General features: G+C 39.6%; 11 protein-coding genes and 1 long non-coding RNA gene across 19 annotated transcripts; 4 read left to right on the forward strand and 8 right to left on the reverse strand.

Annotated features, from left to right (window-relative positions):
• Positions 1 to 8,557: 8,557 nt before the first annotated feature.
• On the reverse strand, positions 8,558 to 14,146 carry ruvbl2 (RuvB-like AAA ATPase 2). Its single transcript, XM_032577366.1, has 14 exons — positions 13,984 to 14,146; positions 12,478 to 12,532; positions 12,333 to 12,388; positions 11,523 to 11,664; positions 11,261 to 11,390; positions 11,113 to 11,179; positions 10,810 to 10,916; positions 10,607 to 10,700; positions 10,009 to 10,227; positions 9,816 to 9,934; positions 9,594 to 9,713; positions 9,379 to 9,508; positions 9,166 to 9,280; positions 8,558 to 8,884 (listed from the first exon to the last, which is right to left on the reverse strand). Exons 2-14 carry the CDS (start codon positions 12,530 to 12,532, stop codon positions 8,859 to 8,861), a joined length of 1,380 nt encoding a protein of 459 aa, XP_032433257.1. The 5' UTR covers positions 13,984 to 14,146; the 3' UTR covers positions 8,558 to 8,858.
• Positions 14,147 to 16,023: 1,877 nt separating this feature from the next.
• On the reverse strand, positions 16,024 to 20,083 carry ftr83 (finTRIM family, member 83). The gene is made up of 7 exons (XM_032577180.1): positions 19,291 to 20,083; positions 18,834 to 18,929; positions 18,418 to 18,651; positions 18,174 to 18,333; positions 18,029 to 18,085; positions 17,642 to 17,710; positions 16,024 to 16,850 (listed from the first exon to the last, which is right to left on the reverse strand). The coding sequence occupies exons 1-7, from the start codon at positions 19,864 to 19,866 to the stop codon at positions 16,324 to 16,326; spliced, it is 1,719 nt and encodes a 572-aa protein (XP_032433071.1). The 5' UTR covers positions 19,867 to 20,083; the 3' UTR covers positions 16,024 to 16,323.
• A 6,589-nt stretch (positions 20,084 to 26,672) lies between these two features.
• ftr82 (finTRIM family, member 82) lies at positions 26,673 to 31,632 on the forward strand. Its single transcript, XM_032576838.1, has 7 exons — positions 26,673 to 27,263; positions 28,456 to 28,551; positions 28,639 to 28,872; positions 28,968 to 29,127; positions 29,208 to 29,264; positions 30,787 to 30,858; positions 30,950 to 31,632. The coding sequence occupies exons 1-7, from the start codon at positions 26,673 to 26,675 to the stop codon at positions 31,471 to 31,473; spliced, it is 1,734 nt and encodes a 577-aa protein (XP_032432729.1). The 3' UTR covers positions 31,474 to 31,632.
• Positions 31,633 to 33,168: 1,536 nt separating this feature from the next.
• Positions 33,169 to 34,829, reverse strand: atp5l (ATP synthase, H+ transporting, mitochondrial F0 complex, subunit g). Its single transcript, XM_032576839.1, has 3 exons — positions 34,674 to 34,829; positions 34,155 to 34,306; positions 33,169 to 33,369 (listed from the first exon to the last, which is right to left on the reverse strand). Exons 1-3 carry the CDS (start codon positions 34,723 to 34,725, stop codon positions 33,271 to 33,273), a joined length of 303 nt encoding a protein of 100 aa, XP_032432730.1. The 5' UTR covers positions 34,726 to 34,829; the 3' UTR covers positions 33,169 to 33,270.
• Positions 34,830 to 35,168: 339 nt separating this feature from the next.
• nherf4b (NHERF family PDZ scaffold protein 4b) lies at positions 35,169 to 42,977 on the reverse strand. Its single transcript, XM_032575591.1, has 11 exons — positions 42,883 to 42,977; positions 40,019 to 40,034; positions 39,641 to 39,705; positions 39,335 to 39,546; positions 39,057 to 39,261; positions 38,825 to 38,961; positions 38,534 to 38,738; positions 38,254 to 38,450; positions 36,711 to 36,905; positions 36,422 to 36,637; positions 35,169 to 36,341 (listed from the first exon to the last, which is right to left on the reverse strand). Exons 1-11 carry the CDS (start codon positions 42,896 to 42,898, stop codon positions 36,309 to 36,311), a joined length of 1,497 nt encoding a protein of 498 aa, XP_032431482.1. The 5' UTR covers positions 42,899 to 42,977; the 3' UTR covers positions 35,169 to 36,308.
• Positions 42,978 to 50,377: 7,400 nt separating this feature from the next.
• cltca (clathrin, heavy chain a (Hc)) lies at positions 50,378 to 80,253 on the forward strand. Of its 4 annotated transcripts, XM_032575687.1 has the most exons (32): positions 50,378 to 50,698; positions 60,070 to 60,277; positions 60,652 to 60,654; positions 63,844 to 64,112; positions 65,080 to 65,241; positions 65,345 to 65,458; positions 65,586 to 65,759; positions 67,661 to 67,858; positions 67,975 to 68,175; positions 68,491 to 68,643; positions 68,746 to 68,868; positions 69,806 to 69,943; positions 70,025 to 70,189; positions 70,288 to 70,468; positions 70,758 to 70,921; positions 71,501 to 71,626; positions 71,705 to 71,847; positions 72,230 to 72,464; positions 72,555 to 72,677; positions 72,758 to 72,903; positions 73,405 to 73,588; positions 73,679 to 73,871; positions 74,046 to 74,203; positions 74,291 to 74,563; positions 74,978 to 75,295; positions 75,384 to 75,515; positions 75,611 to 75,721; positions 75,807 to 75,977; positions 76,521 to 76,742; positions 77,149 to 77,169; positions 78,408 to 78,483; positions 78,941 to 80,253. In XM_032575687.1, the coding sequence occupies exons 1-32, from the start codon at positions 50,657 to 50,659 to the stop codon at positions 79,072 to 79,074; spliced, it is 5,061 nt and encodes a 1,686-aa protein (XP_032431578.1). In that variant the 5' UTR covers positions 50,378 to 50,656; the 3' UTR covers positions 79,075 to 80,253. The 4 variants fall into 4 exon arrangements, with proteins under 4 accessions (XP_032431578.1, XP_032431581.1, XP_032431579.1 ...); XM_032575690.1 differs by lacking the exon at positions 77,149 to 77,169; XM_032575688.1 differs by lacking the exon at positions 60,652 to 60,654.
• A 1,461-nt stretch (positions 80,254 to 81,714) lies between these two features.
• ptrh2 (peptidyl-tRNA hydrolase 2) lies at positions 81,715 to 83,576 on the reverse strand. Its single transcript, XM_032575692.1, has 2 exons — positions 83,449 to 83,576; positions 81,715 to 82,573 (listed from the first exon to the last, which is right to left on the reverse strand). Exon 2 carries the CDS (start codon positions 82,564 to 82,566, stop codon positions 82,054 to 82,056), a length of 513 nt encoding a protein of 170 aa, XP_032431583.1. The 5' UTR covers positions 82,567 to 82,573; positions 83,449 to 83,576; the 3' UTR covers positions 81,715 to 82,053.
• A 4,967-nt stretch (positions 83,577 to 88,543) lies between these two features.
• Positions 88,544 to 92,797, reverse strand: LOC116728067 (kinesin heavy chain-like). Of its 2 annotated transcripts, XM_032575838.1 has the most exons (11): positions 91,998 to 92,793; positions 91,757 to 91,915; positions 91,519 to 91,621; positions 91,384 to 91,434; positions 90,210 to 90,263; positions 90,064 to 90,117; positions 89,904 to 89,963; positions 89,749 to 89,813; positions 89,577 to 89,628; positions 88,911 to 88,960; positions 88,544 to 88,832 (listed from the first exon to the last, which is right to left on the reverse strand). In XM_032575838.1, the coding sequence occupies exons 1-11, from the start codon at positions 92,042 to 92,044 to the stop codon at positions 88,616 to 88,618; spliced, it is 912 nt and encodes a 303-aa protein (XP_032431729.1). In that variant the 5' UTR covers positions 92,045 to 92,793; the 3' UTR covers positions 88,544 to 88,615. The 2 variants fall into 2 exon arrangements, with proteins under 2 accessions (XP_032431729.1, XP_032431728.1); XM_032575837.1 differs by having other exon boundaries at positions 88,544 to 88,960; positions 91,998 to 92,797.
• A 3,206-nt stretch (positions 92,798 to 96,003) lies between these two features.
• On the forward strand, positions 96,004 to 171,582 carry LOC116728189 (vacuole membrane protein 1). Of its 4 annotated transcripts, none has more exons than XM_032576079.1 (12): positions 96,010 to 96,135; positions 101,445 to 101,549; positions 102,272 to 102,410; positions 107,206 to 107,296; positions 108,456 to 108,566; positions 124,017 to 124,250; positions 130,313 to 130,444; positions 140,123 to 140,203; positions 140,397 to 140,513; positions 145,041 to 145,102; positions 167,761 to 167,863; positions 169,048 to 171,582. In XM_032576079.1, the coding sequence occupies exons 2-12, from the start codon at positions 101,468 to 101,470 to the stop codon at positions 169,189 to 169,191; spliced, it is 1,296 nt and encodes a 431-aa protein (XP_032431970.1). In that variant the 5' UTR covers positions 96,010 to 96,135; positions 101,445 to 101,467; the 3' UTR covers positions 169,192 to 171,582. The 4 variants fall into 4 exon arrangements, with proteins under 4 accessions (XP_032431972.1, XP_032431970.1, XP_032431971.1 ...); XM_032576080.1 differs by having other exon boundaries at positions 96,015 to 96,135; positions 101,442 to 101,549; XM_032576081.1 differs by lacking the exons at positions 167,761 to 167,863; positions 169,048 to 171,582 and adding an exon at positions 151,735 to 161,325 and having other exon boundaries at positions 96,004 to 96,135.
• Positions 98,159 to 104,004, reverse strand: LOC116728190 (uncharacterized). The gene is made up of 3 exons (XR_004340957.1): positions 103,803 to 104,004; positions 99,274 to 99,362; positions 98,159 to 99,181 (listed from the first exon to the last, which is right to left on the reverse strand). It is a non-coding gene; the product is annotated as an uncharacterized LOC116728190 (long non-coding RNA).
• Positions 171,583 to 185,408: 13,826 nt separating the features above from the next.
• On the forward strand, positions 185,409 to 200,570 carry rps6kb1a (ribosomal protein S6 kinase b, polypeptide 1a). Its single transcript, XM_032576512.1, has 15 exons — positions 185,409 to 185,778; positions 186,643 to 186,686; positions 189,000 to 189,120; positions 191,931 to 191,999; positions 192,162 to 192,309; positions 192,437 to 192,494; positions 192,766 to 192,866; positions 193,994 to 194,084; positions 194,172 to 194,262; positions 194,380 to 194,487; positions 195,154 to 195,216; positions 195,299 to 195,376; positions 195,552 to 195,659; positions 197,620 to 197,732; positions 198,654 to 200,570. The coding sequence occupies exons 1-15, from the start codon at positions 185,707 to 185,709 to the stop codon at positions 198,916 to 198,918; spliced, it is 1,530 nt and encodes a 509-aa protein (XP_032432403.1). The 5' UTR covers positions 185,409 to 185,706; the 3' UTR covers positions 198,919 to 200,570.
• A 265-nt stretch (positions 200,571 to 200,835) lies between these two features.
• rnft1 (ring finger protein, transmembrane 1) lies at positions 200,836 to 205,064 on the reverse strand. The gene is made up of 9 exons (XM_032576513.1): positions 204,880 to 205,064; positions 204,090 to 204,562; positions 203,934 to 204,010; positions 203,737 to 203,837; positions 202,984 to 203,137; positions 202,732 to 202,890; positions 202,547 to 202,612; positions 202,331 to 202,432; positions 200,836 to 201,607 (listed from the first exon to the last, which is right to left on the reverse strand). Exons 1-9 carry the CDS (start codon positions 204,903 to 204,905, stop codon positions 201,473 to 201,475), a joined length of 1,293 nt encoding a protein of 430 aa, XP_032432404.1. The 5' UTR covers positions 204,906 to 205,064; the 3' UTR covers positions 200,836 to 201,472.
• Between the last annotated feature and the right edge of the window lie 23,941 nt (positions 205,065 to 229,005).

A 229,005-nucleotide genomic window follows, 5' to 3' on the forward strand; every position in this document is an offset into this window, starting at 1 on the left:
ATTTCAGCTCTGGATTTGACCAGCGGCCGTTAACATCCATGCCTAATAGTGGGGGAGAATAAAGGTTGGGACTTTTTGTACTGGTATCACGATTACATCCATCTATATTTGTTGGTCCTGTGCTTGGTTGGGTTGGTTTTGACTCTGGGGATGCAGAGCAGAACCAGAACCAGAAGAGCTGAGTGGCCTGGCAGGTTGACACACAAACCATTACATGTTTTATTACCTGAAACATGTAAATATGTTGCAGAGTAAATCTAAAGGGGTCAAACACCGACCTAATGTAGTAATTCATTTGATTCAAACTCCTTTACAATGTCGCATTTCGTTTTCTTCACTCTGAGTTTCATGTGTTGGGTCTGCTTCACCGAAAGCGAGTCAGTTCAAAGCCGTTCCAACTATTTTATTTCAAATAAACGCCACTTTTTGAGAACTGAATCCCATCTACTTCTTCCTGGGCTCATCTTTCTTTTTTCTTTTTTTTTTTTTTGCAGCGAGAGAAAGTCAGAGTTTATCCCCGAATAAGCTACAGTATTACTGAGGTTTAGTCAGGCAAGCCTATGTTGAGCTCAGTTTATGAAGCCACCTGAGTGGCTTACAGGCCACAACACAGACACAGGGCTCCATCCATGCTGAAGACGCAGTCAAAAGAGCTAATATTTACCTTCACAGGAAGTTCGGAAGTCCTCCTACAAAAGGGCCTCTTTGTTCCGACGCTCATTAGAGAGAGCATTGACGTGTATTTACGGCTAATAACCACTAATGGATGCGTCTATGACTAGGCTGCACGAACACAAATAGTAAGTACACACTGCATTTGTGCCAAAAGGTTCAATGTGTTTCAGCGAGGCCTTTCATTTACCTGAACTCTGTGTTCACCTTTAAGGGGAAGAAGAAGAGTACACGAGTCAGAGGAAGAAGAAGTACTCGGCGGGAAAACGACCCAGAGAGACCAACACCCTTTTCCCCACAAACAGGCCAAAATGTCCGCAGTTGTCAGATGCTCCAATCGTCAAATCAGCAACACCTACTTATGGGGCAGGCAGGAAACACAGGGGCGTAGGCAGGAAAAGGGGAGCCATTCTAGCAGGAATTGGAGTTTCCATTTTCCACTTTTAAATCACAGAGGACAAACTCTGTAGAACATGCAGGCTAAATTATGGAGACGAAGAAAAAAAAAAAACTTGCTGGAGGACGTGAAGCTTGGAAATGTCAGTCGGTTTTAAAGTTTCAATGGTGTATTGTTTAGGCATCTTTAATGTCGGTGCCCATGTTCAGGCACGCCTGCCCTGCTGCGGTCCCACCTATTGAGCCGATAGAGGGGAAAAAAAGCTCTTTGACTTCATTTAACACCCTTGATTTATTCACTGCAGCGTAGCTTAAACTGTTACACTTAAAGGGGCAGTACTATGTGTTTTCCAGGTACATAGTACCATTTTGTAGCACAATCAAGTAACTATATTATCTCCAGTTGTAATAAAAAAAAATGCTGTACATATTAAATGTGACTTAACACTTCAAAGAAATTAGATTTTGTAATTTAATGCCTTGAAATTGGGCCTCTGTCTTTTTAAAAACTCCTGCTCTTTTTGAAACTCCACTTTCAGGAAGTCACCACAACATGGCTCCTCTATTAACCCTTTAATGACTTTGTACCAGCGCTGCACTGACGAGGAGCTCAGCAGATGTGCGGTTTCACCAGGTGTTTGCTAATTACTGCTGGCTAGTCTGAAGGAACTGAGTGGGGGAGGGCTGCTCCGTGAGGCAGAACCTTTTTTATGTCTGAACTTTGACTATAACTTTGACCTGTGTATTCTCTATCCAATCTTACTGAACTGTTTGCAATAAAGCACAGGCAGAATTTTCAGCATTTGTTCATAGCTGGTGGAGACAAACCCTAAAAGACTTGAGGTTTTAGACATGGGTAGTTTCACAAACACATTTGGAAGTAAAATGTACCAATTTGAGATTGTAAAGTGTAAAAATGTGAAAAATTTTTAAACACCTTGCACACTTTGAACATTTATGCCCCTTAAATGTTCAAAGGTTCACTGTATATATATTATACAAGCGACCACATATAGCAGTGAGTGGTGACTGATTAAAACATGAGAAGGCTTGTGAACGCTTAAATTAAAATGGTTCCTGCCTAACAAACACTGACAGTGCTGTCAACATGAGCTCATTAGGATTTTTACGACACCGTAAATTTATGTTGTGGCAACACGCACAAAATTAACTTTTCTGACTTTTGTAGCAAAGTCTCGTAATAGCAGTCAGTCAACAGGCATAAATCAATGCTGCTCAGAGATCTTCATTCAAGATGTTCAGAGAGAGAAAGCAGTGCAACCCGACCTGTCTGACTAGAAATGGAGGGTAAGAGAGAGACGAAAGAAGAACGCATGAAATCACACCTTCACTGTTCATGTCTCACCTTCCAGCCCACCTCACACTGCAGAACCACAGCAGTTATAGGAGCCGCTGTTAAGACACCACCTAAAAAAATAAATAACATCTAAAGTGTATTGAAAATCTTTCTGGAGGGAATTAATTAACATTAGCATTATGTGAGGTTTTTTCATAAGGTGCAAACAGATATAGCATTCGGTCTATAAACTAAATTAGCATTAGCTTACTTTGTGGTTGATGGGCTGAAAAGTAAAAAAAAAAAAAAGCTTTCATAGCTTTTTCTCATCTTATTAATAGATCTTATTATTAATAAGATTTCTCATCTTATTAGTAATAAGATGAGAAATCTTATTTTCTCATCTTATTAGTAATAATAAGATGAGAAAAGAACACGTTATGTTCTTTTCTCATCTTATTATTACTAATAATTACGTTATGTTCTTTTCCTTTATTCTACTTTTCAATGGAAATAATATTTCCTCTGATTTGCTGGAAGTGCTGTTTTTTGTCTTCATGCAGTGAATGGCCTTTCCATAGTCTTTATAATACAATCACTGGAGACACACTCACTGCATTCACGTCTTACAGAAATTAGTTTTTTGCCAATTTTCATTTGAACAAAATGCCACATTTTGTTGGTCTCTATTGATTTTGGGGGGGAGGAAACCCAATGGGGTAAATACTTTGTATTTAAGAGCTGGCATCCCTAAATGAAACATGCAGAGATAGCATGAGATCTATGCAAAAGATCTATGCTTATTTTCTCGAAGCATCATCACTTTCATTTCATTTTTTCTAAATATTGCTTAGAAATTAGTAAGTTCCCTTTTTCTGAATGCTGGACGTCATAATAATGAGCTGAGAATCCACAATGCCGTGAGGTATTAATTTGATTTCGCATCCTGACTAATTCAAAGGATCTAATCTGAATTGACTGCAGCATCCAGCAGTGGTTCTTGCTGTGTGCCACGGTGGATCCAGGCCCCTGAAGGAAGCACGTTAGCGCTGCGAATAGCATCGTTTTCTGAATTAACCATGAGCGAACGCCCGAGTTAGCAAAGACTGAATGATGCTGGTTGGTCTTAGCTGCTATTTTTAGCTCAGACGTTTCCATTTTTAGCACCGTTGTTTCCACTGCAGCGTAAAGTGACTCGGAGAACGCTCCAAAAGGCTAGCCGAGCGTGTCTTCGCGTGCGTGACGGTTAACATCCGTGGGCCCCACACGTGCAGCAGAGGCACAGAAAGAACAAAAGCGTCTTCGTGAATGAGTGCGCCGTAAAGATGAAGCTTTTGTGAATGGCGAGTAGATGTATTCATACAGTATGTTCACGACATGCATAATAAATGTTTGTCTTTTTTCAAAGTTAACCAGAATCCGCGCCCAGGAAAACACACACACACAGCAACTCCAACCACTTTCTACAACAGTCTGAACTCGTTTCTGCTTCTGAAGAGATATTTTATTCCTGAAAGTATTCAGCAATACCATCAGTAATAAAAAGTTTTTCTTCCAATTCTATTACCATCATTTTGACACTTTGCAGCTAAGAATGAAACAAAATAAATTCACTGAATCATCCCTACGAAGGTCTAGAACACTTTAAAGAGTAAAACACTGAATAAAACTTTAGCATTCTTTGAATTTTAAACCCTAAGCCTAAAATTTAAGTCTGCTGCTGTACTTTCAGTTTAGGGAGGTTTGTATCATGATGTCGAGGCTTTGTGAAGTTCTGATCACTCACATTGTTATTTTGGTTAATTTAATACACATCTATGGATGTATTCTAAGGCAACACCTCAAACACAATGCTTTGTTTTGCAATACCGTGAAAAATAATCGTGAAAAAAAAAAACCCACTCAAAATATTAGATGTACTGTGAACTTCCATAAGTCTGGATAATTCCTGTGTACAACATGCCTGAAGATGAGATGAAGATCTTGGTTTCTGAAGACATGAGAAGTGGTCTCATGAAGCTAAAACTGAATAATTAGACTCAAACCTCAAATTTAATGACTTTAGGTTTGACTTGAGAAAATCACAAAAATCTTAGGACTTAACTTGGACTCTCACCCTTTGACTTGATACCAGTATCTCCCCCCACACACTGAATGATTTCCTTTGATTATTAAGTGTAAATCTACAATTACCGTTCTATTAGCCTGACCCATAACCATACCTAATAAAATAAACTTGATCACAAAATTAATTTTTATACCTTTATAGTTATTTTAACGATTTGATGATACTCAGGTTTGGTTAACGTGGACATCTTATTTTGGCGCATAATTCTGATTTTTTTTTTTAAAAGTATATATCAAGTTTTTTTGTTTTATTATTTTCTAAATTTATTGGATGTTTAGTCCTTTTTAATAGTTCCTGCGTCATTTGCACGTATTTTTGGGCAGTTGTGAAGTTTGCTTCCGCTTGGTGGCTGGTTGCTCCTTTTAAAATCTTCTAAAAGTGTCAAATATGTTATGACTGATTAAATTACATAATTGGTCAAATTACTTCTTTATGACTTGAATTTTTGATTGATTTTTTTTTGTAACTAAAGCTTTAACTAAACGCACAGGATGTGGGTAACTTAGGCCTTTCTTTCTTGTTGTGCTCTCTGTTCTCACTTACCTAAACCCAACAGAGGAACAATAGATATATACATCTTACCACAAGAAAGCGGATATCACAATCACACATCATGGGCTACTAATTCAGAAAATTCTGCAGTGTCGCAGCCTGCTATGAACAAGGAGCTGTTATTAGGAATAACAGGGAGGCCTGATGTACTTTCATTCACCCGATTTGACCACATGCACCACCTTTGCACATATGGCAGAAAGAAAAAAAGAAAACCTTAACAAAGGTTTATTTTTTCTCCCAGATAGAGGAGATACACACCACATTCCATACGGAGTTTAAACCCTAAAGCCCTTTTTAAAGATAATGACATCACAGCAGAAAATGTGGCAAGGCAGACGCATAAATAAACATGGGCTGAGTAGAACGAACATATGTGAAAGTGAGAGATGAATCCTGGCTCTGTTACGGGTCCTCCTTGTTCTGTTCTTTGTTAGCTCTGAAACCGAGTTTAGTTCTCTGTTCCCTCTCCAAACAGAAAGGTCATATCAATGTGATCGGGGTCAAATGGAAATCAGAGTGACACTGGGTTTAAAAGGGATTATTACAAACTAACACAAGATCTGACTGACATGTGCTTCGATGCTACTATTGATTGAGCATTAGACGTAATTCCAGCAAAAACCAGTATATGAACTGCTTTAACAGCAAGTTTATCACTCAAAGTAGTGTACCTTAAAAAGACAAAGACAAAGTATATACCACATTGAGAAATGGAAGGAAAACAATACATGGATTTAAAATGTGACAAAAATTTGATTGGCTGGAGCCATCTGTTGTATATACACTGTATATATGTCATTTAAAATATACAAAAATGTCAGTATATTTAGTGGTTTACTTTTCAAGTAAGCGTTAAGTGTATTCAAAAAAATTCAATTCCGAGCATATATTTTAAAATATACACAAAATGTCTTTAAAAGCATATTGTTTCATTGGCACACTTGAGCAAATACATATTTTGTTGACTTAAAGTATGCTTTTATTTAATATATTTCTTAAAAGTGTATTTTGGTACAATTATATTTAAGTGTGATTATAGTTATAATGTCAAAATTGGCACAAGCATGCTTTTAGTATACTTCGTATATATTTATAGGTAGTACACTTAATACTTAGTATACTTAAAATGTACTTTCACAAATATAAGTATATTTGAAATACACTAAAGTATTCCTTTTCACTAGGGATGTCTATCCTTTGTCAAATTAATGTTTCTTTATAGGCCACTAGTAACCAACAGATCTATAAAAAAAAAACAGTTTTCAAAACTATCTGTTACTTTCTGTTTATCTGTCACATAAAATCCCAGTACATCACTGTAGTCTGCAGTTGTAACATGTGAACCGGGCCTTGGTTCTGGAGGTCGCTGTACTTTTAACATACATCTCACTGCGCCCAAATCCAGGTTGAAGGCTGAATCAATCTGCTTATCCTAGCTTTTCCTGACAAGAACTCTGATCAATAACATTGATCCCCAAGTCGATTCACTTCCTGAGTGGCGGTATTAGATGTGAATGGGCACATTTAGCTGATGGCATTCATAGAGAGAGGCTCTCAATGCGCTGGGTGGAGAACCCGGCTGCTTGTTTGGGATTAAAAATGACCGTCAGGGCAGCTGTGTCCCTTTTCCGGTTTCTCTTACCTGCAGAACATTTGTTGTTGACAACCCAATTTCTGTTGGCTGAAGTGCGGCAGCGTGTCTTTTCAGCCGGAGTTGGACAGCAGGCAAAATGGCACAGAGCGTCTGTATGCTGTGCAGCCTTACAGCCTGTGGACAGACAAACTGTGGGAGCTCATCCAAGAAGACCCGAGGGGCAGAGCGGAGTGTGATCTGTAAATAATGATCGGGATTCACACTGACAATTTAAAAAAAAAAAAAAGATGGAGATAGAACAGAATAGCTCATGTCTGTTAAGACCGCAGAGGGAAATGATGCAACCCTTATTAAATTCTGATTAAGATGTCTGATCTTTAACAGAACATTTAACAATTTATAAACTGAGAGTTCCAGCGAGAGAAACTGGTAGCAGCTAAAACCCACAGTGAATCCATCCTCATCCCATTAAACCAACTGAGTCTGCAGGAAGTACGAGCACTGAATCCATCAGATGGGACAGAAACCAGCAGCCCAGTGAAGTCCTGAGGGGGTAGGTGGGAAAAAAGATGGAGGTTTATGGGATACAGGGAGCGGGATTATTCACTAAATATTAAATATTCATCATCATGTTGTGAAATAATCATGACAGAGCTCCTAAATCTTATGAAGTCAAAGCTAACTGCTGGGAGGGAAATCAGCCTCTTTTATTGAACTGTAGTTTCATGATAAAGCAGGTTATTAAAAATATCATTTTCCATTAGAGAAATTGGATTTTTTTTTTTCCATTTATGTGTTTTTATATAAAATTTTGCGATTTTTTTTTTTTTTCTGAAAGAATGTGACGTGCCTTTTTCTTGGCTTTCTCCCATTGGGTCTTTAAAATTTAGATAGGGTGGGGGCTATTACAACACACGCTGACGCGATACAAAATTTGAAACTAGGGGACAATAAAACTAGAATTTCTGACTTTGTTGTGCAACTTGTTGTTGAAATATAACATTTGTAGGATACATGATGTGCTTAGCCCACTACTGGCTGGCAACAGAAGCGAGCCAGTAGCGAAAACAATCGTCGTCCAGCCGACTAGCGCCAAATTTGCACTTACCCCATAACGGACGTTAGCTCCGTAGCTAGCAACACAGAACGCAATGAAGATGTCTGCGCGCGACTCAAACTTTTGCCCGACAATAAAATCTCGCGAGAAAAAGAAATAGTGCTGCTATGACGAGATTTAAGACAAATGATTAATGTATTTAAAGCCAGCTTGCATTATTTAAATGAATTTCATTCATTTTAATTTTAGTACATGAATTTAAGATTTTTTTTTTAAGGATGTGTAGACACGATGTGATTAGATGATGAAAATAATTCAGCGTGCTTTGTAATTCATTTTAACTGGTTCATTAAAATATAATGGAACCAATCAGTTTGCTGTCGCACCCGTTTAGTGGAATGGTTACAAGTGAGCCTAGAGCTCCCTCTTGTGGTAGCTTTTTCTTCTACGGCCACAAAATTTTAAATGCTTTTATTCTGAGAAAGCGATCAAGTGTATAGAAAATATGCACTCGAAAAAGACATATAATTTCTTAAGTATTAGTTAATACTTTCAGTTAGATGGAGTTACAGCAATGTTGTAGTTTGGTAAGGTGTATTTGTTTCATACTATATAAATCTGTCCCCATTTTTTGTTTCAGACACAAAAAACAATTAAACAGGGGGGTAATGGCAGTATTATCACACAATGTGCAACTTTTAAGTACATTTTTAACTTCTAAAATTCAAAGCATTGATATAGTTTTTCTTGAAGAGGATTTCAATATCACACAATTGTTTATTTTCAAATCCAACATATATATTTGATATAATAATGCAATCTCTGCTTTCTAGCATTTAAGACAGAAATGAGAAACACTAATTATAAAAGCTTGTTTTATTTTTTTGTCAAAAAAAATCCAAAGACAGGATTCACAAAATAAACATAAAATTAATGAATATCTGAGGAACAAGGCATTAATTACGTAGGTCATTCAAAAAAAAGGCCAAATTTTTTAGCCAAATTTCCACATGAATTCCATCTCCGACAGCTGCAACATTTAAGCAAAATTGAGAAAATTCACAGATTAATTTCCCGTTTTTGTAGTAGAAACAATACAATTCAACCAGACTAACTGTGGATAACGGGAAAAACAAGAAACACTTTGGGGAAGTCTCCATTATGACGTATCCATGGAAGCCGTTTCTGAAGTGAGAGAACAGAAAGAACATCACAAATTCACCTGTCAGAAGTTACGTTTGAATTTGCAACAAGACATTATTAGCAGAGCAAAAGGGCTGAACTCTGCTGGAATAATTTCATCAGAGTTCTTTTGACTCATAATACAGAAGAGTCAAATTTCTTCAAGAAGGTAACGGCTAATCCACTGGTATCTTATAGTGTGAAAAACAAAAACCATGCCTTGTATCAATGCTTTAATCTGAAGATGTGGTGTACCGATGGAGCTTCCACACAAACAAACTCACGCGTTTCATTGAAGAGGAAGGAATCCTGGTACTCCTTCATGTACTGGGAGGACCTGGCCTCATCCAGGAAGAGTGAGTAAACCCTCTTGATGTCCTCCACCTGGACCTCCGTCCCCTGAGGAAAACAAGAGGCGGTCATGACCAAAGAGCTCCTATTTAATTTAGCCACACAAACAGATGAGGATTATTTCCTCTTGCTTCCGCTGAGCCTACCTTGCGTTTACGACACACCAGCCCAGCCGTGCTGATCAGCTGGATGGCGTAGCGCAGCGACGTCTCCATGCCGATCCGAGTGAGGACCGTGTGGGCCTCCTCGCTCAGCTCCACGTCCTCTTCTTCGCACCTGAAAACGTAAAACACTCGGGTTATACGTCGGATCCTTATTGAAACGATTTCTGCGAGTGGATGGCCGGGTGAAGAACCCTCACCGGATCTTTAGGATCTGCCTTGTTTCTTTTTCTGTGTAAGGTGAGGTGGCGATGATGAGCAGACGGTCCAGGAGGTCGATGGGGATGCCGTGAGGGCTCTGGTAGTTTGTTCCACGGATTCTGCGTGAAAGTTAAAAGTGAGTGTAGGTTCACTTTTTCATAAACTTTAGAGTGACGCATTTTGTTTATTTTCTTTATTCCTTGGGTTTGTGTTAATAGTACCGAGTGATGCCTCTGTTGGTCGCCATGATGAGAACTGGGGACAGATCACTCTCTAGTGCACGATTCAGGAAGGAGAAGCACTCCATGTCCAGCATGTGAACCTCGTCGATAAACAACACCTGAATAGACGGGGACATTTAGCTTAACTGCATTAATCGTAAGCAGAGGAAGAACATTCAAGGAACACACTTACCCCAGGAATAATCTCCGCCTTTCCCTCTTCCCTCCACTCACACACTTTGGCGTTAATCTGCTCACGGACCTCGGACTTGATCTCTCCCGTGTCTCCGGAGAAGAGAGCCAGGAAGCCTTGCGTGCGGCTGTTGATGACGTCGATCTCGTGGAGCGACACTGTGTGCACCACCTCCTTCCTCTTCTGCAGCTCTCCCTCAGGACACTGGACAAACTTTGTCTGCAAAAACAAAGAAAACTTACTTTTATATCCCAACATTTGTAGAACTAACAATTTAGGAGATACCTTTATCAGGGTATCTGCACACAAGGCCAAATTTAAGACTTTTAAGACTATTTTTAATGCCAGCTTGAATGAAATTTAAGAGCGAGAAAACTATAAATGTAGGGGAAAGTTGGAGAGTCCTGTTAACATTAGTGGCTTTTCAACAGAAGTGAGCCAGCGGCAAAAACGAACGTTGCCCCAACAACTAAAAAAAGCTAGCTAGCTAGCAAGGCTATCTGAACAGCTAAGTGCCAACCTCCCCCAGTCACACAACGCAATGAAAATGTTTGCATGCATCAAACTCTTGCCTTACAGAGACTTTAGTGGAGCATACCTGAGCTCCCATAGCATCATAGTCTCTGGCTCTAGTGAAAGAGCGTCCCAACTTGGTGATCTTGCCAGTGGCTTTGTCAATGGTGATGACATCTCTGTAGGAAGAGAGGGGAACAGAAACACAGAACATTTGTGTGTTTTAGCTGAGTATGTGTTATATTAAAATCCTGGACAAAAAAAGAAAAATACAAAATAGAAACTTACCCAGCTTGTACTTTCTCTTTGCTTAGACTGTCAATCATCTTGTTGCCCAAATCATATATAGTCTCCATTTCAGTAGTCTTTAGCGTCAGCTTGCCCACTTTTGCACCCTGATCAAAACATGTCAATCTTCAGTCATTTTTGGTTTTTAAAAAATCCTTAAGCACATCATGCACACCTTCTAACATCACAAATACAAAGGGCCCTATGTAATTGTGATATATATATATATATATATATATATATATATATATATATATATACAGTATATGCGTGGATTTAGAAAGTAATTAAAAATCAGCTCACCGTTCCAGTGGCGGGTCTATCAATCTGGATCTCCACCACCTCTCCTTCAATGATCTCCGTCTCCTCCCTGTCGATAAACAACTTTGCTTATTCATTTCATTCAGAAACAATACTGCTCACAGATCTGTTATTGTAGCGATTCCCTCACTTGATTCTCACTCCGATTGCCTTTCTAAAAGCTTGGCTCAGTGCTTCCGTCTTGCTCATTTCCAGGGAGAAGATCTCACTCCCGGCCAGAGCTGTGAAGGGCGTGTCAGGCCCCAGCGACTGTGCTATTCCTACAGGAGGACAAATACAGTCGACATAGAACGAAAATGCAGCTTGAGCAAATTACATCAATGCAAGTGGAAAATACCACTTTCTCTAAAGGAAGATGCTGTGTGCTGGAAAGCCGCCAGTGGACCTCTTACCCATAGCGATGGCAGTTTTTCCTGTGCCAGGTTGGCCGGCGATCAGTACTGCCCTGCCAGCAATGTGGCCGTCTTTAATCATCTCCAGGATGACCCCTGCTGCACGACGGGCGGCCAGCTGGCCGACCAGTCCCTGAGACACCTGCAGGTGAACAGGAGCCGGTCACCTTCAGCACAAACTCAGCATATTTCAATACACTCCTGTACCACTGGCAAAGTCAGGGTTCCTACAGCCTAAGAAAAGTTAAATTCAAGACTTTAGACTTTTTTAATGTTGCTTAAATTTGAAGACATTAAACACACACACACAAACTCAAGTTAGCAACAATTTCAGGATTTTTTTGGTTCCAGTGTTAATGTTTAAAATTTTGAAACAAATTTTACAAGACAGATTTAAGACATTTTAATACCAAATAACACTTTTATATATTTTTAGATCCATGAACTCAATGCCTATAAAGACATTTTAAGGATCCACAGGAACCCTTAAAGTAATTAGTGATTATATGTTGTATGAACAAATACAATACCCCAGGGACCACAGTCAAAAAGTTTCACCTAACTTTACTACAAAAAACAAAATGATCAACTACAATTAAACAGCTTAAAGCAGAGAATTTGATTAGGAGCATCTGCCTGAACAGCAAAAAACAATCTTAACCAATCAGAGCCTATGAAAAGGAACACATAGGCTCCATATGAAAATAGTTTTGCTAACAATCATCTCGTAAAGAAAGAAAAAAAACAGCTCCTCTCTTTACAGTTTAAAGAGAAAGTCCAACCAATCCAAAACTCAAGGCTCTGTCCTACCTGTCTTGGCTCCAAAGCATCATCCAGTCCAAGGCCGCGGATGTGAGAATGAGCCCCTACAACACATGGTGACGAGAGAGAAGACGTCAGCTACACTTGGAAGGGTAGATTAGATTAAGAGTGCAAAGTAAATCTGGATTCCTACCGATTCTCTCAATCCGTGTGATGTCACGAACCTCTGGAACTTTTGTAGCCGCCATCTGCAACAGTGGAAAAATCGGGAAAAAGATTAAATATAGCAAAGTTTAAAATAATCACATTTAGACCTGGAGAGTGATAATCACATTGTCCTAAATTTTAAAAATATGAAACCATTTAGAGGGGATGGTTGGTATTTTATATACCGTTTACCATACTGTAATCTTTACCAGCCAGAGATCCTATTATAATCACAGCTTACAGTAATTAGTTAGAAAGGATTTAAGAAATTACAGTTACTTTACAAAAGATTGTAACCAATATCTGGACAGGAATAAGCACATTTAATTCTAATAGCAGCTAATACTGTGTTAGCAAAACAGACTTTTTTCATCAATTGTTTCTTCACAAAATAGCTCGAGTTAAGCCAATTTGGATGGAAAGTCGGTGAACGTCAATTTTCAAGTTTTGTCACAGATTATCCATTGGATTTAGATCCAGATTTTACTTGGGTTATTCCAATACATAAGCATTGATAAATCCTTCACTGGCAATTCTACAATAACCATAGCGACAAGATGGATTAGCAGTGCTTGCCAACAGCTGACTGTGTCATCCAGGACATGCTACTGTGGGATATGGTCTTTGCTGTCTGGTCATTGAGCTGTTAGTATGCTGTGACCGCCTCTAGACTGTCCCACAGCAAGAGTCTTCAGTCAGAGACTTCTTCACTGCAAGACTGACTGCTACTGGAGATCCTTTCTTCACCACCCACAAATCTTTAAAGATACTTGGATCATACCAGTTGCAACACTGAATTGCTCTTTGAGATGAATAAAGTATTTTTGAATTTGAAATGAATTCTACTTCTGGCTTTATGGTGATGGTCGTTGTTTTTCTAGACAAAGTACAATGGAATAGAAGAAATAAAGATTGCTATTCAACTTGCAAGCTCTCTTACTCACCAGGAAGCCACAATGATAATTAAAATCACAACATGTCACAATAGAAATACTAAATTACCAAAAACTAAAGAGAGTAAGCTGTTAAATATTCAAGAATACGTTAGAAAGGTTTGTGGTGTTCAGTTGGTTGTCATAGTGACAGTCGTAACTCATGCAGCAAGAGTCTCAACCCGTAAGAAAAACATGAAACATTTTATTTAATCTTTTTGTTTTTGAGAGATAAATAATTGAAAGTTGGCGGAGCAATAAAACTGGTTAAATTCTAAAGACGTACTAAAGAGCTACGTTCACTCTTCAGATGGGTATTTGGGACTGCAATAAATACACGCCATGCTAATGGCAGCTAATGTTATGCTAGCGAATTAGCTTACTCCATTCATAGCTTTCTATAAAAGTGAAGCGCCACAACGTACTAAAATAAGGACCACTCGTAGGCCCTCGTAACAAATCTTTCACTTTCTGTACACAAGCAACTATATTAATGTATAAAACAGTAAAATGATATTACAAAATATTCTACCGGTTTACAGTAAAACGTGTGCACTCACCTCCACAACCACACTGAACGTGAGAATGCAGCGGCGCTTTTTCTGAAGACAGACCGCCTTAATGCGTCCGGAAGGAAACAAATTTTGATTTTCAGTTCCTATACGTTTTTCAGCTTTGCCCTCTCCACAGACGGACGCGGTGAGAAATACTAGAAGGGAAACTGAGAACAACGCACTTATTCTACCAAAAACTTATTTTTAAGGTAGGTGCTCTACATATTTTTATTCATATGCATAAATATGAATTGGACTCGGACCATTGTAACAGGAATTGCATATTTGAAATATTTCTCTTCCCCTCGAGACTTATTTTAAAAAAACAAACTCTTCCGCTCATAATGTATTAAGATTTTAAGCATCAGTTTCCTACTGCTCAATGCTGGTTGCGTTCATTTATTTTTGATTTGTTTAACAATTCTTTGTATAACGTCATAGATATAGAAGTGTCAAACCCATATCAAACAGTTAATGTTGCTTTTCCTTTAAAATATAGCCAGATTTTAATTTTGTTTCGCCATACAATGTAGCTACACTATAATTCCACATTTTCTATGTTATTATCCGGAGTGGTTAAAGTTATTTGTTTTTAATCTGATTATGTAATGGAGATTACACGTTCCCCTCTACCACCCAGCCATGGATATTAGAAAACAAATATTTCTGTGTGGAGACAAGGCGGGTGGGGTGATTACATGGTGCAGGAAGGAAGTCTGTCGCAGCTAATCCCACTGAAGGTCTGCATGTCTCTAAAAGGTACTAAAGGCACTTTTGCAGTGCTTTACTTTTGTCCAGAGAATCTTGAGTGGATCCCAACAGCCTGATGGGAAAATAAAACTCTGCATGCAGTGCTGTACATATGTCTCCACCAGAGGCTGCAAGACTCAAAGGATAAATGCAGATGAATAGATCCTGCCTCTCAAAGGTAGTAAGTACATCATGCACAAACTTAAAGTTTTTGGGGGAATACTTTTATGTAATAGGCCAACACAACTTTGAAGTGAAAAGAAAATTATATATTGTTTTACAATTTTTTTGCCACAAAAAATCTGAAAAGTGTGGCATTATGTCCTACCGATTGCTTTCAGAAGTCTCTTAACTGCTAAACAGAATCCACTTGTATGCCTCCAAGCACAGCACACTGGTCAGGGATACAACTGTGGGAGAGTTTGAAGTGGGAGTAGGTTATTAAACAATATCTAAAGCTTTAAGTATGTCATAGATCGCTGTTCAGTCCTTCACATAAAAAATGAAACAGCTATGGTACAACTACAAATCTTACAAAATATGTCAGCTGGGGTTCAGAAGTCCTGACTGTTTTTTACGTGTACATATCTCTGTTGTGTAACATTTAAGCCAACATTTCATCCCTCACAAAAATGTGGAAAACCTTAATTTAAGGAAGCAGATAAATTGAGAATGCAACATTAAAGCAAACTTCATATCCTGACTAAAATCTAGAGCAGGTTTTTATATCCTTCCTATAACGTCTTCAAAGTCACTCCCTTAAGGCTCAGGTTGCAGAATTCCACAATTACTTGTTTTCAGTATGATGCCAAGAGGATGCAGAACTTTACATGAAAAATGGATGTGAAATACTAATTTAACAAGAGACTGCTAAATCTCTTGTTAAACAATCCTGCTATCTTAAAAAGCAGGATAGAAATACATGCAAGTCATGCGTTTCTTTTAGAGCCTTTTGGTTACTCATCACTTGTTTCTGTACAGTTCTCAACAAACCTCTTAAAGGGAAACAATACCAACACTGCCATCCAGACAGAAACTTGTTATACACATTCAGTGAGTCTACAAAAGTGTTTGCTTTATTGTTAATTTCCTTAACAATAAAGTAGATGATAATGTTTTTGTTTGGAATTATGGTTGCAAGTAAATATTTAATATTAAGACATGCTGTGTATGGTTTGCTATCTTAATGAACAAGAAAGCAGCCTTCAGAAGCAGAGGTACTACAGTTTTGGCAGTTATCACTTTGTTATCCTAACAAAGTGATAAATTATAAAATTGAGACAATGACATCACAACTTTTTGTGTTAAAACAAATGTTTATTGATAGAAATAAGTTTAATATGAAATTATCATAACATACATCAGTCAAGTACTGTATATATTTGGAGTTACTCTATAAGTGCTTTCCCCCTAACATTTGTTCATTATAAGTAAAAAAAATAAAATAAAATCACATCCATCATAACAGCTTCCCTTTGATCAACACACATTGTTCAAAGTAAAAAGAAAGGAAATATATATTTGTAAAATACACACATATGTATAAAAAGTAATAACAGATGATTATTCAGTGATTGTTGGACGGATTTTATTAAATCACAGCTGTACGAGAGTGATTGCAGAATCGTACCAAACCCAAAACCCTGGATAGACAGGCTCGCTGAAGGAGGTCTTGAAACGGTGGAGGAGGGACATGGTGTCCCCTACGGTGTAGAACGAGAGAGTGCCCCCATCGTAGTCCAGGAAGACCCCGATGCGGGAGGAGTAAGGCGCTTTTATCTCTGTCTGGTCCTTGCTGTGGCGGGCCGAGTAGCTGGAATCGGAGCAGAACAGGCTCCATGACTTGCGGTTGTAGCCAATGCGGCAGCTGTCTCCATAGCCCGTCCTCTTGATGCCTTTGTAGGTGACTCCGAGGGCTGTGCCCTCACCGCTCCAGTCTACCTCCCAGTAGTAGGCACCTCCAGCAAGGTTCTCCTTACAGAGGACCTGGGGCAAGGAGTCAAACCTGGAGGGGTTGTCTTCGTAATCTTGGGGGTCTCTCTTGAGGGCGGCCTTTTTATTCCCTCGAGACAAGTAGAGCTGTCTGTAGGCTGTGTTTGGGTCCAGAGTGAGCTGGCAAGCATCTAAATAATTAAAAACAAACATTCACTCAGTAAGAGAAATCATTTAACTTAAATTGCTTGGGGTTAAATATAAATGAGCAGACCAAAGTAAGGTGAGGAACCCTTCACCAGTGCACCGCTAACTATAATGTCCCAGAGGTTAGCAGAATCTAATTAGCATTTTCACCTCTATTAGATGTTTAACTAACTTCTGCAAGAGCATGCTTTGCAGGGGGAAAAAGCAGGAGACCCTCTGGCTGGTCACACACAAAAACAGAAAAATCCCAGTGGTAAGATGTCACCTGCCTGCTGTGTACCTCCACCTCTGCAGGTCAGAGTTGGTGGGACACCCGGTGGCCTCGCCTAGTTCGGCCCGGCCTTTGATCTGGAATGCCAGAAGTAATGATACTGTTTGTGAGATTGATCACAAACAGAGGTCCACTAAACAAAGACCATCTAAGAGATCAGAGACCAAGGAACTGTGAGTCTCCAAGTCAGTCTTAAAACAGCTGGTTTACCCAAGCTTCTAACTTCGATCAAAAGAATCAAAGTGGGCCAGGGAGGGGCTCTCAAACTGAGAGGTGAAAATCACAAACCTCCTACAGTACCAGCATGCAAAAAATATTTGCAAGGAATCTGCCCCAGTCTCTGTCACCACTGTTGGACTTGCAGTAGTTTCTGATAATCAGATTTTGTGGTCAGCCACAGGGTCTGACAGAGAGACATTATTAGCATCTGATTTGCCTCATGCACTGGGCTGAGCAGAATGAGAGGAAGCAGCAAAGCGTGTCACAGCAGAAACAGAGACTCACATCTCAAGAAGTCGTCCCTGTACTGAGGTTCCTGGACGGGTACGGCCTTGTACATCACGGCCTCTTCACCTGTTGAAGCACATGTAGAAAAGGATCAGAAAACATCTCACTTAGTCGAGGTCATTTCTGTCTCTGGTTCAGCACCGATGGCTTGACAGTCCTCAGCAGGGTTAAACATTTAACCTGCAACTGAATGGCCTCAGGCTGCAACTGAATGGCCCAAGAATGACCTCTGATTAAAAAGATGTGCAAACAAACAGGACAGAAAAGAGCCAGGAAGGTTTGACTTTCAAATCGGGTCAGTTCGTAGTATATCATATGGTTAATGGGTCATCCGTAACATTTTTATCAACGCACTACATCGGGTAGAACATTTTGTTGACTCACTTTTAATTGAGCGTTTCATTTTGGGCTCATCCAGCTGACAGAAGGTCATTTTGTTCACTGCAAATGAAAAGAATAAGAAGTTAGGCTTAGGGTTGAGTTAGGCAGGACTGTTGAGTGAAACTGAGAGGATTTGACTCTATCTGACCCGTTTTGGCGACCTTCACCAGCTCTTCGTTGCTGAATTCATTCAGGTGCTGCTTCATCTCGGAGACAGCTTTGGTCACAGAGCCGAAGGTGAAGTAGGGATTTACGGAGACTGAAGGCAACTCCTCAGCCTCCGTCTGGGCTAGCAGCATGTGGTAACTCTACAAACCAAAATCAGCATCACTTTTGACATCAACTAGGGTTAGAGGTGGTTTAAGTATTTCTTTGGTGTTCTTGTTTTCTACCTGGATGAAGTGGATGTGGTCCTCAGTGCGGGACAGTTGGGTGATATGAGTGTCTCTCTTCTTCAAGTCGGCAATCTCATGAGTCAAACGCTCCATGTGGCCCTCTGCATTGTTGAGTGCAGCTCTCTTGTTTGATGATATCAGCTTGGTCATCTCCTGTTGCATCCTTTCTATGGAGCGCATCATGTCACTAAACATCTTCTCGCATTCCTGGAGCGCTCTCTGGGCCGAGTTCTACAGTGAGAGACATGACTGTCATATAAATCAAGCGGTTGCCTCATCATTTTTTTCCCCCACAGTAAGCTTAAAGACGCTGTCATCACTCTTTTCAGATGGAATGCTGTCAGGGGTGGCTGACTCAATGTTTCGTGGTTAGTCTGGTCTTATCTGTCTGATAGATGATGGGGGTTACGAACCTTGATTGAGTCCACAGCTTGTTTCAGCTCCTCCATCTGCTTGAGACGGTCATGAATCTTTTCCTGGATTTCAGCCTGGGTGGAGCCCAGACGTTGCTAAAATTGAAACAAGAGAAATTGGAAATAATTATGAGCGCAGTGCCACAAATGAGCTGCTAAGTCACAAATGCTAGACTTGATGTTGCAGGGTACGGCTCTGAGCTGATTCTGGAAACTGTCTTTGTGACCAATAGATATTTTCAATACATGAGTCTTGCTGTTTTTTCTGACAGTTTAATCTGATTCATATCCTGCTCAACCTTGCATTACACAGTGAACTATTGTCCAAATTTACACAAGTCTACATTATTAAACGTGTTGTCTTTAAGCAGAGTATATTGTTGGATTATCAAGATATCAAAAAGTCAGTCTCCAACCAGTCTGGCATGTTTATTAGTTGTACTTATAGTTTACATACCTGCTCTTCAGCTCTTTCCTGCTCTGCTGACACCATGTCATGACCCTTATGCTCTTTCACCGTACACAGCACACAGATACACATCTGATCGGTGCGGCAGAACAGCTCCAAGCCTTTCTGATGCTGTGGGCAGATCTGCCTGTCTAGGTGGCCAATTTCGTCAACCAGTTTGTGCCTTTTGAAAGTGGCTGACTCAAAGTGGGGCTTAAGGTGCTTCTCGCAGTAGGAGGCCAGGCACATCAGGCAGGTCTTGATGGCTTTGTGCTTTTTGCCGACGCAGATGTCGCAGCCAACATCTTGGGGTCCGGCGTAGTTGTAGTCCGGGGACGGAGGGGCTGGTGGAAAGGCCTCAGAGTTGCGTTGGATGGTGGACTGGCGGGAGCCTCCCATGCGCCTTGGAGTGGGCCTTTTGTTGTAAGTCACCCTGCACTCAGGGCAGACGTATGAGCCAGTGTGGTCTGCATGGTCCCAGTAGGTCTGTAGGCAGATGGAGCAGAAGATGTGGCCACACGGGATGGACACGGGATCCCTCAGATATTCCTTACAGAGGTAGCAGCTGTCCTGATCAGAAGACATGGTGAAGAAAACTTTCTTATTCCGAGAAGATGCTACGAAAAGAGAAGCTGAATTGTCTCAGCACAGTGGCAAAGTGATCCTACAGGTAGTGCAAGCACAAGTTTTATAGAGTAAACAGAGGGAGGTTAAACTGGTTAAGCCGAAACCAGTAAAACATGGGCGGGGTAAAAAACAGGAACAAGTGAATGTGTCCGACTCTTACAGAGTACTGAGAGAATGAATGAAATGTGTGATCAAAAGATACAACTGTTGTTCTTGAGCTATGGAACAAAAAAAAATAGTCTTTCAGTGATATATTATTACAAATATTGGAACATCTTCGGTTAAGGGATTTTTAACAAAGTAAGAAATGCAATCAGAGTAAGAAATTTGGAATTTGATTAAATTTAATCAAATTTCCTTGTTACAAAAAGATCAGCAAAAAGAAGAAAACAAACATTATACGTAACTGAGATAAAGTGCTAAGAAAACCACAGGTGTGCCTACACTGAAGTGGACTTCAGCTGGTTAGTACCTGGAATGAACGCTGTCATGTCATGCACTTATATTTACAGGAATCAGAGTGCAAACAAGATGACCTCTTTATGAGAGCAGATTTTCTGCTCTTTGATGGATGATTTTACAGCTCCATGTCAACAGTAGAAACAAACTACAATGTCTGATCACTGAAATAGTTGCTCCTTTTAATGACATGGCTAATTTAAATAAATAACCTTTATATCAATGACTGTAGCTCATTGTTTCTCAACCAATTTAGTGCCACTTTAAATTTGATAGTACAATAATATTTAGATTTGTAAGTTTATTTGAAAAATTACCTCTTCCCCTGATGTCAGACTGAGAGATTTCTCTCCAACCTTGGCCTTGAAATCCAATTGAATATGACTAAAAGTTAGTGACAAACAGTTCATTTGCATTTCTGGCAATCTGTATCCCAGTAAAGCATTAACATAATTTAGTGAAGGTGTTGCTCCACTGTTTGAAGGTATTGTTAATTGCAATTTGTGTGGCTACTGAGGACATCAACAGAAAATCCCACTTCGTTTTAGGACTGGAGCATGGTTACGTTGGGTTTCACGTAACTGTTAGCAATACTAGCCATTAGCACAATCACAACTAGCCTGTATGGACCTTACCAAGCTCCTCCCACAGCTGACCCACTTGACCGCAAGTCTCACAAACAAAGCCTTGCGCCGCGTTGTTTCTATGTAAACATGACTCGATTAGTGCATCATTTCTACCGGATTTTCACAATATATCAGCTACTACAATAGACAGAGGAACTAACAAGTTCATGTCATCTTTTTTGGATGAGATCAAGGTGTTTGAGCCACGGGATGCCTCCAACATTGTGCACGTCACAGCAAAATGCGTTTGCTCGATGAGGAAAACGGCAGATCCACACACCCTCTACATCAGGGGTACCCAAACTTTTTGAGACCAAGATCTACTTTTTCTTTCACCAGCCGGCTGAGATCTAAATCATGACACGAAGACATAAAAATTGTAAATTAAACTCTATTGACTTATTTTATGTGCAATATACATCAGTTATAGCAGAAATATTAAAGTGATAGAAAACCTTATGCAGTTTCTTCCTCAGTGAGACTCTGTCACTGGGAGGAGGTTACTGGTTTCTCAGTCACAAGCTGGTTGCAAACCTGAGGCCAGCAGGTGTCAGTCAGTTATGGTAGATCTGAAATTTGGTTTGATGACTGAAATATGAGAAGCTACAGACTGATAGGAGGAACCAAAGAGCTCTGTAAAGGTAAAGGCAAATCTTCTGAAGTTGGGATATAATTAATTTAATTTCACATAATTATCGCGGTAGAAGCTATTTGTTTGTTAAAATTTTATGAAATATATTTGTTCTATTTGATGTTTGTTGTGAATGACGTAAACTCACAAACGAACGAGGTAATTAGTCCAACGTTTAGAAACTACAGCGGCTGTAATGCGCCACAGCAAAGGTAAACAAAGGTAAAATAACCCGAACAGGTGATCAACTCAAAACCACTCCTACCTTTTTACTCTCTCTCTCTCTCTTTGTAGTTTAAGCACACCTGTTACCGTGGCAACCGGTAACAGGTGCTAGCTAGGCTGCGCCCCGCAAGCCTAGGTAAGATTACGTTAAAAACATAACATTCAGTCCGTTACAATATCAAGTTTCCAGGCTTGATATTTATTTCTCGATTATTAATCAGCGCTTCCCTGAACACAGCGATGATTGACTGACTAGCTGTACTTGGTGCTAACGTGGCTAACACGAGTAACAGTTTAGTCCAAAGCCTTTTCTGCTAAAATAAAATCTTTAGTGTATGTCAGATACAGATACATTGGATATTGATCTGTTTAGCTAACGTAAGACTGTGTAGCAGACAGGCTTCAAGGTGTAGAAGTTGTATCAGTTCTGCCTTTATGCTGTACTTAGCTAACGGGAAGCTAAGTGTGTTTGTGAGACGGCCACGCACGTTGTAGCCGCGCTGCTACGCAAATGGACATCAGCCCCTGTGGTAAGGTCCATATTACTAAAGCTTGAACTTCTACACATTTTGTCATGTTTTATCATTGAACTTCTATGTATTTTGGGGGGATTTTGAGTGATATATTGCCACAAAGGAGTTCATATCTGCGAAGTGAATGGAAGATAACACAGGATTCCTGGCATGCACTTAATACATTTGCAAGCCAAGCTAGTCCGATTTTGATTTACAAAAACATTTAAAACCTGCGGAACATTTTACTTCCACTCCCTACATGTGCTACTTTATGATCATCTGTCACATAAAACCCAGATAAAATGTATTCAGGCTTTTAGTATCAGCTGACACGAATACCTTTAGAAGGTACTGTTGTCTTCTTCAGTCAGTGTGATGCTGACCTTCACCCCCTCTGAAGCCAGTTAATCATCAACTCTTTCAGTACTGATTTCCCTGGACAGGAAGCCTCCTGGTTTCTACTGTTCACCTTTTAAGCTTGATTTTTCTTTTAGCTTGAAAGCAATTCAAATCCAACATAAGTGGAAAAAAAATCCTGCCTTGTAAATAAGGAAATTTTTTAAAAACCCTGCTTTTCTGTATGTTAAAAACTCCTGTGTATATAATTCATCTCACAGAGCGAGCACACCTCCCAGCCAAGATGGAGTTTCAGCGCCGTTGAGATGGAGCAAGGAATGCAACTACACTTGATAGCCCAGATAACAGGAGGGCCAGGAAAGCTTGCTTAAAAGATTCCATTGTGTTTGGGCCAGCAGGGCCTGAGCAGAGTGCCAAGCATTATATAGGGTCTGTTGTGTGTCAAACAACAGGAACCGCAGCTGACATCTAAAACCAAACGAAGCCTATTATTTCACTTATTTCATCTCTATAATTGGGATTAATGGTGAACATTAATTTGTTTTCATGAAATTCAATTCTGTTATTTGTGAATGTTAATTTGTTGACCTGATTATGTTTTACATAACTAACCCCTGATAGTATTAGCTTTATAAGGCGGCTTGATAACACAATTTAGACTAAATGGCTTCATAGCAGCAGTTAGTAGTCCGTTGTAACTGCATACATTTCATGTGTAAATTAGTTTAGCTAAATTTGCTGATTGCAAATTAACTTTCAATGCATGACATTAACATAAGTTAGCCCTGACATCTGACGGATCAGCTGCACACAGTCAGGGAGTGCCAGTAGGAGTGGAGGCTGTTATTGTTCTGCAGCATTATTTGGTTTGGATCACCATGAGTTTCTGAGCAAAATGTTCTCTTATTCCCCACTAAGACACTCCCTGATACAAATATTCACACCTAATCTTTTCAGTTTGTCCTTCGCTCAACAATTTTCCACCAAAAGTGGACTTTGTTCTCATTAAACAAAATAAGCATTTTTTTATAGAGTAGGGAGGGAAAAAAGCTTCGCTGTGCTTCTTTCATGAGAGATGTCTTGGCCATGTGAAGTATTTTATCTCATCTTTTTGGACATTTTGTCTCAGTCAGAATCTGTTTCGTATCAAACAGAAATAGTTTAAGACAAGAAAAATGTTTCTGAGATAAAAAGAAGCAAATGACTTTCTTACATAAGGTCTTCTCTGTGCTGACATGGGTGTGTCCCAGAACACACTTCCCGGCAGTTGTTTTCGGACAAAAGCTCAGCGGTGGCCTTCCTTTGAAGTTTTCACTCTGACCGCTGAATATCTGACCAAATCAGAATCCATATATCATGTCATAATACATTTTACATGCAGAAAGACCACTCCATATCTTTACTTCTATGTCAATCCTGAATTTGGGAATATGGAAGTGCTGTTTTGGGTTTGGTCCAGTTTCCCCACTCGTATTAGGACCTCGCCTGAATTCTTTTCAGTTTTTAAATATGTATAAAAAAACCAAAAGGGTGCCATCTGTTTTCAGTTTTCTTGCTCGTCCTCTGTAAATTGTATCTTTTTCTTTCCCTTTGATCAAACACCGTTTGTCCTCCCCTGCACTCGCTCCCCTGCAGAAGACGTACGCCCAAACCACTGACCTTGGACTGAACTCAAGTTAACTGGAAACTTTCTGCTTCCTTCAACAAAAAAGTATTCTACTTTTGTCAAAGAGCGGCTACATCCTTTATATTGTATATATTTATTACGAGAATTGTATTATTTAGTAAATAGCAAAAATAATGAGACAATGTTTTATTGCTTTCTTCAAGTTCAGAAGTTTAAACAGTTTGGAACTGCTTAGAACGGGATTTTATGGCTTATTTTGGCTAATTTAAGTGAGTTAGAAATTTTTTTAGGCAACACCTGAAAACACTACACATACTTGAGAGATAAATTTACAAAGATATTAAGATAAGAATTGTGGACCTCCACAAGTTTGGTACAAATTCCTTGAAAGTGCTGCGTTCATCTGATCATAAAAATATGTGCAAGTATACTCAGCATGAAAATGTCCCAGAAATGTCCTTACAGTCCCTTGGAAAATTTGTGGGAAGAGCTGAAAAGCTGCATCCGTGAGCGAGGTGGACTATAAACCTCACCCAGTTCCACCGGTTCTGTCAGAAGGAATGGGCCAAAAAAAATTCCTGCAAGCTATTGTGAGAATCTTGTGAAAGGAAACCAAAAATGTTTGACAGAAGTAATGCAATATAAAGGCATTTCTGGCATGTAATAAGGAGAAAGAAAATGCAAACTTCGGAATTTAAATCAATGTTTTAGATCTTAAAAAATTATCTTATCATTCTGGCATTTAATCAGTAGAAATAATTCTTTGTGACCTAAAACATGACACATCTAGGTTCATCAAAAAAGGTTTTGTGCATTTTTCATAATCATTTTGTTTCAGCTGCATGTTCTTAAAGAGACCACATTTCTTTTAAACATGCTTTCTTTTTCTGTGGATCTCAAGCGGTTCCCTCCACAGATAGGTTGTTCAATCTGTGAGCACGGACCCTTTGGTTTCCTCGTGAGGAAGGAAGGAAAACTGGCTTATCAGAAACTTGGCCAAATATGGAGAGGTGAAACTACCAAGTGGATGACATAAAGCAACATTTGAATGGTGAGGTGATTTTTACTTGGTCAACGCCACAATAGAGTTTTGGATTGCTCCGAGTCAGTGAGAAAATTTTATGTACCTTTAAAAAGAAACAAAAAAAACCTAATTGAATTTGTTTCTATTGTGCTTCACTGGTGTGAGAGTCAACACTGAATGACATGTCAGCATGAGGGGAAGGCTAATAGATTAGACTTTTTGTGAAATATAATGAAATGTCACCAGACACCTCTCACTCAAAATCAGCTTCTCCAGGTGGATTTTTACCACCATCTTGTGTTAAATAATAAAATGTGAGTCAGGGTGACAGGAAATTTTTTTTTTAACTGCAGAACATGTGACATAACCTGAATGAAACGTGCAGCGTAATACAGAAACTATTGCAACACACCTGGATGTGACAGGAATGTTGTTTCTGTGTGTGTGTGTGTGTGTATTCATACCTGTGTGTTTCTATTGTCCACGTCGAGCATAACTGTTTCTCTTTCTGCTGCCCAGCATATACCACACATACACACACCCCTACACACACACACCACACGGAACGACCAGACAGGTCAGACCAGTTGCTGTGTAAATACTGCAACTCTGAATTTCACAGCAAGTTACATGACTTGTTTTTTTCAAAAAAGAAGAAAAAAACAAGACTAGCAATTATTTTTCTGAAAGATTCTTGTTGGTTCATTTGAGCTTTGAGTGTCTGTGTTTGTTTAATGGGTGGTTCCCCCCGGCCACCTTCCTCCCTGAAATTTCTACAGTACCTCAGGCTGCTTTAATGTTTGTCGAACTATAACCGGTGTAAGACAATGTCGATTCTGTGTGACAACAATAGGTGGAAATGCAGCTGCCGGGACGTGTGTGCGCAACCCAGCCACAGATGAGCCTCATGAGGAATTCAGGAAGAAAGGAAGCTGCTGGGAGAAAGGAAACGTTTTCCTTCCCCTCCCCGACTAAATGTGGCAGATTTAGTTTTTCGCATTTCATTCATTCTCCTTCCATTGCTCTCATCTCCACTTTTTTTCTCGCTCGCTTCTTGCTCAACTTTCTTATCTGAGCTGGGCAGGGCTCCATGTACTCACGGCAAAGGGGGGGAGGGGCCTCGCCTGCTTTCAATCAATAACCTCTGGAATTTAGAAATACAAGTAGATCCTGTCCCTGGCAGGCTGTACCACACCGTTGAGGGCGGGCTCTCTCGCACACTCAGCAAACTCTCTATCCACTTCTGGCACTCTCTCCGTCTGTTTTCTACAGGTCTGACCGGCTTTGGAGCACCGTCACAATGGCCGACCACACGTCTCCTGATTATTTCAGCTGCTCCCTGTGTCAGAGTCTCCTCAGGGACCCCGTGGCCATCCCCTGTGGCCACAGCTTTTGCATGGACTGCATCGACGGCTACTGGAACGAAGCGGACTACACCGGGATCTACATCTGTCCCCAGTGCAAGATCACGTTCACCCAGAGGCCCGTGCTGCGACCCAATGCCACCCTCACCATGGTGGCCGAGAAGATCAAGAAGAGCGGCCTGAACGTCAACTTGAGCGTGTCGCAGGCGAATGTCTACGCGGGGACCAACGACGTGCCCTGCGACTTCTGCACAGGGAAGAAACTCAAGGCAGTTAAGTCGTGCCTGAATTGCCTGGCGTCGTACTGCGAGAAGCACCTGAGGCCGCACTATGAGTCGGCCACATTCAAGAGGCACAAGCTGGTGGACGAGCTGGGGAACCTAGACAGGAAGATCTGCCCGCAACACCAGAAATCCCTGGAGCTCTTCTGCCGGACGGACCAGATGTGCATCTGTGCCATCTGCACCGTCAGCGAACACAGAGGCCATGACATCGTGTCCGCCGAGGCAGAGAGGGGCGAGAAGCAGGTAGGATGTTCTGCTTTCGTAGAAAGCTTGATGTGGTCCTGTTCAGCTCCATGGTGATTGATGAAGTCAAACTTTGTGTGTTTACTTGAGTGAAAGCAAGCAGGGCATTGTGTTTTTTTTGTCACCCCAGCTTCCTGGGATTGCTGCTTGGACTTTGACCCATTTCACCAATGCTATCAGCTTCCCTGGCCGGCATTCAGGGTCGCCAAAACAAACCCAGCTCTCTGATTAGCCCGGGGGTGTGTCTTAAACTTCTCACCACAACTCCACGTACACACGTTTAAAAGCTGCTATCCAGGGATAAACACACAGAAACTGCAGCCTTGCCTTTCGCGGTCGGTTCCCACCTGTGGGAGTGGGGCCTGGGACGGGACTGGAATGTCAGGGAGTGAAGGCAGACAACACCTCGCTTCAATCTCTCTTTGGCATTGAGTAGCGCAATGACTCACAGGATGACACGGCCTGTAAAACAATGTGGGGCAGATAAGAGTTGTCAGCAGATACTGCAGTGGGAAGATGTTCCACTGTGACTGATACACACTAGGAGAGGTTTAACAGCAGGCGGGGAATATATATTTAGCCAGTGGTGAAGTAATTGCAACATCTACAACCACGGGCTGCCTGGCTTCCCTCATGCAAAGATTTACAACCTGATTCTCACCCTCCCACCCCCATCTTCTTATGTTATCCCCCTCCCTTCCTAGATTCCCCACATTCCTCAAGCTTATCTTGGAGAGAATGGGGCCGGCAGGTTTGAGTAAAAGCTGAATTAGAAACCTCCTATTCTACCACCGTGCACCTTGAAACATCTCCTTACCCGTAGTTTCTCATTCCTGACATGACTGGAATTCTTCCACAGACTTTTTTTTCCCCTTCCTCTCCTCCCTCTGAGATAAAAGCGGGCCGCATTAAGAAGCTTCTTTGAGCGAGGTTTTGTCCGGCCTGCCAAAGGGCCTCCCCAGACATATTCTCTGATGAGAAAGAATGCCAGTCCTGATCCAGCCTTTATCCCCCGCACTGCAAGAACTCCTGATATTTCTCCTAATCTGAGTTAATATCGCTTGTTTTGAGTTCTTTATTGCAACATTGCATGATGCAATAAAGGAGGATAATACTATACAGTTATCAGGGAGTGAGTGAGTGCCTAAGAAAAACATAGAGGATAAATTTGTAATCCTCCTTTATTTTCCAGAAACTGTTGGGTGTTTCCCAAGCTGAGATTAGGCAAAAATGCCAGGAAAGGGTAAAGGAGCTGGAGGAACTCAAGACTGCTGTGGATTCACTTAAGGTAGAGTGTACTTCTTCTTCTTTTATTTTTGAACAATAATTTTACAATTTGGACCAAATCTCACCAGCAAACTATTTTTCCTCGCAGAACTCAGCCCAGAGAGCAATGGTGGAGAGCCAGAAGATGTTTGAGGACATGATTCGCTCCATCGAGAGGATGAGGTCGGAGGTGACCAAGCTGATCGGCATCAACGAGAAGGCGGCTTTCAACCAGGCCGAAGCTTTGATCGAGCGACTGGAGCAGGAGATCGACGAGCTCAAGAAGAAGGAGACCGGCCTCAAGCAGCTCTACAGCACCGAAGACCACATCCATTTTCTGCAGGTGCGACGCACTTTTTTGGGGGTTTTTTTTTCAGATTTTGACTGAGATCTCTGACCGAATTGGTTGAGACGTTCTCGCTTGCCTCCTCCCATCAGAACTTTAACTACCTGTGCACGCCGACCGATGATGGCTTCATTCCCAAGGTGACCGTCAACCCCGACTTCTCCTTTGCCGCCGTCAGGAAGGCTGTGGGGGAGATAAAAGAGCGCCTCGAGGAATTCGGCAGGGAGGAGCTGCTCAAAATTTCCAAAACAGGTTGGATATCAGTGACTGAAACATTTACACAAAGAGTCGAAAACAGCTGTGTTTTTAAACCCAGTGTGCTGTTTTCACAGTGAATGAGGTCCCAGTCTACACGACGGAGAGCCGGACATTGGACAGAAGGAGCAGAGGTGAGCGTTATCATAGGTTAATTATTATTTAGTTTGATGTTATCATATCTGAGCTATAACAAGTGAAATGTACGACTGGTGCTCCATATATGAACATACAGGCTTTGAAAAAATATTCACTCCCTTTGAGCTATTTCACACATCACAAATCCACTGGGATTTTATGTGTTTCAATTTGCAATGCAGAGATCCACAGCTCATGTTGGAGCATTTGTCACCATGGCAGCCATTAGTCATGCACAAATCAGGTCTTCCGTGAAAGAGTGGCGAAAAGAAAGCTTTTGTTAAAGGAAAGCCATAAGAAGTTGTCTTTGCAATTTGCCACAAGCCATGCCAAGGAGGCAGCAAGTATGCAAAGGAAGGTGCTCTGGTCAGATGGGGCTAAGATAGCCTCAACACCATGTTCTATGAAACATGGTGGTGGCAGCGTCATGCTGGGAACTACTTAATTCTCCAGGAAAACTGTAATATGAGACAGATAATCTGTAAAAAAACAAAATGATCTCCTCCACCTCCTCCCAGTGCTACGATTGCTGTCTGATGAAATGAACTGCTCCTGGTGAAAAACAACCGATCAGAGTCAGGAGGAGCGTCTTGGTGCTGTCAGTCAACCTCGTGCATGCGCTGCTAATTGTGCTAATGGTGGAGCAACAACTTACCATTTCAGGAAAACAGTTTATCTGCCATCGTCGGTGGCCATGCTGACTAGCCTAAGAATTCACCAGGCTCTGCTATTGGAAGGAAGCTGTAGCATGGCAGAGAACAAAAGGGAGGATGTGAGCAGCATGTGCACAAGCATAGTTTACAGCACTAAGGCTCTGATTGGTTGTTTCTAACCAAGCTGTGTATTTCTGTAGAGAGCACTGGAAGAAGGCAGAGGAGCTAAGTTTTTTTCACAGATTATCTGTCTCATACTATAGTGTCACGACATAGTAACAGTTTTAACAAATATATAAAAAAACAGATATGTTTATAAAAGTTACATACTAGAGATTTAAAAGTTGCAAAAGACTAGAGACTGAGCTACACAGAGAAAATGGGGACAGTGGCTGATTTTCAGATCTTTCGTGACAGATTACATGTTTGTCATGTGAATATCAGCCAACTGCTGAGCTTCCAAAATTAAGGAAATCTGGGTCAATTCATCATTGCACCCCTGGATCAACTATGTTTGAGAAAACCCAGTCAAAATTGAGGTTTAAGATTAATTTATAATCTGTTACCAAACCTAAAAATGCTTACAGATGCTATCCATCCAATCTGACTGAGATTCAGCTATTTTTCACTTTATATGCAAGGCTGGTAGAGACATTCCCCCAAAAGACCTCCAGTTGTACTGAGAGCAAACAATGGTTCCACAAGTATTGACTAAGGGGAGGATACATGCACTTCACTCTATGGCATAAAATGGAGGTACCTTGTAGTATTAATATCAGTATCAAAGCACATTAGCAAAGCATCAGAGGCATCTGAGTGGGAGTGTGCAGCTCAGAGTGACTCACCAGTGTTTTTTGGTCCTCAGGTAAAGAAATGAAAATGACGGTGGACAATACTCCTCCTCCAGAGCCAAAGACCAAAGCCGATTTTATCAAATGTAAGAACCTCCTACATTTTTTTTCCTGAATCATGCTGCCAGTCTCATCCCAATGAGGAATCTGTTGAAAATGTCGGTTCTCCTCATTCAGACTTCTGCCAGCTGAAGCTGGACCCCATCACCGCCTACAAAGAGCTCTACATCTCCGAGGGCAGCAGAAAGGTCATCCGCACCAGAGACCTGCAGCCCTACAGCGACAGCCCTGAGAGGTTCGACAGCTTCGCCCAGGTGCTGTGCCGCGAGGCCCTGTCTGGCGGTCGCTTCTACTGGGAAATCGAGTGGAGCGGGGAGTTCTCCATCGGCGTGGCCTACAGGAGCATCAGCCGGAAGGGCAAGGGCTCGCTGTGCCTGCTGGGATACAACGACAAGTCCTGGAGCCTCCTCTGCTCCGACACGGGATATTCCGCCTGGCACAACCGGGTGGACAAAGCCGTCAACGGGCCGCACTCACCCAGGATAGGCGTGTACCTGGACCACACGGCGGGGGTGCTGGCGTTTTACAGCATAGGCAGCAGCTCCATGACGCTCCTGCACAGGTTTCAGACCACGTTTGTCGAGCCCGTCTATCCGGGCTTCGGAGTCGGAACGTCTGTGAAGATCTGCAACGTCAAGTGAACTCTGATGTCTGAGCCTCTGAACAAATCCACGTTTTGTTTTGTATAGCATACAGCATCAAAGTGTGTATTTTTACAGGAATGTATAATTATAGCAAAACCACATTAATGGAGTTCTACTAGTTATGTTTAAAGGAGGATGTGTGTATTTTTTTTAAAACAGATTTTTTTAACGTATTTTTTTAAATACGTTAAAAAAAAAAACACTTTTTTTTTAAATCCACATTTAAAAATGTGTATTTTTTTTCCAACTTAAACTTTAACACCATCCCTTAGTGTATTAGATTTGACACTGTGCTGTTAAATCACGTTTTAAACATGGCTTACTGAATCAATATTGAAATGCAAAATCAACATGTGGAGCAGCTTATATCTATGTAATTTTACAATGTGCTAGTGTGAAGTAAATATAACTATAAAGGTGACATTTATTACACACAATGCACAAATAGTTTCTCCCTCACATCTATTACACATAATTAACACTGTAATCAGCTCCAGCTGTTTAATTGAAACCTATGTTAGATTTGTCACATTTTATAATTGTGTGATTTATTTTTATATGTTGATGTTTACTCTTTTCAAACGTATGAATTCTACAGTACAAGTTGTTTTGGTTTTATGCTTTTAGTACATTCAGAAGAGTGCTGCATCGTCATTTCATTTTTTGTTCCCTGTTATTTGATAATGTTCGCATCAATTTAGAGCCCTGAAAGTTTATTTTCACTTGAACTAACTCCTATTTAATTTTATGTAAGTTTTCCAGCATAATTATATAATTGATATGAAGAAAACTTTTTGTAAACAAAAAAGAATAAAAAGGCATTGATGGTTCTACATGAGGAACTAAAAACATAATGTGTTATTGGTGATTCCAGATCAAATACTATATACAATGCTAGAAATTAAATGGCTTCAAACACAATGAGTATCTTCTAGAATTTTGCAAGATGTCTAAATTTGTATTTTTACTTAAATGTGCTTAGAAGTTTGATTTATTTATTTATTTGTCCAATTTTTCTAATCTGACCAAATTCATTTTATTACTTTAGCAGTCGGTGAAGACCTAAACACTGAATCGGTTTTAAAGACTGACCCTTGAAGACTGGCAATACTTTGAACGCCCCCTGCTGCCTGGAAGAAGAAAGCGCACTAAAATATTAATTATGTATTAAGTAAAGCTTAGTCAGTAATGGATTTATCATCTGGCATCGTATCAGATTTCAAATTTTCTCCATACTACTTAGTCATGTGCAAAAAGAATAAACTATATGTTCTAGTCACTGGAAAAGTAGAATAAACTGTTAACTGTTGGATTTTATGAGGATCTAATAAAAATAATCTGCTCTTTACCAGATTTTACAAATACTTAAATTTAATATCAAGAATTAAAAACATATAATAGTTTAGATTTGATGTTTCTGTGATCACTGTCCAGTTTCACGGCCCACTTTGAATCTAAGCTACATCTTTATTCCATATAACTATATTTTCAGAAGTAATTTGTAAGATAAATACATCCATAACAATATTTACATCTGACACAGAATTTTATGAATTATCCCAATTGTAAATAAATTACACAGTTCTTATTCTTATATTCTTTAATTCTGAAACAACATTTTATAATAGAACTACAGGTAAATTGGTGTGCAGGTTACATTGAAGCATGTCCATAAACACAAGAGGCAACAAGTTTGAAACAAACAATAGATAACAGTTTATTAGTTCCTAGAACAGTAGGTTGAGCATAGAACGCTCAAAAGGAAAAAATAAAATAAACATCAGTCCAAAAATATCAGACTTTGTAGCCAATCAGACCACGTTTGCCAATGCACTCTCCGATGTAGTACCACAGCATAATTTCAGTGGCCACCACTCCATTCCTCACAACATCCTGAAACACAAAAGTTGTATTAATAAGCAAGGCAACCATGCAGTTAAGGTTCAGCTTTACATGATTATGGCTCATAGGTGTCTTGTTGTGTAATTTAGGATGAAATGACTGGCAGGGCGGGGGGTGAAAATACAGAGATACTCCACTTGAATATTTTCACTTTTTCCAAAAGTAACCACAATTTAACTTTTATATTTTTGGAAAATGTAGAAGTTAGAAATGACAGTAAAAATTGTTTTTAAAACATTGTAAAGAACCAGCTAAATGTTGTTTTCTATCTTTAATGCACAATAACTTGTGGAATCAGTGCACTCTCCATTATCTCTCAGTGTTATTGACAGTCAGCTAGCTCTCCTTCTCAATACAATCCATGAAGTTCTAAAATCCAGCCACTGCAGACCCATGTGCCAATTCAGGACATTAAAATTTTCATTAATTAATATATTCTGGGACATCAGCTGTAATTTTATACATGTCAATAAGGACTGAGCTCTAAAAACAAAAGGGAGGGGGGGGGGGAGGATGAACTGATTTCAGCTGTGGGTATTTTTCTGTTTTGAACTGGCTGAGCTTAAAAATAGAAATGTAATGTATGTACAGAAAGCTAAAGAGCAACAGCGGGGAAAAAATGAAAAAGCAGACGAAGAAGTTGTCATTTGATTTATCAGATTCTAAAATAAAGTTGTTGTATCGTTCCTTCAAAAAAGTTGCTTCGACCCTTGCCGATTTTGCTACGGCCTCGATAAAGACACCTAAATAGGTTTGTTGCCATGGTTCTCACGCACCCTGACTGTGGTCTGGCCGAGGCGGGTAATGTTGAGCAGGTTTAGAGCTCCCAAAATGGCTCTGGGGAGCTCGGCAGGGGTCGGGGGGACCAGTTCAATCCGAGCATAATACCAGAAGGTTGCTAGATGAGGTTTGGAAAAGGTGACAGCGGCTGTAGGGAGAGACATATGTCCCAGTCAGCTCAGGCCTCTAACGGTGGTTTAGCTAGAATCGCGGCGTTGCTAGGCAACATTAACGGTTCAGCTAGGTGTCTTCTGTTCAATTAAAGGAAACAACTGGACTTATTATGCAGATAAACCACAATTTAACGGGTTAAAACAACAAGGGCAATGATAAATTAGTATCCAATAACTGTATTATAAAATAGAAACACTTAATCTGACATCCACTTCATTCATCGGAAGGCTAGGTCAACATAGCATCACCCTCGTTGATCCGTTAACGGGTTGTTAAGGAAGATTAAACAACTTATATCCGTCCTATAATAAATTTAAATTGCAGAAAGAAAAATAACTCACCATTAACGAGAATAGGTACTTTAGCAACCAGTTTCTGCACAATCTGTGACATGTTCGGGCGTTTGTAGACCCTAAGTATCCCCCGTTTCAGCAAACAAACTGAATGTCACCTCCAGTTGAAGGACCACTGACTCCAGCTGACCACGCTGCTGCCTGTAGAGAAACCATTTACCTTTCATTGCTGCCATCTTCTGGACGTAAACTGTTCCTACAGTGTTTGGCTTCTTTCCATTTCCAGTATTGGTGGCTTGTTTTTTTTTGTTGTTGTTGTTTTTTTAAACTGTAGTAACACGTCTCATTGCTCAGTTTATTTTTTTTAAGACTTGTTGAAACGTTTATTTACATTTGATGACGTCTCCACTATTATTCACAACGTGACAAAAACAAATTTAAAAAAAAAAATCGTCCAGGTGATTCTTGAACATTTTGCACAAGTCGGAAGTATGTACATTCTGAATCTATTGAAATGGAGTACCTAATTCAACAATACACAAATAAACAAAATCTTGGTTTAATTTGCACATAAAAGTTTTAAACAATAAAAGGATGAAAATGATACACAAAAATAACAGCGCACCAATAGCTTTTAAAGTAAATTGTGTACATGTGTGAGCATCTCTAACCAGGGGCCCACATTGGTCCTGTAAAACTGGTACTGACCCCTGTTACAATCCCTGTGCTGAAAAGTTAACACTAAATCAGTTTCTAATGGTGGAAAAGATCTCTGACCGTCCTGATTCTATGTTGACAATAAATTAAAAATTAAGGACTAGCACTTTTAGCTTCAGCTAAGATAAGACGAGATGAGATTACAGATTTCAACCGCTGAAGTCACAAGTGGCACTTTGGCAGTCATCATTCTCTTTAACAGAAATCCAAACAACGTTTATAGATCATATGAGCATATCAAGGTCTTAAAAAAAAACTCTTGACGCCTTTGGGACGTCATCTGCCGGACAAGAGATTATTTGACCAGATCTAAAGTCAAGTGATGACTTTGAAAAGGTGGAAGTACCTAAACGTGGGAAAAAAATTTGTGGATAATATATATAATATCAGAATAATATAACAGTTTTTGAAATAGTTGAACCTTTGGTGAAGGAATGTAATTATTTATTGTAATTTCACACAACAGTATCTGTAATATCAGTTACATAACACAAGATAAACCGAAGATATATGCATTTAATAACAGAGTAAAAAAACTATAGTGCTCACTACCACCTTATTTGCTACAATCTCAGAAAATACTGGTATATAACTTTCCCAGAGTTCTTTAAAATATTTATTTACTACTTTTGTAATAGCTTTTAATAAATTGTCCAACGTGTGAAGTGTTTGTTTCCTCAGATGGTTGCTGCGAGGCAGTTCTTGTGCTATATTAAATTGAGGTAATTTATCAGACCAAAACTCTCCTTAACCTATAATACTGAACACAATGGCATTCTCATGCCATCACAAATACCATATTGTTAAAACTGATTCATTTTTAGCATGTCTTGTCAGTTTTGTTTGGATTTGCTTTGAATCCCTGGGGTGTGACAATAGCAAACGTTTCTTGCCATCTTCAGCTCTCTTTATAAAGTCTTCAAACTGGTGTATAGTGCTGGGGAAAGTCTTCAAAATTGTTCACGCTCACAAAAATGAAATCTCAAAATCGTCTTCCTCCTGCCGAAATAAAACGATTGTGCATAGTAAGGGTAGTGCTCAATAATAATTGACCATTATTGGATTTGTGATTCCCTCACCTCGCTGTCGGTGACATTAGACGCTGGTCTCTCTTCCTCTTTCTGTTTGTCATAGCTTGTCTGGTCCATAACTAATAAAGAAATACAGCTCCCTCCATTTTTCACCAGAGTAATCACATCAGCCAGATATTTCTCTTCTACATTTTTGCCATTAACTTCCAACACAACATCTCCCACAGCCAGTCCTGCTCTCTGTCCAGAACCTCCAGAACCCACCTACAGCAGAAGAGAATTGTCAATCTTACAAAACTTGCCTGTGCCTGTGAAGTACAAAAGTGCTGGTTCACACCTCACTGATGAAAGTCTCATGTCTCTGTGGGAGAGAGTCCAGACGAAAGCCGAATCCAAGTGGATCTTTTTCGACTGTGCAGAGTCTAGAACCGCTCAAGCCATTGTTTCCCTTTGGAGATAGCTCAACATTCATTTCCTCCATTTTTTTCTCAGCTGTTTCACTGTCACAGAACAGAAGAGGAGACAAGCCCAGCTGTAGGAAGAAAACAAAAGAAAATGAAGAATGGAAAGTAAATGTGGTGTGAACATAAGTTACGGTGCTGGGAAATCTGTTGTTGAACTCCGTGCTGATCCCTTCATTTGCCAATAGTCTCATTTTAATTTAAGGGAAACACACTCTTCTGCAAAGTTATAAAGTGATCAATAATAGTTATTCAGTGTCTGAGTAACTATTATCAGTTTCACAATGATTTTGTTTGGGGTTTGGCAACTTTTTACAACTTTTCTGTACAACCTATTTAAAAAATGGATTAATTGCTTCGATGGTTGGTTAGCTGGTTGGTTAAAATGCCTGACTGTTGGTTGGTTGCTCTGTTATTCTGGTGGTTGGTCAGTCTTTTTTATTTGGTTGGTTAATCTTGAAATTGTCTTCCTGCCGAAAATAAACAAGAATGTGCAATAAAGAAGTATAGTGCTACGTTGGTTAGTTTGTAGTCCATTTTCTTGATTTGTTAGTTGCTTGTTTGTTGGTGGGTTGGTCAGTTGGCTGTTTGTGTGAGGATTTAGGCTTCTGTGTTGATTTTTGGTTCATTTAGTCCCCATATACAGTACAGACCAAAAGTTTGGACACAACTGTGTGTCCAAACTTTTGGTCTGTACTGTAGGTGTGTTTTGCCCTTGATTGTTCCCAGCTGTGTCTCAAATTCCCTGATTACTCCCTGTGTATTTAACCTCACCTGTGTCCCCTGCTCCCTGTCGGATCCTTGTCTTGGTTTGTTATATGTCTTGTCTCTGTCCTCGTTGTCTAGTTCTGCTCCAGTTGCTACCAGTACTTGAGTTCCTTGCCTTATTGCCCACCTGTGCTGCCTGGACTTTTTGCACCCTTTGAGATCACCATTAAAACAATCATTTTGCACTACTACCTGGGTCCTGCCGCATATATCCTCGCCACCATCAACCCATTTCATGACAGTTTGGAGCTTTAATTGTTTGGTAATTGAATGAATCATTCAACCATAAAATTGGTAGGACTTAACCCAACATGTATTTGAATTGGTGATCGTTTCAAGGTAGATGCTACCTACTGGAGAGGCAGCAGTCTCACAACTCTGAATAGGGTCATGTGGGTCCAGAATATAAATGGACTTTCAGGCACTTTGTTGTTGGCAGTTTGTTACAAATGGTGAATGGCCTTCTTATAATCTTTGCTTAAACAGAAGATAACATTTTAAATATCCAGTCAAAATCCATAAAGCCTTTCCTCAAGCCCGTTGCACTATTCCTTTAGATCAGTTTGAGAAATTACAAGAAATCTGGATCTGCAATTTAGGGATTGCCCAAGACTTCCAGACCCTGTCGAGGATGAGATAAGAGATTCTCACCTGGTTGTAAAATCCCAACCCAGACTGGCTAATTGTGGTGATGAAGACTTGCTTTCCACTTAGTCTCACTCTTTCCACAATCTCATCGTGTCTGAGCGAATCCACTGACTCTCCATTGACCTCCAGCAGGATCTCTCCATCCTGCATACCTGCCCTCTCTGCTGGACTGCCACTGTCCACCTCACGCAGAACATGATCTGTTGAATAAAGCAAACCTAAGCCTCAAAAAGGCAAGCAAGGTTTCCTTAAATTTCAGCTTTCACTATTTTCTTCCTCTCACAAGTGTTTCCTGATGATGTCTTCTCCAGCCGGAGAAGAAATCCATATCCTTCTGGCCCAGAGATTAGGCGGAGCTTTCTGGCACTGAAGGGCAGTTTGTTGGGTGCAGCCATGGCGGGCAAAATGGGCATCTTCCTTTGCATGTAGATCTTCTCACTCTCACTGTCTATCACCAGGATTGTGATGCTATTTCCACATTTGTTCATCTATGACAAAACGGAAACAATAATTTTTAAATTTATAGTATTATACTACTATACAGTATTTAAATATAATCTCACGTAGTACAAACCATTCGACTGAGGGCAGAGTGTGTAAGGTGGGACACCATTACTCCGTTCATCCACACCAGGTGATCTCCCTTGCGGACTCCTGCCTTTTCAGCCGCACCACCTTTCACCAGATTCACTGAGAAGTGACCTTTCTCTCCTTCGATGCAGACACAGGAGAATCAGCCAACCTCAACAAAACAGCTATCTAATCTTGAACATTGGACCGGTTGTGATTGCCAGGAGATGAGTTACCTTCTAAGGCAGTAAAGCTGATACCTAGACCTGAGCCAGGCTCCTTGGTGATGTGGTAGAGTCTGGGTGGCTTGCAGGGTTCTTCGTCGAGGATCCTTGACAACAATCTGAGGTCCTGACCTCTTGTCACAGCCTGCTCATACTCCTCGCCGTCCAGTACCAACATGCATAACTGCTGTCCACTAAGCTTAATCTTCCTAGCAACCTAATAGATCAAGATAGAAAGTATGATTTGGCTCAAATCAAGAGTGAGTGACCTCAGGAGAACGTGAGCTTACCTCAGCGTGGGGAACATCATCAACGTAGCAGTTGTTGACCTCTAGAAGTCTGTCTCCATCTCGAAGGCCACCACGTGCTGCGATGCCCCCTAGAACCACGTTTCTAATCACGTGTCCATGGCGATCTCTTTCCACCCGCAAGTTGAAGTCATAGGTCTCCCCTTCTTCTCTTTTAAGAACACACATGCGTGGCCTGGGAATCCACACAGAGTCTGATTTAAAAGAAGAAAAAATGCTCAGTTTCAAAGAGTAAGTCTTCTTTATGGTATGTTGTGCAGCAGTTTGAAGAAAAAAAAAGCTGCATACCTATGCAGTCTGTGATGACCATGGCAGGGTTATCAATTCCCTCTTTTGGATCAAATGTAAATTTTCTTTAGGACAAGAATGAATGAAATGTAAATGAAATGTCATAGTATTCGAGTTTACGGCAACCCTGAAATGTTCATGCTAAACCAAGTAATACACTGCTTACAGATATCGTAATATGATGCAAAAAGTCTTATTTCTGTTCAGTTCTTTTTCTGGTTGTTATATTCTGTAAAAAGAACTAGTCAAATTGTCTAACTAAGCCATTTCCCTTTCAATTAATGATAACCCAAGTCTGAGGTTTAAATAAGAGCCGGGCAGTAAATTAGTGTTCAGACTATATTATAACAAATGGAACAAACAAGAAAGGTGACTTACTCTGTCAGCATGACGACTTCCAGCACACCATGAAAAACAAAGAACACAAGAGATGAATGACTTTGGCTGCATGAAACTCACATTATAAAACTCTTTATCTGCACATCTCCTGATGAAAAGATAAGGGGATTTATATAATACAGTTTACCTTTTAAATTTTTAACCAGCACTTTCAAAATATTATAGCTTGCAACACTACATACACACACACACACACGCACGCCACACACACACACACACACACACACACACACACACTCATTACGTATCAACTATGATATGACAATGCTGATGTAACTGGACCTTAAGGCTCTGGTTATGTCTACCTAATAGCACAGCCTCATTCTTACACTACTGGTTATATCTAAGCTTTCACCAACATACATGTTGACTTTGACTAACAAGTGTAACTCCATAAAACTGGGATTGACTTTATTTCGTGATCTTTGGTCTTTGTCCCTTCTAAACACCTGGAGAGATTGCAAAATATGAACTCTGTTGGAGTAGCAATGTCCCAAAATAAATCAGGAAATATCTGGATTCGGATTGGAGCTACGCTCTTTGTATAGTGGGGTTAAACACTACCAGAACAAATTCAGTCAGATTATACAGAGACCATCTGTGAGCATCGATTTCAAAGTCTTCCTGCAGATTATCAATTAGATTACAGCTGCAGTTTGTAACTTATAAAACATGTTTTTTATATATATATTTGTTAAAATTATCATCATTTCATCAGAGTAAGTCAGATGATCTGTGAAAAATCAAGCTCCTCTGCCTTCTCTCAGTGCTCCCATTACTAATTGCAGAATACGCCACTCAGTCAGAAACAACCAATCAGAGCCAGGGGGAAGGTCTTAGCGCTGACAATCACTGCAGTGCTCACTGCTTCCCCTTGCTCTCTGCTGTGCTGCAGCTGGTTCAACACAACATAGCTTGCCATGAATGCTAAGGCTAGGTAGCATGGCCATCGGTGATGACCGTTTTCCTGGAACAGTAAGTTGCTTCTCCGCCATTAACACATTGAGCAACATTGATTGACAGCACTAAAACCCTCCTTCTGGATCTGATTGGATGTTTTTCACCGGGAGTGGTGCATTTCTTCAGCCTAATATTAGTTTTCTCTTTTAAATAAATTTGCAAAAAACTTTAAAAAACTTTGCTCCACATTGTCGCAATAGAATACTTGTGTGTAGAATCTTAATGAAAAGATTAATTTAATATAGTTTGGAATAAGACTGTATCAATCAAGTAGTCAAGTTTATTTGGTTAGCACACTTCAGCAACGAGGTAGTTCAAAGTACTTTACGTCATAAAAACACAAGAATAGAAAGTCATAAAAACAACATGCAACCAAAGAAACTTTACATTTTGACAAGTACCATAATCAGAATAATACACATCAAATACTGTATGTTACTCATTGTTCAATTTATTATGTTTCCAAAGGTGGGAGCCTTGATTTAAAGGAACTAGGTATTTTGGCTGTTTCGCAGTTTTCTGGAAGTTTGTTCCAGGTTTATGGTGCATAGAAGCTGAATGCTGCTTCTCCTCATTTGGTTCTGGTTCAGGGGATGCAGAGCAGACCAGACCCAGAAGACCTGAATGGTCTGGAGAGTCGATACAACAACAGAACATCTTTGCTGTATAGTGGTGCTAAAACATTCAGTTATGTATAAACTAACAACAGTATTTTAAAATATATTCTCTGAGCTATAGGGAGACAGGATTTTAAAAGGAGAGATGTTCTTTATCTTCCTAATTTTAGTGAGAACTCGAGCAGCAGGGTTCTGGATTTCTTTTGTGATGAGGATGATATGTTCAGGGAATGTGCAGTGTTATTTCCCACTACACACAAAGTTTTGTATGTTGGCCAAAATGTTTAAAAATCGTGACTGAACAGAACATGTATGCTGTGTCATCCAGACTTGGGTTGCTCTTTTGACGTCTTACACTTACTCCTTGATCCTTTTGAGGCTTTCATAGAATATCTGGAATTTACACTGAGATGAAACTACTCACATTCACTAATTAATTGACTTTTTAAGACAGTTGATTGCATGAGATTCAATTTAGGAGTGTCCAGATTAGAAGAATATCAATCTTAGGTAAGCCACCATGTTTTTCGGTTGTTTTGTTTGTCATGTAAAAATTCCAGGGAAGAAGATTAGTTTGTTACTGCATTGTGACAAAATGGGTAATAGTTGGTTCGAATACTGTTGCGAGGTGCTGTGGACATTTGTATTTGTCTTCCACATGAAAGGAGATGATAGGAAAATGCCAGCAGTGTCACACTGAGCTGTCACTGTGGCCTTATCTAACAGTCCAACATGGTGTTGAAACAAAATTTCTGCCTTTCTGACAGAGCTAAGAGTTACAAATGCTAAACAATGTTCGGCTCTTTCAACAGATCAGTGTCACTCCACTCAGGCACCTCTGGACTGCTAATGGGTCACTGTTTGCTTTTCCTCTCATAAACCTCCTTTTCAATCCTTATGTAAGGGGGAAGCCCAAATACAATGGTAGCTAATATTGTGTACAGCTGGGGAGTTTGTACTTTAAATAGGTATCATTTTTTTAAAAAAAAGAAAGAAAAAAAAACAAAAGTCCAATTAGCAACATGTAAAAATATTTTTCAGCAACTGTGAATGCAATCAGAGGCAATCAAGTGAAACTATGTTTTATCAAGGCATTATTCCTGTGCAGCACTATCAGAATAATGGGAAAACAAACAAAAAGAGCACTGTCTGGAGAAGATGAGGGGTATAAAAAAATGAACAAACCGGATAGACATGAATGGAATTATTGATACAGTAAAGCCATAAGACAAGCATGTAAAACAACCAAATAAACTCATGCCTTACCTTCACCTGAGCTCATGCTGTGCTTCTGTCACGTCAGGTCAGCAAACCCTCACAGAGGGATGGACCTTTGTGGTTGTATGTGCAGAGACTCCTCCCTCTGAGGGTTACTGTTTAATCAGACTGGGATGTTTTGAGCACACATGTCAGTGCCACATTGTTCTGTAGACAAAACACACAGGACACCTCAAGGAAAGTTACAGATCATTGTTCTGCCGCAGTTACAGAATTACAACCCAGAGTGGCTGTCAGGGTCAGGGCCTGTCTGCTGCTATGTTGATTTTTCACTAATGTTCTCTAGCAAACATCTGAGGCCTTGAATATTCCTGGAACTGTTCGATTTATTCTAGGATTAAATTACAAAAAGGTGGATTGTAGTATTTGCTTTCAGTTTTGCGTCAAGGTATGTGCAGGAAATGATCTAAACTGTCTTGAATCTAAATTTTGCGTCGAGATAGGAGGAGGATAAAACTCAACGTAAGCCTAGAACTGTTGAAGCGTGAAAACAGACGTTGACACAGAAAGAAAACAATAAACAATATGTTGGTTTATTATCAGCTTAAGTGGGACAAAACTTGGCCCAGAAACATCAAACTTTCCCTGGAACATTTTGAGGTCAAAGAAAACGCATTCTTTGTGAGAGAGGGATACAGCCAATACAAGCAGGCTCCTCATTCCACTGAACACGAGTTTTTTCCTAGGGGATTCATTCCATTGCTGGTCAGACAGTCAAACATGTAACCAACAGAAGCCACAGTGAAAGAAAACGTTAATGGCTACAAAAAGAAAGATGTTTTGTCTGCAGCTTGCAAAGGGATACTAACCCAAATGTTAATGGATGAGCTGTAAAAATTTTATTCTGATTATTACCCCATGAAAATTTCATCTTTAAAACCCTAAATTCATATTTTTTTGTTCGAGAGTTTATGAAAACGTATAAAAATTATCTTAAACAAAATTTATTTCAATTGAATTTTTTTCATTTTTTTTAATATGAAAAGCTTCATTTGCGACTATGTCACTTTTGTAAACTTGACCAAATTATTTCACATGGCAGAGCATTTTATATAAAAATCATTGTCTTTAAAAATAGTAATAAACGTTGTTACAAGATCACAGAGGTGAGTCATCAGCACAATACAGACAATGATATGGTCTAATTTATATTGGGAAGTGTACTTTATACTGTAGAATTAAAAGTTAGTATTTTGTTGAAAATTATTCATTGAAGGTCGATTAATTCATCCCGCCACTAGATGGCACCAAACTCCAAACTAAGTCTGGTGATTGGCCACACGATTGCGCTTCTCTCTGTTTAAATTACTTGAATATATTTGAAGTTGATTTAACTGTGTTTTCTATTTCTTGGCTAAAGTGTATGTTTATCAACAGGAAGCTGCTAAACACATAAGGTATTAATTTAGCCTCAATAAGCAGCTGTAGCCACATGCTAATGATTTTCTAGCCTGTTCCTGTTCGTTGGTAGCTTCAGACTGACTGGTTTCAAATCTTACATCAAAATTTCATGTTTCTATTGGACCTTCTCAACTCTGACATTAATTCCCTTTGCCAAAATGTACTTCTGTATGCTTCAGAGTTGAACAGGGCTACACACACAGTCAATTAGTAACTTTCCTTCAACCAGGGTTCAAAGGTTAAGCTATATTGGGCCGCATATGACTGAAGAGGAATAGTACAAATATAGAAGAAATACTGGAAGTTCAAAAAGATTGATTGTGTGTTTCTAGCTTCAATGTACAATGTTTTGGCAGTGACAAAAGTGTTGTATTTTGTAGACTTGATCTATATGTTTCTATACAGAAGAGTAATGAAAATGTTACGTAAGATTTAAAGACTTTTATTTGTAACCCCATCCATTCTTGTCTTATTGGTGTGAGTTATTTCTTGGCTTCTGTCTTCATCTGCTTTTAGAGAAATTACCCTGTGTTTTTTCTTGTGACACAGAGCTCCATCATGCTTCAAAATACACATTATAGCCATGTGAATTGAAAAATTGATGTTTGAGGACATTTTGGTCCCAGTACTTCTTCATGATATTGTTTCTGGGCACGCCAGACGTGTATTGCAGGAAGGCGCTTCAGTGTTGGTAGAATACAAGAATCAAAGTGTAATCTACAGTAAAAGGGAGGATTTATCAGAAACCAGTCTTCTGCTGCTCATCCTTGAACTCTGCAGAGTTTCAGTCTGTCCTTGAGGTTTTATTGGACAAAAGTGAGTCTTTTACTATCCATCTTGTCACGAGACAGTAGTCTAAAAGTCTCTGACTCACTGTGCATACAGATACTGTCACTGTTAAGTATCAACATAATGGTAGAGCAAGTTTTGTTTATTTGTCCAGCCATGGCAAATCATATTGCCCACATGTGGTAGGGCAGCTTTGCACTAAGATATCCATAGAATGTTTCCTAATGCTTTGTTGACTTTATTCTTAATCACGGCTGTATCTGGAATCAAAGTAGTCAGCAGCAACCCCAGGTAGACAGACACCAGACCACCACCCTATAGAGTAGCCATATGACACAGAGGCAGGTGGGCAGCAAAGCCTGAGAGGCACAGAGAGAAACACTGGGTACTAAATCCCCCATAACCATCTCTGGCAATCCACAACAGCCAGTACTCAGAGAGATCAAGGAAGGAAAGTCACCGTGCCATCCTACCTGATCGGTCAGTCGCAGGGAGGTTTACAGAGCAATAACCCCACTGTGCCAGCTCACAGACAACTCTGAGCATGCCTAATAGCCACAGGTTGCAAGCCAGGAACCACCTATGCTGCAACATGGCACAAGCTCCCAGGAACAAAAGAGGGCCATGCTCCCCTGCACACTCCCCCCTCACGACACTGGAGCATGCTTTTTCATTTAGTCTCAGCTAGGTCCTTGTATCTGGCAATGATAGCATGTATGCTACTGTTAATCACTGTCTTTTTTATTGAGTTTTTTTTCCTTTAGTACATACAGTTTGTGAGTACAAAGAAGTGTATCTAACACATACATAAAATAATACACACAGAGAAAATAATCCCTCCAAAGTAATCCCATTTAGCCCACCCAGGTCACTGCCTAGTGGGTCCACCCACTACATTCCTATCTCTGACAGAAACGGAACACATTTTAATAAAATTAATTAACTTAATTAATCTGGAGCCTTATTGTATGTTTTGAAATGAGTCAAGAAAGGGTCCCCATGTTTTTTCAAATTTACCAGTTGCGTGTTGAAGAGAATATCTAATCCTTTCCAGTTTTAAACACGACATAAGGTCACATAGCCACTGTTTATGAGTTGGAGGGGCAGCACCCTTCCACCTGGTCAGAACTGTGCGCCTCGCTATCAGTGAGCAAAATGCCAGGGCCCGCCGCCTAGAGGCCGACAAAGGCAACCCCCCACCACTGAACCCAAAGAGAGCCAAGAGGGGGCCAGGTGTTACCACCACCCCGGCCAACCCTGACATCGTACGAAAAACATCTGTCCAGAACTGACCAAGAGCGGGGCAGGACCAGTACATATGAACTAGTGTGGCTACAGCAGTTTTGCATTTGTCGCAGTATGGGGTGACTTCTGGATAGAAACGAGACAGTTTGCTTTTGGAGAGATGGGCTCTATGTACTATTTTGAACTGAATGAGACAATGGCGCGCACACAGAGACGTTGTATTCACCAGTTTAAGTATAGAGTCCCATGTCTCATCTGGTATAGATATATTCAAATCTTCTTCCCATGAAGTTTTAAGTTCAGGTGAGGAGGTCTCTTTCATACTCAACATTTTATCATAAAGCCAAGAAACCAGCCCTTTACGAGTCGGGTTCAATAATAGGATGGTTTCCAATAGTGTAAACTCTGGCAGAGAAACTGAGCCTGATAGGTGAGACTGAATAAAGTTTCTGGTTTGCAAATATCTAAAAAAATGGGATTTAGGTAAACCATATTTAGTGCTAAGTTCCTCAAAGGATGCCAAATTCTTCTCTAAAAAAAGGTCCTTAAAATAAGTAAGCCCCCTCCGGTGCCACTCTAGGAACACCCCATCCTGAACAGATGGTTTGAAAAAATGGTTAAGTGCAATTGGACTTAAGAGGGAAAAGTCATGAAGTTTAAAGTATTTCCTAAATTGGCCCCATATTTTCAGTGAGTGTTTCACTACAGGGTTTGAAATAGCGCTAACTGAAGAGAGTGAAAGTGGGGAACAGAGCAAGGCAGGAATGGATATATTGTTACCACTGCGCAGCTCCATAGCCACCCAGTCAGGACAGTCACCCAGGTTGTAGTAGAAATACCAAAACACTGAGCATCTAAGGTTGGCGGCCCAATAATAAAACCGGAAATTGGGGGAGGCAAACCCCCCCTGCTGTTTAGGTTTTTGGAGTTGTAATTTATTAAGCCTTGGGCGTTTACCCTGCCAAATAAAAGACGAGAGAGTCGAGTCTAGCTCATTAAAAAAAGTATTAGGAATAAAAATAGGTAATGCCTGAAAGAGGTATAAAAATTTGGGCAGTATATTCATTTTAATTGAGTTGATACGTCCCACAAGGGACATGGAAAAGGGCGTCCACTTTGTGAGGGATCCCTTCACTTGGTTCAACAGTTGAATCAGGTTCTCTTTGAACAGGTTTTTATGTTTTGCATGTATGCTACTGTGTACATGCTATCTGATACTTTTTCACTTTTGTCATTTTTGTAAAAAAAAAAGGCAAAAGTGAAAAAGTATCAGGACAAAATGTGTAGATTTATAGACAATTTTATATGACTAAATAATCAACATTCCACTAAATATGGTCAGTGGAAAAGCAGACAGCTTTCCAAATCCAATCTGAAAGCCAAGAAAACTAATCACAACAAATTTAAAATACTACAAGTAAGTCCAGCTCAATGAAAAATACAATATGAAGAAGTGTTGAGTGACTTGTGGCGACTGTATGTTTTTAACATTAGCACAATGGAAGGGATGATAGATCTTCCCCAATTAACTTAAATCTGTAAGATGACAGACAAAAAAGAACTCAAAAAATGTGGCCTTTTTGCTTAATCTGAACCTTCTTAACAGGGAACAAATGGATGTGCAAAAGAGAGAGTAAGGGGAGAAAACAGAGAACAGAGGACCCATTAGGTCTTTTTTCATTCTTGGCTCAGGATCCAAGTGTCAGTCCCACTCAGTCATCCTTGGTGGTATCCTCTCAGCCAAAGGAAGATGCAGAGCTCCCATCTGTGCTTTAATCCTGGCTAAAGCACAATGGAGTACTGTGGCAGCCAAAACTCTGTATAGTTACTACTGAATATAATTCACAGGATTTGCTGCCCATCTATCAGATCTGAGCCTGGCTGCACATTGACCTGAAGGACAGAGACTTTAAAACTTCAACTGTACCTCTTGTTTTTATTAAACTTGAAGTTAAAACCTGTCAAAGGAAGCAAGTGCAGCTTTCTCGTAGAGAGACCGAAGGTGACACACATTGGTTCTCTATGAGTGTCTGTGTCTGCCAGTTTCCTTGGCCTGTGAATCCATGGCAACAGCAGCATGAATGGGCCATTTGGGGCAGCCTTCACTGGACGCTGCATCTGAATCACACTCATTTAACGGATTGAATAAAAAGCTTATGCACAGGTGATGATAAGGTGAATTACTTTATAAGGCTTGGGGTGAAGTGGGGAAAGAGGAGTCATGACTAATGTTTTTATTTCAGGATTTCAGTTCCTTGGCTAGAAGATGCAAAAAGATCAGATGACATATATTTAGATGATGTAGATGTTTTTACATTTCAGCTTTAACATCCACTATAAAGTGATTTTTAATTTCAGGTATTATTGCCAGTGTTGTCATGGCTGATAAGTCTCTTTGACTTCAAATGAAGAATTGGAACGCCACCTATCAAAGTTGCAGTCCCCGTTTTAAGTCGGGGGGTTGGAGAGTATTGTTCCAACTTGGCATAGAAAGTAGAGCAGCTCTTTACCCTGATGAGTTTTGTTGTTTCTTTCCTTGTACTTTCTAGATCTGGAGAAGGCTTGCTACTATGCAGATTGAAATATTTTGTGATGGACTCTGCAGGAGCATGGGTTGCATTTAAAGGATATCCAGTCCTTACATCCCCAAAGGAAGAGCAGTGTACACAAAGTAGAATTTTTGTTAGGAGCGACTTAAAGTCCACGAAGGCTATTTCTTGTCAACCGCACTGTTTACTGTGCTCATGGTCTTGACATGAAGCTTGTCTGGTTTGGTAAATTTGGGGTTCCAAATACGTCAGAAAGAACAAGATTCTGGATGCAAACTACTTAAATAATCTTCTTCCACAGAGTGGCTCGATTCAGCTTTAGAAATAAGATTTTTAAAGAAGTCTGTTATCTGGGAGGAACTCACAGTAGAGTCACTGCTGTTTCACATCGAAAGGATTCAGTTGAGGTGGTCTGGACGTCATATGAAAGGGCCTTCTGCTCTTTCCTGTAGAGAGCATGTCCCACAAGGAAGAGTAAGCATTTTTGTCTAATTGCAGAACTGATTAATACTCTCTGTTATTGTTTACATAACCTTTCCAGTGGCGTGTTCCTTTGTGCCTTGGTATTTCTCTGGTTTTCAGCAGAAATAAGATACTTTACTACATTCTTATCATAAAATCTGAGGAGTTTGTTTTTTGTTGATTTTTGTACTGAAATGCTTGCTGACCTTTCTGACCTTTGTTGATGTCAATGCTGAAGCACCACAAATGTAGCTGTCAACCACACACAGATGACAAATGCCATGTACTCACTTTCCTGCAAACTCTACTTTTTCAGAAGTCATGACTGCTGGGTCATCAAAATAAGGTCTTTACGTACGGGTCTCAGCAGTCAGTTATACATTGTGTAATAATGTCACATCCTCTGCCAAGAGAAATTGTGGATGTAAAAAAGGGAAACGAATACTACCAAGTCTCGCTCCACCTTACAGATATAGTATGTTTGTGTTCAAACATTTAAAGTAGTAGCAAAACATTTTTAGTGAAGGTGAGATCCATCTATGTAACCAAAGGTAATTTTCTGCACTTGCACATGCATCTATATTTAATAATTGGACGGTGTGAGCTAATATTTCGCACATTAAGCATTTCTTCAAAGTGAACCACTTTATTGTTTTTAAGCCCATAATGCATCTGCGTAAAAAAGAAAATGCCTAACACCTGGTTCAAAAAAAGTTGCACGTCTTGTTTGGGTTTGAGTGATTTGATTGGCTACAATCCCTACACACCGCGAGGTAATGACGTTAATTTACAAAGACGAATGATGTGGCAAAAATCAAAGGGCGAATAGAAAGAAGTAGTTCCACTTTTACATCTGTAATCGCATACTAAAGCAATAAAGTCCAACCTTTCTGCTTTTAGATTTTAACACAACGATGTTTACTGTGGATTAGTAAAAATCCAACTTAAAATATTATTTAGTTAGAACATAATGCACTTTTTAAAGAAGTGTGACATGGTATTCATCCGCCTCGTCGACTGCACTTTCATTTCCGGGATGTTTTCTCTGCTGACCAACCTCCATCGCCATTGCAGGTCCAGGGAGTCGGTGTAGTGGCAGTCGGTAATTAGCCGGGGAAGCACCTCAACCGAAAGCTGACGGGACGAATGAAAAGTACCCTCACACCGGCAACACACTCTGTGGAAGGTTTCGAATCATTTGAGAAGTGGGTTTTAGAGTAGAGCCTCCCTGGCTGTCCGGCTAGGACCTGTGAGAAGCAGCAGCCTTAGTTTGTTAGCATTAGAAGAAATCGGAGGAGGGTGACAGGGGAACCGCCATGGCTCAAATCCTTCCTATTCGCTTTCAGGAGCATCTACAGGTACGTGGAGAAACTAATGAATGACATGCTTGTCTAGCGAAGTTTGTCTTTCTTTACCACCTGTAATGTGATGAGCTGTAGTTTCAGAGACTTTCTGAACTGAAGTTTGAGATTGCTAGCAGGCTAGGTTAGCTTTTGGGAGCTATGCTAACTAGCTTGACAGGGTGGATGACGTTTATCTGAACTAGCATCTAGCAAGTTTGCTAACACACCGAGTAGACGCATTTGCTCTCAATTCAACCAGCAGTCCCTGATATAACGGCATAACTCCTAAAAATTTAATTGACAGTTACCAACTTTATTCCAAAGTTTTTTTTTCCGACAACTTATCCGTCCTTGACGGCATTATTGAATGGCAGCAATTGTTAGAGTACATACAGATGTAATTTTTAGCTGTCAACCATAAATCTTTTCCAGAGTTATAGACGTAGCTGTTGCATAATTGTTTTATGATCTTAATTAACACAATTAGCTGCACGTTTGCTTGTAACGCGTTAAGCACGGTGAAGGGGGAGAAGGTAAAATCTAATCTTACTCGAGTATTTTTATTCGAAAGAGTTTCGTGGCTCAGAAGCATATCATCATGGCCAGTGGTAGAATGGGTCATGTGGTATCGGACTATTCAAGTCAGGTGTATTGTCCATGTTGGCTGAGGCCGGTTTACCCACCGAGCTTTTTGAGTCAAACGGCTTAAAAAAAATCAGTGAAACAAACTGCCATGTAGGTTTTACTCAAAGTAAAAAGTAGCAACATGACTTCTTTTTTTTTGTGGTTCTGCAGTGTTTCTTGTGAGGTTACTCGTACCTCCTGTTTTATAAGGCCACACCTTTACTATCTCCTGATTAAAGCAAGTTGTCGACAAAGGTATCAAAATAAGGCAGCAATATGCTGTTTTTCTAGATTTAAAACATTAGGAATTAAAGTTTTTCTATCAAAATTAAGAGGTATTGCATCTACTTCAACTTGCTTTAATACATATTTCAGCTTCATAGCTATACAACAATCAGAATGGGGAGCTTTCCGCTGAAGTATGAACTTGAACTACACAAATGTTATATAGGTACTGCAACCCCCTTCACTGTTGTATGTACATCAGACATTGACCCCTGAGAAGAGGTCAAGGTTGGGCACAGCTCACCTTTAAAGAAAAAAAAAAAAACAGTTCTGTTATATCCCTTTCCACAAAAATTGATGCAAATCACAATTCCCATGGGAATTTTAGGATAAATTACTGTTACTTTTCAATGCAGGTGAATGTTGCGTGTGTTTGAGCTCGCTTTAAAAAGTAACTAAATGTCTTCCTAAAAACAAGTGAATTGTCAAGTATTCATCTTGCCTATTATCACAGCATTTGAGTTAATATGTGGGCCTGTCACAGCAGGCTATATGGAGGCTGGGCTTCACAAAACTGTGCAGAGAGCTTTTGTATTCAGTTACAATAGAAAAAAAATATTCTAGAATAATTTTTCACTTGTTTAAAGCACTTTGATTGCAGGAGGGGATTTGAACAGAAATTAACACAAAACTACTTTATAGATTAATCTGGAGCACTGCTCTGATGCTGCTTTCCTCTTAAATTGTTCTGTTTGCAAACTATCAATTTTGATTTCCTTTCAGATTAAGATAATACTTTCTCATGAAACTGAAAGTTGCTTAGTTATTTTTTTCCTCCTGATTTGAACCATAAATAGTTCATTCATTCCCTTTTGTTACTTCCCAGTTGGTTCTGATTTGCTTAGACTTTCCCCGATTATCATGTTTCGTGGGTCTCTATTTTCTCGTGACAAATCAGCTCCCAGGAGATCATTGGTAGTCATCACTAATTCATGATATGCATATGCTATTTCATACATGTTTCAAAACTTTCATTTTAACTGGTTTTGATGTGAAAGGAAATGTGCCCTCAAATGTCCCACTACCTTTTTTTGTCTGAATTTTTGAATGTTGGTTTGTTGGGAGATATAGTTGGTTAACCCTTAATTTCACCAGGCAAAACATTAACAGCAATTTTGTGTTTACAATGTTTGCCTGAAAGTGTTAAAACACTGAAAAAGGGAGAGGAAAAAAATACTTTAATTGTTTTGCAGAATACATTCATTCTGCAAAACTATTAGATATATTTTTTGTCAACAATGGCTTGTTTAATGGTCTTTAAAAATAAGGATATGTATTAATACTGAGTAGGCCCTCTTGAAAGTAGCTGTTTGATCCTCTTAAAACTATATGCTAAATGCATAGTATGTAGACATGAATATTTCTGGTAATTTTTCTATAATTTTGGATTTATAATGCAGTGATATTTGTTGTAATCTGCATAAATCTATTAACAGAGAATATTACTGTTCTTACATTTGAGCATCTGTTTTCAAGGTATTGAATATGAACTACATTGTGGACTTTTAAAGTTTCTTTCTAAAATGAAAAAATAATTGAGAAGAGAGTTTGTACAGTTAAATATCACTTGAAGCTTGAAGAAATTTCTGCATCCTTATTGGTGAAGTCCTGGAGAAAGAAATCATCTTTATCTGAAGAGATTTAATGAGATATAATTTGCATCTCATGTTAACATTTCGGGGTGTATGGAGCTCACTGGTATATTGAGATAAATGCTGATTTCTTAGTTTTAACACAGAAAGTCTCAGTCAGCAAAAAATGTTGTTCTTTGGCTACTCTATATCTCCCGTTTCCTGCTGTCTGTTACTCTCCAAACTCAGCAAGCATGCCTATTGTCATCCGGTCAACATGCATAGCTTGCACTTTTATAAATCATCCATTTTTATATATTATATGTCAGATTGAAGTTAAAGATGTTTAATTGGCGCAGTGTCGTTTTAATTGGTTGTATCTTAGTTTTATGCTGCTCACAAGACTTTTCCCCCCATTATTATCCTGGTGGTAAGAAAAGTTATCTTTAGTGTTGCTCATATTGTTGGATTTTTCATTGAGTAATGTATTAAAAAAATTACACAGTTGTTTATTTGTAGGTAAAAGGTTGGGATAGAAAACTGCTTAACATTAGGAAAATTAAGGGAAATGTTCAATGAGTGTTTGAACACTCATTGAAGTTAGGACTGGTCTTTAAGTGTCGTTCCCTCCGTTTTGTTCTCTTAAATCTCTACAAGCTGGTTGATTCTGTTTCGTCATGGGAACAAAATGGCCATTGCAAAGAAATTCCCATATCCCAAGTATTTGAAAAGTCAAGTTTACTTTTCAAGGGAAAACAACAATATGTTTTGTGTCAGGAAGAGACAAATCTGTCCAGTTCCCACATTAAAAAAGCCTATAATTACAAGTTGCATTAACATTACTTTTCTGTGCTTAAATCAGAGTTTATAAGTATACACAGTAATTTGTTGTTTACAAAAGTTGTTTTTTATTTCCACACAACATAAGGAGACAACACAAGTTCACAAGCATAAGTGTTTCTGAAAATCTAACCTGCTGCTTGAGTTTCTTTGTATTTAAACCACTGGGAGATCTGCTAGTTGTACCAAGCGTTTATAATGTCCCATTACAAATGTCAGTGTTGCACTTTGAACAATGTTTGTAAATGACCAGCTGATAACTCGTGACAGGCTGGTGAGGATGTTGATTTGCTGAACACTTGACATTCTTCAGGACTTGCCTAAATGTTGTTTGAGATAAAGGAAACGGATCTTTTCAAGCCACCTCTCTAAAACTGACCTGAAGTAGAGTTTAAAACGCGCGTTTTCCTTCCTACTTGTCACCTGACTTCATCTGACACTAATGGCAGCTCTTCTCTCTCGTGTCTGGCTCAGTCCCCTCAGTAGCTCACTGTAGAGGAGTCATTATTGTGCAGCTTTTTTTTTTTCTTTTTTAAACTAGCTTCTGTACACAATGGGTCCCTAGCTTCCTGTTGTAGTACATTGCACCGAACTGCTGCAAGCCTCAGCACATAGCATAGCGTATCCTTTCCTGCCCTTCCTTGAACTTTACATGTTTGAAACATTAACAAAGCTTTTTTTTTTAATGCTGAGCAGTCCTGTACAGTCATTAGTATCAGAATTAAAGGTCATATTAATAGAATCTCAACTCCAGTTTCAAAGAGATCTTCAGTAGTGGCTGATATTTCATCTGTCTTGTTACAGTTGACATTTTAAACTCTCTAGTGTCTTATTTTAGGTTTGTGTATTCTTTGTAGATTAAGTAGACAATTACCTTCATTGGGCTATTTCCTTCTGGCTCATTAATCATATTCTGTAAGGCATTACAAGCATTACATTCAGCAGAAGGGCGATTTCTCTTCCTAAAACAACAAAAGTATAAAATATCAAAGAAACAAAATGGCCTACATCATATCATCCAAGATCTGAATGAATGGCTGACATGCCTCTGTAGAACATGCAAGCTTCTCGCATCTTTTTACACTTTGTCTTCACTGACCCAACTTGAAATTCACTGATGCTGTAAATGGCTGGGGTGCACCGGACTGAATTTTATAAAAAAAAAATTGACAATTGGCTGATGTGGAACCGCTCTTATCCATCTATCTTAATTACCGTCACAAAGGTCTGAAAATCAGCCACTGTCCTCTTTTGCTCTGTCATGAAAGGTTTGACTGACTGATCCGGCCACCAGGTCACGTCTCCATTTGCCCAGTTAGCAGTAGGGCTGTGCCGATTGCAGTTTTCTGGCCAATTACTGATCTTTTAAAATGCTTAACCTGCTGATTCCAATTTTGGCAGATACACATTTTTTTTTGTCTGAAATGTTGCTCAATATCATAAGAAAGTTGTTGAATTTGCATCAGTGGGTCACTATTGACCCACTGACCCACACTTTTGTGTGCCTTTGTCACGGCACACAAAAGAGGACAGTGGTTGATTCTTAGACCTTTGCCAAACTAGATAAGATTGGATAAGATCGGCTTCATATGTAACAATCGGTGCACCCCAGTTAACGGTAATCACTGGGGGTGCACCAATGCAGTTATCTGGCTGATTCTGGCTTGCAAAAGCCAGATCTGCCGATTCCGATTTTGGCTGATTTTCTTTTTTTAAATGTATTTTTTGGGGGGGGTCTGAAATGTTGCTAAATCTAGCAAGAATGCCTCTGAGTTGGCAACAGTGGGGTGACTTTGTTGCTATGAATTTAGCAACTTTTCAGACTCGTGATAGTGTTGGCTATACATTAAAAAAAAAAAAAAAAAGTCTGTCAACCAAAATAGAAATCAGCAGGTCAGGCTTTTTTAATGGTGCAATTTTAGTTTTTATGTTAGGACTTTCACTCAGAAATCAGTTTTTTGCCTTCCCATAATCCAGGATGTTTCAGTCTGATTTTCCAGATACTCTTATTGCCTGATGAAAGTGTGAGACTTTCTATAAACTTGAACTAGTCTGGGGATGCATGACTATAGGAGAAAATTAGTTCTATTGCTATTATTTCACCATTTTGTCATTTCAGCTCCCATCTTCTTGTTGTATGCAATGTTTTTTTTTCTTTTACAATGTATCTAACATGGAGGGTAGGAATGTTTGAATAGTTAGCTGCTGTAAATTTTCCCTGATAACAGGAGGAAGTGCACAGACTGTTTTCATTTCCTTATCCAGAAGTTTTCTTAAACTTGAACTGATTTTTATTGCTGGATTATAGATATTTAAAAAATCTAAAGCTATTTACAGCTTCTTTTTTTTTAAATGCCGACTTGTTTCTGTTTAAAGTGATCAGCTGGAACCTTTGAAAGTCCCAACTGAAAACTGAAAGTTGGAACTTGAACTCAGTCTCTGACCCCGTTGACAGGACTCTACATGGTTTATTGGCTTCTGGAAAAAAATACTAATTTTAAGTGCAACACGTACGTTTTTTTTAAAAAAAAGAAATGCGTCAAGATAATTCTTCAGTTGGGAACAACCTTTTAAAATTTAGTCTACCTGGTTGACTGCAAACAAATAATATTTGAACTTATCCACAGTAAATGGAAAGGAAGTGAGCTAACGCTATCACCTTTGCAAACTCTTCCACATGAAAACACACCAGTGGAAGTGAATGAGTTCATTCAAAACTTTTAGTGGAATAAAATTCATCTGTAAAACAGCTTAAGCCTAAACTTTTAATAAAGAACTGTTCCTTTATGAAACCTGAGTGTGATGGATGGAAGGTTTCACAAGTTTAAAGTTATTAAACTGAAACGTCTTTTCATTCTATTGACACAAGAAGAAGGTAATTAGCTTTTGTCTATAATATAGGATATCATGGTCACTTTACTGAAACATCAAATTTGATTGTGAAATTGTGTTTTTTTTAATACTAACATTTATTATTTGAAAGGAAATTATTTTCATTATCAGAGGCAGTAAAGAGTCAAATCTATGACCATGTACACATGAGACTGTCAATGCAGAAGTGAAGTCTCAGTCATCAGGATGCTCTGTTCATCTACAACGATAAAAAAAAAAAATGCTTTGAGCCATTCTGCTGTGAAACTGAGTAGTGCAAGAAATAATCTAGGTTTACCAGAAAGCCCAGAAATGGCCTTTAAATATTTTGCCCCTGCAAGCAGAGAGGCATCAGGCCCTCTATGAAGTTTGCCATTCACCTTTATCCACATCCTTGATCCTACACTAGTGTATTACTCATTAACCTCAGGTTCTCCTTTTTCTGTCTCATCTTCCCCAGTGATTTGCACACTTGGCTACTTGTGAACATGCCCCAAGATGCTGCACAGATTTTATTCTTTTTTTTTTTTCTTCCAGTTTTGGTAGATGTTATTGAACCACCTTGTTTTCTAAAGTATCTCATTTCAGTTTCTATAATCACAAATGTAAGTAAATTGGATGCATACATAGAATTTCTGAACATTGATGAAGCATAAAGCAAATGGAAGTTAAAAGGCAGGAATACTTTAATTTAAATGGGCAGAGGGGGAATTTAAATGTGTATTGCTCAGCACACGTAGCAAAAAACAGATGCTAACGGTACCCAATTAAGGGTGGTGGTACTTGGTGAAGTTATTTTTGTCTCGTTGTTTAAGAACTTATTGTACAACTATGGCATCCCAAGTTTAGTTAATTTTCAGACATTTCTAGGGTAATTACCAGCTTCTTGTGAAGACTAGTCTCCCAGTCTTTCAATTATCGTCTTGATAAGTCGCCGCACCTCAGCTAAAAACAACTGCGAAAAGGCAAATACAGGCCAGACTGGCTGACTAAATGATTTTCCACATTAGCTGAAGCACCACAGGTTTGACCTGCTTTCACCCAAATTCCTGTTGATTGATGTCACGGCTGTTTTCAACCACAGTGGTTCACCAAATGTTTTTGTAGGAAGCCAGTCCAGTAGACTAAACAGTGGTCTTCTTGTCAGTTTCCCATCTTTGCATTATTTTTCCAATCATTGTGATGGTACCGTCCTGGCCTTTCCTGTTTTACAAGTGCTTTTCTTTGTGAATGAAAGGACTTCATGCAGAAAACTAGAATTTTTTTTTTTTTTTTTGTGGCAGTCTGGACTTGGATCACGTTGGTGTTGCATGCATGCAACTAGATGCTCCATTTGGTTTAGAAAGAGGGGAAGGGAAAATTGTGCTTCAGAATATTTCTGTTCATATCTGCCTGTACCGCTGTGAGTTGCCGAACTGCAGCGTCACTGAGAGAGAACCAGGTTACACTCTGAAAGAATGTGGGTGGGGCAGAGCTGTGGGAAGGGTGTATCCCGTCATTGATAAACGTCGTCACCATTTCGTTGAGCAGTTCCTGGAAAAGTGTCTGCCTGCTGATTAGCTTTCAATGATAGCAGTTTGCCAACTTTAATACAAATGCCCATTTCAATTTGGCAAATTGGAGTTAAATGCAATCAGCCCCAGAAATGCAATCCCCCCACCCCCCAAAAAGGATTCCTGTGGCCTTTATAAATACTATAACCAGAGATTATACTTTTTTCCCAAATGCTGCAAAGAATGAGCAATTCCTGTAATTCTTTTCCAAACACACATCAGTTAGGTACTTGGAGAAGTTGTACGAATGCGGTGTGTTACACATTGGTTGCTCAACGAGAGGAAGTTGCAACAAAACAACCTGCTATATGGGAAGTGTTTTCTGGTGGTTTCATTTCCTCTCGATTTGAAATCATAATATCAATGTCATCAACAGGCGGTTCATTGGAAAAGGAAGAAAGCATGTGTAGTGGTTGAACTTGTGCATGGTTTTGTGGTGCATCGTAGGGCTGCAGAGTAGACTTGTTGCAACATTCTCATGTTAGTCCTTAACATTGCAACATCCTTAATGGGAAAGAGCTGTTTGCAATGCAGTTTTTAAGGTGTTAGTTGAATTAAAAGTTTCCTGCCCAATATCTTTGTGTGTTCAATGAAGACTCAGTTCAGATGTTCATATCCGATGGTGATGGAAGCGACAGAGGTGGAAAAATGGAAAGCATTGCAATGAGAGGGGAAAATGTGTTGGTTGCAAAAGTGAGTGCCATTGCAATATTTCACAGTAAAATCTCAAACCACATGTTAAACTATTAGCCTTTGGGCATACTTGTTGGATCATTTAGGGCACATATTTCTGTTCTGGTCTGCTTCCCAGATACTGCTGTGTTGGTGTTTTTGTGAGACAGAGAGAAATCCTTATCAAACTCATTCATATTTTTATTTTTTTTATTATTATATATTTTTTTTAAAAGCCAAGATCAAAAAAGTGGCATCAAGGATTTGGACTTGCTTTGCAATATAATAAACACACTAGGGCTGAAACAATTAATTGAAATAATTGTCAGCTAATTTATTAATTGACTAATTGTTAACTGGCGTGTACAGACTCCAAAAAGGAACTTTGCAGAAAAAATTGGCCTTTTTTAAGAGCAGTAATTAAGCCAAAACTGTACAATATACATATATTTTTACATTTCAGATAAGAACACCATTGTCTTTAAATATGTTTTACCCAAAACTCCTCAGATGGCATAATTTTAGCTTGTTCAAATTCACTAAAGGAGTGCCATGTTTTTTTAGGCAATAAATATTTTTATTTAAAAGTTTTATTTGCATCTATTGATCTTCTATAAAAACATGGCTTAAGTTTTTTAATGAAAAATCTACTAAAGCACCTACTAAAATGGTTGCAGCCGTTTTTTTAAAACGTGGCAATAGATTGGTTATCTACTCTCTAAATTATGTCACTGAATCAGGAAGTCAAAAATAAAGTCCTGATGTGTTTTACTCAAGCCTTCAGTTATACTTTCTCTTGATTTTCCAAGAAAACGTGTCTTCCATTATAGTGACTTAAACGCCACAGATCATAACATCTGTAATATTTTGCAGAATCACATTGAGTGTGGAGCTGAGTTGTCTAGAGAAATTTCCTAACCCACTGTGGCAGATTTTTGTTCAGTCTGACATGTCTCCCTTTCTGCCCCAGCTCCAAAATTTGGGAATCAATCCAGCCAACATCGGCTTCAGCACCCTGACCATGGAGTCTGACAAATTCATCTGCATCCGGGAGAAAGTGGGGGAGCAGGCCCAGGTTGTGATCATTGACATGGCCGACCCCAATACTCCGATCCGGAGACCCATCTCAGCCGACAGCGCCATCATGAACCCCGCCAGCAAGGTCATCGCACTTAAAGGTACGACGCTAGTAAATATGCAGATTTCTGCTGCTTTAGAGAGACGTGTTCTGCCAGAATTTAAGTATAGATTTCTAATGTTGCTGTTTTTTTAAAACTGCATTAAAACTTATGTTCAATGTGAAGTTATTGGTTTTACGTTTTCAGAGCATGTTCAGTTTATTCATTAAGGTCTGTACACATGCAGCTACTTTAGTTTTCTGTCATTAAATATGTTTTATTGGCCATTGTTTTTTTAAACACTAAACATTTCTCATGAAGACTAAAATAGCATATTTTTATTGTTTTTGTCCAGCTGCTATGATTACTTTGACTTTTTTTGTTTTGTCTTTTTGTATGTTCATTTTTTTCTTACTGCTTTCTTATGTTTGCAGACGGTGAGTTGAAATTTCAATACTTACTGTGGAAGGGAAATCCTGTTTAAAGACAAGTAATTCTGAGCAAACCAAACTTATCTAAAAATATTTCACTCTGATTTTTTTTTTTTTTTTATATTAAAGCACAAATACCATTGAGGACATTTCTGCCAATTTTTAAACCTTTAACCCAGGTTTGCTCATTGTGTCTTTATCACCTTCAGTAAAACTTATTTGTAAACAGGATTTAGCTTTCACAGCCTTACAGCTTGCTGGCATTCCATCATTTTTATATTCAAAATGATTTAGAACATGTTCTTGTGGTATTATGGGTAAGAATAATTTCATTTTAATCCACGTTTCCATTTGAAATCTGCGTGCTTATCCATCTGAAATTGAAATGACACATACTTGTTTTCACTCGTCTTCCATCTGTGCTTAATGTATGGTTGTTGTTTTTTTAACTGAGTTCAGATGTTTTTGTATATTTGTTTTATAATTCTAATATTGTTGACTCAAATTTGTTTTTAAGTTGAAGAACAGAGATGTTTGATACTTCTCTTGGACTACCATATCTTGCTAAGTTTTTGTTAGCAATTATAATCAGTGAAGCTGTCCTATAACATTTGATTCAATTTATTTAAAAAAAAAAAAAATTAATTCTGTTTAGATCTAGACCTTTTCTTTATCAAGTGATTTAAATTGCAATATGCAAGCCAAAAATACTGATCTGTAGTTTTATTTGTGGTGGTAAGCGTTGTGTAGACACTAAATCACAGCAGGCCCAAGGATTGAGAACTTAAAAAAAAAAAAAAATTATTATTATTTAGTAGTGGAAAAATAAATCTAAATCTGACTTAAGAGATCGGACCACAAAAAAACCTAGAAATTAGTATCAGCCTGGATAAGCCCAAATACTGCATTTCTTATTGTAATTAGGGTTTAATATGGAATTTGTTATGGTTGTGGTAAAATATAAGATTTTCAAGATAAAAATGAAGAGGATTTGAAATTTTTTAAAGAATAGAATTAAAGTCCTTAATTCCAGGTTTTCCTCCTGTGCATCATAAGCCTGGTGGGCCACCAGGCTTTACTTGTGCCCCCACCAACCTAAACATTGCCTTTTTTTTTTTTAAGTCTTTTTAAAATGTTTGCATTTTTTAAGGCTTTACAGTTGGTGTACAGGTTTTATTCATCCAATCTTTCAATAACACATAATTATTAAGTGATATTTTCAAATTTCCTGTCTACTTTAACGTTTTTGTGGGGGTTTTTTTTAACTCGAACACAAACAGGGCGCTGGATGAATGACTGCTTAGCATCCAAACACTGTTCTTGACAAGTTTTCTGGGGGAAACCTTGAATTCTAGTTTCAATTTCTGGCCTTATATGCTTATATACACTTAGAATTTCAATACTAGGTCCTAAATTTTAGGACTTTTATTTAATCTTTTTTTTTAATTGATGAATGCTTTTGTAGTTAATTTATTCCATGACTTGTAGTTCTAATTCGAGTTATTTTATAAAAAATTAACTGTCAAAACTACAGAGTACAACACAGGAAAGCAATGGGGCCTTGTTACCATTTAGCTCAGACATCCAGCCTTCTCGGCAAACAGTGAGAGCTCTGCTTCATAAACTGGCAAATTATGTTAAGACGATTAAAATCTGAATGTTTCTGCGATAGTATTCATTACCAGTTCCCATAGTAGTTTGTCTTTATAACAGGGATTTCAGTAGTTTGCTTAAAGAAGTCATCAATAAAGGAAATAAATCCAAATACTTTCTACGGAAAGGTTGGGTAGTCTAGGTGTGTAGGGAAAAGTCATATTTAACATCCTTACTTGGCTTATTTGTCTCTTAACAAACTGAAATGTGTTAAGTAATTTATTTGTATAATTTCATGCACATACCCTACCCTGACATTTTCAAATTTACAATAGATAAAACAAATTACCTTTGTCGTGTAGTAAAAAAAAGTCAAACCATTGTGTACCATTTAGAGGGAGGACTCTGACACATTGTCAAGTTTACTGAAATATAAGGGGAGAATGAAATTAATACTAAACAATACATGCAGTACATGTAGAGGCTTAGATCAGTTTCTAAGCCCCTTGCTGTTTATACATTCTAGTGTCAGTCTAGTAAAGGCCCTTCTTTCTTTCCGTCTGCCTTCTCTTCAGTGTATCATTTTGCGATGTGAGCCCTAACCTGTTCATTTAACTACACTTGACGGATTAACACAATGCCTGTGCACAGGTGCAACTACTCCTTAAGACCCCGTTAATGCTTGCTCTCTAAAATGTGGCTGCCTAATCAAGCGGTCCATTCAACAGAATGCTTATTGTACTCTGATTTTATGGCTTTGTGATGACGAAGTAATCTCGATGGCTGTGAAAATGCATTTGAGTATTTAATAAGCAAACAAATATCACACTGCTTTTTTAAAAATGAAGCTTAAGCTCACTAAATTAATCCCAACTAATATAACACACAGAATGCAGGTGAGTGAACCTTTTGTATATAATATTTTAATGTCTAGTTCACACAGTTTCATAAAAATAACTCGTTAGGTGCTTTTGTCTTGACTAAAGGTACAAAACGTGTACACCTTTTTAAAAAAGCCTCTTTCTCTTGTTGTTCTGCTGTTGCGTATTTTTCTTGATGGCTTTTTTGACATAATCACAATTACTTTAGTTACTGAGAATGAGTCACACTTCTGGCCAGTTTATTGAATATTTGTTTTTCTTATTTCTTAATATCAGACCTTTGTCAATCAACAGTGCATCTTTAATCTTTTGAAAACAAGTATAAAATTTGGTAAATTTTGGTTACAAATATATATTTTTTCTCAGACATCTTGTAGACATTTCTTAGAATTGGAGCATGCATTTTCTTTAAGTATAAATTTGGTTTGCATATTTACTATTGGTATAGCTTCTTTGGAAGTCAAATGTTTTTTTTTCTCCTCCCCAATTTCCTCTATTTTTCAGTGCTCCTCTTGCTTGATTAGGTAGCTTCCTACTGCAGCATGTTTGGTATCCCCCTGTCTATCACTCCTGCCATCCTTACTCAATAATACTTTAATTTAAATTTGGTGTTTCTTTTGCAATAAATCCAACGTATGTGTGTGGAATGATGGTGGAAATGCATCAGAAACTCTAATGTTCTCTTTGGGCCTGGCTCCTGCTTTTATCCTCTTCTTCATAGCGGCCAAAACCCTTCAGATCTTTAACATTGAGATGAAGAGCAAGATGAAAGCACACACCATGACAGACGACGTGACTTTCTGGAAGTGGATCTCTCTGAACACGGTTGCTCTTGTGACTGACACCGCTGTTTACCACTGGAGCATGGAGGGCGACTCTCAGCCTGTCAAAGTTTTTGATCGCCACTCCAGCCTGGCAGGCTGCCAGATCATCAACTACCGCACCGACGCCAAGCAGAAATGGCTCCTTCTCATTGGTATCTCAGCTCAGGTAATGTAACAGGGTTTTTTTTTTTTCTTCTTCTTCTTTTTGGGTGAAGGGGGTATTGGTTAATCCTGGCAATAACAAAACTTGGCAGCATTTTAGAATAGTCAAACAATTTTTTAAATCTTCCTCCCATATATGCAATCTGGTAGATTTACAGAAATACTAATAAACTTACAAAAGAGCTTTACTCAAAATTATGGATGCACTGATCCACTTTTTTTCACTTCCAATGTCAACATGAGGTTTATCAGCCGATACCAATCCAATACAGAAAACAGTCCTGAATTGACTTAAAGCCCTTTTTTGAACAGACATAAATGTACTGATTTACAAATTTATGTAAAAACTCTGCCAGCACAGAACACTTAAATACACTAATAGCTTCACAAGCTTGGTCAGACAGATGACAACAACACAGTTCAGTCAGTTTGATGTGTTCAGTCTGTTCAATTTTATAGTATAACGGCAAATGTAAAATAAACTGACAGTGTAGTCAGCAACACTTTCTGAATCAAGTGATTCAGAAAATGCAATTAGAATTTCTAAATATAATGTAAAATAACATGGTATGACGTCACTTGGAGCACAAAGCATAGAATGAGACTGAACCTTGTGGCTCAGGCACATTGTCACAATCCAATCTAGAATTTATTTATTTTTCCCCCCAATATTGGGACTGATACAGATATTAACATCTGATTAGTGCATCTCCAGTCAAAATGCATTTGAATGGATGTTAAAGGCACAAAAATTGCTCAATTGAATTCAAGTTGTGATCTGAAGAGAAAATCCCTGCAAACACTCTGCCTTGCCCAGTTTGACATTTGCACAATATGTGCAAAAAATAATATTTAGAAATATCTGAAATATCCACGAATTTTCTTTTTTACTGTTGATCATATTAGTAGATGTTTACAAATGTGCGTTTGTGATTACACTCATGCTTATGTTTATATATTTTGTTTTGCAGCAAAACAGAGTGGTGGGAGCCATGCAGCTCTACTCCGTTGAAAGAAAGGTTTCTCAGCCCATTGAAGGCCATGCTGCCAGCTTCGCCCAGTTCAAGATTGAAGGAAACGCAGAAGAGTCAACTTTGTTCTGCTTTGCTGTGAGGGGCCAGGCTGGAGGAAAGGTGATCATTTGCTCATTGTAGTTGTATGTGGGAGGAAAGGAATCAATGAACCAATAAATTTAATCAAGTTCTTTTTTTTTTTTTCTCTCCCCGCTTGTCCTAGCTGCACATTATTGAGGTGGGAACCCCACCAACTGGTAATCAGCCATTTCCAAAGAAAGCAGTGGATGTCTTCTTTCCTCCTGAAGCACAGAATGACTTTCCTGTGGCCATGCAGGTTTGTTTCATTAAGAACAGCAAAACAAGCATTACTTGACATGCCAGTTTCTGGTATAAATTCTTTTATTGTTGCGGTTTTTTGTTTCATTGGAAGGGAAATGGTTTAATTTTGCTTTCTTTTGCAGATAAGTGCAAAGCACAATGTGGTTTTCCTCATTACCAAATATGGCTACATCCACCTGTACGACCTGGAGACTGGAACCTGCATCTACATGAACCGCATCAGTGGGGAGACCATCTTCGTCACGGCGCCACATGATGCCACCTCAGGCATTATTGGGGTCAACCGAAAGGGACAGGTAAACTTACCCACCAGTGACTATTGCATTGATGTTGACCCAGAACGTGGATGCTCAGTCATATTATTGTGACTGTATATTTCTGCTGATGACTACCTACTGTTCATTATAATCTATCAAACAATATATCGTACACCTTTCATTTAATTTGCGGCGACGTAAACGAATGTTTCAAACGTCGTGTTGTGACATGGGCCTCTGAAAGAAGCTCCTGCTTTGTTTGTCATCACGAGGCAAGCTCAGACTCTGCCAGGAGGCGCTCTAAATAATCCATGAGCTAGTGTTTCACACACAGGGAGTGGAGAGGGTTGGATGTTGCCGTGTGTATAAAGCAGAACCAGCGAGGAGAACTGGATCCAGCCAGCTGATTAATAATGTTCCATTCAGGCCACACACCACATGAATAATTGAGTGGAGAGAGGAAAGTTGATCTGAGTCGTGGCAGACATGCCTGCATGTAGGGGCAGTCATGTATCTGTGTGTGTGTGCGCGCGCTCAAGTCACGTGGACATGTACGGAGGCAGTGATCTGATAAGAAATAGGCCACTGCTTTGGCCTCTAGTGCTAACAGATGCATTGGTTAGCTTAGCAACAAAATCTGGTAATCTGATATCTTTAATGCAGGGGTGTCAAACTCCAGTCCTCAAGGGCCACTGTCCTGCAACTTCTAGATGTGCCTCTGCTGCACCACACATGAATAGAATAATTGGGTCATTAGCAAGGCTGGGAGAACTTATCTACACAAGGAGGTGATTAAGCCATTTCATTCCAATGTTTTGTACCTGTGGCGCATCTAAAAAACTGCAGGACAGTGGACCTTGAGGACTGACGTTTGACACCTGTGCTTTAATGCAACACTGCAGTGCTACATTCAATCTATAAAACACTTCTTTACATTCAAGTGTCTTATTCATTCCTCATGCTCTTGTATTTTATGCATTAAGTCAAAGATTTGTTGGCACTGCTGGGAAAAGAATGAATAATAGATTAAGAAATTGTTTTGCCAATTGAAGTTGGAAATCTTTATTACTGTTTTTCTTCCTGTATTTGACAGAGTTCTAAATTTTTTAGCCAGCTTAGGAGTAACTAGTGTTTTTGAGATCTGCCCCTAAGAGAAAATCAGTAATTTAAGAAGCAGAAACCCAGATGGATCCCAGATAGTTATAAAATCATGTGGGGAAAACAATTGTGATGAAATGCAATAAAAATGCAGTCAGTAGTGTGCCATTTTGGAAGTGAAAGAACATTTGAAATCCTATGAAATCATGAATAAGTTTCATATTAATGTTCAGCATTGAGTGCCCTCAGCCTTCTTATTGATTTTCCACACCAGAATCTGTCGTTTTTCTTCCCCCTCTTTGCTTTCAACATATTTCTGCTTTACTATCTGTGTCAGTGAACATCTTGTGCACTTGATACTACTGCTCATGTTACATTTGATACTTGCTGCTCTGCTGTGTATGTTCACTCTAGTATCTGTATTTTTTTCCCTCTATACATCTGATCAGTAAAATACTTAAACAGTGGGGTACTTCATGTCTGACTGTTCCCATGCATACATTAGCTCCTCTACCATCCCTTCAACCCCTTTGTTCCTGCTCCTTTAATTTGATCTTTTCTTTCAGTTGCCTGGTCTCTCCCAAAAAAACTAATTTAGATCAGCTAATTTTTCCTGGTGATGATTTACAGCACAGCTTACAGAGGGAAGGAAACTGCGGTTTTAAGCTAAGCAAAAAGTTATTCACATTTCACTTTTTTCTTCTTTTTTGGTCTGAAGTTTCATTTTTGGTTTTCTTTATGGTAGAGATGTGATCTATACTAATCACTCCTGAAAACTCCAAATCAGTTTTCTTTTTTTAGTTCTGTATTTCAATGGACTTAAAAAAAGTCTTCTGACCCAGGTGCTGTCTGTCTGTGTGGAAGAAGAAAACATCATTCCATACATCAACAACGTGCTGCAGAATCCAGATCTCGCCCTCCGCCTGGCTGTCCGCAACAACCTGGCTGGAGCTGAAGAGCTCTTTGCACGCAAGTTCAACAATCTGTTTGCTGCTGGCAACTACTCTGAAGCTGCCAAAGTTGCTGCTAATGCACCAAAGGTATTTTTTATTTATGTTTTTTTAAAATTTGGCTGTAATTATTCCAGTGTTTCTTGTGCTAGCCCATTGTTTTCATCTTCAGTTCCCTTCTGATTCCATTATTTTTCCTCTTTCAGGGAATACTTCGCACACCGGACACCATCCGCCGCTTCCAGAGCGTTCCCACTCAGCCGGGCCAGACCTCTCCGTTGCTGCAGTACTTTGGTATCCTGTTGGATCAGGGCCAGCTCAACAAGTTTGAGTCCCTGGAGCTTTGCAGACCCGTGCTCCAGCAGGGACGAAAGCAGCTTCTGGAGAAGTGGCTGAAGGAAGACAAGGTACTTGAAGTGTTTTGCTCAGCCTGCTCTCACACACAGGCGTTTCCTGCCACTTCCTGACTTGCTTTGTTTACACAAACGGCTAGCTTGTTTATGAATGCATGAGATCATCTGATATTCAAGGAATTCATGCACTTTAAAACTGAGGCTCCATCTTGGATTCCTCAACACTAAATAACTGACTGCTTTGGGAGTGAAATGGTTTATCTTTAAATGTAATATCTTAATGGTTTTATATTTCTCTAGGTTTCCTCCCTTGCATTACAATGTTTTATAGAAATCCAATCTAACTTTGTATGTCACTGCTCATTTCAGTTGGAGTGTTCAGAGGAACTGGGCGATCTGGTGAAGGCGGTGGATCCGACCTTAGCCCTCAGCGTGTATCTGCGGGCGAATGTCCCCAACAAGGTCATTCAGTGCTTTGCAGAGACTGGTCAGTTCCCCAAAATCGTCCTGTATGCCAAGAAGGTACGAAATCTACTTTAGATTCTAACTAAACCTGACAGATCAAAATAAGGTTTTATTCTCATTGCATTTAAGGTTTGATTTGATGAGTATTTCTTTTTGAAGGTGGGCTACACCCCAGACTGGATCTTCCTGCTCAGGAACGTGATGCGCATAAACCCAGAGCAAGGCCTGCAGTTTGCACAGATGCTGGTCCAGGATGAAGAGCCATTAGCAGACATCACACAGGTCAGAAGGAACTAGTTTTGCCATTTGCACATGAACATAATTAATCCTTAATCCTAACTTGACTTTGAAGTAGTGTGTACCACGTAATCGAGTAATGGTGCAGGATACAGCAGTGGAATTCAGCTATCTTGTAGTATAAAGGAAATGCACTACTTCCTTTACTTCCAACGTCTGCAGAATCTCTGCAACATAAACACAAACTGCTGACAGAGCATCCTGTGTTCCCTAAAGCGCTGTACAGGCAGATGAAGAGTTTAGAAATAACTTAGTCATGGACACTTTACAGTCTTTTACATCCAGTTATAGTATATGTTTGTCTACATATTCTATGGACTCGCATGCAAAAATATTTTTCTGATGAACACAATAATTTTTTTCTAAATCTGCTGTTAAATCTTAGTTAAACAATTTTAGTCTTTATTTATTTTTTTTCTTTAAAGTCCTTTATGCTGAGCAGGATTTTTTTTTCAGTTCTTTCTGAATCTCATTGCTTGGTAAGATATGAAATGGGCTCCGATACTGTCGTGGAAAAAAATGAACAGAGTTCATTCAACAAATATTTTCATAAAATGTGAAGGGAATGTGCTTGTTTTTTTTTTTAAGATTTCTTGTTGGAAATGCAATAGAAATGTTCCCTGAAGTTGGTCCTCTTGCAGCGAAGAGTTTAGTGGCTGATGTTGGCATGCATTTAAAACTTGGTGAAAGTTTTTTTTAATTTCTTGTATTTTGTCTCATTTCAAAGGACTTCCAGCGATTTGTCCTACTAAACCCAGAGGCGTACTGTACTTTACAATCTCTTTTGAAAAGTTTTCTATATTTACACTGAAATGGATAAAAATGCATTATTACCTTGTATAATTAGTGGTGGTTTCAGATTTTTATCCATTCGCATTTTTTTTTTTTAAAGATCTCACCTTGTGTGTCTGTATCTGCTCAGATTGTGGACGTTTTCATGGAGTACAACCTGATCCAGCAGTGCACCTCTTTCCTCCTCGACGCTTTAAAGAACAACAGACCGTCAGAAGGGCCACTGCAGACTCGCCTGTTGGAGATGAACCTCATGCACGCCCCACAGGTGGACCGGTGTTCATTGTCAAAAAAAATGGTAGACACCATACAAAAAATGTTTGTTCTAATGTTTCTGTTGTGCCTGTAGGTTGCTGATGCTATCCTGGGTAACCAGATGTTCACACACTATGACCGCGCTCACATCGCCCAGCTGTGTGAGAAGGCTGGTCTTCTTCAAAGGGCTTTGGAGCACTACACAGATCTGTATGATATCAAGCGTGCTGTCGTGCACACACACCTCCTCAACCCTGAGGTAGAATCCTTTCTTTGTCAGAACAACTGTTTATTTTTTGGGGGGGGGGCCTTTATCTTTTTGTATGAACAAACCGAACAAATGTTCTTCTACTCCAGTGGCTGGTGAACTTCTTCGGTTCGCTGTCGGTGGAAGATTCAATGGAGTGCCTCAGGGCCATGCTCTCAGCTAACATCCGCCAGAACCTGCAGATCTGTGTTCAGGTGGCTTCCAAGTACCATGAACAGCTCTCCACTCAGTCTCTCACTGAGCTCTTCGAGTCCTTCAAGAGCTTCGAAGGTGAGAACCCAGGCTTATGGCATCCTGTACCGTTGCCATGATTCACTTAGTAAAACGTTCAATTTCTTTCACTTTCAGATCTTATTTTAGTTGGCATTAGTTTTATTCAAATCTTTAAAAGCTGCCCGAATCAACTGTAATTGCCTGGCATGAGTGCATTAGTAGGACAATGGACTCAGTCACACCAGATGAGATCATGGTTGCTCATTTTTATGCTGGTGTCTGATATATTTAGTGTTTGAAGTCATGGATGTTGCTTATGGACTTGAATTTCCTTTGTGTCCCTCAGGCTTGTTCTACTTCCTGGGCTCTATTGTGAACTTCAGTCAGGATGCCGAAGTCCACTTCAAGTACATCCAAGCTGCCTGCAAGACGGGCCAAATTAAAGAGGTGGAGAGGATCTGCAGAGAGAGCAACTGCTACGATCCGGAGCGTGTCAAGAACTTCCTCAAGGTGACGTTTTTAAAAATTTTTTTTATTTGCATCCGGGTTTTTTTAAATTGTGTATCAACAGTCCTGCACACACACGTTAAAGGTCCACAGGTTAATGATCAGAGTGAACGAACTGGCTCTAAGCAGTTTGCTTGTATCTCTTCTAAATCCTGACCGTGGTGAATTTTCTTTCTTTGCTTTTCTGCTTTGAAATGGCAGGACATGTATCAGGTAAACCTTCCCTTCACCCTTCTCCACCTCAGGATCCTGATTTGTTTTCCTTTCTCCTTGTCCCTCTTCTCTTGAAACATGGAAATGAAACCTGCCTTTGTATGGAGGCGTATATTTGTATACACCACAGTCCATACACTATGAATGCAGTATAGGTCATGTAGTGCTAGTCAGTTGGTTGTGCTGCAATTGCAGTCGCTCGTAGCTAGCTAGCAACCTGTGCTTTTGAGTTTTTGAAATCTAACGTGTTAAGCAAAATACCAGTAAAGGATAAACCCTGTGCTATCAGGTTGGAGTAGATAGAGTTATAGAAGTTGTTATACATGTTACAAATTACTAATATCTCCCCTTTCAATTTGTGACACACAGGAAGCCAAACTCACTGACCAGCTGCCGCTCATCATCGTCTGTGACCGGTTTGATTTTGTCCACGATCTTGTCCTCTACCTGTACAGAAACAACTTGCAGAAATACATCGAGATTTATGTCCAGAAGGTGAGAACCACGGCAGTGACATTTTACCAGCAGCCACAATCCTTGTTTGAGATGCTTACTGTGGGATTTGTGTGGCAGGTGAATCCCAGCCGTCTCCCAGTTGTCGTCGGGGGCCTCCTGGATGTGGACTGCTCTGAGGACGTCATCAAGAGTCTGATCCTGGTCGTCAGAGGACAGTTCTCCACGGATGAACTGGTTGCAGAGGTGGAGAAGAGGAACAGGTGCTCTAACAATGCACACACATTAGCTTTCTTTACTTAACTCTGAAGATAATTAAAGGAATTCCATGAAGTTATTAGAAGTGGTTAATTTTTCCTTATTTTTAACTAGGTAAAGCAAAAACTACCGCACTTGAGTTTTGGGTAGAACATATGTACCAACAAAGGTGTTTATCTTTAATGTAAAATGTATATATTTTTTGTTCTACTTTGGCTTAATTTTATCTTACTGGGTTTTATTTCCTAATGGAAGTGCTTTTTCAGTCTGTAAACTCCAGTTAATAATTAATCAATTACTAAATTAGTTGCCAATTCAATTGATTCATCATGGTTAATCAGAGTAATCGTTTCAGCTCCGCTCTTGATGCTGTTCTATTTGTCCCAGACTGAAGCTGCTGCTGCCCTGGCTGGAGTCCCGCATCCATGAAGGCTGTGAAGAACCTGCTACCCATAATGCTCTGGCAAAGATCTACATCGACAGCAACAACAACCCGGAACGCTTCCTGCGGGAAAACCCGTTCTACGACAGCCGTGTGGTGGGAAAGTACTGCGAGAAGAGAGACCCTCACCTGGCCTGTGTGGCCTATGAGCGGGGACAGTGCGACCAGGAGCTCATCAATGTGAGGATACATTTCATTCATTCTTATCCTGTATCCACACGTTTTTTTTCTACATCAGACATAAATGTGAATTTTCTTTTTTCCCGTCAGGTTTGCAATGAGAACTCTCTGTTCAAGAGCTTGTCTCGCTACCTAGTGAGACGTAGAGACGCTGAGCTGTGGGCCAGTGTTTTGCTGGAGAGCAACCCCTACAGACGGCCACTCATTGACCAGGTAGAGTCTGAAGACCTGACGGTAAAGCTTCCTTCCTACCTTCTCCTGGTGCTTCTCTCAGACACTGTTTCTGTCCTCAGGTGGTCCAGACGGCTCTGTCGGAAACCCAGGACCCTGAGGAGGTTTCGGTCACCGTCAAAGCCTTCATGACTGCTGACCTGCCCAATGAGCTCATTGAGCTGCTGGAGAAAATAGTGTTAGACAACTCCGTCTTCAGTGAACACAGGTAGGGATGTTCTTCACCTCAACTGTTATCCAAAAGTCATAAATTCATTAAGGCCTTAAAATGTCTTAAATTAAAAAAAAAAAAAAGCAATTTGGCCTTAAATACATTAATCACAGGCCCTAAATTTTGTCATGGTGAAACTATTCAATCTCGTATATCCTATGTAGTTTTTTTTTTTTCTCGCGGGACTCAGGCAAGTTTGAGTTGACGTCTTTATTGGGTTATTTATAACTCAAGGCATTTGATGCTACAAGTAACTAGCTGCTAATACACCCTTGATAGGTAGCTAGATTTTTATGTCTATTGTGGATAAGTGCAAGTTTAGCACCAATTTATTATACTTTGTGCAGTTCTCACAATAAAAGTCTTAAATTTCTTCATAGTGGTCTTAAAGTCTTAAATTTGAGTTAGTGAGGTCATTTATGCAGGTTTCACCACTTTCAGATTTACTTGACCCAAAGAAGTGCTAATCGTTTTTTGTTTTTTTTTCTCTCTCTCCAGGAATCTGCAGAACCTTCTGATCCTGACCGCAATCAAAGCCGACCACACGCGTGTGATGGAATACATTAGCAGGCTGGACAACTACGACGCTCCTGATATCGCAAACATCGCTATCAGCAATGAACTTTTCGAGGAGGCGTTCGCCATTTTCAAGAAGTTTGACGTCAACACCTCAGCCGTGCAGGTCTGTACTCTTGAAATTGCATAAATGTTTGCCTTATTAACTAAAGGAGGCTTACAATTTTTCTTTTTCTTTGTTTCCCCTCCTCCTTAGGTGCTCATCGAGCATATCGGCAACCTGGACCGGGCCTATGAGTTTGCAGAACGCTGCAATGAGCCTGCTGTGTGGAGCCAGCTGGCCAAGGCTCAGCTCCAGAAGGAGCTGGTTAAAGAAGCCATTGATTCTTACATCAAAGCTGACGACCCGTCTGCATACATGGAGGTGGTCCAGGCAGCTGATAAGAGCGGTAAGTAGGATAATCTAGAATAAGTACAATCTCAAAGAAGCAGCCATGTTAAACCTCATGTCTAAACAATCAACTGGTTCCCTTTCCAGCAGGACAATAAGCACACAGCCAGAACTAAAATAAAATATATATTTTTTTGGGTTAACTTGGTCCATCATGTAAATATGTTTCCAGGTAACTGGGAGGATCTCGTCAAGTTCCTCCAGATGGCTCGCAAGAAGGCTCGTGAGTCATACGTGGAGACAGAGTTGATCTTTGCCTTGGCCAAAACCAACCGCCTGGCCGAACTCGAGGAATTCATCAACGGACCCAACAACGCTCACATTCAGCAGGTCAACCTTGCTCCGACGCACAACACAGTCTCCCTCCTTTGCCCGATCCACATTTAAACCCTGGACCTTTACTCCGTCGTTTTCCAGGTCGGCGACCGCTGCTACGACGAGAAAATGTACGAAGCCGCCAAACTGCTTTACAACAACGTCTCCAACTTCGGCCGCCTGGCTTCCACTCTGGTGCACTTGGGAGAGTACCAAGCCGCTGTGGACGGAGCCCGCAAGGCCAACAGCACCCGCACCTGGAAGGAGGTGTGCTTCGCCTGCGTGGACGGCCAGGAGTTCAGACTGGCCCAGATGTGCGGCCTCCACATAGTGGTGCATGCTGACGAGCTGGAGGAGCTCATCAACTATTACCAGGTAGGTGATATCAGACTTATTTAACCTTTACGCTTCATTATGAAAGCGTCCTTATTAGAGATGCACTGATACGATATTAATATCTGCATCAGCCACGTTTGACCAAAGTAGTCAACCTATCTTTTTTTTTTTTTTTCAGTTTATTTTACACTGACTAATTGAGCTGACTTGCATGTTTGACTAAGTTTGTGAAGTTATTGGTGTATTTAAGTGTTGCTATAATGGTCCACAGTTATCAAAGTTGTGATCAGTACATTTATGTCCATTTAAAAAAAAAAAAATGCTGTAAGTAAATTCAGCACTGTTTTCCTGTATCTGCTTGATATCTGCCGATACTAAACCTGCGCTGTTTGTATCGGAAGTGAAAAAAGTGGATCAGTGCGTCCCTAACCTTCATCCTCACGTCTCCCTCAGGATCGCGGCTACTTTGAGGAGTTGATCACCATGCTGGAGGCGGCGCTGGGCCTGGAGCGTGCTCACATGGGCATGTTCACAGAGCTGGCCATCCTGTACTCAAAGTTCAAACCCCAGAAGATGAGGGAGCATCTGGAGCTGTTCTGGTCCCGAGTTAACATCCCGAAGGTCCTGAGAGCGGCAGAGCAGGCGCACCTGTGGGCCGAGCTGGTCTTCCTTTACGACAAGTACGAGGAGTTTGACAACGCCATCATCACCATGATGAATCACCCAACAGATGCCTGGAAGGAGGGCCAGTTCAAAGACATAATCACCAAAGTACGGCTTGGTCAGATTGAGAAATATCTAAATTTTAGTCGTCTTGGAGTGGATTTTCTAAAAACCTTTCAATCTGCATCATGTGTAGGTGGCCAACGTAGAGCTGTACTACAAAGCCGTCCAGTTCTACCTGGAGTTCAAGCCTTTGTTACTGAATGATTTGCTGATGGTGCTCTCCCCTAGACTGGATCACTCTCGTGCTGTAAACTTCTTCGCTAAGGTACTTTGAAGCTGATAAACACACACCAAGGTCCAGTTGTTTTTCTAAGTTATATGTGCCATCAATGTTGAACATGTGTGTGCGTGTGTTTTCAGGTGAAACAGCTGCCTCTGGTCAAGCCATACCTTCGCTCAGTACAGAACCACAACAACAAATCTGTCAATGAAGCACTTAACAACCTCTTCATCACAGAAGAGGACTATCAGGTGAGTTTGACTGACATCACAGTGTGATTTCTGTTTATTTAAAAAAAAAATTCAACTGTTAAGCCCAATTTGCCGCTCGTTTCAGGCTCTAAGGACGTCAATAGATGCCTACGACAACTTTGACAACATCTCGCTTGCCCAGCGCCTGGAGAAACACGAGCTGATTGAGTTCAGAAGAATCGCTGCCTACCTCTTCAAAGGCAACAACCGCTGGAAACAGAGCGTGGAGCTGTGCAAGAAGGACAAGCTCTATAAGGTGCTGCTTCTACTCGCTTTTTTCCTGGAATTAGTTTTAGGTGACCTTTGTGCTGACCTTTGAGAAATTAGTTTTTTTGGAAAATGGAGATATGGCCTGCTTAAAAAATAAAAAATAAAAAAGTCAAGGCAGCTGATCAGAACGCTGCTGCTCGTGTTCTGACTAAAACTAGGAAGATAAAGCACATTATCCCACTTTTAAGGTCCTCACACTGCCTCCTTGTAGCTCAGAGAATAGACTTTAAAATACTGTTGCTAGCTTATAAATCACTGAATGACTTCATGAAATAATGCTTTCAAGATCTGCTGTTGTCATACCTTCCAGACCAGTCAGGTCTTCTGGTCTGCTCTGCATCTCCAGAACCAAACATAAAGAGCCGTTCAGTTTTTATGCTCTTTTAATCTGGAACAAACTTGCAGAAAACTGCAAAACAGCTGAAAGAGGCTAAAAACCCACCCGTTTAGAGTTGCCTTTGACTCATAACTGGAACATTAATAAATACAAATAAACTTAATGAGTTTTTCCACGTCGTCTCTCTGATAGGACGCCATGCTGTACGCATCAGAATCCAAAGACGTGGAGCTGGCAGAGGAGCTGCTGTCCTGGTTCCTGCAGGAAAACAAGAGGGAGTGTTTCGCCGCCTGCCTTTTCTCCTGCTATGACCTGCTGCGGCCCGACGTGGTGCTGGAGACCTCTTGGAGGCACAACATCATGGACTTTTCTATGCCATACTTCATTCAGGTCATGAGGGAGTACCTCTCCAAGGTATGAGGGAAGACTTGTGCATTTATCAAAGCACCAGAACAGCAGTTTAAAAAAAAAAAAAAAAACGAGATGCACCAATCGGATCAGGTGCTCAGTGGGGCCATTTAACTTTGATGTGCTCTGATCAAATATTGGTAGGTCAAGAACAATTTTTTTTTTCCAATTCTAAAATACATTAAGACACAAAAACTCCCGTGTTTTTTTTGCTCAATTTTATTTGATTGAAATCTGCTAAATTTGTCAGAAGGTCAGAATTACCAGATCAGGCCATAAACAAAATCAGAAAATCCTGATTGGTGCATGTCTTAAAAAAAAACAACACCTTTTTAACATGTCAGAACTGCTGTCTTTAAATGAAGGGCAATATTTAATCTTGATCTCCTGTGCCGCACCTTTCCCCTCACAGGTTGAAGCGTTTAAGGAAAAGGTGAAAGCTGAACACGGTTTTTGCTCGGGAGATTGCAGCCCTTAGTGTGCATGGTTTTAGCTTTAACGTGTTAACATTATCACTCCACTGCAGTGTTTTAAGAAATGCTTCAGTCTCAGGAGAAAACCTCAGAGATGTAGTGGAGTGCATAAGAAAAAGAGCAGGACATAATTCTGTTCAGCTGAGTGAAGTTTTGTTGAAAATTCACTTTAACAGTTTAACTATTTGGTGTAAGTTTTAACTCTAGAAAGCCTAAAAAGAGCATTTTCTCCCAGAGAGTTGAGTAAAAGCTTTTGGGAGAGTTTAACATGGGTCTACTGCTAACTAGGACGCATGTCTTGTTGAAACATAGCAGTAGACAGTTGGAAGCACCTGGACAGCTGGCCTCATCACACTGCAGCTTTAATATGACCAGCAGTGTGTCCCGCATGGGACTGCCTCAAGTGACAGTCAGCATATGTTATAGGCATGGACAAACTGAATGTGGATGTGAAGATGTTTAGTGTATCGTATTGCTTGTGCTGCTGCTCGTCGTCTCAGGACACGTTTTGCTTTTTGCTGCCCTCTGACTTGCTGCTTGAAGATTTTTTTTTGTTTTGTTTTTGTTCTGACAAATTTTTTTCCAGTGTGTCAGGCAGTTTGGAAAGTATTTTGACTGTTGTGGTGGTTGGACATCTGTACTTGGTGTTTTATCCACCAGAAATGGAGACTGGCACAGACTATTAGAAGCTTTGCTGTTAAAGTTGAACAAAAATGCATTAGATTAGGCTCTACTTCAGCAATTCCTGCCCTCATTTCACCAAGAGTTTGAACTATTGTATATCAATTTCTTTTCATTACATTAAGGAATAATGGGAAAAACTGTTCACACTCTGTGCCATATTTCTGCACAGGGTCTAGATTATGAAGACAGAAATTTGTAGGCCTGTGGATATTTTAAGCAAAGTCAATTGAGTCGTAACATAATATTAAAGGTTACACTTTGTCTACATGAATGTTAAAATCCAACACTATGAGCTTATTGGTATTTAACACCAAATCAGAAGAATCTGAGAACTGATCTAAAAATAGTGAGATGGAGCCTGGAGGACAATACAAAACATGATGAAGAAATATCTAAAATATTTGCTATGTATATACTCATTTTCCCATTTCTAGCATGTCAGCATTTTTTTTTTATTTATAAATATGCAACGCATTTAGACTTGGCACTAAATATTTATTTCTCTGCAATGCAGGTCGACAAGCTTGAAACCTCAGAATCCCTAAGAAAAGAGGAGGAGCAGGCAACAGAGACGCAACCCATCGTCTACGGTAAAGGCTGTGATCCCCGTCGACGAGAGCGCCTTACTCATCTCCTGCTGGTCTTTCTTATCCAGGATTTTCAATTGAAATTCAGGCTTTCCCCCAGGAAACCTGGAAAGACTGGTGGTCTACGTGCTGAGCAGTCTACCAGCAGCCCACTGTGGTTTTGTTTAGAAATATTAAGACACAAATTCAGAAGTGCACGAACAGGCATCATAATTTAAACCTATAAACCTAGCTTAATATGTCTTTGTTACTGGTGTATAAAAAACCTTTTTCAAATCAACAAACTACACTTAGCCTGGTGGGGCAAGTAAAGCCTGGTAGCCCACCAAGCTACACTGGGCGAAACCCTTAAATTTAACCTTATAAAACAAGTTGGAGTAAAAAAAAAAGATGGCTAGTATGTCAAACTGGTGTATAATAAAACAGTTTAGATGAAAGTTTTTTTTTTGTTTTTTTTCAGGAACACCTCAGCTGATGCTGACAGCAGGCCCCAGCGTCCCCGTGGCCCCACAGCAAGCTTACGGCTACGGCTACCAGGCCCCTGCAGGCTACGCCCAGCCAGCAGCTCAGCCAGGCTTCGGCTACGGCATGTGAAGACCCCGCCTCCTGTCTGTCCACATCCAGGCGCCATCCATCTCCCAACAGTCCTTCACCACACCTTTATTATCGCCTCTCTGCCCTCTACTAGGAGCGGGGAGATGATACTGACAAACTATTACTTTTTTTTTTCTTTTTTACTTTTCCTTTGTTTGAAACTGTCATGAAGGACTCAGTTTGTTTTTTTCCCCCCAGTTTGTCAAAAAGATTAAATCAGATTAATTTTCTCACATTCCGTATTGACTAGATTAATTTTCTTGTATTTTATTTGAATGGGGACATGGTTAATGTACAATGGGTGGGCTTGTGAGGAGAGCCAGTTCTCTTCTCAGATTTACGGTCTGTTGTGAAGCACCTGATTTTGCACTCTATAGTGAGAAGATAATGTAGAACCTTTTCCTGTCCTCGTGTGAGCAGCTTCGTTTTTGTCCGACTGTACAATGCGTTGAATTGTAGTATATTCAGACACCAAAACTTGCTTCTGTGTTGTTTTTTTTTTTGTTTTTTCTCGCAACATCAGACTGCTGCTTTCATGACTATAATCCTGAAAACACTACGTTTTACTGGTCCCCATGCTCTCGCTCTTCAGGGCTGTTTGGTTGGAGAAAATCTAAGACTTATTTACATACGATGTACAGGAAAGTTTGATTCTTTCCAGCAAAAGCCTATGCAGAAGTCTCTAAACTCGGTTCTTCTCAGAAAACATTTCCGTGTGCTTTACACACTGCTTTAACACGGGACCATTCTTCCTCAGGAGGGACTGCAGACCTGTGTGTGACTAACGTGCCCCTGTCCTACTCCGGTTTGCATCAGTTTGGTCACTGTTGCCAATTGTGCAGGAGACTTTTTTCTTTTTCTTTTTTTTTTCTTTGCTCCACACTTTCTTCTTGTGTCCCGTTGTGGGATTGCATTTAATGTTTTCAGTTGACCTACTCATCCAAATCTGAAACGATGTCAAAACGTGGGCGGGGGGGGGCTTTGACATTTTTACTAAAGGCTTGCTTGTATACAGAAAAATCAATCATTAACTCCTTATATTCTTATCTAAATTACCTTAGATTTAAATTGTGCACTTACGATACTTGATTGTGCATAATCAGGATCATAATGAATGAAACAGCGGTTTTGTTTCCACTTAAAAAAATAAAAATAAAATAAAGGCTTTGTTTGTCAAGAGTGGCGTCATGGTTTCTTGTTTTAGTTTTTCTAACCAGTGTGTTTTTTTTTTTTTATAGCTAATATTTGGTGGTGTGATTCCAACAATGTGCTCTTAAACCGAAACTAGGATTAGTTATGTATCCGATTATTACGTTAATACTCTGAAGTTTACTATGAATTTCAAATGCAGATGGTTCTGGTTTGCAGCTTATGAAAACCTAAAAATCACTTGTGCATTGTGGAGCTACTGGAAGCTTTGTTCAGTATTTTATTCAGGGCTTACATGAATTAATCGATGTGGCATGGAGAAAATCAGCCTGATGTGTTCAGGAAGTCCAGGTTGCTTTGATAGCTGTGGTGTTGGGTTTGGTGTTGCATTTTTTTGTTTTGTTTCAAGTACATTATAGGTTCTCTTTAAGGTTCTGGTCAAACCAATATGGTGGCCAATAGAGGACATTGGTCACTCAAGCTGTATTGGGTGCTTTGATGGTGTGGACAGGGGCCAAGTCTTGCTGGAAAATAATCAGCATCGCAATAAAGCTAATCAGCAGAAGGAAGCAGGAAGTGCTCTAAAATGTCTGGAGAAATGGTTTTGTCTTAAAACTCTTGTGAATTTTGCCTCAAACTCTAGAATTGGCGTTGCTTCAGTTTTCTCAAAAGATGTTATTGTTGCTTGTGCTTTGTTTTCTATGACACTTTTTTCCTTCCACTCAACTCTCCAATAATCGTGTGTGGATTCAGAGTATTGTGAATAACCAGCTTCTTCAGAATTGACATTTTTGTGGTTCATCCTTCCAGTGGGAGCTAGCAATTTTCCTGATATTTTTAGATCATACTTTTGTATTACTCTTGTATCATTTTCTGATAAATATTTCTGTTTTCATGTCCTTTAAGACATATTCTTAAAAATTAACAGAAACACTTGATGTGTACAGCTTTTGAAATTACTTTAGTAAATGACGCTAATCCCAGGATGGCGCACAAAACCTTTTCTCCCATCTACCTCCAGAAAAATATAAATATAGGGATCTCATGCCCTCTGCTGGTACATGGGGGAATGTGCTGGAAGTAAAAAATGGTTGTCACCTTAATCTCAAAGCTTTGATTTCATGTCAGTGTAGGCAAAGAAATAAAAGAATAAAAAAATATGACTTACTGATGTTTGGGTAAAGCCACCATTTATGTCTTCTGTGCATTTTTGCATAGCATTAATCAGATTCTTTTCCCAGTGGCCCAAATAGCCTTCCATAGTTTACAGAGGTTTCTTTGGTTATTTTATTTTCAGTACCAAGACTCGACCAATGTTGTGCAACCATTATTATTCAAAGAGCCATTCTTTCCCTAATTCTGCCCTGTTAAAATGTGAATTGTCTTTACTTCATGACTGAAATAAAGACAATTTGTAATCTTTGAAAAATATAAATGTCATTAAAAAAATATTTATATAGTTTCCAACCAAATAAGAAAAATAGGTCTGAATAGATTTCTGGTACATTTATTAGTGAATTTTTTTGTAATTAGTTCATGGAAACCTGAAAAACTTGAGACCAGCGTTTGTTTCTATATTAAAAACAGTTTGTGCTAAAAAACAAAACAAAAAAACAAACACTAAGCCAATTCAGCACTCAGAAGATACCAAAGCACCTCATGTCTGCATTGGTATCAGAACTGGATCGGTGCAACTTTGGCAAGACAAATGACTGTATGTTGAGCCCATTAGTTTGTTTATTTAGCAAACATCTGCAATCACGTCCTGTTGTAGAAACGACATGTAATTCCAGTACTGACTTCACAGTCTACGTTCAGAATGACAACATTTTAGTAGAGCTTCAAGTCTCCGGTGACGCTGTCCACCAGCTCGGCCGGACCGGGACCGATCCCCAGCACGGTGCGAGAGCCGGGTGCGATTTGAGTCCTTCCTGCATCCTGGATGAGGCTGACTGTGAGTCCCACCTCCCTGGCTCGGCCCAGCAAGTTTATCAGGGTGTCCTCGTCCGGCGCCTTCACCACCACCTTCGGCTGGCCGCAGTACTCCCACTGCCTGAGCAGCTCGGGGCTCCTGCGTTGAACCTGCTTGTAAGCGCTTACTGCGGCGTGGGAGCACTGGGCCGCCACCTTCCCTTTGCCCATCTTCAGGTCATTCCGGACCACCAGCACCATCTTGAACTCCCCGCCTTCTCCCATCACGCTGGCCTCCCCGGAGCCGTTCCCCGCCGATTTCATGAGGAGGCTCTTGGACGCGGGGCCGAGGCGGGTCCGCAGGTGCCAGCCGAGGAAGAGTCCACAGCCCAGACCGGCGGCAACGCCCAGGGGACCGTAGAGCGCATCCATGTTCAGCCTGCAGACAGTTAGAGAAAACTTACAACACACTCAAGTTTACATTACAGGCAAATTTTGATCAAGCTGCAACTTCAGGGAGGCAACAGGAACATCAGGACTGGACGTAAATGCTGTCCAAAACAACCAAAAAGTGTCCCCAAACAGCTCCGCTCCAGGGGTCACGCTGTGTGACCTGGACAAGTCTACTGTTTCATGTTGGGTAGTAAATAAATCAATCCTTTATTTATCTGCTAAAAGTTTTAAACGCTTCAATTCTACTTCCCGTTACTCCAGATACCCAATGTTCCTACATTCCTTAATAAACATGTATAAAGAAAAACGTATACTACATTTAAATATGTTAAAAAGGGGGTGCCACCAACGAAGAAGAAGAAGTTGGAAGCTACATAAGGGGTGATTCCTCAACATCAGAACTGGTCCAGGTCATAAACTATAATACTTTGTTTCTTCAAACCTGAACTAATTTGTTCTATACCAACAGAAAACTAAACGGCTGATTTATTATTGCTAGCCTGTCATGAAGGTGAATTGTGACTGAAGGTGAATTGTATTAAGTGATTTTTTAATTATTTCCACTTGCAGATTCTGTTAATGAATGGGGTTCATCACAGTGAGTTGAAGATAACTACAGCCCTCTTCGATTCAGTTCATTTCAGATTTGATAACACAGAGCAGCACACTTTTTAAGGATTGGACTAGTCCATGAATTGACCAGCAGTTCCTGATCTGAAACAGAAACTAGCCGTGCTAGTTAGCTAACTAGTTAGCTTCCAGACTACACACACCGGAGCGTCTCTGACCTATGATCGTATTTCCAAAGATTTAAAGCGTTAACTGTAAGCTGAACTTATTTACACGGAAAATGTTTCATACCTGCGACTCTATGAGCGGCACTGAAAGCACGGAAGGAGTTTCATCGCGCGGATTCTTCTTCTTCTGGAGTTTAGCGGCAGCTGACTTCCCCTGACGTTGCGATGTTGCCCCCTACTGCTTAACCTGTGCAGTCCGGTCTTAAAGCTCCAGTTCGTCGACTGAAGGTGGAAGTGTAGCTTCTTCTTGTTCTCTTTCATGTTCACAAACATATACCACAAAGCCTGAACCTCTTAATCTAATCGTATCATGTTTAAAAACGAAACTAACTTTTGCATTGTTTAACCAAGCATGTAGATGGAACTCAGAATAAGTTCCCAGCTCTTGTTCCTGGTTCATTTTTGTCCTCTTTAGTTTTTACTGGCAGTTCTCTGAATTTCTCCTTAGAGAAGCTTCTGCAACTCATCTTTTTTGGCTTGTAGGGCTTATGAGCCTAACACCACAGCTCTTTGGATCACTGTACAGATAATACCAACATTTATTCAGGACAACTAAAAGCAGCACAAAACAACTAGTGGTGCTTTTGTAGCATTTATAAATAAATGGTAACACTTTATTTGGCAGGGTGTGCATAAGACTGGCATGACGCTGCCCTAAACATGACATAACATCTGTCATGACCACGAAGGAGTCTTTATGAATGTCTACACCTGTTGTGATGACGTGTCATTTGGTAAATTACACTTTTAAAGCAAAGTTGATCTAAAAGTTGTATTAAAAGTCCATTGAAAGTGCCAGCTTTGCATGATTCTGTAAATAATGGCACTTTAATACAAAATTGGCGCTATTAATTTACTTTCAGTGCAACTTTCAGAGCAACTTTGTATGAAAAGTGTCATTATTTACTGAATGACACTTCATGACAACAATCACAGACACTGATAGACTCCTTCATCTTTATGACAGTGTCATGTCAGCCTTATGCACACACAGTCAAATAAAGTGTTACTAGTCTGATTTTTATAAAAAAAACAAAGATCCCATTTCTCTCCCAGAGCTTCTGAGTTAGTGATCCTCTGCTGTCTAAAACTGCATCAAAGGTTGCTTTGAGGTTTTACCTCATTCTGGTCAGTAAAAATCGTGAACGCAATTTGTTTTATGTCTTCAAGGAGAATTTAGAATTAAGCATACAAGATAATATAATGTTGTCTTTTAAAGATATTAATAACTTTTACCACACTGGTTATTTGTGACCCCAATCTTGAGTAGCTATTTATTATCACTGTTGTTATTATTTCATTGCTACTGTTCGTTAGTAGCCCTGAGGTGGAATGGCAACCCGGCCTTTTGCCCGATGACCGCTGGAGACAGGCACCAGCTCCCCTCACGATCCTGCAGGAATGAACATGTTTAGATAATGAATAGATGTAGGTTTACTATTTTGTTATTATAACAGTATTTCAGCAACAACAAAATGACAGGGTTTTCCCCAGTGTATTATAAGCCTGGCGGCCCGCCAAGCTTTATTTCCCCCCCCCTCCCCTCCAGGCTAAGCGTTACTCTTTCATGTTTTTAGAAAAAGCTGGAAGCCTGGACCAATCACACCACTGGCAATTGGTAAACAATAGACATCAAATCTGTAAATTTGATGTCTATTGTTTTCTATTTTTAATAAATTAGAAAAAAAAAGAAAGAAAGGAAAACCACATTGTCATAATGGGATATTTGTGTGTACAATTTTGAGAATGAATGTTAATACAATTTGAATTAAGGCTGTAACATAAGTCAAGTTTTTTTAAGAGCATCAAATAAGTAACATCTGTGTGGTATCCACAGCACAAGCTGAACATCAGACAAAGCCCACAAAGCAGGAGGCACTTAAGGAGGGACAAACCAGTGTCAGGTTTCAAGAAAAAGCAGAAGAAGGGAGGAGGGGCCAAACACAGTAAGTGCAAGAGAGACCAGACTTTTGAGCAAACTGTGGGAAAAGTGAGGGTGTTTAAGAATCTCACTAGAAAAAGTTTATATAGTATGACACTATTCACACAATTATTATTCAAGCTTTATTTTTGAGGATTGTTTTTATTAATCACCAACTACAGTGCTTTTAGTTAATCAGCCTAAAAATGTAATAAACCTCAAAAATATGAATGTTGAGGAAAGTAAAAGTGATTGTTTGCCTTTCTCTAAAAGCACATGTGCAATCATCGGGCATCTCTTATCGTGCAGATTTTTTTTTTATCCAACTAAATGAAAACAACTCTAAATTTCGTTAGTTTATTTAGAAGTATTTCATTGTCTTAAATCAACACAGTCATAGAACATAATCCCTGAGTGATGTTCTGGTCTGCACTCCATACCAGCTGGGGGCGGTAATGCTCTAATTTTGTTGTTTGCCAACTGCCAATAAGGATAAAAGAAGAAGGAGAAAAAGAAGAGCAGGCTCTTTTCACCTCAGCTTCCGCGTTCGGGGAAAAGCGGCTCAATCGTTTCCGATCTATTGAAAAAGGCTCTTTACACTGGGTATTTGCAGGGCTTGTCCAAGGTAACAATTAATGATGTACATCGATCCGAAGCCCCGACAAGTAAGCTGGAGAAAGGTTTTAAGATGTTCGCCTCGTTATACACAGATACGAAGGTGAGTTTTACTTTCTTTAAACTTTGTGGCTAACATTAGCTTTAGCTTATGCTAGACATTTTTCTTGTAAAAATGTGCTATTTAAGTATCTAAACATTTTTCATCCATTCTAACGGACAATGTTTTTACCTTATGTTTAAGTATATTACGTGCGTTTATTGTTGTTAGTGTCAGAGACCAAGTAACGGGGGATTTTACGGTTCAGGCTTTTTGCTTCTGAAGCCTGAGGAACAACAAGCCCATATCTTAACAGTAGAGCAGCTCTGGTGTCAGAGTTCTAGTTCAGCTGACTGTTCAGGTTCAAAGTTGTTGCTTTTAGAAAAATATGGCCGTGTTCCTTAAGGTCTCCGTGTTATTTCGCTTTATTAGTTTTGCATGCTTCTTGTGAAGCAGGACGGTGTTTACAGCAGTGTGTACAGGCGGATCAGTTGCTAGGCTGTCTGGCTCTGGTCTGCTCTCTCGTTCCCATAAACTCTTTCAGGCTGAATACAGAAGTGATTCCATGGAAATAACACAGGAGGCTCCTTTACCTTCTGCTTTAGGCTGAAGAAGTTGATCCGGAGTGAAGTGAAGGCTGTAAACTTTGCTGTGCGGCGTTAGCTTTAACTGGTAGCGACGAATATTTACAAGCCACCCTCTTCTTAATTCAGGATCGCTTGGAAATCCATGAAAACTTAAAAGCCCATTATATTAGGAAGACAACAATGTTCATAGTATTGTTTTATTTGCGTCTGAAATAAGACTTGGTCTTTTCTAGCTGTCATGGTAACTCAAAGCGGAAAAAAGAGCCGCATTTGCGCATGCGGTTGTGGCGTCAGCGCGGCAGGTGCAAAGAGCCCATTCCCCCATCAGGAGTGATGCCCGTTTATAAGAAGGATCATTTGGTGCCTTGATTGCAACTCAGTAATTAAACAGGTCAAGGGAAGATGACAGAAACAGTGTGGAGAAGAAAAAAAAGGGCAGGTGACTTTATAGCATGCCAAAGGAAAGTTGGCATCACAAAAAAAAAGGCAAATTAAAGATGGAAACTACATCCAGAATATATTTTTGTCATGCAGGTGTAATTAATACTTTATATATAAATGAGGAAAACATCCTACAGAAAAATGTGACTTGTCTTCAAGAGGAGACAGTGGAACATGTTTTATTGTTCTGCACCAATTATTCATCTGAGAGAACTAAACAGGTTTGTCATTTACATGAACTGTTGGACAAAGTCTTTATTTCTAAGTCTTTTTCATTTCTTGAGGTACCTTAAGAAGATAAAATTAATGGTGAATTTGTTTTGTTTTGTATTTATAAATCTGTCTAGTATAAATTTACCATCCTGATCCATGCTCCATTCCAGTAGGTGGCAGTAATACACCTACTGGTATTACTGCCAGTAGGGAATACTCCATACTCCACCTACTGGTATGGAGTACCAGTAGGTGTTTCTTGCCAACTCCCATTAAAAAAAAAAAAAAATCATTTGCCGCTAAACGATTTAAAGGTGCCGGTAGTTTCAAGAATCACCTGCTTGTTTCCCGGTGTCAAGTATTCTCTTTAACCTTTCTCCGGCTGTGTCTTCAAGTTGGATCTTCCCAATTCGGCTGAAATATATATTTTTTCCTGGCATGTGAGCTCGGACACCGTCGCTTACCTTCCTCCCAAACACTCCAGACACATCACCATGAGAACTTGGCCTCCTTTCCCAAAGGGACAACCCTGCCAACAATTGGTAAGAAATCCTCTCTGCTCTGTTGAGAAATCCACCAGTGAATTTGCCAAAGTCTAATTTGGTCTCCTTTACAGTCTTTGCTGAATCTTGGCCCTCTGAAAACTCTGGTTTTGCACATTTACCATCTTGTATATTGGAAATGTCCTTATTTTCAGTCATTGTGTTTAGTGGTTGTTTTAACATGTGGGTTGAAAAGCTTCCTGAAATCATGAGTTTGACTTTTGGGTAAATATTAAGCATTGCAACAGAGTAGTTTGTCTCCTGTGTGGATGTTCATGTGTGTTTTAAAACAGATTTCAGGCTAAATATTTTTTCACAAGCGTAACCACAGAACGGTTTCATTACATTAATTACACATGTAATTCATGTGTTTTAAAACGGAGTTTTTGCTAAATGTTTTACCACAGTATAAAAACCAAAATGGCTTTTCCTAGTTAGTTCTTGTATGTTTAAATTTGACTTTTGTGTATATCTTGTACACCAAACACCACAACCTAATGAGTTTTGCTATTCTGGTTGTGCATGTCTATCCATTTTTTATTTATTTTTTTTGTAACAACTTTTACCACACTCAAACCTAAACATTTTATGACGTATTTGTGCATTCCTCTGTGGGTTTACATTTTTCTTTAATATTTAACTGAACCCTGTTCTTGTTAAATTATTTTCCCGCACCCAGAGCTACTCAGTGGTCTTTCTAACAGCATTTAATGGTATGAATCCTGGAATGTGTATCTCACATTCTTTGTGTGCATCAATCTTCTACCACCAAATAAAGCACTAAGACAACTGAAACTGTAATTTTTATTACGGTTTTATTTTAACCCATTTCTTTTTTTGTCCATTCCCATGGCTTATACCATGTATGTGGATCAAAAAACAGGGGTAACAATATAGTTCAGTTCTCCGTAGGGCTCCAGAAACTCAAATGCTACCATCCACAAGTTGCAGTTCGAATCAGAAACTCTGCAGCTAGACGCCAGGAATAACAAAATGACTACAAAAAAGATGAAAAAGAGAATGATGTATCCTGCTGCCTTGACTCCTCTCTGCAGGATCCTAGCACCATACTCCGGCCAGCTGAACGGACTAAAAATATATATATTAAAATGAGTCATTTTAATTAGATTTGGTTTTTTTTTTGTCTGTATTGAGGGATATAAGTACCATTCTCTTGAGGTTACAGAAATCAAGTCATCCTTGTAGTAATCTTCTTCCTGCAAAGACAACAGCAGATTGGAGCATTGGCTTCACATGTTAGCGGTGTCAGTGCTTTGACATGTGGACATCCATCAGGTCTACTTTAAAACACTGAAAGTGAGTTACAGGCCAAATAGCAGTGACACTGTCATCTTCAGGGTTTTGTGTGTGATTGTCATACTTTGAATTCTCAAAGACAGCCATGAAGAGGATGATGACAATCTCCAGAGGTTCAATAATTGCTAAAATGTTAGTCAAATTGTGATGTGGGAAACCAAAGAGAAATTATGAAGTGGAACTCTTTTTAAAAAATCAAATTATCCCCAAAATTCCAGATTAAGACTAAGAGCTTTGTCAATTTTAAATTTTTTAAAATTGACTTACACTGATGCAAAGCTGTAACGTCTCTACAAATCTAATTACAAATGTTCTAATTCTCAGGTAAATAAATATTTACAGGCAGTGATCACTTGCAGTACTAAAGTACAAGAAGGAATTATAGCAACCCACTAAAAAGAAGTTTTTATAGTTATAGTGTGAAACATGGTTATGATTTTAAATGGCCATTCGAGACAAATAATCTCAGTAAGGAGGGATTTTCTTGGTAGATGTAGATTTGTAGTCGTGTATTACCTTTACCACTGAATGTAGGACCTCTGTGCCTGGTTCGTATTTCACCACCGTTCTGTAAAAACCAAAGAAAAACAGGATGGAAGACGAGACGAACTCGGCTGATTGTCGAATGCAAAGCTTTAGAAACTCATTCTCCGGTTCTACCACTACGAGTTGACGAGTCGGTACTCACAGGATCTGTTCCTCCTGAATGTCTTTCAGATTTTTCTCCAGGAGGTGAATTTCATCTCTGAGTTCCTGCAGAAAGATTAAACGTCAAAACATCACAGGGATGATCGGATCTAGCATTTAAAGATTCTGTCGCAAAATTGTAATTATCATAGATACCTCAATGACGCCGGCATATCTTTCTATCTTCTTTTTCTTGTCACCCTCCATCTCAGACAGCTGATGGAGAGACATTCAGATGAATGTTTTTATTAAGTCATGTTAAAAGCGAAGCCAATTAACTTTTCATAACTAGAATCATTCATTGCCGTATTCTTACTCTCTCTATTTGGGTGTCTTTGTTATGCAGGGCTGCCAGGATCTTCTGGTTTTCCTTTATTATTCAGTGAAACGAAGGACAAAAGTGACCCATCCAAGAGGCAAAATAATATATGAAACATGAATTGAAATGAAGTAAAAGTTTACCTTGATTATATTCTCAGCTGTTTCCTCCTGATGGTTCTTTGAAAGCTCTTCAAGCTGAAGCAGATCAGAGTGAGAGCGTTTCAGAAGAGGATGGAAATAACTTCACATCGGCAGAGCCAGACAAAGGTGCTTGTATGTGTGTGTGTATATATATATACACACACACACACACACGCACACGCGCACACACACACACACACACACACACACACACACACACACACACACACACACACATATATATATATATATTTCTGAGGCCACTGTTTAGGGGCCAAATTTGGCGCTGCCATGATTATTTATGTTGCCTAGAACTTCAAGATAAGAGCTGTTTACGTATTTTACCCAATCAACTCTGATTTGCATAATGCCAAATGAAATCAATGTGAAAATATGTTGAGCGTTATTTCATTTTAACAAGTGCTTATTGACTACAGAGAAAGCAATAATATTTGAACAGTTTTATAGGTCGTTTTATTAATGCGTTTGGTCGGCCGTGGCGCAAAATGAAAATGAGTTGAAACAGCAAAAAGTTAAATTTGACACAGATAATAGATCTAACATTTTTATATTTGTTGTTTGAGAATGAGAATACTGTTAAATTTAATTTGACAGTTTCCGCATAGATGAATCGTTTTAAATGGCTTAAAATGTAAGTTTTAAATTAATTGAGTTGGTAAAAGTGCACAAAATAATCTTTCCTGCATGACTATTGTTAAAGTGGCAGTATTATTATTATCTGGGCACTCAGTGCCATTTTGTAGCACAATCACGTATCTGTTACCTTCAGCTATAAAATACTATATTTAAAAGCAGTTAAACAAATTTAGCGCCTTAAAATCGGGCCTCTGCCTCTTTAAAATCTCCTGCTTTATCTGAAACTCCGCCTTCAGGGAGTCATGACATCACTCCTCTATTAACCCTTTAATAATTCTTTTTCCAGTGTTGCACGGAGTATAATGAGATCAACACAGTTCCACCAGGTGTTCGCTAATTGCTGCTGGCTAGTCTAGAGGAGCCGAGTAGGGGAGCCGTGGACTGACCTTGGGTCAGCCCTGGTTACATGTTTATATGAACATTGTTGGGGGTTTCCCTGCAGTCTTTAATGCTGCGTTAGCATTTACCAAGATGTCAGTTTCTCTAAACACTTTGTTTGTGAGAAATCTTCCCGTACCTCAACAGCCAGCTGTTGGTTTTCCTCCTTCATCTTCTCCAGATAATCTTCCTGCGTAGAACAAAGTCAAACAACCGGCATTAAATCTGGTGTCTGCCAGGACTGTAATTTACACATTTAAGGTTAATCACTTACCATTTCTCTAATCTGAACTTTTTTCTCTTCTAAATCTTTCTGGCGCATCAGTTCTTTATTCTTCTCTATTGATATCTTCTCATTTTCTGTCTGTTCTTTTAACCTGAAAACAATAAACGGTTCTTTAAGAGAAACATCATGCTCATTATAGAAACTAGATTTCTTGTGTCATTTTAATGTCATGGTTTCTGTGAAAACCAACCAAACAAAAAGTTTTATTGAGTTTACTCTTGCTTACTCTTTGATTTTGTTGGTCAGGTTTTGATTTTCTTGCTCCAGTTCTCCCATCAGCTCCTCTGTTATTTGGCCTTGATCCACTAGTTTTTCATAGAGCTCCTTTGTCAGTCTGTGTTGTTTTAAAGCCAGATCATATCGTTTACCAAGGTCTTTGATTTCTCTGCATAGAACACCAGAATGCATGCAAGTTGATCATCATTCAGTTGAAAAAAAACAAGCATACGGTTTCACTGGGCACTTACACAGTGGCGGGAGCCTCTTCATCAACGACAATGTAAGCTTCCTCCATTTTGTTTCTCTGGTTTGCGTTTGTCTACAGTGTACCGAACTGTCCTACTCTTGACTGATGTTCGCCTCTCTGTATTACAGTCTGCTCTGTCTTGGAGCTGTGACTTCACCGAGCCCGGTTCCATTCCCCGTGACCTCACAGCTGCATTCGGATGTTTAAACATGGCTGAAAAATCCGAATGAATCTCCCTGGGTTACAATCCAAACATCAACTCTTTTTCTATTTTTAATACGATGGAAAATAAGCGCTCACATGGGTGTTTTTCACAAACTGCTCAGTCACAGCAACAGGGTAGCTTTAACAGCTGCACAGTTGATGAACACTATATTAAAACGTTCTCACTTATGAAAACTAACAAGCATTAAAAGCCTTTGAGTTGAGCTACGTTGAAGGAGTCAAGTGTTAGCTAACGCTGCCGTCTGTTGAGGGAAGTGAGGATTATCTGTAATTAGACTACACGTGTAGTGGGAGTGAAACAAAGACACAGTGATTTGATGTCAAATAAAATATGTTTCAGTTTATGGTGAAACTGTAAAGCACAGACACACCAGTAGGTGGCAGCAGTAGAGGATATTTGGCTGTCCATATATCTTATAGGGGAGTTTATTCTACTACCCTATGAAATGAAAGCAGTGCAATTTTAAAATACTTTGTTTATCTCAAAAGGAAATTTCTCAAATGAAATACGTATGTTGACTAAGTTATTTTTATACTTGTATTGAGAGTTTGATCATTTATGTAGTTTTATTTAAAATGTTTGTGGATTTTGCAACAAATTTTTGTGTTTTTGTTTTTGTTTGTTTGTTTTCCCAACATTAAAGCTGCATTGCTCTCTCAAACACACAACAACATTACATTTAGACTGGTTTAAATAAACAAAATGGCAGTATTTATGATTCAGAATGTAATTCTAATATGAAAATTATATTTAGAAATCTCAATTCTTCTAAGTTCCATGGTAAACTTGCACACAAATCTTGCACAATTTTAAGGGACACAAATATTTTAAAAAACAAAACAAAAAAAAGTGATCACATCATAGTGAAAATCTCTTATTTCATTTTTTTCTTTTACATTAAATTAAATAAATTGTATTTTTGTAGCCTTCTCTGTCATTCTCTGAATATTTTGCTATCAGTGGTTGTTTTTCAAATCTAGCTTTACATTTTATTCAGCACAAAATGTCGAGAGATCATTCGGAGCCAAAAGCTTGATGTTTTTAGTGAACCGAGCAGTAAATATTTTTATACCAGTTTGTTTTCATTGTTTTATAATTGTTATGTATTAATGTTCATTTTCAAACCTGACCTCTAAAGTAGGGGAACAATCCAAAACACATGCAACAAATTGTAACCACCAGATAGTTTGACCTATTTAAAGCCAATTCTAAAGAAAATATGGGCGGATTGAAGCTTTTGCAAAAACGATCTCTGCTCTGAGTCGCCCGGTTTTAAATCCAACGCTAATTTCAGATGCCCTCAACCACCTTACAGTAATCTCTCCTCAGAACACATAACAGGGAATTTCTAAGAAAATGGAAACTGATCTGATATGGGTGGCGCTGATTCAAGGCAGCCAGCAGAGGCTACACTTGCTACACATATCAGCCTCTTCTTGTTTTCAAACAGTTAACGATATTCATTTCTGCTGACCCCAATATGCACGCTCTGCACACATGGGGTAAAACTTATAAAGGAGTCATTGCCTTCGTCAGTGTTTCATCTTTCCATAAGTTTGAAAATCAGAATTGAGATCTTGTTTAATGAAACCCAGGTGTGGCCTGCTGCACTGCAGAAACTGGATAAATCCAGTGCTGTAAAGCTGTTGTCACTCTTATTCTACCACATATGTTGAGCTGTCTGAAAATCTGCCTCTCTTGAGTCTAAACATGCAGTATTTTTTCCCCCCTGTGTTTGGTACGTTGTGCCACTTTTTTGTTTCAGGCATGTGTTCTACTTTGCCAGTATAGTAGGTTGGTTATGCAGTAACATCATGGTGTCATTTTAATTTCCCCCCCCCCATACTTGAAGAGCAAAAGATCAACGGGTAAGAAAGTCCAGTGCTCTGTTAATCAGTTCAAACATATCGTTGAAATTGATCAGAGAATTGGTTGCAAAGCACTTCAAGCATTCAGCATGCCGAGGTGAATGAATGTTCTTTAGTGTCGATATTATAGTTATGTTTTAATGGTTATTTGCCTTTTCAGATTTCCTTGTTTTTTTGCTCAAGGTTACAAACTGATGGCTAGACATTCTCCCTCAGGATTTTGCTTTGGAAACAGAGTTCATGATGTCGGTTTCGTGTCAAGTTAAATGGGACACACTCCTTGTCCTCCTTTGTCCCATCAATCAACTCAATACTCTGCAAAATGTCTTGTGGACATCAAGCTGTTTTTGACTAACGTGAGAAAGCTCTTCATGTTCTTTATGGCCATCAGTGGTTTTGTCCTCACAACTCTCCCATGGATGCCATCTTTGCCCAGTCTCTTCCTTATTGTTGGTTCATGAACCCTGACCTTGACTATCGCAGCAAGGACTGCAGTACTTTAGCTGTGGTTCTGGATGAGTTGTTAATGTGCTCATTTTTATAGCCCAGCCAGTCCTGGGAAGATTCACTACTTTCATGCCCTCTCCATTAGTGGGTAATGGCTCTCACTGTGCTTTGATGGCGTCCATGAGTCTAAGAAATGTCTTTGTAACCATTTCTGGACTGAAAGTCTCATTTGGACTTGTTTTTTTTTTCAAGGCACAATGCAACCTTTGAGATGATTTAACCTACTTCATAATTTGGGTTATTTAACTGGTCATAAGAGAAATAAAATGGTGGTTAATTTTTCAAAGTCATACCTTCACAAAGTTATTCGTCCATTTATGAAAATTTTGCTTTGGAGCTAAATATTTAGCTTGCTAGCAAATTTGGCGCTATAAATTTAGCTTGAACATGGTTAGCTAACACGGCTAGCTTTCTAACTAAATATTTTGGAGATAATTATTTAGGTTGCTTACTAAATATTAAATTTGTAGCTTATGGAAGCCCATTTCTGCCACTCTGCTAAAAAAAAGAAAATCTCATAATTATTACTTGGCTATCTCATTATTATGAGATTGTATCCCATAATAATGAGATATAATCTCATTAGAATGACTTAGGAGTTAGCTCTCTGGTAATAGTGACTTATGAGAGAGTATCTCATATAGCTACAGTAAGTCATAATTATGATTTGTTTCCTTTTTTTGTTTTTTTTATCAGAGTGGCGGAAACGGGCTTCCGTAGGTGCTAAATGTTTAGCTCGTAAGCTAAATATTTAGCTTGCAGCATACGCATTAAGGTTGATTTATTATTCAGTATTGCTTTTCTACAAGGGCCAGGTTAATTAACATAACTTTCCTTTCACGTAAAAGAACTAGCTCTATTTTCCCGGAGCCTTATATGTGCTGTAGGTATGATGGATCAAAGTCGCGACGCTCATGCCGCCAAAAAAATCCATGACAGGCCGACTTCGCCGGAGATCAAATTGCATGTCCTACAGTATCGGTTACCCGGAAAGGCGATGCCGGAGCATGAGGTACAAGCTGGACGTCTTTGCATGTCAGGAAATGAATATATGACAGAAAGACGGCAGTGTGACAGGCGTACTGAAATACATCTGAGGACTACAGCTTTGACCTGAAAACTGTGAAGTCCTGTGGTCAGTCTGGGAGTTAGCTGCTCTCTCTTTGCCCATTTGCCGTTCGCTCCCTCGCTGCAAGAAGCCCAGCAGAGAACTGGTGCATGTTTGAAGTGTGCTCCAGGAAAGTCACCCACTTATTTATAGACCTTTAATTAGACTGGCTCTCTTGGGGTTGGACTGGGCAAATGATGAGATCTCCCCCTCTTTTTGTGTCTCTTTTCTATCAGCCCCCCCTTTCTCCCTCAGCCACCCTGTATCAGTACTCCATCCTTCGCTGGCCCCCTTCATCACCACACCCTGTACTCCAGTTATGATGCATTTCATGGGTAACATACTGTTGCCCTATATTACCCAGTACACCTCCAACTCAGTGGCTTTATTTGAGCTCAGAGGTCTTTGAGAAAGCAACACCAGCTGAACGGTGAGTTTCCTCTCTGCACGATGCAACGCTTTAACACACAACACTGTTATATACAAGGCCTGTCTTTGCTTTACACTCTGGTGAATTTATAAACTCCCTTCAGTGTTTGCTGCTGTTTGAAACGTGATTACAGCTTATTGAATTCCTCATCCTGGACTTTGTATGCGTCCTGCGTTGAGGTTGATGTTGTCTCCCATGCCGGAGTTACTCAACAGGTCCGGGTTGTTTTGGAAGGAGAGGGATTGCGCAATCTCTGGAGCAGGGCTGTGCTACTGTGCCTCTCACAGCCAGGAGTGGTGTTATGAAACAATTTATTAGGCATCGCTTTTGGTGAAGTAGCTGTTCTATATCGCAGATAACATGCCACGTAAACAGGGTCATGTTTTTGCGTGGACTATTCTCATGACTGAAGTTGGAACCAGGATATTTTACACTAAAGAACACCTGCTTTGCTTCACAGCCTTAAAAAACTAATTACAGGGTTTCTTGAGAACAACTATTAAGGTGTGGTGTGTACCGAAGATTTAAAAGCTGATGAAAAGCCTTTGTTTATAGTTCCTTTCGAAAGCCCATAGTCCTGAAATACGTCATATGTTTTTAAAATTATTTTCACCTGTGTTATAATGGTATTCATATGACTGCAAGGTGAAATACTCTAAAATCAAACCTCAAGAAAAAAAATCTCAGAATGGATCTACAATTTCAAATGAGCATCAATCTCTGCTCGCTGCAACACACATAACACACACATATATCTATCTATACATCTTTCTTTTTTTATTTAATTTGAATTCCATAACTTAGAACTTCCTCCTTTCACCTTAACAATATTGCCAAAATGAGAGATATTGTGGTTCATAAGCTGGTTCATAAAGTTGTTGCTTCAAAGTTGGACTGCTGAAATTCTTCACTATCTGGAAGTCCAAAAATTAATTAAAAACCCTTCAGCTTACCCAGAACTTGGGATGATTTCATGGAAAAGATCATGTTGAACCAATATTAGCTCTTCTTCACCAGCTCCCTGTTAAATGCAAAATAGATTAAAAAAATTTCCATCTTACACATGAAGCCCTTTATTTTCCAGCTCCATCAAACCTCGGAGCTCTGATTGGTCCAGATGTTTCCAACAGAGCACTTCACGCTCAGACTTTACTGGTGGTTCTTACAGTTTCTAAAAGTAAAATGGGAGGCAAATCTTTTGGTTGCCATGCTGCTATAGAAGCAGCTCCTAGTTTTTGTCTGTAAGGCTACAAATTTAGGCTTAAAACTTTCCTTTTTTGGTCAAGCTTGTTGTTACAGCAACTTAGGCTTATGCTCCTTATGACCATTTTCTCACTCTGCTGATTTTTCCTACTACTCTCCCGACATGCGTTAACCTGCGTTAATTAAATTGCTGTAATTAACTTTATGGCCCCTCTCTCTTTTTTTCCTCTTCACACAAGCAACATCTTGCCTGTAGTTTTAAGTTGTGACACCTTGACTTTGTCTTTCTATATTAAATCCGTTATCCATTGACGGAGCTTTGATTCCATTAATTATACGTAAGCATCATTTTCATCCCAATGATTCAGAATTCATCTGTTTAGTTAAAGAAGCAGCTGCTGCCATCAACTCTTTACTTTTTCTTTGACATAGAAAGTACACCCAGATCAGCGTCTCTGCTGTTTTTTTTTTTGTGTGTGTGTGTCTGCTCTGTCTTATGAAACCCAGAGTGAGTCAAAGCAGATGGCCCACTCACACTGAGACACATTCTGCTGGAGGTTTCTTCCTGTTGAAAGGGAGTCGTTCTTTCCACTGTCGCCACATGCTTTCTAAGCATGGAGGACGGCCGCAAAATCAGAGACTTTATGCAGTTGGCTGGGTTTCTTTAAAAACATAATGAGGAATGAAATGTGATTGGATTGAGTTGATTAACATTCTATATATAAATATATTTTGTTTTTATAAAGTGCATTTAAACATGTATCAGGTATTAGCAGTTTACCAAGAAATTCAATTGAATAGAAGAAAAGATACTTGCTCAATTAATTTATTATATCATGTTCTAATATTTAAAAAAATCTTTTCATACAACTGGATGGTACTTGATGTTTTTTCTTGTCTTCGGCACATACAGTCTAGTATGTTGTCATTGTTTATGTACTAGTCTAATTATTCAGTTAATGTTATTCTATTTACTAAAGACATCAGTTCAATGAACTTTACGAGACAGATTGAACACAAATAGATAAATCTGATCCAAGATTTGAAGTGGATCAGAAATATAGAACAGGAGCTTCAGGCACAATATGAAAGATCAAAGAAAAACTTTGTAAGAGAATGACATTAAATATTAGTAAGAAAGTCTGTATCTTTGGGAGAGGATAATAAAGTAATTCAGTATATCCTAAAAGGAACAGACTTTTACTTTTAGAATTTTTTTATAGGTATTTTGTCTATAAATTAGCTCTTTTTTTAAGCCGTTAACTCTTACTAAAATTGATCAGTTTCTATAAATACTGACAGAAACGTTTCAGACTCCACTAAGTCAAGCTTAAGTTCGAGTTTACCTATTTGTATTGCACATTTCTGCAACAAGGCAGTTCAAATTGTGTCATAAAAACATCATACAGTCACCAGATGTAAGCAATAAACTCTACATCTTGTCAAGGGCCATCATAAAAAACATTATCCATACACATCAAATATGTTGATTAGTGTTGAAACATGGAGAAGCTGAATGCTGCTTCTCCATGTTTTGTGCTGGTTCTGGGGATCCAGAGAAGACTTGAACCAGAAGTCAACTTCATTTAGGAAAATTATTAGATTTTTATTTTGCTTTTTTCTTTAAGATAATAATGACAAGTTTTGCTAACATACTGCAAATCTTCCAGGGGCTTCATTCAGGCTTTAGTAGATTTCCCTCCATCTTGTGAGATCTGTTAAAGGAAAACAAACATCTGAAGCTTCGGCCCCAGGAGCCTGGGGAGTCTAATGACGCGTCCTGGACTCTTGAAGCACTTTGTGTGAAAGAGTATCGAAACAGGATCCCGCCAGAGGCCCGATCCTAGAACACAGGACGCAGAACTTTAGTCCCGCGTATGTGTCTGAGTGTTTGCTTGAGGAACTGACAATTCCACCATATGGTGAGCTGCATACCTCGGAGTCAGAATTCCCTGACTCACTGCGCGCTGACAGATTCCTGAGGTAAAAGAGATTCCAGAGTGTACGGAAGAGGATTAGAGCGACTGAAAAAAAATAAAATAAAACCGTTCTGACTTTAATCTCAGAATTCCGACTTTAATCTCAGAATTCTGACTTTAATCTCAGAATTCTGACTTTAATCTCAGAATTCTGACTGTTTTCTCTTTAACATTTTGTGTTAAAGAGAGGCACATACAGTATGTGGGTGTATTGTACTTCAAACACACTCCTTCCTTATATGACATCATCAGGAAATCAGCCAAAATATCAGGAGAGTTATGGATCTCCACAAGTCTGCTTCAACCCTGGGTAAGATTTCCAGATACCTGAGAGTGTCCCTGTTCAAACAATGATATGCAAGTAACAACAGCACAGGAATGTCAAACTATCATACTTTGCAGGAAGGAAATGGGTTCTCGTCCCAGAAATTAGTGTTTTTGGTGTCTAAGCTACTGCAGCATAATGACCATCCATGCATTTCAAAGATAAAGGGGGGAGGACACCGTCTCGGCTGGGGAGTACGGGGGTGGACACATCATGTTGAGTGTGCGCTTTGTTGAAGAAGGGTCTGGTGCACTTCACCACATAGATGAAATCATGAGGAAGGAATATTACTTGGAAATTTTGAGGCCTAATTTCAAGGTTGGGTGCAAGTGGGTCTTCCAAGTGGAAAGTGAGTCTAAACATAGCGATTTAAGGACAACAAAGCAACTGTTTTGGTGCTGCCATTACAAAGCGTTGATCTCAGATCCAAAGAATATTGGTGTACTTAGCTGAAAAGGTGCGTGGGATCGAGGCAGCATAGAAACCTGACTCCAGTTCCACCAGTTCTGTCAGGAGAAATCGGTCAAAATACTAGCACACAGGCATGCACCGATTGCGGTTTTCTGGCCGGTCACTGATATTTAAAAAGCCTGACCTGTTGATTCTCATTTTGGCTGATACAGATTTTTTGTTGTTGTTGCCTGATATGTTGCTAAGTATACAATTAAAGTGACTGATTTGGCAAAAGTGGGGTGACTATTGTTAACTGCAAATGTGCAGACATGACCTGGTGGGTGGATCTCTGTCAAACCTCTCTCGCGGCAGAGCAAAGGGGGACAGCGGTGGATTTTTAAGCCTTTGTCGAGGTAGGTATGATCAGTAGGAAAGATCAGCTTCACGCCAGTATTGGTTGATCACTGATCTCACAAAATTAAGGAAATGGGGGCCAATTTATTGGTGCATCCACCAAACCAGCAAATTATTGTGAGAAGCTTCACTGCCAAAACACAAAGTCTCACCCTACTTTCTAATACAAATATCATAGTAAACTTGAAATAAGCCAAAACTAACTTGCTGAAAAGTAACTCTTTAGCAAGGAGCTTGTTTTAATCAATTTCCTAATACTCATGAAAATGTACTAGTTCCTCTGGTAGATTATTACATTTTTAACAGAGACATTTTTCCCCGTCTCATAAGTGAAATGTTCTGCCAGTGGAACTAGTCTTTTTTTTTCTATCAGTCTTAAGACATTAGTGACCTAAAGCAAGTTATCTTGCTAAAACGTTACTTAACTAAAAAGTTGGTTTTGTCTTAATTCAAGTATACTAAAATATTTGCACTAGAAACTAGAACAAAAACATACTAGCAGGATACCCTGAAAGTCTGACTCCAAGTCATAGAGTTTAAAGACAGTTCTACTCAATGCAAAAGACAAGTATATGAACTTCTGACTGTGAAGATATGGTTTTAACTCTTAACAGGATGGCCTCTGAGTGTTCTTTCAGTTTATTGAGAGAATATTAAAATTCCTTTCCCTTCGGAGAGACCGTGTAAAAAAAATAAAACATAGATGGTGAAGACACGGAAAACACAAGGATTCTTTCTTTCATGTGCTCTCAGTGTCAGTGCCATATGCCACTGAAAGCAGTCATTAAATCACACACATTCCAGATAGAGTTACGAGTAAAACGTAGGACGTAACAGCAGGAAAACAGTGGCTGCTTGGCCGGAGAGCAGCAGAGGTTCTTTTAGAAGATTTTGGGCTGATGCGTAGTTGCGTGTGAGTCTGTGTTTGTTTAGGACCTGTGTCAGATTGGCGAGCAGCCTGCGTGATGCTGAGCCCCGTACTCTTGCCTCAGCAGGACTCCCCGTCAGTGGAAAGAGAATGATGGCAGAGTGTGGGGTCGAAAGTCAGCAAACTCAGAGGCGTCTTGGTGAAAAGAAGCATAAAAACGGAGAACTCACAGGTAACGCTAATTTACAACTGAGCAACAGCTAACACGAAGGTTAAACCCATGAAGACTGAACACAAATGTTTAAAATCTGAGTGCAGGGAACTTTACAGAATACAGTGCTCTGCAAAAGTATTCACATCCCATCAAATTACATAGTTTTTCATGTCACGGCGAGAGTTTTATTGGGATTTGATGTGACAGGAAAGTGTGACATGCCTCCCTAACCCTGAAACCCAAAAATAAAATCCAGTGCAGCCAGTTGCCTTCAAAAATGCATGTTGATTAAAGTTCTCTGGTCAGATGATGCCAAAATGAAAGTTTGTTTAATAAAAGAAAGTCTCAAAACTCACACTGCCAGAAAAATAAAATTATGCATCAAAATCATCATAGTATTAACTTGGTTGACACTGGAGCCTGGAAAGACTCGCACCTAACATTGTCTAAACTAACTTAAAACTCAAAACAACCCGAGATCCTAACAGAAAAGAGAATACTGTTTCAGGGCACTGTAGTTTATGAATAAAAATTTATACCATCAAATTTTTTGAAACTTGTTTCAAAATCCATCTGATCTACAGAATGAGCAAAACAAATGTCTAAGGTCTTAATGGGTTTACGATACCTTCGTTTGTCCATTGGTGCTAAAACATATAGGTATGAGTTGTACATCATTAAACTTTTTATTTTAATGTGCAAGACTCTCCTCTTATTTGTGTGTGTTTTTTGTGGTCTAGACTCAGATCTTCCAGAAGAGGAGAAGAAGAAGAGAGACAGGGAAGACCATGAAAGCCTGGTGTTATGGAAGAGGCCTTTGCTCACACTTTACTACTTCTCCCTGGAGCTGTTCATCACTCTTAAAGCGTGGATGTGGAGGTGAGGAACAAAGGGAGAGATGCAACCTCCTCTTAAAACATGTCCCTGTTTCAGAAAACCTGAAATCTCCTCCAGACAGCTAATGCTGTCCTTTTCCGTTTCACAGGCTAACACAATAAGTGAATGCTTTTATTCGCCTTATAAGGCACAATGAACTATATAACAAAAAGTATAAACTTTTTTTGTTTTCATACATACAGCTTTAGTGACACCCCATTTTTCATCTGTAGGGCCTGTTATGATATTGTTCTACCATTTGCCGCTATGATAGCTGTTACTCCTCTAAGAAGGCTTTCCACAACGTTACGGAGAGTCATCAAAGTTTTTGACCATTTCCAAAGAAGCACGTTTTCAAGGTCAGACACTGGTCAACTCCAATTCCTCCGATAGGTGTTCCAGGTCAGGACTTTGTGCAGATGATCCAAGTTCTTGTTGGGAGCATGAAATGTCTTAGTAATTTTTTTCCCATAGAGAGGCATCCGCCTGCCGAGCTTGATACCAGGCTCGGGTTGAACTATTTTGACAGAGCACTGTGCAAATCGGTCTGTAGAAAAGTGTGGTGTTCGCTGTGACCGTTTCTTTAAAGCAAAACAGAGAATGCAGGTGGTCTGCATCTGTTACGTGAAACGTGTGAGAATATGAACGTGCCGACACCGGCTTCGAATGAAGTACGTTAGGGCCTTGGTGCTGCCTTGTCAACAGGATTGCCAAAAACTTAGTTATGGTTTGTCTCAACAGGTTAATACTGTCGCTGTCCACGCCTCGTGACCAGGGCTATTTATCTGACCACAAAGTAGTACATAATTACAAAGTGGAAGCAAAATACTCTTTCTCTTTTTGCAAATAAAAATTTTAATTTTGTCAACATTTTTGTTTCCACTTGAGCTTTAGATCTCTGCAATTCCTCCAGAGTTACCATTGCATTCTTGGCTCATTATCTGATTAATGGTGTACTTGGCAGGTCTCTCAATTTAGGTGAACAGCCATGACTTAACAGGTTTACAGTTGTATCACAGTTAAAAAGCTTAGGACAATTTTCATAACCCAAACCTACTTTAATCCAAACATCATTAATAATTAATAAACGATGTAATAATTAAATAAATGACGTGTAAATTCAGTCTTTAAAAGCGACTGTAAAATACAATGCCAAATGACCAAGAAAGCAGCACCTAGAAAACAAGCCTTTGTCTTAGTTGTTATGATGCCGTCGCGCTGATAACATCTAGAGGCTGCAGCCGATACAGCAGGTTTTTTTTCACAAAGAGACACTAAAGTTGCTACAGTTGTTCTCGTGAAAGTAGAGGAAATAGCAACTGTGAAAGAACGGCCATCTGACATTACTCAGAGGCTTTTTCACACAACACATCAAGACACCAGACTATTACTGACCTTGACCGTCTCAGAGCTATTAGCTCAGGTCTCATAGTTTAGACTCTGCCAAACGCCTTCAACGCTTCAACGGAGACATCGCATGCTTTTCTTATCATTATCTGTCTCTATTACTCCTCATAATTACCCTACTTAAAGGCTGGAAAGGATAACTCCACCTTGCAAACTACTGTTTTCATACTTGCTGAGCAACAACATCACACCAAACTACGTCAGCCGTTGCCTTCATGCACATTACACGTAGAGTACAGAATGTCTTCAGCTTGCTAAATAATCTTTGTTGACACCGAGGTCCCAGAAGAAGGTCAGAGTGTACTCTCGTGGGGGCCCTTGCGGTTAACTGCGTCAGGACAACGTGTTTATGTTAAAACTACAAGAGGATGTGGTGAGCCACAAGCACCACACGCAGTGTTCTGCCTTAGAGAAGCTGCTATTTACCCAACGCTCCAGACACGTGGTGTTCTAACTGCCTACGCTGGCACGTAAATGAGAGAGTTATGGGTTAGAAGGGTGCAGAGAAGTTTATTGTGAGTGTTTTTAGGAGTGGTGTATAATATAAAACATAAAAGCAGATTATCCATGGGGCATCAAGCTGTCTGCTGCTGTGCCTTTACATTTCTTTAGGTATAAAAAGGGTTTCTCAAACAGTGAATGGATTGTGTGGGGGAGGGATTGGTAAGGAATCCTTATGGTGAACTTAACACAAACCCTTCTTTTTAAACTAGCTAATTTATGTATTAAGAAAAAGGTTTAGGTTAACTTGTTTTATTTTTTTTCCTTGACAATTTTACTCTTTGATCATTTCTGCCCTCAGAAGGTTTTATCTGCCTTTTTGCCTCATTCTGAATAAGACTTGTCCCCCTCTGAAGAGGACTCGACTGTCCGGCACACCCTCCTCTCCAGAATCCCTGAACTGGACCTGCATGAGCTTAGTGATGTGCAATTCAGCCTTGAGCAACCTTTCAGTTTAAAAGTACAAAAGGCAGAGAAACACACTATTATTAGCATGTATTACTATTAACCTGGTTAATAAAATTAACCAGGTTAATAACAATTAACCTGTTAACTTTCTAAGTTTACCTGAAGAAAAGTTATACAAAGATCTGAAATAATATTCAATTTAATAATAAAGAGGCAGGCTCACAAATGGGCTGATAAAAAAAGGTCAGCTTTTAGTTTATGCATTCATCTTCAGTGAGTCTAATAGATGGATTCTCACCCATACATGTCAAGCTTTGGGTTTGAAAATACGAGAAATGTCGTCTGGACTGCGGGTAGATTAGAGGCGAACAAACGAACGTAAGATGGGGATGGAGGGGAGACGAAGGAACAAACCTAATGTAGAGGATGTGGGGGGGGGAAGACACGGCCGGCAGACCAGGGATCGAAAGTAAGAACGGGGGATACGGGATATTTACGGCACCTTCATTCGTCACAATCAGAAACTCATCTACCAGCCATGTACCGCCACGATGCTCTCCGCCACCCGTTTGTTCAGACCGGAATATATGAAATTTATTGTGCGGTTTGTCGGTAAAGTTACACTTACACTGTAACCATCAACTACTCAGCGGCCCGCCGTGTTCAGTCTATCCGCTCACCTGCAGCGCTCTTCCCGCCGTTCGCTTTCAACCAGCAGGAAAAGGCTGCTATACTCCAGGCATCGCGACAGTCATTTTAAGGATGTCTATTGGTCCCCCCAAAACCATGAAAACCCGGGCATTATCACCAATCAATAAAATCCCCACGGGCAGAACTTGAAAATGGACCTTACCAAGCTCCGCCCACAATCGACCCACGTGACCGCAAGTCTCACAAACAAAGCCTTGCAGCGCGTTGATGCTATGTAGACATGACTCGATTAGTGCATAATTTCTACCGGATTTTCACAATATATCATCCACTACAATGGACAGAGGAACTAACAAGTTCATGTCATCATCTGGGAGGAGGTTACTGGTTTCTCAGTCACAAGCTGGTTGCAAACCTGAGGCCAGCAGGTGTCAGTCAGTTATGGTAGATCTGAAATTTGGTTTGATGACGTCAATATGAGAAGCTACAGACTGATAGGAGGAACCAAAGAGCTCTGTAAAGGTAAAGGCAAATCTTCTGAAGTTGGGATATAATTCATTTAATTTCACATAATTATCGCGGTAGAAGCCATTTGTTTGTTAAAATTTTATGAAATATATTTGTTCTGTTTGATGTTTGTTGTGAATGACGTAAACTCACAAACGAACGAGGTAATTAGTCCAACATTTAGAAACTACAGCGACTGTAATGCACCACAGCAAAGGTAAACAAAGGTAAAATAACATGAACAGGTGATCAACTCAAAACCACTCCTACCTTTTTACTCTCTCTCTCTGTAGTTTAAGCACACCTGTTACCGTGGCAACCGCCTGCGCCCCGCAAGACGAGCAAAGATTACGTTAAAAACATAACATTCAGTCCGTTACGATATCAAGTTTCCCGACTTGATATTTATTTCTTGATTATTAATCAGCGCTTCCCTGAACACAGCGATGATTGACTGACTAGCTGTACTTGGTGCTAGCGTGGCTAACACGAGTAACAGTTTAGTCCAAAGCCTTTTCTGCTAAAATAAAATCTTTAGTGTATGTCAGATACAGATACATTGCATATTGATCTGTTTAGTTAACGTAAGACTGTGTAGCAGACAGGCTTCAAGGTGTAGAAGTTGTATCAGTTCTGCCTTTATGCTGTACTTAGCTAACGGGAAGCTAACGGTGTGTTTGTGAGACGGTCACGCACGTGACCACGTAGAATGGGCATCAGCCAATGAAAAGCGGCCCCTCTGGTAAGGTCCGTTCGACGTTATGCCGCTAACGCTTAGCTTTCGTCAACAACTGCGAGGCGGAAGTGAGAGCTCCGCGTAACGCAAATAATGTCCCGGCCGGAACACGGTGCGCTAAATAATAAAACATAAATTAACGAAGCTTCGAGGCAGGTACATTTTCATCGAGGAATTTTAATAGTCGAGGTACTCAGATCATTCGAGGAATCGTTTCAGCCCTAGTTCAATATGACCGAGACAGGGTTCAAGGCCAGCATTCCTTTCTCTGCTCTACTAGTGAAGTTAGCATTTAAGCATAATTCAGGGTAGAGTTGGATTGCATTAAATTTAAGGGCGTTCCTCATAAAGTACTCAGTGCATGATGATGAAAATCCATGTAAGAACAGAACTGATTAAAACCTGTTGAGGCTTGACTACTTTCAAACAGCCATGTCTCTTTTCCACAGATGAAATCCTTCTCCGTTATTCACTCATACTTCAAGATTCATCATGAGTCTTTGGTTTGTTTTCTGCATATAAACACAACTCTTCTTGTTTGACATTTTCTGTGTTCATTTTCCTTTCTTTTTCCCCTCCTTTACTCAGGCTTTGGCGTCAAAGACAGACAGTGTTTGGACTTGTGATGCTGCTTATCCTTCTCTCTATTGCTTACCATATTGAGGGACCACATCAGAAGGTGACTGACCTCCTCATGTGTTGTGAATTTAAAAATACCATAGCGACTGTCTGTGATGTAACCAGCTTGCTTCAACTGCAGAGGAGATGCCTGATAAATTATTGTAATAGAGTTTTAAAAGGTACATACTTTATGAGATTCTTTAAAAGTATTTATTAGTCATTTTGTGGTATTGGGTCAATCAGAATACTAGTAAGATTGGTAAACACATTTTCTCTGCACTTATAAATAGACATATATGAGTGAATGCACTAACATCATGTTTGCTTTCTTTCTTTGTAACTCCCCTAAAAACTCAGCAGGTTGTTCTGTTGATCTGCACACAACCTTTCCACTTAATTTTTTTTTTTTCCACCAACTCTGCCTTAGTTGCTATATTTTTCACATCCCATTGGCATTTCTTTTTTTCCAACATTGTACGCAAAGACCTCAGAGTTGTGTAATCACTTCTCAGTAACTGCACGTAACAATTCCTCATGGCTGGCCCCTCACTTCCCAGCACTCTGCCAGCAAACAGAGAGACAGTATGTGCTGTTTTTTGTTTTGCTGAGTTTCCTGGGAAATTGAGTCTTTGGTAAGCCTCCCCCCCCCCCCTGCTTCCCCCTTCAAACCCTTTAAAGTCCCCTCCTCTTTTCCCGTAATCTGGGGTCTTGATGCTTCCTCCTGGAAACAACCTGCCCTGACTCAAGGGAGGAGGTGTAAATGGAGCGATGGAGTGATAGTAGTACAGCAGCAAAGAGAAAGAGACAGAGTGGGAGACAGACAGATGGATCTTGGCTTGTCTTACTGTGCTTGTTGTGTAACAGCTAGTTGCCACTAAAAAAAAAAAGAAAAGAATAATGGTGCTGTTCTTCTCTGAGTGCTGAACACTCCTACCCTACGGCTCTGCGCTTGAAACTCAGCAACCTCTACCTCCAAAGGTTTCTTTCTCTCTTCCTCTCCTGCTCACTTGCCCTCTCCCACCCTTCAAAGTACCCTCCGTTTTTTTTATTCACAGTTTTACTCACGTACTTTCTCTCTCTGTCCCTCCCTTTCTCGCTCTCCCCCCCCCTCCCTCTTCACGTCCCCCCCCCCCCCCCCACACCCACACGCTCTTTCCTCGCACTCATGCATGTGCCTCTGCCATGTGGTGGACTGTCCCTCTCCCTGGCCTCTGCAGTACGTGCGCTACATGGAGAAGAAGACGCTGTGGTGCGCCTATTGGGTCGGCCTGGGTATCCTCTCCTCTGTGGGTCTTGGCACTGGCTTGCACACCTTCCTGCTCTACCTGGTAAGACAGAATTTCTTCAGGGAGAGTTGCCTGGCTCCTCCACGCTGCAGCTCTTCCACTTCCCCATGCTGGTTTGTGCCTCGGCTCAAACCCAAACAGAGCGGATGATGATGATGAGAATGATGGTGGTGGTGCAACCAGTGACGCAGGTTTATAAAGGCACGGTTGACGATGTTGTTACGCTGCTGCAGAGTATTGACGAGGGTGAAAAAAGCTTTCTGGAGTCGTTTTATGCATTTGCTCTTTATATGCATTTGTGTGCATGTGGTGGGTGTGAATAGGCATTGTGATAGCCACACTGGTTTTGACAGGCAGGCTAAAAACAATTGCACTCACTGACCCCTTTGAGTGCACATGAGGATAAAAACACTCTCCCTCCCCCTGTCTGAGTACTTTCTTTCTCCCTTCTTTCCTGCTCCCCACTGTTTCGCTCACTCTCACTTTCTTTTGTCACTCCCTCTCTTTTTATGCCTCCTCTCTGTTTACGTTCTCGGTTTTACTCACCCCTTCCCTTTTCCTTTTTTTTTTTTTCCATATGTTTTCCCCCAAGAATCCTAATCTCTGAGTGCCTCAGTTCAGGGCAGTGAGGATGTTGGGGAGAGGGAGGGCGGTGGGTGTTGTTTCTGCACTTCTGATACCAGAACATCTGCTGGTTCTTACTGCTTCTAGTCCATCTGTCATCAGGGGACTTCGCTGTCACACTCGGGTGCTCGTGCCCAGTGGAGCCGAACTGGAAACTTTGAAGTGTGTGTCCTCTGTTCTGTTGTTTTTAAAAGTCAAAAACTGACGCTCCAAAATGTAACATGAGAGTTGTTGTTTTTTTTCCCCCTCTAATCTCCCTTGACTCCCAGCTCTTTTCAGTGGAAGGTTTCAAAGTGTTGTATCGCCATCTAGTTGGAGTGGCTGTTACTGCAGGTTGTGGTGTCACTGAGTTCATGACAGAACCTGATGCTCCTTCCTGCGGCTGCTGCTGTACATTCTGTCTCCAGCCTGGAAGATACAGCATGTTAAACACTGTTATTAGCTCTGCTAATGTAGAGTGCCATCTAAAAATATGCCTTTTTAATCCCATAGCACAGGGGGAATAAATTATTTGTTTTCCAGAAAAATATAGATTTTCAGGAGAATACAGGCACTTTTTCTAGATCAATATTTGCTTTGTTTTAAATTTGCTTTGATTTCTAATTTATTTAAAGGCTCCATCAGAAAAAAGTAAAGTGTAGGCAGACTTGTTAGTCAGTAAAGGTAAGAAATTTTCAACATTGATTTTAGCTGAAAATTTAAATGGTAGTTAACTAATTTTTTCAAAGACAGACCGACATGCCCGGAAAATTCAACTTAGATTATTTCAGGTCATTCTATGGAAGAATGTAAATTAATTTTATCAAGAGAACATTTTAGTGTAAGACTAAATGTTCTTATTTTTGGTTTCACTCTTGAATGACTTGCTTGCTAACAAAAGGAGTTTGAACTTCTTCAAAACTCAGTTTTTTTTAAATCTAATTAAAGGAAACATACTGTGCATGCAGAGACAGACCAGGATGTTGGGAGGAAGCTTTAGAACAGGGAAGTGAATACAAACAAGAGAGAACATTTGTGCAGAAGACAGGTTTGAAACAGAAAACGGGAAAGACAGTTGTTGAATTAAAAAAATGTCTAATATGTGGTGATACTTTTACATGTTATTGTGGTGTTTATGTTTAGTTGTCTTCAAACTGATCTAGATTATCTGGCCATGCACCATGGATCCTAGCAGCAGGCTTTGATTGGGAGATAACTGCAGAGGATGCAGGAGCTGAAGTTAATAAAACAATTACATTGCAGCTGTAATGGTACCCAACAACCAGTTCTACTCAGTACTGGCTGAAGAGGTTCAATATAAATGCTCTCCACATTTCACATCAGATATGAATTCATACCTAAATAATTGGATTTTCTTGTTTTCTGATCAATGAATGCACTGTATATAGCAGCTTGTGCTGACAACACTCTTCAGTGTGGAGGCTGTTGCCGAGCAAAGACCTGAATTTTGCTTTTTTCAGAATCATTTAAGTGTTTAGAAATGAAGCCACTAGAAGTACAACAATAGATTTTGTAGAAATTATATTTTCTACAACATGTTGAGACATGTCTGCAGTTAAGTCAGACTGTGTGAGAGCAAGACTCTCAGTAGATCACAGGAAGGCTCAACAGAGTAAAGTTACTATCTGGAACATGCTGGATTTGAACATGCTTGCAGCCTTTAGGCAAATTTCAGTTAAAATAAGTAGCTATAATCACTACACAATAAACAGGCTACTGTGTATTGTGTACAGTATGCTACACAATAAACATCGTAAGCATTTTAGTAATGCTTACGATGCAAACTGCTTAAATGTCAGTTTAAAGTGTCAACCATTGAAATATTTCTGTTGGTGAACGCTGTCTCACACAATGCGACATTGGCTCTTTGCCTAATTTAAATAATTACTGTGCACTCACCGCAAAAAGCCCAGTAAAAATTATTTATCATGCTCTTTCTATGCCATCTGATACCACCTACCTTTTCCATGATTGACTGTGGGCACAACTTCTGAAGCCAAAAGTTGCAGTAATGTGGTCTGTTTTGATGGCTAATCATGTGTAGGAGCTGTTAGAAATAATCAGCTTACAGTTTAACAAATTTTTTTTTTACACATGCGTCCCTAAAAAGCTCTTGTTCTTGTTGTGCTTTTCTGTATTGAACATGCACTCAAAGTCAAATGGGATTTATCTGTTTCTACTAATTCTCAGCAGATAGAGAATGGAGACCGATGTGGCTCAAGATTCTAGATCTGAAATGAATCAGAAACAGGGAGTCAAAACTTTACAAAAACAGATTGAAAATTAGCCAACAAAATTCTGATTGGTGCAGCTCTAGCAATGTACCGTACACAGTAACATTGAGTGTTGTATCCAGACCTTGGTTTTTGTTCTTTAAATGACTGAGTTAAACGCTAATTCAATTCTTCAGTAAACCTAGTTGGAGCAGATTCCAAAAAAATAAAAAATAAAAAAAGAACCTGTGGCCAAACTGTTGATCTTACATCTTTCACATGTCACAAAACCTCAGTGAAGATTATTTATTTCTCAGAATTTAAATGATTTTAGTAGTTTGCATTTGACTTTGCCTGTTTCATGGGAACTGATGCATCCAAGCAAGTCCTTAATGAGGTTGTACATTTCTAAAGACATCAATGATTAAGATGAAAATTTTGGGAATTGAAAATGGCAATCTGCAGAATGCCTGTGGACGTTTCGCACTGTTTTTAGTAAGTAGGATAGGGTCAGTGATTGTAATTAGGTCGACCATGTTCAGAACTTGCACCAAGATGTCTCTATACCTTCTGAAAAAAAATGAACTAATATCAAGGACATGAGATGGCCTCAAAGCAGCATATAATGCTGCTTTAATATAATTCAGGGACAAGCCAGCTGACAGAAGACTGTTTACGTATAGAAAACCATTTTCTAGTACATTTGCATAAGTAGTTTCAATCTGACATTAAGATTCTCGACTAACCCAATTTAGTCAGTCAGCAGAGGGTGCCAGTGGTCTAAAGATGCAGTTGTTAAACTGTTACAAAGATGTCGCATGAAAATATTGTTTGGGGATGAAATCTATCCCTGAGTATTCATTTGACAGATTTTTTTTTTAAATGAAAAAAGAGTAAAGAATATCTGACATTTTCTTGTTGAAGACATACCGACATGAATAATGAAAACACATTTTTCATTACTTTTCTAAGACTAAGAAATGCATTAAATCAACCACTCCTACTTTTGACTTATTTTTGAATCTCTTCATAGACTTATTGACCTTGAGTTAATTTGACTTTCTAGCCTTCATTCTGGATTATGTTCATAATTATTATTAATAGAGATTAAAGCAACTCTCATTTATGATCTTAAGATAATTTCAAAAAGTCCTTCTGTTTTTTTACTAAACTTTGTAAAACTGACCAGTCAGCTCTAAAATTAATTTTATTAGCAATAAATGAGCACATCACATTTCTAAATAGTAAACACTCTTAGAAATTGGCGGGAAGCAGTGAACATTGCACTCTGGCAAAACTGCAACGTGACCAGCAGGGGAGCTAAAGGGCCGAATGACGCGGTGTAACCCATCCCACTCAATGAAAGCAGAGCACAAGTGGCAGCTCTCCTGTTCCCTGACATTGGCAATTGCTGCTCTGTGTCTCCTCTCTGTGTTTTCATCCCGCTGAGACGGCGGGAGATCATTGTACACGGTTCAGGGCCAGTTAATGGAGAAAGACAAAACGCTGCCGCTCAGGCGTATGAAGCAGGAGGAAAAAAGGGCAAAGTTGGCACATCATCAAGTATATTTTATCCAGCTGCTTTGGGAGTAGGAGGTAGTGGGTGGCTGCTCTCATTACGGAACATGAAAACAATAAAATGGCACAGGAAAGCTGGAGAGATCTCATTTCAGTAGGAACTGTGGGGAGAAAGATCGTTGTCCAGACGTGTGCATTTGTGAACGTGTTCTCATGTTGGACGCCCCTCACCTGTGTGGGTCTGTGCCACGGTGACTGTTGGGTTCACAGACGGCGACCAGCTTTCATCTCATCTCTTTTCTGTCAGTTCCTCTTTTAATTGAAAAGACATTTGCAGTGTGTGCGATTCCTAAAAGCTTGGGAATCTTGTAAATATTTTAGAAAAGAGCTCATCTGAGTCATACAACATTAAATTACTTTCAGTAATGGTTGTTGCTATTAAGTCATTATGGCAGCATGACAGTTGGTCAATAAAATTAAAAATGGTGTATTTTACTGTTTACAAAATAGCAACAAGACATTTTTTTTCTCTTGTTTTTTTTTTCTTCTTTTTTTATATAAGTAAATGGTAGTGCCCAAAGTGTGTTTCTATGAACAGTGGTTTGCAGAAGTATGACGTTCTTCCCATTTACTGGAGAGACAAACGTCAAAGTACTTTACTGGGATTTTATTAGACACAGGCATACAGATTAGTGCATTGTTGTGAAATGGAAGGAAAATAATTACAAGATGGTAATATTTCAAACGGTCAACTTTTGCTGCAATCAAATCTGCAGACTTCTGTTAGGTTTTCCAAACAGAAATCACTTTTGCCCCAATATCGAGTCTTCAGTGGTCTCTGTCGGATTTTATATTCGGATTCCTCTTCATTCAGCTCCATCCATCCCTGTCTGAGCTGAAGAAAAGCATTCCCACAGCATGATGCAGCCACCGACACGTTTCACTGTTGAGGATAATGTTCTTTTTCACCATGTAGGTCAGAAAGTTAAATGGCGCATGGCCAGCAACGTTTAATAGACTTTGAATGACTTTCTGTGAACAATGTTTTTGTTTTTATTTTCACTTTCCAAATCTTGTCATGAAGAATTTGTGGAATGGCATATCATTTTTTGATAATTTGGATATTGTTCTCTAGCCTAACCGGTTTTACATCTCTCCTCAACTTTCTTCCTGACATGTCTGCTGAGTTCCTCAGACTTCATGATGCTGTTTGTTTTCTGATCTTGTCTAACAAACCTTTGAGACTTTGACAGGACAGCTGGATTTACGTAGATTAAATGATACACTTGTGGTCTAATTCTGTGACTTTACAAGCTGATTACATTGGATTTTATTTAGGGGAGTCAAATTAAAGGAAACTTTGTGCAAATATATGCCCGACAAATCTTTTAAAAGCAATTTCTCTTGCTCTTACTGCTTCACAATTGTGCAATTTGTCACCTATAATTGTAATGTGACAGATCATTTATTTTGCAAGGGACTGTAGGTGTTGGCAGTTGATGATGGCAGTAAAAGGGGAATTGAAAAAATTTGACTGTGTGTATGTGACTTGTGATTTACAGCCACTTTTCCTCTAAAAAAACCCAACAGCGGCTTATCTAAATAAAGGAACATTCTGTATTTTTTGTATTGGGTTTCATTTAGGATTTCTAGATTATAGGTTGCAAAGGGAGGCTCGTGCAGAATATACAGATATTCCACTGCAGCCCCCCTGAAATTAAGCGGGGACTGTTGGCAATTACCAGAAGCTGAGCTTTAATTACAGCCAGCTATCACTCCAAGCGATGAGTAGGTCGTGGAATACGGCTTTTGGATGCTATTCCTGCATTGTTGTTACACTTACACCTCTGCCTCAGTGATCCAGTTACTTTGAAGCAAGGCGACAGTTTCAGCGTAAAGCACGGTTTGCCCACACATCTACTGTCTGACAGGAACATGTGGGTGAAGGAAAACTCATTTACGTCACGGCAGGGAGCTGGACAAAGGACTGGTATGCGAGTGATGCCCTCTGCCTCACTCTTTTGCAGCGACAAGCCTCAGTTTTATTCCAGGGCAAATAGACATTCACACAGACAGAAACTCGGCCGCTTTGTTTGAGTTGTGACTCACAACCTTCGCTGCGCTATGTGACCTGGGGGCTGCACTGCTGAGCAGGATTAGTGGCTTGTGAGGCAACTTTGGGTTCAACCCAGGTATTCAGTGTCACGATGGTTTACTGCTGACTGCATCCATCCTGGAAAACTCACCTGCTCCGGATGCAGGTTGAGTTCACAGTGGGGCTGTAAGAGGGTGCCATCAAAACGTCTTCACTCACAATGAAAAATATCAACGCAGGGAAGAGGATTTTCTTTCTAGTTTTCTGAGACTGTAAATTTAGATTGTGATTGTAGGATCACCATTTTCTTGCTAATTACTTTTGTCAGTTTTGAGCATATTGTTTCATAACACACATTTATTTACAGAATAAATGAAAAAAATAAACTGGCTCATAAATAAACATTTAACATTTTTATATAGGTGTGTGTGTGCATATATACACATAATTTTATGAACTTATTGTTCTTTAAAATACAGCTGTTATACCTCATGTACTTGTATGTATTTTGCAGGAAAATTCATAATTGGAATAATTTACATTTTTCACATACAATTTGTGCTGCTTGATGCTTTCAGACTTATTTATTATATTTCTTACAATAAGTTAAACCATTTTTCATGAGACTTAATGTTTTTTATTTTTAAAATTAGTTGAATTATTTCTTAAATGCACCCATTTCACAGATTTATTTATTTATTTATTTTTTACCTATCTTTTTCTTTTAAACAATTTCTTACTATGTGGATGAGTATTTATGTTTAATAATTCTGTTTTTACTCTTTGAGACAAGTCTTGAAATGGTTGCTGTCACTGTCCTGGCTCTTTCTTGTCTTTTTGAACCTCACCTGAGAATGACTCAGCGTGGCACAATCATCTCCTTTTTTTTTTTTTTTACACCAAAATGACAATCGATACCCTGCATGCATGTTACCCAGAAAAGGAGTGACACATCGGGATCAAGTTCAGTTGGTCTTTGAAAAACTGAAAAGCGCCTCTTGACTCACCGGTACCTGGCAGTAATGGATCTCTCACTTTAACTTCGACACCTCCTTAAGTTCCATTTGGCGGCATTAATTTTTAACTAAATCTAGATAGTGTGTCGGAACTTTGTCGCTTGGATTTGATCCTGTCACTCCTAACAAGGCAGTATTAATTACATTCTATAAAGATGCATCGTTTGTGGATATTTCTCCTTTTAGAGCTCCAGTTATGAGGAGGGGACGGTGATTAAATAGGAGTTCAGATTTTATTATCACTAAGTACTTTACTTTTTCACCTAGAGACTGGAGACACAGATATGCCTGAACATCTTGTGAGTCACTCTTCATTAAAAGTCTTTCAAAACCAAATACCAGCAAGATATTTCAATGAAATCCTTATGTGTGTGTGTGTGTGTGTGTGCGTGTGTGTGTGTGTGTGTTATATTTAATGGATTCTCAATCTCAACTGTCTCACCTCAGGGTTTTGAGGCATTTGGCGCTCAGTTCGTTAGAAACCCCAGGAGTCCTGTCAATACCAAGTACAATTTCTATTCAGCTTGAATGCTACACACACTCTCTCTTTCTCTCTCACACACACGCACACGCACCCCAACGGGCCAAAGGAAGCAGGTCTTGGGCCAAAGTGGGTTTAGTGTTTAAAATTGGACCAACACGTGCCCTAGAACAAGCCAAACATGACCAGACCAAAGCCGAGCGCTGCTGGCTGCCTGTATTCGTGAAAGATTTTAAGCATAGCTATCTTATGACATTCTACGGCAAAAAATTACTCAATGCTTTCTAGAAGCAACCAGGTGGCTCTGTATTGTAGCTCTATTGTCCTTCCTGGTAGCGGCAATTAATTAATTTGAAATCCAAAAAGCTTGGCTTTACTTTTTTGTGACTGAGTATTAGGAAGATAGTTGAGAAAATAACATTTATGTAATAAAACTTGAGGTAGGAGTTTTTGAAGAATGGCCATATTACTTTTATTTTCTGTAAAACTGAGGTAAAAGAAAATCATATTCAGGCTTTAATATAATAAAGGCTGATCACTTTGTTTTTTTTGTCAGAAGAAAGAATAAAACAAAACAAAATAATTTTAACGTTCACCGCTATGGGAGTAATTTTTAAGAAATGTATTCATTTCTCAGGCAAAAAGTGGCTAAAATAGTGCTTTAGTTATTGAAAAGCGATATTAATTCACATTATATATGTACATACATACATATACAGTATATGTTCTATTTTTTGCCAGTGTTTTTTGTTATTTAAATCAAGTGGCATAATTATTTCTAATTTTTTTCTGATACTAAATATATAAATGCCATTTAAAAAAAACTGCTGGGATCATTTAGGCATTGAATATTGTTGAATAAGTTTTTACAGCCAAATAAAATAAATCTAAGCCATATCCATATACATTATTTTGTCTGAACAGAGTTGATCAAGTTGAGTAATTCAAAGCAAGATGATTTTCAAATTCAAGTCATTTTTTATTTTATTTTTACAAATTATAGTTTATAATGAATTAGACATTTATTTCAAGTAGTGTAAAAATATCAGCTTTATTTTAATACTTCATCTTCCACATCTAACATAAAATCACTTCACAATCCTTTAACCTGAACTGAAATGAAAGTCTTTTTCTTTTTCTTTTTTTGTTCCTTGTCCAAAGTTTCCTCTACTGAACGTTTGAGGACAGAATGAATCTGTGTGTCTGCTGGGGAGTGGTTTCAGAACTCCAAGTCATATGGTGAAACCGCACGGATAAATCACCAGGACCAGCCCCTGTAACCTCTTCATGGTGTGTACTTAACCACCCACTTCTAAACACCCCTGCCCCTCCTTTCTGTGTCTCGGCTCCATCCATGGCCCGAGTCCAGAGCTCCCTTACCTCCCTCTCGGCTCCAGACCGGGGCTTCTTCATAACGAACTAACCTCTAATGTTTGTCATGCTTCGCCTCCAGCAGCATCCCTCTGTATGAAGTGGTTAGCAGGTTATGCTAGCTGGACCGTGTCTAATGTGCCTAAATGACCCTTGACAACCACAGCGACCTGTTAATGATGGGACCATCTTGTGGCTGCGGCCGCTGAGGACTGGTCAGTTTCTGGACGGCCAGTAATGCCCGCGCTGGCCTCCGGAAGCAGCTGGAAACTGAGACGATGCGTTCACAACCTGTGTCTGCTTCTGATTAGCTACTAATGCATACTAGGCAATATTAAATGTGAAAAATGGTACGGTCAAGCAAAGACCTTTATGTTTTTGATAAATAATGAAACCAGACTTTAATAATCACTTAACAGGCTTCTGTCTGTAATATTTCTATATTCATGACTCTTAACTTGTGGTACTGTTGGTACTTGCACTGTTTTTGGACATTTTCAGAAGAATTTTGGATGTAAATTGCCTCAGTGTTTGTAAAGATTATACCAAATTTTACTTCTCGAGTTAGATTCAAACTCAGCAGTATACCAGTTCCTAGTACTAAAACCAATGTGATTTACAAATTAATCTGCCACCAGGTTAACTACTGTTAACAATACAATTTAATACCATTCATAACTTTTTAACCCTACCTACATGTAAAGGAGGTTGTACAGTAGCACAAGATTTGATTGAATAAATAGTGTAACCAGAAACAAAGTAAATATTTTTTTTTTCCATTTATTGCTGCTTTTAATAACTTTTATACTTTTTTGATTTAACCTTTTATTTGACAATATGGTCCTGGCCAAGACAGCATACATCCAAGACCGCTTTATTGGACTTTAAGGTTAGGGTTTGTCACAAACCTCCAACTTAGACTTCAACCCTGACATTTCTGACTTCAGTGAGCATGTTTGGATCATTGTTCCAACTTAAAAAATGGAAATCCTAACGTCTGAATACGAAGCGGTCATATAGTTGAGCCACATGCTTCAAACAGTCATGCAGTGTTAACAGATAAAAACTGTTTCATTTGCTTTTTCCATGATCTGTTTTACTACAGCTTTAAAATACCTACCAGTCTGTGATCACAGAGGCACTAGAATATGCTTTTATAAATTTGTGTGAGCAGGAAAAAAAAAGGTTGAAATACAATATAAGAAGATGATAAAGTATTTGTCAGGACATTTCTTGTTCTAAAAATCGTTTCTTTCTACTATCACCATGTGCTTTCTCAGGATGCTGGAAGTGAAAACTAAATAAATGTGATCTGCTGGTTTAACTTAGTTGGACAATTTTTTAAAAACAATTTATGATTAGTTGAATCAAATATTATTGCATCATAATCAGGTGTAAGTTAATCTCTTATAAATACTTTTAGGTTTAATTCAGATTGCACTGTACTGGAATAAAGCTTGAACTACATTGAGTTTTATACAGTTGGATCTAAGTAGGACCTTGAAATAAAATGTTTTTGGGGGAAAATGAACAAATCACATATACTGTAAATTGAACTGAATTGAATTTTGCTAACTTGACATGTACTGAGTTGAACTGAACTGTTCGAAAACTGAGCTGAGTTATAAATTTAACTCATCAATTTAAATGAGCCAAACTGAATTGAAATTACTAGAGCTAACGTAAACTTGAATTGAACTGACTTGCACTGTAATGAATTAAACTTGGCTGAACTTCACTGAGCAAAACTCTGTTGAACTGACATTAATTCAATACATTCTCTTCTGTTCATCTGAATTTAATTTAACCGAAACATGGCAGACAAAACAAGTTAATTTACGTCACACTATTCTCACACAAGACAATACAAATTGCTTGACAGGAATTTAAAGGGTAGACAATGAAATGACAAAAACCTTCATGACTTGCTTAAAATGAAATCTGAAAGCAATGCATGAAAAGAAACATTCCATAAATTTGATTATGAAATCCTATAATTCATGTAATGAGATTCTGTGATCATGAAATTGAGGTTTTCCAGATAGTGCAGGCAGCTGCTTAAGTTTTGTCTTCTAAAATGATATAAATGATTACAGAATTATGTACTAGTGTAACTTTCCCCCCCGCCCCATTTTTTGCCAGCAGTGAACAGCAACAGTTTAATTTTGACTTGCAGTTATGAATGATCTGTCAGCTGAATTTAAAATATGCTTCAAAACAAACAAAAAAACAAACTCAGACTTAAATCTACACCCTCAATCAGCAGAAAAGCTTCACACTGAGCAAAACGTTCTACTGTCCCTGCAAATGCGGCACTGAAATTACAGAAGGGTTAGCTAGCAAAGGAAATGGAAAAAAAGTTTCCCAGTTGCGTGTTAAGTTGGATGGGGGGGAAAAAATGCACACCCTCCAGTTATATTTCAGAAAAGCTTTAAGGGTTAATCCTACAATCTTATTAGTCTTGTTTTGTTCTGAAAGCTGCTCTGGTTCGGCCATGTGTTCTAACAGACACACACATCTCACGGTGATATCACTACACACACTGACAGCATTGCTCACAATTTCCTTGTTACTGGATCCGTGTGGATGTAAGTACTATTTTGTGGCATGAAAGCCTGTCGTCATAAGACAGATATGAAAACAGAAACAGCATGAGGTGGGGGGGTAGTTCAGTACACATCAAATCTCACCTGGATTCTGTTTACAGTAAACTCTGTGTATGTGTGTGTGTGTGTGTGTGTTTTATTGTTAATCATTTACTGCTTTACTCTAGAACTAAGGGAACTGCTTTTTAAGTTCCTGCTTGCACACGTCCGTCATCAAGTGAGCAGAATACCGAGACAGAGGGAGACGGCTACCTGGATGTTGAGCCGAAAACATGAGAGAGCTGGATTTTTCCGGAAGGAGAGAAGCAGTGACACAGCATTAAACATAGAGAGGGAGGGAAAAAAAAAAGAGAGCGAGTGTGAGCAGGTACTCTTAGTCACGCAACACACTCTATTGTTTAGCTCTAAGTAAGTGTGTGTGTTGGGTAAACACACTGGGAGTTGTGAGGAGGATAGTTTTTTCTTGTTCATACAACCGTCTGCTTGATGAGTTTGTGTTATTGAAGGATCTGTGTGCGTCGATGTGAAAGTGGCCCCCTCTTCATATTCAGATGGGAGGACATGTGCTTGAGGAGTTACAACTCTGACTGGGTCAATGCTGGGAGTTTCTTTATTTTTCCATCTGGGTCACTAAGATATCCCGGTTTGTGTTTGGTAACAACAGTGTTAGCAACCGGATTTTTGTTCTAAAATCTGGAGCGGCTTAGTGTTTATGTAGGGACTTGTGCATACAGAGGTTTTACATCCATCAACGGCATAAATGTCCTATTTACTTGGGGCGTCGCAATGCAAACTGATTATAGTTATATTTATTTTTGTGATACAAAGCTGTTATTTTCTAATTAGTGATTATGACTGATGGCAGCTAATAGTTGTCATCAATCTATATAAGTTTTACTACTAAGCAATTTTATCTCTAAATGATTCACAAATTATGTACATTTTTTTGCCATGATCTGGAAGAAAATCCCAACCTTCAATGGCAGAAAAACTGGATAGGATCAACCCGCAAGGAAACAGTTGGAACACCATCTTCACTGTCCACAGCAAAGTTGGTTCTCCCCACATTTACCAGCTAAAATGGCCACTGAAAAAGTTTTTTTTTAATATGAGACAAAGTTATTTAGTCATAATAAGATGCATATTTGGAGGAGTGAAGATGTGCCTTTTAAAATGAGAAATATCTCACCAGCTGTTACAGATGGAAACTGTAAGGTGCTCCAATAAAATAGCAATCCCGACCTCACATCTAAATTGGCTTGAAAAAGATAGCTAACGCAGCCAGACATTAAGCTTCTATTGGAAACTTGTGGATTTTGATTAAAAACCATAAGTGTCCCAGGAAAAAAAAACTAATTTCAGAAATTCTGCCTAAAACCCTAACCCCTAATCACAGTTTCTCCTGGGACATTTAACCAATTATCAGTGGGAGAATATGTTATTTAGGCCTGCATTAATCTGATGCAAGATGGATTAGAGAATATCCTCACTGAATGCAAACGTTCTAAAACACAAACCCAATGATTGTTTTCAAAATCCTTAAAATGATATTAAATGATCACAGATGAATCATTAAATGCCCTAAATTGACCTAATATTCACACCCGTTCTGAGTGCATGTAAGCTTTGAACCGGAAGCTTGATTGGATGCTATGCGTACCGTACATATTTAAAAGCAGAAGCACATTTCCTTTAGAGATGACTTGGCAGTTTCTGTTGCCTAACTGTGCTCCCACATCCCGTCCTGTCCCGTCCTGCCTCGTCTCGTGCGGGTGCGGAAGTTCCAGTCCAGCCCCAAGTTTTGCCAGAAGGCAAATGGTGCTGCATTGTGTAATGCCAAACTGCCTCTGTGCGTCATAGGGAGCACCCTTCCTACACGCACGTCCATGAGTGTAAACACATGGAAGAAACAGTACAAAGTGTCTTCTTACATCAGCCCACGCCACAGTCGTGCCTTTATTTACAGGGATCATACCAAAGAATTGTCTGATTGTTATATATCCGTTTACAGGTTTGCGCTGAATGGCTTGTGTTTTTTCGGAGAAATCTGGTCACATGATGATGACTTCTGCTTGTTATAAAACCTAATCAAACTTTGTACTCTGAGACAAGATGTTATCATACTTACTGTCAAAGTGAGTCAGACTTGAATGACCACGAAACATCATGCTTAAAGGGCTGTTATTTCTTTTCAAGAAGCCTACGATGATAACTAAATTACAGGAGTGGAAGCAGCATTGTAAGGAATTATTTGTTTTTATTCACTACTTAGCAGTCAGTTACTGCAATCATAGAGTTCTTTGACTTCATCTAACCGGGGAACTAAATTATTGTTTGAAAGTGTTTCTGTTTTTCCAGATCTCCAGCCACTTGAGAACTAGGCCATAATTTAATACACTTCTCTGCAGTTTCTGTACGGCTACCATCCATTACCCCAAAGAAATACCATCATGCTCACGGCCAAAATCAAGTACATTAGAAACTAAAAGGAGCAAATGATGAAAATCTCATAAAAATATGTATGGGTCAAGCTGAACAGAAAAAGAAAACAATTAAATGGTGGTTTATTGATTTAACGTCTTGATTTGTGATAATCAAATTTATTTAATTTGTCTCAGAAAACTGCAGCAAGAGGAATATCTGTGTATAAGTGAGTCAACTCCTCCTAATTATTTAAATTTCCACATTCCTGGAAGTGCAGGGTGAGGTGGCGGAGTAGCAACCATGTTTCAATCAGTCAATGAAATGATGCTAGGCAAATTAATAGCTACAGTTCTTTTGAGTATCTAACCCTTAGTTTTTCTCATCTAAATTACAAAGCACTAAAACCACTTCTGGGTTTTGTTTTGTGTCATCCACCAGAGCCTCTACATTTTTAGATCAGTTCTTCCTTAACTGATTTAGTGTTCAATACTGTTAAGGTCATTAGAGTCGGGGAATTTACAACTGACAGTACTAAACAACCTTATATGGCAAACATGTTGTTACAGTAGGATATTGTTGGCTTCGTAATGTAATCACCTTGGACTGCCAACACTACTGAGTCACATGAGCTGAAAATTAAGTTGGTTTTTTTTTTATGTGGAACCGGAGCAACAATTGGTTGACATCATAGATAAATGAAACAAAGCATATACAGTGTAGTTGCCACTTGTTTCTGGTACATTGTTCAGTTTATACTTCACGTTCCTGAGATTTTCTCTGCTGCACGTCTCCAGTAAAACAATTCCTCTCTTTGGCTGTTGGTGCTTTGATAGCTCTGCACCACCGCTATTTATCCTCCAAATGTTTGATGTTTGTCTGTGCAACTCGTAGCACAGTTTTGAGGACAATGTCTTTAGATTCTGGCCCACATAAAACTGTTATCAGTTAATATTTGACTCACTGCTGCAATTTTTCACCTATGCTAATATTAGAGGGGTCTTCCACTGACTCAAAATACCAGCAGGTAGCTATGCTCCCACTCTGTTTGAGTTAAGAGTTTTCACTTGCGCTTGCTTTGAACGAATTAGCATTTTCTCCTTCTTTCTCACTTGTCTGTGTTTTGTGTCTGCTTTCTGGTATTCAGGGACCTCACATTGCAGCAGTGACTCTGGCAGCCTATGAATGTGGTTCGGTGGAATTCCCTGAGCCTCCCTATCCGGACCAAATTGTCTGTCCCCAACAGGAAGCACCAACATCCGGCCCTGGTGCTGAGCAGGTGGATGTGGGGGCAGACAGGATGGTGGCCCCAGCGGGCCTCCAGGGAAGCATCTCCCTCTGGACCATCATCTCAAAAGTTCGTCTGGAAGCTTGTATGTGGGTGAGTCTTATTAGGATTGCACCGGCTGTGGGTACTTGCCTTGGCTGAGTCACTTTGCAGTGATCGGAACCAGATTTCACTGGTGCATTTTACTGTAACAGTGAAACTACAGTGCCTTACCAAAGTATTCATGCCCCTTTAACTTTCATATTGTTTTGCTGCAACGACAAACTTCAATTTATTTATTTGGAAGTTATGAGATACACCAACACAAAGTAGGGTATAAGGACAAGAATTGATTGTTTTTGACATTCTCCTACCTAAAGGTTGTGACTGTCTTTTGCCAATGCCTTGTAGAGTGGCCTTTCACATCAAATCCAGTTGCAATGCATCATCATGTGACCAGATTTCTATTTAATGATCAATTTAATTCCTCACTTGAATCATCAAACATTTGCTTATACTTATAGATATATTTTTTATTGTCCAACACTGGAGAAATGTAGGTGTAATAGCAGCATCATGGTATATAGGTTCACACAAAAAATACAAAAAACATGAATGGATATATATATATATATATATATATATATATATATATATATATATATATATATATATATATATATATATATATATATATATATATATAATTAGTAATTATATTAATAATTATAATAATTAATTATTTTATAATAATAAAATACTGTACAACATTATGACAAAAATACTGCTCAGTTATCAGAAATAAAAATGGTGTACTCTGATCCTAGAGATGTGCAACTCAGTCGGATGTCTTAAAAATTTTAATTAAAGGCACATAATATATACTGTACATTGTGTTTATTTGCATTATTAACTCCGTTCCTGTCCCTGCTCAATAAAAACCTCCCCACAGCATGATGCCGCCACCACCTACCAATAAGTTCAGTTTTAGTGTCATCTGAAAATATGAAAAAACTGTGTATCACTTTTGCACCACTTTATAAATTACATAAAAGTTTTACTTTTATAAACTTATACAAAATTAAACATTGATTTAATGTTTAAAAGTTCAGGGCTTATGAATTATTTTGCAAGGGACTGTAAGTTTCACATAGGAAAGAGAATAAAGTAACCAGAACTGATTTCTTTTAGAAACATTAGGGGGAGATTGTGCTTTTACATAAAACCCAGACATGTGAGTATTTATTACTATCCAAACATTATTATAAATAATTAACTTGTTTTGACCTTAGTGTCCATTTAAAATATCTTTTAGCAGCTGCTTTAACTCTTCTGCTTTTCATTTTAGACATGCTTCTTCCTTTTTATGTTTCTTGTAAGAGGTTAGAAATGCCACAAATTTACATGGGGTGAAAAGGTGCATATTAATAACTCATATTCTTGGAAAACCCCTTTTGACTACAGTGAATTTCCACCAAGCAACGTCAATGCTTTCACACATCTGCCCAATTCGGTTTGGTGACTACCAAGAAAGACAAAAATGTTTTCAGTCTGTCGGGCCATTTCTTCTCAGGGCTTGTACAGAAACATTTCCTCTACTTCACAGGCAAAAATACATTCAAATATTTAATGTATAAACTTTTTGGTTTCTGTTTTTAAAAGAGAAAGACAAGCTTTTTTTCTGACTCTGCTGGTTTATCAGTAACTCACACATGCATAAAAAAAGAAAACAAGACATGAGCCAGACCGGTTAAAAAGTCACGCTCCGTTGCAGATTTCTGTTTAGCTTTTTCAAGTTCGCTTTTATCAACAGTCCACTTTTTTTTCTTTGTTTTTTTTGTTTCTTTCTGGCCCAGAAATGGAGAACTGAAGGGGAATTAAAAAGCTGAACTCGGTATTTTATTCATTGTTTTACAATCATCTGCTTCCCTCTTCCTAGTAATGTGGAAGATGTAAGTGCTGAGGGGGAAATAAACCTCTTCAGTTACTTCTTCACTGCTGGCGCCTTTACGGGAACCGGCCCTTCTGCTCTCTGCTGTAATTGGCCCCCAGGCTTCAGTAGAGCTGTAAAATATTAACTACACACACACACAAACTCTTCCTTCTTTCAAAGGATTACCAAACTCTCTTGTTTGTTGTTGTGTTTCTGTCACCAAATCCCCCTCTGGATTCAATTCCCCCCACCCACGAGGCTTGTCAGCTCTACAGTTTAGAAGCACCTGTTGCACGCAAGTTTTCAAAGCCTCAGCGACGAAGCCCCGCCCCTTTTACCACCCCATCTCCTGCCAGCCTGCCGCTTATGCTGGTGATGAGACATGAAACGTCGCCCAACCTTCCTCACAACTGCTCCTCTTCCTCCTCCTCCTCCTCCTGCTACCAACTTTTTCTTTCCTCCTCTTTCTTTGTCCTTCTCCCTCTTTGCTCTTGAAGTCCATGACAGTGGATGCGTTAAGTGCTCCACTTCAAACAGCGGCGCGGCGCAGGTGGGCAAATTTCATTGCCCTGCTTCACAAATACCCCGAGCTGCGCGCTCGCGAACAGAAGCGGAGCTGTTGAATGGAGCAGCTGCCAGGGAGATTAAAGCACGTCTATATAAAAAAAAAAAAAAAAAACAAAGTAGAAGATTTCATTAAAGACGGCCGTGTTAACTCGAGAACAGGGTGTCCAGATTACAGATGCAGCGTGCCAGATTTTGGGGGATAGCACCGCCTCCTGACAGTGATTGTTTGGGCTTGTTGTTGCTGCCATGGTTGCTAACTACCCACTAATCATCTTCTGGCTCAGCCCGTCAGCAACATATAAGTAACGCTGCTGTGATTAGTTAGTTATATTCCTCTTTGATGATGGTGGGATTTGTGTGTACAGCCAGAACAGCACATTCGGCAAAGACCTTTTTTTTTTTTTTTTCACTCCTCTCTGCTTTGTTTAATGCTTAACATTAATAAGACCTTGTAATCATACAAATGTGTTTTCTAATTGGAACTTAATTTATCTGCACAGCTAGAAGTATTCATACCTCTTGAACTATTTCACATTTTGTCAGATTAAAACCATAACATTCAGGGAATTTTGTTTGGATTTTGTGTTGCAGACCAACACAAAGCTAGCCTGGTCATTGCTCAGTTCTAATCTGCCCTCACTGTTCTGTCTGGACTTTCTGTCATTCACTTGGATTTCTCCAGTAGAATATCAACCGAGCCAATCAGCAAACCGGGGACGTTTTGAACGGTGACGTCGATTTTCTGCGCTCTTTTAGAATTGTAGTCTGCCTGTAGTTGTAGCAATGGCAGCGGAGGAAGTGAGCAACGCCATTCAGTCCAGATTGGCCACGCATCCAAGTATTGAATTATCATTAACAGGCGCCTCGTTCAGCTCGGCACTTCTCTCTTTGCTGTGGAGAACGGTTGTTTTCGGTAAGCTTGATAGCATCAAACTGGTGCATTACATACGTCACAGCCGAACATTAGCGATTAGGTAACATTTAAGATTTCAGCAGAGTCCACGCCTCCAGGAAGCAATTGTTTCTTAATAGTTGAGTTTCCGGGCCCTTTGCATGAAGCAAAGCGTAGAACAAGGGGCTATTTTTTACCAAACTAACACAAAGCAGTTGTAAAGTTGGATTGAAACAAATTTTTAGTCACAAAACACTGAAAATGTGGCCTTCATTCATATTTAGTCTCTTTTTACTTTGGGTCATCTCACAAAATCATCACCAAAGTTGGACTTGTATGGGGTTAGGGTCAGAAAAAATCCCACATATCCTGGACACAAACTGTTTAGGGTTTTACCTGCAGAGTGCTATTTGCAAAAACCAGCTCCCAGATCTCCCAGCTCTTCAACAGGAATGATGTGATGAGGTTGGTAGAAGCCTGGCTGCCTCTGTTACGCCCCAGACTTTCCAAGCCATTTAGTGCCAGATATCCATCAACTGGGAAAGGAAGAGATGTAGTAATGACATATTGTTTTGTACGACCAGCGAGCCGCAGCATTTAAAAGCACAGGCAAGACTCAGAAATCATTTCTGTAAAGAAGCACAATAAGGTGAGACATATAATTTACTTCTGAAGAAGTAAATTTCCTTGGCCAACAACATTTCTACCATTGTTATTCATCGGCCGTTATTGTATTGAAAATAATAGTATAGGGATTTTTACGACACATATTTTATGTATTGTGCTGTCGTCAGTTCTGCACACACCTGCTGTGACGATATGTTTCCAAAAGCTCACGGCTTTGCTTCTACTTGTGAGCTATGCCTGCTCAAGGTTTGTCTTTGCGGGTCGAAGACATGATTGATTTGTAAAAGATGCTGTAGATCAGGGGTCCCCAAACTCGGTTCTGGAGGGCCGGCATCCTCCATGTTTTAGATCTCTCCCTGGTTTAACGCACCTGGATCCAATGATGGCTCATTAGAAGGCCTAAGAAGAACATTAACATGCTGAAAATGTTGTTGGTACCACCAGGGAGAGAACTAAAACCTGCAGGATGCCGGCCCTCGAGGACCGACTTCGGGGACCCCTGCTGTAGTTGCTCCCAAATAAAGCACAGGAAGTTGTGGAGAAGATTAAAACCATTTTAACATTTCATTTTTTTGGAGTTTGCCATTTTATTTTGTTTATCAAATCTGTTTTCCACTCCCTCCCTCTTCCCTAAATTGTCGTGTTTTGTTTCACGAACCTGGTGAACCCACCAAAATACTTAGGATTTATTTCCCACAAATCACTTCAGTTTTCTTCTTGTTAAGCCATTCACACACGCTCTAGCACTTTACAGCTACAAGCTCCTTTTGGCAGCTGTATTATGTAGAGTTAGCGTATGGCTTTGCCCCTGTGTTGGCCCTGTTTGTAATGGATCCACAGTTGTTTGAAAATCTGTGGGATTTTTACTCTTGTAAATCCTTTTTGTTTTAGTCCTGTTAATTGCTTCTGTTACACAATCCCAGTCATCAAGCACTGAAAACTTGTTCAGATTGTGGCTGTTCAAATATTTTTTGTGTTCTGTTTTTGCTTGCTAGTCTATAGGGTGACACAATCGGCATAGTGACTGCAATTACATTAGGTTTCAGTGAAATGTCTCAGACTTCCTTTAGTCAAAATGAAAAAGGACTAAAGTACTATAGGACCCATTATTTGGTGCTCTCTTCAGTGCAGCTAACTTTTTCTAGACGAGGAGTAAGTCACATCTTCAAAGGGATGTGTGTGAGTTAGTTGTTTGGTTCTGAGCGACCATGCTAGCAAAACTGTTCACAAATTACACTCAATAACTTTGGAGAACTTCTTTATGTCGAATATGAGAACATATACAGAACAAGGATGAGGAGTTTTTTTATTTAAAAGCTGATGAATATGTATGTGAAAAGTCATATGAGGTATTTATAAATACTTTATGGAACACATGAGAGCATGTCAGGAATTTCCACACAAAGTTACTGTTTGATGCCAAAATAAAGAACCAAAATTATCTTAGCCTTTTAAAAGAACGCTATTTAAAAAAAATAAAAAAAATCATTCTGTCTTAGTTTCTATCTGGTGTTTATTGAGTGGAAATGCTTTTATTTTATACTCAAGGTTTCACACAGGAAGAATATTGGTACCGCTCCGCCTCCGATGTCAAATAAACATCAACCTCTTGATAAATGACCAAATACAAAAGTGACAATAGACTAAAGGTTCATAAAATAGTGTTTTCGTAAAATGCTTGAATGTTTTAGAGATTTTAATTGTTCTGTTGCTGAGCAGCATCCCCACAGCACCAGTTGAGTGGACTTCTGTTGAATTAGATCAGTCACTTTAAAGAGGGTGAATATTTATTCAGTCATTTTATTTAATTGTCATTGTTTTGTAGAAATCAGGTTACATTTGACATTTAAGATTTTATTGATCTTTGGTCATTGTTTTTGTCTAAAAAGCCAAACGTCATTGCTCATTATCAATCATCAATCATTGATTTGCAAAATCAATAAAAAGGGTAAAACATCCAAGGGGTAGAATACTTTTTATTCTACCCCTTGCCTTTTACCCCCTTAAAGACGAAAGTGGGATTTTATAACAAAATTATAAAAGAGGAAAATACGTTTCTTTACAGCATCATATCTCCCTCAATATTCTTTTAAACTGACGTATTAATTTTAAGTCTTCGTCTCTGTGTGTTGTTGTTGTTTGTGTTTTGCTGAGCAGGGCGCTGGTACCGCTATAGGGGAGCTCCCTCCTTACTTCATGGCGCGGGCTGCCCGCCTGTCTGGTTCTGATCCAGATGATGACGATTACCAGAAATTTGAGGAAATGCTGGACCAGACCGAGTCCGCCCAGGTGACACACTGCTCCTTGCACCTTCTTCTCCCCCATCGTCATAGTTACCGCCACTGTAGTTACTTTCTACTCTGTCTGGCCCTATTACTCATTTCATGAAGGTAATTCTCACTTGGTCTTCTTCCTAACTCCAGAGTTGGGGATTTACCACACACTTTAGCTGTTGAAATAACCACACCTTCATTTCTCAATGAGGCGGTCACAATCACACTCTTGCACAACATTATGACTCCGAGAACATCAAGTGATGCACTTGAGTGAAATGCTGCTTCCGTTTCAGGCTTTCATTAAGAGATCCTCCTTAAAAATATGCTCAGCATGCCACCCCTCCACATATTTCAACAATGCCTCACGGCTGTTTGTAAATATTTTTTTTTCTCTCTCTATTATTATGAATAATGCAAAAAGAATTAAATCAAATGCACGCGTGCAGAAAAACCATTTTATAAGATTTGCTTGTCGTGTGTCCAGTCTCAGGAAAGTTTTTTATTTTTTCTCTTGTGGCTCAAACATCCAGACAAAGCAGGAGAAACCAAACATCTGCCTGAGAACTTGTGAACAACTGAGTCACTGACTCTTATTTTTCCCGACTGAACCAAACAGTTGGTAATTTATCCGATGGGTCGTGACGATAACATATTTGACATGTGAGTAAGTCTTGCTTTTGACTGTACGTGTTTTACTTTTCAGCACATACTGTATATGAGGTTAGTAACATTTCAAATCAGAAGTCTTTTTCATTCACAAATATGACAAAAAAATATTCTCTGTAAAAAATACAGTTAAGCTAAAAAAATTTATATTCATAACCCACTTCATAAGTTTGAAGTTATCTTTTCAAAAGTGTTTCTTCTAAATGGATGTAGCATTTTAGAGTTGCTCAACCAGTGATAAATAATCTTATGAAGAATCTGTGGCGGTCGCTAATGATTAGGGTGATGGCAAGGAGGCGTTCCAACCTCAAAGACTCATCACCAACAGTAAATCATCAAGATACCAAAAGAAACAAAGAACAGAGTAACTATACGAAAGGTTTAACTGCTGAGATGCCAACTGGGAATTTTTTTTCAGTGATTACTAGAAAGAGATATTATATTTGTTATCATAGTTTCTGTAATCGGGCATCATAGTATTACCATATTATTAGGTTTTTTTTTTTCTTAGAGTTCAAACCTGTAATGAACTGATGAACAGCCTATTTCATTTCAATAATATTTGCAATAAACTTTTTTTTTTTTTACATGTTTATTTTTCAAATAAATATAAGAGCAAAGTGAAAACAGTGAGGTTCCTTGTGTGCACAAATTTGGTGAATAAAGTCAATTGTGATTCTTAGTGCAATACCAGTACCACTGTCAGAGACACACCCCCATAGCATGATACTGCCACTGCCATGCTTGATAGTTTCCACAGGTTTTGCAGATTTGAAAACCTCATCTTTACTTCTCCAAATGTACTTCTTTTTAAAATCATTTTTGTCAGTTTATTATTTCATTTATCTGACCATAAAAGTTTCCCCAGACGGTATGCAGGTAGCTGCAAATAATAGTTAAACTTAATGGTGCTCATTTAGCAGCAGATACTTTGTTCCTGGTTGCCAGGCGACTTCACTGTGAACGATGCTGCTGGTGTTTCAGGAGTAGGAACTTTGGTCGGTTCTTATTCTTCTAACAATCCTAACTATTCTGATCAACTTTGTTTCATTTGACCGTGGCAAATTAGTGACACATCTGAACAAATTGAACCTTCTGTACAATCTTTAAATCTGCAGTTTTGAAATGTCTCCAAGAATGTTTACCACAGTTCTTTTCTTACATCGCCAAGTTTCCTGGAACTTAGTTCGTTTCTTATCTTTCTTCAGAAATACTCAATTCTGTCATAGCTGTCAAAGAGATACTTTAGACTAGTCGTCTGCTGCAAACACTTATGGAAACTAGTAAGGCTGGATGATAAATTGGTTTTATTGATTAATCACATTTCCTGTCTATGAAGATTTAATTTCTGGAAAATCAAGAATTTTATTATTTTTTTTAATTATTAGTCAGGCTTCTGTATCTCGCTGTGTCCGTCGTTTCCGCAGAGAGAAGGAACTTACCGCTCCATCCATCAAGGGCGAGTGCTTCAGCAACCTGATGCTGGACAACGGTGTAATAAATTGTGTGTGTTAATACACCTAGCAACAGAGCATTTTAGCTTTTGTAGCTTTAGCATCTTTGAACTTGGATTATAAAATCTTTGTGATCAATAAAAACGGCGTATTCGCGAAAACCAGACAGAAGTCCGTGACCTTGTGTAGCAGTTCTGCAGCAAATTCAATATGTATTTAAGGGGTAAAAAAAAATGCATTTTACATAAGACAAAGAATCAATTAAAATCTGATTTGGTATGAAAAAATCTGAGATTTTGTTTTTAAGCCACATCGCTCAGCTCTAGTAACTACTGAGAAGTCAAATTAAAACATATTTGAGTCTGTATGCGTAATTATGACCATGTGTGGATGAGAGAACATCAGCGATAAACACTCAGCTCTTTTTTTAAAATTCCAAGTTGTATAGAAAAAGAATACCTCAGACAAATCCTTAAAACTTGAAAACTGATGACATTCATATCAAGGACATGTGTATGTAAACTTCTGACTAGAACTTGAGTTAATGTGTGCCCCCCATATTTCCCACACATTTTCCTAAACAAACCAAAAAGAAAAAAGAAAGAAAGAAATAAGAAATCCCATCCTGCAGCGGAACGAAGCGCGGGGATGCTGCACCTGCTGAAATCGCAGCAGACAGCAGGCAATCAACATCAGTACTGGAGTTTGGACCACATGTGCGAGAGGGGTTTGCTCTGACATCACTCGCTGATATAGGGGAGCTTCCCTGCCGACAGTCGGCCAGTGAGGCGGAGGAGAGCGTAGAGGAGCGAGGCAAAACGGGCGATGTTTTTATCGTACACATTGTCTCAATCGTCATCCGAGCGCCGAAGACCTCGTCCGCAAGCAAACCGGCGACGGTGGGACGCAGGAGGAGCGCCACTGTTTGCTCTCGCATCCATAGAGAGACTGATTGGAAGTGACGAAGCTACCGCAACCTCAGCCTCGCTCTCTTTCTGACTTAGCCTGACTGTCCCTCAGTTGCTATTCTCTCAACTCCTCTGTCCTCCACTGTCTGTTGCTCTCTCTAAACTCTGTCTCTTATCCTCCTTCTCTCTCTCTGCCTCTCTCTCTCTTTCTTTACGCAGCTGTGTGTGAAAGTATGTGACGAGGGCTTGTGTGTTTGAACAGCATCCGGACGCAAGTTTTTTTGTTTTTTTTGCACCATCAAGGACTTAAGACCTGGAACCGTGAAGCTTTTACAGCTGCTCTGATGTTCGGATGTTCCGGCAGACCCAGTCTTTAATTCCCCTTTCATCTTCTTAGTGGACTGAGGTCTTCATCACCTGCACCGTTTAATGCTGGACCTTTGGTTAGTAGTAGAGCAAAGTGAATCCACTGGGGGACTGAAACGGGGAGAAAAACAAGGACATGTCCGGATCACTGTGCATCAGACAGGAAGCGGTTAATTCTTTTTGTCAAGGATGTGACCCCGCTTCAACCCACCATGGCTCCACGTCCATGATGGCCCCGACTCCCCCCTTCCTCTTTCACTCCCACTCACCCCCTCTCAGCCCACACACTCTTCACCCCAGCTTTGTCTGACTTTGTCGCCGCTCTGGTCGCCACGGTCCGCCAGTGCCAAGCGGGTTGACTTAAGCCTGGTTTTTTTGTTTTTTCCTCCAAGCCCGCTCGAGCCAACTTCCTGCCACAAGTTCACGTGACGCACAGCAGCAAACCTCTCAAAGTATTTTCTCTCTCCAACTCTCTCTCTCTCTCATTCAACAGACCTATTCAAAAATAATGAAGTCATGCTTTTTCTAACGGTTCCAGACGCTGATGTCATGAATGTCAGGCTCCTTTTTTTTTTTTTTTTTTTTTTGCTCACACAGTACAAGAGGGCATGAAATCCTCCGAACTGACACATGCTGTCTCAGATTCTGTTCTCCCAGCCCCCATCTGAACTACAGTTATTTATTTGACTTAGCAACTTTTTTTTTTCCTCTTTCATCTGGAACGGAAGGGGTTAACAGGCTGTGAATTCTTGATTGCCAACTCCCAGGATCGTATCTCCTGTAACTCAAATCAGGGCCATCTGCGCTGGGCGTATGCCTCCTTTCCCCCCTGGCCTACTGCACTCAAAGCCGCTCTGTGCTGTGGTTTGCCCAGCCCCGTCACATGACTTCTCTGAAAGTGCCCCCTCCCTCCTCCTCCCTCTTTATTTCCAGTAAACTGTTTGAAAGGAGGGGGGTGACTCACACTAAAACCAGCTTCCCTTTAACCACAGCTTGTTAAAGAATTTGTCAACGTGGACTCAGGGGTGCATTTCTCTCTCTCTCCCTCTGTGTGTGTGTGTGGGTGTGTGTGAGGTGTGGACAGATTTGATTGTGCTCTTCTTCCCTTTTCTCAATTCTTGAAAGGGGGACCGTAACGTCGGTTGCGTCACGAGTTCTTAATCAGTCCACTTCCTGTAGAGGACGGAGCAGGCGCAGGCTTGTCAGGAGTTAATGAGATGAACTTTAAACGTTGTGTGTGTCCTCTGTGTGAAAGATTTTCATTGAGAAAAAAAACACACAGCGAGCGGAGGGAGGCGGGGGGGAAAGTGCGTGGGTGTTGACTCGTGTATAGGCTGTGCATAGATTTTTCCCTGTCTCATGCTTACTTTTCCAAATAGAGTGCAGTGTTGTCACTGCCCTGCTTTTTGTCGGTGACTGGACTTTAATAAGTTAGTATCACATCATGTTTTTAAAGTGTTAAAAAATAAAAACATAAAAGACAAAGACCAACAGAGATTCACCGATCAGTCGCTTTCTGGCTAGCGATTTCCGATTTTCAATCATTGATGTGTTAAAAGGATATTATCCCCATTTATTCGTCATAGCGTGATATTGAACAGTTTTTTTTATTTATTATAACTTTACAAGGTCTATTAAAGTACACGCTATTGTTTGATACTTTTGTTATCTGAAAATAGCTCAAAGTTCTCCATTGTCTTCAGATATTTGGAGACAATGGAGAACTTTGAGCTATTAATTATGAGTTTGTAAATTACAACATTGATTCCTCAGAATTTAATGACTGTATATAGAAATTTGCTGAATGATACATGTATCATTCAGAAAAATGCATCAGAAAATAAATTTTTCGGATGCATTTAATGAACAGAAAAATATTTGACTTGCCAATCGCTGGTTAGCCTGAAAAATTGCCAGGACACTCTTAAAAAATAGATTTCTAAACTAAGTTTTTTTATTTATCCTTGAAATATCTGCCCATTCCGAGCTCTGGTTGATTTGTGCATCTCCAGACAAAAGGTCAGTTTGAGAAAATTCATTTGGAGATTTCTGGATCTGAGCCTATTAGCATATAGAGCATATCTGCTAATATAAAATATATTTACATTATGTTATATTTACATGTTATAATTACATTTACGTGAGGACATTCCCATTCCTTCAGAATTTCTGAATAAACTGGAAAAAAAGCTCTGTTGTGCCTGTTTTGTTTTGTTGTGTTTGTTTGTTTTTCCTCTGGTTGTTCATAATTTGAAATGTCCATCCTGAATCAATTCTGGTAAAAATCCTGCCTATTTACTGGACCCTCTCTGTGCACCAAAGAGAATAAAAGCGTGAGGTGCAGCATTACTTGTATATTAATGATATCCTAATGTCTTTTCTTTTTGGTTCTTCTCTAATTCTCACTGGGCCCCCATTTGTCCCCCCTTTTTAAAACTTTCTGGAGCCGCCCCTGGTTCCAGCTTTTCCATGACTCCTAATCTATTCAATATATGTGCTTGAATCAAAAGAAAACCGATGCGGGACATTACTTACCAATTACAATCTCAATTTTGCCTACTAAGGGTTAATTTATCAGGATACAGAAATAGCTCCTGGTCTGCGCTAAACAGCTAAAGGTGGGATCAAATCTTTACCGTTACACAGGATCATAGGTTCACAATGATTTTACGAAATGTAATTCCTCCTGATCATCAGGCTGCTGCTAACGGGGGTGGAGAACTGGGCTAGCGTTTGGGAGGACACGTTCCTGGCCAGGCGCCAGGGAAAAAACCGTGATTTTCCTTCAACCGCCAGCGGCAGAGCCGGGATGTCTGAATCCTAGCCATCCTAGATAGATGCCTCCATGGCCCAGAAATGCACAAAGGAGAGGGGATCCAAGTGTGCAGTTCAGCTGTAGTAAATCACAGTGTCACAAGTTGACACATACACTCACTAACGCTCTGTGGCCCCCTCCTCTTATCTCCTCTGGGACCCTTTGTTCAGACTGCAATGACATGCTCTCTGACTATTTTTATGGTCTCTCGCTGCACAAGCCAAAAGTTCAACTGCAGCACCTAAATAACCAAAGTGTCACGATGTCTGAAAACAAAAGAAATGCGCTGTGATTGGTTCTGCAGGAGTCATCGTTGTCAGGTGTCCCCGACTCTGTCCTCAGCGGTTCGGCTGTAAAGCAGCCACGCACATTCCTTCCCTCCCTGCATCCCACCAGCTGAGCTGCTCACACACACACACACACACACACACCCCCACACACACACACACACACACACACACACACCCACATGCACATGGGGACTGGGTGAAATTAAAACTACTGGGTTGTCTGAGGAGAAACTTTCACGATTGGACAACAGTGGAGGCAGAAATTCAAATCGAGAACCAATCAGATTCTGTGTCTCCTTGCTCCCCCCACCACCTTATTAGGCCGCCTCTTGCGTCTCTCAGATTTCCTGTCTGCTGGGTTGCACCCCGCAAAGAATGTCATCAGCACCGAATTGGTTTTATTGACCATATAAGGCATGATAATGTTGCAAGCCTCCCTTCTGGACATCATGAAGCTAAGAGAAAAAATAAAAAAATCCTCAAGAAAATCGGAGAGGCCTTGCTTTGTCTTTTATTAAAATTACATAAAACAGTATTTTTTTTTTTTTTAATTTAAATTGGGCCTTTTTCAATCAAGAATAAATCTTTATTCTTTGGGAAACTAAACATGAAGTACAGCAAATAATCAGGTTTATTATATTCTATCAAAACAAATTTAAAACAAGCATTCATATATACTTGTATCAATGTTAAATGCAAAGCAAGGCCTTCTTATTGGTATAATTAATAAATGCATTTGCAGTGTCCATTTATGCACAAAAATCTTTTAGTTTGTACAGATGAAAATATCCTTCACAGAGATTTGAAACGATTAAATCAGATGCACAGTTCTTTAAATGTACGTTATTGTAGAAAATCTGAATTTAATCATTCAAATTTCTTAATTTTTCAGTTTATTTTTCTATTCCCTAAGAACAAAATCGACCTAAAGCTTTAAAACTTTTATGTTCCGTTTTTTACATTCCAGAACTTGTCTGGGTAAAATCAAGAAAATTAAGCAGAAAAAGAAAGGCATTTTCATCTTTTATAAAGTAAATTAAAATATGTCTCTAAATAAAATATTGTTTATTTTAAAAAATTTGATATAATTAGCAAAATAATTAGTTTGATATCTCTTAAGAAAAACCCAAAAATCTTAATAAACAGTTGAATCTGATGCACATTTTTCTTTACTGTTAAGTCTCTGATTTTCGCTTGTTCAAAAAACATTTTCACATCACATTCAGGTCTGAACAATCGGAAGATTTGTTTTAAACATTTTTGAAAACAACATTTTTCAAACTGCATCTAGCAAAAGTATTTTATTAATCAGCAAAATTTGCATTTCAGTGGAAAAAAAATCTTCAGTTTAGCAATAAGAAATCCATTCTGCCCTGAAGTAATTGTTTTGTCTTTACCTTCATTTTGAAAGAAACATCCAAAAATCAGAGATTTCGTACATGCAGCGCTGCCTGGCACTCACAGTCTTCCCAGAACAAAAACAAAACAACAACAACAATTTAAATCCAAACAGGTTATATCTTCTCTTCCTGGAATATTCTGAATAAATCTGTGTCATTGGAGTGAAAAGAGGCCTTTGTTAGTCTGTCAGGAGCGATGGAGCAACAGCAGCGGAAAAGTCCTGGATTTCTGAGTCACAGGAATGACACAAGACTGCTGTCATTCTCTCACGTTGCCACTTAAAACAATTAATAAGGCACTAACATTGAGTTACAGACATGCAAAAACCAGCTAAATGTTTCTGCAGGCTATGAAAAATGTTGAGACATATTTTTTCTGTGATTTATTTAGAGAAGGAGACAGGTAAATCAGAGCATTTTAATGCCAACTTTAACATTTTTAAATCTGCATGATGGCTCTAACTTTAGTACAGAAACCAGTTTTGTCTTAAAATTCCCTTTTTGATAAATGTTTACGGTAAATATAATTATTTAATATCAAAAGAGTTGGATTCGCAGCATCAATACTTTCTCCGCAACATACACTCTTCTGTACCACTTGTTTTTTTGCTTGTATTTGTATAAAAGTGCATTAGCTAGACAGATTTAGATTTATATATATTTTATAAATCTATATTTGAATGCTAATTATTAAGAAGATTTTCTCTTCTGTAAAATAAAATCCTAAAACTTTAGGAAAACCCCTGAGGCTCAGATTTGGTGTTGCAGAATCTCTTAAAAGCATATTTAAAGTCCTAAATAATATGTTCTACTGAATATCAAATTTTTAATTTGATTTTTTTTCCTTGTTTTTGGTGCTCAAATTAAGTCATTTGTTGCAAACTTGTTCACAGGAGGAGCAGGAATCTCCTGATGTTGCTGCTTTTCCTTTGCACGTAGTTTTACTGAAAGCTTTTACAGCCCAAATATTTCTTTCACATTCCAATTGATTTTGACAGTAAAGGGATTTTTAGATTCCAAAACAAAATTCCAGTGTGCAAATAAAAATAAAAAACAACTGAAACGCTCGCACTGAGAGATGATGGAAAAACCCTAAAAGTTTATTTTTTATATCCCCCTAATTTCTAAACGTGCTTTTTTTTTTTTAAAAGGCAGAAATCATTAGTTCCGATCATTCTGCAAAACAGGAATTAAAAAGCAACCCTGCAGATTTGTTCACACCCTCCTTTCACATAAGTCTGTTTATTTCTCTGCTACATAGTTTATAATTTACACACTTTATACCTGGATTGCCCAGTAAGTTGGACAAATTTCTGTTTTTAGTTTGGTTCTATTTGATATGTTTGGAAGAGCTTGAGTAATAAAACTCGGAGACGATATTTTATTTGACAAGAATAAAACACCTTGCCGCATCACTTCAGGGGAAGAGGAAGAAATATTTCATTCCAACTTTCTGGGCGACAGAGGGTCACAAAAGAATTATGAAACTACATAACTGTCAGATTTGGTTAATGAGGCTTAGAGCAGCTGGATGAACAACATTGGTTCAAACTTATTTTCTGATGAACAGAGTTTTTTTTGGGGGATATTACATCAAGCATACAAACAATTTGAAAAATTATGTTTTTTTTCTTTAATCTCAGGCTGATGTGGATCAAATTGTGAAACAAAAACCAAGATTTTGTTAACCCTGAAAGGAAACTCTTTCCGTTTTATAAATTGAACAAATAATGTGATCTAAAATCCTGACACACCTTTCTTAGATTTTTAATTTTAATTTTTTATTTTTCAGGATTTTGGATCCCGAACGAAAGTAGCCATCCAGAAGCTCATCCAGAAGGTCGGCTTCTTTGGGATTTTAGCCTGCGCCTCTGTGAGTTAAAAAATAAATAAAAATTCACCTTTCTCTGACAGTCCAGCCGGCACAATTACACACGCTCTGTTTTAATCAGTGGAGCGCAGAAACGAAGCAAATCTAGCAAACAGAAATACTTCACTCTCAGTTGTTTTATTTCTTGTGCAGAACTGAAACAATTAGTCTAAAGTCACACCTTCTCATCTCTCAGATCCCGAACCCGCTGTTCGACCTGGCCGGATTAACGTGCGGACATTTTCTGGTCCCCTTCTGGACGTTTTTTGGTGCAACGCTGATTGGAAAGGCTGTGATCAAAATGCACATTCAGGTGAGCTTCTCCGTCTCTCCTGTAACTCCTCTAAAAGAAGGTTCTGGCATATCTTCTTTTGGATTATTTCCTGTCTTTTATTTGTATTTAAATATATGTCCTTCATACGGCCCTTTAACAGACAGCTGTGTTATGCAATGACTCACTGTCAGGCTCAGCATCTTTGCACTAGCAGCTGCTCACAGGGAGGCCATTTTGTGAAGCAGAGGCAGGGCTGTCAACCATTTTGTAGCTGCAGCAGCAGACCCTGCGCACTGTACAGCAGAGAACTCACAGGAAAGTCTCCCAAAGCTGACTAAGAAACTACAGTTGGGAATTTTGGCATTACTAATGTTTCATCTAATCCTGGAAAATCCTCAATTTGCGTCCAGGAATTTGCAGTATGTCCGTGATTAGCGTCAGGAGCTTAGCGTTTTGTTTTCTAAGCAGACTCGGGGAATGTGCTCGTGGTGACGCACAGGAGGGGTTAAGCACAGGCACGCAGCGTCGTCCCTCACCAAATTTAGTTTAACAAAAAAAAAAAAAAAAAAAGAGGTGCAAATTTGCAGCAAGCACACGTTACGGGCAGATAAATGTGGCCTGCTGGTGGGAGGTGATGGAGAAAGAGAAGGAGAGAGGGACAGATGGGGTGAGGGGATCAGGGGGAAAAGGGGAGAGATACATGTGGGGCAAGCACAATCACACATACAGGACCAGATTTCACCCAGGGGTCCCTGGGGCCCCCCCACTGGTAGAGGTGTGTCCTTCTCTGTCTCTTGGAAAGAAATACTTGTCCCGGCTCTCCGGCATGCCTGGGGGCCCGGTCTGTCCTGTAGCTGCTCGGTCTAATTTACTTCAAACTCAACTTTTGCTTCCAATGAGAAACGTTCAGTCATTTACAGTGTGGGCAGAAAAGAAAAAAAAAACAAACCTACAGCACAGCAGGTGACGCGCTCACTTCTAGGCCAAGAGGAAACAAAAGGGGATTTTGAGACTTTTTGTGTGTGTGCGTGCGTGTGTGTTTCTGTATACTCCAAAGCGTACGTTTGATCTTCGTACCTGTGCTTCAGGTGTGTCCTCACCCGTCTCCAAAGACTAAGGGGTTTTTCTTTTTGCTTTTTTTTTATTTGCCACTGCTTCCGTCTTTTGTTGCTCTAAATGCGTGCTGCTGAATGGCTAACGTCACCAGCTTCGTGACGCGGCGGGTCACTTGAGGATCAGTGGTGATGTCACTGAAGTGCAGACTTTGGACCCCTGGGACAGGTGATTGTTCCTTGAGAGCACAAACTGCGAGGTGTGGCAGAGACAGAAGGAAAAGATGCTACACTTGCACTATTCTTACTTGTTGTGTATATATGTGTGGTCAGAGCTGCTGGAACATGTCGAAAACAGCCAGGAGTTGATATCACCTGGTTAGATGGTGTGTGTGTGTGTGTATGTGTGTGTGAGGGCGCCGTGTGTGTCTTTTGTTGACATTATCAGTTAGCAGAATGTAGCGAGTCAAGACAATGTCATCACTTTCCCGGCAGACCAATTCTGGGGATCTTAGTCAGCTTTCCTGCCATCTTGTTGCCTCTTCCTCCTTCCTTTTGCCTTAGATGATGGATCATGTGTCAGCGCTCGTTGGAGCTGCTGGTACATTACAAGAAAAGCCAAAATCAGTTCCTTTAATCAAGTGAATTACTGTATTTCTACACTGTGAAAACAACCAGTCAGAAGAGTTAGTCAGTCGACTTTGTTTTTAAAAAAAAATTGTGTGTTTAATTTAGATGAATTTGATCAGGAGTTTTAAGTAGAAATAGTGAGTTTAGCAGCTGAAAAACACTTATTCAACAGAATTAGTCAGGTTTTAAATTTTGTTGTTCTTGTGACAATGACAATAAAGATTTATCTTATCTTATCTTTTAGAATCGTGCATCACATGATTTAAGTGCTCTAGGAAACGAGTTAATTGAGATTAATGAATTAGTAATCAATTAATTGCTAACTGGAGAATACAAACTCAAAAGAGGACATTTGGTGAAAGAACAAAAATGACTAATTTAGTCAAGTCGAGCATTTTGCAATTAAAAGAAACCTTCTTTGTCTGTAAATATCTTCAACCCAGAAGTTCTCTAGCAGCAGTTCAGCTTCTACTGGTACTGATTCTGTAAAAAAATAAAAAAATAAAAAGTCTCCTATTAAGCACCTTTCGTTATCTAATCACTAATCCGTCAATCCAAAAATTAATCCTCATATCAACCCTGCACTGTATTTATTAATAATTAATTAATTAATGTAAGTCAAGCAGAAAGGGCCAAACTTTCCACATGTTGTTAAAAATATTTTTTGAGCTGCAGATGTAGCATTTGCTGCAAATTATCAAGAAAAACTAAAATAATGCTGTTATTGCATTTTAGGCAATAAAATGTTTATTTTCTTACTTAAAAATGAATTTAAATGTGTGTTATTTGCATGTCTTAATGAATTTCAAATGTCCTATAAAATAGACTTAAATGGTTAAATAAAAAACTCAACAGAATGTGCATTGATTAATTGTCAGATTAATTGATTAGCAGAATAATCGTTTGTTGCAGCCCTAACAAAATTATGAACACCTTCTTTATTTCTACCCTGAAATCATCTGTCTTGTCCTCCATGTTTAAGAAAAAACAACAGATAGGAAATGGTCATAAACAGGTAAACATTTCCCTTTTCACAGCAAAGATGTCATTAACAGTTGACCGAACATCATCAGTTAAATCCTAGTCAAATTTAGTTTGATTTAAACAAAAATAATTTTACCTGCCGATATTTAACGCCCCTGAAATTACTTTTTAAAGTGCGAGGAAGCCCAATAAATGACAATAAGTAACAGTGACCGTATTGTTTTGTGTAGAAAATGTGTTCTCCTCGGTTCTGTTTGACCCACGGCCACGCACAGAAGCTTAACAGCCACACAAAGAGCGGGACAAGCATACGACAATACATGGATGACCTGGATTACATGTTACATAAGCACTATAACAAAGAACTGATCAAAGCGTCCTGTCACATGAAATTAAAATTGCCACCCCAGCAAGCTGGCGCTGAGTGATGCGTAGCGTGATCACTGGTACCGAGCTCGCTGCCGTGGTTACCATACTTCTATTTATTCACCTGCATCGCACTGTGTTGACTTTATCTGAGCTCAGCAATTCTGAATTCGGCATATTTATTATTCTCCTTCATTGAGAGTTATTAAAACAAACTATCTGGCCAGTTTTTAGAGTTAATAAACATAATTATATCACTCAAAATGTATTTGCCTGTAATTACCATTGATCTTCCGTTGTGTTGAGACGCACACGCGAAATACGCGTTTGTGAGAAATACAAGAGCTCTGGTTCACATATAAGCAGTTTTTATAGCCTCTGGCTAGTCAACATGTAAGATAACTTACAGTGATGGCAGCTGAATTATTTATCTGATATGTCCTGTTTGGGCAACATTGTATTTTCCTTGAACTTGACAAGAGTGAGTAGAATTTGACGTTTTTTTGTTTTTTTACATAAATTACTTAAAAGAGTTGTTCCAAAAACATCAACCAAACAATTTTTTCAATGTAGTTTATGTAAAGATGCAAATAAAGGCAGAAATTCAGCAAAAACACCTTTAATGTCCTTTAAAAATGCATATTTTCTAATTTTCCTAAAAATAAAGGAGAATAATAGTGATATTGTTGCCGCTGAAGGATTTCACAGAAAGTGCAATCTTTTTTTTCATGTGTTGGGGGGGGGCAATCACTATGAAAGTTTTCACTTTCTCTAAACTTTTACATTCACTAAAAATAAGCACACCAAAGTTGAACATTTCTTAGCTTGGGCATTAATATACAAATGTTATTTTGCTTGCTGGCACTATGTTCTAAAAAAGGTCTATAAATGAGCAAAAACTAAAATAATTCTTGGTTTTCTCACACAAGTTTCCAAAATGAGGCCAGTTATTGTGTGCATGTTCTAGACCCTCTGATCCCCCGACATGCCACCAAGCGAGTACGAGCCAAGATGGCCGCTACAATCTCCAGTTGGCTCTTCTCCCCTGCTGTCTCGGTGACTAAGCAGCAATCAAGCCGGACAGGAACCCAATCCAGACCCCCCACTGAAGCTGTGACACATCACCTTTGATTCCTCTACTCCTCTGTCCTTGTGTTCCTTACACACACACACACACACACGCACCCACGCACACACACACACACACACACCCTCTCTTGAAGTTCTGCTGACAGCCTCTTTGAAACGCTGACCCAGTGCGTTGTGTTGGCGATGTGTCACGCAGTCAAGGCCTTTCATTTCCAAATTTCTTGCCGGCTTTCACCAAAACCACTTTAGCCTAACAAGGCCTGGGTTTGGGCATGATGATGCGTCTCATGGTGGTGGTTGGGGAGTGATTGGGGGTGGATGAGCGGGGCTGTTATTACCGGTCAAACTATGATGCACACACAGCGCCTTGTTCAACACCCCAGCAGCGACCCTTATGGCTCAGTAACTGACTCGTTCCTTCTCTGTGTGCTTCTTTGTCATACAGAAACTGTTTGTGATCATCACCTTCAGCAAGCACATTGTGGAGCAGATGGTCTCTCTCATTGGGTGAGTAAGCCTTATTGCGTGTGTGTGCGTGTTGGCGGTCTTGTGTGTGTTTGCAATCCAGAAGCATCCCATACGATGGGCGGAAATGTCAAATCAAAGTGTTGGAGCAGAGCTAGAAAGTTCAGGTGACCCCTGGTTGGTCGCTCAGGTCATCAGTTGGTTGTTTCATGAACTCTTCTTGGTCTTTCAGAGATTTGTCACATTTTCTTCCCCTTTTGAGCCCTTGCTCCTCTCAGTTGGATGATTAATGACTTGGATTTTTCCGCTGGATGACTATGAGCATGAACATGTCCTAGCTCCTTCGCAGGACAAGATGGCCTCTTGTCTATCACCAAAAACACGTTGTCTTCTTTACCACGCACACTGCACCCCTCTTGTGCAACGTACTGCAGTCACATGTCGTAGGTCAGACAGATCCAATCAAGAGGTGTGAAGAGCATCTGGCATCCAGGTGAGAGGTGTGGAGTGTTTCTGCAGCAGCGTTTTGTGAAGCTTGTGAGTTTTTGAAAAAATAAATACATCTGCAGTGGAATGCCTGTGGAGGGAGATATGGACTTAATATTATCACAATATTTTGTGGTACTATTGTGATTTTTGTTCTATTGTGACTATTATTACTTCTTCTTTTAGGTAACTATATGGCTGTCACTGCATGGCATAACAATCAAAGCCCCACAAATACCAATAGTGCTCTTGAAAAATACTCCTACTTGTAATACGCTTCTTTAGGACACCAGTCACCTAAAGAAGGGGGGTTTACATCGCCAGTCTTCACACAATAACTACATTTAATCATATTTTCAAGTTTCTTGGTACATATATTTTCTCTCATTTAAAAAGCTCATTTAATAATCCCAACAATATAGACAGTTTTGGAGGGGTATAAGCATCATTAATTGGAATTTATCACAGCAATAAAAAAAGTAAATCTTATTATGACAAGAAATGTATCATGATAAATGACAAACGATACAATACACCAGTAGAATATGCTATATTAGTGAGTATTGTCTATCTTTTCCTCCAGAAGATACCATTAGTTCTTTAGTTCAAGTCTATTTTCTGCTATTTCTGATTACTTTTAATTTTGCCAATAATTATTGTTAACATAATTTCACCTTAATGACCTGATAGTTAATCTTTCACTTTCATCTACTTTCTCAGCATATTATTCCCAAAACAATATATATATATATATATATATATATATATATATATATATATATATATATATATATATATATATATCCTGCTCAAAAAAATAAAGGGAACACTTAAACAGGTGTTTAACACTTAAAGTGTTCCCTTTATTTTTTTGAGCAGTATATATATACAGTATATTGCACTTTATTAAAACTTGAAAGTGAACATAGGAAAAAATTTAAACATTTAAAACATAAAATGTCACAAAAAACGTCTGCCGGGAAATTCAGTCTGCCTATCTCTGTGAAATAAGTCTCACTGTTATTTATTTATGGTTGAAAAAATGGGGAAAAGAATAAATATTGATCCGTCTCTGTATTTTTGTTAATTATGGCCTTGTGAGAACTCATAACCCCAGAGGGTTTTGTTTGTCACTGTTTCCTCAGCTGAACAATGTCTGTTTTCAGTAAAGTGATCTGTTTAAATTCGTTTGACCAGTTGGTCCTATTGGATCTTCTCCAAACTACTCTTGAGACGTGGAAAAGCACATGAAGATACCCTCTTTGATAACTAGCAACAAACAGACAAGTCATAGATGGTTTGGCAGGATGATACAGCTGGAAACAGAATCCACAGCACCACTTCCCAAAAGAGTTGGTGTGTAAAAGAAACTGAAGCGGATTTGTTGCTGGGTGTGCTGGGAGATGGACACCATTTTTGTCCATGTAGAGATGTCTGGGGAAACTACCCTGGACACACCTGCTGCTGGTGGGAGTGCTGCTTATTACACACAGATAATCATAGAAATTCACATACTTTTACACTCGTACAATCTCTCTGTCTTACACATACTTAGTCCTATTCACAACCCTGCAGTGTTGAAATCGGAGGAGAAGATTGCATCAGTTTTTTTTTTGTTTCATTGGGGTTTCTTTTTCACATTTGAAGACAGTAAAATTAAATATTTTGAAAAGAATATATATGGCTATATATAGCCCTATTAAATAATGTCTGATTTTATTTAAGCATATTATTTAATCTCAATTTACTAAGTGAAATATTAATTTCTCACAGAATTCAATCTTCATTTCTTGTTTCTGTTAATTCTGGTTATTTTTTTCCTCCCTACAGTTAATAAAGTCATAACTTTTAAGGTTACATTAGATAAATAAAATGAACTGCATACATCAAATGCTAATAAGAAAAATTCAGAAGTATGGACTCAATGAAAAGTATGTCTACATTAAAAAGTAAAGCTACATTCAATCTGACAAATGAGCCACGTAGAAATACGTGTTCTGCTTTACTGAATATGTTTGCAGGGATTTAAGTACATCTATTTTTTTATTTTTATGTTGAAAGAAATTGTGCGTCTGCCAACTTCTACTTTTTCCTATTGATCGCTGATGATCGGTTCACCCAAGCTTAAAGAGGAAAAGCGATTGGATGGATAGAATATTTCTGTGCTGTGCTCTCTGGCTGTCACTGTTCAGTGAGCTGCAGAGTGTGTGCAGCAGATGATTGGTTATTGACAGGTTTCAGTCTTACTCACTCTGCTGGAAGTTTCCCCCTTTTTTACAACTTGTCAACCGTCGTCTTCCTTCCCCGAGAACTTCTTTCCGCCTTCACCCCTGCTTCTCTATGCAACACTCTCGCTTTCAGTCATATTTCGCCTTATGAATGAGTGACAGCCACACCGCTTGATACCTTTTTTTGGTTTTTTTTGAGCTGGCATACCACAGTCTTAACCGTAAAGATGCTTGAAGTCACCTTGATGGTCACAGAAAGCACCTGCTCTTGTCCTCCCCCCCCTCTCTGCTCTTTGCGCACACGCAGGATGGTGTGTAGGGGTGTGTGTGCAGACACACACCGGACACCCGGTGTGTGGATGTTTCGCCTCTCCATTGTTGATAAAAGTGCAAATTCTTGTATCCTCTTTCCTTCTCACCTCAGCCACAAATGGGTTTTACCCTTCATTGTTTCAGGTTGTAAGTAAATGTGGGGACACAGCAAAGACCGAGATAGAATAACACACTGTGAAACTCAAGCTAAAATTGTGCAAAAAAAAAATTCATAGCTGTGAAAACATTTTTTTTTATTTTCTTTGAAAGGAAAATTTCTATTAATATTTTTATTTGTTTATTGTTTTTGCTGGCTTTGGATTGAGTCTCTTCAGCAGCTGAGGACGGTGTTTGTCAGTTCCTGAAGTCGCTTTGCTTGGACTTTAGTTCTGGTGATCTCATTCTCACATGACATGGAGCAATACACACTTTATAAATAAAAGTCCTCCTTTTCTCTTTGCCTCTTAGGTGAACTCCCTGGCACACACACACGCACACACACACACACACCCACACCCTTCAGAGAACACGGTTCAGAGCTGTAAATTCTGACGGTGTTAGACAAGATTGGACTGAAAAATGATTTAAAACGTTTTTAGCACAAACTGAAAACCTTCTCAACACAGCAAAATTATTTTCTGCACACATTTTTTTTTTTTTTTTTTAAATTCTCATTTTGTGTGTGTGACCTTGAATAATTTATTGTACTCAGTGACTTTTCCAGGCTCCAGTGAGTTTCGGTCTAAATGAGAATTTTGTTGAATTAAACCTTTTAGGTGTTTCCCCTCGAACTGAGCGATTTCATTAATTCTAATTCGGTTTCTCACAGTTTGTTTTCTCCTTTTCCTAGACTTATGAGTGTTTGGAATTGCTTTGTTCGATTAGTCTTATATTTCTTTGTGTAAATGTGAACGTGAAAGTTGTGATCAAATCGGACTAAAAATGTGATTCTTCAAAAGTAAAGGTAGATTAGGTGCCCAGAAATTTCAGCGTAGTTTTCTTCCCTTTTTCGCTTGATTGTTGTTGAATGTTGCAAAGCATTATTCCGTTTTTTTTCACTTTGATTTGTTTTGGCAACACAAAATATTTCTAAACAGTTCCTCATGTCGGTAATGTCCTCTGACTTATATTCGCAGCCTCATTTTCATCTGTGAAAGTTTTCTGTCATTCGTAAATACTTTTAAATAGAAGATAACATTTTTATTGTCTTAAATGATGCCACTAAATTTCAGGTTCATTAAAAATGTCCTAAATAGCCTCAAAAACAAAAATAAATATGTTTATTTTATTCATTGCTTCTTGAGGCACACTTGATTTAAAAAAATTTTTTTTTAGATATGAAGCTTAGCTATATGCTCTCCACTTTTATTGTTCATCTAAACTGTAATGACTCACATTTTCCGCTATGAAACTCTGATTGTTTTGATGTTCAGTCAGAAGGAGATAACACCAAAAAATAAGTCACATACCTTGACAATTACTCAATTAAATAAACTGCTGTGCTTGTTCTTGGGAACTGCTAGTTCTTAGTTCTTCGTAAATACTTTTGAGAAATTTGTGCCTCTCAGGCAGACAGCTCACCGTCCCCTTCGACAGGCAAAGCATTTAAAGCTAAATATGTTAGTGTTTAAGCAGCAGCAGGATGATGATAACGCAAGGACGACTTTGAACTCTTACAGAGACACAATAACTTCCCCCCGCACCCTCCATTTGCCTTTTGGGCTGATTGCTAAAGCTGATATTGAGGTCGGGATGCGGCGTGGTGTCTGATCAGACTTGCTAACATCCTGGGACTAATGTGCAGACGTCTCCTCATCGAGCGTGTCCAGTCGATGTTTAATTCAGGACGAGATTCTGCAAGCTGTGACTGACCAAAGCTTGTGAAAATGCAAAGAGGCTGAAGCAATGCGTACGCTTCTTGCTTTTGTGATCAAATAATAAAACAATTTCATTGCTTTTTTTGGTCCACAATGTGGATTATTTTTCTTAAAAACAAATCAATTTGCGTGGAAAAATAGAAAGCGGTAATAGCCGTGTTGCATGATTGTGCACACCCTCAAAGTATTACTTTGCTAAAATCATCTTTTGGTTTAATTACAGCAATCAGTCTGCTTTCACATGGGTTTTCGACATGTTGCATCTTGACTGGGCAATATTTGCTCACACTACCTTACAAACGTTTTGCAAAGCTATTAGTTTGTGAGGACATCTCTTGTCCACAGCCCTCTCATAACTCTACCAAGTTTGATTAGGTAGGTAAAAACCTTGACTTGAACAACAAAAGTTGTAAAGGATAAATTTATGCACCTAACAAATATTGCTTACAATGTTTAAAGAACATTCTGAAAATCATAAAACTATGTGATCCCCCCCCAAAAAAATAGTTGAACTAAAGTCCTTTCAAGCGGAAGAGTGTAAGCCGTGGGCCTGGTAGTTCCTCCTGCACCCAGCTCACTGTTTGAAACTGCGACTCAAAAGTTTAACTTTATTCAAATAAGTTTGTTTTAAGTTTTACATTTAAATATTTGTGAAGAGGATTATGAAACTGATCAATTCAGAAATGGTTCGAAAGACTTTGTGTGCTTTGCTTCAAATGAAATCTCTTTTTATGTTCAGCTTTCTAATTCAATTTTTAATGTTTTGGTTTAAAAATGATATCAGAGCTGTTTATAATTACAACCACCTTGGTACAAAGAAACAACAACAAAACCCCACTTCCATCTCAAGAACTAACTTTAACATCATTGTTATAAAACAAGACATATATTAGGAGTTGTCTGTCATTCAGGTGCCAATAACATTTCATAATTTAATAATAAAAAGTATTCAACAAACAGATTAAGTAAATATTGAATGGCAAAATAGATATGAAACAAAAGAAATAGGATAAAATTAGGCAATAAAACTTATATTATTTCTAATTTTTAAATAATACCTGATGAAAGATAAAACAGTGTGGGTCAAAAATGTTTAGCTTAAAATGAGGCATCTTGTGCAGGGGGCTGTGACCCCGCAGCATGATGCTGCCATCCCCAGTGTTTCAACATGTGGATGGTATTCTTTTGTTGATGTTGTTTTGGAACCAAGCTTACTTTTTGGAAACTATTCAGCAGAATAATTTTTTATTTTTATTTTTTACATGTATTTAATGAAAAAGTGAGAACATTTTAGAAGATGCTTCACGATGACGCCAGAAGTCCTTTATGACGACCTCATGTTCAGTTTAGTTCCCTTTTGGCGAAGCTTTTTTTGTTTTTACTGACAAATAAAATCCATTTTCGTCTTCAGCTTTTTTTTTACCAGACTCTGTATTTTAACCACACACAAAAACAACATGCTTTAGCCAAAGAAAACTAACCACATAGCATGATGCTGCCACTGCAACAATTACGGTTGAGTATGGTACTCCTTTGGGGATGAAGCGTTTTGCTCCTAAATCATCACTGCGAAAGTTCAACTTCAGACCTTTTTGGATTTTCTAATTAAATAACTGAGGACAACCTGAAGGTCTTGTGAAGCTGACCACTCCGAATGCACTTCAGAGAGTTGGCAGTGGCTCACGGCTATGCTTCACGCAGCACAAGAGCAACAGATTTATCTTTTTCTCTCCGTGCCTACTCCTCCCTGCCCTCCTTTCTCTTCTTTCAGCTCAGGCTTTGTCAGCCTGAAGTTGATGACAGAAAGCAGGAAAGACTCAAAATCATCCAGCGCGTGCAGGACTGGATCAGGGAGCTTTCCGGTGTTTGGCATGCCGTCTCAGTCCTCTCGTTTGATCTGGAGCGAGACGCTGCGTTGAGGCTGAGCTACTCGCTCGTATTTGTGCCAGTTTTTCCAGCCTTCACTTTGAGAAAAGCTGCAGTGATGGGGGGCCGTCGGATGGAAGTGTTTGGGATTCAGACTTGTTTACATCAACTCACCAACTGTTGGGGGAGAGCTGGAGGATATGGCTTAAAAATAAAATGAAGTTTTTTGGGTATTTCTTTTTCATAACAAAGGCGATTTCCAATTTAAATCGACGTTTTTCTTGCTTTCTTCTCTGAAATAAACGGAAAATATTTTCAATAAGTGGCTCTTATTGCCATCACCTTTCTTTGAGTTGTGCGGAGACGTATTACGGCCTGGTTACGAGAATGTTTATTTCATTCTGAGGATACAGTTGAATATTAGCAGAATAAAGATGCAATTTTACCAGAAAAAACATCTTAGAATTACAAGAAAACTGTTGTTTTAATGAAAAAAAGCTTTGATGGTCATCTGATGTGACCAGCTCAGTTAGTGTGTTTAATCTTTATAGATTCAGTTCTTTGCACAATCACTTCTGAGTCCTTTTACTGATAATTTGATGCTGATGTGTTAAAAAGTGAAATATTTCTATAGCGGTAAGTATTATCTATAAAACGTATATCAAAGTATAACTTCATGAGATTCTCAACATTCCACATTTTTAATTAAAAAATAGGACTTTATTCACTTAGTGAGAAAACAATAACAAACAATCTTAGCCTGTCCCTACTTGGTCGCACAGTTGACCTTAATTCAAAGTCCAAATAAACAGACGCTGCAAAGCACAGTTGTCAAACAAGATGGCCGCCTTGGGCGTTCTGACATCACGCGGAACTCTGAAAACCCAAGGAGTGCAAAAATCAGGATTTGTTTTGGAGAATCCTGACTTTCCAAAAAATAAATGTTCAAAAACCAAAAATTTGATTCATTGATAAAAATCAATTTGATCACCCAGTCCTTGAAGGGACTGACTTGAGTTCCTACAAATGTTGCAGAGAGAAGAGAAAAAAATCTAACTGAAATAATATGACTAATCACAACAATAGTTTCATCTTCTGGCTCGTCTTCTCAGTGATCCTCACTTAAATCCATCGTATTGATTGAGTCAGCCCGTCTCCACATCTTGCATAAAACTTGATAAATCAACGAGGCATGTGTCATGGGAGGGCGTCTCTCTGTCATATTCTGGTGGCGAAAGCAGAAAGAGAGAATCCAAAACTCAAAAGCATAACCAGCATGGACTGATGTGCTGAGCCAGGATGGACCTGTTGCCATGTGAGTGTGTCTCCAAGGCAGGAGGAGTCCGTTACCGGCACACTGGTAACGCACTCGGGTTGCTGCTCCTGCAGCACGAGGCTGTCCGCTTTAGGAGGTCCCAGCAGGCCGCTCTTGTTACTGGGGCGTGAGGAGGTTCGCTGGTGTGAACTATCAAACCAGAGGTGGGTATCAGTGATGAGCTGCGAATCTTTGCACGGCAGTTCCAAGTCAAGGCCAAATTCACGTCTTTAATTATAAGTTTAAACAAGTTAAGACAAGTTGTCTTTTCAGCCTTTTGGATCCCAAAAGAGCTGCTGTGAGTTTCCATCGTCTTCATTCAGCACCAAAAAAAAACTTTTACCTGGAACATTGTTTTGTTTTATTCAAACAATCTATAACAAAATGGTAAGACTTTTATTCCCAAGAAGTAACAGCTCAATGCTTTACTGAAGTGGTAGTTTTTAATGCAAATGTTGCTTTTCTGTTACTTCTTTAGTTTCTTTGTTAGAAATCTGTCAGAATTAGAAAATAAATCAATGAAATCTGTCCGTACATGTTTCATACGCTGTCACACCTGTGCAAAATAAAAATATCTATAAAAATGCAAAGTTAAAACATCTATGCATTGACAAAAACATCCACACAAAGACTTTAATCTTTAGGAGACATTTAGTTTAGTTCCTAACACCTTAACTGTAACAAGAGCTTTAAAAGTGAGTAATCCTACAACCTGAGGCCTAAACACATAGAAGCTACTTTTTAAAATGGGTCTATTTAGTATCTTTCTATTACTTAATTAATCTAAAAGTCTGATTTTCCTACATTTACAGTTAAATACAATTGATATGCATGTCACATTTATAATAAAAAACACTTTCAAGAAATTTTACCAACAGAAACGGATTCTTTTCCTTCTGGGGTTATTCTCATTACTGACATCGCAAGCATTCTGAATATTTGATTTCTAAATGCGTACAAATAAAAGGACTTTATTTTTTTGTTTCTTACTATTTTTTGCTCCAATTTTCCAACTATATACTGATAACCCCAACAGATTTAGATCCAGCGTAATCCTTTAATGTTGTTTCTTCCGATTGGAAGGAATAGTAACTATTTTTAGTGACCCAAACAGATTTCTGACTTGAATCTGATGGAGATCCGGTGGAGGGATCTGAAGATTAGGGTGATCCCCTACGAGGCCTTCCGACCTCCAAAAGTTACGACAGAAATTTGGAGGATTTAGATTTCAAATTATCAACCTAATGGTGGGGAAAAAAAGGACACATCTCTTTACATTTAAAAAGAACTGAGTAAAAATAGTTTTGAAAAAAAAAAGAGATTTATCCATGTGAATTTACACATTATCTTTAAACACCATGGGGAAAAATATTTATACACTTTAAGCAAGGTTACATGGTGTTACAACAATCAAACCTTCAGCTTTTTTCTTCCACTTGTATTTTGATGATATGTCTTTGAGGTTGTGAAGCCTCCGTTCCATCACCCTAATCTCAGTGTAAATATCAAAATAAACTTATATAAATAATTTAAATAGCCATACTAAAGCTGAAATCCTGGTCAAAATTTTAAAAAATAGCCACAGAGATGTGATTCTCCATTAGTTTCAACAGAGTCACTCTAGAATGTTTCTTCCAATTTGAAGAAACATTTTGGTAGTTCAATCATTTCTTTCAACCTAAATCTGAGGGAGATATCTGTTTATAAAATGCTACAATTTAAGTAGGTGGAAATTAACGTGCAACAAAAATAAGTCAAATGAAGCTCTTTTATTTGTATGCATTTAGAAATAGAATATTCAGTGTTTCTGATGTCAATAATGAGCTGTAAAGGAATAAAAACAGATCTCATTTTAATCCTGAGTGCAGCTCCAGAAGGAACGAGGTCTGCTTCAGTTTGCACTATTTATTCAGAATGTTTTAAATAGAATTTCCATGTAACATGCGTAAAAATTAGATTTAACACCAGTACATATTATTTCAGAGTTTTTCTTGTTTAAAATGTTTAGATTCTAAAACAGGTTGGACAGCAAAGGTTTTGCTGCATGAAGCCTTTAACTCACGCAGACATGGCGTTATTCAATCAGGCGGCCCAAATGCAGATTTAAAAGTTTTATCTGTTCATTCAGAGGAAAATGTAGCAGACAGACAATCTGTCTAACTTTATAGAGTGAATTCAGGGAATACTTCACCGAGCTTGAAGTAATCCCGTACTTTAAACCACTTCAGCTTTTGAAATCATTGAAAAACTTTTAGAACCTGCCTAATTTGTTACTAAAGCCAATGTTTATTCGCTATGGTTCATCTTAGATGAAACTAACCAAAGCATGACACCAAACCCGATGACATATGTAGCACGCACATTTACGACTGTAGACAGAACTGAACAATTTAGCTGAAAAGCTTAATCGGATTAAACGATTATTGAAATAATCAACAACTAATTTAGTAATCAGTTAATTGTTAACTGGGTTATACAGACTCTAAAGAAGGCCATTTGCTGAAGGAATAATACACTCAAAGCAGAAAACAAGCCAAAACTCTACAAAATATATACTTTGCATTTAAGATTAAAAAAACAAACTGTTTTGTCTGAATATGTTCTACCCAGAACTCCCCAAGTGGCAGTTTTAGCTAAATCAGATTCAATTTCTGTTAAGGAAATTTTCCTATTATTATTCTCCAGTTGTTATTAATACAAAAATGAATCAACAGATTCGTCCTACACTGTTGATGGTAAGTCAAACAGAAAGGCTGCTCTTTCCACAGATGCATCTTTTGCTACAAATTGATCAAGCACACACTAAAGAAATGCGATGTTGTCGCATGTTAGACAATGAAATGCGCATTTTATTATCTATTAAAGGAATTAAATTATTTGTCTATGTATTTCTAATATTGTATAAAAAGGCTTAAATTAAAAATCTGCAAGGTGTGCCAATTTTTTTTATCCGATTAATCGATTAATCAATAGAATAATAACTAAAATAATCAGTTGGTGCAGCCCTTCTGAATACATTGCGGTCTGGGGGGGATTTTTGAACAGTAAGTTCAAGAAACTTACTGTCTAATTTTTTTTAACTGTGCTGAAAAGAAAACGTTGATCGGTTATTTGAACCGCCGTCATCCAGTCAGACGATTATCCCCAACAGCACAAGTATTTTTCTGTGCCTGATGCAGATTGACGCAGGAGAAGAAAACCCTTTCTCTCTCTCCCTCTTTTTTTTTGTTGTCTTTTTTTTATGGTGACTATGATTCATTTTGAACGGATAATAAAAGCTGAAGACTCAAATCGTCATGCAGCTGCTTCATCTGATCCCGAGGAGCTAAACTAATGTGACGTGCGATGACAGTGAGGTATAGTTGCAGAAAGTGTTTGATGAAAAACATTCTTGTAGGTGATTTCAGTTATTTTTCTTATCTTTAGAGCGCCTTTTGATCAGCAATGGGACATGACCTCATTCTGGTCTTCTCTTGTTTTTAGAAGGGACCCTGCAGACTGTTGGGAGTAGGTGTAGACTCTTTGATTTAGCACATGAACTGAATCATTGCACAGCTTTTATATTGTGTACAATTTAAATGTTGAGGTCAGAGACCAAAGCTCAAGGAAAGTAATGAGTGGATCACTCAACTTACGTTGCAGGTTGCTTTTTTAATGCCTTCAAATACAAAATGATCTGTGCTTCTTAAACCAAGAACTCCTGAAATCTAAATGAAAAGAGCCATTAAGATTTGATAAACATTGTAAGCTCTTGCACATACTTTAAGGCTCACTCATTCTCCTTATCTTTTTGTTCTTCTGCAAATAGATAAGAAAAATGATTTTTGTACCTGAAATTGGTATGCTTAGAGGTTAAACCAGTAGAAAGTGACTTGAATCTAAAGAAGAGAATATATTTTGAATCATACAAGCTGCAGAAGAAGTTTGTGGATAATTTTATCTTCTTTTATCTTGCCTCTCATTTCCTGTTTCCTATTATGCTCATGTATAAATGTATAAGTAGAGAACTGAAATTGCAGAGGGTTCATGCAAATCACACTGTTCTGGGTATTCACACTCGTTCTATTATTTGTGTACTGAACTGGTGGTGTGTGAGGGGAGAAAGAAAACGTCTGTTACAGTTTGTTTCCACTGACATATTCACTCATCTTAAACACACACGCACACACACGCACACACACTCCTAGCTCATACAGAAACAAGGTTTGTATAGTTTCAAAGTGAATGTATGGCTGTCTTCACTAGAAGCAACTGGGAGATCTAAAAATCACCTACCATGAAGGGGGTTTTTTTTTTTTTTGGCTTTCTCTCCTTCCCCACATTTACCTGGGGCAATTAGTTGTCTTAATCAGCCAAAAACATATAACTGAAAAACGTATATATACATTTACACTCCTGTTTTCATGAGTAAAGTCTTCCTGCTCGTTAAGTCTGCAGAAATGGAGACATTTTGTCACTGAAAAGCGCTCTGACAAAGATGGAATTGATCAGTCCTTCCACTGCTAACCAAAACACCTCCAATAAGGTGATGAACATGACAGTCGCAGCGTTAGAAAGCCTCGGCGGCCTGCAACACACTCCGTTATGTCGTCATTACGTTTAATGCAGGGATCAGCAGGGGTGTCCGTTTTCCCGTCATATCCACTTCAGCTTCTGATTAGACGACGTCTGTCCTGCTAAATGAAATTCGCTCAGATCCACAAATGTTACATGACATTTTGAACAACAACAACAAAAAAACAAAAAAACTTACAATTGCTTATAAATATCTTCTGTTGGAAATTTGTCATTTTTAAAGAGCCACCACTTTCCTTCTTTTAGGTTTTAAAATAATACTTTATTTTGGTGGAAACTTTGGCAAAAAGAAAGAATGTTTCTTCTGTGGATTATTGATGTTTATCAAATGATTTTGTGACAAAATACTAAAAGAAGGACATGGTTTCTAATCTAATCACTGATAAAAAAGAAGAACAGAACATTTCAAAGTTATTAAGAGCCATAGTGGAAAGTTAAAAGAATCACTGGCGACTCTGGAACCACAGGCTGCAGACCCCAGCCTTAGACTTTTGAGTCTCTGACACAGAGGAGCAGTGGGAGGTTTACCTGCAGGCCGAAAGGTCGAACGGAAGCCATTAAAGACGATACTGCATGGGATATATTTCCCGTAATAAAAACTCGACTGAGTGACAAACTGTTTATATCTGCTGCGAGGTACCACAATATTTTTTTTTTGTAAGTGTGCTGAAAAAATAAAACGGTAATTGTGCTTTGTGTGCATTTGGAGTGTTGGAATCACAGGAAGCACAAGAATCACGAAGGGCAGCTGGAATTAGTGAACAACGTCAGGGACGAGACATGTTTGGTTGTTCTGGTTCTGATCTGATATTTTTATGAAGCTGTACAAAGTACAGGCAAACATCTTTGAAGAGAAAATTTTATTCAAAACATAAAAGAGGAAAAAAATTACAATTAACAGATAAGTCTGATTGGGCCTAATGTAATGTCACTAGTGGAACATGTGCAGGGAGTTTTGTTTTTCGGGAAGTACATTTTATCTTTATCAAAAAAGCTTGTTATAGCAAAAAAAAAAAAAACATGACAAATGATTCAAAAATCTTGGTTCCTAGATGGCTGACATTTTATGATGAGGGTCTCTTTTATATAGTTAATTGTTCAAGCATTCAGATGTTATTCTGTGATCCGGAGGGGTCAGACACTCTTAGGGATTTTTAAGTGAGAACGACTAGAAGGAGTTTTCCATTTTGACAAATGTGTCAAACTGATGTCCAAGCATGCCTGCAATACAATTAAATTAAAGCTTAGAATTTGGTGTGATTTTCATTTTTACGGTTAGTTGTAGCAAACAGTAAGAAAGAATCAAATGCTCTGAGGGGGTTGGTTGTCCCGGTTATCAATGTGATTTAATTCAAGAACATTTTAAAATATATTTTTCAATCGGATACAGACCTTATAAAGTGCACTTCATATTTAAATTATGCAATACATTATGCAAGCAGCAATAATTTGTGCAAAAAAAATGTGAATTATTGTGTTTGAACATTTGTGACCAGTAGGTAGAGTCAGTGACACAAAAAGTGAGTGTCAGAAAATACTGTTAAGAAATCTGCCACATGGCTTTAGCCGCTAGCTGAAAAACAAATTTATGTCAAAGCCATTTGGCTTTTTAGTTTTAACAGTTTGTGATCTTTTAATAAAAAAAATCAGCCTGAAAATGACTCACTATAATCTCAGAATTGCACTGCAATATGTGGTGTGTCAGTATAAACCTGGTGGACGTTAGTTAGATTGGAGGAATTGTAATTGTAGTTCATGGAGTTTTTGCAGAAAAATTCTGTATTTAATTTATGTATTTGTTTTTGTAACATGGCTTCATTTTCATTTCCTCGGTTAGAACTAAAATTGTTACATTATATTATATATTTTACAGACACAAGTACAGTTTAACTTGAAGGAGTGAAATTGAATTAGTGGCTACTTCTTTTTGAACATATTAAAGGAATTAAATATATAAGTCTGTCGTCCCTGAATTAGGTTGTGCTACTTAATGAAACATATAAATTTTGCTATTATGAGACCAGACACATTTTAAATAAACGTAAATGTACAATTATTATGGGTGTAATAATTAATATGTTGTTTCAGCAGGAATAAGAGGAATCCGTATACATTATAAATGAAAGCATCTGGCTCTTGTTAAACATTCATGTTATTTTTCTGAGTAATTGCAATATTTTGAATTTCCAGTATTTTGACTCAATATTATTCTACGCTGAGAATCTCATAATGATCCATACCTACCCTTGTATCTCTCTTTTTTGGACACACAAGCTGCTCCCTCATCAGATTATTCCTGCGAACGTTCAGGCCAAGTTTCCAGCAAATGATGAGCGGATGACAAATGACCTACATGTCGTTTTTAGATAACAGTATGACACTGATTCCTTTTTAGAACGGCTAATTTGTCAGGGGGAACACAACGTGACCTCAGACTCTTAATCAGCAGAGTCCAACAGAAAGACCCAAGATCCTCCGTAACGTCTCACCAGTCGCCATGATGTTGTGTGTGGGTGTGTGTGTGTTTGTGTGTGTTTTGGAGGCGAGTCACCCCAGACACGACCTGACTCAGAAGGCAGCTGGGCAGACATCCGGGCCCCGCTCGCTCCCAGCTTTGTATCAGTCACACCTCGGTGAAAACAGGCATATTGTTCCCCATCAGCATCTTTTCCTCGGAAGGAGCAAGTCACTCAGAGGGAGCAGTGTTAAGTGTATGAGCTGCATTGTTAAGACGTAGGGAGGGAAGGACTCGGCTCCAGTCTGAAAGCTGAGACATCTTCCTCTTACAGTAATGTTATGGTCCAGATACAGTAAGAGGAGGCGTGGTTCTGTTTCTGAATATTTAACCGTATTTTTCAGATACAATCTTGTTTAAACCTTGCTGCTGTTTTCATCTATTTCATCTCAAAGCACACCGACATGCAGACACCAAGTACTTTCACTTTGCTTTTGCTTGCTGACTTTCTAACCACAACGTCTGCGGCACGTAAACTCAGACTGCAGCTTCACTGTACGTTGAGCAGATGCGAAAGGAAATCAGCAGATGCTTGTGTTCCCATATTTCAACTGGGTTTTGGTTGTGTCTCGCTCCAACCGTCTTTACAAAATAATGGGTGCCTGATCTTGTTACCCATCTGTTGGCTCTGTTGTCGTCTGCTGAAGCTCTGACGTATGAAGCAGCAGGAGCAGTGGTGACAGCAGAAGATATGGAGCATGTTGTGGCTTTTGCCAGGTACATTGTACTGTAACCCATGTGGTTATGTGAGCAGCATACAACAGTGTATGTGACATGCCTCATAGGCACAATACAGAGCCGCAGTGTACTGTATAAGGAAGCAGCTCCACAGTTTCACGTTTGTGCTCATTGCAACAAAATATTCACACCCCTTAGTCTTTTTTTCTCTTTCTTTTCACATTACGGCACATTTATGTTCAGACCTTCTACACAAAATCTGTAACAAGACTTGAAAAATCCTGTTCACAGATGCTCTCCAGCCAATCTGACTGTGTTCGAGCTATTTTGCAAAGAGGATTTTTAGCTTTAGCCGACACAAAGGCAAGCCACACTTTTGAGATTTTAATTTGCAACAACAACAACAAAAAAAAGAGAACACCATCTTTTCTGTTCCACTTCATATCAGGGCTGTGCAACCTTTGTAATCTAAAGAGCCATTTTGCCTTCAGTCCAGCGAAAGAAAACTGGTTACATGATCTTTTGAAAAAAATACTTTTTTGGATAAATTTCTACTATAGAAAGTGTCTTTTTGTGTTTAAAGAACCATCATTTTATTTCTATTTTTAGGTTTTAAATCAAAGAAAGATGCCAAATTTTTTGAAGTAAAGTGGGTGGGTACACTTTCTTTCTTTGGGATTTGGAGAAATTATTTATGTATTAATACTACAGTAAGTCTCTGTGTATCTCTGTGCGCTGTGAGCGCTTGCCCTATAAAGCTGATTGTGAAAAAGCAGCTTCCAACCTAATGACAAAAGAAAGACCTGAAAAATATTACTGGTTTGTTGGAGTCCTTTCTTTGTGTATATTTAATCCAATTATTCCCTCAGAAAAAATGTGAAAAGCAACTAAAACCGGAATTTTTATTATATATATACAGTACAGACCAAAAGTTTGGACACAACTGTGTGTCCAAACTTTTGGTCTGTACTCAGTTCAGACCAAAAGTTTGGACACACCTTCTCATTGAATTCAATGAGAAAGTGTGTCCAAACTTTTGGTCTGTACTGTATATATACATATAAAATACATTAGTTGGTTCTTTATTACTTTTGCCAAAGTTATTAGGAGCCATCGTGGAAAGTCCAAAGAGCCTCTTCCGAGCCTGGAGCCACAAGTAAGACCCCTGATCTATATAAAAAAGATCCCAAATAAATTTCACTGACGCTTCTGGTTATAACATGAGAAAAGGTAAACAATTTAAGCGTTTTAAATTGTTTTCCAAGGTGTTATACTTTAGAGTAGTTTTTGATTTATTCCTCAATCCACACTGTGACCTTGTGGCTTAGTTACGTAGGACTAATAATGTGTAAATACAACCTAAAATACAGTAAATGTCACACATGGGTAATAACACAACCTCCATACAGCAAGCGTCCCTTCTAATATAACTTTAGGAAAATCAGATGTGCCTTATATGTCATCATCTGCCCTCTCTTCTATTTCTGACCTGCCCGTTACTGCCGTTCTCTTGTCTGGATTTGTCTCCAGTCACCTCTGAGTCACTGAAGAAACGCTTTTCCACCAGCTGAAGGGTCCAGGTGTGGTCGCCCAGTGACCCACCTCCACGCCCCGGTCAGCAGGCTCTGTGTGGGCGCGCTGGGGCAGGAAGATGGGGTTAAAGGTGATTTTAGTGTGGCTGTGTTTCTGGGTACCCCAAGAGGATGTGTCCATATGTGGGTGTGTGTGTGTGAGTGTTGGCTGACACAGATGGCTCTGAAGCGAGGATGTGATAAACACCCTGGGCAGGGGGATCTCCGTCCAGGAGTGGGCTCCATGTTTTAGCGGTGAAGTCACTGGGAAAAAAGCCCGGTCAGACTGGAGGAGGAACAAACACACTCAAACACGCAGACAGATATTACCTGCAAACATTTGTCACGCGAGTCACAATTTTCCTCCCTCGTTTGCCGAATGACCCGCTCCTCAGTTTTCCATCTTCTGATCAGATTTGCAGGTTTACTCCCCACAACCGGCTCGTAAAGAGACACTCGGAGCGTTTTGTTTTGTGCACAGAGACAGTGAGGAGGTCAGAGTTTCTGTACCACCGCCTCACCACCCTGTGTGTGTGTGTTCTTCTTGCAGCGCTGCTGCTGTTATGTTAGGTGTGAACTATGGCCCTGTGGAGCATTGGGTAACAGTAGTGATTGCCTAACCCTGTTGTTGTGATGATGTCGTAACCCGTTGGACCTGGCCAGCGTTTGGCTGTCATGGGAGCCGTTGTTCTCCATCTTCCTCTGCCCGGGACGTCAGGGCATGCATGACTGTGTGTGTGGGGGTGCACGCGTGTGTGTGTGTGTGTGTGTGTGCGTAAGCCCGCGTGTGTCGTTCCTGTGACTGTGCCTGTGTGTGTGTGTGTCGGGATTTCATGAACATGAGGAACAAGAAACCGGGAATCCTAAAGGTGGCACACAGACATGTCAAAGGTCACGTCTGACTCGAAGCCTTTGGAATTTAGCGTTCACAGGACGAACACAGGACATCCAGACATGCTCCATTCTCCATGAACAGAAGCAGGAAATGATAGTTCATTAAAAAAAAAAAGAAGAAAAAAAAAAGAAACGAGATGGCTGAAATGCTGCTCACAAATTAACCCTTCAGAACAATAATCAGGAAGCAGACAGCTGGGGGATTTTCCCTCCTTTCTTTACTTACTTAACGTGAATTTTTTTCCCACCACATCCTTCCAGATTATTGAACACATATTTCAGAAAATGTCAACAGAGATTTAATTTTATAATTTGTAAGTGTGCTCCACAGAACTCAATCTGCCACATGTTTTTTTTTATCAGAAACCTGGAGAAATGCATGCGATTGGGTTTGTTGCTTGATTTCCTCCATGTGCTTCATAATTTGATCCAGTTGATTACTTCTTTTCCTTTTTATTTTTAAAACATTTTTTTTTTTTTTTTTTTGCTGGAGTTTTTTATGCTTTAACAACTATGCAAATCATGTGTGTGGGTGTATGTGCACAAGGATTTAAACGTGGTGCAGCATTTTTACTTCTGTGACAGAACTGTCATATTTCACAGAATACACTGATTCCATCTGACAAACAATTTAATAATTGTCGCTTTGGGATGTGCTGCAGAGATGTACTGTGTGAGCACACAGACAGGTTGGGAGGGAAAGCAGAAAAAGGGATTGTGTTGGTGGTACTATAGGAAGATGGCAGGGCTTTGGTTTCTCCTGGATCTCAGGATGAGATCAGTTCATGTTCAAAAAGTGTTGATCAAATAGAGCAGGGATATTCTGACTGCACTCTCAAATGAGGCGGTATTACCTTGTTTAGAGGAAAGCAAAGAAAGAAAGTAGGGTGTGAATGGACCGTAAGTGACGCACGTTCTGGTTCCCTTTAAATTTCTGTGGTTAAATACATTAAAATCTAATCTAACACTTTAAAAAAATCTATGTTTGCATCTATGTATGAAAAGAAACAACAACAAAGGCATTAAGTTTGAGTATCTGATTTATTTCATTATGTCACCTTTCAGTTTGCAAAGAAATATATTCAAATCCCTCTGATGAAAGAATTTTATGTACAAAATCAGCTTCAGGCAGAAAAAAAACATAAATTACTTTTTACAATAAATGCTATTTTTTTTATTTTTAGCAGTAACTCTTTAAACAACTTTTGGCTTTTTGCAAAAATTAATTGTAAAAAAATAAAATACAATGTGATTTTGTGGCATATATGAAAAATGTCAAATTTAAAATATACTTTACACACACACACACACACACACGCCCACACAGATATATATATATTTCTCTGGGTAGTTAAAATAATTTAACTTGTTAAATGTTTCAGAGGATCTAAATATGGGAAGTGTTGCAGTTTTTCAATAAAACATTTACAGCCTCTTTAAATTTTCCTTGCTGTTATTATTTCTGCTTTTCTTCATTCCTTATCTGCAGCATAACAAACACACACACACACACACACACACTCCAAATTATTTTAGTTTATTATTCTTTTGTTGTTTGTGATTGATAAAAAAATGTCAATAATTTTTATATTGTCGCAAGCACTCAAAGGATTATCATGTGCACCAAACACCAACATGCATCATTTATTTGTGTTGTTATTAATATATTTCACAAAATCACAAAATAGTCAACTTAGCTTGTCGGTGACGGACCCAAAAGTGGGGCACAACTTTATGGCACATGCTGAACAATTTTGTCCCACCTTATTAAATACACTTGAAGTTATGGGTGTGATCTTTATTTTCAGTCGGAAAACTTTGAATTTCATAGCATTTACAGTAAGTATGAAATTAAAAGAATACTAAAAGCATCACATTTTACTCAACACAGAATTGAAACACAGTTTCAGTTCTAAAGGAGGATTTATAGTTGTTCAGAAATTTTCACCATGAATTTCCTTATTCCTCTTTTTACCTATGCAGAGTTTCCTCTACTCAAATCAATTGATAAGTTGTACTGATTTGGTTCCTGCTTGACACATGAGACATTTTGTTGCTGTTTTACATTTTTAAATAAACATGGCTCTACTCTTCCGCCTCCAGAAAAATCTCCTGGAAATAATTATTGTTACATTTTCCAACAGTTTACTGAACAAGAAAAAAAAACAAAACTGTGTTTACAGTTTTTGCTCTGTACTTTCTCCATAGTTTTTTTTTTAATTTTTTACCCATTTTATCCAGATTACAAAAAGAAACAGTGTTTTAATCCCATCTAACAGAAGAATAACTTCGTCTTGGACCATTAAGATCTCCTTCGCCACAGAAAGATGTTCGGCACATGTACTCACAGATAAATTCTCAACACACCTACAAGAGGAATTCCTGAATCCAGCATTATCCACGAACCCTGTCAGGAGAAAAGAAATGTATATTCCCAAAAATAGAAAAATGACCAGACATAGAAAGCAGAGAGCCGTGGACGGTGTGGTTGTGTTTTCTGCAGCAGACTGTAAGCTTTGAGCTTCTTTGTTGGTGGATTTGCTCTGTTCGTGACTCAGTGTTGCTCATCGTGTAGGAGATGATTCGCCCGCCATTTCTGAAAACTCTTCTTCTCTCTTTGTTCTTACCTCTGTACTTTTACACGCCGAATGAATGTATATCTTCAGAAACTTTCCATCTAGTCACACTGATATTAGGGTTTTCTTCAGATCCAAATTCTTTATTTTAAGTTATGTGTGTACGTGTTGGGAATTTGCTCAAATTGGGGGGGATGGGAATTTGAAGGCTAGTTTTTCCCTCCAAAAAAAACAAACTTTCTTTTTTTTTTTTTTCTTTTTTTTTTTGCCATGAGGTTCTTAACATAAAATATACCAGAGTCCAATCCAATGAGTTCTGTTTCATGTTCCTCTACAAGTCGGATGTGAACTACCTGTAATAAAGTTAATCATTAAGGGAACTCCTCGTCGTAAACACATTCATTTAACACAAAGTGTTTCTTTTCTCACCGTAAGATAGGTGTGTGTACACGTGTGTGTGCGTGTGTGTGTGTGTGTGTGTGTGTGTGTGTGGGATGGGGAGGAACGGAAATGACTTGCCTCCTTGAGAGAAAGTTATCAGCTATAAACCCAACCGTATGTGACACGGCTGCCCACGCAAAGCGCTGCCCTAAAATCTTTGATGTGCCTCGGAGCTTTGATGGTGGCTGCCCCATGCGAACAGAACAAAAAAAAAAAAAAAAAAGATGCATACGTGGAAAAGGAGGAATGCATTGGTCTGAAACCTCAGGGGTGGGGGGGCGAGTGTTGCATCCATAAAAGAAAATTAGTGGAGGTCTTTAGTGTGTATTTGTTTAGAGATTAATCACTAACTCCAACTCAGGGATGGGCCACTGATTCGCTATTCTAGGCCATTCTCTGCAGTCTCACATCTTTTTTTTTTTTTTTTTTCTTAAGCGTGTGTAAGAGGGCAAGGAAAGGGGTGGTGGGGTAGAGGGAGGGGGCCGAAGTAGAATGCTTGTAGTCGATGACTACATTTTGTAAAGGGTTTCCTAATATGGGCTGTCTTACAGCAGCGGCCCTCCCCCAGTGGGCCGGCCCCCCCGGGTCTCAGCCAGTGGCGGCGCGGCTCTGGTACGACTCACTTCCTCATTAATTGGCTGAAACCAGTTCTTACAGGAACCGCCTATGATAAATGGGAGAGTTCTGAGAAGTCATTCATTTCTCCTCGCTGCAGCGGCAGAGGAGGCACTGCAGGGGAGGTGAACGAGTTCACCGATGTGAGCGAGTGAGAGAGAGCGTAGAGCGGGAGAGTAAGCCGAGTGTGTGTGTGTGTGTGTGTGTGTGTAGAGGCGAGCTGAGCAGGAAAATGTGACTGACTACTGGTGCCGCAGCTGCCGCATGAGGACCATGAGGCCAACTTTTATTTTTACCCCCTTTTTTTGTCAGGTTTCTGGTTTGTTTTTGAGTGTTATTGCCGTCTGAAGTTTTGTTCTTTTCTTTTTTTGTAAATCTGTGAGTGAGTGTTTTATGGTGTGTGTGTGTGTGTGTTTGTGTGGGGAGGATGAGCGGTGACGGGGGTTGCACTCGTTGCTCTCTCCCCCGTCTTTCTCTCTCCTCGGAGAGAGGAAGCGGGGCCGGCTCTGTACAGTACCGGAGACAGGACGGCATGCCTCCCTTTGTTGCTGCCCTTGGGCTGGTGAGTAACAATGATGTGACGTGATTTGTGCTCCCCCTCCCACCCACCGCCTCCCCTCCATCACCCCACCGCCACCATCCTCCCCTTCTCTGTCTCTTTGCCCACCCACCCCTCTACCTCTTCCCTCTCTTTCTGTTTCTCCTCTACCTCCACCCAACCCTCTCATCCTCCTCTTGTCGGTGGAAACAGCGCTGTTCCTCTGCTGGGTGCGGCACTGCAGAAGCCCTTCAGGGAGTACTTGGAGGCCCAGAAGGCCAAGCTGCACCATGTCACCGGAGAGGGGACCCCAGCTGTAAGTATAGGGGCCTCGGGCCCCACGCTAATCTCACTTTCTACTCATCCACAAGTGCGTTCGGAGAGAAAAGAAAGCTCAACCCCATTATTTACATAACTGCCCTATTTTCAGCATTGAACACACTTTGTTTAATGTTGTTAGTTATTAGATGTATCGTAATTAAAAAATACTAAATAGAAAACACACCCAGGGAGGGAACTTCTTTAGATTTTGTTGCTTTCCGTTGAACCTGTTAGTGATCCAGTAAATTACAGAGGCGTGTTCGGGTCCCAGAATGACAGAGTGGGTATCGCGCTGCCTCGGGCGGGCGGGTGGGGGGGAGACGGAAGGAGGAGAGGGGTGGCGGGGGCATTAGGGGGTAGCGTTGGGGTCCCGCTTCACCCGAACTGTACTACTGTAGCGCGGGGCGTGCTGACTCATGCTCCGTCTTACCAATAGGGAAGAGTGTGTGCGAGTGTAGTCACTCCCCTATGTGTCACACACACACACACTTGCACTCGGTGCCCCGCCTGAACCCAACACTAACTGTAGACCGAGCCACCCCGGACCCCCCCACAACACCCCCACCCTTGTGACAATCCATCAAACTCTCCCCCCCCCCCCCACCTTGTCTAGAACAAAAAGAGCCAGTTGTAGCTGAAGCCTATTTCTTTTTTTAAAGCTGTTTTCCCTCTTTTCGGTCCCCACCCCCTCCCCCTCTCGCTTGTATACTTAGTGATTCATTGAGAACGATTTTTTTTTCTTCTTTTTTTTTTTTAAGTGCGTACGAGGAAGGAGAAGGAATAAAGAGGGTAGACTTTGAGTTGCACAAGGACAGATTAAGGCATTTTCTAGAACAATGTTCCTTTTTTCTTGTAACCCGAGCCTCCAGCAGTTACGGGGGAGAGAAGCGAGGCAATTTAACTCGGTGGAGGCAGGCTGCAGGCTGGGGTCACCGGGGGCGTTACAGGAGGGAGGACGGCGGGGGCTGCCGCGTGTTTTATTACCCCTGATCTCTATCTGTCCTGCACATGGAGCTGGATCCCCACCTAGCCTACAGCATCAGGAGCGGAGCGGAGTGGGGGGGGGGGTGGTGCTGCTGCTGCATGTGGTGGTGTTGGTGGGGGGGAGAAAGGGGTGGCCCTCCTTTTTACTGACCGAGCTCTTCTCCGCTCTCTCTCTTTCTCTGTGGCTCCTGGCAGGAGGAGAACTGGCTCTCGTGGCTCTTCGAGAAGGTTGTGGTCATCATGGTATGCTTCTTTGTCTGCTCCATTGTCAACTCCATGGCGCAGAGCTACGCCAAGCGCAAGCGGCACGACAAGTCCTCGGAGAGCAAGACGGAGTGAGGACCAGTCGGGGGCAAACGGGGGGGGAAAGATTGCGTTGGACCACCAACCTCCAAACCCTCCTTCCTTCATATCTACTCTCCCTTTTGGCTGATACCCGGTCATTATCCCAGGCAACAATCAAAGAAAAAAAAGTCCGACCCATCTGGTTTCTCTCTTGCTTCTGTAACAACATGTTTATCTTGAACTTGGACTTCCATTCGCTAGTTTATGAAAGCTTTGCAATTTGGTAGCTATTTTGTGATTTATGTATCTTTTCCCCTCAAAGGTAGGTGATTGCTTGGGATTTGCGTGACTCTATGTAGGCATCCATGCTTTTAAGTATTACTAAGTCTTCCCAAGTTTATCCCAACGGTAGAATTGTTTTAAATACTAACCGTGTTTGCTGTTTAGTAGTTACAATACTCTTTCAGCTTTGTAAGTTGTTCTGCTTTGGCTGAGTAGATAAGAAACGTAGTGAATGAGGTTTTCTTTAGAACTGCATCATTTCCACTTCTTGTCTTGCAGCTGTGGAGATGTCAGTGAATATTTTAGGCTACACATGGTGAGATAGGTGACTTCTTCTGTTGTGTGGGCTGTAGTATTTCTAGATAAGTAATGATAAATCAGTCCTGAATCACCCCCTGCTGGTCTCTTTGTCTGCCCTCATTGTTCTGCTTCCAGGAAGAGAGCGCATGAGTCAGCCCGGGGGGCTACTTTACCAGATGCAGACGTGTATCTATATTCAGTCAGATCTACAACTGACTGAGCGTGTCTGTGCGTCACATGAAGATAGCGGTTCGCTTTATTTCGTGGATTAAAGCCGCTCACGCAGGCTACTACCTGACGTGCTAGCTCAGAGCCGTTCTGAGAAATCTTCTCTTTTTTTTTGTCTCCTCTTGTCCTTTGGAGCTTTTTGTTCGAAAAGGAGGACACCTGGCTTTTCTTTCTTTGTCGGACAACGTCAGCTGGCTCGACTATTACCCCACTGCCTTTTTCCTGTTTCTTATTTTCCTTTTTTTTTTTTTTCTTTCATTATTTTAATCGCCAATGAAATGTGGCGTTTTCCTTTCCCTCTCTCTCTGTGCTACGCTGGACTGAGAGCAGCGGGGACGCTAGCGCAGCAGCACAAGCAGCGGGAAGGAGGGAGGGAGGGAGGGAGGAGAGAGAGAGAGAAAAAAGCCCTCCAGCTCACAGTGAAAAGCGTCTGTGCCGTTACCTCAGCTGAACCCTCGAATGAACTCGTTGCACTCCCCTCAGTCACGGAGCCAGGAGACGAATCACTCGAGTAGATTCAAAACAGAGGGGTACTGTTGGGTGAGCTGAACCCTGTGCTCCGCACCGGCTCTAGTCGAGAACATTCACATGTCCTCCTCTTTCTTTTTTTCCTCTTTCCTCCCGTCACGGTAAGTAGGATTAGGAATCTCTCTCTTTCTCTCTTTTTAAAAATTCATTGTCCTGTGTGTGTCCATGCATACGTCTTCAGGCATGTCCGTCACTCTCTCGGCCTGTCAGATAGCTTATCAGACTGGTGTTGGCTGTTAAGATTGCAAGGCGACAACAGTCTGTAGGCTGTCTGACATTTCGGGCTCTTTCATCTGACCAGCATCCTGTCGTGTCCTCCTCCTCCCCCCTCCTCGTCCTCGTTGGTATATCATTGTTTCAGTTAGCGTCAGTTCCCATTCAGAGGTGTGTGCCCCGCGATGTCACTTCCCTTTTCTCCCAACCGCTTGCGAAACGTCGGAGTTGTGGCTCTATTGTTTATTTCCTCCACGCTGACGTCCGTGAGGGTTTTTATGTGGCTTTATGTGAGGAACTGTGTTTGAGAATGCAGATGCTGGTGTGTTTGCGTGTGTGTGAGCTGACTCTGTCTTTTTTTTTGAAATTTCCAGAGAATCCAGACAGTACACACCTCATTGCAAAACATCACATTGTGACACCCAGCCTTAGGTATAGTACACGCAGTGCTCAACCGGCCTCCTCCTTCCCCTTTTTTTTTTAACACTTCCCTCTTCTGTTGCAATGAAAACTTTCTTCTGTTGCTCAATCCTCATTTTTGTACGAGGTAGCACTTTATTGGAACAACCCTGTTGATTTTTTTTTTTCTTTTTTACCCACAAGTAGGTAAATATACAAATCTGAAATTAGTCTGACCTCTTCCCTCCCCTTCCCCCATTTTTGAGCAAACAAATTGAACTTTCTTTAGGTTGTAAAAGTAAAATCACTGAGTTAAGCTGGAATGCCTTGCTGTCATAAGGAATGTTTTGCTTGGCCCGTTTCAGGATGTCCTGTTCCAAGAGGGAGCCCCTTTTGGCACAGCGAACCTGAATGTGTTTGTATAGAAACTCAGTTCATATGTTCCAGGGTGAGTTCCTGTTTATGATGAATGTCTGTAAAAAAAAAAAATAATAATTTAAACTTGTGTGTATTATGTTTTGCTGTTGTTTTTATCTTTAATAAAGCTGAAATAAAAAAGAAAAGAAGAGTGGTGTTGTGTTTCTTATGTGATGAGTCTTGACAACACTGCCGGGTCCACGCTGACCCTGGAGCCTCTGAAGAATCTCACATGTCAGCCAAGAAAGAGGGATAGGGAGGATAGTGAGTCCCTCACAACTCCAGTTTCCACATCTAGTGTTTCACATCCAAACGGTTATCACGTTACCGATTTGCGCCTGCCGCGCTGACATCATCTCCATTTCAGAATCCAAGCCAGAGCTTAGCTGTTAGTTCTGAATTATGGCAGCACTGCATTTATTTCATATGTTAAAAAAAAAAGAAGAAAATCTGTCAAATTTTTTCACTATTTTCTGTTATGTAGCAGGAAAAATTCAGGTTCAATCAAATATTTTGAAATATTCCTTATTATCTGACAATGGGGTAAATTAGGAAATGAACCAAAACCTTTTACACAAAATACTATTTTAAAAACTTTGATCAAATCTGTACCAATATATGTACAATATATTTCTAAACGCCCACAAAACAATTAGAGAAGTTCTACGTGTAAAACTGGAAGTCTCTTCTCGGGTATTCCCATTTGCATGAGGGAAACTTCCTAATCTCGATGGTACACGCCGCGGCTACGCCTGACTTCAGACCAGACTTGTTTAGGAACCGCGCAGCATCACCCTGTATCCTGCGGTCCAATGTGTGGAACCTGTTCTGGGGTCGATCTGTGCTGTTCCGAGATCGACTGCTCCTAGAGCACCGGGAAGATGGATCCGTCCCCACCCTCCCATCCCCGCCCAGCCCCTGGGGGCTCCTGCTGGAGCTCCCCCCTCCCTCCAGCGTTCAGATCATACCTGTTCAAACAGGCAGCTGGACTGAGATTCTAATAATGTAATAACGACCCCTTCCTCCAGAATCACTGTTTCCCACTGTCGCTCCCACTTCCTCCTCCTCCCCGTCAGCAGGTTAACCACCAGGGGATGCTGAAATATCACTGACTTCATCCGCCGCCCACCCACGAGCCCACTCTGCATTTGGTTATCCACTTAGTTCCTTTCACACTCTGTCTCATTAAATTATGCTGACCGGGTGGATTTCTGTCTTCTTTTTTTTTTTTTTTTTTATAAAAACAAAATCACATTAAGCTTCTTTGTTTTTGTGAGTAGCAGTGAGATGCTTTCACACTAAACAGTCCCAGTTCATGGAGATAAAAAAAAAATTCAGACGTCGAAATCAAAAAGGTTTTTGTTTTCATTTCAAACTTAATTGTTACAATTTGGTGATCTGATCTGGTTATAAACCAGCTGAAATGTGTGGAAGGCTTTTAACTTTTGGAGTAACAATTTTATTAGTGTATACACTTTATTTCTTTATGCATATATTCCAACCAGCACGGTCTGATTTTTAGGACCGTCGATCAGAGTAAAGAGTTAAAAGGGCAGCAAGAGAAGGAGAAAGTTTATACTATTTCACATCAATCGTGATGGGCGAGGATTATCCTAGACTCCAACATCTATCTGCCTGACTTTCTATACAGGTAAACACATTTAAAGAGGAGCAGCAAAAGCAAATCAGGTGGATTAGCAGTGCTCGCCAACAACAGATGGTTTCATCCAGGACATGTTACTTTGAAATATCGTCTCTGCGGCCCAGAAATCGAGTTTCTAACACCCGTTGAGTCAGAGGCTTCCTTAGATTTGACGTAACATTGGCTGCTACTGGAAATCCTTTGAGCCCACTGCATCACAACTTTTTCAAGATACTTAGATGTTAAGAGTTATGACTACATTTCATTCCCCTTTGGGATAAATAAAGAATGTTAACATTAATTAACTTAACAACAGAAATTTGTGCTGACAACACCATTTGAAAAGAGGAATAGTCTAAACTACAAGACGAACATATAATACATAATACTGCAAAAACATAAAACCTGACAAAGTTTTTTTTATTGTTTTAAGTGCAAATATCTTTAAGTAAACTTGAAATAAGACAAAACTAACTCACAATGAACTTTTCTTAGCAGGATATAGGCGCTTGTCAGTATTTCCTTAATAATAATAATAATAATAATAATAATAATAATAAAGTACCAGCTCCACTGGCAGATTTTTCACTTCTACAAAGTTTGTAGAAGTGAAAAATCTGCCAGTGAAACTAGTACTTTTTTACATTAAGGAATTGTGATGAATGAATTTATTGTTTGTCACTGTGCACATGTACAATGAGATTAAGGATGTAGTTAATTTGTTATTTATGTAAAACATGCTCCTGTATCTTATTGAAAGTTAATTTCTCATGTAAGTGTGTCATATAAGATATTTGCACTGAAAACTAGACAAAAGCTGCATGGTAAAATGTTGTATTTTTACAGTGCAGACAAACCTTTAGACATTTTGTCATGTTCCAGTCACATAACTCCATGTGTTTTTGTTTGGATTTGATGCGATAGACCAACAGAAAACATGACACAATTGTAAAGTGGAGAAGGAGAAAAAAACAAACTGTGGTTTTAAAATTTGTTAGCTAAAAAAAAAAACCCAGTGGAATCCTGGGAGGCTAATGACTGAGACTGGAGGTTCTGCTTCTTAGCAGAGCAACGACCCCAAACCTTCAGCCATAGAATGATGCAGTGGTTTGGACCGAGACACGTTCATGCGTTAGAACGTGGCCCAGTCCAGACCCGAGCGAAAGCTGGTGTCACCAGATGTTCTCTATCCACCCGACTGAGACTGAGATATTTATTGAAGAAGAACGAGCAAACATTTTCGTCTCCAGGTACGCAAAGCTGGTGGAGACACCAACGACATGCAGCTGTAATAGCATAAAAAGGCGGCATTTAGTCAGGGTAGCTGAAAACCAACGCATACCCGACTGTTTTTATTTTATTTTATTTTTTTTGTAGAAAAACCAAAAACAAAACCTTTTTTTTTTTTTTGGTCTCACTTTGGAATTATCCATAATTTATATGTCGGTACTGAACACAGACACAACGGAAAGACTTTTTTTTTTTTACTTAAACAAAACGTGACCAAATTTAAACAGCACAAGTCTGAAATGCACCGTATTTGTATTTGAGGAACATTTCACGTGTTTGTGTTTAAACGGGGCATCGAGTTTATTAAAAAAAAAAAAAAAATCAGTAAAAAACCCACCCCGCTTAAACCATGAGGCGTCCCATCGCTGGGATTAAGAACTGCCTGACTTATCTGCTCCCCTGTGTTAAACACATGCCTGTAAGCACTCGTTCATCATAACTGTGGTTAGCGCAGAGACCCGACTCCAAAGGCCTTTGCTTTCTTTCTTGTGGCTTTGGCATGGCGAGATCAAACAGGCTTATCAGCAGCTTCATACCCATCGTGATTCACTTCATCTGGGAGAGGAGAGCTTCTTTTAATCAGATCACAAGGTCTCCTCACAATGATAGACTGACTACCGAACATATCAGCAGTCACTCTGGCCCCTTGTTGAAGATTTACAATTATCTAAACACAGCCATTCAAAGCATAACTGGGATATGACAATGCGTGTGTTGGATCTAGTTGGACACATGAAAACACATCCGTCCGTGTTGAGCAGAAATAACCCATGATGTGTGGGTATTTTAACAGCATAGTTTGGCAGAACCCTCTGCTCTTCCTGTCCACACGAAACCAGTATGGCAGATGCTTTAATGCCTGGTGCCAAGAGGCACTGCTGGGGTATTTTATGCAGGTCTTTCAAAACTTGAGAACAACTGCAGTTGCAGCTGACGTTCGGAAAAACCGTGGAACCACAGGGCAGATTTAAAGAAACATGACAGTAATACTTACTTTAGTAGATAAAAATAGGCAAAATGGCTGTTTTCTATGACGGGAAATAAACGAAGCGACGATAAACTATTTCAACTTTTTTTTACCCCCCACCCCCTCCTACTTATAGCAGGAGGTTTATGCCATACAACTCAATAGACCAATGAATCAATCTGTCAGAGAAAAGGAAGAATTAAAAAGATGTATTGACCCGGTTGTATGCCAGGGCACACAATGAAGCTAACACTTTGAAGCACCTTTTGGTTCAGTTTTTTGTTTAGTTGGAATCAACAATCCATTTATATACACCTCATCTGCCTAGCAAACATTCCTCATCAGATTCTCATGACTTCTCTTGTCCACAACCCCGACTTCATGTGAAACCACAGGTTTTCTGTTAAACTTAGTTTTTGATTAAGCCATCACTGATTCAGTGGTACTATGAACTCCTTCTGACTCTTTGAATCTTCATGGCTTTAACTAAAATGTGAGTAAATCAGGAAAATCCTTCAAGGTCAGTTTATTTGAGTTTAATCAGATTTAATACAACTGATTTTGAATTCAAGAAGGCTGAATGCTGGAACCGAGTCAGAAAGTATTTGTTTTACTTACTCACTTATTGACGTTTTTATTTTTGTTTGTTTAAATTCTTTGCATTTGCACTCATAACAGATTTCAACCAATCACATTTATTTGTATAGCACATTTCAATAACAATGCAATTTAAAGTGCTTTACACCAAGAAAACATAAAAACATCATAAACACATCATACAGTCAACAATTGTGTAAACCAGTAACAGACATGGCATTTTATCTAGTGCCATTATTAAAATGATCAATAAACATTAAATACGTTGATCAATTTTACATTTCTTATGGTTCAATAGCAACTCTAAACAGGCCTTGATTTAAAGGAGCTCAGTGTTTCAGCTGTTTTGCAGTTTTGAGGTGCATAGAAGCTGAATGCTGCTCCTCCATGTTTGGTTCTGGTTCTGGTGATGCATAACAGAACCAGAAGACCGGAGAGGTACAACAACCTTCTGTTTTTTTTTTGGGTGGGGGGGTTACATCACAAAAAAACCCACCTTTCAGTTCAACAAGGGTGTGTGCACCTACAATCCCCCCTTAGGTTCTGTGCTGCATTAAAAATGATGGATAAAACTCATTAAAAAGAAGTTTCTTAGCTTGTAAGCCGACATGTCACAACAGGGCTGAGAGGAGTGGTGAAAAAATCTGCGTAAATGTCTGTCATTTACTTCTCTGTTCTTTTTTGGGGTTTTTTTTTTTTACTGCCAGCTTACCTTTTATGTGTTGATGTCATTCGGGTGTGTCAAACACTCAGAGGGAACGTGACTGATGCTCGGCAAGCTCAACAAGGTACAGCACGCCTGGGAGTGGGGTGGGTGTAAAATTCTAGATATTTGCCTAGGAATAACACGGCTCTCGGACGTGAGAAACTCTGAGTAAGCCCATGGAATGCGTGCTATCTGACAGCAGCGATCCACCTCTGCAGCAGCTTCTCCTCAGGTTTTGCTTACGCACAGCTTTGCACATCATCTCGGGGTTCTGTGTCATGACATGATGCCATCTTCAAAATATTACTCAGGTATGCAGCACACTACCTTCCACACATACCAGCCCCGGCAGTGTGTGTTATTTCTCGGCTTTCCTACGCAAGCTAGGCAAGGCCAGAATGAAGTGGAAAAACCACCGGTAGCTGCACAGCGAACATCTGAGAAGCGCCTTGATTTATGGCGGGTTTGGGAAACATCATAGTAATTGTCAGCGTTAAGGCAAGCGTCAACCTGCAAAAAAGGGTCAAAAAGCAAAACAGGTTGTCTGATTTTAAGGGGCACTATTGTGTAAAATCAACTTTTTTGAGCTACACATCATGTTATAATGCCAGTCCCTCATCAAAAACATACCTGGAGTGTTGCTTTGATTTTTTCAAGCATGTTTGAGAAATCCTTTAATCTCCCGTGGCAACCATTCAGCTGTGCAAAACGTCTGGGGGAACCGAGCGCCACCTTCGAGGACAAAGCTCCTCCTCAGCACTGCAGTTTCCAAGCGTCCGCCTCACAGAGCACCACTCTCACATGACTCCCCCGCTCGGCTCCTTCAGACTAGCCAGCTGCAATTAGCAAATGCTTGGTGGAAATGCACATCTGCAGAGCTCATTACACAAGCTGCTTATTAGTGCAATTCTGGTAGAAATGTTGTTAAAGGGTTAATAGAGGCGTAATGTCATCAGGATGTTGTGACTTCCTGAAGGCGGAGTTTCGGAAAGAGCAGCAGTTTTTAAAGAGACAGAGGCATAATTTAATATTTCAAGGTGTTAAATTATTAAGTTATATGTTGCATTTTTATAACTGAAGGTAACAAAGTTACTTGACTGTACTATAAAGTGGCACTATGTGCCTGGAAAATTACATATTATTGCCCCTTAAAACTTAAATTGTTTTTTTTTTCTCATGACAATCCAATTAGTAGCCATTTAAAAGTTTTGTACAAACTTTTTTTTGACTGTTTTGAGTTGATAAGCCCCTTTACCAAGTCATACCTCCATTTCATACCAAAACATTCCAATTTTATTTCCTCCATCTTCTATTGCACACTCTTAAGCAATACTATTTCATGTCCATGTTACCTTAATTGTCTTTTCCGTTTTAAAAATATTATTCTACACCCTATTTTGTTGTGGGTTCCCATTCATGGTTTGGGTCATTTGACCGACTGTGATCCCTGATTGAACCAGAATAACTGTGACCGACCTCAAAAGGTAGATATTTAACAGAGTCATAAAGCTACATTTTCTTGCACTAGCAGGATAGAACATTTCTTAAAGGTGAGCACAACACGTCCCCTGTCTATCAAATGAACAGATAGTCAAAGTAAAACTAAATCTGAAAAGATTAAACGGCCACTCTCTTTTTCGGAAGGGAAAAGAAAATGATAAAACTCAAACCTTGCATATCTAATCAGATTCTACTATTCCATTTAGCGCCTGGACGTTAATGTGGAGGAGTCCGTTTTTTTTTTTGTTTGTTTTTTTTTGTTAGATGTTAAACTAAACTGGACATTTTTCTCTGAATAAGTTTAAATCTTGTTCAATAAATGTAAGACAAATGGTGATATGTCTTTGCTGATTTTAACAAATATTTTGTTTCTGTGTTTTAACATGATGTTAAAGCATGTAAAGAAAAGTCAAGGGTTAAGTATTTTGTTATTTTGAACCTTACAGTAAAATGTAATAAATACAAAATCAAAAGTTAGTTTTTTCATGGCTTTAGATCAATTCACCTGTGTTTGCTCTCATTTTGCCATTTCATCTCAACACTTTCTCCACATGTACAAATCCATTGCCAAGATGTTTAAAACTCATTCTCAATTTATTAAAGTATATATTTTAGATTACTTCCATTAAGGAACCTGAAAGATCGACCCACGATTAAACCAAAAATAAATCTGCAACTGGATGCTGGTAGGAGACACAAGTGTATCTCAATAAATTAGAATATAATTGAAAAGGTCATATTAGTCTCCTGGGTAAGGTCTATTCTGGGATTCTGGACAGGAGGGTCCACCGGATAGTCAAGTCTCAGATTCTAAAGGAACAGTGTGCTTTTCCACCTAGCCGTGTAGCACATTACCAGCTCTACACCTTCAGCAGGGTCTTGGACAGTTTTGGAGAGGGGGACAGGTGCTCAAGTATAAAAAAGGGGCTCTTTATGTGGCAGTTGGAACAGCTGGCTGCTTTAGTAGGGTGAGATTTATTACAGGCCACACACTACACTATATTTATATATATATATATATATATATATTTCAAAAGGGCACTTTTTGTCTAGAGGCAAAACAACAGGTGCTCTAGCATCACCTTGTGTTCTCTTTTTACACGTCCACAGTCTTAGATGATTCATGGAAGTTCATGGGAGTTCATCCAACCAGTTTACATGAGTTTGATGGGTGGTGAGTACTTCAGGAGTATGGGGCACCAAGTCTCTTGATACGGGTCTTATGTCCCTGTAGGATCGATGTCAAAGCTTGGTTCAGTTCTCTTTTTGCTGGCCTCAGCATAAAGTCTCTGCTTTTTGCATATGATGCGGTTCTGTTAGCTACATTAGATCGTAGTCTACAGCTTTACGACCTTAAATCCGAAACAAACAGCTGTTCTTTCCCTTGTCTATGGTCGCGAGATTTGGGTAGTGACCGAAAGAACGAGATCATGGATACAAGGAGCCAAAATGAGTTTTCTTCTCTTCGTGTATGGGCTCTTCCTTAGATGAGAAGTTCGATCAACTAGCAGAGACTCAGACTAGAGCCTCTGTTCCTCCACATCGAGAGGAGTCAGTTGAGGTGGCTCCGCCATTTGGATACTTTCCTACTCCAGGCACATTCCTTTGGGAGGAGATCCAGAGGAAGACCCAGGAGCTGGAGGGATCATCACATCGGTTTGGTAACACCTTGGGATTCCCTCGGAGAAGCTGCCTAGGCTGGTGAGAGGAAAGCCTGGCATACTTCATCTGAACCGTCAACAGTCGGTCACCTTGTTGCAAGATGTTCATATTTGCACACACACAGCACAGTCCACCTGGGGTCGCCCTGTCTGCTCCAGTATACATCACGCCCTAATCCTATTGGCATAACAAAACGGTCAAGGACAGAGCCCACATCTTTCTGCAGAGAACCTCCTCCATGGACAATGACTTCGCAGTTTCCATCCAGGAGTTTTTAGTCATTGACAATCTTTGTAAGAATTTTGTGAAGAATCGTACAAATGTATGTAATTCGTCATCGCTTCTAGTAAGCAAACAATTATTCCTGTTGGCTGCAGATACAAAAACCGGATAGAGGCAGCAGGCAACACTGAAGTTTGAGCATATTTTCAGATAAAACACACCCACAGACGCCTGTCTTATCAGACAACACATAGCACAGAGCTCTGTGGGAAATGACCTGGGCCTGGAGTCGAAAAGTGGAGGAGGACTCCTCCTTCAGAACAAGATGGCGTAATCTTCGTCACACGACTACTTCAATGAGAGACGATTTCTGCGCTTCAGATGAAGTATGGGAGAGTCTTTAGGCTGTGCCCTCTATAAATGGATGAAAAGGTCCAATATTTTAAAATCTACTATATTATGTTATCGTTTTATTACTGTTATTTTTTTTATTATGGGTTGCAGCTCCCAAAATGTTTCTTCTCTTATATAAAACCAATCACTGACACCTCCAAGGAAATCATAAAAAACTGTAATTTCTCAGCGAGAGACTATTTCATTAACACTACCTGGGCTAAGGAGAAAAACACTTTCACAGTCTGTCATGACTTGGGGTGTCATGTCATATACTGGTGTTGTTCCACTGGGTTTTTAGCAACTCCACAGTCAGAGGAGAACCAGGAAAAGTTATAGAGATGCTGATTTTCATTTTCCAGCAGGACTTGGTACCGCCCCACCCTGCCAGAAGGCACCCTGTACCTTCTTCAGTAGCTATTATACACCTACTACTATTTTCAAAACAAACAAACAAAATCTCTTTTTTTCAAATCTACTTTACTAGTCTAATCAAAGAAACCGAGGTTGAGGAGGTGCCGCCCCTGACAAGATGCCGTCCTGGGCAGTTGCCCATGTCCCCCCATCCCGATCATTAGCTGTAAACCATATTCATTAAAAGTAACATAAATCAACACTTGATATATGTCACTCTCAGATAAATCTGCATAATGTGTGAGTTGAAGGGAACTGAATTACTAAAGTAAAACGTGTTGAACTAAACTATATGTTTGTATTTACTGACATGCACATGTTCTTCTTTGAGTCCCATACATACTTCCTCAGAGAACACTATGGGTAGTGCACAGAATCCGTTGTTAAAGGAGGAACAAAATGTTCTGGTGCGTGGTTGGGTACAGGATGTCCCCTATGTAAGTCATGCACCTAAAGACCAACCCTGTAGAAGCGTGACACGAGGGGTGAATTTTTTCTGTTTCTGTGTGTGTGTGTGTGTGTGTGTGGGTGTGTGTGTGTGTGTGTGAGGGGGGGGACGTGTGTGTGTCAGCCTCTGAAGCTCTGATCTGGGTTCTTTTTGTGGAAAGCTAACACAGCGTGGCTCCCATTGTTGTGATTATTTTTGTTAAACCAGGGTGTACTGTGACTCCAAAGAGTGAGCTTGCCAATGAAGAACACAGTAAATTGAGATGATCCTGGAAACACCCAACTGCGGTGCTAACGGAGACAAAAGAAAACTGACAACTTGTTGAAGTGATCATAAACCCTTGCTCAACAATGTGAAAAAAAACAACCTTCTGAACTCAGTGTTGTTGTGGGGTTTTTTTTATTATTATATGTCAAACAAATTACAGCCAGGATTCTGTCAGAAATGTTCCTGTGCCGTGTGTGCCGACATCAAAGCCCCATATGACATTACTCTTACCACCTTAAGCTCTCAGCCTCTGTGGCATCAGGTATAATTTTAGGGCTCTGCGCATACTGTGCATGAAACTTGTTTACTGTGCACAGTCTGTTTGTATCCTACGTGCCCATCAACATGCTGCAAACAACCACAAAGAGCAAACAAAACCAGACTCCACAGCGAACATGCTGTGCTCCCATGCAGATCATCTGGAAAGGCTTTCCTGCAGTGCTACTTCACTAGAGGACTTTTACTGCTTTAACAACCTCACCTGACCCTCCCCAGCGCTTTATACCCCCTGTTCTTGACTGCAGCTTTGATGTTGAGCAGCATCCATTATCATCTCCACACCGAGCATCTCCAGCCTGCAAATCCAGTCACAAACTGAGATCTATTTATTTATTTCTTTTGTGGATGGGGATTTTACGTGATATTTCTGTATTGAGTAGCAAATAATGTTGATATGGGTGGAAAGGAATGCAAAATTTGGATTTGTTTCCTTATTTTTTTTTTTTACAAATAAAACTCTGAAAAGTCAGCCAAGCATTAAAACAATTGCCACAACTTTGATACAGCCAAATAAAATTCAACGCCACAAATTGCCTCCAGACCCCCACCTGCTTAGTAAAAGGACTCCACCTGTGTGTAATTTCATGTATTTTTCTTCAACAAGGAGATGGAAGTGCTTCGTGAAGATGAGAAAAGACGACTAAATGTAAAGAAAAAAACAAAACAAAAAACAACAAACAGGCATCTGGTTATAGGATGCCTCCTGGACGCCTCCCTGGTGAGGTGTTCCTGGCACATCCCACCCAGAGGAAGACCCACGCTGGAGGGACTGTGTTTCTCAGGCCTGGGAACGCCTTGGGATTCCTCCAGAGGAGCTGGTAGGGCTGGGAAGAGGGAATTCTGGGCTTTTATGCTTAAACTGCTGCTAACTTAATGGATGGGTACCACAAAATGTAGTTGATCATGTGATTTTCAAAGTTGGCGTCTATTCCACCCGGCGGATTTTATGGCTCTATTTAACCATGTGTTTAAAAGCGTACGCTTTATACAAAGTGTTTTGTGGCACTGGTGGACTTTATTCACTAATAGCTGGAGAGGACATGCAGCTTATGATCTGTGGCTGGGAGTAGAACCAGGGACCACCGCATTGCAGACGGTAGCCTCTGCATATGGTGTGCATGTTTCACCACTGATCCATGTGGAGTCACGTTTATTTATTTACTTATTACTACTTTATTTAACCAGAAAAGACCCAGTGAGCATTGGAATTTAAAATCTAATTTACAAGGATGTGTTGCATTAGTGCTGCAGTAGGTAGCTTTTTAATATATATATATATATTTTTTTTTTTATTTTATTTTATTTTTACATATTTTTTAAAACTGCCTCTATGTTGTGACAGTAATATGAGAAGCTCCTATATCTTCTCCTTGTGGTCCCACTGCTATCTGCAGAAATCCACCACATACAGTCAAAAGGTGAGATTCAATGAGAGCCAGGAGGAGGGTCTTTGCGCTGTCTACCACCCTTGTATACGTGCTGCTCACACCCTCCGTTTTGCTACAGCTCCTTCTCCTTAAGAGGAGCCTGCTTAGAGGTTAGAGCATTGTGCACAACAGGATGATTGACATCGCTAAGACCTTCCTCCTGGCTCTGATTAGTTGTTTCTGACTGTGAACTTGATTTTTTTCACAGGTTATCTCTCTCATACTGTCATAACATAGTGGTGTAACTTTGCCTGGCAACACAGAGACACACACTTACACCTAAAGACAATTTAGAGATGCCAGTTAACCGAACAGTCATGATTCTGGACTGTGAGAGGAAGCCAGAGTACCCAGCGAGAACCCACACATACACAGGGAGAACATTCAAACTCTATGCAGAAAGACCCCAGTCCTGCAGCCCACACATGCATTCAGATAAAACAAAAGTAAACTGAAATCGCCGACTCCTTCAGTCATCAGCCCTAAGCGACTGACTCTTCATACTGAGCACAGGAACACAAAACAGTGTGTTGATATGCAGAATGATTGGGGGGTGGAGAGTGAATAAAAACAACACAAAACCGACCTCAAGTCATCACACGGAACCTCCACTGTCTACTGGTGTCTAGTCTGCTGCTTTTCTCAGCATAAACAGAACCGAGAACACACGCAGAAAACAGATTTTGTCATCCATCGGAGCTGGTCTTTATCACAAGGCAACAGAAGTAAAACAAACCCTGTGGATGGGATTGAAGCCAGTGGTCAAAGTGAAGCTGCCCAGCAGGGGACGTAGGGGGCTTTCCTCAGGCAGGAGGAAAAAAAAAAAAAAACTTTAGGTGAACCCCCACCTCTCTACCTAACCACACAAACCCACAGTAAAAGAAGCTGCGGTGAGAACTGGCCTTCCAGATTCAAAACTGTGGACAAGGAGGGGATTTCATATAAAAATTGTTTTATTTTTTCACTGTGATATCAGGTCAGATGAAGTGTAAATAAGTTGCTTTGTAAACAAATCCTTATCAGTCAGCGTTCTCTGCCGCCTCCACATTACATCAAGTGTAGTGAAGAGAAGCAGCAGATGCAGGCCAGATGCTAGAGATTTCAGTCATATATGCACCTAGCCAGTTTTCCTGTCAATTCTGTCATCATTGGAAACCATTTTGTTTTTTAGGTTCAATCGAAAGAATTTTTCATGAAACTGAAGGGGGGGAAAAAGCGACATTAACTGTATAGTTTTAGAATATGGGAAACTACAAATCAAGTGTTTCTCTTTGTTTTTATGTCTTCAACTTCAACTATTACACTAAAGACTCTTTGGTTCCAGAAACTCACCAAGCACAATTTAGGACTGAGCTTTGACCTTTGACATATTAGGATGAAAGATTTATCTTAAAAGTAGCAGGTGGGCTTCTTTCTCAGCCTCCAGAGAAAAAACAATTCTAGTTTCTAAGCTATAAAGATAAAGGGACATTTTATATTGTGTTTATTTTGTATTTTGAGAACAGGTGCTGTTTTAATAGAGATTCCTCAAGCAATATGTAACATGTAATAATTATACAATTTTTAAACGATGTATTTAAATCAGGTTGATCTGGTTGCCTAATACAGAATTCCATGCAAAAACTAAAACTGGAATATTGTATTTGTAATAAAGACTTGGTTGAACTGCATCTCCTCTGTCTCAAGATTGTGTTTCTTAAGGACTCTTACATGTCCAATAAAGTTCTTGACCACTAGAGGGAGCAACCAACATTGGTTTTCCGGAAATTCAAGCAAGTTCGGGGACAAATTGGCATGTAAAAGGGTTATTTGCATTACTCAGTAATGTAGGGTGCTGAAGAAAAAAGTGCTGTAGACATGTCCAGGCATTTTGCGCATAAAAATAATGGAAGCAATAGAAAAAAAAATACCTTTCGCTGCTGCCATCTCCTGGTAGGACCAATATGATATGATAAACTTCATGCTTTTAAAAATAAATAAATAAATAAATAAATAAATAAATAAATAAATAAATAAATAAATAAATAAATAAATAAATATTATTAAGCACTGTTAAAAAAACAATGAAACGTTTAATTGTTTACGACTTTGAAATGAAAACACCTAATTGGATGCCTAAAAATATACATGTATATTTTGGTTTATGACAGAATAATTACTTTTTGACATGAGGTTAGAACAATAGCTCAATTTCATTTTTGCGAAGTCAATTAATTTTGATCGGCGCGGCGCACAGTAGCGTAGCGCCGCCGCTATGTGTTGTTTTGGTTAGCTTCGGCTAGCTTCATGCTTTTCTCTGTAGCCGGTTGTTGCGGTGATGGCTCTCCCATGAGGTGGGAGAGCGGGACTGCTTTTCTCTGATTAAACATTGACTCGAGTGTCGCTGACATGGCCGGGGTTTTCGACATAGACTTGGATCAACCGGATGAGAATGTCTCTGACGACGAACTTGAGGATGGGGTGAGTTTATTGCTGAGCCCGCCGTTTGCTAGCTAACTAACTAGCACTTGGCAGCTTTGCGGCCTGTACTGCTAATCTCAATTCCACGGCTTCCATTATCGGACATTTCATTACTCGCCTTTGCCTCTTAAGTTTTGCTTATGTTTAGACTTTTATAACATAATGCTGTGACAGAATTACAGGCCCATTCGAACCGCTTCCTGTGTCTGAAAGGTTAAGGTTTTTATCGATATTGAATGTAGGCACTAGATTTGAGCTGAACCCTGCGGTTAGTTTAGCTCGGTAAAATACACAGTAAAGTTGTACATAAATTCTCAGTAAATAATTAATATGGAGCTTATACTAGATCAAGTAAGCTGAAATTCAAATTCGTGATATTGCAAAACAACATAAGTGTTACTCATAAAACGCGAATACTTGTCCGACAATAGAGGTACATGCGGTTTGATGCTTTATATTAGTGTCTGACGCCGCTACGTGTATTAACATGTAAATGATCAAGTTCAAACCTATTTACCTTGAAATATAGTTTATTTGTAAATAATTTTGCGAAATTAATTATTACTATACTGAGTAACAGTATGTCATTATGCTAACATGTCTGTCCAAAATCTCTGCAGTGTTAGCTAGTTTCCCTTCCACTTTTTACTTCAGCGTCATGTTAGAAACCCCCTTTTTGTTTTTGTTTTAAATTTAACTAAATATGTATGGATTTTATTTGTTATGAATACGAACCGCGTTTTTTTAAACTTGCTTGGAAATGACTCTGTATTCATATCGTTAAACATTAGCTTCAAGTTAGCATGTATATTGGCTTTAATGTTTGTTTACATTGTTGTGTTTTGTTGTCGCTTTTGCTTTCAGACCCAGCATGGTGAATACATGGACCAATGCAGCAGCTTTGAATTGTAAGTAATGATTCACTGCAACCTGACTGATTTGGTCAGCAGTAGGAGCTACACTTCTAACACTGACCTACCCATACAGTGGAGTTAAGCTCAATTTATTAATGTGATTTTTCATATTGATCATTATATGCTCAAATTACTTTATTTTATAAGTTCATCTAATGGCTGAATGCACTAAATGTCTCTGAGAAAGACTGGGACGTTTCCAGCAGTAAAATTAACAGCTAAAACACCATCAGAGGGTTCTTTCGCATTGCTGTTCAGAAGAATTTCTTGGATCATGTTATTGAATAATTAACTAGCAGGAAAACTTCAGCTTTGTGGTTTTCTGTAATAATCTGTGCACAATCCTGATGGAAAGCGTCTTATAGTTGTTTAAGCTGCAGCTGAAGCTCCTGATCTCTTTCAATTTAACAGAATCAAGTTGAGTTGGACTCAATTCAGATTATTTATATTGCACCGATGACTCCAGATGTCCTCTCGAGGTGCTTTGCAAACATCTGCAATTTTTATGCAGTCTTGGAAGCCCTTTGAAGAAAACTCTTTGGTTTTCTGCTGTCTCACTGTCAACTGAAAGATCCCAGCCAATGGGCTGTTGCATTGTGGGATGCGATAGAGTAAAAAGTAAAAAATGGTGCCACGTTTTTTATTATTATTATTTTGTAAAGCATAAAGCAATTCAAAACTGTGAAGACGGCTCTCTAAATAATGCGCTGTTCTTCTCAGAGAATTTTACCTGAAATATTACCCAGAAACACACTGATATATTAAATTCTCCATATTTCCTCCTAGCTCAGAACACTGAAGCCCTGTGTCTCAGTGAGACTGACCTGCATAAATAAAAGTTAAACGATTACTGATTACATATCAGTACTAGGGAGGCAAGTTATCGATTAAAGAGTTAATCTAAAGTTGATTCATCTAATTGACTGACTCAACGATTAATTGGTAGGCGACTGTTTTCTTAAAAACCTGAGCTTTCTCTTGAATCGAGAAGGTCAATCGTCTTTTTTTGACATGAAGGGAAAAAAGTTTTATTACACTAAATTTCAAAAAAAGTAAATCATATTTTACCCATTTTTTACGTCATTTGTGTCAAATACTGACTGAATAAACACATAATTGTGGTTTTCTCACAAGATTAAACTTACATGTATTTATAAAATATAACACAGGAAGTCACAAGTTTGCTGAAGCTAAAAATATTAGATGACATATGTGAAATACTAAATACCCCAGACTTTATCGCCTTCGAGGCACATTAATCATTTTTGATTGAGAAGTTGATGCTGCTCCGTCATGCAGCACGACTGAATGAGCGCCATTAAAGCGAAACTTAAGGAACTTATCTAGTTTTGAAATAAATCTAAATAAATCTAAAAATATTTCAAAACAGAACCGGATAAAGTGCATTTTGTCATTCCACCCCGAACTCTGGGCCGTTTCTCTTTACCGTTCTGGTAAGGCCACCATCTTTAATTCTGGCTTCGCTCAAGGATGACCAGCGGCGCCCTCTGCTGGATGGCGGCCAAACTACAACACTAAAAGAACGTCTAAGCGGACGTTATTAGTTTGATTGGAACTAATTTTAATCTCGTAAACCATTAATTGACAGTTAATTGTAAGTCGATTAATTGTTTGCATCCCTAGTGCTGATATATGCTTTCTAGAAACGCATGTTGAAGCTGTTCCGTTTTCCACTGGGCTTCATCTCCTCATCTCATCAAGCAGCAGGAATGCTTAAACAAATTATCCTTCAGAGAAGAAAACGTTGCTGGCTTTTATGAGTTAAAAGTAGTAAAGCTGTTCCTTTCACGGCTATTAAAACATCCTAATTAAACACCAACTGTTTAATAAGGTCAAGAATTTTTTTTTTTAAAAAGTTACTTTTTTTTTTTTTTTTTGCAGTTCTTGGTGTTTTCTGGTACTTTTTACAGACATGTCTGAATAAAGCAGCGAGGAACATTAACCATTCTTACTTTAACAGACTGATCAACAGTTTAATGCTTTAATATTGTTTCCGTGTCTTGAAATGCTTTTCAGGCCTTTCAGTAGGCTAGCAACGGTTCTGGTTAAGCATATAAAAGAAAACACACACAAACACAAGTCATTTTGTTGTTTTTCACTCCAAAACAAAAATAAGAAAAATGTGTGGGAGTGAAAATTTTAGCTGTACCCACTCACCTCATTTAGTCAGCTTTTGTTTTTGTACCTCTCTTTTTCTTTTTTTTTTTGCAAATTAGAAAGGTTTTGCTCATGTTTAATTCTTTGTAAGTACTGCCTGGTAACTTGTTTTAAATTTTTGTTTTCCAGCAACATGGACGGGTGTGAAAAGTTTGAGATCTCAGAGAACAGCGTAAACAAGGGAACGGAGCAGATTGGACCGGAATGCTTTGAGCTGCTGAAGGTTTTGGGAAAAGGTGGCTATGGAAAGGTGAGGCTTCATATTTTCTGCTCACCCTCGACCTTTTCCTTTTGATGGATTACTTTTCATTTTACATTTTTGAGCCGATCACAGTGAGGTTCAGTAGTTTTCCTCTCATTTTCAAGCTTTTGCTGAAATAGAGAACACGACAGTAGTCCACAGTGATCCCAGTCGGTGGGGGATTTTTACACCAAAGGGGTTTGTTACAGGAAATGTCAGCACAGTTTTACGTTGTCATTGTTGTTTATCAACTCTGCAGTTCCGCTACGTCAATATTTGTGTTTGTGGTTAAAAGAAAAAACAAAATGTTTGGACCCTGAACCATCAGATCTCACATTCATTGCTTTCCAAAAGTATGAATAGCTTCTGAATTTTTACACATTTTGTCATGTTAAAACCACGAACTTGTTTTTATTTATTTTATTTGCAAATCCTGAATTTAAATTTGTTTTTAGGCCCATTTACTCACATCTATCCATAAAAAACACCATCCCTACTTCAAAAAACATGGTGGTGGCAGCATCATGCTGTGGGGGTACTTTTGAATGGTTTGAGCAGGACAGGACAACTGGAAGAAAAGTTATAGAGGCTGCAGAAGACCTTTGATTGCGGCGGAGAATATCCTCTCACCATGTTAATAACCGTAAACATGCAACTACAGCTACAGTTAATTGGTTTAAATAGAATGGACCAGTCGAAGTCCAGAACCGAGGTATTTTTTTCTATTTGTTTAAAATAATCTGCAAACATTTCAACTTGTGTTTTTTTTTTTTTTTTTTTTGTATAATATAATTTCTGCAACAAGGCAGTTTAAAGTGCTTTACTCCATTAAAAACGTACATTAACCGATTATGAAACAAGCAGTGAATAATACATTTTGTCAAATGTCATCAGCAAATCCAGTTATTATGAATCAAAGACAGTTCTAAACTGGTGGGGTTGCTTTTAGACTTGACTTAAAGAACGTCAATGTTTCAGCAGGCTTGCAGTTTTCTGGAAGTCCAGATATGTGGAGCACAGAAACCGAGTGCTGCCACACATTTCAGATAATTTTGGTGAAAAAAAAAAAAAAAATTACATTGCACATTGATGTGCTCTTTTTTTGTTGTTGTTGTTGAACATCACAGCATGTCTTGCGGTTGTAACAGAACGTGTGAGAAAGTTGAAGCAGCAGGAATATATATATGGAAGTTACTGGAAGGCTCCTCTGCTGCTGTAAGTGCTTTTGGCGTAGCGACGGCGCCCTGTTGCTACGCCAGTCCTGGAAGCGGTGAGCCGTGTCCTCATTGGTTTATTTTTGTAATAGCAGGGATGGGTCTTAATCATCACAGGAAGTGGAAAAAACGTGAAAGTCAGAGCAGTTACTTGTTGCTGACTTCGATGAATCGTTCTGCTTAACTGCAGATTCCGACGTCATTTCAAGTGGAAATCCCCCCAGTTTGTCTGGAATATGTCTAATTACGCTCTAACCTCGGATTATTATCTAATCGTCGTGTCTACTTCTGGTAAATGAACTTAAACTTATTGCTGTGGCTGGAAACGTTGCTGCTGCTGCTGCTGCTGCTGTTGTTGTTATTGTCGTCCTCCACCCCCTGCTCAGGTCGGCCCTCACAGCGAGCGCAAATACCAGCCAGATGCATTAAACAAACTACCTGTGTTCTCGTTGCGATGACTGCATAGTTTATTACTGGGACATGGCTCATTATTAACCGCAGCTCACATCAGCCATAGCTATTACGTCTTCAGGAAACATTGTTTACAGCTGGCAGGTCCTAGAAATACCTGGTATGTAATTGCTGGTTGTGTTTTAAAATAATTGTGGTGAATCTGGTGGAAATGCCTCCAGGGCGAAACACCGCCGCACGACACGCGCCGCAGCAGTAACTTCTGTGACAATCCATTATGTTCCTTCAAAGAGCAGAACTTGCATTAATCCATTGGATTTTATTCCTGCTCGCTCCACGCATGACGCTGCAGTTCCAGTTTTCTCCGAAGACTGAAATCATGTAGCTCTGTTTGATATTAATGCTTTCCTGTTCTATGGTGTGATTTTAATTTGACAAGTAATTTGGTTTGCATTTGATGTTGTCATTCCAAATGGTGCAACTCTGCCACCTGCTGACGTAAATCAGCTCCTGCAGGTCTTTGAAACGTTAGTTAAGCCTGCTGCCAAGAATAATCACGATAGATTAAAGTGAGCATTGTTATGACGTATGTTTCTTTTCAAGGGAAATTTTGTTTGTAGAGACGTAATCCATTTTATTTACGGTTTCAGTTGTGTGTGGTTTTTGATACTGTTTATTGTTTTTGGTTGTTGTTTTGGATATTTAAGATATCTTCCAGTTTCAGAGTTAAATGTTCTTTACAAAATGAAAGTTTCTTGGTACTTAAAAGCGCAAATTTGCATTATCATGCTATTATCAATGTCTTACTTGAAAATGGTCTCAAAATAACGACATGATTGTTTATTGATAAATGGCTTTTGACATGATGAGTGTTTTGTTTTCTGTTTTCTACGTCTTTTTAATAAGTTGTCTTATGTTTTTTACCTTTTTATTTTATTGTCATCCTTATTATTACTATTGTCTCGGTTTATTATTATCTGTCCTTAGTGTAAACATGTTGGTTTTTTTGCGCTTTTTAGTTGAAGCTAAAGAGATTTGACATTTAGATAGTGTCCTACATAACAGTATATTAGAATAGAAAACCATTTTAAAGCCTTCACACACTGATGAGCTCATAGTGCTGCATTGCTGGTGTGTTTTCAGCTTCAGACTGACTGATTCTTATCGCTGTTGAATTTTTTTTTTTTCCTTCAGGTCTTCCAGGTTCGCAAAGTGACAGGCGCTGCCTCTGGGAAAATCTTTGCCATGAAAGTTTTAAAGAAGGTCAGTGGATCTACTTTCTCTAATTTCCTCTCGTACGTCAGAGGCAACCTCTAATCTGCACGCGCAAAGCAAATATACTCCGCGGGGAACAATCAGTGGGTGATTATTCCATGCATAGTCGAACTCTTGAGCAGCGCAGCTCTTGTTTCTCTTCCTTCCCAGGCCATGATTGTGCGTAACGCAAAAGACACAGCACACACCAAAGCAGAGAGGAACATTTTGGAGGAGGTGAAGCATCCCTTCATCGTGGACCTCATCTATGCCTTCCAGACTGGAGGAAAGCTCTACCTGATCCTGGAGTATCTGAGCGGTAAGCACGGCGGATTATAGCTCATGTTCTGCCATGGTTTCTATAAATACGGGGCGTAACGTGCTTATCAAACTTTGGGTAAGTTTATTTGTGTAATAGATCTTGAAACAGATTGTGGTGACTGCAGGTGGAGAGCTCTTTATGCAGCTAGAAAGAGAGGGGATCTTCATGGAAGACACGGCGTGGTGAGAAAAATCTCCAGCTACAGACACTGAAAACACATTAATTAGAGGGGGGGGAAACATGCAAAAGTCTCCATAGTCCTGTTAAAAATCCAGGTTTTTGTGATTTTAAAAAGTCGGACCAAGAAAAATCATTTGAAAGGCATTTTCACGTTTGATGTAGCAAATCAGCTAAGGGATTTTGGCACTCCCCTAATTTATGCCAACTGTTTTTGTAACCATTTGCTAAAATTACGGGTTTCCGCCGTTGCTAAAGTGTTTTTGCCGTTGACAGTTTCTATCTGGCGGAGATCTCCATGGCGTTGGGTCATCTGCACCAGAAAGGGATCATCTATAGAGACCTGAAGCCTGAGAACATTATGCTCAACAACAACGGTACAGACGGCTCCCTAGACTGAGGAGTGCAATCACGTTCACACACTTTTAAAACATCTGTACGTTGTGCTGAAGATCTTTTACGGGGTTTGAAATTAGAAGCATGGAAATATTCATCAAAGTGCAAACTTTTGGAGTAGAAGCCGACATGTTGGACACCAACTTCTGGTCACTGATTGTGACTTAACAATGCCGTGTTAGTTGCCGTGGGTGATATGGACTTCAGGTTTTATTACGATACCGAGTTTTGCCCGGAAAATCTGCTAAGCCCACTTGTCGTGTTTTTCTATGAAAAATATTAAACAGGAAATGTGAAAATATTCCTGGATAATTATGTTACTGGAAGACATTGACAATGTTTAAAGATACAACTGTTGTCTTAAAAACAATAAACAAAAAAAAACCCAATATGATTAAATTTGGCAGATTTTTTTCACTTATAAAAAATGGAAAAAATTATAAATGGAAAACGCTCAGCCAGTGGAAGTAGTAGTTTTTAAAAAATCAATATTTGAGAATTATTGACCTAAAATAAGTTCTTATATCTTGCTGAAAAGTTAGTTTTGTCTTATTTCAAGGGTACTAAGATATTTGCACTCGAAACCAGGCAAAAATACGTGGTAAGATTGAATGTCTTTTCAGTGTTCGTGAACAGAATTGTTTTCTTGTCGAAAGTTGCGCTCATCTCCACCTGCTGCCAGCTTTGAGTAAGCTCTGCGCTGGTGGCAACAACATCCCCTCTCATTTAGAGAAGATCCCGAAGTCCTCTTCACGACAAAATGGAAGCCTGGTGTCCTAAATTTTCAGAGTTTACATTTGGTGCGTGTGTTTCTTCAGAGGAAAACCATGATCCCAAAACACATCTGGTCCGGTTTGCTATCAGATTGAAAACATTGTGCGTTATCCCCATTAAAGCTCCCGGCACAAGTTAGCAAAACAAGGCATTTGCATCTCTGCCAAAACCTTTTGACCATGACCGTGCGCATTCTTACATCTGACGTTGATATTTGTATCACGTGAGGAACCTGATTCGAATCAGTTGTGAGTGCACCAAACTCAGAGGCCTCCGTACTTTAACGATTTATTGATCACCTGGCTTCTGAAGCAAGTCTTCTTCTGCTTTGCAGGACATGTGAAGCTGACAGACTTCGGTCTGTGCAAAGAGTCCATCCACGACGGAACGTACACCCACACTTTCTGTGGAACCATCGAGTACATGTACGGTAGTCTGTTGTCCTGCAGTCCCTGTGGATTAATTTGAGCTGCAGATGTTGAGGCGTGTGAACGATGTCCTTCCTTCCTCAGGGCTCCGGAGATCCTCATGAGGAGCGGGCACAACCGCGCAGTGGACTGGTGGAGTCTCGGAGCGCTCATGTACGACATGCTGACTGGAGCAGTAAGTCTGTACCGATCTCCTTTATTTATTTTTTTTGTTTGTTTCTTCATAGCTCAACTCTTGAAGTAACAAATCCAAGAAGAAAAGATTAGTTTCTGACCAACCTTTCTCTGTCAGCCTCCATTTACAGGTGAAAACAGGAAGAAGACGATTGACAAAATCCTGAAATGCAAACTCAGCCTTCCACCTTACCTCACATACGAAGCAAGGGAACTCCTGAAAAAGGTGAGCTGCTCAATGCCTCGCTAGAACTGATGATTATCTTAGCAATCGGTTAATCTATTGGTTATTTTGTCGATTAATCGGATAAAAAAAAAAATTCCACCGATTATTTTCATTTGACCACTGGAGACTTTTTTTATACAATGTTAGAAATACATGAAAAGATGCAAATAAATAATTAAATTAGTTTTCTACGTAAGAAAATAAACAATTCATTGCCTAAAATGCAACAACACAATATTCCTTTAGTAAATCTGATCTGAGTGAAGGCAAAACAAAGGTGTTTATATTTTAAAAAGCAACATATATTTATTTTTGTACAGTTTTGGCTTTCTGTTTTGAATTGTTGTTTTTGACTCTGTATACTCGAGTTAAACGATTAATTGATTATTAAATTACTTGACAATTATTTCAGCAACAGATTAATCACGATTAAACTGATTAATCGTGATTAATCATGATTAATCATTTCATCCCAACCAGAATGCTTCAACCTGGTGGGGATGAAACTCCACCACAGGTCTGAAAAAGACTGTATTTGATTATCCACACCTGGCAAATTTATCAATGACAGGGGTGGGGGGGGAAGAGGGGAAAACTGTGGAAATAAAAACGTAAAAATGTCTAACGAAGCTGGAAAATCCCCTCTCCAACCTGTTTTCTTCCCAGCTGCTGAGACGAAGTGCCTCAACACGACTCGGCGGTGGATCCGGTGACTCTGCTGAGGTCCAGGTAAACACATCCATCTGCATCCTGAAGGTTGAAACACTTCGCCTGTGGTGTATCTGAAGGGAGAAATGACGTTTCCTTCCAGGCTGACCCGTTCTTCCGGTTTATAAACTGGGACGATCTCCTCGCTCGCAAAGTAGAACCTCCCTTCAAACCATTTCTGGTGAGTCTTTTTTTTAAAATTTCCTTTCCATTTTACTGCTAACAGTTTTGCTAGTAGAAGCTTTACAGACATTTCTACAAATAATATCCCAGTTTTGTGACAGGCTTGTTTCGTAGAAATCAATGATGACCCCTTTTAACTGCGCGGTGATTAACAGTTTGGCTTCTCCTGGCAGCAATCAGCTGACGATGTCAGCCAGTTTGACTCCAAGTTCACCAGCCAGACTCCAGTGGACAGCCCCGACGACTCCACGCTCAGCGAAAGCGCTAATCAAGTCTTCCTGGTGAGTTCGACGGAGCGGCACACCGTCTCAGTTAGAGAAATCCTGGGTGATAAATAGGTCTTATTTTCGCTCTTTTTTAAAAATATTTTTTAGCTCAGAGTGATCTTAGCACGCAGAGGGCCGCCATTTTGTTTGACAAACGTATTTTACAGCTTCTCTTTATGTGGACTTTGAATTCAGGTCAACTCTATGATGGAATATTAGGGCCACGCTCAGATTTATTTTATGAGAATAAAGTCATAATGTTACTAGAATACAGTCGTATTAATACGCAAATAAAGTCTTAATATTACCAGGATGTAGTTGTAATATTCAGAGGATGGAGTGGTAACTCCAAAAAATCACACACCCCAAAAAAATAATTACCTGAACTTTATTCTCATTAAAGTGACTTTTTCATCATTTTAAGATGTTCTTCTGGTAAAATTGCGTATTTATTCTGCTATTATTATGACTATATTTTTGTAATTAAACAAAAAGTTTTGTGGCCTGGCCCCAATACTCCGTGGTACAACTTGTGGTTGGGGTGCACCGATAAATTGGCCCCAATTTTCCTTAAGTTTGGGAGAACGGTGATCAGCCAATCTCTGTTGCATATGAAGCCGACATTCTTTGCTGTGAGAGAGAACTGACAGACCAGCACAACCTCTGACTTCTGGATGTGCGCGGTTAACAATAGCCCTGAGCGTCTTCACATCCTTAAAGTCTTATATCCATGTAGCAAAAGTTAAGGCTTTGAAATGTCTTAACTTCATTTTAAAACGTTAGTTGACCTTAAATTGTTTTGCAGTGTTCATGAACAGAATTGTTTTCTTAAATTTTGTCTGGGCATGGCTTTTTAAAACTGAATATTCTGTTTTGTTTTGGTTTTTTTCTCAGGACTTTTCTGTCAGGCAAAAAGTTTAAGTCACACTCAGGCATCTTTGCTGCGTTTGCTAGCATACCCTTGCTAGCTAACTAGCTTTTTCTTTTGCATCTTTAACGAGTTGGCTAGATAGACAATGTTTGTTCATTTCTGTTGAGGTACAAGTCTTAAATTCCAATCATACGGGTCTTGAAAAGTCCCGTATGACCTGCAGGAACGCTGTGGTCACCCCATTGTTGCCAACTTGTTAACTTATATACTTAGCAAGTTTTTAAGGCAAAAATAATCTGAATCAGTAGGTCAAGCTTTTTAAAGATCATCGATCGACCATAAAACTGCACTTGGGCAGAGAAATGGTTTCCTCCAAACAAAATCACACAGCTATTATAACATGTAGGAATAAGACTGATTGGTTCTTCTGTCAGGACAGATCAAGCTTTAAACTGTCTGACTCATGTCAACAGTAACCTTCTTGGTGGATCTCTAGCAAACTTCCCCCCAGCCCCCCCAAAAAACAAAAACGTTATTGCCACTTAAATGTCAAATGGCTTATACTTTATTGATGTAAAAGCCGTGTAGTCATCGTCTTTGGCGAGGACTACAGCAGAAGAAACAAACCCAACACGATGCCTCCTGACCCTTTCAGCTCCCTGATGGCACCATCATACAAGGAGATCTGCTGGATGCTGTTGACAAAAATTCTTGTTTCATTCCTAAATCTTGAACTTAATGTCCCTGATTTCAAGTATAAATCCCAAACTGTCTGCGATTTGGTTTGCAGGTATTCTGCAAGTAAACGTAGAAAAGAAAAAGAGCAGTTTTGTCCGTAATGTCTCTCCTGTTTCTTTTTCACCGATCATTGTCTTACGAGAACCGGTTAATGCCTCCCATGTGTTTTACACACACAGACAGACACCCCCGCCTTCCCTCCCCAGTTTTCCTGGAAGCTTCTCGGCCTCTTCCACCACATTGCATGTTATGGTTTACTCAATTTCATTGCTCATCATCAGCTGTGGGTTGTTTTTGGAAATCTGGTCTTTGAAGAGGTGGGACTCAGATGTCTCTCTTGTTTGTTGTCCCTCTCCTCTGCTGCAGGGTTTCACGTACGTAGCTCCGTCTGTGCTTGAGAACCTTAAGGAGAAATTCTCCTTCGAGCCAAAGGTCCGCTCCCCACGGAAGTTCCCTGGAAGCCCAAGGACACCTGTGAGGTAACCGTGCTGTTTTTGTCTCGGGTTTTGTTGAATCACCTCGGTCTTTGACAAGTTTTTCCAAAACAAGTCTCCCCCTCGTTGATGACTCATTTGCTGACTGTGTAAATGTAGCTCGCTGGGCCTTGCTGGAGCTGTGGTCAGAGCATAGTTAAGTAATACGTTTGCTCTGAGTCTGTAGATACTCCGATTTCCAATCATTGGCTTTTCTAAAGTTGCTCAATTAGCTGATTCTGTTTTCTGTTAAAGAACTGTTGCTGAACTGCGATCATCACGTAAACAGTCAATTGTCCCATTCGGATCGTAGCTGTGCAAAACCCTCAATATGAATCACTTTGCCCTTTCTCATCATCCAGCTTTATCCATCAGAGTCTCAGGTCCTTTGTGCTTTCAGAGCAGACTGTTGAGATAGCAGAACCAAAGGGGGCGGAGCTTACAACCTCGCAGTGTTTCCTTCATTGCAGGCTTTTGTTCTTTTATTGAAAGCATCTGCTATCTGCATCAGATTGTTTGTATGCTAATTGTGCCAGTAACAATGTGTTTCTACAACAAAGTAGTAAGGCCAGACAAAAGAATTTATTTACTTTTTAAAATAATGAGAATAAAGTCAATATTATGAAGAAAAAAAAAAGTAGTTTTAATGAGAAATAAAGCTTTGATTCAGTTATCAAGATCTGACGTTACCAGTTCGGCAAGTCTTTGTGTTTTGTTTTGTTGTTTTTTTTAAATAGGCCATTTTGGTTTTTTGAAAATCCCGCTACTGATAATATTTTGATGCTGATGTGTTGAAAGAAAAAGCATTTCCTGATTTGTGAAACCGATACAAAAACTGTGACGCTGGTTTAATGATATCCACAAAGCTAACACTGACCACCTTCACCACATTCTCCAGCATTTGTCACTTCTTCTGTGGTTCCACAGTCCGGTGAAGTTCGCCAGAGGGGACTGCTGGCCCCACGGGCCCCCGCTGACCGACTCGCCAGCCCTGCTCTCCCTCAGCAGCTCCATGGACCAACCCATGGAGGTCTCCACGCCGGAGCAATTGGACATGAGCAGCGGCTTCACCACAGAGACCTCCGCTCCCCTTCCCATCAGGCATCCCTCCGGCCTCCACGCGGGGTCCTACAAAAAGCAGGCGTACCCCTTGAACTCCCGGCGGCCAGAGCACCTGCGAATGAACCTATGACACTCAGCTTATCTGTGAACTCCTCTCCTTTTTGCTTTTTTATTTTATTTCATTTTAGACCGTTTCTGAAACTTTTTGACTGACCACTTTGACGCAGATCACCAGCTCTTCCAGCAGCGCCTTCTCCACTGGCGGTGGTCTCGGTTGAACTCGGCCGGCATTATATGATTTTACTGGTGCTCTTTTAACTGCGGATCTGCACTGTTTTTTCCTACAATGTTCTTTTTCTAGGACAGAAAGAGTTTATTTCTCCTTTAATACGCCGTTTTCAGGCGATTTAAAAACATGCTTTGGGATCACGTATTTAGTCGTTAAACCTTTCAGACGGACCAATCATCAAATCCCTGTTGTTTTTGGGTCAGAGTGGGTAGGTGCTTGATGGTAAAAAAAAAAATTATTTTAAAAAGCATCTATATAAAGAAGATTTCCATTCCCAGTCATGAGCAAACGCTGGCGCTGCTTCTTGCCGTGTAACTGGAATGTTTGCCGCTGGGCTTTTCTGCAGAAGCGGCTTTGTTTTGAATGTAAACGTTCCAGAAATGTTCATCTTCTCCACTTCCTCCATGTAATGACTCCCGAGACTGTAAGACAGTGCGGTGTCATTGTTTTGTGCAGAAACAGGTTTTCAGTGTTAAAGGGAGAATTTTTTTTATTTAATCTTTTTTTATTATTTTTGGAAGCTGTGTTGTATGAACTGTGGAGCTAAGCCATTTGACCCCCTTCTTATATAAAACTGACCGCATGGTGGGTGGCAGATTCCCCGTCTCTCGCAGTCCAAACACTTGGGAATTTCCTAAACGGGCCAAACGCACTGTTCCAATTAGCCTGCTGCTGTTGTTTCTGGGAAATTTTGGAAAACAACTGAAGAATCACCGAGTTATCAACATTGAATGTTTTGTCCATATTTTATATGTATATTTTTTTTTTATCATACTGACACTGTTGTACTTTTTTTTTTTTTCTTATTATTTGCATCATTGATGTTTTTGTAAGCAGTGATCAAGGCTGCAACAACAGATTAGTGTTTGACTGAACTGACTTTATTTCATATAGATTCCTGTACTCCAATCAGTCACTCCTCTTAGTTTATTTTTAATTTATTTCTAGTGCCATTTTGCTTCCACTGCATTAAGCACTCTATGCAAAATGACGTATTTATAATTGTAGTATTAAGAGCTACAGAATGTTGGGTTTTTTTTTTCTCACAGTAATGATGTACAGTGTAATTTTTCTTTCCACTTAACTCATCTTTTAACCTCTGATGGAGCTGGTTTTTATTTAATATTGGCAGTATTTATTTTGTGAAACATTATTACATCCATAAGGGATATTTAAAGAAAAATAGTTTTTTCTAAGACTGTTTTATTGCAGATATAAACCAATGGGAGTGGCATTGTGCCTTTAAGTTGCAGTGTACATGATTGATGTACAGTTAGCTGTAAATGGGATTAGCTTCTGGATTAGGCTTGGATTGATCCCCAACTTTCACTCTTAACAGATGTGCACTTCTTTGCTTTCCAACATTGGTGTGGGACGTTCTGACTGGAACGACTCTAAAGCACCTTCCACATCTCGTCCGCAAATCTAGGAATGGCGACATGTATCATGTACATAACGGAATCAGAATTAAAGCAATGGTTTGTAAATCCCGACGGCTCGATGGATTGCTTGGCATGCACAGTGGAGGGAGACGGCAATAAAGTTTTCCACGTTTTTTTAGTGTGGAAATCTGTACAAGTAAATTGGAAAACAATTTTGAGGGGAAAAATAAACCGAACTGAACGTGGTTGGATGAGTGTTGGTGGCCTTAAATACTTTTGCTTCATCAGAACGTCACATTTTTACAGCAAACGGAGCAAAAGCTGTTGGATCAGCGGAAATCTTCCAACAAATCGACACGTCAAATTTGCACAAAGCAAATCAAATGTAAATCTTTATTCAGATAATTGATGAATATAAGTGAAGTTATTTTAATACATAAAATAGAGCCCAATCTTTGGTCTTTACAAAAAGAGTGAAGTCACCCCCATAGAAAAATAATTTATGTGAAAATCAATCTCAAAAGTTGGAGTTTAAATCAGACATGAAAAAAAGCACACCAAGATCTTTGCCCAGAGTAGAGGTTTGCCTTGTTTTACATTTATCAGTTCACCAGTGCTGGATGAAAAAAAAAATAAAAAATTGTGTATTTGTTCCGAGTTTTAAATACTTGATGTGATTCTTTTAGTATCCCGTGTCGTAAACTATTCCAGCAGAATCAATTCCGACACCTGGAAGGTTTATTTTGCCATAAAAGGTGAAACAAAAGTGACTACTACTCAAAAGGAAACTGAAAGTACATTTAAAAAAAATACTTTAGGACGCCCGTCAGATTTCTCTGGAAGAGGAGATGAACGGGTAGAAAACCACGCCACCTTCAGGAAGCCTCGCCCACTGAATAACGTGTGTTCAACAAACGCTGGTCAGGTTCGGAAAGGAGAAAAAAAAGCCGGATTATAGAAAAATTAATACCGCTGTCCCACATGCACACACTTGGTGGTCTGTGCCTGGTGAATCAATAAATCTGCAGGTGAGGAGAAGTCGCTCCGTCCCTCCACTTGTACACCTTGTCTGTGATGACGGTGCGGCAGAGCGGGCAGCTCTTCTCCCGGTTAAACCACAGAGCAATGCACTTGTCACAGAATACGTGCTGCGCAGGAGAAGAAGAAAAGCAGGTTAGCAACTTCTACATTTGCAGCACTTAGCAACTTGCTCCATGCGTTTTGCCGCATTAAAAAACATTTACTAAAATGTGTGATGATTTGGTTTTCGGATAATTATTAACATATTCTTGCATTGTTTTGGTTTTGAGAACTTTAAATAAATAGTAACTTTATCTAATCGAGGTATTAGTTCTCATGCTATTTTATATTATATCATAATTTGATACACCAATATTGAGTGATCCAAGTCATAAAAAGTATTTAAAAACTTTATTTCTGCTGATGCAGAATGAAATACCCAGTTTTTGTTAGGGATGCATCGATCCACTTTTTTCACTTCTGATACAGATACCGATATCTGAGGTTCATTATCACTGAATTGATTTAAAACGTTTCCTTTTTTAAACACAGAAATAAATTAGTTAGAAATGTATTTGATAACTCTGCACCAATACAGCACACTCAGATACATCAATAGCTTCACGAGCTTGGTCAAACATGTAAAAATACCTGGAACAAACCTTTCAAATTCTTCAGAAAGTGGAATTAGGAATTTTAAATTTAATGTAAAATACATATAATATGACATCACTCAGATCAGGACCAGACATAAATATCGAATCGGTGCATCTCTAGTTTTTATACATCTGAATGACCTGGCAGCTACTGATTCTGTCTGCATTAAGCCAACTTGTGTTGTTTTCCTTTACCTGGCAGATGAGAACCCGAGGGTCTCTGTATTCTCCTTGGCAAATGGGACACGCGTCTCCAGCCTCACTGCACTGAGCTCGTGTTGCTGCAGAGCCTGTATGCTGGAGCAGCATTAAAAATATGAAAAAAATATGTGTGAGCCGCACACACACACATCTGTTTGGAAGCCGTGGTTGTTACCGCTTCGATGAAGAGAGAAGGCGTTTAGCACTGACCTCGCCTGCTAGAAATATCCTCACAGTTTTCAGTAAAGATGTCCGCTGGTTGTACAACCCCAAAAGCTAAAAACGGGAAATGTTTGTTTGCTTCAATTTTTTAAAAGAATCTTTATTTAGGGTTACAACATCAAAAACCAGAGAGGAAAATAGTCACTATACGCAGCATAAATCTAGAGACCCACCTTCAGTACGAGGTAGAATAAAGCCAACAGGACCCCAGTTGTGAGCCCAGAGACCCCGTCAGACTCCTGGTAGCTAACCAGGTAGCGGAACCACAGGGGAACAGGTGCTGTAACTTGGTGCACTTGACCCAGTTCCTCAGTCAGCATCAACCACCGGCCCTGTACACGGAACAACCCCTCAGACACAACCACTCAACATGAATCAGCCTTTTCTTCTCTTAAACTACAATCGAAGCAACCTGCCGGTCATACCTGGGTTCTGTAGGTAACGAGTGCTGACGGAACCAGCAGGATAAGGCACTTTATTCCCATAAAGAGGAACTTTATAATGAAGTTGGTGATCCCGACTGCCCAAAGGATCTCCCAGAAACCCAGCGGCTCGATGGTTGGACTCAAGAAGATGAGGCTGGAAGGAAGTTGATATTCGAGTTACACAACGTAATGCTCTTATAGTTCAGACTTGGACTTCTAAAGGCTTGCAAAAGTACCATCCGGGCAAGAATCCTGTAATGTTTTTCTCACAGTTATGCGTTACTTTATGCAGTGGCGCCCATAAATTAGTTATTGAAATTACTATTTCAATAATCAATTCTTCATAATTAATCAGATTTGGTTTTTTTCAATGCTGTTATGTATAAAGACAGATTTTTTTTTTCACCTGGTCTATGAAGATTTTCTGGGGGTGCCACTGACTTTATGTTTATCACATGCTATCAATAAAATACAGAACAAAGTTCGAAGAATACGAATACTTTGGCAAGCCACTGAGTCAGCTGCTCCTCTTAGGGATAATGTATCTGAAAAATAATACAGATCAATACTGATGGGGGCTCACCAGAGCGTCTCCTCTTAAGTTAGTCTTTAGGTTTTACGGCATAAAGGGACAATTTGCCCCTCGGGCCCATAATTTTGGTTCTATGTTTGGGAGAATATCATGGTTTTTACCCAAGTGTCTCTTCCAAAAACATTTAAAAAGAAAATACGAAACAAGTGAGTAAGCCTTACGAGAAGTAAAGTGTCTCTGAGAGAAAAGTGTAGTACAGCAGGAGCGTGGAGGAGATGAGGAAGACAAGCAGCCATATGCAGCGCAGCTTTGAGTGACGATCCTGTAGGTGTACAAAGGAGGAACATTTTCTGGGATTTTGAAAGCAACATTGATGAATGTATCGTTCTGGAGCTTGGAAACTAACACTGGAGCTTACCTGAAGAAAGACTTGAGTTTGGATGTTTTTATTCACATACAAAAAAGTTGTCAGGAGGCCCACCCCAACTGCTAAACCTGGGAGAAGAAGAGAAAGCGTACCGGTTGACCTGTGCTCACAATTTACACTAATATTGTTATCCTAACTCGTCCTCACCCAGAACATGCTGTATGACCAGCTTAGCGCACAGTATGACGAGGAAGGGAAGACTTTTTTGGATCCAACGGAACAAGCAGCGAAGCTCAGTCAACGAGGCACTGGGCTCGCCAGAGTCCCCGTCAGGGTCGGGTGGGTCGAGCTCAGGCTCTGAGTTAGAGTGGAGCTGCCCCCGACTGTGTCCGTGTGAGTGGGGGTGGGCGTGGGAGTGCGTATGGGAGTTGACCCTGGACCTCCTGGACGATGGGCCTCCATTTGAGTCTCCAGAAGCCCCGGTCATGGACACCCTGACCTCGCTGCTGTCAGCGTTGGAAGCAGCAGCAGCAGCAGTAGCAGTAAATGGTGTCCCAGTGAGAAGCTCTGGTTGTAGATTTAAGGATAAACCGTTTCCTGCAAGAACACCCCGTTCACTTGGATTAGGCTGCATTACAGCAGGAGACTCCCTCAGTTTCAGTGCTCTTTTGGAATCACGCCTAGAAGGAAAACAGACCTGTCAGACAGTGTGTGATGTTCATGGTTCTGCAGCAGAAAATTATGTAAGTCAGTATTTATTTATATTTTTTACTTATTTACTCAACTGTCTCGCCATATTTAATAAGACTGATTACCAAAGTGACCAGCAAATACCCAAATAATGTTTTCAAGAGGGATTTCTATTAACGCTAGAAACTAATTCAGATACTATCCACTTTAGCAGCTCGACAGATAACACAGCTAACACTTTCCTCACCACAGCTAGCTGTTAGCAGCTAACAGCTGTTTCCCATCAGTTCATAAAGCTCCAGCTCACCTGTCATTCTGAACCCGCAGCTTCATGATAACCTTCTGGCCGCCATTTAGTACAAAACCCGGGTTTCCAAACGAAAGAAACGCAAAACTAAACGAAAACAAAAAGCAAAGCTGAGCTGCTAGCTTCTAAGCTAAGTGGTTCATGTAAGACATTTTGACGTCGAAAGCGTCACAGACTTCTTTTCTCTCCGGTCTCTGCGGGTGTAAAATGTAGCAATACCACCACCTACCGGAAATGTTTTGTAACTACAACTCCAACCTTGTAACAACCGAAATGCATCAGTAGAACCACCGAGTTAAGAGTGGCGTTGCTTTTATGAATTACAGATTTGTTTTAATCCACAGCCATACATTTCTGACGCTATTGGAGACCACTGCATGGTTCTGCTGGAGAATATAATTCTCTATTATGTTTAACAGATGAATGCTGGTTATCTGTCGTTTCTTTTGATTAGACATCATTTCAGTTTTGATGTTCTTGTTTGAAAACAAATCACTTCAGCTATTTATGTACCACCAGTCCATAAAAAATGCTGTCATACTGGCATGTTGCAAGGCAAACAACTTCAACTCATATCTAAAAGGATAAAAAAAATTAGACTGAAATTGTCAACATTCCAGTCTAATTTTACTTCACCACACATAGTTTTAACTGGAAACTGATCAGTGAGCTCCAGCCTCCTCTGCATTTCCCAACACAGACTAATTTTTGTTATTCCACATTGTCTGACAGACAAACGGTAACATTGAAATTGTCAACTGACAACCAAAAAGGTGATCAGAGGCTTTCTCTCATTCATGGTTTCACAAACTTTGCTCCCTGCTACACCTAGATGTTTTTGAGTGAAACACTTTGAAAATGGCTGGGCAACCACCGTTTACCATCTAAAAAAAAATATAAGGAACAATTTAATGCCACAAGTATCTCAAAAAGCGTAGTACTAAAAAAAATATATCTTAAAGGGAAAAACACAAAGTTATATGATGCAATGGTTGAAGAGTATGAATTATTAAGGCACAGTAGAAGTTTTTTTTTAATTTTATGTTAGGTATTAAACATCTGGTTTAAGGAGTTTATGAAATGTCTATATCAAAAGCATGTTTTTATCATGTATTGTCTTAATACAGAATCATTACAGTTATTTTACAGAAGTTAAAGACATTTATGTGACTGGAATTTGGATAAATAAATATAACTGATATAAATATAACTCTCTTACACAAAGAAAAGAAAAGAAAAGATTTTTGTTGTTATAATGAGTCAAAAGAAGCCCAAAGTTACCAAATGTCAAAAGTAGAAGTTTAATTCCAACCTCTGCAGTGAATTAGGTGGGAGAACCAGATTCCCTTGGAAACTAGTATGCGCTGCTCCTGGGTCCTTGTCATGTACTTGTTTTAAAACTAAAATCTGAAAACACAGGAATTCAAACGTTTTCTTCTTTTACTTTTTTTTGAGAATTCATAAAAAATTTAATTCTAAATTTTTCCCTAACATTTTTTACCTTTTGTTTTCTGAATTCTCGCTGTAATCACTTTATTCGGTATTTTATTTTAGACATCAGTAAAGTAACCTCTATTGACCAGACAATATGATTGGTGCTTTGATTGGTCTAGATAGTTAGCAACACAAATATAGAGAGTTTTTTTTACTCCAGTGGCATTTATTTGACAGTCAGTTTACAGGAAAGTAGGTTAGAGAGGGGCAAAGGTCAACGGGTCGGGACTCAAACCTGTGGTGGCCATATGGAGGACTAAGGTTTCTGTTCATGGGTCACGCACTTTACCCATGCCCCACCATTGTGTAATCTCCATAATATTTTAAGATGACACTTTATGTTTTAGTGAAATGATTTGTTGTGGCAATAAGCAAGATTAACTGATTACCTTCCAGTGATTAACCGTGATCCTTTAAGGCAACTTTCAGTTTCAGAGATTGTTTTTTTTTCTACCTTTCCTTTACCTGGACAGAGTCGGATCTGGATATCCATCACGGTGGTAAAATGAGGTTAATGTCTTGTGGCTGTGCGAGCCGTTCCCCTGCTTTGTTCTCCTCTCAGTAATTGTGTTATTGCCCGACAGAATTGTCGGTGGATCTGTGCTGACCCAGTCAGGACATCTTAGACGAGTCTGTGGAGGGAGGTTAACCTGACATAGAAATTGCTATCTGCCAAGATGAATGGAGCTCACCAGAGAGCAGATGAGGAGAGCAGTGACCTGACATCATTTCTGACAGATTCTGTGCATCCCCAGCCATCTTCCGCTGCTCCTCTCCTTCTTCATGGTGCCAGCTGCCTCCTTCTGTCGTTCTGGTCCTGCCAGACAGTCGCAGAGGTGCAGTCAGCACATAAATGTCTGAGGGTGAGAATTCATTTCATTTCAGTTCAAAAATATATTATTTATACGCAGGGGAAGTTAAATGTTGTAACTTATATCATCCAACAACTATATTCTAAGGGTTGTTGTGGTTGGTGATGCTGTGGGCAGAAAGGCTCTCCAGTAGCAGTTAGTGTTGCAAAAAATCTGAAGAAACCTCTTACTGAAGTCACTAACTAATATGTATATGTACAGTATACAATGTACATTGTACATTGTACCAAAAGTTTGGACACAACTGTGTGTCCAAACTTTTGGTCTGTACTGTATATGTATACATACGTACGTACGTATGTATACATACAATTTTTTGTATGTATATGTTTTATATATATTTTATTTATATAAAATATATACAAAAATATAAAATATATACATATATACATATGTATGTATATATATTTACATATATTTTATATGTACAATTTTTTATGTATGTATGTATGTATGTATGTATGTATGTATGTAGCCCCTGTAATCAGGGGCTATATAGTAGCCCCTGATTACAGGCGTGCTCTTTAACTGAACGGGGTTTATATTTTTCAAACTACATTCCTCCCATTCCTCCACCAGAACTGAACTGATGGGTCGTTGTTACTCACATTTACGTATTCCTTCCATTTCCAGTAGGTGGTGCTGTTTGATAAGTAACGTGCTTAAACTACAGGCTAAACAGTTCCTTGGCAGCAGGGAAGCACTACAGCAGATCATTTAACTCAGCTAATTAAAACTTAACAATAACTGGAGTGATTTAGACCTAAGATGACAGGCTGTAAATACTGGATGCAAACACCGGTGTTTCCTTTATATAATTATAGGTATCTGTAGCCAGTCATCACTAAACATGGAGATTTACAGCTTACTATGCAGCTGAAACACATGCAGCCAGGAGAGAGCAGATAACTGCCATCTCCACAGCACAACCGGTGAACACCAAAGGAGAAGAAAGAAAATCATTCCGCGGTGACCTTTGTGCATCACTGCTTGTTCAAAACATCTCCCATCATCCTCCCACTGACACAAATTTCTGCCACTGCTTTTCCCTTTCATCTTCAGACGCAGCTTTTACTTCCGTCTCTGTGAGGGATGGAAAGAAAAAAAAAAAAAGAACTTATTGGCGGCGACACAGTCCCTCAATTGTCAGTGTGATCGATGTGTGCAGCCTGGATCTAGGCCACTGCATTAGTCGTGGAGGCTCTTAGCCGCTCACCGTGGATACACATCACTGCTCGCATCTTGCTGCCTCTGCAGTGTAATTGTTTTGGTATTGCAGCTCAGACCGAGTCCATTTAAATGTTCACATTGCACAGACAGCTTAATGTGCATGACCTGGTTGGTTTTAGTGTCACTGCGACTAGTAGAGACACTGTGGAACATCTGACCATAAACAACATAACCCAACTTATTAAAATGTTTTTTTAAGTTCTACTTTAATGCATACATGTCTGCTTTATGGAACCTATTTCCGTTAAACTTCCAATAACTCAATAAGACTCTCAGAGTCAGAGCCGACCAAAAGCATAAGCAAACTAAATGCACATCTTGATTGAAGGAAACCTTTTAAAGGTAGCAGGACGGATTTTTAGGAATCTTTTAACTCCCTCTTTTTCCACTGTAACCACTAGAGAAAAACAAATTTGCAAAAAAAAAAAAGAACCCATGTAGGGAGGAAGCACTTTTTTATTTACTTTAAACTATAAGGTGGAGTTTTCACAAATCAGAGTGAAAGCATTTTGACTTGACTGATTTTTAAAAAAGAATAATTTTTATCCATTTAAACGCGTCTGCAGCTTGTGTCTTCTGTGAATATTTGGCTGTGATACAGTTTACGTCAGTGAAGTTTGTTTTAAGCCATCAATGGTAATTTTAGTTTTAAAGAAATTACACATGCTTCAGAGTGTAACCGTTGTGAAATGCTCTCAAGTTACACCTTCAAAAGTGACCAATTAGAAATAGATGCACTTGTCCATGGAGTTTGGAGGGAAGCTGTCTAAGTTTTAATGTATAATTTCTGTTCCAGAGGATCTGCTTTAAGATTTTATTGAAAATCACATCCATTAGGGAACATTAAGACCTTTTTAAGACCATTATGAATGGAATTTAAGACCTGCATCTCCGCAAAAATGTTTGAACTCCACAGAAATGTATGAACATTGTCCAGCCAAATGGTGATACATTTGCACTTACCCATGATAGATGCAACAAAGCTAGCTAGCAAGGCTATGTTAGCAGCTAGTTTCCGGTAGCGTCAACTTCTTTGAGTCACAACAGAATAAAGATGTCTGGGTGCGATTCAAACTTTTTCCTGACAGAAAAGTCCTGGAAGAAAAACAATTACATAGAATATGTAGCCAACTTATTTATTTCAAAATTGATTTAGGACATTTTAAGGCCTTAATTTTAGATACAGGAATTTGAGACTTTTTAAGCACAACCTGGTTGGAAGCACGGGATTTGCTGCTGAAATCCCAGAGGGGAGATGCCAATAGTTGAAGACAAGATACGTTTTCATAATGTTATAGTGATGTGATCAGTTATAATTTAATATAACCAACATAGTTTGGTTTTCTCTACTTGGACATGAACAGAGGTAGTTAAACGTGGGCCCACTGGACATGACGGCAAGAGCAAACGATTAAGTTAGAGAAATAACAAAGCCTACACTCGCTAGAAATGTAAAAACATGTCTTATTTGTTTGATTTTAATTTGATAAAATACATTTAAAATATTGAAAATAATCAGAAAATATTCTAAAAATCCTTTCCAATACATATAACATGCAAAAAAATAAGAAAAAGAAAAACATGTCTTATTTATGTATTTGTTTTAAATCAAAAGCATCTAAAATGTACAAAAAGCATTACACATTTTTTTTAAAAAGTATTTCTAACACATACAATGTGCAAAATAAAATTAAGAAAGGTGGTCCTATGAAAGCTTGTAAGCTTCCCCGTAAGCATCTGCCCAAGGCCTCATCCAATTAATGGTCGGCCCTGCTTCGAAAGAAGACAGCAGTTTGAAACACCAATCACAATGAGCTCAAACTACTTTGAAAAAAAGGAAGAAGAAAAACTACTGTGTTCCTTTAAGAAGCAGCACGATGCTTTTTATTGATGGCATGTAATATCTCAGCAGAAGTCCTCCTCTTGCTCTCTCCTCTGGTAGCTGGAGGCCAAAAGCCTGGGCTGCTACGCCAGTCCTAATAAATCCCCAGCTGAGAGTGGCGGCAGCAGCAGCAAGCCTGCATTCTTCAGGAGCCAGCACTTCCCTTAATCCGCCCCAGAGTTGGAGCAACAGTTGGCCTTGCTGGCGGCGATGGGAGAGGAGAGGAGAGAGGAGCAGAGGAGTGGAGGGGATTCCTTAGCGACAAGAGCGTGATGCGTTTGCAAAAACACCGGGAATGTTGGAATTGGACACGCTCAGACTCCTGCTCTCCCTTAAGTGGCTTGTGTAAAGATTCACAGGCTGATTTTGGCAGATGTGTTCGCTTTCTCCAGCGCCTTGTGCTAAACACAGAGACAATCAGAACGCATTACCCCTCCTGCCACACTGGAATTTTTTTTTTTCATGATGTTTGACAGCTCTGTCCCCTCTGGTGTGTGTGTGGGCGTGTGTGTGTGTTGGAAAAGGCAAAACGATAAAAAAAAAGAGGAAATGCCTTGCAGATGTGTGCAATAATGTAGCCTCTTGTGTCAGCGAGGAGATTTTGTTGCTTATGAAACTGTTCTGCCTTATAAATGACTTTTAAGGATTTCTTACGCTGTGTGGGATACCTTAAATCTATTTCCATCCCTATAAGTGCATCCCATTAGCTGACCATGAGGCTCATTAACAGGCTGATGGGTGAGAGACCCTGGTCAATAAGCAGGGTTACGTGGAGATATACAGCTGACACAGCCGGTGCACTCTATTCAGCAGAGATCAGACCCCCGTGAATGAATTCCTCTCTCCTGGTCTCTGGTTTCAATTGATTGCTTTAATTTGGCCTGTAATGAGTAGGAGGCATCCTGCCTGCAATTAGTGCATGTATATGTCTGAGAGCATGTGTAAGTCGGCGTGCGTGTGTGTGTGTGTGTGTATGTCAGGGTGTATTCATATGGGCTGTGTTTAATTACTGCAGTGGGTGGATGCAGTGTGGCCCGGCAAGATCCTACAGGAATGGGAGGATCCGGCGCTGACACCTCCACCCACACTGAAGGGCTTAATGTACCTTTAATGTACCTTCCTGAATATGGGCAAAAATCTGACGTTTTCCTAAGCTTTTAATACCATTAATCTTTGAAATTACGAGGTGAACCCTTTACAAGCGACTCGCTTTAAAAGAGAATTCGTGGCCCCTAAACTTTCTCGCTCTTTGTGTCACATTAAAACCGCAAACTGCGTACTATTTTGGAAACGTTACATGACAGACTAAAGGAAAGGAGAGCATAAAAGTGAAGCTGAACATTTTTATTTAAACTTTGGTTTGCAATTTGTTCCTCAAATAGAACTCACAAAAATGTGGAGTTCATTTGTAGCAAGTTCCCTTTACCAGGGCCGTTCCCTCTTTCCTTCGGACAAAAAGTGCCTTTCTGAATTTTTATTTGTATTTTTTTACAATGTAGTGTGTGGCCTGTAAAAGAAAATCTCCCACTACTAAGGCAGCCAGTGGTTCCAAGTGACTCAGTGTCCTTTAATACTTGAACACCCGCCCCCTAAAATATCCGTGCACTCCACTTGTCCATTACTAATACTAACACCCCTAAATCTAGCGCAACGAGCTACCTTTAGAGCATATTCCATTCTGTGAAGTATAAATCCGACTGTTCTGTGAAGGACTCTGATGTTTGTCAGAGAGCATTAGTGGACAAACAGCATTATGAAGCAGGCAGGTCAGAGAGAAAGTTGATAAAACCACATACCAAGCTTTGAACATCGCTCAATGTTCTGTCCAATCCGTCATCTGAAACTGAAAAGAGTATGATACAAATGCGAACCTTCTACGGCATGGACGTCCATTGGCAGGAAAGCTATTAGTGGCACACTCCACAAATCTGGTGTTCATAAAAAAGTAACAAAGAGAAAGCTATTGTTGAAACCAAACCATCTGCTGTTCACCACAGGCTATGTAGGTGGACACAGCAAACATGTGGAAGAAACGGTTTTTCTCAGATGAGCCGAGAATTGTGGCTAACCCTGCGCATCACCCTGAATAAACCATTATCACTGGAAAGCACGGTGAAGGCAGCATCATGCAATAGGGATGTTCTTTTTCAATAGAGACAGGAAAGCCTCTAAGACTTAAGGATGGGGCTGTGAGTCACATAGTATGACAGCGACGCTGAACCCACAACCAGACGTTGTATGGATTGTTTCAGATTAGACGATATTCATGAGCCAAGACATAAATTTTGCTGAAAAATTGTGGTAAGACTTGTAAATTGATGTTCGCAGATACTCTCCATCTGATCGGGCTAAGGCCTCTTAAAAACGAAAAGGCAACAATTTCAGTCTCTTGACATAAGAAGCTGGTGGAGACACACGCCAAAACACTTGGATCTCAATGAGACAACCGGTATAAACAAAGGTCAAATAAAGATAGAAATTACAGGTTTCTTGGTATTACCAGGTCTTTTTGTTTCCAAGTCAACACTAAATAATTACTTCATAAAATCTGTGTTTGTTTTCTTACTTTGTAGGACGACTCTGACTTTTCAAAAGAGCTAGCAGAAGTGCTCACCCAAAGAACGAGAAATTCCCACAGTTGCTAACTCTAAATTACAACAACGTGCTAAACTGCCTGGGATAAGAGCTGGGGATCTAAGGAGATCATGTCCTCTGCATAACAAACACTAAGAGCCATCCACCCTCTGTCTCTCATTTGTCTATCCAACTTTACTCTTCATCTTTCAAGGGAATCATGTTTGTGTCTCTTCCTGGAGGGCAGGAGTAGGCCGCAGCTCCCTCAGGACGCGGTGAGGGTGGGCGGAGGTTGATTTGTTGTGCACTCTTGGTTCTTCGTGAATGCAAATAAGTCATGAGTTCGCTCTGAAAAGTTTTCTCAACATTGCCCGACACTAATTCTGCCTTCAGACACGCCAAGAATATTGGCTTTATTGCATCCATACTGGGAAGAAATTAAAAATTCAATTGGTGTAATGATGTGAAAGTCTTTGGCATTTTGACAATGACCGTGCAGAATATCTTCACCACAACCAAGACAGAATAATTCAGCAGCTTGCGTGTCTCTCAGAACACACAATATTTATGACTCTGAAGGGTTTGTGAGGATTTGTTTCTTTAAATACATCTGAATATATGTATATTTAAAAGAAAATAATAATATTCTGCTAGTTTAGAACTTGGTAAACTTTTGAAATGAATTGATTCATAAAACCTTTATATTGTTTCCTTTGCCCTTTATCCTGTTCGCACATCTCAGGGCCTTGAACACAGTTTGTACTGTCGTACCGGAAAACATTGAAATCACTCCTCATCAATATGAGAAATAATTACTGTTATTATCAATGTTATTGTTACAACTCAGTTAATTTGTCAATTAGTACTGCATTATGATATATTGATTTAGAAAGAATTTCAACATGCTAAAAATTATTATCCACCCACTCCTCTGAACATGTAAATACTCTTTTCTACTGTTTTTTTTTTTTTTTGCTTGATTTTGTTTTAAATGTATTTTTTTTGCATATATCTTTGTTCATCCTTTTATTACACTTTGTTTAATAAAGCCAAACTCCACAGTTGATCGTTAAGGGTTCTGGAAAACTCTTATGTTGAAATATTAACAGGTTGTAAACCTTGTAACGTTGCTACAAATTGTACAACTATTAATCCTTGTCCACTTGGTTAAAATGTGTGTGTAATTGTTCATATTCACCGTTACTCACCGTCTAATCTTTAGACTAAAACCAAGTTTTGTTTTATTTCACCTCGATGCATCTGCTGTAGAGCTATCCCAGTCGCCACCTTCCTACGCAATTCCGCTTGATTCTCATCTCCCTCCAGTACTCCATCTGGGCTTTCTCCCATCGACGTGGATTTCGCCGGTAGATTTTCAACCGGGCCAATCAGCAAACAGAAGAAATTGCGAACGATGACGTCGATTTTCTGCGCTGCTTTAGAATTGTAGTCTGGTTGTAGTTTTAGCAATGGCAGCAGAGGAAGTGGACTGTTTTGCTCCTGTTGGCCACGGTTACAAATTCTGAATTAACATCAACAGCCGCCTCGTTCGGCCAAATGCCGGCAATTGAGTATAATTTAAAACTTCAACAGAGTCTACGCTTCCAGGAAACAATCGTTCCTCAATAGCCTAGCATCCATTCTGTATGAATTGAAACTGCTTTTTATCAGGCTGCTATCTTTATACCTTAAATCTTGTTCTTTATTAGATAGAGAAAAGTAGTCTCCTACTTCAGAATGACTTTGAATAAATTTGAGGCCGATATGAAAAATAATACAAGAATATAAGTAGCATTCTTAACGGCTACATCAAATTTTCCCCTGTCTAAAAGTTTTCATGATTCCTTATGAAGGAATGAAATATTTTATTCATGTTGGATAGACGTTTAGAAGCCTGAATGTCCCTTCAAGGGGTAAAAGCTATGCCTCTTTACTCTTTTTGTCCAATGACGTCCTTGATAGGATTAGCATGACTAAAGGGTCTTAATATATGGAAAATATATTAAACGTGTGATGGTTAGTGTCTATGCCTCATTAATGACAGAGTCCAATTATTTGTTCAAAATCTCCTGGCTCCAGTAGGACTAACCTCCACCTTAGCTTAATTATGTTTGAGTTCTTTCATGCTAATTTCCAGCGTAAAGCAGGCTTCCTAATGATGCTGTGTGCTTGATTGCTCTAAGGATCCTCTGCCAGTAGGATGCATATCATTTGCTTTTCTCTGTCATTAAGGAAATAATCTTATGGAGATTGCCAAAAGCTAATTACACTAGCCACTGCTGGAATCTTCAGTGCGGCATACAATAAAACAGCTGTGCAGGTAAAGCTGACAAGCTTTTAGCGGAGCCGTTCACCTCTCCGCTCTTTCTTTATAATCCTCATGAATATTGCTGACTTTGTTCAGCAGAAATGGGAAATATATTTCATTTACCGCTGCTCGACGCCGCAGACTCGGCTGACCTTGCATCATTCCTCCATTTTTATGAGTCGGGTCCGGGAAGACCTGCGTTCCTCGGAAGTTTAAAGACGGAATACTTCAGCATCGGTATTATCAACCGCTTGTGGTGTGTGCAGGTGCAGCATGACAATATGACATAATAAAGGCACGCTGCAGGTGAAAAATTGTTTTTCTTGCAGATGCCGGTTATTAAAAACATACAGTGTACTGTATACTTTGAAACAATCCCTGCATCTGCCTATTCCTCAGTGTGGGTGTAGATATCAAACAGCTCCTACTAAAAATTAGGCTCATATGTTTTGGCCAGAATATGTTTTGTGATTCTTTAACTTGTCATAAAATATCCCTTTTATTTGCATCATCCCAGATATCTAAAGGTGTTTACTTAGAAACGTCATTTAAGCTGTTAATTTTGAGAAAGATTTTCTTTACGCTTTGCTAAAGTTGAAATTGGCTTCAGAACGTTATTATGTCTGAACAAAATAAAAAGCCAGACCTGCAGGCAGCTGCTATGGGCAGCAAATTTCCAAATTTAAGATGTAATAATCAGCAGCCACTTGCAATCTGTTGCAAACATGGGCAACAACACTTTAGATTGGAACCGCCATTTTAGTTAAGAGCATCTTGCTGAAGCATTCACATTACTGAAATGATATTCACATAAAATCTTATTTTCAAAACCTTTCACCAATAAAAACCTAAAAAAAAAGATTTAAAATAAAAAAAAAATGCTGTGAATGTGTATTACAGCTGTAATCGCAGTGAAACCAGCTGTCTCCATCGTGAACTGAAATTTTGCTAATTCTTCTTTGCAAAATAGCTCAACCTCAGTCAAACTGAATAGAAAATATTCAACTTTGGCTTTAAGTTATCAACTGGATTTAAATCTTTACTTTGACTGAGCCATGCTAGCGCATGGACATACTTTGACCTAAACGTCTATAGTAGGACTCAGTGTGTGTTAAGTAAAGTAAGTCAATCTGTAAGCAAGTAATCAAATGTAATTCACATTTGATTGATGAAATCACAAAGGGGTGCACAAAAAAAACATAGAACATTAAAACTATAAAAATGCTGTATGCACAAAATATGGCTTAAAAGAAATTTCACTTCATAATTTAACACTTTAAATTAGGCCTCTGTCTCTTTAAGAAACTCCTGCTCTTTCTGAAACTCCGCCCTCAGGAAGTCATCACAACATGGCTTCTCTGTTAATCCTTTAACAACATTTTTACCAGCATTGCCCTGAGAAGTAACTCGTATGACGAGTTCAGCAGATGTGCAGTTCCACCAGGTGCTTGCTAATTGCTGCTGGCTAGTCTGAAGGAGCTGAGTGGGGGAGTCATGGGAGAAGGCTGCTCTGTGAGGTGGAAACTGCAGCTCTTAAGAGGAGCTTCGTCCGGGCAGATGGGCTCAGTCCCCCAAGCGTTTTGCAAGGCTGAATGGTTGCCATGGGAGACTAAAGTAAACAAGCATAAAAGAATCAAAGCAACACTCCAGGTATGCATTATAGCATGATATAAAGCTTAAATTTCTTTTTTGACATAATACCGCCCCTTTAATCTTTTTTTTTTTGGTACCTGTCCAGGGGGTCTTTTTGTGGGCTCTAGTGTCCCTTATATGACAGTAGGCTGACAGGAAACGGGGAAGGAGAGGGGGAAGACATGCGGCAAATGTCGTCGGGTCCGGGAGTCGAACCCGTGACGGCCGCGTTGAGGACTGAAGGCCTCCAAATGTGGGTCGCACTAACCACTAAGCCACCACGGCACGCCCAATACCGCCCCTTTAAAAAGGCTGTAATGCTAGGCTAATTGCCTTTCACCAAGAAGATCCTGGGTTTAATGCATTTGCATTCCTGGTCCTCTGGCTTCCTCTCACTATTTACAATCAAACTTTTGAAACAATATAAGACATGAGATACAATAAGTTGCTTAAAATGTAGAAGTGGACTATATCAAGATAGTATTTTTTTTTGTAGAAGACTCATTCAAAAATTACTAACAGTTTCCAAATCTGATAACTTGATAGGCATGCAGTGTTACAACAAGGGAACATTCACTGAAAATATACAGGGTGCAATCTCTGTAATAGGTGGCTAACTTGTTTAACACCATATACAAACTGCATTAAGTGCATTAAGAGTCAAACACACACTGATATGCAGCACTAAATGAGTAACCACACATGTGTGGGGGTGGGGGCGTGTGTGTGTGTGTGTGCATCTCATTTCAGCCTCCACCTCCAGCGTCTGTGGGTGTGATTGACTTTTTCATTTTGTTTGTGTAAGCTGATTTTTTGTTGTTGTTGTTGCTGTTGTTGCCTCTGAGACGTGGCCTATCCACCGCCTCCAGCTGTGAGCTTTAACCCACGAGCTCCTGTGAGACGTGTGACCCACCACGTCAAATCCACACACACACACACACACCCACACACACACACACACACCCCCACACACACGCACACGCACACACACACACACACACCCACGCACACACACACGCCCCCCCCGCCCCCACACACACACACATGTATCTCTAAAGGTACACATCAAGCTCTTATTTATGCAGTAAGCACCCAAAATTTATATAAGTTACCATAGATCACGCATGTTAAGGCTGCCAACAAGGTCACGGCTGATGCATTTCCTCACACTAAGATAACATGTATGATATGGTGGCACAACATCCATTGTAGCGTTCACCATCCATTTCCTTAACGACTCAGAACCAATCCTGCTAGCGGTTATGACATGTGAAATACATGGGCCTTATTATCACATAATTGCAGGGTGCACCAGCGAGGATGTCTCTGTGAGAGTAAGAGCCCTAATGCTAAACAATGGGCCCTCTGTTCCCTCACTGGAGGTATGCAACGGCACGAAAAGAGGGAAGTGGGATGGATGGAGCCAGTGATGTCTTTCTCGCTGTCCTTCTAGTTAATACAGCCATTATTAGACAGCCATGCTGATTGGGTTCGCCCCCCACCCCTTCCAGTCCCCACCATAGTTTCTTTCAGGACTAAATGTAGCGATTCTCCAAGATGGCAGCAGATCTAATCCCACTTCCTGCTTTGAATCCAGACAGAAGGGAAAGCCGTGGATAATTTGCCTCTCCTCTCTGCTCTGTCTCTAACTGAGATGGATGCAGAAGAGCTTTCTATACATCTCACTTCATGTGTCTGCGTGCAGGGGTGTGTGTGTGTGTGTGTGTGTGCCTTAAGCAAGAAATGCTTTAATCTGTGTCTTAAGACTGAGTCCGGTGTGGCAGGGGGAGAGCATAATCTGATTTAAAGCATGCCAAGGATTTTGAATAATTTCCTCATTACCTCCACCCCATATTTAATTTAACATGAACAAGGAGAACATTTGTGTGTGTGTGCATGCGTGTGTAGGCGCGTGGGTGTGTGTGTGTGTGTGTGTGTGTGATACTTTGGTTGCATGTCACACATATGCAGAAGAAAGTCTAATTTCTTCCTGCTTGAGGAGGATGGAGTTACTCCTTGCATACTTCTCTCACTTTGCCTCCCTCACCAACCCTCTGAGAGCTACAGCTGTCACAGTGTCACTTTTCCCATCTACAATTGAGGAGTGTGCACAGCACACAGCCTGTGAAACCATGTCAACTACTGCCACTTGCTTCTGTTAAATAATCTGGCAGAACCAACACTACGGAAGGGGTACATTCGTGTTGCTGCCTGTAATCACCCCCCTAAACCTCCACCCCAGCCCTTCCTCACCCATATTAGTCCGGTTCCTAACTCCCAGTTTGTCTCAATTGTCTGAGATGCAGTCAAAAAGTGTTAGACTTTGCCTTTCATCATCTTTTCGAAACTCTCCTGCTTAACTATGTTGATGAATAGTCAGAGGTAAAGGAGAGATGAGAAAACTACGACGGCGTATCAAGGCCGTTGTAGACAGAAAAAAGGAAGGAGCGATTTTTTTTCTCCAAAAAAAGGGCAAATTTTCTGGAAAAAAACAAAAGAAACCAAGGAGAAGAAAAATAGGAAATTTCAGAATTTCAAACAATTGAAAATAGTCCATTTTTGAAACTCGAAAATTTCCATGTTCTTCCAAGAAACTATTTACATTGCCCTGAGATTAATCTAAAAATTTCTGAGAGCAAATTTTTAACTTTTAAAATTCAGAAAAATTCTTTTATATTTTTTTTAATGATTTCTGAGATTTATCTAAAAATTTCAGAGTTTTTTTCATGGAAATTTACTCCTCTTTTTCTCTATCTACTAATGTGCCGTTATAGAAAACTCTCATCCACCTTGTGTTGGAATGGAATAGGCAGGGGCAGAAATGCTGCCTCAGTTAAGTCACGCTATATCATTGCCTTCTTAGTCATCTGACATTGTAGCAAACATAATGTGAACTCAGGCTGCCACAGACTCTTTAGGGTTGACTAAAAGAACCACAACATCTTTGTGATTTTGTACAACCTGTGTAAAGTTCACCCCCCACAAATTAAACTAAACTGGAATCCAATGTTTATGCAGCAAAAAATATTTGTTTGTACCACGATCATTTCAAAAGTTTTCCCAGAAATCTACAACTGGCACATTAACAAAATCAAACAAAATTTATATAAATATAGTGTTCTATGTTGGTGCTGGTTTGTGCAGCACCAACATAAGGCACTGAACATTATCGGAGACTCCCCACTAACTCTGCACACACATGAAAAGCAAAACCACTGCACAGCTTTCTCCCACAAGCTGTTAAAATGCTAACCTTTTGAAAGATTAGAGAGAACCAATCTATCATTTTGATAAATAATATTTGTTTTAAGGCTCTTGCGGTGAACAAAGTAATAAACGAAATACACTACAGCGAGAAATGATTGACCAAACAAGGAGCAAGTACCCTGATTAGTAACGGAAAACAGGTTTAATGGGAGCAGAGAGCAAAACAAACACAAACAAAAACATGACAGGAACAAAGAATATGTCCTCCACAAAGCAGAAAAACATCTTTAATGGAATCTCAATGGATTCGAATTCGTTAATGAGACCATGACATACTCATACATCAATTAAACCTACGTCAGATGGTTTGTCAGCGAAGCCCTTTCTCTTCAGGCACCTTTCCCTGCCATTGCCTCTTCTACCTGTCAAACATGTCCCCCTATCACTTACTCTGCTTCTTTATTTGACTGCCAGTGTTGTTTTCTCCACTCCACCCTCCTTGTCCCCTCACTCCACATGAAGCGCAGAGGACACCAACAGAATGTCAGTTCAGCAGTGTGTCTAGAGGGATTTCTGCTGAGGGAAATACATATTTAATGACATCTCCAACTGAGTCTTTTTCAGACTCAGCCCGTAACCTTACCAGAGATGAACACGGGGGCGGGAGGAGACATTCACCATACTTACCTATTGTAGACCCCCCCTGCAAAATAGGTTTTTATTAACAATTAATAACAATCATCTTTAATATTTAGTTGACCCCCTCCCCCTATGTTGCTGTAATGCAAATGTACGACCATTCATACATTTGCTTCTGGTAGTGCCCATGAGGAATCCTATGGCGAAAGACCTCAAGTAAAATATTGATGATATGAGGGCTTACAGTTCCCATCAGAGATTTTTAATCAAGTCTGCGATGGCATTAGTTGTGAGGATTTGAGTTTTCTGTGTGTTTATTTTGGTTTCTGTGTCAGTTGAGTCTCTGTGTTGTCCCGTCTACCCCTTGATTGATCCCAGTAGTGTCTCGTTCTCCTGTATTTAATCCCACCTGTGTCTCTTGTTCCTTGTCGGGTCCTAATCTATCCAGTCGTTTGTGTCACATGTCTCTGCATTTGTTCCAGTTGCTACCAGTTTCTGAGCTCCTAGCCTTCTGCTCATCTGTGCTGCCTGGACTTTGTGTTCTTGTCATTTCATCATTAAAACCACCATCATTTTCTCTACTGCCTGGCTCCTCTGCGTTTACCTCACCTCCTACATACCGCAGATCTTGACAATAGTAGTACGTTTCAGCACTTCTGAAATCAAACTTTAAGCTTGGGATTCTTGTCCTTTTTTAGAGACCAAAGACACTTACGCTTTAGCCTCACAGATGTACTGTACATGCTACAGGTTTCCTTTACCAGAGGAATCAAAGTTACCCTAGAACATCACTGGATCATCACCATGTTTCCCTGTAGGCATGCTGTCCTAGCAGTATGTGGTTCCTTCAGACATACTCCTGATCCCTCAACCCAAACAGGTCCAGTTTTGATTCCTCACTCCCCAGAACTGAATCCTGAAACATCACTGGCTTTTTGTATGTACAGTACAGACCAAAAGTTTAGACACAACTGTGTGTCCAAACTTTTGGTCTGTACTCAGTTCAGACCAAAAGTTTGGACACACCTTCTCATTGAATTCAATGAGAAAGTGTGTCCAAACTTTTTGTCTGTACTGTAGCTGTGGACAAATTGGCACTGACCTTTTCTTGAGCTTTTGGGTCAGTGGTTGCGTACGACTTGGAGTTCAGGCAAGAAAACACTTAGCGTTGAGTATGTACGTTACTGTGGAAACGGAAATCTCAGTACCTGGTTCCATTTCAGGGTTTTGACCACCACAACTGCAAGAAGCTGTTCTTAAAAAGCTACGCTGCCAACTGTATCTTTAGGTACATTATTTGTACACGGTAACTGAGTCTTCTCTGAATTCTCTGGACAATTCTCTTAACTTTGCCATACTTCTATGATGCAATACAAAGTTACCATCAAGAGTCCAAGTACTTGAGGTACTACCAGCAAAGCATTAGGTGTGTGTTTTCAAACCTTTAGTTTGTTCAATTTAGTCCGAATCATTTGAGTTTAAGATGTAACTTTTTCAAGTAGTTTGGCTTTTTTGCACACACAAAACATGTTTCATGCATTTCTTTTGCTCTGACTTCAATTGCTCAAAATGTGGAAGCTCAACCAACATGGACTGAATGGCTTCGTTCACTTCCTCCACTTCGCCATTGTGAAACTACAACGCTATATAGGCAGACTACAATTCAACTGACATCATCATTCACAACTCCTCTTTCTGTTCACTGATTGGCCTGGTTGAAATTCAATTGGAGAAATCAAACTCAATGGGAGATATACCAATCTTGTTTTACTATTTCTTAACTTATTTACATCGTCCTTGTGTTATTTGTGACAAGAGGCTTGAAAAATTTTAGATGCAACTGAGTCAATCTAAACTGAGACAAATGTAGCGAGTGGTGGGCAGTTGGAAGAAGCTGTCATGTACTTGTTTTAAAATTAAGCCTTTAGCAGCAGCAAAACACAGCACCATGCGTCCAGGCAAAATTAGATTTGCAGGCAGCCTTTATACTGTATATTTATTTGCCTTTCAACAACTGATTAGTCTCCCATGGCCCTTGGAGTTTCATGCTAGACTTAGCATTTCAATTCAGCACACATCTCGCTTTATCCTGAAGCCAAATAAGTGTCTGTCTCCAGTGGGAGTTTCAGCCCACAAGAGCGCAACCACTTCTGAGCGTGGTGGAGGGGTGCGTGAGGAAGACGGCAGGGGAGGCAAGGAGGGGGAAAAAAAGCATTGTGCACAAACTTGTGAAGATGAAAAATGACAATGAGTGATCGCCGCGAGGGGGAAGAGATCTTCTGCTTCAGACGGCTACGCAATTACAGCAGACGAACCCGACAACACATAATGCAGCTGGCTTTTTTTTTCCCCCTTCCCTTTTCTTCCTGTGAGCTAGACACAGCTGGAGAGGCAGCAAGGCTCCGTTGTTCCTCAGTTTCTTCTGCTGCCGCTCTTCGCAACACAGGCCCAAAAGCATCATCAACAGCTCTGAGACTGAGAGGGCTCGGGGAGCTGAGGGTGGCTGTTTGGAGCTAGAAAACACCTTACCAGTACATCTTAATGACAGGTGACAAATGAGCACCAAGTTCAGCTCGGTTATTCCCTGTTCATAAATCAAGGGCAAACTGCAGACAAGGGTGCATGTAAGAAGATTGGTTTACTCACTGCTCCAGAACAAACCTAAATGACACCAATGAAGCAAGCAATCTATATCAAAGATGCAGGCAGGGGGAGGTAAAATTCTGCGTGTAAGCACTCTGTCACGCCAACAGTAGCTCACCTTTTATGACCGACAGAACGCAAGTCAAGTGAGACACACTATATAGCAATTTAAATGTTTAAATCATTTGTGGAAATAGATAGCTGCCATTATGATTCTGGGCTTTTGCTCAACTTGTCCTTTCTTTTCTGTCTTAATCTAAAAAAACGTAGAGCAACACTGATCTAATCTTTTGGAGTTGAAACCAGATATTCGCAGACACTGAATAAAAAGATGGGTTTTTTCTCTCTGTCTTACAATAAATTAGACAATATTGTTTCCTGATTCAGATCAGCCAGAGCACCGAGATTATTTCTGTTTGCTTTAGGAATTTTGACTTGTTCCTCCTGACAGAACTGATTTAAATGAGTTGGATATGTTACATTCTGAACTGAGACCAAGGTTTTGATAGACTAGTAAAAACTAGACCCTTGATCAACGCTTACATAGTCATGTCATTTGGCCGTGACGTATGTAATGCGTCAGCTCAATCGTAAAGAAAGTCACTCTATGGAGCTTACCAGATATTGCGTACTCTCACTGCCTTTTGTGGAGTTGGGCCACAAACTCTATGCCAGCAATAAAAAATGCCTTAAACATTCTTCTTGCTGCGACTTTAATTGCTCAGTATATGGTAGTGTGGCCAACATGGACTGAACGGCACCGTTGGCTTCCTCTGCTGCCATTGCCAAACTACAACCCCATAGAGGCAAAATACAATTCTAAAACAAAAACTTGATATAATTGATCATAGCTTCTCCCTCTATTCACTGATTGGCCAGGATGAAATGCAAACTGAGAGATCAAACTCGATGGGACAAAACCCAGATGCGCCACTGGACAGAGATGAGAATTGAGCAGAATTGAGTAGTAAAGCATTGGCTGGTTTTGAAAGCAACTGCAAAACTCAAACTTAAGTCGCTGTTTCTTTGATATTTCCACGTAACATTCTATTACTAATTGATACTTTGTGACGTGCCCCAATCCCTCCACCGTCAAGTACCACGCTGGTATTTGACAGCTGGAATGATTTTCTCTGGTTCACAAGCTCCTCTCCATAATATACTTTTCTTTTACTTTTGCTTTCGTAGAGATGGCTTCGTCACGTTGGTACAGGACTCATTTCACGGTGGATAAAGATTGGCCGGCATCTTTACAAGATCTTTTACTTTTGTTCTGGGGTTGATACACACATTTTGCACCAAAACATGCTAATCTCTGTGAAACAAAACCCATCTTCTTCCTTTAAGATGTAACTTTAGCCTGCATATAGTTATTTGAAAAGAAGAACATTGTATCCGGACTTGTAGACAGTTATCTTCCTGATATCAAAGCTAATGTTTTTGGATATTTCTATTACGTCATAAATTGTTCATAGTCATAGTTATCCTTATCTATGTAATATTTGGACATTAAACAAGGCAATGAAAATAATTTTTCTCATCATTCTGGCATTTGGCAACAGAAATAAAAAAATGTCGTCTTATTTAATGTTAGACAGCGAGAAAATAATCGGTTGTGTTCTTTTACACAGTGTATTTAAATATCTCGATTCAACTGATACAAGACTTTATGGGGAGAAAGGAAAAAAAGCGTTTTGATTCAAGGTCTTTTCGTTTGGCTATCTATCCTCCCAGTGTCCCATTTTTACACCTCTCTTGTCCTCTTACCGCAGGCTGTGTTGGATGAGACGGATGCTTTTTGCCGGACTTTTCATTTGCCAGTGAGCCTGGCACAGGAATAATTACCTGTCTCTATGATCAATTACCTGATTACTCACCAGAGACGGGGCAGAATGGCTGAGGAACAAGAGCCTGGATCTGTGCTTTAGCAGAGCACGGGGCTTCTGTACTGTACGCATCCGCAAAGCACCAAAAAAAAAAGTTAATAAATAAGACCATACAAGGAGACATAGATGTGTGTTTAGCACGCATACTTAATCTTTTCAAGCACATTTGACACACAAACGTCGAGGGTCCTGATCTGGTTGTGTTCTCCTGGAAACCAAACAGCTAGCAGAGTCAAGGACACACTGAGTGCTCGGCCAGAGAAAACACAAGGATGTCGTTATGAACCATTCTGACACATTTTGGCAAGAGAGAATCCCTGAGTAGGGGAGACAATCCCAGACTGCCTTGTTATGATGAAAAGTGTTTTATCCAAGGACAATTTATAAGATGAGAAAAAGGCTGTCAAAGAAAAGCTCAGGAAATCACATGCTCCTCTCCCTGTTGATTCCTCTTTGTGTCCATAGGTAACTTCTCATCGGAGTGGACAGGAGGCACATGTGTGGCACCCCAAGGTTCAATCCAGGGACCCCTCCTAATTTATTAAATGGCTCTGTTGGCTGATATTTGATAATTGCCAGACAGGAAGGTGGGTAATGAGAGAGGGCAAAGGTCATCAGGCTGGGACTCAAACTTGCGACTGCCACGTCAAGAACTAATCCCTCCATATGTAAGTTGTGCTTTACCCTTACGCCACTGCCGTGATCGGCCCCATCCTATTTTATATCTACCTGCTCTCACTAGACTATAACAAGAAATAAGACTAGTTACCATAACTTTAAAAAATAAGGCAGAGAGCTGGACCTGATCCAGAACACTGCTGCTGGCGTTCTCACTAAAACCTTGAAGATAGAGCACATCACTCCAGGTCTAAAATCCTTACACTGGCTCTTTAGCTCAAGGAATTTACTTTAAAATACTTTTGTTAGTTTATAAATCACTGAACAGTTTAGCACCAAAATATATTAGCGATCTTTTGTGCCATTGCATTAGCCTTGCAGACCACTCGGGTCTTCTGGTTTCTGTTCTGCTCTGCATCCCCAGAACCAGAACCAAACTGAAGCAGCTTTCAGCTTCTATGCACCACAAATCTGGAACAAACTTTCGAAATCAAGACTTAATGACAGGATTTGACAAAATGTAATGTTTATTGCTTGTTTCATAATTGATGACTGTGTCATGTTTTTATGATATAAAGCACTCTGAACTGCCTTGTTGCTGACATGTGCTAAATAAACTGGACTTGAATTGACTATTCAACCAGAACTTAAACCAGCTGCTCATTGAGCTGGTCTGTAATGATGGGCACCAATCCAACAACAATCACATCAACAAAACCGATTTGTCTCCACGCGCCCTCCTTCTATCACAATGTGAGCTCCAGTAGCCAAACGTATCTTTAGAATCTGTCTTGTTTTTACAGCTCAATGGAGAATGATTGGAGCATTTTAATAGCGTTTAAAGGTTTTTTATTTTAAAGTCCATGACATTTATGGAAGGAATTTATATAGTGTAAAAGCTTGTTCTTCTTCAGAAATTCGGCAGTTCACTCCAACACGCAGGATATCAACCAGTGGGCAGAATTTGAACCGGTAGTGACCCATTCTTGTCTTATTAGTAGTTGGAGTGGATCACAGCGTATTGGCTTCTGTCCATCTGCATACTTTAACCAACCAATCAATATTCTGTCACACCCAATAAGTTAGAAGGTGCTTTCCAATGAGACTCGTTGGTTAGATTAAGATATACCTTTTGAAAAAGCAACAACATTTAAGCAGGTATTGAGAATACTTTCTGTTTTCGCCAGATGTAATATTCTTAAATATTGTATTTTTGTGAGCTGTGAGAGGAAAATCCTCATAATTAAAACAAATAAAGGCTTATAAACTTTAGTCAGTGTGTGATTAATCTAATGTGGTTTACTTAATGAATTGAGTTATAGAAATTTAATTGAGTTTTATGGGTGTTTTTGTTTTGTTTTTTTAACACAGTGAATCTTGCCAAAGTAGGAATGATTTGAAGTGCACAACATGTCCCAAGTGTTTATTTGGTCTTCAAATTACTTAGACCTCAATTCAGTCAACCACTTTGGTGATGTGCTGGACAAACAAATCTAAGTCTTGAATACACGCCTTCCAACGTACAGGAGCCAGGAGCCCCTGCTAATATTCTGGTGCCAGATACCACAGCATGCCTGCGGGGGTCCGTAGGAAACCAGCTGGTTCGGCAGTAAAATGTGGATCAATCTGGTAGGTGGTCGCAATGTTATGCCTCATCACGGTAAAGTGCCTGATGTGAGGAGTGATTCAAAATATCGTTATTCTATTGAATCGGGATTTTACACTCAGCAGGTCATGCTATCTTATATCTGCACGTGTGAATGCGTCATTACATTGTCTTATATGCCCGAATCAAACACATAAAAACAGACAGAGCAGTTCCCAGGGATACAGCTCATTCACACAAAGAAAATCAATTTGCTCTATTTTAACCTGTAATGAAGACTGGCAGGCTTGAAGACACCAGCTGCCTTCCAGTCAGTGCTGATGGACGGAAAGAAGAAAAATGAAAAACATAGCGAATGAGTGGCTGGATGAAGATTATAGTTGGTCCTGCAAAGGTTAACGAAATTCTGGATTCATGAAAAGAAATTAGAACAATAAATAAGTGGTGTGATTGTCTCTTACGTATTGCAGAGTTGAGTAAGCCAGAAACGAAGACAAAAGTTCTGCTCAGTGGGGGAAATCATAGCTATTAATATCTCTGCTTAGTACAAACAGAGAGTGAAAACCTGGATGTTGACTTTCATGAGAGGCAGACTGAGTGGCAGGGAAACACAACTGCCGCTCTGCAATCCATTCTTCACATCTAGCAGACGCTGCATTAACATAATATTGCCTGCATGGATTCCTTCGTCTCCACGCAATTATGACTCCCCCATTTTAGGCTCGTACGCGAGTCAATAAATCCACGGAAATGAGTCACAGCCACACTCTCCGGCTCATAGATATGCAAAAGTTATGATCCAGAGGTTCTCTTATTTCTCTCTACGGGAGAAACGATTGACCTTTTCCAGTCACTCCATGTGTCAATGCAAACAACAACAAAGCAGCCGCCTGGCAGGAAAAAAGGCTCGGCGGCTCAGCAGCCCATCATCATTCAGGTAACACGGACGGGGAGGGCATATGGCAGAGCAATTCGGTACCGATACGCTCGCACTCATGTCAAGAATATCAAAAACGGCGGAGTAAAAAGGTTGTATTAAAGTCAGCTGAGAGCTCACTGAGATGTTTGGAATGACCAAATACTAAAAGCAAAGAAGTGCATCAGCCCCAGAGAGATGTAGTCGGGGTAAAACAGTTGCTGGTTGAATTCTGGGGATCACCTCTGCGATGATTGTCAAGGGTTGAAAGCAATCACATCCATATCAATAACTCTGGCTATGGATGAGGGTCCTATATATGTATCTTAATCTAATCAGGATAGAAACCCAGTGAAATCCAAGATAAAGTATCCTCTGGGTAGTCCACGCGTTCCCCTAACCAGCAGCCCTCTCCAGCTTACAGGAAATCCCAAGGCGTTGCTTGGCCAGAGGGAACGTACACTAACACCAGTGTATTCCGGATTTGCCCCGTGGTCTGCTCCCAGTGGGACATGCACAGGAGGCAACCTCATTAGACACCTAGACCACTTCAACGGACTCCTTTAACAGGAAGCAGAGATTATTGCCCTATCTTTAAGGCGGAGTCTGGCCTGGCTGT

The sequence above is a fragment of the Xiphophorus hellerii genome, chromosome 11, assembly GCF_003331165.1.
Source record: "Xiphophorus hellerii strain 12219 chromosome 11, Xiphophorus_hellerii-4.1, whole genome shotgun sequence".
Classification (NCBI taxonomy): domain Eukaryota; kingdom Metazoa; phylum Chordata; class Actinopteri; order Cyprinodontiformes; family Poeciliidae; genus Xiphophorus; species Xiphophorus hellerii.

What these genes read in the sequence shown, in the direction of transcription:
- ftr82 (XM_032576838.1), top strand. Translation starts at nt 26,673, where the DNA reads ATGGCCGACCACACGTCTCCTGATTATTTCAGCTGCTCCCTGTGTCAG. An exon ending in CTGCTGTGGATTCACTTAAG is followed by an intron (nt 28,552 to 28,638) that starts GTAGAGTGTACT and finishes TTTTCCTCGCAG; the next exon opens with AACTCAGCCCAGAGAGCAAT. An exon ending in CAAAGCCGATTTTATCAAAT is followed by an intron (nt 30,859 to 30,949) that starts GTAAGAACCTCC and finishes CTCCTCATTCAG; the next exon opens with ACTTCTGCCAGCTGAAGCTG.
- atp5l (XM_032576839.1), bottom strand. Translation starts at nt 34,725, where the DNA reads ATGTCACAGATTGTGCAGAAACTGGTTGCTAAAGTACCTATTCTCGTT. An exon ending in AGTACCTATTCTCGTTAATG is followed by an intron (nt 34,307 to 34,673) that starts GTGAGTTATTTT and finishes CTCTCCCTACAG; the next exon opens with CCGCTGTCACCTTTTCCAAA. An exon ending in TCGGCCAGACCACAGTCAGG is followed by an intron (nt 33,370 to 34,154) that starts GTGCGTGAGAAC and finishes TTTGTGTTTCAG; the next exon opens with GATGTTGTGAGGAATGGAGT.
- rps6kb1a (XM_032576512.1), top strand. Translation starts at nt 185,707, where the DNA reads ATGGCCGGGGTTTTCGACATAGACTTGGATCAACCGGATGAGAATGTC. An exon ending in TTCATGGAAGACACGGCGTG is followed by an intron (nt 192,495 to 192,765) that starts GTGAGAAAAATC and finishes TGCCGTTGACAG; the next exon opens with TTTCTATCTGGCGGAGATCT. An exon ending in CATTATGCTCAACAACAACG is followed by an intron (nt 192,867 to 193,993) that starts GTACAGACGGCT and finishes TCTGCTTTGCAG; the next exon opens with GACATGTGAAGCTGACAGAC.
- ftr83 (XM_032577180.1), bottom strand. Translation starts at nt 19,866, where the DNA reads ATGTCTTCTGATCAGGACAGCTGCTACCTCTGTAAGGAATATCTGAGG. An exon ending in AGGAAAGAGCTGAAGAGCAG is followed by an intron (nt 18,930 to 19,290) that starts GTATGTAAACTA and finishes TTTCAATTTTAG; the next exon opens with CAACGTCTGGGCTCCACCCA. An exon ending in GGTGAAGGTCGCCAAAACGG is followed by an intron (nt 18,086 to 18,173) that starts GTCAGATAGAGT and finishes TTTCATTTGCAG; the next exon opens with TGAACAAAATGACCTTCTGT.
- LOC116728189 (XM_032576079.1), top strand. Translation starts at nt 101,468, where the DNA reads ATGATGGCAGAGTGTGGGGTCGAAAGTCAGCAAACTCAGAGGCGTCTT. An exon ending in GGATTTTAGCCTGCGCCTCT is followed by an intron (nt 140,204 to 140,396) that starts GTGAGTTAAAAA and finishes CTCATCTCTCAG; the next exon opens with ATCCCGAACCCGCTGTTCGA. An exon ending in CCGGAGAGGGGACCCCAGCT is followed by an intron (nt 167,864 to 169,047) that starts GTAAGTATAGGG and finishes GGCTCCTGGCAG; the next exon opens with GAGGAGAACTGGCTCTCGTG.
- cltca (XM_032575687.1), top strand. Translation starts at nt 50,657, where the DNA reads ATGGCTCAAATCCTTCCTATTCGCTTTCAGGAGCATCTACAG. An exon ending in GGGTCAACCGAAAGGGACAG is followed by an intron (nt 65,760 to 67,660) that starts GTAAACTTACCC and finishes CTTCTGACCCAG; the next exon opens with GTGCTGTCTGTCTGTGTGGA. An exon ending in TTGAAGCGTTTAAGGAAAAG is followed by an intron (nt 77,170 to 78,407) that starts GTGAAAGCTGAA and finishes TCTGCAATGCAG; the next exon opens with GTCGACAAGCTTGAAACCTC.
- rnft1 (XM_032576513.1), bottom strand. Translation starts at nt 204,905, where the DNA reads ATGAAGCTGCGGGTTCAGAATGACAG. An exon ending in CTGCGGGTTCAGAATGACAG is followed by an intron (nt 204,563 to 204,879) that starts GTGAGCTGGAGC and finishes TTTTCCTTCTAG; the next exon opens with GCGTGATTCCAAAAGAGCAC. An exon ending in TCAGAGACACTTTACTTCTC is followed by an intron (nt 203,138 to 203,736) that starts GTAAGGCTTACT and finishes ACTTCCTTCCAG; the next exon opens with CCTCATCTTCTTGAGTCCAA.
- ruvbl2 (XM_032577366.1), bottom strand. Translation starts at nt 12,532, where the DNA reads ATGGCGGCTACAAAAGTTCCAGAGGTTCGTGACATCACACGGATTGAG. An exon ending in CACACGGATTGAGAGAATCG is followed by an intron (nt 12,389 to 12,477) that starts GTAGGAATCCAG and finishes CATGTGTTGTAG; the next exon opens with GGGCTCATTCTCACATCCGC. An exon ending in TGGTGTGTCGTAAACGCAAG is followed by an intron (nt 9,281 to 9,378) that starts GTAGGCTCAGCG and finishes TGTTTTCCTCAG; the next exon opens with GGGACGGAGGTCCAGGTGGA.
- ptrh2 (XM_032575692.1), bottom strand. Translation starts at nt 82,566, where the DNA reads ATGGATGCGCTCTACGGTCCCCTGGGCGTTGCCGCCGGTCTGGGCTGT.
- LOC116728067 (XM_032575837.1), bottom strand. Translation starts at nt 92,044, where the DNA reads ATGGAGGAAGCTTACATTGTCGTTGATGAAGAGGCTCCCGCCACTGT. An exon ending in GATATGCCGGCGTCATTGAG is followed by an intron (nt 89,814 to 89,903) that starts GTATCTATGATA and finishes ATCTTTCTGCAG; the next exon opens with GAACTCAGAGATGAAATTCA. An exon ending in TCCTACATTCAGTGGTAAAG is followed by an intron (nt 88,961 to 89,576) that starts GTAATACACGAC and finishes TTGTCTTTGCAG; the next exon opens with GAAGAAGATTACTACAAGGA.
- nherf4b (XM_032575591.1), bottom strand. An exon ending in ACTCTGCCCTCAGTCGAATG is followed by an intron (nt 38,739 to 38,824) that starts GTTTGTACTACG and finishes GTTTTGTCATAG; the next exon opens with ATGAACAAATGTGGAAATAG. An exon ending in ATGAGACTTTCATCAGTGAG is followed by an intron (nt 36,638 to 36,710) that starts GTGTGAACCAGC and finishes CTTCTGCTGTAG; the next exon opens with GTGGGTTCTGGAGGTTCTGG.